The 288,358-nt window shown below is 37.9% G+C and overlaps 3 protein-coding genes across 6 annotated transcripts; 1 reads left to right on the forward strand and 2 right to left on the reverse strand.

Annotated features, from left to right (window-relative positions):
* Positions 1 to 1,437: 1,437 nt before the first annotated feature.
* Positions 1,438 to 16,064, reverse strand: SNRPD1 (small nuclear ribonucleoprotein D1 polypeptide). The gene is made up of 4 exons (XM_020970694.2): positions 15,935 to 16,064; positions 5,953 to 6,029; positions 3,798 to 3,989; positions 1,438 to 1,619 (listed from the first exon to the last, which is right to left on the reverse strand). Exons 1-4 carry the CDS (start codon positions 15,946 to 15,948, stop codon positions 1,543 to 1,545), a joined length of 360 nt encoding a protein of 119 aa, XP_020826353.1. The 5' UTR covers positions 15,949 to 16,064; the 3' UTR covers positions 1,438 to 1,542.
* A 7,079-nt stretch (positions 16,065 to 23,143) lies between these two features.
* On the forward strand, positions 23,144 to 78,277 carry ESCO1 (establishment of sister chromatid cohesion N-acetyltransferase 1). 4 transcript variants are annotated; one of them, XM_078153471.1, is made up of 13 exons: positions 23,144 to 23,232; positions 37,224 to 37,270; positions 39,234 to 39,294; positions 41,693 to 41,790; positions 42,013 to 44,207; positions 46,204 to 46,318; positions 48,696 to 48,759; positions 50,094 to 50,211; positions 53,570 to 53,701; positions 66,186 to 66,275; positions 71,378 to 71,521; positions 73,460 to 73,647; positions 77,080 to 78,277. In XM_078153471.1, the coding sequence occupies exons 5-13, from the start codon at positions 42,015 to 42,017 to the stop codon at positions 77,225 to 77,227; spliced, it is 3,192 nt and encodes a 1,063-aa protein (XP_078009597.1). In that variant the 5' UTR covers positions 23,144 to 23,232; positions 37,224 to 37,270; positions 39,234 to 39,294; positions 41,693 to 41,790; positions 42,013 to 42,014; the 3' UTR covers positions 77,228 to 78,277. The 4 variants fall into 4 exon arrangements, with proteins under 4 accessions (XP_078009597.1, XP_020826337.1, XP_078009598.1 ...); XM_020970678.2 differs by lacking the exon at positions 23,144 to 23,232 and adding an exon at positions 23,356 to 23,447; XM_078153472.1 differs by lacking the exon at positions 23,144 to 23,232 and adding an exon at positions 23,356 to 23,447 and having other exon boundaries at positions 41,751 to 41,790.
* A 2,280-nt stretch (positions 78,278 to 80,557) lies between these two features.
* On the reverse strand, positions 80,558 to 211,064 carry GREB1L (GREB1 like retinoic acid receptor coactivator). Its single transcript, XM_078153473.1, is given in 33 exon segments — positions 80,558 to 84,077; positions 87,396 to 87,534; positions 88,965 to 89,165; positions 91,265 to 91,406; positions 92,597 to 92,824; positions 95,777 to 95,942; positions 99,769 to 99,973; positions 100,065 to 100,226; positions 102,611 to 102,750; positions 103,174 to 103,329; positions 107,154 to 107,259; positions 108,937 to 109,418; positions 109,421 to 109,480; positions 110,768 to 111,012; positions 112,133 to 112,248; positions 119,403 to 119,742; positions 125,105 to 125,238; positions 128,905 to 129,097; positions 131,246 to 131,426; positions 143,457 to 143,654; positions 146,474 to 146,608; positions 147,318 to 147,446; positions 148,869 to 149,195; positions 154,798 to 154,983; positions 157,983 to 158,120; positions 159,558 to 159,677; positions 159,967 to 160,083; positions 168,321 to 168,449; positions 187,273 to 187,428; positions 191,428 to 191,604; positions 198,331 to 198,507; positions 210,488 to 210,685; positions 210,908 to 211,064. Coding segments are annotated over 33 exon segments (5,904 nt in total). The 3' UTR covers positions 80,558 to 83,913.
* Positions 211,065 to 288,358: the final 77,294 nt, after the last annotated feature.

A 288,358-nucleotide genomic window follows, 5' to 3' on the forward strand; every position in this document is an offset into this window, starting at 1 on the left:
TTTAAAAAGTTAAAAACCAAAAAACCCCACCAATGCTCTTGGCTAACTGAATTCATTCTTTAAAAGTGCTACAGATGACTTCCTTCTCATTTACAAGGAAATCATAATTTAATACAGACACAATAAAAGCTGCATATTTAGTTTAGCTTCCTATTTTTATTTCTTCCTATCACACAAATAAAATGGCACCAGTATTTGCAAGGAACTATGAATAATGAAAATGAGCAATTTTTCTCCAAGCCTAACCAACCTTTTCTTTTAGAGACTAGGTCTCCCTATCTTGCCTAGTCTGGAAGCGCAGTGGACACTCACAGGCCCAATCCTAATAGTGATCAGTATGGAAACTTTAACTTGCTCCATTTTTCCTACGTGGACTAGGCAGATCTCCTTTGCCCAACTGCACTCCAATCCCTGGGCTCACCATATTGGTCAAGACTCCAAATTCTGCTTTAGCCCTACTGTAGCTCAGCAATCCTGAACTCAATGGATCCACTACCTTCAGCCTTCCCTCTATAGCAGGGATCAGGCATGTACTATCACACCAAGCCCAAACTTTTAAAAACAAGACAATAAGGATTTTATCTGTGATAATCAGATTACCCTGTAGGGGGAAAAACATCTCTCCTCTGAGTCTTCTTTTTGTGTGTGTGTGTGTGGGTGCTAGGCAATGGGGTTAAGTGACTTGCCCAGGGTTATACAGCTAAGTAAGTGCCAAGTGTCTGAGGCCAGATTTGAAATCAGGTCTTCCTGACTCCAGGGCCAATGCTCTATCCACTGGGCCACCTAGCTGCCCCTGAATCTTCTTTAAAGGGTCATTCTGAATTTATCTGATAAAGCAGTTACTGATGACCACACTTTCAAATAAATCAACAGAAAACTAATTTAAACAAAACTCACAACTGACGATATATAGATGTATTTATAACTTCAATTTGAGAGTAGAATGTAAAATTATATATTCTGTTGAGAATTCTTATTAAAAAATCAGAGGAAAAACATGTAACAAATGTTGATTATAACAAAAGCAATTCTTAATTTAAAAGATGACTTTCACTTATAAAATACTAGTAGCTTGGAACTTCCCTTATATTACTAGTCACCATAGAGTGAAATTCAAGAAAAAGAGAATTCATTTTGGACAATCCAAAGGGTTTGTTTTGAATATATCAAACATAACTCATTATTTCACCTCTAGGTGGTCCCAAAGAAGAGGAAAGGATTATAGTGGGGATTCAAAATCTTCCACATACATACATGAAATCATGTTTATAAGTTAGAAAAAAAGTGTGATTAGAACATGATTAGTTAAGTCAGAATTTAAACTACATTTATGAACAGCCTTGTAGCTCAACTGTTACATTTGGAACTGCTATACTAATACTAAGGAGTAGATCTAACAATACTGAAATCTTAACTGATGACATATTCAATAGACAATTTTTCCCACATTTGTGTTTATTAAAAACCGACATCATAAACAAAACCTGTACAAAAAAATATTCTGACTTTTGTGGAATTGCATAACAGTATTCATGGAAGAAGTTATCGTCTGGGACCCCCTCTTCCTCTGCCACGACCACGTCCTCGTCCTCTACCCCGACCTCGGCCTCTTCCTGCGACTGAGCAGATAAAAGAACAACAGTTAAATTTTCTCATGCTCTAAAAGTTACTTGAACTAAATGAATCTAATCAGTTAAGCTAGGGGAAAAAACTTTTATAATCCATTTCCACTTCAACAGAAGGGAGTTGTAGAAGCAGCATTTCCCTATACATTTTTCCTTCCTAGTCCTTACATTTGTGGATCAAGGCTGCAGAAAATAAAGAATATACTGAATTTTGTTCTTCCCTCCTTAAACTGCTAATAGCATGTACTTATTCTATGTAGGTTCCCAAAAAAGGACCAGGAAATATAGCAAAATATCATTAAAATATGTTGTTTAGGACTACAGTGTTTGCATACTTCAATCATATGCACCACACATAAGGAGACAAGATAAGACCAGAATATACCTTCAGAAAATTATTTCCTGTTCATGTCCTTCATATACATGATGGATTTTTTTTTTATTCAACAGGTATTGTTTTTCAGGCACACAGCAACATGGACATTTGCAGGCTATTAATATATGGACTTACATTAAACAGGATGGCTACACTATTGTTCTGAGTTGAAGTTAATGGTTATGGTAAAATAGTAGGTCTAAAATCCCAAATCAAAACAGTTTTTTTTTGAGGCAGTCAAGGTTAAGTGACTTGCCCAGGGTAACACCGCTAGTGTCAGAGGCTGGATTTGAACTCAGGTCCTCCTGACTTCAGGGCCAGTACTCTACCCCCCTGTGCCATCTAGCTGCCCCTCAAGAAAGTTATTCTTAAAGGTCTCTTTCTTTGTTTTAGTCATTTAACTTCAAAGACTTCCCCAACTGTGCCATAACAGAGACATAATTTAATTTGGCTATTAAAAAAAACCCTATCTCTGAGAAAACAAATTAACTTTCACAACTGTCCAAAGGAAACGTAGGGTATTACTGCAATATTTTTTTTACGTGAGGCAACTGAAGTTAAGTGACAGCTAGTAAGTATTATGTGTCTAAAGCTGTTTCTGAACTCAAGTCCTCCTGACTCCAGGGCCAGTGCTCTCTCCACTGCCCAATTCACCACCTAGCTGCCTCAGCATTACTGCATTTTAAAGACAAAAACTAAAGGTGAAAGTTTATTTGCCTGAAGTCACAAAAACAGCAATCAAAAAAGAAATCTGATTCCTAAATAAGTAGAGCTAATATATCCCCTCTTAAAATTCACAGCCCAACTTCAATTTTTCCCTATACAATATTCTACGATTCCTTGCTTTTCTCCAAATGCAAAATTTATTCATTTTGTCCCTAGTGTCTTCAAATTTCTATGGAACTTTTAAATAAGTCTTTTTTTTTTGAATTCAGGTCCTCCTGACACCCAGGCTGGTGCTCTATCCACTGCGCCACCTTGATGCCCTGTGAGTAAATCTTTTTAAACATTTAACAAGTTTACTGTGTCACATTTTCACGGCTTAGCAAGGAAATCCAATTAAGTGGTAGGAGCATTTGAATATAGTTTTAGAGTAGTGCATCTTTGTAGTGTCATAATAAACATAAAAAAAGTAATTAGAAGTTTACTAATATGCAAAGTTTGTATATTACAGCTTTGGCACAGCAGTTTTAGATACACAACTCTAACTATAATTTTCTTATTAAAACATTAAGGGGAAAATTCATTGAGAAAATTTTAAAAAATATATACACTACGTCCAATCACAGGTAACAAGCATGTATCTGTAAAAGAGTTTTAAATGTCTATCATAACACATGTACAATTAATAGAGGGGAGTCATACGAAATGAGGATAGAAAAATAGGGCAGATCATTATTCTGGAGAGCCTGCAATGCAATAGGATTTCATCAATAACATTGTTTGAAGGTCTACTAAAGTTTAAAAATAAAAATTAAGGCATAGCACAAAAGTATAAGCTGAAATCTAGACAAGAGATTACTTTAAGAAATATTCTCCATGCCACATATTTCCTCAGGCAGGCAAATGACAACAATGATTTATAAAATTATATTTTGATATATATGCTATAGTTGTTGTACAGTAAGTGGCAATTTGGACACTTATATATACCAAAGAAAGGAATTTTAAGTGGATAATATCTTTTGGTTTTCAGAAATTTGTAGAGGTTTAAGTGTGTTAAAACCATAACTTTAAAAACATTAATAAGTTTTGCAATTCTAAAACAAGGCTCTCTCAGCTTTTCACCAACTTACCAGCTTCCCTTTTCTTAGATTTCACCTTTGGTTCAACATCCACAAGCAAAGTATCCAGAGGCAAGCTGTCTGGGAGGATGAAATAGCGAATGTTATTTCCTCGTATACTCAGTGTTTCCAATTGTACAGGTTCTCTGTTCTTCAGGGTCATTTTCACAGCTTTAAGATGTGTATTCATACTAACATCCACACCTGAGGGAAAAAAATTTAAAATTATCTAGTATGGCAAAAACAGAGAAACAAGGAAAAGTAAGATAAATTGTAACCTATATTATGCCACTTTTAAAGAACTTTACTACAAAAAGCATAGGGATTGGAAACCTTGATTTCAGTACTGGTCCTGACATTACCTGACCCCGAGCATGTCATTTAAGCTCTTATTCTTACATGAGCTAAAAAATGGGGGCAATAATACTTGCATAATACATAGTTGATGCAAGGAAAATGTTTTATAAACAACAAAGTGCTATGTAAGTGTAAACCATTATTATTATACATACAGACACACTACAAGCTACTCTAAAAACTACACCACTACATAGGGGATGGGATGGAGTCAAGATGGCAGAGTAGAGAAGTACTCAGCTGAGCTCTCCCAACATTCTCCACCAAACAACTTTAAATAACACCTCAAACTGAATTCTGCAATGGCAGAGCCAAAAAAAGGTCAGTGAGACATTCTTACAGCACAAGACAAGGGAGGCTGAAAAGAGAAATGACCTAGAGTGGATAAAACATCAGGGGTGGAGACAGATGCAGCAACAACAGCTTCAGGAGGTGCCAAGTAAGAGGTGGTATGGGGACCTGGCAACTGTCCAGAAAAAGAATATGGAGTACCCCAGTGCCAGCACCGGACAGAGGATTAGATGCGGGCAAATCCACTGCCTAGACCCACTTCTGGGACACGTTTCAAGGGCAGAGGAACACTTTTTGTCAAGAGGCAGTGGAAGCTCTGAGGGGCAATACCACTTCTAGCCCCAAGGGATCAAAGACCCCAAGGAACAGTACTGTTTCAGGTCCTAGAGGAGGAGAGGGGACCTAAGGAGCAGTATGGATTTTAATCCCAATCATGGGTCCTTCCTGAGTAAAAATCAAGAATTCAGACCAAGAGAGCAGTGACCACACCTCTCTCCACATCATACCACTTTGGAAAACACCTAAAACTTTCAAACCCTTAGAACTAGTTCTGAAAACAGGAGTACTAAAAAGCCTTAAGCTTGAGACAGATATCCCCTGCCCCCCAACAGAGCCCAACAATAACATAAAATTCCAAACCAATGAGCAAACAATAACAAAAAAAGAGCCTGATCACAAAAAGTTACTATCGTGATAGGGAAGAAAAAGTCACAGCTCAGAAGAAGAAAATGCAGTCAAAACAGCTACAAAGCAAAGCCTCAAAGGGGGAAAAATGTGAATTGGACACAAACCCAACTAGAATTCCTGGAAGGGCTTAAAAAAATATATTTTCAACATCAGAGTAGTAGAGGAAAAATTAGGTAAAGAAATGAAAGCAAAGGAATCAAGTTATGAAAAGACAATTAACAGTTTGGTAAAAGAAGCACAAAAATACCGAAGAAAAGAAATACCTTAAAAAACATAATTGGCCAGACAGAAAAAGAAACACAAAAATTCACTTATGAAAATAACTCCTTAAAAATTAGAATTGGGCTACAGCAGCTCTTTCTGTGGAGGCAAAGAATTGGAAATTGAGGACCTGAGTTCAAATCTTCAGTGGAATCCATCTATGGTGTTATCTCTTCCCATTAGAATGTGAGCTCCTTGAAAGCTGACTTTTTTCACTGTTCTATCTGTATTCCCTGCACTAAGCAATGAACTTGGCATCTGGTGAGCATTTAATAAATGCTTTTAATTTTTTTTAAGCCTGTCTCTGACACTTACTTGTGTAACCTTAATGAAGTCATTTATTTTCCATGAGACTATTTTTCATCTATAAAATGAGTGAGTTGGACTAAATGGTCCCTTCCACCTATAGATCTTTGATCCTATCATTCACTTAACTGAAATGACTATTACTATTAAGTAACAAAAAGAATGTCCCCTTTAGCAAGTGGAATGGGTAACATTTAAAAACATTTACAAAGTGCATCTAGACTAGTACTTGAGAAAAGTTCTTCACCTGCTCAAATCTCCATACCTGTGATTGTTCCATGTACTTGTGTTCCATTCTTCAATTCAATGGTTACAGTTTCATGACTCAACTTCATCAAAAACCTGCAATTAAAACATGTAGAACCACTATTAATTTTCATTTTCATCAATTACATGAATCTATGGATCAATAATAGAGAACAGCTCATTATCTTTAACAAAAACTTAGGAAGCTTGCATTGTTCAAGGGCTTGATGAATGAGTAAAAAAAATATTTACTACTAATCACTTACTAACTGCCAAGCACTGTACTAAGTGCTGGGGATACCACAGAAAGCTAAGGCCATCCCTGCTCTCAAGGAGCTCGCATTTTAATAGAGGTAGCCAACACAGACAGGAAGTCTCAAATGCAAATAAAATGAAAAGGCTAGTGGTCCTTAGGGGGCAATGAAGAGTAGATGGTAATGTGCCTTCCTTAACGTGATCTCCATGGGTTAAACCATACCTATTTCTGATGTTAAATTCTTTGGAAGTAATAAAGACTGGTGGTTAAAAACGTTCTGTTTGCACAATGTTACCCACAAAAATGCAGCACTTGGGGTTCCTTGTAACAGGAAATCCCGTGCTGATAAAACATTGGATTGTCTTCACGATCATAACACATTTTGGTGAGCACACATCTCTCTTTGTTATACCTCACTTAATATTTAAGCATCCAACATTTACTTCTGTTTTATCTCTCAATGAATCTTGTGTAATTTTGAAACACTAGGAGAACAGTTGTAAATCTGAAACTAGGAGAAGAGCTGTTAAGGAAACGTCAGGCTTTATTGACTCACATGCTTTTCTACAGTCATTAAACAATAAGTACAATGAGATCTTGTAATTTTTTGCGCCTTTTAATCAATTATGTGATGGTAAAGATGCGCTCTACTGTGGAACAATGCTTATGAAATCTTACTGGTTTCTTTCAAATTCCTCCTACAAAGGATGCCTTTAACACATGTGCATTATTATCACAAATGTTTATATAGAAATGTATTTTTTATAAAAGTTTGGCCTAACCATCCACAAAAGCAAAAAAGTAGACAGAGAATGCCTATTGTCCAGAACATGATATGCAATTGGTTAAAAAAACTACAGTGCTTGTTTATGTATATTTTGGATACATACTACAAATGGATAATGAATTAGCCCCAGAAACAGGAAGTAGAGAGGATGGATTTCTTTTGAGAAACTGCAAAATTCTTTTAATAATGGCATACTTCTCACTGAAACAAAAGCTCACCTTTTTAAAATTTATATTCTTCAATTAACAAAAATCTATTTGTTCTCCTGCCCACCTCCATCCCAACTGAAAGAGAAACAGACCCTTTTAACAAATATGCAGAATGAAGTAAAACAAATTCCAACACTGGTCATGTCCAAAAATATGTCTCATGCCCCACCTCTCTTCAGGAGGAGGACATGTTGCTCTCTGACAAGTTCTTAAGTCCTCTGGAATAGTGGTTGGTTATTACAGAATCAATTCAATCCAATTCAATAAACATTTATTAAGCCTATCCTATGTACCAGGCACTGCGCTAAGTGCTGCTGATAGAAAAGAGCTTACAACCTAAGGGGGGAGACAACATGCAAATAAATATATACAAACAATAAATGGAATAAATAGAAAATCATTAAAAAAGAGAAAACAGTGGAAGAGGAGTTAAGAAAGGCTTCCTATAGAAGACAGGATTTTAGCTGGAACTTAAAGGAAGCCAGGGAGGTCAGCAGTGAACAGCAGAGGAGGGAAGGATTCCATGCACGGGGGACAGCCAGAAAAAATGCCTGGGGCCTGGGATGGAATATCTTGTTCATGGAACAACCAGGAGGGCCAGTAACACTTGATTGAAGCGTATGTGTTGGGGAATAAGGTTTAAGACTGAAAAGGTAGAAAGGCTAGGTTTTTGAAGGACTAAATTGAAGGAAATCGAATGCCAAACACAGCATTTCGTATTTGCTTGCTCCTGGAGGCAACAGTAAGTCATTGGAGTTTACTGGGGGTGGGATTGTAATTATGTTTAGAGAAATCACTTTAATGGCTGAATGGAGAGTGGATTGGAGTGGGGAGACACTAGAGGTGGGCAGACCCACCAGCAGGGGCAGTGTCAGAGGACAGAAGGGGACATATTAGAGAGATGTGCAAAGGTGAAATTGGCAGGCCTTGGCAACAGCTTGTATGGGGGGAGGGAAAGAGAGTTAAGTGGCTGAAGTTGTTTATCTTTACTATGCTATAAACTACACTGTATGTATGTTGATACTTTATAAATTGTTCTCCTTGTTTTGTTCACTTTACTCTGTTATCAATCTTACAAGTCTTCTCATGTTTCTCTGAATTGGCCCTTTGTTATATTCCATTATATTCAAATACTATAATTTGTGGGACACTAGTGCACTGTTGGTAGAGTTGTGAACTGATCCAACCATTCTGGAAAACAATTAGGAACTATGCCCAAAAGGCTATCAGACTGTGCATATCCTGAGCAATACCACTACTGGGTCTATATCCCAAAGAAATTAAAAAAAAAAAAGGAAAAGGAAAAGGACCTATATGTACAAAAATATTTAAGCAGCTTTTTGTTGTGGCAAAAGAATTGGAAATTGAGGGAATACCCATAAATTGGGGAATAGCAGAACAAGTTATGGTATATAATTGTGATGGAATACTATTGTGCCATAAGAAATGACAAATGAGATGATTTCAGAAAAACCTGGGAAGACTTATATGAACTAATGCAAAATAAAGTAAGAACCCAGGAGAACACTGTACACAGTAACAGCAATAATGTACAATGAAAAATTGTAAATGACTTAGTTATTCTCAGCAACACAATGGTCCAAAACAATTCTGAAGGATTTATAATGAAAAATGCTCTCTACCTCCAGAGAAAAAACTGATGAAGTCTGAATGTACATCAAAGCATACTTTTAAGAAAAAATGGTTTATTTTTCTTGTTTTTTTTGGTCTGTATTTTCTTTTGCAACATAGCTAACATGGAATACGTTTTGCATGACTGCAAATGTACAAATTATATCAAATTGTCTTCTAAAGGAGAGGGGAAAGGAAGAAAGGAGAGAATTTGGAACTCAAAATTTTAAAAAATAGAATGCTAAAAATTGTCTTTACATGTAATTGAAAAAAATATAAAAAACATACTTTTGATGGGCACACTTTTATTCTCTAGTTCTTTGTCAGCACAAAAAGCTGCTATAGATAATTTTGTACATATGAATCCTTTTCCTCTTCCTCTGATCTCTCTTTGGGGTAAAGACCTAGGCTTAATCAACGAATGGGCATTGCTTCAGTCAAACTGAGACCTGTTAAAAACCTTAGCTTAAAAAGGTTAAGGTCTCTACTGCATCCAGGGCCATCTCCATTCTTCTTGATCTGTATTTTGCCACCGGACCCAGATAGCTCTGGAGGAGAAAGTGAGGCTGCAGACTTTGCACAGTCCTCTCTCACTTAAATCCAATTCACTTGCAAATCATGACATCACCTCTCTGATGTCATGGTCCTCCTGGAAAACAAAGGACAAGAGGCAGCTAGGTGGCATAGGGTATAGAGCACCAGCCCTGGAATCAGGAGTACCTGAATTCAAGTAGGCCCTCAGACACTTAATGCTTACCTAGCTGTGTGATTCTGGGCAAGTCACTTAAGCCCAACTGCTTTGTTAAAAAAAAAAAAGGGAAAGAAAGGACAAATAAGAAAAAAATGACTTTTTGTGAGAAGTGTTTTCTGATTCCCATTAATACTAGTTAGTGCCTTCACTCTATTGATAAGTTCCAATTTAATCCTGTCTATATCTTCTTTATACATAGCTGTTTTCATGTTGTTTCTCTAATTGAATTTTTGAACTCCTTGAGAACGGGGATTGTTTTTTTTCCTTTCTTTGAATCTCTAGTACTCAGCACATTGCCTGGAACACTGCAGGTATTTAATAAATTTTTTGTTGACTTACTGAGTCACTTCTTTATTACAAGAGACCTCTATATAGTAGGAGTAATCTGTAAATATTTATAAATATTTAAATTATAAATAATATTTATAATGTGAAAGCATGACACATAATAAAACTTAAAAGTTTAAAACAACAGCAATAAGAAAAAACTATGTAACCAAAATAAGATGGCCTAATCAGGTAGGATGAACAGCTGAGTGTTAATTCCACTGGTATTCTTGTAATGGCAAAAGTCAAGTTAACAAGCATTTATCATGTGACAGATACTATGTTAGACACTGGAGCTAAAAAGAGAGGCAAAAAAACCAAACAAACCCCAGTCCCTGTTTTTAAGGATCTCACAGTTTTGTGGGGGAATAAAAATTAAAACAAACAAATAAATTAGAGATGATCTTAGAAGGAAGACACTAGCATTAAGGTGAACCAAGAAAAACTTTTTGCAAAAGGTAGAATTTTAGGTGGGACCTGAAGGAAGCCAAGAAAGCCAGGAGTCAGAGATGAGGAGAAGAGAATTCCAGGCATGGAATCTGTGAAAATGTATAGTCAAGAGATAGAGATAGTAGGAGGAATGGCAGTTATGCCAGTGTCACTGTACTGCAGAAATCATTGGTTAAGACTGGAAAGGCATGAAGGGGCCAGATTATGAAAGGTTTTAAAAACCAAACAGGATTTTATATTTGATCCTGGAGGAAATAATCTAAAGAACATAAAGTCTGTGTTGAATGGACCACTTGCTTGAGTTTATATAAAGACAGGAGAGACAGGCATAGATGGTTTATAGTCTACATTATTGCAGGAACATGGATCACTGATCCATTAGAACGCTGCAAAAACAAGACATATCTCACTTCAGCCTCACAAAACCCTGTGAGATTGGTGGTACAGGGATCATTATTATCTTCATTTTACAGAAGAGGAAACTGAGGCTAAGACAGATCAAATGACTTGCAGAGGCAGGATTCTAACCCAGGTCTTCTTGATTCCAAGTATCTTCTACCACAATGCCTCTTGTGGAGTTAGTTATTCTAGCAGTAGATATATGTGCATTACAGACAAACGATGAACAGTTATAGTAGGATCAGGATTAAAGAATAAGAAGAGACTGAATCACATTTGGAAAATTATAATCTAAAGCTGCTCCCTACCACCAAAGCAAATCTTAGCACCAATATTCTTCAGTAATGTTATTCATAAAACATGACATTCCCAGGAGAATCAAAATGGTGACTCATAAGGAAATGAAAATGAAATATTACATTTAAATAGGCTTTAGTTTGAAATAACCAAAATGCTAGAAGCATAAAAGACATAATCCCAAATATGATGAGAGGAAGAATGATGTAGTAGATAAGACACTGAAATTAGGTAAGGAAGACCTGAATTCAAACCTCATACTTACTACCTATGAACCTGACCAAGTCAGTTAACTTCTCAGTGCCTTGGTCTTCCTCTTAAAAATAAGGGAGCTGAGGCAGGTAGGTGGCCCAGTGGATAGAGCACCAGCCCTGGAGTCAAGAGGACCTGAGGTCAAATCAGGCCTCAGACACTTGACACTAGCTGTGTGACCCTAGGCAAGTCACTTAAATTCAACTGCCTCATCAAAAATAAACAAATAAAGTGGCTAGAAGTTGGGATTCAATGACCTCTTAAGATCCCTTGAATTTCTAAATTTATGATCCATATATAAACAAAAAGGAAGTAGGCTGGTCATGCGGTAAGAGCAAGAGATAATCAATATTGAAGAAAACATCAAGAGACACAGAAGAAAGCTTCCAATGCATAGCATGGCTTTTCTATGAAGGATTTATGGAAGAAGAGGAGCAATAATCACATAGAAAGTGAGAAGGTAATGTACAGGTCACATCTACTGCAGTACAGGGAATTTTATTGTTGTTGTTGTTGTTCAGTCATTTCAGTCGTGTCCAACTCTTCATGACCCCATTTGAGGTCTTCTCGGCAGAGATACTGGAGTGCTTTGCCATTTCCTTTTCCAGGGAAAACAGTTAAACAGGATTAAGTGACTTGCCCAGGGTCACACAGCTAATGAGTGTCTGGGGCCACATTTGAACTCAGGAAGATGAGTCTTTCTGAGCTAGCTGCCCAGTACAGGGCACAATCCACACCAATGAAACCAGATATCCATCAAAATACACATATTATATAACTACAAAATCTGTTTGGATACGTCTAGATATCAAAACAATGTGAAATTACTGACAACTAATAGTGGGATTATCTTTGTTAATGAAGGAGATTGGCAGTAAACATATGGGAAAAAACACACCACTTCATTTATCCAAGGGTCATTTATCCAGCAACCTCAACTCTAAAACAAAAGCAAAGATCAAGAAATGAATGAAATCTCTCTAAACTAATACTGATCTTACAAAGTCTATGTTCTTTACTCTTAAGCCTATTTATTCGTATTTCAAACTGGCCATGAAGGAACCTGGGTTCAAAAACCATTTTTCCAGTTATGTGACTTTGGGCTAATCATTTTAAACTCAAAATGTCTAATTCTTCTGTAGTAAAAGAATAAAATGTCCTTTCTGGTTCTAAATCTATGACCCTATGAATTACAAGCTTAGTTATCTGGTTTCTAAGATGAGAGTAGATCAGAAGCAATATGTGTTAAGGGGAAAGAAAAAAGGCTATAGGCAGACTCACTGAAAATAGCAAGATATTACAAGGCAGGGGACAGTCATAAAAAGACATAAGAACCTAAAAAATAATAGCTTTGAACTTTTTAGTCTGCAAGGCAAATACACACTAATACATCTCACTGTTTCTTGGTTTCCTACCATGATAAAATCAAATACATTAATGTCACATTTACTTGCATATTTAGGGAGTGACTGATCAAGTTAAATTATATACAGAAAACTAAGAACGTAGAAAAGTACATAATATATTTTAGAAAGATTTCAAATGTTAGAAAAACACGTTTAATATTATTACTTTAAAATTTCATTTACAGCCAAGTCCTGATTACTGCATTTTATCTAAAAGATTCACCTTTATAAGGAGGATGGCTTAGTCTGTTTTTCCCCCTACTTACTCATGTAGATCATAACAGTATAAATGGAAAATTAATTTAGTCCCAAGGAGAGAAGGCTGGATTGTCTTTGCAAAGTTGCAAAGCTCCTTTAATAACCCCAAGCTTCTAAGGAAAGCAAAGGCCCATTTTTCTTAATACCAGAATTATACTGGTGTTGTCATGTACTCAGTACTTCTGCACAGGTTTCTCTGTTGATCAGTGTCATTTTCACAGCCTTAGAAGTCATATGGGATAGAAGTTTATGAAGAATTTAAATGGGTGTCACAGAGGCATATTGTGAGTTACAACATAAAACCAATGAGGGACTCCTAAGAACAGGAGTAAAAGATGTCTTCAAAGAATTATGATGGGGGGCACCTAGGTGATGCAGTGGATAGAACTCCAGCCTTGGAGTTAGGAGGACTCAAGTTCAAATACTGCCTCAGACACTTGACACTAGCTGTGTGACCTTGGGCAAGTCACTTAACCTCACTGCCCAAGCAAAAACAAAACAAACAAACAAAAAAACAAACAAACAAGAATTACGATAGCAAGAGAAGATGGGCACATCAGAAAAGTGAGTCAGCCGCATGACAGACAGACAGCCCAGAACAGACGTGGAGAACCTGCAGCCTAGAGGCCACATGTGGCCTAGGTCTAGGTCCTTTTGACTGAGTCTAAGTTTTACAGAACAAATCCTTTTATTAATGGGATTTGTTCTGCGAAGTTTGGATTCAGTCAAAGACCACATGTGGCCTCAAGGGGGCGGGTTCTCCACCCCTGGACCAGAGTGTTCCACCGACACATTAAGTCAGGAGAAACTTAGTAATATCTCCAGGACAATGGTCAGATACTGTGTCAAATTTATGAAAGGACACTGACAAAAAGTACACAGTATAAACAGGAATGGATGGTTGTAATCTGCAGAGAAGGAACATCTAACTCAATGAAATTAGAGATCTATTTGAATATTCTACATAACACTAAATTCCACACATCTTTTTCTACTTTATTTGCTGTCTGATTAAAAAAACTTGATTTAATTTAAAACTGGAAAGAATGTTGGTGGAAATCCGGTCTAACTTCTGTTTTGCAGATGAGTGAATGGATCCTCAGAGAGCTTAACTGACTGGGCCAAAAGCATGCAGGCAGTAGCCAGGATGGTACCTAAATCATTTAAATCCAAATAGAGTGCCATTGCCTCTCAGTGAAGGAACTTTGACACAAACTGGTTTCCCCCAGCATAATATAAGCTCAGTGAGGGCAGAGCCTGGTTTTGTTTCTTTTGCCTTGCATCCCCAGTGTCTAGCATATAACAGCCACTTAATAGTTGTTTATTGACCAATGTAAAATTTGGGGGTAAGCAGAAAGAGTAATGTTAAGTATACTCATCTTGCAGAAGAGGTCAACTGAATTTACATTTGGTTATTTAATTGAGTCTGGGTAGTTATTAAACAAAAGTTATATTCCAAACTTCTTCAAATTCTGATTCATAATCTCCATTACTTTAGACACAGAGAACTTATAAACACCACTTCCAGGGCTGGCAAATATAGAAATTTTTGGACTTGGGATTTTTTGAGATAGATTTTGTTCAGTTACTCTCTTGAATGAATGACAATTCCCTGAATTGAACCTTGTCTTCTTCCTTTTAAAAGATATTTTAAGACAAAAGTATCCTCTATATTTCCCAGAAGCAAGTAAGGTTGGAGTACTAAAGTTGAAAGAAAATTCCTTTAGATTACCTTCAACCCAAATACTCTAAATTTGAGGGATTCAGAGTTAACTGCTTTAGATCTAAATCAAACCTTTATTTTAAGGAAATGCAGCAATTATTTTAAATACTACTGGGACATAATTACTGTGCTCTAATGCAAGAAGACAAGAAGAAACTGGCTAAATAATAAAACCTACCATATCACTTCATAGTTCTCAACAGTATAGAGCTGGGATTTGGAAACCTGGACCATGTAGACTAAGACTCTGGTCTGTGTAAAACACCATAACTCTCCATTTATGCTTGGAATAGTATAGCTGGCTCACACGAATAAGCTGGTTTCAATGACTCCTCCCAACTTTAACTAGAATTACTTCAGGTAAAATTTAATTCTTTAATTTAAGGAGTAGTTGACTATAACAAATGTTGAATTGGGTTGAAGAAAACGAAAAAGCTGGAGGGACAGGAAGTCTAATTGTATAATCGGTTTCCAAATAATAAAGAGTTGACCTCACAGAATTTTGTAAAGTGGGTCCATAATGTAAAGGCCCACGTTTAGGGAATCGAAAATTTTAGTAGTCAGAACCCCACTGAGCTTTCAGGTAGTCTTACAATCCGGCTTTAGCCGAGCGAAGCAACCCAGCGCCCATCCCCGTCGCTAGCACCCACGGATTCCCGGGGCTCTGCTGCTGGGGTCCGAGTGGAAGGCGCAACGAGGGGTCTGGCATCAGAGGAGCTGGAAGCAAGTCCCTGATTGAAGCCCGTCACTCATAGGCCTCAATTGTCTCAAACGTAAAATGGCAAAGGGATGGGGTACCCTAGCTTTGACGTTCTTTCGAGCTCCCCTCCTACGATTCCACCACGTGAAACCGGTCAAAAGGTTTGGGAACAGAGTCAAGAAGGGTGCCCAGACCTCAGGGCCTTGGGGATGAAGAAAGGGGGACCTGGTCCCAGGAAGCGGGATGGACACGCACCGCGGCGTCTCGCGAGAGCCTAGAAGAAAACGGCCAGGCCGCGAGCCCCAGTCGGATAACGGCCGCACCCCGCAGGGAGCGGGAAGGCAAACTCCACCGCGCTGAGGGTGCTCGTTTTCGGGGGCACGAGCCGCAGCGCGAGGCACCGGGCGGGCGGGAGAGCAGGCCGCCGTTGTCCGGCCTATCTCGCGCGCGCACGCGACTTTGGCGCCTCTTCTGACCGTGGCCACACGGCGCCTGGCGACAAACCTTCATATCAAACCCTGCCGCGGCGGCCGGCGCTCTCGCCGTCTCCTCACCTCACAAGCTTCATCCTTCACGGCGCCGTCAACCTTTCGGTCAGATAGGCCGCGAAACAACGACCACTACGGCGTTAACACGGGCTGAGGGAATGAATGGCCGGAAGCACTTCCACCAAGGGAACCGGAAGTAGAAAATCCGACTGGAGGAAAACTCGAGACTGCTCGGAGGAGGGTGGAGTGGGTACTTTCCAGGCACACGGTGTTGCTACGGCTCCCCCTGGAGGGCGGCGGTGCGAATGTTGCCCACAGGATGGAGGACCTTACAAGAGCTCCTCCTGCGGGGTGTTAATTTTACAACTTGAGGAAGAGAATGGCTGCTCTTTAGTAAAAACATCAGGTTACTGGCCATAGCACCATCTTGCACAGGATGCTCAAAGGTAAAGTTTGGATAAGTTGAGCAAAAATAAATGCTTTCTGTAATTAATTTTACTTTTTTTTTTTTTAGGCAATTGGGATTAAGTGACTTGCCCAGGGCCACACAGCTAGTGTCAAGTGTTTGGTCTGAGGCTGGATTTGAACTCAGGTCCTCCTGACTTCAGGGCCAGTGCTCTATCCACTGTGCCACCTAGCTGCCCCATGTAATTAATTTTATGCAAGTTTTTTTTCCTTTGGAGGCAATGTGGGTTAAGTGACTTGCCCAGGGTCACACAGCTAGCTAGTAACTATCTGAGGCCAAATTTGAACTCAGGTCTTCCTGACTCTAGGGCCAGTGCTTTATCTACTTCCCCGAAGCAAACGTGGAGTTTTGGGGGCAGCTGAGTTCAAATGCGGTCTCTGACACTTGACACTTACTAGGTGAGTGACCCTGGGCAAGTCACTTGACCCCCATTGCCTCACCAAAAGGCAAAAGAAAAGAAAAAAAAAGTTAAGCAAGCCTTTCTTTGGGGCAGCTAGGTGGCGCAGGGGATAGAGTACTGGTCCTGGAGTTAGGAGGACCTGAGTTCAAATTTGGCCTCACGGGTGTAATAATTGCCTCACCAAAAAAAAAAAGTGTAGGGTTTTGTTTTAGGGATTGAAGCTATTTCTCTCCCTTTACAACTGTGATATCTTGGGGGTGGGGTGGGGAAGATAAACCACTTAATTCAGAATTTTTACCCAGAAAGCTATGTATTTTGTCTGAACTACACAAATCCCACATCAGTGGGGCCTGAATTAATGAAGCTTCACCTGTTACCTGGGAAGATGTAGGCAAAAGTATAGAATGGGGAAGTAGGTAATGCAGAGAGTAACATAACAGTGCCCCTAGGTATAAAAAGGGGGCAGGTTGTTAAAGTAGGTGGATAAAGGCTATAATGGGGATGAGAAGGGAAGAGTATCGGGTAAGACTTTGTGGAGAGAGTGGCATTTGAGCAAGGCATTAAAGGATAGGCATTCAAGCAAGTGAAAAAAGGGATTATTCTAGATATACGCAACTGAGCAAAAGCTAAAAGGAAGAAAAATTCAGTATATTAGTGAGTCAAGCATATAGTAAGCTCTTACTATGTGCCAGGCACTGTGCTAAGCACTAGGGATGCAAAGAAAGACCATTCCCTCAAGGAACTCACAGTCTAATATGGGAAAATAATAAGCAAGCAACTATATACAAACAAGCTACATACAGGATAAATAGAAAATAATTAAAGGAAGGTATTAGAATTGAGAGGAGTTGGGAAAGGCTTCTTATAGAAGAAGTTTTAGTTGCGACTTAAATGAAGCTCTTTTAGTGAACTGGCACTCATGGCAGGGTGATGAATGAGTATTATACTCTTTTAGCAAAATATGTTACACTCTTTCCTGAAACACAGTTCCCTTAATTATGTAAGTAGCTGCACTAATGAGGTCTGTTCTCCACATATTATTCAGGGTTTCTCCTTTTAAAGCTATAGAGAATGGTAAAGGATAATACAAGCAACCACTGAGATGTTTCCCTTCTCTCAGAGTATGAATGTGGGTAAAAGGCAATAAACCCAGTCAGTTCTTTAAATAACGAAAGATGCTGTCTTTCTCCAGTCAGTTTGCAATAGCCACAGCACACTTTTCCAATCAGCTAGTTCCTTGTGTCAACTGCAAAGCCTTTCTTTTAGCTGGAATCAAAACTTGTTTCCTTAGATCTTCTGCAAGCTGCTTCCCTTCTCATTTTTTGTGTCTTCTGTCCCCTTCTTCTGCTTTTTCTCTGGTTACTTCTGCCTTTTCATCAGGCCTTCCTCCTGAGTAGCAACCCATCTCTAATTCAGGTTGGGAAAAAAACAAAATCCACAGTTCTATCAGATGTGGCACAAACTGAAGATTTTCCCACAGTTTGAAAACGGCTCTGCAATTTGTAATTTCTCAACCGTTTCCTTCAAAAACCTGAAAACAGTCACATGTAAATAAGCCGATGGATAGCAATGAGTTTCAGCCATACCCAGCTTCATCATGAGAAAGATGGTTCTATCTGATCCTATTAGAAGTCTCTGTTTCTCCCCCAAGTACTTTTATCTGATGGGCTGCATTTCCTCTCAAGCTGATTTTTATCAGTGTTCTATACACAAATGTCTCTTTTCTACTCCTTTCAGCAACCAAAATGTCCACATCATAAAGGGACAGAGCCTTACCTGTAAGATAATGGGTTTGGAGTAGATGATCTCTAAGGTGTCTTTCAACTCCACCTAGGACCTAAGAGGCATATAAAACCTTGATTATGAACAGCATACGTTTGGTGATCAGCAGTAGGAAATGTAAAAATAACAGGACTAAATATAGTCCCATTGCATAGTAAAGTGAATAAATTAATAAGGGTGAAATAGAATTCAATGTACAAAAAGAATGCTAGGACCCAAAATCAGCAGATTTAGAAAGAGTCTAGTGTTGCTTAATCAACACAAAACAAAAACTAATCAAAGAGAATATGCAGCTTACTAAGATAAGGATTTTGCATTAAATCACTAGAAAGAAAAATGTATTGAATTCAAATGGATCAAAACGATGGAAACTCATTCACGTTGGCTTATCTTGTGTTGCTCTTGTCCATGTGTTCCAAACAATTTGGAACACGTGGTTGGTTGTCCAATCAACATAACTCAAGAAACAAGGAAATTCATACATTTAAGGAAAAATTAATGGAATATTCTGAATAATTATAGATCTGTATTTTTTTAAAGTCAGGACAGGAAAAGCAAATTTTAATTTTTCTACTTTAGTAAAAATAAATTCTAGTTCCCCGAAGACAAATATTAACTATAAGAATGGACTATCCTATCCTATATTCCTCTATTATCGTGCCACAACCATTTCATAAAATCCAAAATGTAATATGGTGAGAAGATAAAACAAGTATAGATAGAATCCTGGATATGCCATTATGTTATATATGTAAACAGAGATATTAGAGCAGCCAAAGTATTTGGCATTTGAAAAGCGGTAGATACTGTATCTGATATTTTGACCAAAGAAATTTTTAAAAATGTCCCTAGGACTACAATATATAAGTAATATATTTTAATTCAGAATTATTTATTTTATAACATCTGGAAGCAACCTCCATTCACTAAAAGTTAGCAACATTTTCTTTTTAAAACTTTTATTTATATTTTCTAGTTTTGCATAATAATAATAGCTAGTCTTGATATAGTGCTTTAAGTTTTGCAAAATGCTTGAATCTTACAACAGCTTCTTGAAGTAGCTGCTATTATTTTCATTTTACAGATGAGGAAACTGAGACTAAGAGATTAAGTAACTTGCTGAGTCAAAGAACCTGTTGAGTGCCTGAAGCACAAATAGAACTCTGATCTCCCTGAGTCACCCAGGATGAGCTTAGGGGAGAGCTAATGGATCAGTGCCATGGGAGGGAATGACAGAATTTGAGACATGGAAGGAACCTCAACAGCTATCCAGTTCAATCCATACCTAAGCAAAATCCAGACTGCAACGTACCTGACAGGTCACACCAGCTAGTCTCTGCCTGACAGCCTCCAATAAGGGGGAGCTCACTGCCACTCAACCAGCCCCTTCTACTTGGACGTACCTAGTTGGTAGGCTATTTTCCCCAATGCCAAACCTTAATTTGCTTCACCCGCTACTCCTTGTTCTGCCCACTGGGGCCGAACACAACAAGCCTAATCCCTTCTTCCACATGACAGCCCTTCAAATACTTGAAAACATCTATGTCTTCTCTTGTCTATGCTAAATATCACTGTTTTCTTCAACTGATCTTCAGATGATTTGGACTCACAATCCTGACTGCTCTTCCTGGAGGCTCCCTAGATTATCAACATCCTTCTGAAACAACGGTTCATGGAACTGCACCCAGTTCTCCAGATATAGCCCAACCAGGGCAGTAGTTTCCTCAAAGCTACGATTCTCTTAATGCAGGCCTAAGCTGCATTAAGCTGCTTTCTTTTTTTGACCACCCCATCTCATTCAACTGACTTAGATTGAACTTTCAGCTTACTAACTCCCTACCAGATCTTCTTCAGACTGCTAACTGTGCATCCCCAGTGCTGTGCTTGTGAAGTTGACTTTTGAAACCCAGTGTAAGATTTTCTATTTAGACCTGCTGGGGTTCATCTCGCTAGGTGCCTCAGTGCCCTAGTCTCTTAAGACTTTGCATCCTAACTCTATTGTCCAGTGTCATTTTGTATCATTTACAAGTTTGATAAGCATGCCATCTATGACTTTAACTGTGTCATTGATAAAAATGCACAGTGCAAGATTATGAATCCACTGAAATATTTAAGTATATAGAGCTTTATGGTCACATGATACTTTACATACATTATCTCATTTAGCTGATCTTTATGAATAGAGCTTCAAAATAGTACAATAGGTAGGCATTATAAGTACAATTTGTATTTTATAGATGAGAAAACTAAGAATCAGAGTATTATGTTTAAGTTCATATAACATGTAGGGAAAGCAGGCCTCACACCCAAGGATTTCAGAAAATTTGACAATGATTATTTTATCATCATCATCTAGCTACAATGATAATTTGAAGTTCTCATGTATATAATCCAAAACAATGTTGGGGTAAGTTATTGAAAATTGCCAAGAACTTCGGTGACAGTAATATGGAGATTTTTCACATAATTAGGAGATTTAAATTTCAACTTTAAATGAATATTGTATTTGTGGCTAATGCCTGTATTTTTGTAAATTGTAAAAATCAGAGTTAACTTTGAATTAATAATATAGCCACACTAATAATGTGCTATAATCATTAATATTTGTATAGTTTTCATGTAATATTCAAGACTGAGCTAAAATCACATCCTCTGCAGGCCTTTTCTGGTCTCTCCCCCAGACTCCCTTCTAAGATTAGCTCTCATTTATACCATATAAACACATATATATTTGTAGTTATTTGCATATTGTCTCCTTATTGTAATGTGAGATCATTGAGAGCAGGAACTCAGTTTTTGTCCTATTAAGCTCTTTGCTTAATAAATGTTTGTTGACTGACTAGTGATCCAGTGTTGATAAAAATTAAGAACAGCCTGACAGTTAAATGAGTTTGTGAATATTTTTTAATTATAAAAGAGATTAGAGAGTCCTGTAGGGAAAATAATAATGCAGAATTAATACTGAATACTGAGTACAGAATCAAAATTTATTACAAAGAAAGAAAAATTACTAATTCATCAACTATGTTTTAATGCTTATAACTTATTCCTGAGATTTAATATAAAATGTAATTTTGAAAGACTATAGGTAAAAATAAGTGCTACAGCAATTTTTTTCCTTCATTAAAGGTAATTTGAGAAAAATGAGACATTTGAAAGTAATTTGAGGTAGCTTTTTTTTAAGGAAAAATATTCAAGCCATTAAACTTAGAGAAGTAAAAACTCAAGACATCTTTAATCTTTGGGATTTCATACCTTATTTGTATTTTTATATAATATGTATAATATTACTATATTAGCAAAACAATGTTAATAGAATATGAATTATATCAATATTATATTAATATATGTTGGCATTTAAGCACTTTAATTTTTGCAAAGCCCTTTCCATGTATTATCTCTATCTCATTATCGCATCACAATGGTATTCTCTCCATTTTATATGTGAAGAAATTGAGGCTCAGAGAAATTAAATGATTTGGCCAGAGAAAAATCATGTTCCTTCTTCCTCCAAATCTAGAAGTCTTTCCATTATACCAGTATGTTTCATTTAAACTAACATCATAAGTACTTAGGGCAGGTCCATGCCTTATGCTAGGTCATGTATGCCTCAAAAATGGGGATAGCAGAGCTGGTCATTAATGGCACACAAAGACACTGAATGAAAATTCTATCCTGGATTCTAATTTCAACTGAAGGGACCCAGACCCAGTCTGGTCACATCCACTGACTGAGGAGGTTACAAACACATTTACTTTTGTCAGGAAGGGAACTAAGTGGGAATTCTGGGTTAAAGACTGTTAAAGTTAAAAACTGGGATTGTGTAGAAGTAAGCATAAATATGTATACATGTACATCTGTATGTATGCATGTACATATACGTATGCATGTCTTTTCTCCACTATCTCCAGTCCAACGAGCCAGCTAGGTGGTGCAGTGGACAGAACAGGGCTTTAACTCAGGAACACTGAATTCAAATGCAGTTCCAGACACTCACTAGCTTTGCGACCTTGGGCAAATCACTAAACTCCTCTCCGCATGCCTCTCTATGTGTAAAATGGGAGTAATAATAGAAAGTATTTGACAGTGTTGTTGCAAGGACCAAATGAAATAGCACGTGGAAAGTGCTATGCAAATCTTAAAAAGCGGTATATAAATGCTGTTATTATTAATAATGTAGTGACAGTGGACCATGGAAGCCTAAAAGTCGTGATAAGGGTAAAAGGCATCAGATTGGGGCAGATAAAATATGCAGGGAAACAGAAAATGGAAATGGGATGAAACGGAAGGTCCCGGACAATCTTTCTCAGCTGAAAATTTATGCAGTGGCCCAAGAGCTTCAGTCCGGCTCAAAAAACCCAGCAGCTACCTAGTTCTACCGACAGGGGACGCTGTCCCTCAGCTGTGGGGTGTCCCGCCTCGTCCCGCCCCTTTACTTTTACTTCCTTCCCAGATGCCTCCAATTGGGGGCGCTCTCAGAGAGTCTCCCCGGTACGCCTGCGCGGAGAGAAGTCTCCCGTTGCCAGGACTTTCGAAGCCAAGGGCGGGGGTGGCGGGGGAGTGGGGAGTGTCGAAAGGTCCCGGCACTGGGCGAAAATCGTTTTGACGCGCATCCCGCGTGGCGGCCATCTTTAGCCCCTGGTCAAGGCAGTCAGCTGAGTAAGGTCTAGGAGGCGAAGACGAGTCGCTGCGCAAGCGCACCCGGGAAACTTGCAGGTAGCTTTCCATCTGACTAGCGAACGAGGCGGTGCCCCCGCCGTCGCCTTCGCCGCCGTCGTCGCAGTCGCCGGAAGTTTGGGGTTTCCGCGCCTTGGACGAGCCGCAGCGGGAGCAGCAGCAGTAGCCGCCGCCGCCCGCAGGGCTAGCTCGCGGTACCCGGATGTGAGGTGACCCGCCGGCTCCCGTTGGCAGCTCGGCCGAGGATGAAGAAGGTGCGCGTCCTTTCCTCCCGAGCTCCCTCCCCCGGGCCCCGCGAGAGCACCCGGCGCTAGCCCTTCGCGTGTCCCCGCGGTCGCTCCTCTCGGGCCCGGGCGGGCGCCGGCTCCTGGCGCCTGCCTCCGGGGGTGGCGGCTGAACGGGGCCGCCGGTGCCGTCGAGGTAGGCAGCCTCCCGGCCGCTTCACCTGCCGCTGCCGCCGTGGGCAGGAAGGGGCCCGGGACCAGGGGCTGCGCCGCGGGCCGGATGGGGGCGACCCCTGCCCGTCTCCGGGCCCCCGGCTGTCTCTCTGCCTCCGTCCCGCGGCGTTGGCCCCCAGCCCAGCCAAACGCCCGAGGTGTCGGGGCCGTGTCCCGAGCCCCGAAGAGGCCTTTGCTTCTCTGCGGGTCAGGACGCTTCCCGGCTTAGTTGGAATGGGGGCGGGGGATTAAGGAGCCCGGGAGAGCCGGACCAAGGTCACGGCGGGGGGGCGGTAGGGAAGGGAGGGTGTGGGAGAGCCCTCCTACCTGGGAACGCCGGGTAGTCCTGATGAATGGAGGGGCGGCTACACTTCAGACGGGCTTGAATAGTTTTTCGCCTCACCCGTATCACCCCTAAGGAATGGCAGTTAGAACCATGCCGCTGACCAATGCACATAAATTCTCCTTTGGAACTTAAAAGTTAAAAAGCTTGGATGGGGCACTAGTTTTCTGGCATTCTGATTAGATTATTTTGTGGCTGAATTGGGTATCTTCAGTAACATTTTTCAGCAATATTTGATTGCAGCACTTGGCATCTAAATGGTATTTGTGTGGCTGATTGGCAACGATTTTCCTGAATAACTGCTAGTCGTGCAGAAAGTATGTAAAGTACATTTTTTTTCAGAAGACGAAATAGGAAGGAATGTACTTGGCTGGCAGTTGTTGTTACAGGTATTTTTTGCTCCTGTATTTAAAAACTGGGGGGAGGAGAGTAGAGAAGTTAGAACTATGGTTATCTCCTTGCCTTACACTTGAAGACTCAACCTTTCAATTAAATATGCTTGACTGGGCTTCTACTTGGGTGCCTAACATAATGCCTGTGCCATTGAAATTAAGAATGGGAATAGTATTGGAAATGTTTGCAGGTGCCAGATTAAGAATTGAGAATTAGGAACTGAATCATGATATGTTTCAACAGTATAAAACAAGGCTATGTTTGGTGTTGAAAATAAGCCATATCTCTTTTTTTGAGAATTGGAATAAGGAGAATATATCTTTCAACATTCTCACAACCAGGGGCTCCTTTTCTCTTCCTTCCCCCCCCCCCCCGGTTGTAGTCTTCCCTTTATCATCACTTTCCAGTGTTCTGAGGTATGTTGGAAGAAGGTAATATTGTGCTGGGCAGACAGAATGTATGATGTGAATTCAGTTCACACCTGCAGTTTTGGGAAAGCCATTCTGCTGGTCAAAGTTTACTTCCACTTATGAATATACTGATCAACCAGTCATTCAGTCAGTCAGCAAGTGTTTATTAAGTGCCTACTATGTACCAAGCACTTGGCTAAAATATAAATCTAAATAAATTTAATTATAAAGAAATTTGTGTAGTTCTGTTTCTCTTTGTTTTAGATTAGATTTGTAGGGTAAATAATGTATTAAAATTAGTTTTGAATATGCAGAAACATTTTTATTCAAGTAGTCTAAGTGAACCAGGAATAGTTACCATGGCTATGCCTTCTTTGGAGGTTAGGACAACTTCTAAGAAGAATTATTGTGTGCTTTCGTGGACATACATTATATCGTACATATATTGAATGCCTCTTTAGATTGGGAATGGTCCTTAGTAATCCTAGTCATTTACCTCATTTTACAAAGGATAACAGGCCAAGAGAAGAAATGTTCTTTGCTCAAGGTTTCAATGCCTAGGTCTTCTGACTAGCATTCTTTAACATCGTGCTGTCTCTTAGTTTGCATATTCCAAATGGTCATATTCTTTGTAATGTTCTGAATGACTTTTTTGTAGAATACCAAATCCAAATAAGGAGCCAGGCAGAAATCCTCAAAGTTAAAATTTAAAGAGAAACCTCTAAAATCATTGAGTAGGTAGCAGTAGGGCCATTGATAAATACTGGAAACATTCTGTTGAGAATTGTTCATGGCATTTTTCAGTAAGTTCTGTGGTCTAGGTTTCCTAGACCTGTTTGTTATTTCTGGCTTCTCTGTGATACTATGGACTTAAATTGATATGGGTAAGAAAAGAATGAAAATGTCATGGTTGTAACAACTGTAAAAGGGAAGGATAATTAGCAGATTTATGAATCATGGTCATAAATATGACTTGAGACCTTTTCCACAAGAAAGCTTATCTTTGTTAGCTTACATGATACTTCATTCTTTCATTCTGTCGTTATGTGGAAATGATGAGATTAAGTCCCTTGTAAGAAATTTATACTTCATAATTCACTAACAGCCACTAATGACTAGAGAGTATGCTAGATCAAGGTAAAAATGCTTAGAGTTGTCAAGATATTAACCTGTCTTCCCTTATACTACCAAAGACATTGGTAGTATAGACCTTGAAATGTATGCATACTCCAAACATGTGACAGTCTAATTGATATCTGGATCTTGGAAACATCAGGAGATTCAGTATTTGGATCCCTTTTATATTCTACACTTATCACTGACTTGTTTGATCTAAAGTCTGATGACTTCATTAGACTTCTTAATGGAGGACTAAGTTGGGAGATTGAGTTATGTTCATTTTCTGAGGCTAGTTTTGTCTTTGTTTTCTGTAAAATGGCAGTATGGAGCTGATCCACTAGTATGTTTGTCTTGGACAGATAACTACAAATGGACAGTGTGACCTGGACCCAGAATGGAGTGGGGCAATTGATTTGATTGCCTTTGGGAAATTGACCAGTCCTTTTAATAACCACAAGCATCTCATTGATATAAAGGCTTATCTGTTATAGTCAATATTTTTTTTTCCATTTCAGTGCAAGTCAGGGAATGCCATAATCTCTGAAAAATTAATGTTGTAGGCCACCAAAGGGCACAGGAGAGGTACATGGTGGGAATGAGTAGGCTTCAGCATACCACCGGAGAAGGCATTATTATAAAGATGTGTGAAGAGTTGAGTGCTCATTTTCTATTGGTATCCAGGAAAAGTAGAGTGATCTAGAGGACCTCCAAAGTGTCCCTTTCCTCCCCCCGTCTCCTGTTGGTTGACCCCCAAGTGAGAGATTTATTGAGGGACATGGACAAAAGTAACATACAAGATGAGAAGGTTGATTGGAATATGTTATGAACTGAATCATTAGAAACTACCAAATGAAACCATATCAAAGTGTGATGTAAAATGGGTTTAACTTGCAGCATCTACCTCACAAAGTTACTGTAACAGATCAATCAAATCAGCTCAAGTAATATACTTTATAAATGTTACCTTTTCTTACCATCGGTGTAGTGTGCTTGAATTTCACAAGTATGTGTAATGTATTGAAATGTGCATTTCTCTGATGCATTTATTGCTTGTTGATTGACTGCTTGTATAAAAGGCCATACTAACTGGTGGTGAAATCAAGGTATGAGGAGTGTTAGTTAAGCTAACATGGTTATCCTTTGCCTTAGAACCTATTTAATGAATATGCTCTTGTTCTCTGTTGACTTTAAGCTTGTCATATAAACATAGCCTCCATTCTTGGGGTCTTGGAGGAATTATGTGACTTTCACTAGGTCACATAACACTCCTTGTTTGCTTACATTTTGAAATTTAGCTGGCTAGTAATATAATTCATGTTTCTGTAATGTGTGGATTTACAAAGAATTTGCCTGGCAACTCTTGAGGTAGCTGAGTAAGTAGTAATAATATCTACCTTACTCTTCCTTTCTGAGGGGAAAAATTCTCAGATGTCAGGTGATTTGCTTACGGTTATAAATGATGACAAATAGAATTATTTTTAATGAAGCAAGTATTTAAATTTTGAGCTTTTTAGTTGTACATATAAAATGTGAGGGTGGGTCTTTAAACAAAAATTACATTATTTGAGCCAGAGTGAGAAACTTAAGGTATTTTTATGCAGGTAATTCAGTCTTAAATTTCCTCTTGGCTGGAATTGAAAAAAAAATAGACAACATTCCTGCTGTTTCAATTTCCAAATGATTTCCCAATTTTAAATGACTTTATTCATGTACCAACAGCTTATTTATTATTCACCATTCATTCAAGTGGAGAACTGGTGTAACTGTTTAAAATTTTATGAGCAAATGTACCCTCTTTGTCTGACTATAGGCTGCACTTTTTTCTCCAGATCTGTCTTGGATGCATTCAGATTTCACGCTAAAGAATCAGTGTTATTTTTCAAGTTTATACCTACTAAATGAAGAAAAATAATTTCAAAATAATGTAGAGCAATTTCAAGAAAATGAGAGCACTGACAACTGGGGTGATCAGGAAAGGCCTCATGTAAGAGTTAGCACCTGAGAGTTGATAGGCAGATGAGAACTGTCAAGCTACTTTGAGAGAAGATGGATTCAATTGACTTGCTTCTCTTTATGTCCTCAGAATCTGATTTTGTGTGCTTTTCAACATCTTATGTTGACTTCCCTTATAGAAGTTTAGGCCATGAGATCTTATTTATCCTTTTTCTGAACCCTTTGAAATCTGCTTTACCAAAGATTGAACTTGACTTTCTTATCATCCCCTTTTACATATTTTAAGATGGAATGGTCACTTCCCCCAAAGTTTCCACTTGAGTAAAAAGTGCCCAGGGAAAAGCCAAACAGAGTCTGTGAATTCAAGTGGGAGTGTGTGGGGGTGTATGTGGCAACTCTGACAGTGCCACAAGTGGTGTGTGACTACTGAAATTATTAAAATTATGTTGGTATTTAGAACAAGGGAAACTCCTAATAGCACTATTAATCTGATTGTCTCCATGGATTAGACCACGTTTGGAGTGTTCTGTATGTTTTTGTTTACACTGTGCCATTCTGACAATGAGTGCCATTGTGGACAATTGGAACACACCTAGAAGTGGTAATATGAACGTTCAAGAAATTGTGTCAGTTAAGGAGTGTTTTGGAAGAAATGATGTTTGGCTTAGAGAAAAGGTCTGAGGACTTGATAGACCTCTTTCACTATTGTGGAAGAGAATTTTCAATCTATTAAATAGCTATAACTTACTTCTCCACTTCACATCAGCTACACACTGAGATGGTCATGCCCTTAATCTTGTCATCACCCACAAGTGTTTCACTTCTGTATTTGTGCACTCTGTATTTCCTTTGTCTGATAGTAATTTCTTATTGTTCCACATTTCCCATTGCCTTACTTACCATTGTTCTTTGTATTCACTGTGACAGCCAATCCTTGTGCTCTTCAATTTCCTTTTCAAGACTTTTAATTTAATTTAGATTTTTAAATTTAAATTTATTTTAATTAAAATTTTAATTTAATTTTAAAAATGAACAAAAATCCATTTTTTCTCTTGCCTTTTCCTTCCTTTGGGAAAAAAGGAAAAACAAAATCCTCTAAAAATTTAGAATTGTCAAACAAAATAAATTTCTTCTTTGGCCATGACTAAAAAATATGTATCATTCTGTACCCTGAGTGCATTTATCATCTCTCAGGAGTTAAGTAAATGCTTCATCATTGCACCTCATTAAGTTCATCAGAGTTCTTAAGTCTTTCATGATAAATTTTTTTTTTTAGAGTTGTTACTGTATGAATTGTTCTTGGTTCTGCTCGCTTCACTCTGCCTTAGTTCTATAAGTCTTCCCAGGTTATGATCTCTTTCATAATTTCTTTTGGTATCATCATTGTACCATATCTGTTTTGTTCTTCCCTTGAGTTGTCATTTCTTTGCTTCTACTAAAAGAGGTGGTATAAATAGTTTTGTACATATATCCATCCCTTAGTCCTTGTCCATGCCATCACCCTGCACTGGCAACACTCTCTTTTCCCTGTGTCAACTCCTTGGTGAATCAGTTCAACTCTAGCTTGTCCTCTGCTTTGAATCCCTTGCCTCCTTGTTCTGTTGTCAGTCATGCCTTTCTAAACCCCAGGCTTGAACTACTTCTACTGTCTGACTCATGTTGCTGCATGGAGCTGGAGAACATCACAGAACTATATAGACTTATGTAATCTCATTTGAGCCTCACTGTAAATCCTTTCATATTCTGTAAGTGATTCAAAATCCTTATCACTAGAGCAGCCATTCCAAAACTTTTCATTCTTCCTCAAGTCTGTTATAGCACCCATCTCAGCTGAGGACCTCACTTCAAAAAGCTGACAACAGAACTCTCTTTTCCCCCCTTCCTTTCTCACAACACTCAGATATATTCCCTCACTATCTTTTCCTTTACTCCTATTTGCACAAAAAGGTGGTCATTCTCCTTGCCAAGGCAAGCAAGCCCTTTTGCTTGTTGTATTCTTGCTCTTTTCACTTTCAGATTGCACTCACTGCCATCCCTACTGTCTCTCAAATCTTTCTGTGCCTACATGCTGATTCTTCTTATTCCTATGAACATGACCGTGTCTCCCTCATCATTAAAAAAACCTTCATTTGATTCAGTCACCTGTTTTATTTTCCTCATGGATATTCTCATTGTTTTCTTTTTGTGGCATTATTCTCTCCTGGTTCTCCTACTTATCTCAACACTTCTTCCCAGTCTCCTTTGGTATATCTTCAACCAGGTCACAACTTCTAAAGCTCTTATCTTGGACCCTGTTCTCTTATCTTTCTATACCAAAGCTTCTTAACCTGGGGTCTGTGACCTTTTTTTAAAAAATCTATTTTGATAACTGTGTTTTAAAATTAGTTTCTTTTGTAATCCTTTGTATTTTATCTTATACTTTTTGTTTTATTTTATTTTTAAATTTTTTTTTTAACGGGACAACCTGTTTTATTACACACAGTGAGTGGATAGTAAGGCAGGGTATCTATTTAGAGGAGTCTCATACAATCGCTTCTGAGGTACTGTCCCTTGTTCTTCCCTGAATTCCTCCCCCACCCAAAAAAGAAACACCTCCCCATTACTAAAAAAAAAAATTTTAGGGGGTTACATTTGAATTCAAAGCTGTTTCTCTCTGTCTCAACCCTGCACTAGAAAAGGCTAACATCTCTCTCTCTCTTTCTCACTCACTCTCTCACTCACTCTCTCACACACACACACACACACACACACACACACACACACACACACTCTAAACTATATAATACATCCTTCCATATATCAGTTTTTCTGTGGAAGTGGATAGCCTCTCCCTTCATAGGTCCTATGTATTGATTTGAATATTCATATAACTCAACAATAGCTAAGTCATTCACATTTGCTCTTGGAACACTATTGCTGTTATGATATACAACATTCTCTTCGTTTTACTCATTTCGTTCTTCATTATTTCATGCATTATTTGTTTCCGTATTTTCCTAAAATCAACCTGCTCATCATTTCTTTACGATACAGTAGTATTCCATCATAATAATATACTACAACTTGTTTAGCCATTCCCCAATTAATGCACATCTCCTCAATTTCCATATAGCAGCAAAGAGAGCTGCTAGAAATATTTTAGAATATATATGTTATTTTCCTTTTTTACTGATTGCCTTGTGAAATAGACCTAATAGTAGTATTGAAAAGCCAAAAGGTGTATATATAGAGTTTTATAACTCTTTGGACGTGATTCCAGAATTGCTCTCCAAAGTGGTTGAATTGGTTCACAGGTTCACCAGTAGTGTGTTAGTGGCCCTGTTTTCCCCCATCTCTTCCAACATTTGTCATTTTCCCCCTCTATAACTTTAGCCAATCTGATAGGTATGAGATAGTATTTCAAATTTGTTTTGATTTGCATTTCTCTAATCAGTAGTGATTCAGAGCATTTTTTCTTATGATTATATACATAGCTTTGATTGCTTCCTCCAAAAACTGCTTTTTTATAGCCCTTGACCATTTATCAATTGGGGAATAGCTCCTAGTTTTTAAAAATATATATATTTTTTCCCAATTATTTATAAAAACAGTTTTTAATATTTTTTAAAAATTTTGAGTTCCAAATTCTCACTCCATTTCCTCCCCCTTCTCTGAAATGGCAGCGAATTTGATATAGATTATGTATGTGCAGTCATGCAAAACATATTTCCATGTTAGTCATGTTGTGAAAGAAAACAGACCAGAAAAACCCAACAACACACACACACACACACACACACACACACATATAACGAAAGTGAAAAATAGTATGCTTCAGTCTGCATTCATATTCCATCCATTCTTTCTCTGGAGGTGGATAGCATTTTTCATCATGAGTCCTTTGGAATAGATATTCCATCTATTTGAAATTATCTTGGATCATTATATTGCTGAGGCTAGCTAATTCATTCATCGTTAATCATTGTACAATATTGCTGTTACTGTGTATGATGTTCTGGTTCTGCTCAATTCACTTGGCATCAGTTTATGTAATTATGTCTTTCTAGCTTTTTCTGAAAGCTTCATTTCTTTTTTCTTTTCTTTTTCTTAAATTTTGGAGGCAGTGCGGGGTTAAGTGACTTGCCCACGTTCGCACAGCTAGGTAGTAAGTGTCTGAGGTCGGAATCAAACTGAGGTCCTCCTGACTCCAGGGTCAGTGCTCTATCCACTGTGCCACCTAGCTGCCCTGGAAAGCTTCATTTCTTTATAGCACAGTAGTACTTCAATACAGTTATAGACCACAGCTTGTTCAGCCATTACCCATTTGATGGGCATTCTATCAATTTCCAAGTCTTTGCTACTACAAAAAGAGCTGTTATAAATATCTTTGTATAAATAGGTACTTTTCCTTTCCTTTTTTTGGGGGGGTAGTGGTAGGATGTCTTTGGGATATAGATCTAGTAGTGGTTTTGCTGGGTCGAGGGGTGTGCATAGATTTATAGCTCTTTAGGCATAGTTCCAAATTGATCTCCAGAATGTCTGGATCAGTTCACAACTCCAGCAACAGTGGAATGACATATACACTTATAAATTTGACAAAGTTCTGTATATATTTGAGATATCCAAGAAACTGTCTATACTTTTTTCACCCAATTTTTTGCTTTCCTTCTAATCTTGGCTACATTGGTTTTATTTGTACAAAAACTTGTAAATTTCATGTGATCAAAATTATCCATTTTATACCTTTTTTTGTTTTTGTTTTTTTTTTTGGTGAGGTAGGGTTAAAAGTAACTTGCCCAGGATCTCACAGCTAGCGAGTGTAAAGTGTCTGAGGTCAGATTTGAACTCAGGTCCTTTAACTCCAAGGCCGGAGCTTTATCTACTGTGCCATCTATCTGCCCCTATTTTATACCTTTTAAAACATTATTTTTTTTTAAATTTTATTAATTTATTTTGATTTATCAACAATCACTTCCATATGCTTTTGAGTTGAAAATTTTTCTACCCCTTCCTCCCCCACCCTCCCCAAGATGGCGCACAATCTGATATAGGCTTTACATTTACATTCCTATTAAACATATTTTCACATTAGTGAAGTTGTAAGTAAAAATTAAAACCAATAGGAGGAACCATCAGAAAGATGAAACAAAACTCAACAGAAGGTAAAAATAAGTGATAGCAATTCGACTTCCATAGTTCTTTCTTTGCATGTGGACAGCATTTTCCATCCCGAGGCTTCTGGAGATGTCTTAGATCCTTGTAATGCTGAGAAGGGTTCAGTTTAACAATATTAGTCATCGCGTACCGTGGCTGTTATTGTGTACAAAGTCCTCTTGGTTCTGCTCACTTCACTCAGCATCAACCATATAAGTCTTTCCAGGTCTTACTGAAGTCAGCCTGTTCATCATTTCTTATAGCACAATAGTATTCCATTACATTCATATACCACAACTTTAAAACATTATTCTGTGGAAGGAGTACATAGGTTTCAACAGACTGCAATTGGGGTTCATGACTCAAAAATGGTGAAGAAGTCCTACTCTGTACTATCTTGTTTGGTTGGTTGCCTTAGCTCCCATGGGTACAACTCTCATCTTTATGGAGATGATTCGTATGGGTAGTTATAATCTCTCTTGAGTTCATATCTTGTATCACCAACTACCTCTTGGACATCTTAGATTTGATGTTGTATGGGCATCTCAAACGCAGCATGGTCGAAACAGCTCATTATCTTTCCCCTAAACCATACTTTTCCCAACTTTTCTGTTACTATCTAGTATACCAACATCTTCCCAGTCACCCAGCCTCACAGTCTGTGTCATCCTCTACTTTTCATTATCATCCTACATACATTATACTTCCTACATCTATTGTCATATCATGTCATTTCTACCTTCACAGCATCTCTCCTATTTGTCCCCTTCTTTTCATTCACAAAGCCACCACCCTTGTAGAAACCCTCAGCATCTCATGCATTGGCCTTCTAATTGTTTTCTCTATCTCCAGTCTGTCCTCAACTATCCTGCCGAAGTGATTTTACTGAAGTGCAGTTCTGACCGTCTCACTTCAATACTCTACTGAGTGGCTCCCAGTAACTTTTAGAATAAAATATAAAATTCTGTGTTTGGCATTTAAAGCCCTTCTCAGATCTGAGCCCTTTCCAATCCTATCAAACTTGAACTCCCTCTATATACTCTACGATCCAGGTACACCGCTTATAGTGCTACCCCCAATCTGTAAATGTTCAGTAAGTACCTACTATGTGCCAGAGACTGCTAAGAGCTTGGGATGCAAAAAGAGGCAAAAGACAGTCCTTGCCCTCAAGGGGCTTACAATCTAATGGGAGAGACTATGAGCAAACAAGTATATACAAAACAAGCTATATATAGGAGAAATAGGAAATAATTAACAGAGGAAAGTTATTAGAATTAAAAGGGGCTAGGGAAGGCTTTTTGCAGAGGATGGGATTTTTGTTTGGATTTAAAGTAATGCCAGGGAGATCAGTAGTCAGAGCAAGGAGAGAGAACATTGTAGTCCTGGGGTACAGCCAGAGAAAATGCTGGGAACTAAGACTTGCCTTGGCTTCTTCCTCATCACCTTCAGACTTACAGCTTTCCTGTCTTCCTTCAAAGACTCAGCTCAAATCCCACCTTCTGTAGGAGGCCTTTCTTCTCTCCCCCCTCTCTTTACTCACTGCCTTCCTTTTGAGATTGCCTTCCATTTACACTGGATTAATCTTGTGTATATATTTAGTTGTCTCCTTTGTAGATAGACAGTGAGCTCCTTGAGAGTAGGGACTGTGTTTTTGACTTTATTTGTGTCCCCAGTTGCAGAGCACAGTGCTTGGCCTGTAATAAGCACTTAATAAATTCTTGTTGATACACCATACTTATTCTGTTGTAACCTCAAGAGATCAAAATTCAGACTAATGGATAGGAGTTACAGGATGTAGATTTTCTACAATTTAAGAAAAAGCTGCAAAATAAGCACAGCTATTCAAAAAAACTCCAGAATAGTTTACCTTGTTTTAGGAAACAAGCTCCTATCTCTGGAGATTTTGAAGTGTAAAGGGGATGTTGTAAAGAAGATGCTTTCACGGTTGACCTAGATGGTCTTTGAGGTCTTTTCTGATTCTGAGATTCTTTGAATCATGAATTTTATGTTTTGATAGAATTTGCAAATTTTATTTTTTCTGTATAAATAACTTCAACAGAGGAAATGTTTCCATGTGGTAGAAGTTAGTCTCTCCATTTTATTTGCATGAAAAAGAAAAAGATATATACTTGAGTGACATGCTTGTATTTAAAAATATTTAACTATAACATACATATTTAGCAATTGCATCCCCTGAGTTTTAATTATAAACAGCTCTGTTGTCACATACTTGACCTTCATTTGAGCTGATTGTTACTTTCAAAATGCAAATAATTTAAAATTCAGTTAGGGTTTCAGAAAATATTCTAATGTAGCTAAAATGGTTTTAATATTTTGTTAGGTATATCACATTTTTTGATCCATACTGAGCTTGCAGTCAAACCTGAGCTAACTTTTTCCAACACAAGCTGTTACAAAACCATGTCTCCATCATCCTGTACTTAAATAAAATATCTGGATTGAAGTAAAGTGCTTTTTGTTTTTTGCCTATTACTTTTTCTCTTAGTTTTCTCCACCATTTTAGCTTACTAAGATAATTTAGATCTTGATTTTGCCATCCAACATGAATCACTGTCAAGAGCATATAGATATCCAACTATTCCTCTTAGCTTTGTCTCCTTTCCTGTTTTGATTGGGGTATCTTCTGTCTTCATGCAAGTGATTGATAAAATATTGAACAGGTCAAAGACGATGAGAGTCGTGTGGCATATCACTAGAGACTCCTACAGGGTGACGTGGAAACATTAATCAACACTTTCAATACAGTTTTCAACCAGCTGTGAATTCATTTCCCCTCACTGTACTTTGATTCAGCCTACATTCTTCCATATTGTTCACAAGGATTTCATGATAAGTATTTGAAATGTTGTCACATAAATAAAGTTGTCACATGTTTTGCTTCATCCTAGAGGGCAGAAATAGGAAAAAAGGATGGAAATCGAATCAACATTTATTAGGTGCTTACAATGTGTCAGGTACTGTGGTAATGTTGGATGTTACTGAGAAGTAGCTTTGATTTTAATGTAAAGAACCACTTCTTAACCATTAACCTTTTTTCAAAGAATGGAATGAACTTTTTCCAGAGTAGGCTAGAGGTTACTCTGGAGGTCCTTTCCAAAGTAGCAGAGGTATGCCGCTTTCCTCAGGTCTTAAGGAGATGATGAATTATCACTTTTGACTGACAAAAGTTATTGTAAAAGGAGATTCATGGATTTTCAGATATGAGTTGGAGATCTATAGATAGCCTTTTGAGAATATTTCCAGCTTGTAGAGTTTGTGATTCTGAGTTCAGATACATTTACTTTATTACCTTTTAGAAAAGAAATCTATTTTCCTTTAAAAACCCTTATGTGGATTTCAAAGTCATATAACTTGAAACAACACAATTTCAGCCTCTATTAGGTTATAGACCTCGAGATCTGTTGTTTTCTGCTGTGAACCAGAATTTGAATTTGCCAGTACGATAAGCTCCTCATAATTACTACTGGATGCGAATGATGGTGTCAACTCCATTCTTCCTACAGCTATCTTTTGGATCAGAAGTTTAAAGTAAAGAAATAATGAATGAATAAAAAAAGACATTTCTTGTGAGAAGCGCTCCTATAATGAGGCATCTAAAAGTTGCTTATTCTTAATGCAAATCTATTACTCCAGGTAAATGGTGTTATGTGAATCTGTTACATAGTTTTAGGAGTCTTTTTTGCATAAAAACTGGATAGTATATATTACCTATTTATTTTCCTAAAATCATAATACAACAATTAGTTCAGACTATAATGTAATTGTCCATGGAATCATCTTAGCAATCTGGGAGTCTTATGGGGGTGATTGGAGGGTAGGATTTAAGACATTTTTGTCCAGATCCAGATTGGGTTGGATGCTACTTTCTGTCAGATGTTTGTAGTTGAAGTGGCGTTTTCTTGGTGAGTTTTTCCTTGCTGATATCCTTCCTTTAGCAATTGCTTCTATTTTCTATTTTCTTTCATTAACTTGGAGCCACGTACTAGTTGTTGAAAATGGATTAACCAAAAACATTACTTTTTTTCTGAGGCTCAAAATATAAATAAATGTTTTCAAAAGTTTAATATGAATTGTTTTTAACAATTTCACTTTCTTTTGTGCAAAGCCACAAAGTAACAAATACTATATTCATACTGACTATATACTATAAAATAGAATTTAGTTTGTGCATTTTAGACTGGGTCTGAATATTTTTGACTTTTTTTTATGCTTTTAAACTAGATACTTCATATTTTGCTGAGCTTTCTTCGTGGAGCTTCTTTTCAGATGTGAGTATTATATGTAAGTGTTTAGGAGTAAATTTTGGGCTACTTGTTTGTAATCTACGTATTGGCTGTTCTGTAGCAATACCAAATTAATGTTGATAAAGTAGAGAATATTATGCATCTGATAAACTAAAAGATTTAATTATGGTATTTCTTATTAACTTTATATTTAATTATTTTCTTTCTAGGATAAGTCATCATTGAGCTATATCAATTAGATGTTGGGTGCAGTCAACCTATAGCTTAATTTTTAAAAAATTATTGTACACAATTCACATTACTTTGCTTTTGTGTTCTAGTAAGTCAATTAAGGTTTAGTGTTAGAGCACTTATTACCAATCAGATGCTTGGCTAGAAATGTATTTTCATAAACGGACAGTTTTGAGGCTAGTCTACAGTGCAGCTGCTGTTAACTTTGATGTATGTATAAATGAACTGAAAGGTGATCATTTAGGAAGTTAATTTAAATAGTTACATAATAGTCTTGGATCTGTAGATCCTTAAATTAGATGAAAAATCAAGTTTCTAGGCATTTATGAGTTCCCATCTTAATAATTTTTAGAAGAGGGTAGAGAAATAGAAAAGCAGACTCTTCTGTTCTCTATGGGTAAAGAGTTCATTAGGGAAAATGAAAGAAGGTTATATTTGAACAGATTAGCTAGTATATAGCATTAATACAAATTCCATCCTGTAGAGAAGAGAGGAGGCTTGTGGATAATCTGTTACTCAGTAGATGAGGGGTGAGGACAGGAAGCATAAAAGCATCTGGTTCCAGAGAAGTACTATTACCACTGAAGAATTTAGAGCAATAGTAGAAACTTTGCAGCAAGATAATTTAAAAATCTTTGGTAAACAGTTGGCCCTCGAGGTGGGTAGTTGCAGCTCATTTAAATTATTGCCATAATGATTATAGTTTATAATCAACACTGTTTATTATAAAACCTACAGAGCATCAAATTAATGAGCATAGAATTTTAGAGACAGTGATAATCTCAGCACTGCTTCCTGAACTGTTTGTTATCCTACGAGAAAATACTTTTTCTGTCAGCTTTTTAAAATGACACTCTGGTATTGACTTTACTGTAGTATTCACTTTCTGTGTAATTTTTGATTGGAGAAATGGTCATGGTTAAGTTTTGGTAGGTCTGAAATGTGTTCGACAGCTATCGATTCATAATCTAGTTACCAAACAATTTGACTTTCTTGAATGTTAACATACTATATAGAAGAAATGAATGCTGTTGGGGCAGGTAGGTGGTGCAGTGGATAGAGCACTGGCCTTGGAGTCAAGAGGACCTGAGTTCAAATGTGACCTGAGACGCATAATACTCAAGCTGTGTGACTCTGGGCAAGTCACTTAACCCCAATTGCCTCACTGGAAAAAAAGAAAAAAGAAAAAAAAATTAATGCTATTAAATATTAAATATATTAGAGAAGATAACGTACCAAAATACAGGGTGAAATTTATGTAACTAATAATTTTGATGGATAATTAGGGAATTATCCATTTTTCTTTAGTCTAGAAATATTTGGATTTCTAAGCCATTAGATGAGTTAATTTAACTAGAAATATTACACGTAGAACAATGTGCAAATTAATGCACTTTGTATTAAATTTTTAGTAGTAATGTAATTATTGAAGCCACATTTAAATGAACTTTTTCTGCATTTTCCAAAGTTATTCTACCCTTGAAGTCTAGTCTATGCTAAGTTGGGAACCCCTCCAGGGGAAAAACGCAATGCTGTGTAAAAATGGGACATTGGGTCTGATTGAAATATGCTTGTATTTTCTGAGCACGATTATTAGCAGACAATGTCAAGCCAATGGGCAATTCAGCTTGGTTTTTAAGGGGCTTAGTGAATCGTTAAAGTGAAAATTATTATCACATATTTATACGATGGCTTTCTTTTTCAGAGTTCATTGATGTGCGTTAATAATGTATCCTTTCCTCTTTTTTTTTAATAGAATTGTTAAAAAAAAACTGGCTATCCAGTTTTTAAAAAGTGATCTCCAGACCTTTTGTGAGGTAAGTAGCAGGATGAGTTATTTGGTGGTCAGATATATTATTATATCTTATTATTATATTATAAATAATATGTTATATATTGTTTATACTACTTTTTTGATATTTTCAAAGAAGAAAATTCACTTCTTAACCAGTTTACCACTGAAATAGAATAAACTGTTAACACAATTGTATTAATATTATTCAAATAATTTTTTAATTGTACTTCTGTAGATAGTTAACAGATATAATTTAGAACTACTAAAACAAATATGAAAAGTAATATTAACTCTAAGGTACCATATTATTTGGGATTTTAGTCTTGATTAGTTTAGCTATTAAAATATTAGCATAAAGGCACAAAATCTGTCATGGACATTTTTTAAATAGAGACTGGATGACCACTTATTAGGGATATTGATTAGACTATTTTTGCTTCAGGGATGAATTCGATTATGTGACCTTAGACGTCCCTCCCAATAATGAAATTCTGTGGTTCTAGCAAAATTTGAAAATTTTAGTATAAGCTGTTAAATGAGGATTTTACTGTCAAATGGGCATACAAACACTTAGAGTATTTCCTGAGAGCTTTTAACTCTTAAGAAAGATTTAAAAGCACTTATTATTTCTCTGTAATGAGTTGCTTTGGTTACATCTTAAAATTAACTTGTATTTCTTTTACCTTTAATCATTATCATGAAATTTTCTGAATATACTTGTTGTGTTAACTATATTTGTTTTGGGTGATTTCCTAAGTTGCTAAATCATGGAAGCGATTCCCATTTTCATCAGATGTTTTGACATTTTTTTCACTACTGTCCTTTCTGGTCACAAGTAAAAATCATGTCAGATTGATGCTTTTGAGAGACCAGGAAATGTTAATGTAATTACTAAATATTTGTAGGTCCTACATCTACTCAAATGAAAACTTCTTGATTCTTTATTTAAAGGGTTGTGGGGTAGATAAGTTTGTTATTCTTGTACCCTCTTCCCAAGGCTTGACATAATACTACATCATCCAAACCAGATCCTTTCAATAGGATCTCTCCCTTCCTGTGAACCCAGTCTGAACATTTGACTGACAGTGAATAGGATGTACTGCTTAGCATACCATAAGCAAAGAACAAAATTTGTTGATATATCATTGGATTATATCCTGCTGAGTAGAGGGTTTTATGTTTGATTCTGAAGATGATAGGGAGCCACTGGAGTTTATTGAGCAGGAAGTTTATATGATGGCACTTGTACTTTAGGAAGATCAGGTTGATAGCTAAGTGGAGGATAGACTGGAATGGGGAGAAGCTTGTGGCAGGAAAATCAACAAGCAGGCTAGTGCAGTAGTCTAGGTGTGAGGAGATGAGGGCCTGTATCAGGATGGCATTATTAGAAGAGAAAAGAGTACGTTTGTAAGAGATGATACAAAGGTAGAATTGACAGGCCTTGACAACAGATTACATATGGAAGGGTGAGAGAGCATTGAGTCAAAGATATCTAGGTTGTTGGCTTGGGGATGGAGAGAGGATGGTGGCGCCTTTGTAGTAGGGAAGTTTGGAAGGAATGAGGAAAGATTATAATGAGTTCTGTTTTAAGGTGTCTGTGGGACATCCACTTTGAGATACCTAATAGGCAGTTAGAGATGTGAAACTGGAAGTCAGCAGAGAGGTTTGGGTTGGATTAATAGATTTGAGAATCATTAGCTTACAGATGTTAATTGAATCTGTGGGGGAGGAATCCTGTGGTGTGCTCATGGCTAGCAGATATGACTTGGATTAATTATTTGGCAAAGAATACTGAGAAAGACCAGTCAGATAGGAGGAAGACCAGGAGAGACATGATAGGGACATTAGAAGTTATCTAGTTTAGCCTTATAGTTTTAAAGATGAGGCTGAGTGACTTGTCCAAGGTCCCATAGGTAGTAAGTTATAGATCTAGGATTTGAACCCAGTTTCTTCTGATTTTTCAAACTCGGTGTTCTTTCCATTCTACCAGGCTGCCTCCCAATGACTGAATTTCTATAGCAGAAAAATTATTATTCTAAGTGAGGATAAAAAAATCCAATACTAACTAATTAGATGTGTAGAAGTCAGTAACAGTATTGGTGGAACCACGTAGTGCTACTATTAATACTGTGATACAGGTTACAGAGCATACTTTTCACATATTTGATCATTTTTGATTCTCACAATCTGTGAGTTGGATCATGGAGGTATTAGCTTCATTTTCTAGATAACTGGAGCTCAGATAAATAGAGGATTTGCCCCCAAATCTTCCAGCTATGAAGTAGCAGACCTGGGTCTAGAAGTCAGGTGGTAATTCATAGACCAGTGCTTCTCCCCAGCTCCCCACTATCTTAGGAGAAATATTGCTATTGTCTTCTTTCATTAAATTTAAATGTTTTCATACCTGATCTTTCCTTTAGGTAAAATGTAATGTGTCAAGAGCAAGTTTATAAGGAATGCTTTTTGTCATATTTTCAGAAGTTAAGGTGGCTGAAGTTACATTCTTTAGGGAGAAACTGTAAGTAAAACACATTTGATATATTGAACTTAAACCAAATTGTATTCAAATAAGAAAAGTTATAGCTTAAATATGAGGGTCATCAGTTATATACTATTTATATAACCCTGTATGGATAGAGTTTAAAATTAAACTGAAAGTTTCAAATGGTGGTAAATTGAGGCTATTTATGTACATTGCCTTGGTCAGAATGAGCTATAAACTTTTTTTTTTAACTTGCAGAAATGGCAGCACAGAAAAGGAAATCTACACTGGTAGAACATTCTGCTAAACGGAGGAAACTAGATAACAACAGCAAACTGACAAACTCAGCAAACAGAGAGAGAAACTTCGAAACACAACATGTGTCAAATAAATCAAAGTCAAATAACTGTAAAGTACAGAAGAAAAAATCTCCCAAAACTTTTGTTAAAGCCGACAGGTCAGTGACCAATAAAACCACCAATAATTTTGCTAGATCTTATCAAACTAAATTAGTTGAAAAGTCACAGTCTGAACCTGAACTAAATAGAACCACCCATAAAACTTTGCCATTAACAAAATCAGCACTAAAATCTCCAAATAGGATAAATTCTCCTCAGGCTTCCCCCAAATCCTCCAAAGTAAAACATAAGAATCCTTCAGGGTCCAATCATACTATTTCTAGTAATGCCCCAGGAAAGACAGAGAAAACTAATTTGAGTGAAACTAAAATTTATTTTGAAAATGAATGTCAACATCAGTTAAAAACAGATTTTAAGAACAGTTCTGGAATCCAGAGCATCAAAAATAGTAGGCATTCAGTATTAGATTCTACAAGGACATTTAAAACTACTCAAAGGACTGCTGAGTCAGAAATGAAATCTACAAGGGGAAAATCAAAAGAAAACAATTCTGCTACATCAACTAAAATAGTAAAAAATAACAATAAAAAAGGACAAGGAGTTAAAAATTCTCAGAGGACTCTAACAAAATCAGCTTGCAAGGAATTAGAAAAACCATTAAATAAATCTTCCAGTGACTGTAACACAAATGAATCTGAACTAGGAACACATGTGGTCACCAGGTCAACAAAGGCTTTCTTTGATGAGAAAAAATCTACTAACTGCATTCACAAAACACAGGTGACTGTGAAGAAACATTCACAAGAACCAAGACAAAATAGGAAACCTCAGAAAAAATCAGCTCATGCAACTGCTAAATCAAAATGTGGCACTCAGTTGAATGAGTTTAATAGGAGATCACAAAGACTACAACAGTTAGCAGATATTTCAACAAAGTCCTTGCGTAACAGAGAAATTAAAAATCAAGTTCTAGAATTAAAGCAAAGCATATCAGCTGATAGAGCGGAGTCCTGTAGCAAAGCTAAAACTAAACCTAGTCAAATTAAAGTTGTGCAGAAAAATTTGAAACGAAAACTCATAAGCTCTGACTCTAAAGAAGAGAGAAGCACAGCAAGTGAAGTATCAAATTCACCAAAAAGAAAGAAATGCAGGGTAAATAATATATTAGATGGTGCCTGTGGTCCTCAGCACAAACAAGGATCTGAAAAATGTCATCAGCACAAAATTAAAAAAGAAGGAAAAAACTCAGTGCCTGTCATCTCTTCCCAAGACAAAAAAGCAAAAACGGCCACTTCTCTGATTTCAAAAAGGAATGAGAAAATTAACAAGAAGGAGTTAGTTCATCCAAAAATGAAAAGCAAAACAAAATCAAAAAATTCACAACCAGCAGTGACTGAAGGAAACACGGATAAACATTCAGAGGAAGTTGTAAAGACAAAACGTGTTAGCATCCTTGAACTATGTGAAGAAATTGCAGGTGAAATTGAGTCAGATACAGTTGAGGTGAAGAGAGAATCTTCGTTTACTGAAGGAGGAAAAGAGGATCAGAAGCCAACAAAGTTGGAGCTGACTGAAATTGAAACACAGGTGATTACTCAGAAGGAAGCAGATGAAAATGTTCAGTGCAAACGTTTCTTCCCCAGTAGAAAAGCCAATCCTGTAAAATGTGTATTAAATGGTTTGAACAGACTAGCTAGTAAGAAATCCAAATGGACCAAAATTAAACTAGGAAAAGCCAATCACTTACGTCAGAATAGTTTAGGTTCTCCAAATGCTCCTAAACTGGACCCATTAAAAACTAAACCTAAACTTCCACAAGGTTCAATTCATCTGACAGCTTCAGAAATGGATCATCCAAAAAGTCAAAGCCAGTGGCTAATGCCGAGACCATGTGATGATAAAGATTTAGCATGCCATGAGGAAAAACAGAAAGAGATTTATTTTCAAGAAGTCAAAAGTGGTAAAACAACTGAAAAGAACAGAACTACAGAAAGGACTACTGAGAATGGTCAGCTGGATAATCGAATTAAACCGCCTCCCAAACCATCACTGGATAATCAGATGAAACATTCTCTTGAACCAACACTTGATGAGGTAATCAATTTCATTGTGTATAATATCAAAGGGACACGGGTACTTTGTAAAAAAAAAAAAAAAGGTAGTTTGGTCCAAATAATCATGTCATGATTTTGTTTAGCTAAAATGCTTTAGTTTAAAAAGTCATTTGTTAAGATCAGATTTTGTACATAAGAGAAGTATAAACCAACTGCTAATTAAGATATGGACAGGTAAAGGTCTTTTCTAATTTGGGGAAATAATCATAAAACCAGTGGAAGGCAATATAAGGCACTTCCTTTATAGTCTTTAAATTTCTATGGAAATTCAGTCTTTTTTGGGGGGGGTTCCTTATTAATTTTCAGCAGAAAACCTGATTGTTTCCTGCTTCATTTACCATATTCCCACATACAATCTTAATTCCTGTTGTTTTTAACCCTGTTTGTCTAAACCTAATATAAATTGGAACAAGCCTATTTTTCTCAAAATTTTAATGTAGTTATATTTTAGAAAGTAGTTTAAAAAACCTCATTGATACAGATATCACTGGTCGTGTGACAGGAAAAAAGGTCCTCCTTCAGCCCTCTGGTGCCAAACAAAATAAGTGGAATCATCTAGTCCAGATGTTGTTTGTGAATGGTGAACTTATTTCTTCCTAACTCATTTCTTCTTCAGGTGAAATAACTTTCCATTTCCTTCATCTGATTTTCAGTTCATGTCATTTCAAATCCTGTGTGCATTCATCTGGCTTTGTAATTTAGAGCTTGAGTCTTATTGCTGGAAACCTGAAATATAAATCGGTGTGCCATGAGACACTTCACAAAGGGACAAAAAGGAACATAATATATTCTTATTTTCTGTTCCTTTTTTAGTTTCTATCATAATTAGTAAAGAATAGCAGAGTACAACCTTTAAAAAATGGATGCTAGCTGGAGATATGCAAGTCGTGACCATTCTACTTTGCTAGTGGGATCGTCTTTCATTGACGACTTCATCATAAAAGTTACTATGCTAGATTACATTGTAGTAGTCTTTTTCTTTTGGCTAGACAGTGGGGTTAAATGACTTGCCCAGGATCACACAGCTAGTAAGTGTAATGTGTCTGAGGCTGGTTTTGAACTCAGGTCTTCCTGAATCCACCAGGGTTGGTGCTTTATCTGCTGCGCCACCTAGCTGCCCCCACTGTAGTATGTAAATTGTCACACTACCTCATAAGCCAACAGGTTATATCAGCTAACATTCACAAGAGTTTTTTGTAGTTAACATACTCATACATTTTTATTCTCAATTTTTGAATTATTTTGTGTAAGTATTATTTGCCATTTTACAGAAAAGGAAACTGTTTCAAAGAGCCTTGTCAATTTCCCAAAGTCACATAGCTATGAAGTGTCAGAAATGAGACTTTAATTTGAATCATCTGACTCCATAGTAGTCCTCAGCTAGATAGAAGCAAGACTGGCACATAGTATATAAGTAGAAAGAGGATAGGAATGGGGTGTGCTGGCATCAGGAAGGATGGGAAAGTAAAAAATGACAGAGAAAAACTTCTTTCTTAATAATAATAAAGGCTGGTTAAGTCAGCCCTTAACTTCTAAGGCCAGCTCGTTCAGTCTTGTCCAACCTATACAGAATCACTTGGTTATTTCAAATGCTGTCCTTTGTGACTTATGCAATAGACCACTAACCCTTGAAGAAAGAGTAGGTGATAGTTGGGAAAAGGTAACATGGGCCAAAGTTGAAGTAAATATTGTAGGCTGTGTCGAATTTTTGTAGGGCTGGTAATTTTTGAACAAATCAGTTGTCTGAACTTGTAGTTTATTAAGGTAAGAGTAACTCATGAACCATGTATTTTTGAGGGAGTTCCTTAATATTAGTAAATAAAGTTCTTTGTGAATATAAAATGTAATTTTCTCTTTATATGCTGTCTTTTAATCAGTTTTAGCATGTAGTGCTTTGGGTTTGGGGACAGAAATTAATATAAGGGAGAAATGGTTTGATTCAGAATGTATTAAAATTTTGAATTGTGTATGTTCAGAGTTTCAGCTTATATTTGGAATCTAGTCCAGAAAACACTCCAATGAAAAATGTTGCAGCAGTGCCACCTCTTCTTAATCAAGCCAAAAATGACACAGGAGAAAATAAATCTCCAGGTAATACTTGGAAATTAAGTTACTTGAATTTGTAAGGTTCAGAGATACTTTCCAGAATAAAAAAAAAAGTTTTCATCCATAATAACTGTTCATTTCACTAAGCATTGTTCAAATCTTTTAGACTTACAGATTCTTTCTAGACAAAGTGTAGTCTTTTATAGTGAGATTTTATTTTCCAGGAGATGAAGCATTTTATCTGTTCCTTTGCATTCCTAGAACGTGTGTGATTTGGTTTTATCTAAAGAGTTCTAATGTAACTCATTTATCCTTGATTCTTTTCCTGGACCTTCTTAGTCTCTATTGTAGTGGCTTTTTAATTTTGTTTTTATTTCAGGATACCCATAACTCACATCTTCAAGAATTGATTAATACTCTTAAAGCTAGTCAGTAACGGCTACAGGGTATTTAAGAATACAAGGACTTTCTTATTTTTCTTTTATTTCATCTCCTCAATCATAACCTTTAGTTACTGAAATTCTGTTTGATTAATGCTGCTAACTCAATATTAGGTTCCTGATCAATTTAAGAAATGTTACCATCTATTCCACTTTTATCATACAAATGTGCATGACATCTTACAAAAGACTTGTAGTGAAATCTGTTTCCCTTGATAAAATAATCTTATTGGAACCCTTTGGTCATTGTTTTCTTGACTGTATCAGCATATAAAGAGAAAGAAATTTATGATTATCATTCTGCTAAAGGAAAGTGCTAAAGATAAGACCTAGGCAGTTGCAGTTATGTTTCTTCTCTCTCATCTTTTTTGATGTGTTCTCATAAAAGAATAGAGTAAATCCAAAAATTGGTACATTAGTTCAGTAGACAGGTTTTTATTTTTGTTATAAACTTAAATATAATGAACCTGGATACATTTCATTATAAAGAATAGAAGAAGAAGATTATATATAAAACTGAACTTGTAGCTTTTTTGTTTAGTTGTTTGGTATTTTTGATGGCTTAAATATCCTTGTTTCTCTTCTGCCTCCCATTGCCATTTGCTTTTTTTTAAATACATTTTTTTTCAATTTTCAAGCATTTATTTTCTCTCTGTACCTCCCCACCCCTACCCCAGGGTGAGGTGGGGAAAGAAATGCAAAATCTCTTATATAGGCATAGTGAAGTAAAACAAATTCCTGCATTGACCATGTCCAAAAATGTGTTTATTTCACAAGTCTGACATGAGTTTGCAACATTTTTTGTTATCAGTCTTCTGGAGTAATGGTTGGTCATTGCATTGACCATAGTTCTTATCTTTCAGAATAGTTCATTTTTACAGTATTGATGCTAGGGTATAAATTGTTCTCCTGGTTCTGCTTACTTACTTTAAATCAGTGAGCGGAACCAGGAGAAGATTATGCATAGTACAGCAACATTGTGTGATGATCAACTATGATAGACTTCGCTCTTCTCAGCAACACAGTGAGCCAAGACAATTCCAAAGGACTTCATGATGGAAAATGCTGTCCTTATCCAGAGAAAGAACTATGGAGTCTGAATGCAGATAGAAGCATACTATTTTTACTTTTTTTTGTTTTTTTCTTCCTCATTTTTCCCTTTTGTTCTGATTCTTTTTTCACAAGATGACAAATGTAGAAATAGGATTTTAATATGATTGTACGTGTATAACCTACATCAGATTGCTTGCTACTTGAGGAGAAGGGAGGAAGAAAAATTTGGAGCTCAAAATCTTAGAAAAGTGAATTTTGAAAGCTATCTTTACATGTAATTGGAAAAAAATAAAATGGTATTGATTGGAAAAAAACTTCATTCTTCATCTAATCATCAGTCTTCCCAGATTTCTCTGAAAGTCTTCATTTCTTACTGCACAATAGTGTTCCATTGCATTCTTATACCTTAGTTTATTTAACCATTACCTGGGTAATGGGTTAGCTTTCAGTTCTTTACCTCAACAAAAGGAGCTGCTATAAGTCCTTTTTTGATAAATATATAATCTTTTCCTCTTTATTTGGGGATATAGACCTAGTCGTGGTATCAGTAGGTCAGAGGGCTTGCCTCAAGCATAATTATAAATTGATTTCCAGAATGGCTGGTACAGGTTACAATTCCATTTATAGTGCATCAACTTGTAAAAGTGCGTATTAAACTTCTCAATAAGTAAATAACTCAATAATAAAAGTATTTTATTTTGGGATAAAATCTTATATTTATTACCCTTTATTCCTTTCTTAAAATTCACAGTGTATAAAGCAAGGATAATTTTATTGGCTATAAGTAGGGAGGAAAATAATCTAATTGGTTTTTGTTAAATGAATTTATTAAACAGTAATAAATTTATCATATATTTTGACTTTGTGTGGTCAGGTTTGGCCAGTTATATAGCTAAGCATGTGATCTTTTTTTTATTATTAAATTACAGATATAACTCCTAAACAGCTGATAAGCACTTTTAATAACCAAATATCTAAGACCAGTGATAACAGGTATGGTATGACCTTTATCTAGATGAAATGATGAATTCTTAAGATATTTGTGACAAATTAAAGTTTTGGGGTGGTGGAGGAATGTGTCCTATACACAACTAGGTTTTTTATTTTACTTGTATAGGGAGCTCCTAGTAAGTAATTTCCTGTCACCAGTGGAGATCTATAGTTGGCTTGTATCTTATGGTCTGGTTCACAAAGTTAACCCAGGATTAACCTGGGTTCATAGAGCCAGTATTTGTTAAAGGTGGGATGTAAATCAACTTTTCCTGACCAGAACTAGTTCTTTATCTACTATGCCATGTTGTCTCTTGTATGGTCTAAAATTTGATAAATCATTGTGTTATATATTGTAGAATGCATTACAGAATCAAATAAAGTGGAAAAATTGAATAACTCTCCAATTCTAACCCTGTATTTTGGTAATTCTCTAATCCAAACCTATTTTCCAGTTGACCCCATTCTGTCTATCCTAGAGTTTAAACTACCATTTAGCTTATTCAACAGGGCTATTTTTCTTTTTTCTTCCCCCAAGATCAGTGTTAATTCCTGCAGAAAAAGAAATTATAATAATAGTGTTTGACAAGAAAATACTCATAGCAAATTGATAGATTAGGTAAATGAAAAAATCAAGTTAAAAAAAAGAAGTTGAAACTAAAAGATGATGAGAGACATTGTAGTATAATAGGCAGAACACTGTTTTTGGAGCAAGGAAGACTTATGTTCCAGACCCCTTTCAGACTGGCCAGGTGATACTGAGCAGGTCACTTAATTTTGCAGTGTTACAAGTAACTCTTTTAAAATTATAAGTTTAAGAAGACTTGTTGATCTGCATTGATAGAGGTAGTTTCTTAACCATCATCTTGCTGCACCATTTAAACCATAGGTTCAATTAAAAAAAAAGTCATGATTGAGCTCATGATTGGTTAATATATTTGATCACATTAGTGCAAATGGAAAGAAAATTTTCATTAAAAACTCAAAACATAAAAAGTGTTGCAGTTTTTGTAAATTTTTTTTTGTTTTTATAGCAGATTTATTTTTGTAATCATATATAAATGTATGTATACTTTGAAAGACTATCTCAAATATTTGAAGGAATAAATAAGTATAAAGCAAACAATTTACAGGATTAAAACATCCACAGTATCATTTTCAGATTCTTAATTAGCATGCTCATTCAGGCTTACTAATTTGTCTAGAAAATCTTTTTTTTTCTTGGAATTCATTATTTAATAATGAACACCATAGTAAATGCTACATTGTTTAAAAAAAGTTTGAAATTACCTGGAGTTATTATATAATTCAATGTAATTTATTTTTTAAATTTGAAGGGTGAGTTTGCTGAACCATTCATCATCAATAAAGTACAATTCCCCTTTGGAAATAAAGATTTCAAAAGATTTAAAATTAAAAGAAGCAGAGAAGGATGGTGATAAGCAGTTGATCATAGTAAGTTATTTTAAAATTTTATTACCTTTTTATATCTTAGTCATTTCCAGATATGCCTCTATACTTTCCCAGCTAACCCTTGTAACAATAAATACATTTTTAGATATGGTTGAATTTTTAAAAGTTTATTTTATTGATTCTTTTAAAAAATTTTCAGTTTTTCAAGTAAGAAATCTGTTTTCTCTCTGACTTACCTCTCCTAACCTTCTCTCATTGGGGAAAAAAAAAGGTGAAAACTTTGTAACAAATATGCATAATCAAGCTACATAAATTCATGCATTGGTCATGTCCAAAAAATAGATGTCTCAGTCTACACCTTGAGTCTTATTACCTTTCTCACAGGAAGTAGATAGCATGTTTAATCATTAGTCCTTTGGAAATGTTGTTGGTCATTGGATAGATTGACCTTCTTAAGTCTTTTAACATTGTTTGCTGTATAATAGTATTCTATAAATTTTTTATTCTGCTTCTGCCTATTTAACTATCAGTTCAAATAAGGCTTCTGAATTTTATCAGCCTTCACTTTCATTGTTTTTTACAGCATAGTAATATTTCATTTGTGTATCATAATTTGTTCAACACTTTCCCATTTGATGGGCACCCCTTTGTTGTCCAATTTTTTGCCATCACCAAAAGCACTGCTGTAAATATTTTTGTGTGTATGTGTCCTTTTTCTTTATTTGATCTTTTTTTGTGATATAGGCCCAGTAATGCTATTGTAAAAGATGTACAGTTTAGTGAATTTTTAGACATTGTTCGAAATTGCTTTCCTGAACAGCTTGGCCATTTCACAGCTTCATTAACTATGCATTAATGTATTTGTTTTCTCATATTCCCTCCAGCATGTATTACTTTACTTTTTTGCTGACCTGATTTTGTCATTGAAAGTTACCTGATAGGATTAAAGAGGGCAGTGAAAAATTTAGTATGTAGTGATTTGTATTCCGCAATAGACCAGGTGAGCAGACTGAGTATTTATGGGTTTTTCTGCCCCATCTTTTCATTGGTTAAAAATTAAAATAATGACAAGTGAGCTTTCACCTTATTTTGCCCAGAACTAGATTTTCATACCACTTCCCAGCTGTCTCTAGAGTGTGCTGTATACCAGGCTGTAACTATTTTCTAGCTCCTTCAGCTCACCACCAGCTCTTTCTATATATGTTTTATTCCCCAAGTAGAATGTAAGCTCTTTGAGGGCAGAGGCTATATTTGCTTGTATTTGTATTCCCAGTACTTCACACAATGTGTAGTAAGCACTATCTTACAAATATCTTAAACTTAATGTGTCTAAATCTGAACTCATTATCTTTCCCTCTGAATTCCCTCTTCCAGACCCTCCCTATTTTTGTCAAAGGTCTTTCCATTGTGTAAGGTTTGTAATTTAATCGATACTCAAATCTCATCCAACTCCAGTGTTCCCTATTGCCTCTAGGATAAAATACAAACTCCTCTGCTTAACTTTTGAAGTCCTGTATAACCTTGTCTTTACAGCCTTTCTTTGATCCAGCCAAACTGGCTTTCCCTCTTTTCCTTCCACAGGGTACTACTCCATTTCATATCTCCATGTCTTTTCATTGACCTTTCCCTATGCCCAGAATTCACTTCCTCCTTACCTCCATCACTTTTCCTTTAAGATGAGAGTCAGTCATTGTCATCAGTGTGGAGCCTTTTCTCATCTCTCCGGCTGCTGTTGTCCTCTGTCTCAAATTAACTTGTATTTTAACTACTTTGCATATATTTGTATTTATTCACTTTATCTTATGGTATATATAGATGTATGTGTGTATGAATATATATTTGAGATATATATGTATGTATGTATGTATGTATGTATGTATGTATGTATGTATGTATGTATATATATTTGATATATACTCCACTTGAAACCTACCCCTTAGAGTGGAAGTTCCTTTGTGAGTAGGGATTGTTTCAGTCAGCCAAACAGCAAATATTGTGTACCTACTTCAGGCACTGTTCTGGGTCCAGGTGATACAAATAAAAGAATAAATACTCATTGATTAATTGAGTTATATATTTAATGAAAGTTTTTCTGGTGATATCAGAACAGTACAGTTTCCATGGGAAAACTATTGAATATATGCAGTTTTTAAAAATTTTTTTTTTCTTCATCACTGTTTTAAAAAATTATTTCTTTATTTTTAGCATTCTTTTTAAAAAAAAATTTGAGTTCCACATTCTCTCCTGTCCTTCCCCTACCTATTGAGAAGGCAAGTAGCATATCAGTTATTCATGTGAAATCATGCAAAACATATTTCCTTATTAACCATGTTGGAAAGAAAAAGGCAAGAAAAATAAAATGAGAAAATTATACTTCAGTTTGCACTCAGAGTTCATCAGATCTCTCTCTGGAGGTGGTGGATAACATTTTTCATAATGCATTCTTTGGAAATATCTTGGATCATTGTAATGATCAGAGTAGCTAAGTCTTTCACAGTTAATCATCACTACAATTGTGGTGTACATTGATCTGCTGGTTCTGCTTATTTTGCTCTGCATCAGTTCATACAGGTCTTCCCAGCTTTTTCTGAAACCATCCTGCTCATGATTTCTTATAGCAAGTGCAGTAGTAGTCCTTCACAATCATATATCACAACTTGTTCAGCCATTCCCCAGCTGATGGGCATCCCCTCAATTTCCAGTTCTTTTCCAGCACAGAAAGAGCTGCTATTAATATTTTTATGCATATAGGTTCTTTTCCTTTTTGTTTGCTCTCTTTGGGATGCAGACCTAGTAGTGGTAATTGCTGGGTCAAAGGATATGTATGGTTTTATAACCCTTTGGGCATAGTTCCATATTGATCTCCAGAATGGTTGGAGCTGTTCAAAACTCTATCACATCCCCTCCAGAATTTATCATTTTTCATTCCATACAGGTTCCTTTAAATAAAAAATATTAAAAAGAGGAATAAGTTTTAAGTGTTTTGTATGGAGAATCCATAATGTAGTAGTAAAATTATTCTTTTGATTGTATTTCTTTGCATTGTAGATATGCATAAAACTGTTTCAGGAAGCATTAATTCTCATCATTACAAAATATTTGGACTGCTACAATTTTTATTTGTATTTCTTCATTTAAGCTGTTACAGAATTCTGTGTAATGAGAGATCAATCATACTTTTAAAACTAGTTTTCTTTGTGTACAAAATTCCACACATATTATATGTAACAACTGTTAGTTCAGTTATTAGATAGTTTTCAGATTACTTTTTAATTTTAGAGTTCAGTCTTGACATTACAGATTTTTCTCCACATTTCATCTTACATATAGTTTGTATTTAGATTTATGAATTATGTTCAGTTTTCAGAAATATTTGAGTAATATATCGTGTTTTTCTTAGGATGCAGGACAAAAAAGATTTGGAGCAGTTTCCTGTAATATTTGTGGAATGCTTTACACAGCTTCAAATCCAGAAGATGAGACTCAACATTTGCTATTCCACAACCAATTTATTAGTGCTGTAAAATATGTGGTAAGAGAATTTCATGGTTCTTTAAGGGTAAATGGCCAGATTTTTTAGTGAGATGGGTCTCTAATTTATTTTTAGTTTTCAACATTCTCACTTGAATGGTTTATAAAATAATATTTTACACATTTTCCAATTATAGTTTTATAAAATAAAACATGACATTTCTGAAATAAACTGGCTTTTTTTAAAAGAAATTTATTTAATGTCGATCAGTTAGTATTGGTGGAGTTTTTGTTTTAAGTAAGCATTTTTATTGCCTTTGTTTTGGACTTCTCCTAAGAAATTGTGTTGTTCCACCTGGGCAGTTCTTGCTTTCTTTATGAGCTTAGAAAGATACAAAAATCCTGAGTTACTTAATAGTCCAATGGCTTGGAACAACTTTGTATCTTATAATTACATAATAGTATTCTGAAAAATGACATCTAGATGATTTTTGAATTTTTATTTCTCTTTGGCCTTTATAAAACTGTAGAAAAATAATTTTCTAATAGTTTAAATCTCTGAAACCTTGCTTTTAAAAAAAGTATGTTTAAAGTTCCTATTTTTTTCCTCTTTATTAGTATAAGAATAAGGAAATTGTGTATTTTTTCTTTATTTGTATGCATGTTAGGTCTGTTGGGTAATTTTTAACATTTGAGTTTAACGTAGTAAAGTTTTCAGCAATTTTGAACTATTTTAGATATCTTGTGAAAATAGCGATTTTATACCAAAGGTGTTCCCGCATAATCTGAAATACAAACTGGAATTCATATTTACATACATGTTACCTTCAGTACTGTACACTCACATAGACAAGACCTCCAGGATATCTGAACTGAGATCACCAACTCATTTCATATAGACGTTCAGATGAGCACTAGGTAATTATTCAGATGTTCTTACTCTGGCCCAAGTTAGAGCCATTTTACCTTAAGTTGAAAAGACCTATTAGTATTTCAGTCAACCAGTTTTCTCCCTTAGATAAAATTTTCACTTTTTTATCTAAGATACTAAAGTTACTTAATACTGTCTCTGTTTCTAACGGTTTTCTCCTGAAATATGCTAAGCAAATTTTAAGATTCTTATATGCAGAAAATCTGTTATAAGATACAGATTTATTACTTGAAACCTGCCGTTTGCCAATTTACTTGTTATCAATACTCTTCAGCAAAATGATATTTTAGTATGGGACTTCTCAGTTCTAGAATCCTTTTTGTAACCTGCTAAGAAAGCAAAACATATATATAACATACGTACATGTATATATGCATGTATAAATATGTATACACACATATATACATATATATGCGATGTAGTTAATTATAGCTTACTTTCAGTGAAAATATTTCACTTGATTTTGCTTTGAAAAGTAGTTTAAAGTTTGGATACAACTTGATTTAAATTGCTACTGAAGCCATTACAATCATATGCAAATACTAATGCAATGTGTTAAATTCTCCTTGAGGTAAAAACTAAGAGTACATTTCCAAGCACAAAATCTGAAGATTTTGTTTTAAAACATTTTATTGAGTGGACCAAGAATTGGACTTAGTAATAGTTATTTCATATCTCCTATAATTTATTAATAACTAAGTTGATTGTCTTATGTAAAAAGGAATGAAGTTGACCTTTTTAATAAGTTATTTTTTTTTTTTTGAAGGGGAGGGATAAGACTCCAAAAAGAATCCGAGGATATTTTTTTCTTTTTCTTTTTTTAATTGATGGGACAGAGCTAAGGGTTGTTGTTGTTGTTGTTTGTTAATACAATTTTTGTTTGGTTTTGTTTTTAACTTTGAGAGAAGGAATTGAGTTTAACAGATGGTCTTCCTTTGCACTGAGGTCCAAATTCTTATTTACTTTTTTATGTTATAAGAATGTTTTCCATTTCATATATATGTGTAGTCTGAAAAAATCTAATAAAAATTAATTTTTTAGCTTTTAGGAAGAAGGTGAAAATATTGATGCCCAAAATGTACTGAGGGGAGCACATAGCTTTGATTTCTTAGTTATAACACCAAAATGAATTTAGATAATTTTGTCCTTATTTTATCTTCTGTGTTGCCTATTTTGTGTGTTTATTCAAGTGTGGAGTGTGCTTTAAAAAAAAGTTTAGTGCTCTGGCCTTATTAGTCATGTTAAAAGTAAAATACTTTTCAAACTGTTCAGTATTTTTGTTACACTAAGAATATTAAAATACAAAGTAAATTAAAAGGGATAATTCAATTATTTTTATTTAATTAGCAGTCTTTAAAAATTATTGATGCCTCTGTTTTATATTGTCACTTTCCAGTGACTCTTCTCATTCCTTAATCCATAGAATATGCCCTTATTTGTAACAGGTAAAATAAGAGAAGCAAATTAATACATTGGCCATGTCTGCAAGACTTCCTTTTCCACCTGTTGTCTGTCTGCTGAGATGTGGGAAGCCGTTGTTCCCATCAGTCCTCCAAAGTAATGATTATGGACATTATACTGATGAGAGTGCCGTAATAAAACAGTCTTCAAAGTGGAATGAAGTTCAGTCTTCTTATGATAAGAATTTCTCCCCTAAACTTATACTGTATCTCATAGTGTTATAGATCTAGGTGGCTTTGGGTTTTTTAAGGTTATGTTAGTATAGTGAATACTCTTTCTAGATCCTTTGCAAAGCCTAAATCTTCCTATGTAAATGTGAGTTGTACATAGTAACCAGGATGAATAGAAAGGCTTTTAGGTATGTTTCTGTCCACAGATTGTGTTTGTGGTCTGAGGACCAGCTCAGCTTAATCCAGAGTGACTTTTTAGCAGGTGTTGGACCACCAGGTGTTGAATTCTTTTTCTTTAATAGCAGTTAGCAAAACTGTTTCCTAAAGTTCAGGTGGGTGTGTTTTTCGTTGGTGAAATCTTGGATTGTTGAAATATAAAAGATTTCCTCTAGAAACTGGATTAGTACTCTTAAAATAGGCTTTTTTTCCCTGTGAGATAAATAATATTTAAATCATATGCATATAATAAAGACCTGTAAACATTCTTAGTTTTTCTGATGATTTTTGGCCTACTGAAACATTAAGCTTCTAGTGTCTTCCTTTCTTATCCCTTTCTGTGAAAACAATAGATCATACTTTAGAGCTAGAAAGGTTCTTTGAAAATCATTCTGTTGCAGTCTTCTCATTGTTCCTTTCTTCACTTCTTTATCCTCTCATCCTGATTTTGGATACCATTTAGAGAGAAACATTTGGACCAAACTGTTGGAGATTTCTTTAGGAGGTAGCTTTTCCCTCATCAAGGAGACTTTGCTTTTTGACAGAGACCTAGGAGCTTCCTTAGTATATGGAGTTATTGATTCCTGTAGGAAAAGGAGCTCAGGGTGACTTGTGGACAGATTTAGCTTTGCACCACATGGCCAAGTCAGGTATTTGTCCCAGCTCCCCAATCTCAGCTGTAACCTTAAACTCCCACTAGATGTCCTGAATCACCTTTAGTTGTTCTAGTGATTAATCAGAGTAGCATTTGGATTCATTGTGAAGGCTTCTGGTTTATACTTTTTTCTTCCATAAGTCTTTCCTATTAACAAGTACTTGTATACTTGTGAAGAAACCATAGACATAGTCTCTGTTTTCAAAAAACTTAGACACCCAAAGGTGCCCCCTGCGCACGCACAAACCCACATATACTCTCTCTACCTCCCCCTTCCCCTGCTAGTCTTTTCCAGTTAATTATTCCCAATTCCTTCAGTAAGTCCTTTCTAGTTCCTTAAACTGTCAAGACCTTTTCACTATCTTTGTTGCACTCTCTTGGACCCTTTCTTCTCCAGCAGATTGAATCCTTATTCATCCCCTCCTCGAATCTTCAGCCTGTCTTATCCATTGGTTCTTTCTCTACTGCCTATACAGCTAAGTCGTCTTTTTTGGGGGGAGGTGAGCAGTTGGGGTTAAGTGACTTGCCCAGGGTCACACAGCTACTAAGTGTCTTGTGTCTGAGATGGATTTGAACTCGAGTACTCCTGACTCGAAGGCCTGAGCTCTATCCACTGTACCACCTAGCTCCCTCTAAGCCTATCATCGCTTATCTCTTCTCCTTTTCTCAGCCAGATCCCTTTAAAAAGTTGGCTCTACTTATTGTCTCTAGTTGCATACCTTTCAGTCCTTTCAACCCTTTGCAATGTACCTTTTAACTTCACTACTCACTTGAAACAGCGAGATCTTAGAGTGGTCTCTAAATTGTGAAGTTGGTTTGCCTTTTCCCTGTCCTAATCCTTATTACCTCTATGTTTTATTTGACAGTGTTGACCACCCTCTCCTCTTGGATGGTCTCTCCTCTCTAGGTTTTTATGACACTAGTTTATTTTGGTTCACCTCCTACTTGTCTGATTCACATCTCAGTTTCCTTTGTTGGCTCATCATCTACATCATACCCCTTCACTATGGATGATTCTGTCCTGAGCTCTCTTCTCACTCTCATGGTAACCTTGTTAGCTCCCATGAGTTTAACTGTCATCTTTATACCGATCACTCCTGTATTTCTATATCCAGCTCCAGTTTTTCCCCCTAGCTTCAGTCCTACATTACCACTTGTCATTTTGACATTTCAAACTGGATATCCCAGCAATATCTTAAACTCATTATGTCTGAAACGGAACTCGTTACCTTCCTCTCTAAATCTTCTACTCTTTCAAACATTCCTACTTTACTTGAAGGTACCACCAACCTTTCAATGTCTCAGGTTCATAATCTTGGTATCGTCCTTGATTCCTCCGTCTACTTGCCCTACATATCCAATCAGCTGCCAAATCTTGCCATTTCTACCTTCATAATATCTCTTGAATCTAACCCCTTTTCTTTACACACTGCTACCTTAGTTCACACTCTCATCATCCCTTGCCTAGATTATTTCAACTGTCTCCTAATTGGTCTCCCTGCCTCAACTGTCTTTCTACTTAAGTCCACCTTATACATTGCTGCCAAAGTAATTTTCTTTAAGCACAGATGTTACCATGTGAGTCTCTTAATGAACTTCAGTTGCTTCTAAGGTAAAATTTAAATTCTTTTTCTTAGCTTTCAGTGCGTTACTGTACCAGAGGTTCCCAAACTTATTTGGCCCTTTTAAAAAAAATTTACTCAATGCTGTCCCCTCCCCCAAACCTACTTTCTTTAACCCTTTAGTGGGTTGGGTTTTTTTTGGAGGGGAGAAATTTATGTCATTTAAATAAAATATAAAATACCTTTTTAAAAAATGACATCTTAAATTAAATGAATTATTGTAAATTTGTGGGTTTTTCCTGCATTGAAATTTTGATGACACAATATTCCGTCATGTAACCATATTGTATCATGTTGTAAACAAGTCATTACATACACATATTCCTGCCAATGCATGCTGGACTTCCCAACAATAGCATGACATATTCACCTGCCAACATTTGCTTGTTAAGACCTGTCAGTGGACTTGAGCATCGATCATTTGTAACTTCCATTTTATGTATTTGGAAAATAATGTACTTAATACAACTTTAATGCTGTTACACAACAGATGAAACGTGTGAATGAATGGGTTTTCAAAATTTTCTTCTCTTCTTTCCTTATGCTTCCACTGCCCTCTTACTTTTATTCAATGCCCCCATTTGCCCCTGAGGCTACTACTGCTCTACCCCTCCTCCCCGTTGTTCCAGCACCCCTCAGGGGGTGATATCGCCCATTGGCCCACTGGGGCCTGTGTAGTCTCTTTCCAGTCTCATTGGACATTACTGCCCCTCTTGGTCCAAAATGGCCCTCCCTTTGTTCCTTACTTCAGATACTCTCACTCTTCTTTCTAGATTTGTACTGATTGCCCTCAGACTCTTACTCCTTTTCTTCTTTTTCCAGTGTTTCTCTCTTTAAGATGCAGGTCAGGGGCTGTTTTATGTGTGAACCTTTTCTTTCTCCCCTCAACTGTTAGTGCCTTTTCTCCCAAACTACTTTGTATTTAACTACTTTGTATGTACTTATTTGACTAACCTTATGTTTATGGTGCATATGTACTTGTTCTGTCTCCCTCATTAGAATGTAAGGCTACTTGGGAGTAAAGATTTTTTCATCCTTTGTACTTGTATCACCAATACCTAGTGCAGTGTCTGGCATGTATATAGTCCTTGTTGATTGATTGATTTATGAATATCCATCTTAAACTCTGGTACCCTGACCTGCCTGAATACTGTGGACTGACCAGAGAAGAGGGGCTAATACCTCCTTATTTCTTGAAACTGTACTTAGTGCAGTCTAAGATGGAGTAACCTTTTTGGGCTACTATAGTATTGAGCCCACTAAAACCCCTAGGTTTTTATCATTCAAACTGCTGTGGGACGATGCCTCCCCATCTTATACTTGTGAAACTGTTTTTTTTGGAATCCAAGTATAAGATTTCACATTTATCCTATTAGATTGTGTTTTATTATATTCAGTCCATTGCTTTAGCTTGGTTACTGTCTTCCTTTAAAGTGCTAAGAGCAGGGGCAGCTAAATGGCTCAGTGGATAGAGCACAGGCCCTGAAGTCAGGAGGACCTGCGCTTAAATCTGTCCTTGACCAAACTCTTGACACTTATTAGCAGTGTGACCCTGGGCAAGTCACTTGCCTAAAAAAAAAAGTGCTAAGAGCATACAAATAGTAATTAATTGTAGATCATAAAGCTGTGAAAGAATCGTTAAGGTAAGCACTTGGTGAACTTTAAAGTGATATAGAAATGTGAGTTCTTTTTATTATAGTTTCCTTACCTTTCATTGTGACTTTGCAAATATCCTAATGTTATTCTTTCCCAATAGATGTTTAATACTACTTCAGATAGAAAATGAGCTTGGTGGATCCTTCATTTGATCTAACATGTTATTTCTTAAATTCTGGTCATTTGAAGTCTGATCACTTGTGATCAGAGACACAAAAGGTCAGTGCCATAGAGAAGTGTTTTTGCTAGCATCGTATACCTGATATTTGAAGATTACTCAATATCTTTAATATTGAGAGAATCAGAGTTACTTAAAATATACCAGTGACATAAAATAGAGGCACTCGTAATTGGATGATGTAAGTTAACAAGACATTCTGGTATGTTTATTTAAGAGAAAGTAACATGGGATAGTTGAAAGAACACTTGGTTTCTTAGTTGAGTTCTGACTTTGTCACTTAACCAACTATATCTCTTTCTCTTTTTTTTTTAATTAAATAATTTTATTTTTGGCTAGGCAAAGGGATTAAGTGATTTATTCGGGGTCACAGAGCTAGTGAGTGTTATGTGTCCCAAGCTGGGTTTGAACTCAGGGCCTCCTGACTTCAGGGCTGGTGCTTTATCTGCTGTGCCACCTAGCTGCCCCCAACTGTACACTCTTTGAGCAGGGTATTTAGTGTGCCTCAATTTCCTTGTTTGCAAAATGAGGTTAGAATAGATTATGTCCATGTTTTGACACATGATTTTAAAAGGATTTATTCTGTCGGTGAAAAGAACCATGTCTTACATAGGGGTGTATTGTGTCATGTATTTACTGAGGAACTTGTATTATGTCTTAATTTTTTTTTAAAGAGCAAAATGTCAGAATTTTTACCTTCCAAAGCACAAGATAGATTTTCTTCTTGGTGTTTTCTCGGCAGAGGGAGAGAAAGAGCTGTGATCTGGTTCTGTAGTTAAGAGCCCTAGTCTTAGCTATTGTGGTTTTTGTTTGTTTGTTTGGTTTTGTTTTTGTGAGGCAGTTGAGGTTAAGTGACTTGCCCAGGATCACACAGCTAGTGTCAAGTGTCTGGTCTGAGACCAGATTTGAACTCAGGTCCTCCTTACTACAGGGCCAGTGCTCTATCCACTGGGCCACCTAGCTGCCCCTTACATATTGTATTAGCCAAAGGGGACACTAAATTATTTTAGACATCACTTTTCATGAAAGTTAGGCTACCTGCCAGATGATATTTAAGATCTACCCCAGCTTTGATTGTATTCTCTTCTCTTGTTGTATTGTATTTGATCGTATTCCTTCTCTTAGAGGAAAAACTTGGATATATAAAAGTGAACAAGTGAGAGTGGTAAATTAAGACCTGAAGCTCTCTTACATTTTTCTGATGCTACAGTGAATAAGTATCATAGCAGTATAAAAAGTGAAAGATAATTTTTAAGCACATGCAAGTCTTGAGCGACTATTTAAAACCTTTTAGGCCATTGTCGAAATCTAGATTAGAAGTTAAGATCCATTGTATTTCATCAGTTTTTTCTAATAGTTGTACTTACAGATTTTAAGTGACATTATTTAATGTTTGGATAGTTTAGTTTACAATTTAAAATGGTCTGGTTGGATTGCTGTCACAAACTGTAGTATTGAAGTGCAAAATAAAATTTGTCATGATGAATTATACATGGACTGCTTTCTAAGACAGTTGCTCCAAAGAAGTGTCTGACGTAGTCCTTTTAAAAATTAATTGCTTGAGATGTTTAGGTATTTACATTTTTTAAAAGTTAGTTTGACCCTAACATATACATATAACTCACATATTTAAGAACCTAAGTATGCTGCATTTGACATTTTAACAGGCAGTTTTAGTGTAATTCTTTCATATATTAGCTTTTGCCTTATCTTCAAAATAGATAGTTGGATGGATCTGTATTTCTTCCAGTTATGTAGCTCTCAGTCTGTCCGTGCTTTAACTTCTTGTGAGATGCTTGTTTATATCCTGTAAATGTTCCATAGGAGTCATATAGTATGAAAGTTCTTTGAGATTATAGCTATATCATTCTTTATCTTTGTACCCCCCTCCCCCACTCCCGCCCTCCTGGGCTTGGCAGGTACTAATCACTTAATAAATGTTTGTTGATTGATTGATAGATCTAGAGCTTGAAGGTCTTAGAGGCCATTTACTCCAACTCCCTAATTTAGTGAGGAAATGAGACCCTAGGAGAGTGGATGATGTAGTTGCCCAGGTCAACAGAAGTAGAAACTTGCAGAGCTGAAATTCAAACCCAGTTTTTCTTTGTTCTCTTTGCTATGTGGAGGCCTTTGGTTAGATTTTTCTGACTTTATGTGGCTTTCAAAGCAACAATGTAGGCTATTAGTTAGTTCTTCTCTCTTTCTACATGTCTGGCCCACCTCCTTTTCTGACCGTTTGGCTCTTTGATAATATTTATAGTGCTATTTCTGGTTCAGTGCTCTACAACAAAAAATTAAATATTACCATCAGTCCTTCATGACCTCTTTGTGCTTTTGTAGTGGTTATGTAGGAATAGTTCAGAAAGGTGCTCAGCGTGTTAAGGATTGCATATTTTTAGACTATAAATGTGACCAAGGAGTTGACATATGCTGGCAAATAAGACATGACAGAATTTAAGATGTTTTAATGCTTAAAGTGTCTGACATCTGAAGCCCTAAACATTCTAAGGAGAGATGATAATATAGTTATTCTGAACTGTGTGAATATAAACATCAGTTTTAACCCAGAATGTGCTAATTATTAGCTACATTGATTTTATTTTCAAATTTATTTTATTAGCATTTGTTATTTCTCCCTTCCACAGACACTTCTTCCCTCATCAAACAATAAAAAGGAAAAGAAAACCCATAAGACATTTATATCTATCAAAACAAATTTCTGTGTTGGCCATGTCCAAAAATGTATGTCTCATTCTGCATTTTAAGTATATCACCTCTCTGGTGAGGAGGTGTATAGCATATTTTCTCTTCAGCCCTCCAGACTTGTGGCTTATTGCATTGATCAGAGTTCCAGAATCTTCCAAAGTTGTTTTTATGTTGTTGCCTTTGTATATGTGGTTCAAATTCAGGCTATTTGACATGAGCTCTCTCTTCTAAAACACGTTGACGTCATTTCTCACTCCTTTCCCTTAGCAGAGACAATGATTTTTAAATCCCTAAATAAATTTATTTCAGATTAGGTATTAAAATTGTTAAAGTCCTTATAAACATCCTTTTTTGTGTGTGTGTGTGTGTGTGTGTGTGTGTGTGTGTGTGTGTGTGTGTCCCCTTTAGAGCTGTCCTTCCTTCACATCTATTACGGTCCCCAAATAATCTTGGACAGCAGAGTTCAGTTCACAGTTTTACTTGGAGACTGTTAATAACTTTCAGTCTTCATTGTCTGTGTAGTTGTATGCATGTATGTATGTATGTATATGTGTGTGTGTGTATGTATGTATGAATATATGACTAATGAGTTGAAAAGATAGCAAATAGAGGATGATCTTAGAGCACAGAGGCAGGCAGTTTCATAGCTTTGAGATTAGGCTTATCCATTCTCTTGTTTTTTACTCCTATTTTGATATATTTGATGATGTTCTATTTTTTCTAATTTCAAAATATTAATTAGTAATACAAATAATATAATATTCTTTAACCCAAATAAAACCATTGGTCATATAGGTGGTAGTGTATATTTATTGTTTTCTGTTGCTTCCCTTTTTCATTTGTGAAAGGCTTTTTTGTCAAGATAGCTGGAAAGGGAAAAATTATACTATTAAAATATAAATAAATACAGGTCTTATCTCAGTATGATAAAATTTCTATCAATACAGGTCTTATCTCAATATGATAAAATTTCTATCTACTTATTCCATTAAATCTGTATAAGATTCTAATGAGAGAATAATTTGGATAGTCCCTTCAAATTCATTGTGAAAGAACTAGACCTAATTTTCCACATATATTATAAAAGAAGAAGCTTGAACTAAATGATCTCTAAGGTCTACTCCAGCTCTGATTCTTTTCATCTTTATACTAATCTTGGTCTGCATTTTAACTACGAAATTATTTTAAGAAGCTCTCAATAAATGTGGAAAAATAACACAATAAAATGTGTTATTTTTTAATGTTATTTTTTAAAAGGGCTTATCAAATCATATAATAGCAGTTGAGTGACATTGAAGTAACAAACCAAATGAAAAAAATGCAGGTTAGATTGTCTTCAAATAGCTTAGAAAGTATGGCATTTTTAAAAAGTTATTTAAATTATTTGTTCTTTAGTAAAAAATTTATTGTTTAATCAAGTGAAAAACCTCTAGCTTTTCTTTGGTGGAAATGAGCTTTATTTTCAAAATTCATAAAACTTATCAAGCTATTTGTGAAAATGCTGTGTTTATAAAGAGTGATGTCTATATGCCTCTGATTTGCTGATTCTTTGTATTGGGATATACATATATATATATATATATATATATATATATATATATGTGTATGTATGTATGTGTATATATATATCTTAGATAGATAGATGAGAGAGACACAGAGAGAAAGTAGTATAATGGTGATGTAACTTTTCTTAGTTTCTTCTTTAAGAAAGTCTTCTAAGACTGTTTCTGCTTTTTCTTTTTTCCTTAAATTAAAATTTGAGGACAGCATACCAGGCAGAGTTACAGGATCTTAACTTGTATGGCCCTTACAGATGCTGTTAGAGTTAGCAAAGAAATCTTAGGGTTTACCCAGAAATTTTATGTATGATCATATGGTCATATCATCAAGCCTTGTTAACAGAATCTTTCTAACCAACATAACAAAACATCCCAAGTCATTAAATAACAAAACTACTCTAAGCTTTGTCAACAGTATTAAATGAAATTAAGTGAAGAAGTCCATTTGCCTTTATCTTGGTTTCATTCAGCTTTAACATTTTTAGAAAGCACAGATCTCAAAAAGAAGATGATGGTCTGTTCTTATAGGAAGTACTAATATTGCTTCTCCAAAGGCCTTTTTGCTTGGGTAAGACAAGTGGAACAACCCATTCAGCTCATTCCTTCTGTATTTATTTTGAACTTCAAAGCTCCTAGTTTAACCTCTGGTTCAGTCCCATCTTACTAGATTTAAGTGGCTTTTTGTTTTTTTTTTTTCATGCAGGTTCTGCTCATTAATCACCACGAGTGTGGATCTGAAGAAGAATTAATTACCTCTATTTTTTTGAGTATGTTTAACTTCAGATACACACAACGTAGCCTCCTTCCCCATTAGATTCTTAGAAGGTAGTTATATTTTTTATAGTCTCCTTCTTGTGACTCTTGATAGTTGTGATCAATAAGAATAAAAACTATACCTTACATACTGGGCTACTGCATGCAAATCAGTTCATTTAAAACCTCCTGGAGGTCTTTCGCATGCCAGACATAAAACCATGAGTGTGTGTTTGTGGAGGTAACCATGTTCAAAATAAATTTAAGAGTTAAGTTCTTTTCACAAGAATCTGGGGAAGGGTAACTTACATTGGGGGACAAGTAACTGTTAAGGGGCTTCATGCAATGTGAGTTAAGACCTTTCAGAATTATTTTGAAGTGGGAAATGGTATATTGATATTTTAGCTATATCAGGAAGTGGGAGGGTATGTTTGTATAAGTAGAGTTTAACTGAAACTTACATTGTGCTTAACTATGTGTGTTTAAATGGGCAAACTAATTATGCCATGCCCTTGCAGACAAATGTTAATGTATAAGATAATTGATATTGGTGAAAATTTCCAGATAAATTGATGCTGCTTTTTTCCTTTTAAATGGCTGTGTGGAATAAAGTATATGAATGTATTCATTTTGTTTAGGGGTGGAAAAAGGAAAGAATTTTAGCTGAATACCCTGATGGAAAGATAATAATGGTTCTTCCTGAAGACCCAAAGTATGCACTTAAAAAGGTAAATTTTCATTATAATTTATTGTTGAATAGGCAATATATTTTTCTTTGTGGTTTTATAATAATAGCTAGGCTTTTATGTATCAGCTTACTGACTTTTTTTCTATTTGATTTCCAATTTCTTCAAGCAGCTAAATGATGTATCAAAAGCAAAAGAGCTGTGAACTCACTGTGTTCTCCTGCCTCTCTCTTTTTGTTTTTGTTTGTTTCTTTTTTTAGGCAATTGGAGTTAAGTGACTTGCCCAGGGTTACACAGCTAGTAAGTGTTAAGTGTTTGCTCTGAGGTCGAATTTGAACTCAGGGCCTCCTGACTTCAGGGCTCGTGCTCTATCCACTGCGCCACCTAACTGCCCCTCTGCCTCTCTTTTTGAAGAAATCATTGATTGTGTTTATTGGTTTTTGAAGTGCAAATTACTTTGTCCCTGTCAACTCTCTGTTTCTTTCCCCCTAGCAGCTCTTCTTCTAGTCCTAGCCTTGTGCTTGCCCCACTTACTCATGCAGAAGTTAGAAGGTATATGACATTAGCTCCTCCCCTCTTTTCTTTACAACTTTGCAGGATCATTATATACTTTCCCTTCTTTTATGGTCATAGATGATAAGTATCTTGGTATGCTTTCTCTAAACTAAACCCCCTATCTGCACTCTTGATCCCATTCCTTCTTATCTTTTCTTGGGCCTTGTTCTAGGAGTCATCTTTTCTTGAATGCAGCAATTTCTTCTACTCATATTGGCCAATGCTGTCTCTCTCCTCCCATATCCCTACAGTTTGGTTTCTGGTCCTTAATATTCTACTGAAAATATTCTCTCAAATTTCACCAATGGCCTCCCAGTAGCCAAATCCAATGGCCTTTTCTTTCCCCCTTGTTCTTATTTTCTTTGACTTCTGTAGCTTTAGACACTGTTGACTACCTTCTTTTAGAAAAAAAGTTTTTATTGATATCTTTTGTAATTTTTTTTATATATGATCTTTAATCATACATGACATATGGTCATGTATCCATTTAGAATATATTGTGGAATATGGGGTAAGGTGTTGGCCTAAGCCTACTTTCTGCCAGATTGTTTTTCAGTTTTCTCAGTAGTTTTTATCAACTAGAGAGTGCTTTCTTGAGTAGTTTATATTTTCCGATGTACCAAACATGGATTGAGTTCCATAATTTCTAATTCTTCAAAGTCTAGTCTATTCTGTTGACTTGCCTTTCTTTTTTAATCAACACCAGATGGTTTTGTTGATAACTTTATAATACAATTTGAGATCTTGAAGTGCTTTCCCCCATTTATCCTTATCTCCTTTCCTTTGATCATCATTTCCTTGATTTTCTCCATCTTTTGCTTTTCCAAATGAATTTTGTTGTCTTATAAAGTTCCCTGAAGCATTTGTGTGATAATTTGATTGGTATTGGATTAAAAATGTAAATTAACTTTGATAGTATTGTCATTTTTATTATATTGGCACAGCCTAAACATGAGCACTGAATATTCCTTCAGCTTTTAAGTTCTTTATGTTTGTAAGGAGCACTTTGTAATTGAATTTGAACAAATTTTTGTGTGCTTTTGTAGATTGTTTGCAAGATACTTTATGCATTTTATGGTTATCTAGAATGAAATTCACATTTCTGTTATTGCCTGGACTTTGTTGTTATATACTAATGCAATTGATTTTTAAAGATTTATTTTGTAGCCTGCAACTTTGCTGAAACTGTTAATTGTCTCGATTAGTGTCTTTGCTGATTGCTGAAATTTCTGAATATACCATTGTATTGTAAGCAGATAGGGATAGTTCTATCTCCTCTTCACCTGTCTTCCTTTAATTTCTTTCTCTTCTCTTATTTCTTTTGCTAGTATTTTCAGAACTATGTCAAATAATAGTGAAGAAGCTGATTATTTTCTTATTTCTGGATACATTTTTTTTGTGGCTTCATGAACATAACACTTTACTGCCACCTCTCACAGATTCATAGCCTACCATGTACAAGGTGCTGGGGATACACAGATAAAAGGATTTGTAATAGTCAGCAGGCATTTATAAAGCACTTAGTAATGTGTCAAGTCCTATGTGAAGTTCTGAGGATACCAAAAAAAAAAATGCTGTCTTGCCTCTAAAGAAGCTTGTATTTTAAAGAGGGAGACAGCCTATAAATAACTGCACATACAAGATATAAACAGAATAGATGTAAGGTAATCTTAAAGGAAAGGCACTAGCAGCTATGGGGACCAAGGAAGTCCTCTTGAAGAAGGTGGGATTTAAGCTAAATCATGAAGGGGGCCAGAGGAGCTGAGAGGCAGAGGTGAGGAGGGAGAGTATTCCAGCCATGGAAACACAGCCTGTAAAAAGTGGAGGATCGGGAGATAGATCATCATATGTAAGGAGGCATGGAAACACAGCCTGTAAAAAGTGGAGGATTGGGAGATAGATCATCATATGTAAGGAGGGCAGTGCACCTGTATTCTAGAGTTTTTGGAAAGGAGCTCAGTTTAAGAAGATTGGAAAGTAAAGAGTCTTTGTTCATATGGGACCTTTGGCTTTATGTGCCAAATAAAAAAAAATTCTTTTTTTGATCATAAAGATCATAAGGAGCCATTGGAGTTTGGCCCCAGGGGAGTGGGGTGGGGGATGAAGTGAGGAGGGAAGGGGGTGGAGTTTGATATGTACTTTAGGAAAATCACTTTGGAAGCAAAGTGGAAGGGCTTGAGGCAGGGAGACCAATTAGAAGGCTATAGGGACCTTTGAAGGTTATATAGTGTAACCTCCTTCCTTTTTTATTGATGCTTTTTGTTCTTGCATCACCTTTCTTCCTGAATATAATCTTCCACCTCCTCTCCCTGCCTAACCCAGGGAGCCATCCTTTGTAGCAAAAATTTTAGAAGAAAAAGAAAAAAGGAAGTTCATTAAAGCCAATGAACACATTGGAATTTTGTATATACATATTTGATCAGATGTGATCATCTGAAAGCATATCCTCTATTCCACATAGCCCTGCACTGTAAGGAGGGAGATGCATTTTCTCCACATTTTTCCTGGGCCAATCTTGGTCATTATAATTACATAGCATTGAATTTTCTTTTTTTCTTTTTCTTTACATTGTTATAGTCCTTATTTACATTGTTTTCCTGGTTCTGCTTATTTTATTTTTAATAAGTTTGTATGTCTTCCTGTGCTTCTCTGAATTCATATTGCTTCTGTATATTAGTATTTATATTCTGTTACATTCATTTGCCACCAGTTGTTGAGCACTTTGCTACTTGCTGGGCACCTGTATTGTTTTTATTCTGTGCTACTATAAAAGGGCTGCTTGGAATATTTTTGTTCATGTGAGACCTCTCTTTCTATATTTGACTCCCTTGGGATATATGGCTAGAAGTGGGATCTCCTCATTAAAGGTATAGATATTTTAGTCACTTTTTTTAGCATAATTCCAAATACTTTCCAGAATGATTGGACTAATTCACAGTTCTCCCTGCGTATTAATGTAACTTTCAAGGCTGTGCTAAGTTTGATATTTCGTGTGTGTGTGTGTGTGTGTGTGTGTGTGTGTGTATGTGTGTTCGTTGTCCCAAGAAAAAAAGGGCATTTAAAAAATTTCATTATATGCTAAACCCTTTAATTCTTTAAGTATGACTATTGCATTAAGCAGTAAACACCAAATTACATGTTATACATGATACCGAAATAGAAAAACCTCCATTTGTTTATATAGCCCTGGGACCCTAGGCAGGTCAGTTACACTTTCAGTGCTCTAGGTAACTCTAATGGGCAAGAGGTTTTTGCTTTTTAAATATTTTGATAATTAAACATTATGTTTCCTTCTTAGTCCTATGTATTTTATTTTACGCATTTTAAAACATTATTCTGGGCAGCTAGGTGGTGCAGTGGATAGAGCAATGACCCTGGAGTCAGGAGGACCTGAGTTCAAATCCGGCCTCAGACACAGTACTTCCTAGCTGTGTGACTGTGGGCAAGTCACTTAACCCGAATTGCCTCACTAAAAACACAACAAAACAAAACATTATTCTGAGAAGGGGTCTGTAGGCTTCACTACATTGCAAAATTGTGACACAGAAAGGTCAAGAACTCCAGCTTTAAGGCTGTAAGTTGCAGAGAAGTACTGACTAATAATAATACTGATAATAAAAGTGATAGCTCTTATATAGCACCTACTGTGTGCCATGTAGTGTGCTAAGTGCTTTACAAATAATTATCTCATTTGATCCTCACAGCAGTCTTGTAGGTGATATTATGAGGCAGATAGAGGTTAAGTGATTTGCCCAATGATAAGTATCTGAGCTGGATTTGAACTTAGAACTTGCTGACCTCAGGCCTGGTCTTCCATCCACTGTGGCATTTATCTGCCTAGGTACTTTAGTAGAGGGCCTTCCCCAATACCAGTGAAATCGAAGTTATCCCAATTATGCATGACTTACTGAATTCAATGTAGTACTCCTTTGTACACATGTGATATCTTCATATAGGTTTCTAAGTTCATTGATACAGAGTTGGAAGGAGCCTTAGAGATCATCTAGTCTATTGGTGTCAAACCCAAATAGAAACCAATCCCTGCACGTGTGTATTGACTTACAAATCACAAATTAGCATTATCTGTATTGTATTGTATTTTTATTTATTTTGTTAAACTTCTCCTGATTGCATTTTAATCTGGTTGTGGACCCACTGGAGAGCCCTTGAGTTTGACACCTCTGATCTAATCTCATCCTTTCATTTTATAGATTAGAAGATTTAGACTCAGAAAAATTAAGTGGGTTTGACTGACTGACTGAATAAAGCATTTATTAAGCACTTATTATGTGTAAAAAACAGTGCAAAGCACTGAGGATACAAATAGAAAAAAAAAGATGAGCTCAGTTCTCAAGGAACTCAAATTCTAATGGGAGGGACAACACAGGGAAGGTTTCAGCTACAAGTAAGATGGCAAAGTTCTGTGATCCTTAAGGTATAGGGAATGTTAATTCTACTGCTTTAAGAGATTTATGAAGATCGCATGGGTAGTGAGAGGTAGAGCCAAGATTTGAACCCAGATGATCTGACTCCAAACCCTATCATGCTGGTTTTCTCAATTTAAAAATTTTTTTCTCTCTGTTCGGCAGGTTGAGGAAATTAGAGAGATGGTAGACAATGACTTGGGATTCCAACAAGCTCCACTCATGTGCTCTTCTAGAATTAAGACTCTTCTCTTTATTTCTAATGACAAAAAAGTTGTTGGCTGCTTAATTGCAGAACATATCCAGTGGGTGAGTAATTTGCTAAAAATTGATTATGTGTAATTTAGAGTATAATGAACTAATTTATAGATTATTTTGAACAGTATAGTTTATAAACCTGCTATATTTCAAGAAAGTGTCTGCTTAGACATTCTGGTTTAACTAAATATTCTACACAATATGTCATTGCTCTTTTAATATTTTAATAATACATCACATCAAGTTGGTGAAAATACTCATTTGGTAAAATATTACAGCATGAGGAAACAATTCCATCTTGGTTTGATTAGATGTTAGAATATTTTACAAAATATTTATTTAACCTAAAATTCCAAGATTTTCTAGATATTATTTAAATTATAAAACTTGTTTAAACTATTAGCTTTATTAAATATTGAGTAGAATGTTTGTCTTCAATCAAAAAGCATTTATTAAGCACTCACTTTATCACATTTTCACCTCATGTGCCACCTCATCTGTGAAGCCTTACCTGATCTTCCCGGTGTTAGCGCTGTACTCCCACTGCTCATAATACCCTGTGTTTAATCATCTATGAACGTGTTCACTGTACAATATAATCTCCTTGAGGGCAGTCAGTGTTTCATATTTTTTTCCTTTACAAATCTGGAGTACAGCCTATGTCTTGAACATAAAGATATAAGGTTGGAGTAGGAAAAAGCAGTTGCCCTGTGGTCTGTTGGTCTTGGAACCCTCGGGTGTATGTACTTTCTCTGCATCTTAAAGGGTTGCCTAAAGCACCAAGACACACAGCTATTATGTGACAGAGGCAGGACTTGAACCCAGGTCTTCCTGGTTTCCAGGCTTATTTTCTGGTTATTTAATGCTTTTTGAGGCAGACCAGTTAAACATATTGCTCTAGCTATCAGTTTGCTGACCTACCAGAAGTAACTCACATTTATATATAGTCTTTATGGTTAAATTATCTCATACCTCATAATACTATGAGACTAATAATTCAAGTAGTAATCAATCAGCAAGTATTAATTAATCCCTTACTCTGCTTCAGTCACTGCTAAGCACTATGAATACAAAAAAAGGTGAAAACAGCTCTTATTTTTAAGGGGCTTACATTCTAGTGGGAGAAACATGTGAAATAACTAGGAACGTACAAGAAGTGTACAGGATTTGTAGGTGAGACTCAAGTTAAATGATTTAAAAATCCAAGTGACTCAGTGAAATGGCAAAGGCCAAGTCTGACTTCATATACAATTTTTTTCCCCCTCATGCACCATGAGGATTCTTTGTAAAGGGAACTCATACTTCTCTCTTTATTGAGGCTTAGGGCTCTGTTAACTTAGTAATAGTCTTAGGGCAAAAAGAGTTGTAATGTGATGGATTATGTATAAATATTCTGAGGACCACTTCTCTTTGAAAAGCTATGTTTTAATTTCATTGACCAATACTTACTCTTCCTTTCAACACTATTTTTAGTGAAATTATCTCTGCCTCTGTGTGTGTGTGTGTGTATGTGTGTATTTGCTTAAACAGTACTTTGAAAAAAGTTTAATAAAAAAATAATTTTTTCTATGCTCTATGACTTTAATTACTCTTTAATGTACTCTGCCTTATCCCATCATTATAGTTGCCACATCTTCAGCTGGGCTGGTATGGTCTCATAAGATTGTGAAGGAAGATTTTTTTTTAAAAAAAGGAATAATTTCTAGATTCTTAAGAACTTAGTGCCCATTATTCTAAATTCATCGGTTTGGGAGATGGGATGGGGAATGTTCCTTTGAGCTGGAACAGAGAGATAATTATTTATGAAGTAGTTATATCCAATAGCCCACTTATGTTAGGAAACTGGAGTTGTAGAGATGAAAACATAGTCTTAAATTTAGTGGAATTTGGCAAGATACCAGACACACTACTTTGTAAACCTAGCTAGGTCAGAATGAGACATTTACTGACAAAATATTTTGTCATAATGTATTTTAAATTTAATTATAGGGCTATAGAGTTATAGAAGATAAAGTCCCAGATGTCAATTCAGAAAATGAGAAAGTTATATTTGAACGGCAAAAAGCCTGGTGCTGCTCAACCTCTCCTGAACCTGCTGTCTGTGGGATTAGTCGCATTTGGGTATTCAGCATGATGCGTCGAAGAAAAATAGCTTCTCGAATGATTGAATGTCTAAGGTAAATAATTTAGAAATGTGAATCTTAAAAGCATTTATTTTTATTATTATTTACAGTTTGTTTTCAATGCAAATCAGTTTGATAACATGAAAGTAGTTACTATGAATCAAATCATTCAGGACACAAGCACAATATAGAAGAATCTCAAAGAACATAACATCATTCAAAGTAGAGCATAAAAGTGTCCTTTTACTTATGTGCAGGAACTTGAGACTTTTTTTTTAAGAGACATTTTTTTCTATCAGGAAATTCTGAATTGTCTTCTAAGGCCAACAGACTTTCTTTGCTTTGTTATAAAGTTATGATACGAAGGTCATTTCTCAGATAGTCCTGCAAAGCTAAGCAACTTTGTATCTGAACCCAAAAAAAAGTGAATATTTCTTTAAAAGGTTTCAGCACTGAGGCAGATATAACATATTGGCTGTCCTGAATAAAGCCAGCTTTAGGCTTCATACCAGGCTCTGTTCAAAATATTGAATGAAATAATTGTCTCATTTTAAAGCTATTCTGCTTTACAGTTTTTTAAAAAAGTATTTACCAAAATCCTATAAAATGTCTATGAACTTAAAATAGTACAATTTTAAACTCAGTTCTTTTGTTTCAAATACTGTGCTTTGTTTAGTTTTTGTGTTTTTTTTTTTTTTGCATTTGCCTCTTAATTTTAGTATTTTGAAATAATAAACCTTCATAGTAGATAATCTTCAGAATGTAAGATATTTGGTATGTACAAAAATAAAACAACATTTGAAAGTTATTTAAAACGTTATACTTTAAAAGTCTTTGGACTTAAGGAAAGCAAACTGGCTAATTTAAAATTTTGTTGACTTGGGAAGTAATGGGAACATTTAGATTTCAATTTATGTAAGCCAGGTTTACTAATTAAATTCTAGGCATCCAGGTGACATAGTGGATAGAGGGTGCCAGACTTGGAGTCAGTTAGACCTGAGTTCAGATCTATCCTTAGATACTTCCTAGTTGTGGGACCCTGAACAAGTCATTTAACTTCACTTTCCTCATCTTTAAAGTGGGGATAATAATAGCACTCTGCATAGGGGTAATAATAGCACCTACCAACAATATGTAAAGTGCTTTTACAAACCTTAAGGCAGTACATAAACACTAGCTTGTATTATTATCCTGGGAAGATTTCAGTCCATCATTACTGTGGCTCGTGGCACTTACAACACAGCAATTTAATTTCCACAGTAAGTGATTTAGCCCTTATGAGAACAGTAATACCTTGTTTTAAAACTCATCTAGATTATATAGACATTAAATTAATATTTCTGAAATACATGGAGGAAAAAAAAGCTCAATGATGCTCTTTTTAGAGTCCATATAGAAACATGTAAGCTGGATCAGTTTATAAACTTTATGCCATCTAATCATTTTATGGTCGTGGCAGTTCAGTGGGCCAAAATGAAAAAGACTATTACCCTTTTCCCTTTTACTGACTGAAATCTAACCCTTTTGTTGCCGAGGTAGAGTTCTAACAGTCCATATTTTCTATGCCATATTTAGTAAATTTTTATTTTGAACCAAGTGGTTTTAGATACCATTATTCATTTATTTATTTATTTTGGTCTTGTACTTGGAAAGTCCAAGTGGTTTAATTCTTTTTTTTTTTAAGTGAGGCAATCGGGGTTAAGTGACTTGTCCAAGATCACACAGCTAGTGTGGGTCAATTGGTCTGAGGCCGGATATGAACTAAGGTCCTCCCGACTTCAGGGACGGTGCTCTATCCACTGTGCTACCTAGCTGCCCCCCAACTGGTTTAATCCTTAAAGTCCAGCATCATTTCCTCCAAATTTAGGAAATCAGCTTATGACCTCCTTGTTATAGATGTCAGTAAATTTAAGGGGGTAGAATTGAGTGGATTTGGTCAAGAATGGTGACTTTTGTTTTGTTCTGTCCCATGCTGACTTGTAGATGCAGCTCATTCAGAAGGCTCAGGAAGATGAGTTAGGAAGCAACATAGGTTATGTTAGCTTGATTGAGTCTTTTATTGGTAGTAGATGTAGAAGGAAAAGTGTAAGGAAGAAGAGGCTGGCAGTTAGTCACCTGCACAGAATTTGTGCCTCCCTGATTGTAATAGACCTGTAAATGTGTAGATACTGCAAGAGTCGTGATAGTTACAGAATTGTTGCTTGTACTTTTGCCTTTTGAGAATGAATCCACTCAGTGGAAATGAATTCAGACTTAGTCTTAGATTGTGCAGATCAAATCTCTTTGTGATTTATCTTAGCTGCTTGCTTGTTCTGTTTCTCTTTGCTCTACTTACTTACCTTGCATAGCTTTATTCGTTAAAATCTCTTTCTGAGGACGGCAGTGATAGAGGAGGGAGAACTCCTAGGCAAGTCTGCTTTCTTCGCAGTTTTAGTGGATTAAGAAGATGAAATTGTTAACTAAAATGATCATAGATTTAGAGTTGGAAGGGATCATGGAAACTGTGGCCCATCTTCCTTATTTTACATATGAGACAGCAGGCCTAGAGAGAGAAAATGACTTTTCCAAGGTTACCCCTGGAGCAGTGATTTTGGTGGGATTTGAACCCAGCTCCTCTCACTCCAAATCTGTTCACTCTATTTTTCTTTAGAATTATTATGGATTTCATTTATACTATCCTTGATGTTAATTTCCATAGATATTTTTGGGTGTCATTTGTCTTATTTATATTCATTCTAGTTTCTCAAGATGGAGGTCCCTTCCAGTTCTTTATGATGTCATGATGGGTATTAGACTGGCATGATGCCTGTTCTGAGGGAGTTAACTTATCCTGCCTTTCCTTCATACTAGTGAATTCAGGACTGGTGATAACCAAGAGGTTGTTGCATTTTTCTAAAATTGGAAATCATGCAGGTGTAGCCAGAAGAGCTCCAAACAGTTCTGAGCTAACAAGCTCTTTTCCCTTCTCCCTCTTCTCACTGTCACTTTTCTCAGCTAAACCAGGGCTTCTTAAATTTTTTCCACTTGTGACCTCTTCAGCACTTCTTAAGTTGTAGTTTAAGTTTAAGAAGCACTGAGCTAAACCATTCCTTGTTCTTCTTGTGCTAGTTCTGTTATCATGGAGTGCTCCAATTACACATGCACACTTAACAATTCTGTGGGGCTGGGCACACAACAAAAAATTGTTGCTAATTGGAAAGTGATACATTTAGGCAAACTTGTTAAGTGTTTAAGAGGTGAATAATATGTGTGATGAATAAGCATTTGTAGCAGTTACTTTGGAATTGGAATTGTATTCTATTACCTACAGAGTCTCCCAGTTAAGAAGAGTGCCTACTCTCCTAGTTTACAGTACGACAGGAATATAATAGTTGTTATTTATATGTTCTTTTAAAAAAGTTTTTATGATAGTTTTATAATATAGTACTTTTTATACTGTACCATGTTTCCTCACCCCTTTTTTTTCTTTCTTTCTTTTGAAATTAGGAGCAACTTTATATATGGCTCATATTTGAGCAAAGAAGAAATTGCTTTTTCAGATCCTACACCTGATGGGAAACTCTTTGCAACACAGTACTGTGGCACTGGCCAGTTTCTGGTATATAATTTTATTAATGGACAAAAGAACTCTTAATAGAATCTTGTCTATGTTGATTTAACTACATCTGCTGGATATTATGGATTGTTTGCTGACTTTAACCAGGAACTAGGGCCATTTTTATTACAATGAACTCAGGACTGGTAACAACCAAAAGGTTGTTCCATTTTAATAAAATTGGAAACAATGCAGTAATAGCTTAATTTTTTGTTTTTTTAAAAGAAGATATTTTGTTATCTTTTACAGAAGTTTATGATTGTATTTTATCTATAGTTATTTAGTCATGTTTACATGCAGCAGATAATTAATTGTTCATAGTGGACTGTAAACTAATGCAAGGACTATGGTCTCAGTGATGAGTATAATATATTGAAGTTCCTAATATGGTAATATATCAGTGCTGCTTGGTACTGTATCTTTTTTTATACTGAACTGCTGATCCTAGTTTTGCTTTTGAAGCATAAGAGTTTAAAGATTGTATTTTAATGAAACTTAAGTGCTTCTGGGATATTATTAAAGGGGGGACAACATTGTTTTTTAGAAAACAGTGGCAGTTAAAAGCTCCAGGATGTTTGTATGTACTTGCCCTCATTTGCACATGCACCGAGGAAATAGAAAGTATGTGAGATGCTAGGTTTTTTTTCCTTGATGAGAAAGAAAAGTGAAGTAGGAGTTGGTCAAAAGGGTTGGGCCTCTGGAAAGTTTCTTATGGGTAGAATTTAATGGGGAAAAAAACAAACTGTAGGAGCAGAGATTGTACACCTTGTTCCAACTTGTGCATTTCTGTATATCCTACAGGAAAATGAAGCCCAATTATGTCAAGTTTACCAAATTCTCGAAAAAGATTTTTTGTGATTTATTAATAAGGTCGAAGCTAAATAAGAATGGCCCTGGTATCTGCTTTTTTTTTTTCCTCAGAAATACTGCACTGGATATATGCCTTTATTACTGGACTTCAGTTGTATACTTGTCTGTATAATGCCCTCCACTTTTAAAGGGTTTATATGTTGAAAAACTGCTGTGGCCTTTCTTGATCTGTATATAATGTAGAATAAAAGAATAAATAACTTGGTAGACTTTTCTAAATGGTACCGGTGCTGGCATGATGTGAAACATGTTGTCATTGTTTTGAATTGAATGGTTGAGTTCAACCCCTTGACGTTCGATGATTCAAAAGTCTTTGCCACCATTTGTTCAAGTGCAGATGCTGCAGCATGAAGTAATCCACAGCTCACATCTTAGTTTACTGAGTCTTGTCAGCTTTCTCTGCCTTTCAAATGTGGGATCAAACTGGAATCCACTTGCCCATCTCCCACCATGCCTCACTTGCTTTCCCTACCTTTTCTTTGCTCACTGTCCCTCCATCTAAAATGTATTCTAATCACCCTTCAAGTCATGGCTCAAATGCCTGTCAGTGAAACTTCTGATCTCACTTAACTGGAAGGGTTCTCTGCCTCTGCCTCTTTTGAACTCCCTAAGATATTTGTGTCTTAATGTATTTTCACTCCTGCTTTTTTAGTTGTCTCTGTGGCTCTGATACCTTACCTTTCTAAGCCACCCTTTCCTCTTCTGTAAAATTGCAATGATGCTTGTACCACACCTCACAAGGTAGTTGAGTCACATGAGAGAAAAGTATGTGAAAAACTTTGTAAACCTCAAAGAACATATAAATACCAACTATTGTTATGTTCTGTTGAAGTAAACTAAGAGAGTAGGCACTTTTCTTAATTCCTTAAATGTAGTAGGTGATCAAATACTTGTTCAACGAATGAAGAAAAAGGGCAGGAATGGTAATAATAGCATTTATATAGCACTTTAAGGTCTTCAAAAGGCTTCACAAATATTGTCTCATTTTATCTTCACTGCAACCCTGGGAGATAAGTGGGTGCTCTTTTTATATCTTCATTTTACAGAGGAAGAATTTAGGGCATGGAGATGTTATGACTTGCCCAGAGTTACACAGCCAGTCAGTATCCAAGGCTGGATTTGAACTCAGGACTTCCTAACTCCAAGCCCAACACTATCCACTGTGCGACATAGCTGCCTCACAGAATGGTGAAACACATTCATCTTCTAAGGATCTTAGGATGTAGGGATGAAGTAAAGATATTTTTTCATAAGATGCTTTATTAGGAGACAAGGCTCTTTCAAGTGGTTCCTTGAGGATTTTATATATATCAGTGAGTTTTAGGGAAAAAATTCCTCCTTTTTTGGCTTAATGACCTCACTAACTGGGAATCATGTCCATTTAAATACAGGCTGAAATTTGTTTTATATAAAATATGCATTTGTGCTTAGAACATTGTGTCAAGCCAAAGTCATATATGCTTCAATCCCACATGGGCCAGAAGACTAGGCAGTACCTACATAAGTCAAGTTAATCACCTTCAAGGATCCCTGAGTGGAGTAAGTTTGCGTGGTTTCCACTTTCATGAAAATGACTTAAAGTATCATCTTGATGCAAATGAGTACATACAGCCAATGTTACAACATAATCAGGCAGAAGGAGTCAGAAGACTGGAGTGTGTATTGCAACTGCACCACTTAGCTAATTAAGGTGACTTGGATAAAACACTTCAGTTACCTCCAAGTGGAGAATCACAGGCTCATTTGGAAGAAACACTTTACTGTATAAATGTGTGCTCTCTGACTTGCCTCACTGCTTATCATCCTAGGCCTTTTCCAGTGACTTGGGTACAACTACTACCCCACCCAGTGACTCTAGTTTAGGAGGTAGGGCCGGGGAAGCTAGGCATTCGTTAGGCTGAGGAATTAGAATATTGTGGCCTTTCTCTTGTGCCTGTAATTCAGTCTCTTGGCTGTTTTTCCACTCACCCTAGAGGTCTAAATGGGCTCTTTTTCTATAACTCCAAACTTTTACTATGTATACCTAAACAGAAAAAATTCCTTTGTCCTCAGAACAATACCTCTGGTAAAAAAGCAGGTGCCCATGCTGCCCACTGTTATAAAGTTAAGTGGGTAGGAAAGGACCAAAGGTACCCTAGGCAACATCTGGACAGACCTGTAGCTAATCTAGAGTGGATTACTAGTTCTAGTCAAACACAAAAGTTTGCCATCCTTCTGTAGAATCAAAACTCCAAAAGGACTGACTTTATTTGACTCTTTAGAGCTAAAGCAAAGGTGAAGACCAGAAATGATAAATGACTAAGACTTTTAGAGAAGAACACAATGCAACCTATGAAAAAAACCAAAATTTTATACTGCCATTGTCTTATCACAGTCAGAAAACTGATGCCCTGAAAGTTTTTTTTCTCCCATGCCAGAGTTGAGAATGTATGCCTTCATACTTGAAAGGTACAGAAATCATTTATAAATCCACCAATGTTTGATTCAGCCTCAACAGGGCCATGACAGACACTAATTTTTCCTTATGACAGGGGCCTCAGAAGGCAGACTTGGAATTTCCAAAATCTATGTAGTAAGTTTTAGATTTGTCTTCTACATATGTGGAGTTATTCAAATATGCAAATGGACATGGGTATATAATAAACCTTGGCAGAGACCTACTGGGCTATTAAATTAGAATCATCACTTCTCAGAATTGACAGTATTTAAATTCATTGTGTTGAGCCAGAATTACACACATACCAGTGCTTTTATATATATAAAAAAACCCTTTGTTCTAAAAATTTAGCTGAAGTATATAAAGGGTGGTTCTCTTCCCTTTAGACAATGTATTCAATCTTTGTGGTTAAAGGAAAAATAGACTTTTTTTTGATTAACTTATTCTGGGGGCCTTTAAAGAAAATGCAACATCTTATTAAAGGGAAATTTAATACATTCACCAAATTAAACGAAAGTACATTATAAACATACTGTAGGCACAACGTCAGACAATTTAAAATCATAAACAATAAAATGTGAGGTAGACTGACTAGTGAAATTCACCAAGTTTTGGTTAAGAAAATTTTACAGTAATAAAGTAACACAGGTGCCCCCCTTTCCAAAAAAAAAATCAGAAAGCAATTACATAAATTACAGAAAAAAACTGAATATAATGATTCTCATTCTGATTTTTTAGTTTACATTCAGTATTAACCTGTGAACTGTCAAACATGCCGAGATTTAACATGTCTACAGGTAAAGTATTTTTTGCTGGCCTATTTAATACATTCATACCACATCGATGTTCTCAGTGATGGCAAGGCTTACCGCTAAACACACCAAGCAACCCAAACCTAGCTAATATGATCATGGAGTCCTGTGCTTGCAATTTTCTCTTAATGTACTAAGATCCAACACTAAATCCTAATGATAATAAGACATTTAAAAAACATTTTTAAAGGCTCAAAAGCTTAACACTTTTGGAAAGGGAAGGCAGGCCAAGCTGGACGTCTAGTGGCGTTCTCCTCTTGGGATGGTTTGATTTTTGGTTTTATTCTATTTGCTTGGACTTTTCAGCCCATATTAGAAACATTAAGGAGTCCTACATGGACAGTAATAACTTTGGAAAATGTCCTAAGATCTTGGAGCCAGAAGAAACCATAAGAGGTCCTTCTCCAGGTAAGACTATTTCTAATTGTTTCTTACTTTACCCTAAAGTAAAAATAAGGTAATATTCGAAATGCAGTATTGCACAACAACAGCTTAACTTGATTTGGTCAGCACTGAGCCCTGCCAGCAAAACTGGAACTTCTGAAATACATTCATATCGAAACTGAAAACTTCAGAACGTACCCTTATATCAAAAATTCTGCTGCGCACAAATTGAGGTGTATCTTTAAAGCATATAGAAGGCAGGTCCTCTTTCAAGGACAGTTAAAAACAAAATGTTTAAAAAGAATTGTTCATTTGAAATGTGCTACATTTGCAGCATTGTAGTTAGCTCCATTAAACCCCAAAGATCTGCAAACTATTTTTCCTCAAGCTTTTGTTTTGTGATGTAAACATCTCTTTCTCACAAGTAACAAAGCTGCTTGATTAACACTATTTGTTCTAAGTAAATGCAGTTATAGCAGGCCCTTCTCAGTAGTTTCAGGTCAGGGATCAAGGGTTCCTTCAAGGGCAGATAGCCATTTTCCCACTTCTATTATATTACAAACGCTGTGTTCAAAGGAAGATTGCCACTTTCACTTTTATAACTTTACAAACAGCATAGAAACGTGTGCGGGACAAAGTAGCAACTGGGTTTTCTGAGAGACTGAATCCAAAGTGATTCTGTAAAATGAGAAGTCTTTATTTTCAACAGCACCTTGGCTTACAAACTATTACTGACTAACCCCTAAGCCTTTGTTCTAGAACCCAGAAATGGATAATTGGATGACTCTCAGGAATCTGGAGAATTGTGGAAATCTTTATGTAGATAAAGACATACCTCACCACTAACTGAGCAAAATGGCTTTTGTTTTTTTAAATAAAGCATTCATTTCCACATCAAGAACAAAGCTATTTGGGGTTACTGCTTCCATGGAAGTGAGGTTTTCTGTGACCTGGAGAAAAGGGGTAGCAGACTTGGCCATTCTGCTGCCCTCTCCTCCTGCCTAAATCCTGGTTCCCCAGCCGCCATTCTGCTTTGGTATTTGTAGTTGGGGGTGCAGGGGGGAGTAAGGGAGTAGTTTCCATTTAGTGTAAAGTTGATTTTACATTCAATCAAACCTGTCTTTAAGTCTTGCTATGTATGAGGATGTGAGAAGAAACAAAATTGCACTGGCTCCGCTATGTACAAAACTAAAACATGACATTTCATAAGAAATCAAAGTCAAGTAAAATTGGTTTAGCTAGTGCCCAACTATACAGAAACTCAAACCATAATGGACAACCGTTTGGGATGGGGGCGGAGAGAGGAAGAAGAGGATGAATGGGGAAGCTGAAGTCTAAATGATGCCAAAAAATTCTCAGGTTACTCTTTGCACAGGAACTAGTATCACTGTGAAACCAAACAGCTTGTTATAGATTCATGTCAATGCAACGTGCAAAGGATTCTAAAAATTTAAAGCTAATGGGACGAGCAAAGGAACAAGACTAGTAGAAGTTGCACAAATGTACGTGCACAGGACGCCTGCTCTGCATTTACTGCCTTATTTGTTCAGGTTTAAGTAGTAAACTTTTAACTCCTGTGGAAATTTTGCCAAAAGTTTCAATACATATAAAATTACAAATCTTAAAACTAACACTGCACAGAGAGAGAACAAATGCTACTTTTTTTTTTAATACAAGTGTCTTCTACATTCTGTCATTTCAAACCCCTGAGTAATGCTGTACTAAAGTACAGATTTGAAGAGAAACTGAGGATTCAGGCCTCGGACGTTAATCTTCACTGCGTCACACCCCTGGTGTGAGTCTCATGTAACACATTCAGGCTAGCTGATGCTGAAAATCAGTTTTTTTTCTCCTAGCACAGACAGGTAAAAACAAAACACAACACCCCCCCAAAACCAACAAAACAAAATGACATTGAGAGCCTCAAGCTCTTCATTGTCCAAAGTGTGTCACTTCAGTCACAGCTGGCAGGCCATTTTCTAAGTAGTTTGCATAACCGTCTAGGGTGGAGTCACCCTTAAATCCCAGGTCCTGGTATTGAAGCTGAATTGGCATTGATGCCCTTGGGGTATCCAGGTCAGCTGTGTGTGGGTCTTTGGAGGGCATCCTAAAGTCACAACAGTTGCACTTTGCTCCACAGTGATTGTACTTAAGAAAGAAAAAAATCCCACTTGATCATCTGCCTCCTCCCTCCCACACCTTAATTCCGGTCCTTTTCTTGCTCAGACATGGCGTCCAGTAAGAAAGTAGAGAGGCTTGTCCTCACTGCTGTTGGCTGTTTGAAATTCGTCCCTCAGTCGGAACTGCCATTCATCTTCTAGTTCTAAGCGGACAATTGTTTGCCGTAAAGAACTTCTGTCTTGGCAGATGACACACAAGGTAGCACCTTCAAGGAAAGGTAAAACCTACATGTTAGACCGTAGGTATTTAAATCAACAGGCCTCTTTTAAAGCACCTCACCACACCTCCTCCCTGGAACTGCAGAACCATATGCTCATGGCTTCAAGTGTTTCTCTCCACTGATAAAATTACTTAGGCCGCTAACCATCAGGTGTCATTACGGAAATTCTCCAACATTTGACACAGTCATACTATGCATATCTACATTCTTATTTTCTGCTTCCTTGAAGCCATTTTGGGGTTATACATGATACTGAAGCAAAAGCATAACTGAACAGTATAAAGGCAGTGAAATGTGGCATGCAACAAATGTTTTGTTGTTTAGTCATTTCAGTCCTGTCTGATTCTTCATGCCCCCATTTGAGGTTTTCTTGGCAAAGATACTCAAATGGTCTCCTCCAGCTCATTTTACAGATGAGGAACTGAGGCAAACTGGGTTAAGTGACTTGCCCAGGGTCACACTGCTAATAAATATGAGACTACATTTGAACTCGGGTCTTTCTGACTCCAGGTCCAGCATTCTATCCACTGCATCATGTAGTTGCCCTGGCAAGCAATAAATACTTATGGAACACTTACTGTATGCACTGAACACCTGGCACCTGTGCTTCACTATATTACAATAATAGTATTAAAAAAAGAATTACAGGTAGATTTCTGTATGGCAGTGTGCCAGTCTCATTTCTCTTAAATTTACTTAGCAGGTTTAAGAATCTTAGGGAGTCAATATGACTTTTGTTTTCTAAAATCAGTAGCATTCACCTAAGTTATGGCCATAACTGGCAACTTAAATTAATTATTGCACTCATACTGTATGTAAAGACACTGTGCTAAGTACTGGGATCTAAAGAGAAATAAGCTTATCATATAGCAGGAAGATAAGACAAGTACGAAAATTACTATGATACAATGTAAAATATGGTAAGTGCCATATAAGGGGTGTACAAAGTCCAGGGAGGGTACAGAGAAAAGAGCAAATCCTACCCATTGCTCCTTGTTCTGTCCTGTTTACTTCCTGTGCCATCTGACATACCTGCTAAGTCACCAAAAGTTTTCTGAATAGGGAATGTAAAATATGCCCCAAGTTTCTCTCAGCTAAATATCCCCATGGTTCTTTCAAGTTATTTGCACGTGGCATGAACTTGAGCCATCCTGACTGCCTACCTCTGGCCAATTTCTAGCTTTTCCATGTGTTCCTCAAATGTGGTGCCCAGAACAGAATACAACACTCACATGGGCAGAGCACAGCAGGACCAGCATCTCCTTAGAAGCGCCTAGTCAGCATCCCTTTCTTTATGCCTCTAAGATTACATTAATTCTCCTGGGTGCCCTATCATCCTGATGACTCATATGGAATTTGTAATCCACAAAGACCATCAGGCCTTTTTCAGATAAACTCTGGTATAGATGTATCTTCCTCTATCTTCAAGTTGCAAAGATGATTTTTTTTTAACCTAAGATGATTTCTACTAAATTTGATCTTATTAGATTCATTCAAGCTTGTCAAAATCTTTTTTGAATCTTCCCTCTTACGTCCCAGGTGTTGCTATTCCTCAGCTTTGTGTGACCTATGAATCTGGTAACTGTGCCATCTATGTTTCTATCCAAGTCACTAATAAATGTCAGCTTGGAAGCCTGTCTCCAGAATCTCTATTTGGTCTTGGGCTGGTTATCCTTTATCTATTAATGACTTCTTTAGATCCAGCATTGAAACAATCCCAAATCTACTTAAGTGTACTTTCTCTCATTCTTCGTGTTTTCCAGAAGAATTGTAAATGACTTTACCAATACTTGCTAAAACAACATCTACACTACTGCCTTTATCTAAATAACTTCATCAGAAGTTAGTCTGACACAACCTATTCTTGATGAAGCCATATTGACTCTTTGTGATTATGCTTTCCTTTTTTAAATGTTCACTAACCATCCCTCTAATAATAACTCTAGAACTTTTCTAGGAATCAAAGTCAAGCTCACTGGCTTACTATTTGCAGACTCTATTCCCTTCCTCCTTTTGGAAGGTTAGGACATTTGCTCTTGTCTAAACTCATAGTACCTCTCCAGTTCGCCATGATCTTTCAAGGGTCAACAATAGTGGTTCCTCAGTCACACCTGCCAGTCTTTTAGTGCCCTAAGTTGTGCTTCATCTGTGTCAAGTCACTAGAACTCATTCAGGGCTACCAGATGCTCTCAAATATTATTTATCTCCTTGCTATTTTAGGTAATATCTTCTCATTACTTATCTTCTTATATCTTTCCAATTCCAAAGATAGTTTTTCTTGGCAGAGGAAACAAAGCACACCAAAGATCTGACCCTTTTTTCTGTCATCCACCATTATTATTCTGTCTAGTTGAAGTGGCCTTTCTCTTTCTTCTTTACTCTTGCCTCTCTTCCCCACTATAGTTAAACCTCACCTCATCAGTCTAAGCTCATTCTGGTCCTTATTATCCCCAGCACTAGTCTTACAGGGTCATGCTATGCTTGGTAGTCATCCTCCATCACTTGCCATTACTTTCAACAGGACTCACCAAAGGTTTTTGAATGGAGAGTGGTGGCTAGGATGGACTGGAAGTCAGATCAGTCAGGTTATTTCAGTACCAAAACTAACGTAGGGCCCATACAGTGGAGAGAAAATTACATTATCTTTTGTCACAGTCCTTCTCCAGTTCAATAATAAACACATTACTATTTACATCCTGGGGCAGCTAGGATAGAATAGTGGAGTCAGGAAGACATAAGTTCAAATCCAGCTTCCAACACTTACTAGTTGTGGTTACCCTGGGCAAGTCACTTCACCCTGTTTGCCTCAGTTTCCTCATCTGTAAAATGTGCTGCAGAAGGAAATGGCAAACCACTCCAGTATCTTTGCCAAGAAAACCCAAATGGGGGCATGCAGAGTCTAACACAACTGAACAACAAACAACTGACGTTCTGGGTTTGGACAAAATGTTACTGACCAAGTTCAATATTTCTTAACAAGGAAGCCCTCGTCTTAAGAGGAAATACAGAGAAATGGAAAGAATGCTAAACTTCAAGTCAGAACAAACTTGGATTTGAATCCTGCCTCTGGCATATTTTAGTTTTGTGGCCATGGTCAAGTTGCTTACCCTCTCTGAGCCTTAGTTTTCTCTTCTGTAAAATGGGAGTAATGTCACTTGTAGCTGGTGACTCACAGAGTTGGTATGCTCAGATGAGATAAAGTATGTAAAACACTTTAGAAACTGTAAAGAAGGGATTAGTCTTTTTAATTGGTCTGTGGGGAGAGAGGGAGAAGGCCAGCGAGGAGATCTAAAGCAGACCTACCTTTGAGGAACTTAAATTTCTTAAGAAGGTCAGCACCTACAAAAGAGTCACAGAGGTACAAAAGAAGTCCGCTGAAAAATACCCCTTCACAGTTGACATTGATGGAGTGTGGTCTCGAGCTCACATAGCATATAGCCACCTGAAACACCAAACAGAAAGAGGAATATTTTACGTTCAATAACTAGGTAAGGTGTGTGTGTATATGTGTACATACACACATGTATGTATATATGTATCCACATGCCATTTGGGCTCAGATGGCATGGGGCAGTATTGCCTGCACTAAATCTCCAGAGCAGAGAAAATCAGGATTGGTTCTTCCCAGGAAAGACTTGAATAGAGGAATTCACAAGGACACACAACATTTTCAGCTTCATGTAATAAAAGGTGACCCAAACTTCTAGTATGGTTTTAAGCTATTAAATAAATAGATTAAAACCACACTAAGACTTTTGGGATACCCTGTATAACCAGTGTGAGGGAAATAGAGGACTGAGGAGGGAAAAAAACCTAAATCACTGTAAGCAAAGGTTTAAGTTAAAACATTGTTTTCCTCTGTAACTTCTTTCCTCTTTCCTCCTCCTCAAAAAAGGCAATTTCTGAGAAACTGTAAAATGAAATGCCTTGTTACAATCTGAAAGCTATCAAATAAAATTTAAACATCACTCTGAGTAAAGGAAGGATGCTTCCTATAGACAGAAAGAAGTGTGAACTAAAATGTTATGACTGCTCTACTCTCATGAGAATGGAATGTCAAACTCATACAAACTCTAGAAAAGGATTTTAGAGAATGTTGATGAACTCTGCAGAAGCATCAGAGGCAATGAGGCACAGTGCAGGGCTCCTGGTGGATGCTTCCCCAGCTTGCAGACTGGCCTGCCTCTCTCTAGCAGCTAGGAATGAAACACTTAATGAACTGAAATCCAGTGTCCCAGGTCTGGTCCTGGCCCTGCCACCAATTAGCTTTAAGTGTAAGTTTGACCAAGTTCTCCAACCTCTCTGGCTTCACCTTTTCAATAACAACAGTAAGATGAAAGGTCTGGATTAGACAGATGATCTCTAAGCCTCCACCCAGCTCTACCATTCTATGATTTATACTCATAATGTAGATTGTTTCCCAAACCTCAAAACTACCAAATGCTGGATGAGAAAGCCATGGAGGAGTGTCCACACAAGGCTCAGTCACCTCTTTAATACCTGAGGGATGCTGCTGAGAATAAGCAAAGCCTGAAGCTCCCCCCTGAAAGGCCCGAGAGAGGCTGGAGAGTGGGACACAGGAAGAGAGAAGGCAGAAAGAAAACCAAAGAGGGAGAAAAGCAGAAAAAAGAAAAGGAAATAACGTAGGGGGTGGGTTAGCACCACAACAGCAGTCTCAGGTGCTTCTTGGTAGCCTCCCGGAACCTCTGGCACAGGAGGAACATCCTAGAGAATTCTAAGATTCTGGGGACCTTTATGTCCACTTCATTCCAGATAATAAGAACTTTGGGGAAGGATGCCTGGCTACCTCACACTCATGAGGAAGGAAGAAAGGAAGGAAGGGAGGGAGGAAAGGAGGGAAGTGTTGTTTACCTCTGGTCCACCATTCAGGTAGCAATCGATGGCCAAGATGGGGCTCCTGTAATTATGGATGGCTTTTGGGAAGAGTTTGTATGTGGCATGCTGAAGGAACTTCTCGAGGAGAAACTGGGCTGGAGCTGCTAGGAGAGTGTGTTCGCTGTCTGGAGCGCAGACATACTGAAGAGGCAAGATGGGTGCTACGCTTTCAGATAGCTGTAATCAGATGCAACAGGAATTTTTAAACTACATTAGATGTCCCTTCAATGAGATGGATGAAATAGGTGAAGAAATACTTCTCTTGTGACCACCTACCCAAATACAAACTGTAGCATCGTCTTACTGTCCAGGGCAACTCTGTGTTCTTGGGTTTAGGGAGGAATGGGACTTAATGTGGGCTGAATGGTGAGGGCAGAAAGGTAAAGAAAATGCAGTTCTTTCGAAAAGTACTGCATTTGGCGGTAATCTACAAAGAGTGTATCCAACAAGAATGTCCACCAAGTCTGTGAAGTAGACACCAAGTACAGAGGGAGGTGTGCCCTTCTACCATGTCTGTTCATGTCTGATCCCACCACAGCAATGCTAACAGTAATAACTCACAGTGACAGAGGACTATGATGTCTACAAACCGTCCTCCTTATGACTGCACCATAAGATAGGTAGTGCAAATATCAGTGCCCCCATTTTACAGGTGAGACAATTAAGGCTCCGGGAGGTGCTATCTCCATAATGTCACAAGTGTAACAGCAAAGACTTGATTGCAGATCTTGTGATTTGAAGAACAGTGATCTTTTCATAACCCAGACTGCCTTGTTTCTCAGTTGTGGGACCTCAGCGGTCACCTAGTCCTACCTGTGTTCGAGCTGGAATTCCTTGCAAAACATCCGCCAACGAATGGTCATGCAGCCTCAATTTAAAGACCCCCAAAGATGGAGTGTTCACCACCTTCTGACTCTTGAGCAGCTCTGTTTGGAAGTTTTTCCTTAGATTAAATCTGACTCTACAACTTCCACCCACCGTTTTCAGTTGTTACCTCTGGGGCTACTCAAAACAAATTTAATCCCTCTTCCACACACTTAAAGACAACTATCATTTCTGCTAAGTCAACGTACACAGTGCACATAGCAGTTACTTAATAAATGTTTACTAAGTGATTGACTGGTGAACACTTCATCTACATAGCCAATAAGAATGTTGAACAGAAGAAAGGGGCCCAAAGACAGAGAGCCCTAGGTAGGTACTCACTCCATAGACATTTCTAAGTGGTCACTAACTGATTAATTACCACACTGCTCCTCAAACCAATTCTAAATCCACCTAACAATATTATGATCCTCCAACCCACACCTCTCCATCTTGTCCATCAGGATATCATGTGACATCGCCAAGGGCCTTGCTGAAATTCAGACTGCCATGTCTATGGAATTTTCTTAATTTAGCAGGGTCCTCTCTTTGCAAAAGGACATGAATGAAATCAGTCTGGCATGCTTCTGTTGAACACACACTGCTTCACAGCAGTCATCATTTTCTATTTTAAGTGTTCATAAATCATCCCTTTAGTAATTCATTCTAGAATTTTGCCACAAATCAGGCAATTCCCTTTTTTCGGCTTTTTTGAAAATGGAAACATTTGCTGATCCACAGTTGTGTGGGACCTCTAACTCTGATTCTCCATGATTTTTCAAAGATCACTAACAATGGTCCCTTAGTCACATCCCCGTGTTCCTTCAATACCCAAGGATGTAATGCATAGAGATCCAGTGATTTAAGATTACTCTGCTACTGAAGGCAGAGAGATGCACCCTAACCATCTCCGCGTTTACCTTTGTTTTCAATTACCTGTTAAACTATTTCTGTTCTATACCTTACTCAGTCTGACGACTGCTCTCCTTTTCAGTAAAGAACACAGAAATAAAATGGTAGTTGGATATCTCTGCCTTCTCTCTCCTTCATATTTTATCATATTCCTATCCAGGAAGAAAAGAATAGAATGTCACATTTAAATCTACCACAGTCAGTCCAGCCTGACTGGCAGTTTTCTGAAGCTCAAGGCGCCTGGATTAGGCACTGAGAAGAAGGAAGGACCTTTTGGTAGCAAATATTTTGTATCTCAGTAAAAATCTGCCACAAAATAATATTAATCTGTACTGGAAACTGGAAATACCTCTCAATGTCTCCTTCATAATAGTAATGAAATGTTCCCTTTTGTTGTTTCACTTGTTAAAAAACACATTTAATCTAAAAGATATTAACAGGCACACTGTTGTCTTTACTCCCAAGAAAAGAATTTGCTCTTCCCAACTTGAAAAACTTACACTGATTTTTGGTTTGACGTTGAAGTCCTTTTGTCCTCCAACCTGGATGTGTTTTTTCATGAGACTGAAGTTGTTAAATCGGCAAATAAGCAGGCCACTGCTGTTGGTTCTCAAGTTAAAGTCAACATCTTCGCAGAAGTACCTAAAAGTTAATTATAGCAATACAGATAGATCTGGGCTTCAGTAACTTATTCTGCCTCCATAACCTCATTCAAGATTACTACAGAAAGAGAAAGGGACAAAAAAAGTATTAGAGGACAGCCTAGAATGAGATGACCTCCCTGTGACCCAGATAAATCCAAACATGACCTGTAATGATGTCTATGGATTGTTAACTGCACTGGGTCTGCTGGGTCTAAAGGAAATTTCTGCAGTCAGTGGAATGAAGAGATCTGTCTGGCATACTGTCGTTGTTCAGTCATTTCAGTTATATCTGACTCTTTGTGACCCCATCTGGGGTTTTCTTGGCAGAGATTGTGGAATGGTTTGCCATTTCCTTCTCCAACTCATTTTATAGATGAGGAAACTGAGGCAAACAAGGTGAAGTGACTTGCCCGGGGTCACACAGCTAGTAAGTGTCTACGGCTGGATTTGAACTTGGGAAAATAAGTCCTCCTGACTCCAGGCCTGGCACTCTATCCACTGTGCCACCTAGCTGCCCTATTGGACATGCTAATGGAAACTAATCAGGTAGCTCTTGATTTCTCTCCCTACTATACTTCAATTCCTACCTGTATCTGATTTTATAAATCATGATACCCACAATCTGGCAACCCCTTCCCCACAACTAATTTTATGTTAGGACCTTATTTATGTGTATGTAGGTCACATACTTAGTTTCAGCTTAGCTTTGTATAAGCTCTTCTAATTCCCCCATACAGGGAGAGAGAGAGTGATAGAGAGGATGAGGAGAAAGAGAAAAGAGAAGGGGGGGGGAGAGAGAGAGAGAGAGAGAGAGAGAGAGAGAAGAGAGAGAGAGAGAGAGAGAGAGAGAGAAGAAAGAGGAGGAGGAGGAGGAGGAGAGGAGCAGGAGAGGAGGAGGAAAGAGGAAAAGAGGAGAGGAGAGAGGGAGGGAGAGAGAGACAGAGAGAGCACACACCAGAGTGAGAGACAAGGCTTACATGAAGTAAGAGTAAACACACTTATTTGATTATCACTGGTACTCAACAGCCTTGTTTAGAGAGATGTTACTTATTTAACAGAGTAGACAAATTTAAATCGTGCCTTTTATCTGTGATGCACAAAGATATACTTACAGGTTAACAAGTCAGTTAACAGTACAGTGAAGATCACAGACCAGGTGAGGCATCGAATCTGTCTGGTGCTCCTTACCTGTTGAGATCATATTGCACATTCTGCGTCAAGTCTATATTGAGCAGGACGAAGTCATGTACGTGGCACCGAGAGAAGGGGGACTTGAGGCTTCTCGAACTCAGCTTGCTGTTCCACTTCTGTATCCCCAGGATGGCATACTGCACAATCTTTGGGGTGGCTTCAAGATGCTGCAGGACAGTCTTTAAGGACACATTCTTACTGGTAATTCCTGAATCCATGGGCTGGCTATTAGATTTAAAATGAGGCAAGTGTAAGAAGCAGCTGTTGAGGTCATCCAACAATGAGTGAATTGACTGTTTCCAAAAGCAGTACAGGCAGATGTCGCCAACAATGTAAACTGCTTTTCTCCCCAAAAACACAACTTGAGGTGAAAAGAACATTCCATGGAACTGTTATTTACACAGCAAAAATATTATTAAAGGAAGTAGAGTCAAAATTTAAACTAGGATGCTTTCCTTCCTAATCTGCCCCTTTGGGAATCCCTGGTTGCCTTTGAAACTCAACTCAAGTACAACCTTCTATATGTATGTAGCCTTCCCCAACCCCTCTAGCTCCTAGTGGCCTCCCTCCCTCCCAAAACTTTTATATTCACTTTCTATACAGTCTACAGATATTTATGCTCTCTAAATGCATGCCCAGAATGAAATAGGCTGTCCACATTTATGCCAAGGAGAAAAAGCTGGCTTCTAAGTTAGAGAGAGGTGAGTTCAAGCCTTGCCTCTGACCTATAATGGCTTCTAATGAGTGTCCTGAGTAATTCACTAAGATTCCATGTTGCAAAGGAGGGGCAAGTCTGGTAGAGAGAGTTTCCTCACCCTTTACCAACGAAACCACATGCCCATTCCTTATTCCTTTCTCTCTCTCTCTCTAGATATGGATATGTATGTATATATGTTGGCTGGTTGTTGTGCTTTGTTCTTGTATTATTATTATTATTTTTTGCTGGGCAATGGGGTTAAGTGACTTGCCCAGGGTCACACAGCTAGTAAGTGTCAAGTGTCTGAGGCCAGATTTGAACTCAGGTCCTCCTGACTCCAGGGCTAGTGCTATCCACTGCACCACCTAGCTGCCCCTGTTGTCCTTTGTTCTTGAAGAGCATCAAAATGACATCACTCTGCCAGAGGCAAAGTACAGCGTGTCTGACTGTGGCTGATCAGATGAGCTCGGAAGGCTCTACCGCAGGTCAGGCACTCTATGTATATGTATGCATATATATGTGTGTGTATGTATGTGTGTGTATGCATACATATCCATCTATATATACATACATAGATATGTTTTCCTTCCCTTGTCGCAATGTAAACTTCTTGAGGGCAGAGACTATTTCACCTCTTTGTATCTCCCAGGCTTACCACAGTGCCTGGCACATTGTAGTCAATCAACCAATAATCAATAAGCATTTATTAAGTACCTACTATATGCCAGGCATCGTGCTAAGCACTGGTGATACAAAAAAGAGGCAAAAGACAGTGCCTCCTCACAAGGAGCTTAGTAGGTATTTAATAAATTCTTGTCGGTTGATTGATAAAATCGTTTTTTACTGAGACCTGAGACTGTAAGAGGTCTGGTTTGAGTTGTACTGAACGGATCTGCTGGAAGGAAGGAAGAGGCAGGGGAAGGCTAACAGGAAGCAAAGAACCTCCAGGGACAGCCTGTAGGGGAAATGGCAAGAGGTGTTGACAATCTACACCCCTCCCCTCAACATCCTAATTTAATATCTAGCTAGAGATGACAACTGGAAGATGAAAAAGATGAAAAGAAGGGGAAGGAGGGGAAAAAGGACAGATTTATCCCTTCAGAAGAGCAGGGGAATGGGAAAACACCTTGAGTTTCACAGCCTCTTCATCTGTAAAATGGAGGGGTTGGACTATATACAGCAGGGATTCTTAATCTGTATTCTGTCATTTCCCCTCCCCCCCACTTTGGCAGGCTGGTGAAACCTATGGATGGATCCCTTCTCAGAATAATGTTTTTAAATGCATAATATAATATTAATACATATGATTAAAAAGGAAACCAATTTTGTTAAAATACAATTGTTAAAATATTTTAAAAGCCCAAACAAGTTCATTGATCCTGGAATCAGAGCCTCACTAGATGAGCTCAAAGGTGCCTTCCAACTCTATGACTACAGCAAAGAACTGCCCAAAGATAAAATGGTGAATGGGGAAGGTAACTGATTGGACACATTCCCTCCCTGCCCTGCTCACCCTGAGGGGGCAACTATTATAACCTTGACTTTGAATTTATGGAAGTTGTCACAAGCATACAAAATAAACACCCTCAAGATTTTTTTCCCTGTTCTCTTTTCCTTCATGTTCCAGAAGTAGTTAGGTGGATCAATCAGCCTTAATAAGAAGCCTATGCTGGCAGCGTGGCAGAGCCGGTTCCCAAAAGTCTTAGTGAAGTTTTAAGCTTTAATAGTTGACTTGTATTAAATCTTTTTGCCTTCATTCTTTATATACTTATGTATATATAACCCCTGTCCCAAAGCCCATTGGTGTGGGACTTTCTTCTTACTGGTGCAGAAAAAGGCCCAGTCCTACATGAGGGATGCATCGGAATTGGGGTGACATGAGAGCTTTATTTCTCAGCCAGTGCCCTTTTGGGGACTCTCCAAGTGGGAGCTCCCCTTTGGGACTCTCCAAGTGAGAGTCTTCTTTAAGCAATCCAGCTTTGAGAGAGAAGATGGAAGAGGCCAACCCCACTTCAGGTTGTTGAATGAAAAGACTCTGGGAAGAAATCAGATGAATGTGTAGTCTCCATCATGTCCCTATTCCCAGTCTGCTACACTAAACATCTGGGAGAATTTTCCTCTTCAGGGAGATCCAGGATACTCTCTTAGTTGAGCTGAGTTATCTACTCCTTCATTCTGTATTGTCTGGTGTATATTCTCCTATGTAGACATTTCTCTGATTTTTATTTTGTTAGACTTTGGATAAATGGGTTTCTTTGCTATTTTCTATATGTGTTCATTGTGAAATTGGTATTAAGTTGGTACAAGGGTTACATATGGTCTTCTCTCCCTTAGAATGTGCACTTCTCTCCTCATTCTCTGTTTTCTAGGGATTACTCCACTCTTGCTGCATCTAATTCTAACACCTAACACAGTGCTCACTATCCAGCAGGTGCTTAATAAATGCTTGTTGGTTGCTTGATTTCCCAGTCTCACTGTACCTGGACGGTTCCTGAGCACTGTGAATGTTCCACAGGACGCAGGAGTCATCCATGATCACTATGAAAGGCCAGACACATTGGCGTTTGACTCCCAGTTCCTCCAGGCGGTTTCTCTCCAGTTCAAGGTTGTGGTAGGACAGCTCCTTAATGAGGAACCTTGCAGCACCTGAAAAGCGACACAAATACTGTTGCATAGAGCAGTTCTGGTCTGAATCTCCTCCATAGGACAAAACCGTCAAGCCCCAAACCTACCCCACTGATCTTGATTTGGAAACTTAGGAGTCAAGCAAGGCTTTTGGGGGACTCCATGTCCCCTAACACAAGACATCCTGAATAGAAGGACTATTTTCAACACATGTCATTAGCTCAAAATAGCTGTAAACAAAGCTTTCAATAATCCCAGGAGCAACTCCAAGTGTTGACAAGCTGATTGGATTCAATACTTTGATTAATATTTCCCCAACTTAGGTTTCATTCATTCATGCATTCATTCATTGTGTTTTCATGCATTCATTCATTTATTAAAAACTGTTAAGCATCTACAACATGCAATGAGACTTGAGGAAACAGGGTCTTCTCTGAAAAGGGTCCAGGGTCCTGGAACCCTGGTAATGTCAAGAGAGACTTGGGTTCAAATGCCACCTTAGATACTTATTAGCTGTGTGACCAAGGTCAAACTCACTTAGTCTCTTGAGCCTCAGTTTCCTCATCTGTAAAATGGGGAATAATAATGCCTGCAGTACCTAATTCAGTGGGTTTTGGGGAGGATTAAATGAGATAATAAATGTGCTTTATTAAACCTTAAAGTGCCATATAATTACCAGCTGTTGTTAGTATTCTTCTAGAAAACTCTTGCTTATCTTGAAGGCCAGAAGGCAAGGCTACCCTTCGAAGTGGGCCTCCCTACTCTGTATTTTGTATTCCTTTTAGCCTTAGGAGTTTTCAGGTTTATCCTCTTTACTCTCATTTAACTAACTAGATGCAATATATTATCTTTTATTTGCACCTTGTGATGTAAAAGAGATGGCCTTGAATAAGAAGCCAAATTTACTGCTAGCAGGGACCACCTAATCGATCCCACTCATTTTTCAGAGAGAAGGAATACATGAGAAATAAATGAAAGGGGAAAAAAAGACAGAGAGAGAATAGGAAGGATTCAAGAAGAAAATAATCTGAAGAGGTCAGAGAAGCTGTTCAGACTTTTAAAAGAGAACCCATCATCCCAGGTCAAGGAGAAAATCTTACAAGCTGCCAGAAGGAAACAGTTCAAGTACTGTGGAAACACAATCAGAATAACACAAGATTTAGCAGCTTCTACATTAAAGGACCGCAGGGCATGGAATATAATATTCTGGAGGGCAAAGGAGATAGGATTACAACCAAGAATCACCTACCCAGCAAAACTGAGTATAATCCTTCAGGGGAAAAAAATGGTCATTCAGTGAAATAGAGGACTTTCAAGCATTCTTGATAAAAAGACCAGAGCTGAATAGAAAATTTGACTTTCAAATACAGGACTCAAGTGGAACATGAAGAGGTAAACAGGAAAGAGAAATCATAAGAGAGTTATTAAGATTGAACTGTTTACATTCCTGCATGGAAAGATGATATTTATAACTCATGAGACCTTTGTCAGTATTAGGGTAGTTGGAGGAAAAAAATTATATGTATGTATATGTAGACAGACAGATAGAGGGCACAGGGTGAGTTGAAGATTAAGGGGTCATAAATTAAGGGATGAGAGAAGATTAATCTAGGAGAAGAAAGGGAGAGAGAACTGGGTAAATTATCTCACAAAAAAAAAACAGAAAAGAAAAGTCTCTTACAGTGGAGGGGAAACAGGGGAAGGTGAGAGGGAATGAGTGAATCTTATTCTCATAGGATTTGGCTTAAGGAGGGAATAACATACACATTCAATTGGGTGGAAATCTGTCTTACCCTACAGGAAAATAGGGGGAAAGGGACAAGAGAGCAGGGGGATGATAGAGAGGAGGGCAGATTGGGAAAGGGGTAATCAGAAGTAAATACTTCTGAGGAGGGACAGGGTCAAAAGAAAGAATAGAATAAATGGGGGGGCAGGATAGGATTAAGGGAAATAGAGTTAGTTTTTCACAACATGTCTACTATGGAAGTGTTTTGCATAACTGCACATGTACAACCTATATTGAGTTGCTTGCCTTTTCAATGAGGGTGGGTGGGGAGGGAGGAAGAGAGAAAATTTGAAACCTGAAGTTTTAAAAACATATGTCTAAAAAAAATGTTTTCACATGCTACTGGGAAATAAGAAATACAGGAAATGGGGTACAGAAGTCTATCCTGCCCTACAGGAAAATAGAAGGGGAAGGGGATAAGAGAAGGGGAGAGAGAGAGATAGAAGAGAGGACAGACTAGGGGAAGGGGTATTCAGAATGCATGCCATCGTGGGGTGGGGGAGGGGGAGATGGGGTGAAAATTTGGAATTCAAAAACTTGTGGGAGTAAATGTTGAAAACTAAAAATAAATAAATTTATATAAAAAAAAACCAGAACCCATCACTAAAAGATATTCCACAGACACCAAAGAAGCTAGGACTAGTATGTTCTCCAAACAAAAACAGCAGAAAGACTAGAGCCAAAAAAACGGGTGTGTGTGTGTAAAATTTGCTATTTATTTCTAGCAAAAGGATAGAGAAACCAGTGGCTGACAAAAACTCAAAGGAGAGCAGGATGCAAGTAAAAAGTAATTTAATTTTGTTAGTTTTATAATGAGCTAATTATTTTTTGAGAGAGAAAAATGCAAGAGGTTCAAGTCATGAAATTTAGAATTCAGAACAGGGAATATAAAATAGTCTTTAAGACATATGACTAATCTTTGAAAATGTGTGAGATTAAGGGAGGTTAAAGGAGAAAGGGGAAAGGAAAAGAGAAGCAGGGAGAAAAAAGGATAAGATCAGATGGCAGAGGGAGGAAAAAAATGATTATCAGAGCAGAGAAAGCTATAGAGAGAAAATATGTAGATGGTGAGAGCTCTGCTTCTGAACTACTGTTTCAGGTATGCTACTCTGCTGGCACTGTGATAGTTTAATTTGGGCAAAGAGTCAAGTGAATTACCAGCTGTCATCACTTCCCCTTGAAAGGTCAATCTGCTGATTAACCACTATCGAGCAGCTTATCTTAAACCTTGGAAAGCTTCATTGTGAACTGGACAGCCATGGCCCAGTAAGCAGAGCAACAACTGCTCTGGACGGCAGATTTGGTTAGAGGTTTCCAGACATTGCCACATTCCCTTAACAGCTGTATTGCCCAAGCTCTCTGCAGCGGGAAGTTCTGACATCTCTGTTTGATCTCTGCTTTAGGTTACAGTGAGAAAACATTCAGTCCTTTGCTCCTAATTTACTCAGGATGAGCACTAAAGATTGTTCCCAACACCTTTATTGGTCAATCAGATGGACATTATCAGCATCAATAATATTATGTGTTCTGAAGCTGGTCCTAAGAGCTGGCTTGGCCTCTTGTGTCCATGAAACTATAGGTGATGCAGGCAGGACTGGGCCTCCTGGAGCCTCTTTAGATGGGAATGGGCTCCATTGATGTTTCGCAGCTCGAAACTGTACCCTTAGGGCCTAAACTGGAATGACAGTGATCCCTGGAACATGGGGGCAAGCTATCTCTAACTGTTAAACTACTGCACTACAGGATCACTCCATGACATTTCATAAGCATATATAAGGGAGTATCCTAAAATACTTTTCAGTCTGATGACTTCTTCCTCAGAGACTAGTCCTTTTAAGGGAACATGGTACTAAATAGAGAGGGGCAGGGGAAAAGTTCAACTAAAAAACTCCCCATTTCCTACTTCAAAGATGTGACAAAGACCAGTGGAACGTGCTCTTAGGAGGAACCCAGTATTCCTTAATCCTAAATTGCTGCTAGTTCCTGGGTTTCAGGCCATAAGGATGAAACAAAGAAGTTAGGTTTCTCACTTAAGGTTCCATAAGATGTGTAACTGCTTACCCACACCAGCATTGTTGAATGTGCCGGGAAGCACCAGCATGATGTGGTTGGGCCAGTATTTGCGATATAGTGGCATCTCATACTCTTTGATCACTAGGAGGTGAAGGTGGCTGATGCCTTCCATTGCATGGTAAAGGTTTAGCAGGCCTTGTTCATGTCGTCCACTTGAGGGAGTGAAGATCGGGCTCTTGACTACATTCAAATTCTGCTGAAAGGGAAAACATACTAGGCTTAAGCAGTTCTAGAAGCCTCCCCCCATCTCCCACTTCCTGTGGCTGAACACGATGCTCACCCACCTTGTCAGACACCAGAGGCAGCCGCATACTCTCCAGGTGTTTGCCTTGCTTGCTGAAGACAAAATGGTTTTCTTTGGATTTGGGGATGATGAAGTGGAGCTGAACCTCCTCTCCCAACATGGAGGAAGAGAATGTGAATGCATGAAGGGTGGAGTCAGACATCTGCATTGGCAAAGCAAAGGGGAAAGGAATGTAAACTTAAGGTTTGCAGGAAGGTTGGTCACACCTCTCACTTTGTTTTCTAAGAAAGTAACTGGGTCCGGATTAATAGTAACTAAGAATGTGAAATCCTCTAAAGCCCAAGTCTGTATGCTCAACACAGAAAGAACCACAGTGGACAAGCATTGTTCATTTTGACACATCTCCACAGCATTAACAGAAAAGCTGCTGCTTAATATGAATTTTGTATGTTTCCTTTGAACTTTGTTTACTTTTGTAAAATTTAAAATCTTGTTCTATTCTAAATGTTCAACAAACTGTAGGGAGAAAAATGCTTTTGTTTTCTATAGGTCATAAGATTACAGAGTTGGAAGAGGCCTTAGAGATCATTTAGTCCAACCTCCTACATGAAAAATGAAGGAACTGAGATGCAGAGAGGTTGCTGCTTGCCCAGGTAACAAAAGTAGCAGCTGTTGGTGTTTGAACCAGGGGCTTCTGATTCTTCTTTTCCACCGGACTATGATGCCCAGCAGGGCAGCCAGGCAGTGAAGTGCATAGAGCACTGAGCCTAGAGTCAGGAAGAACTGAGTTCAAATCTAGCTTCAGATACTTACTAGCTGTGTGACCCTAGGCAAATCACTTAATCCTGTTTGCCTCAGTTTCCTCATCTGTAAAATGACCTGGAGGAAGAAATGGCACCCCAGTGTCTTTGCCAAGAAAACCCCAAATGGACTCATGAAGAATTGGCCCCAACTGAACAACAAAAAGCTGCAGATTCAATCAGGGGCAAATGACCCATCCCAAGACAAACAGAAGTCTAATAACTTCTAGAGAAGGGTATATTCCATGCTCTTTCAGTAACTGATTCCAGTGACTGATTCTAGCTGATATCTTCACATGCCTTACAAAAACTTAAATGAAGCTGCCAAGACTTGACTCGATTCAAGGATAATTTGTCAGTTTTATCTGCATGATACCAGGAGGGAGTTAGGTCTGTTGATTTAGGAATAACTATTATATTCCGTAAAAGAAAATAATCACATGTATAACTGTCTAAATACTATATGTGTGACAATTCAACTATTACCCATATCACACAGAAAAACACATCAATATTTTAAACTTTTTTTTTTGAAAGCACATTTTACTACAAATGGACATTTTGTGCACATGTGCACATTTTGTGTAGCCCCATGATATTTTTGGTAGCTAGGAGTCACCGTGTATAGAGTTATGGACTTGGAGTCAGGAAGGTATGAGTTTGGACACTTACTAGCCATGTGACCCTGGACAAGTCACATAATTTCCATCTGCCTCAGTTTCCTCATTTGTAAAATGGGAATAATAATAACATCTACCTCCAAGAGTTGTGTGAGGAGCAAATACATAAAGCCTTTTGTAGATCTTAAAGTGATAGCACATACACACAAACACATACATAGCAACTATTATTATTACTAACAAGTAAAACTAAACAAAGATTCTACAGATGCATCACAGTTTTACTACCAATCCATTTATAGCTTTAGCTAAGACTGAATGAAGAACTATGGGGAAACAATGGTCAACCTGAACCAGGAGATCTACCTTCTGTTTATTTTTTCTTGGGCTGGTAGACCTATTCTTCATAGCTAGAGGTATTTAAGGGAGGAAAGTTATTCTGATCCATTAACAGCAGAATAATTTTTCCCCAGGTACAGTGGAGAGAGAAGTGCTTTACTCCCCAAGATGTGGGTAGCTTCCTCTGGACTTCATCTTTGCTTCTCAAATATGCCATAAGAAGGTGCTATGATAATGGTAAGTGAGCTCATGTTTCTCTATTTGATTGTTGCTGCAAACAGCAACAAATAATTCTATTTTCCAAGCTCCTTCATCAATTGCATTCCATGCTGGGATAAGAACATTGCTGGCTCAGGGCAATGTAGTGGCCAGTTCAGGAGCCAAACAGAAATATAACTCAGAGTCAGTGGCATTATTTTGATCAATGAAGGGTAAATTAAAAAAAAATACAACTTTCCTAGTTATCTATACTCCTACACTCCAATTATTTAAGCATAGTCTTTCTAGTCTAAAATCAAGGTGTATCACACATGAAATGCTTTTAGATACAATGTAGAACAATATTCTCTGCCCCTAACTAATGAAAAACAAGCAAACCCAAACTTTTCCAGATTGTTGCATCACACATTCTGGGCACTGGTCAACAGAGCTTTTACATTATCATGTCTAAGTCTCTACCAAGACTATGCTGGGAAAACCCTATGGAAAGTCTCTGTCATAAACAGGAATACAATTTTCCCTCTCTCCATTCCTCAATTTATATCCTATTTGAGAATCCCTCTCCCAGCCCTGCTTAAATACCAGTAGCAGGGACGAGTAAGCCTCACCTGGGATGCAGGGCTAATGTCCATGTATTGGTGGCATTGTTCGCAGTGATGGAATGTGTTGTAAGCAGCATATTTGGTCAGCATCATGGAGACGGTTTCTCGTTTCCTGGACTCCTCAAATTTGGCATCCTTTTTTGCTTCTGTGCACAAGGAGGGAAAAACCCACCCTATGATTCATTCACAAGGCCTGACTACACGTGAGGAGAAGAACCCATTCCTGAGTCCTAACTAGCTGAAGTAGAAGGGGTTTTCTCCTACAATTAGAGGCTTCAGCTATGGTTTTGAAAATCAAAGCTTGTGATTTATGCATGAGTGAGAAAGAGAGGGAAGGAAGGAAGAAAGGAAGGAGGGAGAGAAAAAGAGCTAATAAAGGGAGTGAGAGCTCATGTAATAGAGTGCACACATGGATGTAGACACACACACACGCGTGCTTACACACACCCATACCCACACAATCTCCATAGGCCGCTCTTAGAGATCAGCCTGTTCCAGGAGACCAACTCCCCAGACTCTCTGGAACCTTGACATTTAGCACTGGAAAGTATGACTCAATTTGCACTAACCTTGCTTGATTCCAGCCAACTTTTCAGTGAACACTGGACTTATCAGATGGTACTTGGGATCATGTACACTGACATCAAAAGGCATTTTGCCAAAGTTCTCAATGTCGGGCCATGGATCCCTTTCTGACAGAGTGATCTCACTGCTCTCACTGTGACCTAAAGCAGAGATCAGACAGAGGTGTCAGACTTTGTGCAAACCAGGAAGGAATGAAAATCATAAAAAGCAAAGACTGAAGAGGTCAGAAAGATACATTTCAGAAAAATGGGGGAATCTTCTGTTACAGAGTAGACAAAAAATCAGAATAAGGTTGTCAGATTTGTGCACTGGAAAATGCAGCCCCATTATGCAGCTTTTGTTACTCACCCCCTCGATTTAGAGATCCAGAAATCCATGGAGCCAATTTCTAAGTCTAGAATTACCCAGACCAATCAGCATACAGTTGCTGTAGGAATAATGCTGCTTGCCTGAACTTTCCCAATATTCTGGCCTTCTAACACCAAACGGTATCTCACCATCAAGTCATTCTGAGCCTTTAGTTTAACCAAGTTAGAACTGCACATGTGTAGAATCTTTCAAATTTAATGTATTTTCAATCTTAAAATTCACATGGGTCCCCAAATGTACATGTGCTAGTTTCCCCAAAATTTTCTTTAGTTCATAACAGAATGCTATAATCAAATAAAATTTGCAGGCAAGGAAAAATAATTTATATTGACTTTCAATGACAAAGGAAAAGAGGAAAAATCTTCCAAAAAAGCATGATTGCAGGAATTACTCTTTTGTCCCATATAACAACATTACTTATTCATCTGTGAACACTGCTGTAGGAATATTTCAGTGTGTCTTTTCAAAAGTATATTTATGTCTGTCCTAATAATGGGAGGCAGGAGGAGTATTAAAGTGAACTAGCCAAAAAGAACCATTTACTAAAAAGATCTAGATTTTCTCATCTGCCTTGGTTCATAGCTCAATTGTCTTAAACTTATCATTGCAGATTAAAGTCCCAAATGGTTATGACATATTACAGAAATCGTCACTAAAATCCTATTCAGTCTGGTGTCACACTGTGCTAAGAAGGTGGTCTTAGGTTATCAAAGGTTTCTCCTGGGGGACAAAAGTTTAGCTAGGTCCAGCCATCAAGTGATATAGGCCAGTGGTGGACTGTATAATTTGTTTAAGGACTAGCCTAGCTAGGTGGTGCAGTGGATAGAGTGCTGGGCCTGGAGCCAGAAAGACTCATCTTCATGAGTTCAAATCTGGCCTCAGATACTAGCTGTGTGACCGTGGGCAAGTCACTTAACCTTGTTTGCCTCGATTTCCTCATCTGTAAAATGAGCTGGAGAAGAAAATGGCAAACCACTCCAGAATGTTTGATAAGAAAACCCCAAATGGGGTCACAAAGAGTTGGACACAACTGAAAAACAACTAAAAACACACACAAAAAATACACTAGCTAAGCACATAGAAGCCAATCACTGGAAGGCTGTTCATGAGGTCATCTTTTTTTTTTTCTAGAGCAACTCACAATAATATAGCATGAAGTAGAAAAGACTATGCATTTTTTATGTAGTATTTACGATGTGCCGGGCAATACAAATGCTTTACAAATATTATCTCAACTGATTCTCACAACAACCCTGGGAGGTAGGTAATGTTATTATCCCCATTTTATAGCTGAAGAAACTGAGGCAGGCAGCAGGTAAGTGACTTGCTCAGGGTCACACAGCTAATAAATATCTGAGGCTGGATTCAAACTCTGGTCTTTCTGACCCAGTGCTCTCTCTATCCATCTAGCTGCCCTTGTGATCTACACAAGTAGAGGGAATACTCAGTGGTAAAGATTCCACAGTGCCTTGCACCTAGTAGGCACTTAACAAATGTTGAATGGAATGGCATGGAATTTCTGAAGTAAGGAAATAAGACAGCTGAAGTTTCTTCAGGGGCACTAGGGATGTTATAGGAGAAGTAAAACGACTGGGATTAAAAGCATCTTGCTCCTTTCCTCTGGAAACAAATTTAATTCTAGTTTGGCTCCAGAGCAGAAGACTGAAGGATTAGCCTGTGTCTGGAGTAGTCCTTAGAGGTCTGGTCCAGCCCCATTTAGGAGCATGCCAAGGACCTCACATAGTCTTCAGAGTCCAGCTAGAGGTTTCAGCCCACTTTATGGGATAATGGGCATCTGTCTCATCTTGGAACTAAGGGGAGAGAGGGTAGAGTGGGATGATCTACAAGCATGAATATAAACTGGGGAAGGGGAAAAGTATCCTGCTTGTGAATGTATATATGTCTTTTTTTCTCTCCCTTCATTGCCCCCTTCAATGAAAAATAAGAATAAAACATTTCTTGAGAGTATACTATCTTTTACACATATGAAAAAAGGAAAGTACTGCAAGGGTAATGTTTCATTAATGTTACAGGACAATCAGAAAGTAACCTACCTAATCTAAGGTGGCTAGTCTAATTCAGTACTGCCTTGGAGTGAATATTCTAGATTAATTTTAAGGAACCAGTCTAGACCCTAAAGGTCTAATCTATATTGGAGCAGAACTCACAGGCCTTCCCTGTTGTGGCTGTATCCCACTAGGGATGGATTCAGGGGATGTTGGTAAAGGTTTAACGAATGGTTTTCTGTAGAATTTTTAAAAAGTTTTTTAAAAAGTATGCATGACACTCTAAAGTTTAATCTCTATTATAAAAAATTTCTCCATCATTTTCTCAAGTCTAGACAACTTAACAAGGTAATATATCAAACCCCAACTTGAAGCATTCGCCAATTTCTGAAGCACAAATGCTTGCACAGAAATTTTTTTTTTTGCTTTTTTAGTGAGGCAACTGGGGTTAAGTGAATTGCCCAGGGTTACACAGCTGGTAAGTGTCTTGTGTCTGAGACTGGACTTGAACTCATATCCTCCAAGGCCAGAACTCTATCCACTATGCCACCTAGCTGCCCCTTTGCATGGAAGATTTTTAACAATCAGCTCTCCTAAGCCAATATAAGTCGGCTCCAGCATGCTCCTGACTAGACCAGCACCTGATCCATTTCTAGATGTTGATGGGACAGAATATCATTCTTCCCTAGCATCCATCTCATTGTTAGACTCAGGACTAGAGGAGCAAGATGCTCAAACTTTGGAGAGTGAAAAGACAGAGACCAAACTGGAAAACAGATATGGAGAGTTAAAGTTAAAGTTACTGAACTTCCTTCTCCTTCTCACCCAAAGGAGGAAGTCTCTACTTACTTGCTTTACAATGCTGAAAGCAAAACACTTTATAAACCTTAAAACTCTATATAAACTTGGATTATTATTATTCTTCTTAGCAATAATATTCTTCTGTTTGACTACTACCCTCATCGAGCACTGTTCCCTATATCTTATTGGAAATAAGGAAATGATTTTAAATTCCAATTTCCTTTGCCATTTAATTGCCTTGTTAATAGAAATAGGGAGAAAGCCCATGAGAGACAGGCTGACTGAAGATAAGAATACATTCTGGCTGCTTAGGCAACACAGTATAAGAACGTGACAGCATTAAATTTTATGATCTCCCACCAGCCTCTGTTCTTTCATCCACTCATTACCATCTGCCTTGATGGTATAGCCCAAAGGGCCTTTCCATTTTCCTTTCAGGCAGACCCTTCTATGTGGATCTTCTCCCCCACTTTTAGAATATGAACTTCTTTTGGAAGCAGGGCCCAGCTCACTTTTCTCTCTCTCTCTCTGGGCACATAGCTGAGTGCTGAACAAATGCTTTTCCGTTCATTCACTCAACAAATAGTTACTAGGCACCTATTAATTCGCCCAGCACGATGCCTGCTGGGGATACAAAAGAAGCCATCAAAAGGCTTTTACAAATGAAACACCAGAAAATGTCAGAAACATGGGACAATTTAATTTTCTTTATAATCTATACTCTCCCTTCACCTTTCCCTCCTACACTTTACCTCATGAAAAGGCCTCTGAGAATTCTTGTACCATACTTACTGATATTAATCTCTTCCTCGTATACACATCAACCTCCAGTAACCTGATGAGCATGCGGAAGAGAATCCTGAGGAACTGCAGATAGGAGCCAGTCTTTCCCACCTGATGGAAACATTTTGAGGCAGGAGGAGAACAGAGTGGGAAGAGGGAAAAAAATTAAACATTTCGTTAATAATACACAAACATTACATTAGTAAAAAAAATGCATCAGTTACTTCTAACTCAGAAGGGATGCTATTTCTTTTCTTTCTTTTTTTCTAAACACATAAAAAACTAAGAAGAATAAAATATAAAATAAATACAAAATTCAGTAAAAATATTTTCATAATAATTTCCATCATTTCCTATTGGTAAAGCTGATGGTTTTTAGAATTATAGGATTTAGAATTGGAAGACACATAAGAGGTCATCTACTACATTAAGCACTGAGGTATTTCTGTGGAAGATCCGAGTTCAAATCTGACCTTAACTACTTAGCAGCTGTGTGACACTGGGCAAGTCATTTAACCCCTGATTGTCTCAGTTTTTTCATTTTACAGATGAAGATAATAATAACATCTATTCCCCATGTCATTATGAGGATAAAATGAAATAATATTCATAAAGCACTATGCAAACCTTAAATTTCTTTATAAATGCCAGCTATTATTATCATTATTGCTATTAATAATAATAAGCTAAAACATGAATTGTTTTTATAGTATTCCCAACTACAAGTTTTTAAGCTTTTGCTTAGATACCTAGAGTGACAAGGAATTCATTACCTACCAAAGCATCCTGTTCCTTTTACGAACATCTCTAAATATCAGGAAATCTGTCCATTCACTGAGCTGAAATCTGCCTCCACATAACTTTTACCCATAGTTCTGTCCTCAAGGGCCACGAACAACGAGTTTGGTCCCTACTTTTTTTTTTTAATTAATGACTTATTCTAAGTTTTATATTAAACATGAATATATCCAATTAGAGTTGATTTACAACTATTTACATTTACATAAATGATTTCAGTACCTAACACATCACAACTTTACAGTTATTCTATGTCTCCATCAAGATTCTTGGTCTATTCATTCATTCTTATTCATTTTTTCTCTCTTTTTAAAATGTGCTGTATTTATTTGTTAAAGAGGTACAAGGTAGCTCTGTGGATAGAGCACTGGGCCTGGAGTCAGGAATACCTGAGCTCAAATCTAGCTTCAGACATTCATTAGCTGTGTGACCCTGAGCAAGTCACTTAACTGCTGTTTGCCTCAGTTTCCTTACCTGTAAAATGAGGATAATATGAGATAACATATGTAAAGGGCTTTGCAAACATTAAAATGTTTATTATTAGCTTTTCTGTCATATGTGTTCTGTTCTGATGCTTTGGATTATTTCTTAAAGGACTTTTCACATTTTTTATATTCCTCATATGGTCAATTTTAATTGCATTATAATTTTCCATAATATTAATGTATCACAATTTATTTAATATCCCTATCGGAAATTCCCTATTGGGCATACATAGGTTGCTTCTAGTTTTGGGGGCGGGGTTTGCAATAAGAAATAATGTGCTATAAAAATCTTTGAACAGACAACTCTGTTTTGTTTCTTTTATAATGCTCTTGGCTTATTTCCAACACTAGAATTACTGTGTGATTCTTATTCTTTGGGTCATCCCTTATGCCACTGCTAGATGTTCCTATCCCACAATTTCCAGCTCTGAGAAATCTGTTCCCCCTTCTCCCAGCTCACTCCCGCCAGGATCCATACAGTAGGCTCTGGACAGGGGGTGCTTACCTGTGGGGGCCCTGTGAGCAGCAGCCTGCGGGGATGGAAGCTCCGGGAACCAGTGGCATCCCCCTGGTTGCTGTAGTCAGCATGATGCTGCCGGGCAGCTGTCCACTGGCGGTAGTAGAGAGACTGCTCCTCACTGGTCATATCCTTGTGCAGAAAGGGTCTCAAAGAGCTCACCCATGACACGTCCGCGTGGGGAAGGAGGGAAGAAGAGGAAGGCAACTGCCCACTCTTCTGAGAGCCCAGGAGGCAGTAGGCAGCTTTGGATAGTATCACAATGCGCGGAAGGGACACATGCAAACCCCTGCAGCCTTTGGCGGGCTGCCCTGGCCACTGGAAAGTCTGGGATGCGGAGGAGGAAGATGAAGGCTTGGAGGTGGTGCTGCTTGCCATCTGATGGCCCAGGGAATCACACTCTTGCTTCAAGGGTTCTCCTGGGGGGGATTCTGGAGTAACCCCTTCATCAAGCCTTGAGCTGTTGGCGCATTTTGGAAGCTTTGCTTCTGGGCTGCACAAGAGGAGCTCACTCCATTCTCTGCTATGGAACCTAAAAGAGGAGAATACCCACCCATCCACCAAGGATGCTCAGTAAAGAAGGGACACCAAACATTCTAGAGCTTGGGGAAGATATACTCCAGAAGTCAATGTCAGCTGACAGCTATACCAACGGGAAGGATTCTGTTTCAAGTCCATCTTCAAAGCTACTCACTCAAAATCCCTGTGTCTCTGATGGCCTACATGGAGCCTGCATGTGTAATACCAACAAGCTAGAGCATTTTTCTGGTAAAGGGAAGCTGGGCAGAGAATACTGTTGGCTTTTCAATTCCTGGCTGAGTGTGAGCAAGGCGCTACCAAACAGAATAGTGGTTTCCATACTTTTTGAGTCTCTAAACCACCTCTCGAGGGGCAAAAGATCTCAGGGATCACTAACTTACTCATTCCCACCAGCTACTACCAAAAAATACCAACTGCTATAAAAGAGCCATATTGCTTTTGAGGAGGCATCAATCAGGAATGTTATTTTAAGTAGAACATTAATCTAGATCAGATTCTGTTAACATTACATCACAAACATTTGTATTAGAGACCAGCCTGCAGATCACCTGGGGGATTCTTACAAACTACCAGCAATGGACTTCACTACCTCAAAAAGAATCCTGGGACTCAGATGTTCTCCCCAATATATTTGGTCAGCCAGTCCTTGTGCAGAGAAGTCTAAGGGGGCAGCTGGGAGAGGGAAATCCATTAGCAGCTACATCAACTGTACTAGAGAACAGAATTAAGGCAAGGACTAAGAGAGCCAAGAAAAGGGCTAACCGCACAAATAACCCAGGCCTAGCTGTCCTACTTAGAATCACCATCTTGGTGAAGGAAGGAAAAAATAATATTAACACCACAGGTGGGTTAATATTTGTCACTGAAGTAGCCAGCCAAGTCATTCCAGCAAATAAACACAGGCTCAAAGCCTCTGGGACTGGAAGGAATTTGGCTAAGGGCCAATAATACTGTACCCTACCATAACATCCAACATAATTTTTTCAATATTTCTTGATACTCTTAAGGCTTAGGGGGAAATTGTGGAAATAGATAAAAATCCCTTTGGGTGGTTGACAGCTTTTTTATGAAATGCTTTGCTGTCATATTACAAATTACCCTTTTCCAGTAACCCTGTAACACAGGTCACTGAAGGCTACTGTAAAAGCAAGCTCTATCCCTACCTACTCTGTGGTCCCAGCTAATTAATGGCCCTCCTTAAGCCTTCATACCCTTTGCTTCTCTTCTGGGAGAATCCCTCCTAAGGAAAGAGATAAGAAAGATGGACCAAACCGCTAACCTGAAGTTCCAGTGACCACACTGCTATTGCTCTGGGGCCTCTCCAAATCAATCAGCAGCTCATCAGAGTCGTTTTCGCTGATGCTGGTTCTCTCATGCTCCTTCTCACTAAGATCCAGGGCAACGATGGGCCCTCGGATGACTTCCTTAGAGACATAGCAACATGCCAGGCCCACCTCCTGTTCTAAGGCGGTTCGAGTTAAATAGCTTGAGTCAATTAACCGGAGGTCACAGTACTTCAAGGACCTGTTTAAAAAAAAAAAAGATTTATGTTCTTCTTCTTCTGAACTTTGCATTTTGAATGCGAATAGCTGTGTGCATACATTTGTTTATGTGCAAGAGGTATTCCTAATGTGCACTGGATCTGACATAGAGCATGCACTATTTCTGCCTCCATCCCCTCTTTATCACCAACAATGACACTTTCCACCTCCACAAAACAGCGCATGGGGAGAAGGGTTGCTTATGGAGACTACTGGAGGTGCACATGGCTACTGCTCCAGCAGTATGGTTCTCCAGGACCTATTCTTACCCCTGGAAGCAGGGATCCTTCCTGCTGCTGTCTTTGCTTACAGGATCCTTCCCCTGAAGCTGAGAAGTGAGAGGGAGATGTGGTGGGGATGTTCTCTCTCCATGATGCTTAAACAGTTTACCAAATAATCCATGGATAGCTGACTAATTTTCTAAACACTTTCTGTAATCCTCTCACTGTGAGGCTTTGCTCACAAAGATAACAGGGTCTCTATCCAAAATCAGATGCTTCCAAAGCAAAATGTTTTTTGTGTTACATATTTGGGTCAATAGGAATAGAGTTAACAGGAGCAGCTAGGTGGCGCAGTGGATAAAGCACCGGCCCTGAAGTCAGGAGGACCTGAGTTCAAATCTAGCCTCAGATCAAACACTTGACACTTACTAGCTGTGTGACCCTGGGCAAGTCACTTAACCCCAATTGCCTAAAACACAAACAAACAACAACAAAAACAAAAAAACACACACAACAAAAAAGGAACAGAGTTAACAGGTCAACAGGATATGTTATTTCAGCCATCCAGAGAAAGAGGTGCTTTTTTTTGCCAGTAATAGGCAGTATTCAGTTGTGGCAGCTGCCCTCCCCATCTGCTTGCCTCCTCTAACCCTGTGATTTCTCTAAAACTAGTGTATCTTCTTTTTTTAAGGTAGTGGCCTCTGGACCAGCCAGATGACTGAAAACCAGACAATATTTCCTATAACCCTACAGAACTGTGCTCTAAGCACTGACACAGAATGGAATGGTAGCCCTAACTATGGTTATTAACCTTTCTTGGCCTTAACCTTTCACTCTAAACAGTGACTGGTGGAGGGTGAGAAGTGGTTGTTTAAACAGTACCTGGGAAAAGTTTCTCCAAGAGGGTCTTTTCCAGTTAATATTACGATACAAGGTAGACCTTCTAAATCCTGATAGGTCCGAGGGACCCACTCTTCTTGTTCATTTCTTCTCCAGCTCTGCAGAAAGAAATCCATTTAGTAAAATTAAATTTCTCCTATTTCAGGGTCCATCTTCACTTAGCTGTGTGTAATCTGTAAATTCTAGACAAGGCTACAACCCCAAAGGAACCCTAATTTAGTAGATGAATAGGAGAGATTAAGGGTTCTTTAACCTAGAGTCTATGAACTTTTTTTAATGAAATATTTTGATAACTGTATTCTTATATAGCTGGTTTTCTTTATAATCTTATATATTTTATTCTGTACATTTGAAAACATTACTCTGAAGAGTTAATCCATAGATATAAGAACCCTTGGAATATAGGAATACATTATCCCCCAACAAAGTGCAGATGGAGTCAGTCCAAGGCAGAATGTGACTTGTAGTTTTCATTCCAATTTCTAACTGGATTACTATTAACAAGAAAGAGAATGGGTGGTGTGAGTATCAGATGAGATCATGTTTTGAAGCACTTTGCAAATTTTGAAGAATAAAACAAATGTCATCTGTTATTATTTGATAATGATATAAAACACAATGAAATATGTAATAGTCTACATTTTTTGATTATCTGATCTGACTTAATGAAAATGACCCAAAGACACTCTCTTCACAGATAGACACCCTGAAGTTTTTCTCTCAGTACATTTTCCTTGCTTTCTAGGCTGCACTCTGGACTTTCCTGGTCTTCCTCTACCATGCCATAGAAACTTCTTCACCACGGAAGCTCACTCTGTCCCTGGACTTCACACACTGGAAGTGCCCTGAAGCCACTCTCTCTTATTGGCTAATTTCTCTCAGAACCTCCATTTGAAGGAAGATGCCTGGGCCAGCCATGTCTTCATTCTTCTTCAGGCTATGACTCTCCCAGACTCTCTCTACGATGCCTCTGCAGTGGGTACCTTCGTCTCTTCCTTCCCACTCCCAATTTTAAAATTCCCTTTTATGTCATGTCTTTCCCGTCAGAATGTGAGCTCCTTGAAGACAGACAGGGACTGTCTTTCTCTTTTCCTGTGTTTGGTATCCCCAGTGCTTACCACAGTGCCTAACACTCAGTAATCCCAATAAATAAATGCCTTCCAACTTGACCAAAAAAAAGACAGCTTTTTATATAAATGATGAATTTGTAAATTTCATTCAAATAGATACTCCTTTCACTGGGAAAACTAATCACCAAATAATATTACTTAGGAGCTCTTTTCCATGTCTGTTTTATTTTATTTTTAGCAGCTTAAAAATTATAAATTGTTATGTTTACTTTAAAGCAACCAACATAAATAATTACTGACGGGGGGGGGGGTGTCTTCAAACTTACTAGCCTTTCCAAAAGGTTATTCTCTAAAACACTGAAAATCTAAACTTCCTTAAAGATGTCCAAATGTGATAATCATGTTACCTCTATCTTAGTTGTTACTTTGCTGCAAAAAGTTCACTCTCTAGAATAACTACAATTACTATTATTTTAAAATAAAATTCATAAGACTTGTGTTTATGCTACCATTAAGGGTTTATACAACAAGAGTTAGGCTTGGCTTAGAGATTGTTGTTCAATTGTGTCTGACTCATGACCCTATGGACCATAGCCAATACTGTCCATGGGTTTTCTTGGCAAAGATACTGGAGTGGTTTGCCATTTCCTTCTCCAGTGGATTTAGGTAAATAGAGGTTAACGGACTTGCCCAGGGTCACACAGCTAGTAAATGTGTGAGGCCAAACTTAAACTCAAATCTTCCTAACTCCAGGCCCAGCACTCTATCCACTGAGCCCTCCAGCTGATTCTAAGATTTAGTGATACTGGTGGTCAAAAGTGAAGACCAAGGAGCAGGGCATAAAGATACAGGGGTTAATGAAAATACAGTCGTGCATTCAGAATACTGACACACTTAAAAATAATCAGAGGGTGCCAAGTAAAAACCAGAATTTTAAAAAGTCACTGGATAATTATGATTGAGAATGGGAATAGTGATCTGCTTATGTCCTGATGAAGAGTGGAGGCCTACAGAAAAGAAACTAATCTTCAGAAATATACCCACAATTCCTTCAATTTGAAATTGTCATCAGAGAAACCTCAACAGGCATATTTTAAGACAGAAGAAGAGCATGGCACAATTTGCTCGCCTACCATTTGGAGTTGTCCATTTTGAGTAATTAGATCCAAGTTTAAAGGGTTTCTGGTATCTTACAATTCATTTCATCAGAAAGAAAAAAATAAAACAGCGTTACAAAAAAAGATGCTTCAGGAAAACATCCTTCCTTACAGATCTGCCATATGAGTATTATGCCATACTCAATCTTCCTTCATTTGACATGCCTGTTAGCTGAATCACCCTCATGAAAAGATTCTTTGAAAGAGGAATGACACTGTTCGTTACTTCCCTTTTTCCCTTTCAAGCACTTCAGGGTTTATTTTAGTGCTGATTGCTCATTACTTTCCTATTATCTATAGGATTTGAACAGCTTCTCCTGGGAACCTCATTAGTCTACTATACTGCCAAGTACGCTGAAATCAGGTCATAATAGTGGGATAACAGTAGCACTGCTGAATAGCTACAAGAAGTTTTGTCTTCAAGTTATTTATTGATAAAAATAACAAACGTCATTCACAACCTTGGCTAGTGGCACTGCAATCACAGAAAGATATTTTCTCTTTGACAAAGTTACTTGCCCAGATACCTCTACCAACTGACTATGGGTTTAGAATGAAATTATACTCCAAAGGAGTTTCAGACACTAAAACACTGTCAGTTTTATAAATGTCAGAGCAGTGTGGCTAAATGTTTAGTCCAGCACTGGCCTTGAAGCTCAATGTCAAGGAAGCCTTTTTTTTTTTTAATGGCTTCATTTGTCCTTATAGAGAAATTTCTTTCCCTCCCTCTCTCTGCCTATTTGTCCACTTGCCCCTCCCTCTATTTCTTTTGAATTTGAGGCAAATTACAAATTGAATAAAATGTAAAATAGGGCAGTCAGAAACAGAACTGAGATGGTGTAATGGAAATAAAGATAGTAGACAATTAGATGAGCCTACTTCTACCCCAAAGAATGGGGAACAGTAAAGAAATAAACTGGTGAACTGGGAACTACTTGGCAGGGCTGCTACAGTCTTGCTTATGGTATAAGCATCTTATAAATAATTTCACATAGCTACTTTCCCAACTGCTAAAAGATCAGGTTACCAAAAGGGTCTTGATCTGTCCGGTAATTTTGAGATTTTAAGACATTTGGACATTGGGGGTTGGGTTGGGGCCTGGAAAGAGTAGGCGATCATACAAACCACACAAGACTACCACACAGACACCTTCTTTCAAAGGTTCCCTATGGCTGTCCTGGAGAACCCTGGGATGCTATATGGAATGCAAGGCAAGAACCAAACATCAAGACCAAGTCTGAAAGCAATTATCCCAGGATATTCCAGCAGTTTTGGACTATGGCAGGAAGCTGATTGGGCGAGTCTGAATGGTCTACTGAATCCACGTGGGGTGGTCTGGTTCTGGTTTAGGCTGGTCTGAACTGCTTGGGGGGTTCACTGAGGTTCACAATCTGAGTCGTTTGGATCCTCAGAAGTCATTTGGTCCCAACCCCTCAATAACATTTCTAACAAGTTATTGTGCAAATTCTACTTCAATATCTCTGATGAGAAGAGAAACAGACTGGGTCTGGGCCCGGATACTATTTCTACTTTTGGAGATGTAAAAAAAAAGAACCTTGTTTGAGGCTGAAACAAACTACGTGTCTGTCCACTGGGAAGTTCTGGATTGGGATGTGTTATTAAACTCATGTCCCTGGGGCTTTGCAATTAAACAGAATGTTGGTTAGAGGGTCCCACAGTCGATGTACGCCTTAAAGGATACATGCTGGTCTACCAAGGCCTTTAAAGGCCCTTCATTCTTATTTTATTTTTGTTAGGGCAAAAAATAGCTTAATATGGTGATTTTAGTTTTCTCCTAAGGGACTCTGAACCAGTGACTGAGAGTATAAATATGCTACCCAAGTTAGCACAGATGACTACAGGATAACTAAAACAGGATAAGTACTTATTAGAAACCCCAGAAAAATATCTTTAGGCCCAGTTCTCACCGCTCTGCAGCAACAGGGCATAGAACATAAGAAGTTAGTTACCTGACTGAACTTCTTCACCTTCCTTATTTTGTTAGCATTGTTCAAACAGTATATACATTATGTCTCATTCAACAAACATTTATCGAATGTTACCCTATGCAATATACTTACCACATAGCTAGGCATTAAGCATCTTAAAGGCCTGGTACCTTCAAGTGCAGCTAGGTGGCCAAGTGGATAAAGCACTGGGTCTACAATCAGAAAGATTCATCTTCCTGAGTTAAAATCTGGCTTCAGACACCTAACTAGCTGCGTGACCCTGGGTGAGTCATTTAACCCCATTTGCCTTAGTTTCCTCATCTTTAAAAATGAACTGGAAAAGGAAATGGCAAACCACTGCCAAGAAAACCTGAATAGGGTCACAAAGAGTCAGAAATGACAGAAGAACAACAATCTTCAAGGGCAGATACTCCAAACTGCCACTGGGACAAATTATAAGTGCCAGAATATACCATGCCTTTAAAGCAGCAACGGGGACGTACGACAGGGATCTACATATCCTGCCACTCGTGGGATCTGAGGTGTTGTGAGTAACTACAATTGTCTTAGAACTTAGTAGAAACATAAGAAAAATGACATGTAGAGTGAAAAGGGCGTCTTAAATTTCACTGTTATTCATTCCATGAATTAAACGTCACTTTGCTAAAATCTCATCAATTACTATTATTCATAATTGTGAATGTGTTACATTACTACAGAAAACTTAGAGGGAGATTCGATGTTTAACCATGAAATGTCACACCTCATGGCTGACTAAGACTACGTAAAAGACAAGAGTTTCTACCTCCTGGCATAATTTGTTATGTTCTCAGTTGCCGTTCAGCCTGACACCAGGAACTCCACAGAAGAAAATTAGTGAATGGGTCCTATTTTAGATGGGCCCCTTTGATGCTGAAGAGAAGCAAACTTAGCTTATCCATGACAAAACAGAAGGCTGTGTGTTATACTCATATTGCACAAAGTCAGTAAATGCTAGGCCCAATACGACCGTTTCCTTTTTGTACCTAGAGCTAGAGACCATGAACATCAACTAGAGATGCTAAAAAGGGACCTTAGCTTTAGAGCCAGAAAGGCCCTTGGAAGTTATTTAGACCAATCCCTTTATTTCACAGATGAGAAAACTGAAGCCAAGAACAGAAATGACTTGTTCAAGGTCATACAAATAGTAAGCAGCAGAATCAGGATGTGAATCCTCATCCTGACTCTAAATCTAATGCTTTTAGCAGTACCACATCATTTCCTTTTGATTATTGGACACAGCAAAACAGCTGGTTGAAGACAGGGAGCCCTGAACCAGAGGCTAGAGTTGAAAATTAGGCAAACTTAAACTAACTAAGGGAAGGGTTCTTTAAGCCTCTGAGACAGAAAGGGAAGCTGAAAGGACAGGTGAGGACAGAAAGACTCTGCGTCATCTAAGTTCAGTATGGTTGGCTCTCTCCTTAGAGGCAGCTAGGTGGTGCTGGGGGGATGGACTTGAGGTCAGAAAGGCAGGAGTTTAGATGCTGCCTTGGTGACTTACTATGTGGCCTGGGGAAAATCACTCAGCATGCACCTCAAGTGAATATTCTGTGGGTCAGAGGAAATAACACATTCAGTGCTTTGCAAATGTTAAAACATATAAATTCTAGTTAGCTGTAGCAGTAGTAGTAGTAGTAGTAGTAGTAGTAGTAGTAGTAGTTAGTGGTGGTAGTAGTAGTGGTAGTGGTGGTGGTGGTGGTGGTGGTGGTGGTGGTAGTGGTAGTAGTAGTATAGTAGTAGTAGTAGTAGTAGTAGTAGGAACAGGAAGAGGAGTAAAAATGGAAAGTAAGGTCATCCACACAAGGTGAGGAGCCAAGGAGTAAGATGAGGACATGAGGAGAACAGAAGTGCCTTGGAACAACTGATATGTGGATTGTAATTGGGCCTCATTAACAGACTACAGATTGAAGCATACTTCTTTCATTTACTTTACTTTTTTCATGTTTTTTTTTCCCTTTTCGGTCTGTTTCTCCTTTCACAAATGTGATTAACATGGAAATATATTTTATATGATTTCATATATATGACCTGTATCAAACTGCTTACCATTTTGGGAAGAGGGGAAAGGAGGGAGACAGGGAGAAAAATCTGGAACTAAAAATCTTCTAAAAATGAATGTTAAAAATTGTCTTTACATATAATTGGGGTAAATACTATAAAAACAAGTTTTAAAAATAATTGAACTAATAAGAATACTAGGCTGAAGATACTGAGTGGTGGTAGCCGGGAGGAGACCTTGTCTTGAAGACGTCCTAGAAATCACAAAACCTAGTGAGTCTTGGTAGAATCCTTGGTTGGACTGGGTCAGCCAAGATAGGTTAGAGACTAAAGTTAATTGGAATGAGACTAGGCTAGGCTGGGATAATTCTTGCTCTCAGAATCTTCTAAAACTGTATCTATAATTATGAAGATAATTATGTCCCTCAGAAAGGAATCACAGATCTAGAACTGCAAGGGACCTTAGAGGCCATCTAATGCAATTCTCTCATTTTATAAATAAAGCAACTTGGGCCCAGAGAGACTGACTGACTTCGGGTTACGCAGGCAGTGTCAGACACAGAATTTGAATCTATGTCCTCTAATTATAGAACTAGAGGCTAAGTGGCATACCGGATAGAGCACTGGACTTGGGAGTCAGGACAATCAGAGTTCAAATCCCACCTCAGATACTTATTTGCTATGTGACCCTGGGCAAGTGATTTAACCTAAGTCTGAGTCTCCTCATCTGCAAAATAAGGATAATTATAGAACCTACTTTAAAGGGTTGTTATGAAGATCAAATGAGATAACATATATAAAGTACTATATAAATGCTGGTTATTATTATTATTTTTATTTCCCCACTATATCACACGCACTGCCTCCTTTCTTAAAATTGTCATGAAGATCAAATGCTAAATATCAAATAAAATAACAAATAATGAATTTGTTCATAATTGTCACAAAGATCAAGTCTCAGGCATCCATGCTAGATTGGGAAAAAAAAACAATGAATAACTGGTAAGATGGAAGGTAGAAACATTTATCTGTTGCTAACCTTTAATCGTGCCACAAAGTGACTGGCAACATTCAGTTCTGAAGCTGGGTTCCCAAGGAGGATTTCAAAACGGTACTGGAGGCCCAGCTTATCCCGCACCTCCTGCAACCTCTCCTTTGCCAGCATAGCCAGCTGCACCGAAGGCACCCTAATGATCAGCATGTGCCCCCGCCCACTCTTGTCCTTCCCTGGCGAGCTGATGAGGTCATCCATGATGCTGAGCGTTTCTGGAGTACTGTGGTCTCGGAGAGATGCCATGGTGGTGAGGGCCATCAATGCTTCTGAGTACTGCTGAATGAGAAGGTAGCAGCGAATGACCATGCTGTGAAGCCTGGGGTACCTTAAAGAAAACATGCACAACAACATTAATTAGTAAAGCACGCTGAATTCAGGGATCTCCATCATGGGCTCTACAGCCAGGACTGAAGGCCATCTGGTCACTGGGAGCCTTTGCAGGATGGGGCCCCACCATACTGAGATAGTGTTCTGATATGTGGTGCTACCTTGGCATACAAAGTTAAATCAGATTTTAGTGGAACCACAGAGTTAGAACAGGAAGGAAACTTAGAGATCCAGTACTTGATTTCCTCCTCCCATCTCCCAACTGCCATGTTACCGATGAAGAAACCCAGAGTGATTAAATGCCTTAAATTACAAAGTTAATAAATGTCAGAGCTGGGATTTAAATAATGGTCTTGTGACTCAAAACTGCTCTTCTCACTATACCAAGCTGTTTCCCTAAGTTCAACAATCACAGCATGCTATCGATGAAGAGTAAAGGTTAAGAAGATGTGAGACCAGGGATTCTTAACCTGGGCTCCATGAACTTGCTGTTTTTAATATTTTGTTAATGGTATTTCATTATAATTGGTTTCTTCTACAATCCTTACTGTTTTATGCCTTTAAAAAACATTACTCTGAGAAGGGGTCCAAAGGCTTCACCAGAATGCCAAAAGGCTCCATGACACAAATCAGGTTCAGAACCCTGGCTTTAGACAATCAAACAATCAACAAGCATTTTAGTGCCTACTACCTGCCAGGTGATGGAGACATAGATAAAAATAGAAATAATCCTTGTTCTCGAAGAGTTTACATTCTATTGGGTGAAATAACACATAAATATATAAATGTAATTATGCACACACGCACACATATATAATACAAAGTAAATATAAGATAGAGAAAGGGCACTAGTAGTAGGTAGTGAGGGAGAACTGGTCAAGGCTTTATGGAGTCTGAGCTGTCTTAAAGAGATTCAACGAGATCCTGGTGAAAAGGGAATACATTCTAGGGATAGAAAGCGGTCACTGCAAAGACTTGAAGATGGAAGATGGAATATTATGGGAGGCCAGAATAATATAGAATGCAATAATGTACAATGCAACTGGAAAACAAGTGTGGCCAGGCTGTGAAGCCCTTAAAAAGGCAAATGAATTTATATTTTGTCCTAGAGGCAATAGGGAGCTACTGGAGTCAATGAATAGGAGAATGACATGATTAGATCTCCGTTTAATGAAAACAATAGCTAGCATTTATATAGCACTTTAAGGTCTGCTTTAAAGCACTTTATGAATATTATCTCATTTTATCCTCACAACAACATGAGGAAGTAGATGCTATTCTTATCTTTGTTGTAGTTTAGTCCTTTTCAGCCATGTCTGACTTTTTGTGACCCAATTTGGGGATTTTTTGGCAAAGATAATGGAGTAGTTTGCCATCTCCTGCACTAGCTCATTTGACAGATGAGCAAACTGAGGCAAACAGGGTTAAGTGAATTGCCCACGGTCACACAGCTAGTAAGTGTCTGAAGCCATATTTGAACTCAGGAAGATGAGTCTTTCTGTCTCTAGGCCTGGCATTCTATCCACTACAACACCTAGCTGCCCATTACTATCCTTTTTTTTTCCCTTTTTGGTGAGGCAATTGGGGTTCAGTGACTTGCCCAGGGTCACACAGCTAGTAAGCGTCTGAGGCCAGATTTTATCCTGACTCCAGGTCCAGTGTTCTATCCACTGTACCATGCAGTTGTCTCTTAAGTTTAAACAATACTGCTTTGGCAGAAAGATGGAAATAGCAAGGAGGCCAGGGTTACTGCATTGCAGAGACTGGAAAGGTAGGAAGAGTTCAGGTTATGAAGGGCTTAAAAAACCAAACAGGTGAATAGCAGAGAGTGCAATGAACATATCTTCTATAAAATGCCCTTTCATTCTATTATAAGAAATAGAACACTCGCTCCATGGATCTGGCCCAGTTTTTAAGATTCTGAAAGTTATATATACATATATATATATATATATATATATATATATATACTTCCAGAATATGAGAACATGAAATAATATAAACATACGCCTATATACTGGCTGATGACTACTTCAATACCAACACGATGAAAATGACTTTCCGTGAGAAAAATTCAACATAATACAATTACAATGTAACAAAAGATTTTACCCCAATAGGCTTAATCTCAAGAACTGTAGGAAGCCATATATTGTTTTTGTGTATAAACTTGTTCCAAACTTGTTCCTTCCAAGGCCAACTCAGGGGAGAGTGGACAATAAACTGTTCTAGAGGATCTAGGTTTGAAGTATAGCTCTCACACCCTTGTTTAAAAAAATAATATTTTATTTTTTCCCCAATTAACATGTTAAAACAATTTAAAAACCTTTTTCCCCCCCAAGTTTTGAATTCCAAATTCTACCTCTCCCTCCCTCTCTCTTTTTTCTCTCCCCACCCTGAAACAGTAAGCAATCTAATGTAAGTTAGACATGTCACATCCATTTCCTATATGTTCCTGAGTAAGCCTTTCTGGGCCTAGGTTTTCTCTTTAGTTAAAAGAAGAGGCTGGAGGAAATGATCTATTAAATTCCCTTCTATGATCATATACTTATTTCCAACAAGCATTTACTGGGAATCATTATTATTATTATTTTTTTTGTGGCTAGGCAATGGGGTTACGTGACTTGCCCAGGGTCACATAGCTAGTAAGTGTTATGTGTCTGAGGCTAGATTTGAACTCAGGTCCTTCTGAATCCAGGGCTGGTGCCCTATCCACTGCGTACTAGGAATTATTATTAAGTATTGAATTAATATTAAGTACATGATAGGCATTAGGGATACAGAGACAAAATGAAAAATAATTTCTGCCCTCAAGAAGTTTACATTCCACTGGGGGCAAACAATAGGTAAACCAGTATATCACAAAAATCTGAGGAACAAGTGAGCCCCAACAAGCTAGGAGGATCAGGAAAAGGCTTCTGGCAGGGGATGGCACAGGAGATGGGCACTGAATAAAGTCAGGGATCCAAAGAAGTGAAGATGAGAATGGACAGCATTCTGGGACAGTCAGCCTGTAGAAAGGCAGAGAGATAAGCAACAGAATTATTTCTGCTGATTCACTTTCTAAGCAGCAATCTCATTGGGAAAATGTGTGATCCTGTCTGCACTTATTCATGCAATACAAATATCGTTAACTTCAGGTGATCTGACTTTCTGGTTTGTTCAGGATAGCCCTGATTTTTAATTACTTTGACTGCTTGGGCAGGTCATGGCATCATGAGATTGCAGATCTATAGCTGGAAGGGGCCTCAGAAGTTATCTATTCATTTTATAGATGAAGAAACTAAGGCCTAGGGAGGTTAACTAGCTTGCCCAAGGTCACACAAGTCTTAAGCTTACGAGGTGGGATGTGAACCCAAGTTCTCTGCCTCCAGAACTGGCACTGCATTTTGTTTACAGCTTGAAGCTAGGGACACATAGCTAGCTTACTGGGAAAATAACGTCCCCTGAATCTAGGCAATGTTAGGCTAAGATAAGTTTCTAGTGCCTAAATAATGATAATGTTAAAGATAATGTATATGTATGTCTCGTGTTTTGGTGAGGTGAAGGGGTATTTGTTCATTTTCTACTCCCTCCACCCTCCCCTTGATATCACCCCCATTCCTGTACAGACAGCCAGTCAATAAACATTTATTAAGCACCTACTATGTGACAGACATTGTGCTAAGCACTGGAAAAAACACTTACTATGTACCAGGCACCATGCTAAGCATTTTACAACTATTAATAACATTTGACTGAGTAGAAATGTGGTCTTTTTTTCCCCCCTAATTAGGTCTTTCTTCAACGAGGGAAAATGTTGTAAAATAAACTTGTGTTATTCTTCATGGAACCTTTCTTTGAGACTTTGAGTTACTGTTGTAATAGGTGGCCTGAGGCAAAATTTAAATGAGTATAAATGAGAACAGATCAAGTCAGAGGGATTGGGTTGGGAGAAGCAAGAGTAAAAACAAGCAAACCTGGTGATGCACCAGGCTCCCCACTGACCCACAATAACGCCTCTTATCTTCTCAGCTTTCTCTTCTGGTTGCTAACTGGCAAGATATATTTACTAATTGGATGGAATGTGTGCTATCCTGCTAGATTAAGGTACCCTGATATTCTGGTTGGGTGAGGACAGTCTTGGCCTTTGAAAACCTGGCCTGGTGAGGAGGTGCTCCCGGATATATTCCTGGACAACTTGGGCCCCAGGGTGAACTTTCATAGAGTTATAAACAAACAGTGAAGGGCATCATGTTGGTTTGTGAATTACCACACATCATCTGGTAACTTCAGAGAGAAGCATTTCAGTTGAGTAAAGTTAGAGGCTACAATGCAAGAGCTTAAGAAATGAATGGGAGGCAAGAAAGTGAATGCAATGAGTTTAGACAGGTTTTTTTCCCCCAAGGTGTTTGGTAGTGAAAGGAAAGAGAGATACTGGACAATAGTTTGAGGGGATGGTAAGTGTGGGGTGGGGTGGGGCTTGAGCATGGCTGCCAATTAGGAGTCATTTGACTAGGAAAGAGGTAAAGAAGATCTGAACTAGAATAGTTGTTGTGTGAGTAGAAAGAAGGGGATGGGTGGGGGAGATGTTTCAGAGGTAGAAACAATAACATTTAGCAACTGGTTAGATATGTATGGTGAAGGAAAGTAGGAATTGAGGATTACACGAAGGTTATAAACCTGGGTGACTAGAAGGATGGTTGCACCCTTGATAGAAACAGAAAAGTTCAAAAGAGGGGTGGAAGGTAGAAAGACTTCAACTATGGGCTGTCATCTGAAGTGGGGCCTAGAAATGTCCCTCACCAGAGACTGGCTACTAGGTGATAAATATTTTTAGCCATAGTAGTTCATGAAACTATCTGCTAAGGTGTGGAAGGGCCTTGGACTGCACAGCTATGAAATCCCAGCTCTTTTGTAGTATGTATTTTATACACCAGATTTCCTCACACCACAATGAAGTTTGGTCTTGTACCTAATCCACTGGTGCATATTAGATTGAAGCAAACTGGTAGGAGCAAGACTACTTAGTACTAGAGAAGCCAGAAAGAGTATGTGAAAGGTCACAACCTTCGCTCACAATCTTTGATGAGAGAAATTTTCTTTATTTTTACCTCTAGGTGGTAGCATTTGAGTATGAAGCCAAGATTATCCAGTAGAAGGAAGGAAGGGCCTCAGCCCTGTTTTGGCCATGCCCACTGCTATTCTACCAGCATGAATGAATGGTCATCACAAAAAAAACTAATTTTATTCTAGTCCTTCAAAATATCATTTTCACAACTTATACCCCATCCAGCACAACACTGGGATTCACCATGTTCTTGCCTATTTCAGACACGAGTCTATAGCTGGATCAAAGGTTACGCTTTCTCATTATTTACCTTTCTAAGAGCGTGTTGACCATTTTCTCAAACGTTTCATCACATCTTAGAAGTGGACTAGTGATTCCCCACTGCAGGGACTTGCTGTATTCATTCAAGCCAAAATACAGCTTCTCATCACTGCCCATGTCGTCCTAGTTAAATTGGAAAAGAAAAAAGAGAGAGAGAGAGAGAGAAAACAGAGATCCAGTGAGGATGTCATTCCTTGGAAGGTGAAAAGCTTTTGTTTCGTCTTATGATTTATTAGCAGCTCAGCAGCTGTGAGGTTGTGATTTCAGAGGTACTGACAGAAATCTTGTTCTGCCTCAAATGGACTTGATGGATGAATAAAGTTCTAAAGTGATTCTCTTAGATATTTAAATAGTAAAGAACTGTATTCTTTTTTTCTCCCTTCTTCAAATTGTTCCCTGAAAAAAACACGTTCTTAAAAATTTTTTTTCTGGAATTGTTTTTTTCCTCACATGGACTGGATTTTCTGGTCAGAAAATCTTGTTCTGAGTCCTGGCTCTGCCATTTACTAGCTGTGCGACTTGGACGAATCATTTAACCTGCCTGCGTCTTGGTTTTCTCCCACTGTACAAAATGGGTTCAATAATATTAGTGATATTTCTCTTACCTCAGTGTGTTGTGAGAGGATCAAATAAGATAACGTGTTAAACTGGTAAACGATATAGCATTATATAAATTTTAGCTACTATTAAAAATTATTTTCTGTCATAAAAACTTCAAAATTTAATTACTGCAGTTTCTACGTATTGCATATATATTCAAATAACTCTTTAGAAATAGATAAAATTCAGGGGTTAGAGTTATAGTACTGCCTTGATTATGTGGCTTTGTTGGATGACGCAATGTTCCACGTGAGTTAATTTTCTGGATAATTAAAGCTTACTCCCTATAAATGACCAAACTTTGAACCATTTTAGTGGAAAAAAATTCTAAAATGTGTGTGTGTGTGTGTGTTGTGTGTGTGTGTGTGTGTGTGTGTGTGTGTGGCAGTTCCTTAGTGGCTATATGTTACAGCCTGTTCCCTCCCACCATATACCTCTCCACTGCTTTCTGGGTGACACTCATTTTTATGGTGGTAGGATGTAATTCTGCAGCTTGCTTCCATAGAGCAACACCAGTAGAATGTTGGTATTAAAAAGAAAGGTCTTTGTTTTGCATGTAATAATCTAGGTGATGGACATTCATCATCCACTATTATTTTCTGAGTGGATGGACAGGCCAGACTCCTTTGAGTGACTGCAGACTTCTTCCAGGAGAATCTTTAATTGGGGGGCTTAATTGGAACAGTGCCATCTTCAAACAAGTGTATCTGGAGAACTTCACTCTCAACAGATCCTTCTTCAACTTGGACTCTATACTGGGTCTCCCCCCATCACACTGATGAGCCTCTCTGTTTTATGCCTGGCTTCAATGTTTATCCTCAGAGAGTGCTGAATAGGGTTATTATTACTTTTAAACTTTTCAATGAGTTTGATTTATAGATGGAAAACACCTTGTTGTAAAACATCCTGTAAGAAAGTATTTTGTTCTACCAAATCAAATACTTTTTTGTAATTGATAAACAATTAGCACAATGGGGTCTTGCAGTCTCCCCATCTGTCAGTTAGGAAATGGTAAAAATGTAGTCTATTGTAGAATACTGCTTTAGGTAGTTGTCTTGTTCTCTATTAATATTAATATTAAGACTTAATAATAATACTAACAATAAAATATTACAGTAATATTAATAATTGATCATTAGTATTTAGTAATATTAATATTAAAGATGCCTCAGACAAGGACCTCACATTTACAGTGCCAACAGTAAAGTTTAAGTTTACTGGTGGTCTAAACACTGCGATTCTTATCTCCCTTTATCCCTTTTTACACCAATGCAGAAGAATAAAGGGCCTGACCAGGCTTCTGTTTGTGCTTTCAGCATTGACTATTAGGGTGGTAGGTGCATAACATTCTCAATTTTTACTTTGTTACATGTTTAAAATGTCTTGAATCCTACTTTCACTTTGACAATTCTATATACCGTGTTTCTATTTTCCATTACATATCTTTCATGATGGTAGCTCTGAAGTTAAGTAGAAGCATTTCCTTGTTGGTGGTTTCTCTGCTATGCACCCTACAAATTTATTCTAGTATAAAATTTCTTCTTGTCCTACTCTCACTGGAACAACTTTAGGAATGGTAATTTTAGTTTTCTCCTTCTATTAGCTCCTGTCAAAGACATGAGCAGCTAGTTATACATCCTCTAGCCTTCCCTTCTAGGAAAAGACCAAGTAAGGTGAATAAAGATAGGTTTATCCTCCTCTAACATTCCTTGGAACCATATATTCAATGTGTTGTCAAGACCTCACTTTTAGTGCAAAATAAACACCTTTTTTTTAATACCAGTTCTATAATCAGTTGCATGCTTTGAGAGATTGATTCAGTAGGAACCTAGGCAAATTCTGGGTTTCTGACTTTGGGGGTAGAATGATTACCTGTTACCTCATATCTAGTTAATGACTTATATATAGAGGGAAAATGTCGATTTTTAGGATAACAAATAATAAAGTATTTATACCTGAAAATTATACAACCTAAAGAAATTATTTAAGTAATGTATTTCTGATAACATAGCTATTCATGCTTGTTTACCTAACTATAAAGATCAAAATACTGACAGGGGAGGGCAAAGTGAATAGAAATTTATCTAACTCATAAGAAACTTATCTAACTCTAATGCTAGGTCCAAAGTCAGATAATATTCCTGGACTAGAATTTTTTAGTGCACTAGATTTATTGAGTTAGATCTTTTTAAAATAAGAAAGATTTTTTAAAAATAGGTAATACAGTTTTCATTATAAAGAGAGAATGAGAAATGTTTAGCTTTCCTATTTTATATTTTATATAGCATGCTAAGATATTACAGCATTTATTTCTAGCATGAGAGACCAGAAGACTTAGGTACTTAAGGATTAAGGAGTATAAGAAAATGTTATCTTTACTTCCCATTGTTCAATGTTACTACTAAGTTCTTGAATGTAACATCTCTAGGTTCTTATTTCAACCAAATTCTAAAATAAAAGTAATTAAGAGGAAAAAATGGAGGGTTCAATCATCAAAGGGCAATAGTAACACAGTTTCAAAATATTAAAATGTGTTAGAAAATAGCAGAAAGAACATAGGTCCCAGGTTTCTCACTGGGGTCATATCTTTAAAATAAAAAAGACATTATGGAATATTCTGGTGTAGTAACACAAGAACTCATGTTTATATAGTACCTTTGCAACATTCAAAGTGCTTTCCTCTACTCTGAGGTAGGTAATATTAGAAGGGCAGACCCCTGAATACATTGTAATTATAGCCACTACTTTCAAAAGACTGCCAAAGAATTTAAAAATCTAACTAGTTACTGCTGAGAGCCTTTTACATCTGGCAGCTATCCAGTGTGGTGGAAAAAAGCATTGGACCTGGAGTCTGGAAGACTTGTGTTCAAATCCAGTCTGAGACACTTACTAGCTATGTGACCCCAGGCAGTCACAACCTCTTTGTGTCCTGGTTTCCTCCTCTATAAAATGGTGACAATATCTTTCAGGGATAAAATAGGAAAACTGTAGTGGTAAGCACTTTGTAAACTTTAAAGTACTACATAAATGCTTGCTATTATTATTAAGAACAAGGAGACCCTTGGCCAAGGCCACATTCATACTCCGATTTTCAGTACTTTAATAACAATGACCATTATTACATCTTCCAAACTTCTAGGGGAAGGCCATGCCTAGCAAGGTTTCTTGGGCAGACAAAAGCAAACTTACCACACTATCCAGTGGTATCCAGTGCACCTCATTGGCAGAGCTTATTCTGGACTGTTGCGTTTGCATGGCATATGGGAAGGAGCTAACCTGGAGCACCAGAAGGTTGAAGGCTTCGAGGACTTCTCGGCAATTAATAACTCTATCAGCCAACCCATGACTCGGCTCTCCATGGGACAGGGAGCCCGAGATGACACTGTGAAAATCAGCAAGGGTTAAAAATTAACATCTTATGTATTAGGTTAAAAGTTGATGCTCAAAGAGGACCAAAATGACATTGCTATGTTGGAGTTAAGGCACAGCATGTCCAACTGTGGCTGATCAGACCAACACAAGCTTGGAATGCTCTACAGGTTGGGCATAAATAGTCTAAACAAACATTTGGAGTGCAGATGTCTAAATTTGAGCATCTCACATTTCTTTTGAGCTACTGAAATTAATTACTAGAACAAAGCAGGCACTTAATAAATGCTAGTTGATTAGAAGAAAGTTTGGGGGGCAGCTAGGTGGTGCAGTGGATAGAGCACCGGCCCTGGATTCAGGAGGACCTGAGTTCAAATCTGACCTCAGACATATAACACTTACTAGCTGTGTGACCCTGGGCAAGTCACTTAATCCGACTGCCTAGCCAAAAAAAAAATCAGTTTGGTATTCTCTGAACTCATAGCCCCGTTATTAATGAAACCTACAGGAGATATATGCTAGTTCCTGGTGAAACTGACACTGGAGAAGCTGATAGGTCTGTTTTATGTCTAGGTCTGACAACAAGAGGAAAGAAGATCAAATATTTGGGTTTCTTAAATACTCAGTAATCTTTTGATCAAAATGGAAAAAGAAAAAAAGATTTTTTAAAAATAGAGAAAAGGAGTATTCAAGGGAGAAGGAAAGAGAGGAAGAAGAAAAAAAAGAAGACAGGAAGAAAGGAAAGAAAATGAGAGGAAAGACTTATCTCATCTACTCAACATATTAACAAACCACAGCTCCAGAGAGCTTATGATGAAAGATGCTGTCCATCTCCACAGAGAGGTCTGATAGACTCTGAGTGCAGACTGAAGAACTGCACATATACACATATGTATGGATATGTATATGCCTACAAATAAATGTCTTTTTTTTAAAAGTAATTTCAGTTGTATCTGATTCTTCATGGCCCCATCTGGGGTTTTCTCAGCAAAGATACTAGAGTGGGTTTGCCATTTCCTTCTCCAGATCATCTGGCAGATGAAGAAATGGAGGCAAATAGGGTTAAGTGAGCTGCCCAGGGCCACACAGCTAGTAAATATCTGAGGCCAGATAAAACTGAATTTAAAGAAAGCAAAGGAGAGGGAAAGCTTATGAAAAGAAAAGTTTTGTCAATTTCCCTTTCCAATACTTACTTCTCCTAAAAACCCCTTATTTTCTACCCCTGAGAAAGAACTTTTGAGTTCCATGATGCTTCTTAACCTGGGTATGTATGTGAATTCATTTTTAAAAATATTTTTATAACTAATTTTCAATATAATTGGTTTTCTTTGCAATCTTGTATATTTTATTTTATGCATCTAAAAACATTCTTTTGAGAAGGGATCCATAAACTTTATTAGACTGCCAAAAAGGGTCCATGACACATAAAAGGCTAAGAATCCCTACTTTAAAGCAATATTACTGTGAATAAGAATTTCTGACCCATTCCAACTAACCCTACTCTCTGTCTGTCTGCTGTTATCTATCTATCTATCTATCTATCTATCTATCTATCTATCTATCTATCTAGATGGCTGTCTTCCATGCCTGTATGCTCTCCTCCACCTCCTTAAATATTTGTTAAGCACATACCACCATGCCTGGCATAACTGGATGCTTAATAAATGCTTGTTCACTCCCTTTCCTTCGCCCCCTCCCATCTCTTAGTTTTCCTAGCTTCCTACAAAATTCATTTCAAATCCTACATTCTACAGGAAGCCTTTCCCAAGTCCCCTGAGTAGCTAATGTTTTCCCCTGAGATCAGCTTCTATATTCTCTGTACCTACCTTGCACATACCTGGTGATGTGCATGTTGTCTCCCCCATTAGAAGGAGGCTGCGGCTCTCAAAGGCAGGGACTATTTGCCCCTTTTTTGTAGCCCTGGCATTTAGTACAATGTATGGCACATAGCAGGCACTTAATAAATACTTGCTGAATCACTGCCTTGATAATTAAAGGAATTTAAAAAGTTGTCATTAGGGTCAAGAACAAAGGTATATGAGGAGATACCAGAGGTTAGGGGCCCTGGGTTCTCTTAACCACCATCTTTTGAAAACTGCTTAAGGTCCCATGACCCTGGCCACAGAAGTAGCTTTTTACTTGCTCACTCTGAAGCAATCACCTTGTCAGCTCCACATGAGAGTTGTCATGAACCAAGACAAATAGTGTGTATGGATTTTGTTTGACCCTTCTCATAAAAACTTCAAACTTGCTTTGAATCTCATTGTCTAGCCGAACAACATATTTCTCCGCTCTCTGATAAGCTGCTCCATTTTCTTCCAGACCCAAGTCTACAAGAACACCTGCCCAAAGGAAAAAAAAATACATGTATTTTGTATTTGCATGTATAAATACAAAGAAAGAACATTAGGTGAAGAAACAAACTACTTTAAATGCCGATTCCTGATCTGTGGAGTACCGTTAAAATGAGCCTTATTGTTAACAAGATCCTGGATTTAGTAAAAACATTTTTCCTTCTTGCATGTTCCCCATCTCAAGTTTGAAGAGCAAACATAAGTGTTTCATTTCTCTGTTTAACTTCCAACCCTTCCTGTGCCCCTATTCCCCCCTACAGTTGGAATCAGAAGTAGTTCTGAAGCTTTGAAGGGTCTGTAAAAGCAGTTGAAGACATGTGAACAGAAAATGTATCTAACCAAATGCTCTGTCCCATGAAGGTGAATGCTGCTGTTAACAGCCATGGAAGTCTGCGGGGAAAACCCTGCTATTACCTGTAGCCCCTCCAGAACAAATCCCCTTCCCTGAATCTAGCAGGGAAATTACACGATTAAACAGAATAACTTACAAAGAAGACAATCATATGAGGATAGCTGCAGGAAGGCAGAGCAAGGGTGGCCCTTCTCTGCCCCTTAAAGCTTCCACTTGCTGCTTCTCCACAGAAGGAAGGGGGAGGGAAGGGAATAAGCATGTATTAAATGCCTACTGTGTGTCAGGCACTGTGCTAAGTGCTTTACAAATATCTCATTTGATTCTCACAACAACCCTGCAAGGCAGCCACTATCATTACCCTCATTTTACAGATGAGGAAACTGAGGTAGATAGAGGAGTGACTTGCCTAGGGTTACACAGCTACTAAGTGTCTGAGGCTGAATATGAATTTAAGTCAAGGTCCAGTATTCCATCCACTGTACAACCTAACTACCTCAAACAGAACTGCTGCTGTCACGTGTTGCCAAGTTTTCTCTTGGCCAAACTGTGAGCATTATCAGGCATCAGGGTGGCACAGTCAGGAAGACTTGGTTTCAGATCTTCACTCAGATACTTATTAACCCTATGTAAACCACTTAAACTTTTCTGAATTTTAACTTTCTCATCTGGAAAATAGGGACAATAGCATTAGTTAACAGGGTACGTTTACCTTTATTCACATTATATTTATGCTCTGTGTATTTATATATGTAATTGTTATTTCTCCCAATAGAATATAAAGTCCTTGCAAGCAGGGACTGCTTCATTCTCAGTACTTGAAACCTCAATGCCTGGCATATTACTGGCATTTAAGAAATCATTGTTGACTGAGAGATTGACAGATTTGTGAAAAGCATCTTACGGCTGCTAGGTGGCACAGTGGATGGCGTGCCAGGCCTGGAGACAGGAAATTTCATCTTCCTGAGTTCAAATCTGGCCTCCAACACTTATTAGCTGCGTGACGCCAGGCAAGTCACCTAACTCTGCCTCAGTTTCCCTATCTGTAAAATGAACTGGAGAAGAATACTCAAGCATCTTTGCCAAGAAAACCTCAAATGGGTTCACAGAGGGTCTGACAGGACTGAACAACTAAAGCCCTAAGTAAACATGAGCCCTTACCAGGACCTGCGGCTAGTCTCTGGCCTAAGCTTCCACTATCTATTGAAGCTGCCTTCAGCTGTTAAGGGTTCTTCTTACTTAGAAGGAATGTTATCTCTTTTCGGATTCTTTCCCCTCCAAAAAATGTCTAGGGCTAATCCTCACATCTTTCAGCTCCTTTGTTACTGAGGATAACAGCTACACTGGCCCAGCAGAGAAAATGGCTCCTCTGATCAAAGTCTTTCCTTCGCCCAATTTATTACCCTTCAGCAAGAAATTCCTCAAGCCTGTTTGATATGTAGCCTGGAGTAAGTGAATTCTTTTCAACTCCCATCGTGCCTCTGGCACATAGGGCTAAGCCAATGAAAATTAACCTGGAACTTAAGTAAGTCTGAAGGAGGAAGGTGGAGCCAGTGACCCTTCCTTTCAGTTCCTGCAGCTATAACCAGGTCTTTGGAATTACAAACTAAAGCTACCCTTCTGAAAAATTTAAAACGAAATTTTTGATTCTCCTCTCTTCAATCTTCACGAAGTCCATGATATTATTGTGTATTTTCACCCCCAACACATTAGCAGCTGGACTACTAGGAAAAAATTAGCTCACTGCCTCCCCAATAATCTTTTTTTTTTTAAATTTCTGATATCTACGTAACACTTATGGTTTTTCAAAACATCTTATGAAGTGTATCACTTGATCCTCGCTAGAGCTATAGCTAGGAATCCTCTTGCCTGGGGCAAGTTTATTCTGTCGTAGTTGGGTGAAGGTTGCAGAAGACAGTTCATTCTGGTCAAGTACAGCATCACCAGAAGAAGAGGCCTTAGGCCTTGCAATGCCAAGCAGGAAGTGGGGCAGATATGACAGGTGAGGAGCATCGCAATGGAGCAAAGGGTTACCAATGGAGAACCACGGGGCATAAGAATGGCAAGCCAGACAACTAACACGACAATGAGGAAGTCTACGTCCTAAATGTTAGCACTCTGGACAAGGTCTTGGTCACCCTGCCCAAGCTATAGCTCTGCTCACAACAACCTTGTTAAGGGCTACTGGCATTATTATCACCCTTCCACAGACGCAGAAACTAGGGCACAGAGACTTTAAGTGAGCTGCCCATGTTTCTTTTGAATCTTAAATCCAACATTCTGTCTACTATCCCACAGTGCATCTGCATATAAACATCTCAAAAGTTCTTAGTTTCACCCTTTGACATGAAGCTGTGGAATATAATTGTTAGAAGCACTGACTCCTTACTGCATTCTAAAAGATCTGAGTAGCTCAGGGGTTTTTTCTAGTTTCTTTCTTTCTTTCTTTCTTTCTTTCTTTCTTTCTTTCTTTCTTTCTTTCTTTCTTTCTTTCTTTCTTTCTTTCTTTCTTTCTTTCTTTCTTTCTTTCTCTCTTTCTTTCTTTCTTTCTCTCTCTCTCTCTTTCTTTCTTTCTTTCTTTCTTTCTTTCTTTCTTTCTTTCTTTCTTTCTTTCTCTCTCTCTCTCTCTGTCTCTCTCTCTCTCTCTCTCTCTCTCTCTCTCTCTCTCTCTCTCTCTCTCTCTCTCTCTTCCTTTCTTTTAAAGGCAACTGGGGTTAAGTGACTTGCCCAGGGTCATACAGCTAGTAAGTGTCAAGTGTCTGGTCTGAGGCCGGATTTGAACTCAGGTCCTCCTGACCTCAGGGCCGATGCTCTAACCACTGTGCAACCTAGCTGCCCTAGTATCTTTTTCTGATCCATTCTCTACTGCTTGTCTCTCCATTAATCTCCGTCCAGATTATTATTAATATTTTTTATGAATTCAAATTTTTATAATTTAAGATGGCACAAAGAGGAAGTGGATATGTTTATTTTACAAAAGCATTAATAGGGACAGAGAAAACCAAGAATAAATTACAATATAAGGTGAGTAGAAAAGCCATCTTTCCAAGCTAATTTTATATAATTTCTGCCCCGATAGCTTAGACTGGCACATGACTTGCCCAGAGTCACACAACTAATAATTATCTGAGGCTGAACTGAGGTCTTCCTGACTCCTTGTGCAGCTAGCTGGTGCAGTGGATAGAGTGGCGGCCTGGAATTAGGAAGACCTTTCCAGAGTTCAAATATGGCCCCAGACACCTCCTAGCTGTGTGAACCTAGCCAAGTCACTTAACCCTGTTTGCCTCAGTTTCTTCATCTGTAAAACGAGCTGGGGAAGGAAATGGTAAACTAATCCAGCATCTTTGTCAAGAAAACCCCAAAAAGGGTCAGAAAGAGTCAAATACAACTGAAAAAAAAGTCACAGATGTGAGTATATGTATATGTCTATAGATGTACATATATATGATTTTTAAAAAGATACTGAAATATATGTATTAATATAATAAAGAAAAAAGTTCCCAGACCCCAGGCTAGGAACCTCTAGTATATAGCAAAATGTCTTAGAAGACCAATTGACAGTGTTCTAAGTTACTTCTAATATCAAAATGCGAGATTTGATACAGAACATTTGGGTAGGAATAGCCTTGAAATTATCCTTTCTGTAGTCAGAGCTCCTAGGTTGGTCCTCTGATAAACATCTTTGTGGTATTGAAAGGCCATCAGAATAGCTTGAGTTTTACATGAAAATCCATATTTCAGTAAGTCTATAAAACAGTGGTTCTCAGCTCCTCTCATGGTCACTCATTATACTCCTCGGAAAAAAATGTTTCTTTATCTGTCTGTCCTTTCCTCTCCTCTCCAGAACTACACCCCAGGCCTGGTTGCTGACCAGTCATTCACCTGTGCCTTGAAGAATTTCAAACTCTGCTCCTTGACACTGGAACGTGATCCACAACCTTTGACCCTCGCTGATGAGCCAAAGCTCCTTTAAATGCTTATTTCTAGGAATTCCTTGTCTTCTATACACTTAATGGCTGCTGTCCTGTATGAAACTGGTGACAAATTTATATGCTTTCCTTCTTGACTTCTGGACACATAATTCCTTCCCTCTACTCCTGGTTTGCTATTTTATATATCTTGCCTTTTATCTCCCTGCATCCTGGAAATTCATGGGATGAATTGTAAGTCTTGTAAACTAATAATAATCAATAAGCATTTAAGAACCTGCAGTTTACCTACTATGTGCTCCCAAGGAGCTTGCAGTCTGTGGTGGAAACAACATGGATAATGGGATCATAGGCTTAGAGCTGGGAGTATCAGAAGACATCAAGTCCAAACCTCATTTTATAGAAGAGGCCTGGAGAGATTAAGTGACATGCCCACATAAGTGCCTTTTAAACCCTGCCCTGTTTGACTTTAAGGCTAGGACTCGTACCCATAATGCCTTTCTAATGGACATTAGAATGTCCTTCTATATATGCAGAATAAATACAAAATAAAACACAAGGCTGTTTAAAGATAGAGAGCAACCAGTATTTGGGAGAAGGGATCAGGAAAGGCTTCAGGTGAAAGGTAAATTTTGAAATGAGTACTGAAGGAAGTAAGAAATTCTTTGAGACAGAGATGAGAAGGGGGACAGCCAGGGTGAAGACATGGTGACTGAGGTGGAATTCTGTGTATGTGTGTATGTATAAAACAAGAAACCCAGTTTGACTAGACTGCAGAGTGACAGAAGGAAGTAATAAATAATGAGAATGGAAACCTTTTTTGGGATCAAGTTGTAAAAGGTTTTAAAAGCCAAACACAGAAGTTTGGTTTATATTTTATCATAGAGGCTATGTTCAATCACTTTTGACTCTTTGTGTCCCCATTTGAGGTTTTTTTGGCAAAGATAATGGAGCTGTTTGCCATTTCCTTCTGCTCCTTTTACAGATGAGGAACTGAGGCAAACAGGGTTAAGTGTCTTGCCCCGGGTCATTCATTTTTTCGAGGTCCAGTTTCCTCATCTGTAAAACAGAAGTAATATACACTCACAATGTCTATTTCACAGGGTGGTTGTGAGAATAAAGAAGAAAATGACTGTAAAGAGTAATAGGAATGTCCGCTATTATCTTCACTAGAACGTGAATTCTGTGAGGGTAAAGCCTGTATCTGCCACCCCTCCCCCATTCCCCACCCCCTACCTCCTAACACAACAGTCTGCACACAGCAGGCACTTAGTAAACGTCTGTTTATTGAAATTGATTTAACTGAATTTTGATCACCTTCTTCCCTTCCTCTTTCATGTCTCTACTGGTTCCTTTCCTGTTACAACCTACCAACATGTCCAGCTCTCCCTTATCTCCACAAAACTTTCACTTGATCTTTCCATTCCCACAAGCTATCATTTATACATAATAGCTCTTCTCCTTTTCAAACCCAATCAACTGTCAAAAATAATTTTCCTAAACCACAGGTCAGATCACCTCACCCCTTTGCTCAGGAATCTTCTGTGGTTCCCTACTGCTTCTAGGACAAATTCAAACTTCTCACTTAGGCATCAAAAGCCCTCCATAATCTAACTCCCATATGCCTTTCCAGACTTATTTCATATTACTTCCTTCAGACACATCTCTGCTCCAGATACCTGCGGTAGGGCCTTTTGAGCTAGTATTTATTGGTCTGATCCGCCAAAATCTAACACACCGTACCTTTACCTCAACATAGTGACATCATTTTGGTCAACCAACCAACGTTATATTTTATCCAGATTGGCCTACCAAAGTGTCCTCCTAATTCAGCTTTCATTTCCCCACTTCAGTACTTTTGCCCAGGTTGTCTTTGATGCCTGGAAGGCATCAAACCTACCTCCTATAAGAAGTTTTTCCTTATCCATCCACAACTTGGTGCCACTCTCCTGTTGGTTATACGTTCTCCTGAAATGACCTTATATTGACTTATTTGTATGTGTGTTGCATCTCCCATCTCCATCAGTAAAATGCTATTCCCTTAAGGGATAGGGCTCTCATTTTTGTGTTTATTTCCTCAGTGTCAGTAGACATGATAGATGTTTGCTGAATTATATCAATTCAAGCTACAATGGAAGGACCTTATGCTGAAGGAACCAAAGCCACCCATCTGGCCCTAGACTCTAAGTCAAGTTCTAAAAGAAAATTGTTCAGATACCATGTTCATTACAATCAGGAAGGATCTAGCCATAAGTGCCAATTTTTTACTTTCACTTAAGACGTGGCTTCTGGATAAAGTAATGTGAAAAAGGCTTACAATTTTACTGCAAAGGCAAAAAAAACCAAAACAACTCTCTGTCCTTAGACTCTGTCCTTATATGACACAAAATAGCAACTTCAATTCTTCCCTGCCTCTGAGACCTAAGAGGGGAATGAATCCAAGGAGTCACATATGAGTAGTCAGAGCAAGAGCAGATTAGCAGAACCAAAGGGGAAAAAAACCTCCCAGTGTCTATCACTAGAAGGAGCTAATCAGCTGTAAAAACGGAAAGAGTTTCAAATCTTTCCCTCGTCTTCTACAACTCAAGGAAGATTGATATGGCTCAGGGAGTTCTGTGATGTCCATATGTCAAGAAGACCAATCCAGTCTTTCTCAATCTCCAATGATATTGCATGTTTATCTGTATAGAACATGTTCTGACTTGTAGGGTGTGATTTTTTTAAAGGTACATATACCCAAGAGTTTTAAAATCTTCTCCTCTCTGCCCCAATACAACCTCTTACATGTAATATGTCATGGAAAATAAAAAAGCAATCTAGATTTTAGCTGTCTTCCCTGTGAATCCAAGTATTTGTTTAATTTCATGAAATTTTACACGTATCAACAATTTTCTGACCTTTCAAGGGCTCACAGGTAAAGGAAATAATCAGAGCACACTGATTTTAGGTATTTGTCAGGAATGTTTGTAGAGACATGCAGAGAGTAGGAAACTTTTAAAAGCAGATCTCTGCTCTGCACAATTTTAGATCCAATGAAGGAATCTGCTGATATATTTGAAGGCCTGGGGCACTTATAGTTCTGTAGCCATCCTTCTACCTCCCCCACATGCTATCTCCACCCTAGAGATGAGATTATTCTTTTCTGGGCCCCAACCAGGGGAGGCCACTGCCTATACTTTGCTGGAGACATTTGGATGTGTTCATGCAAAATGCTCTTTCTTCGGGGTTTAGTCTTATACCTTTCATTCCCTATCTTTATGGATAGGGGTAGGGCCAGCCCCACTTGCAACCTTCCTGAATCTCATTCTCCTAATCTTTTAAGGGGATACAAAAGCTTGTGCTACCTTCTCATAGGATTTTGTTGTTTTTCAGACATGTCCAACTCTTCATGACCCCCTTTGGGGTTTTCTTGGCAAAGATACTAGAGTGGTTTGCCATTTCCTTCTCTGGCTCATTTGACAGATGAAGAAACTGAGGCAAACAGGGCTAAATGACTTGCCCAGGGTCACACAGCTAGGAAGTGTCTGAGGCCAGATTTGAAATATGGAAAAGAAGTCTTCCTAACTCCAGGCCTGGTACTTTAGCTGCCCCACCCATAGGATTACTGAAGAAACAAACACTGTAAATTTCATCATACTACCTAAATGAGTTATCTACTCCCAGCTGGTAGAGAAAGATATGTGATACATGCAAAAGGGACAAAGAGTACTTTGTTTCTCTCTTTTCTATGTATCTACCATAGCGCCTGGCCCACAAAGGATTTAATAAATGTCACTGAATGAATGAATTCTTCTGGACTCTATGCACAAAATTTGATTATTACATTCATTTTGTTCATATTCTATATATATTTATAAGTATACATGTTGTATCTTCTATTAAATATTGTTTTACTTTTGTCTTTTTTTTTTAATTACCAGGGGCTAAGATAAATGCTTACTGATTAAGTGATTGACTTAATGCACAAGTTCTGCTAATGTATATGTGTGTGCGTGTGTACATACACACACACATATATGTATTTATATAGGTTTGTTGTCTGAAAACTGTAACAATAATTTAATAACAACTGATCTTCATAAAGAGTTTTAGGATTTGTAAAGTAATTTCTTCACAACTCTGTGAGGGCAGGCAGTATGTTTTTCCCCTTTGGGGAGGCAGGATCGGGGTGGGGGGAACTAAGGCTCAGAGAGTTTCAGTGAATTGCCTACACAGCTAGGAAGCCCCAGTGCTGGCATCTAAATGCCGATCTTCTGACTCTCCTTCTGGTCATCTATCCATTACATCCTGCTGAGAACGCCTTGGTTCTCAAAACCACAAATTCATTTTTCCAGATGTATTTATGCAAAGCAATTCTCGGTTGTTGTTGGTTTTTCCCACAAGCTCAAAGACAGGGGCAGAGTGGCCCAGGTCACAGAAAACTGGCCTTGAAACCAGGAAGAGGGGGTGTGTGTGTGTGTGTGTGTGCGTGTGTGTTTCAAGTTCTACTTTTGACACATACTGGGCAAGTCACTTAATGTCTCAGTGTTCCAAGAAAGTCCTAGGAGTATAAATTATAGTGAAGGTGTCAACTTGCATTGGAAGGAGTTTCCTCATTCAGTAACACGTTCTTGTCTTATTCTCTGTCTGTCTTTCTCTCCCTTCCTCTCTCTCTCTCTCCTTACAAGGATAGGGTGGTCTACAACTTACATAAGGCAGAAAGTAATAGCTCTAAGAGCACCAGTAAACAAGACCCAGGGACTAATCCTAACTTTGTCACTTCTGGGCAAGACATTTCAATTCTATGAACCTCAGTTTTCCCATCTGCATAATGGGGGTGAGGGTGGGCAGTGAGCTGGTGCAGTAGAGTGATGGGCCTTCTTCCTGAGTTCAAATCTGGCCTCAGACACTTACTAGTTGTGTGCCCCTGGACAAGTCAATTAAACCTGTTTGCCTCAGTTTCCTCATTTGTAAAATGAGCTGGAGAAGGAAATGGCAAACCATTCCATTATCTCTGTAAAGAAAACCCAAATAGGGTCACAAAGAATCAAAATGACTGAACAACAACAATAATGGGAGGCAGGGATCAAAGACATCTAGGATTCCTTCCAGCTCCAAAATTCTATAACTTTCCCTTTCCCCTCTGGTCCTAGAAAATGTTCTTCATTGTTTAAATTAGGTGACTGGCAGAGGGCTACAAAGTTGATAGCAATAATATCTCAGAAGACCATTTTTCTGGAAGACCATTTTTTAAAGTGCCCATTTCTTTCCTTAGCTCTGATTTTTGCTCCCTGCCCTACCACCACCACCACCATCATCACCAAAGTCTCTACCACCTTCTTAAAATTAATCTTAAGAACCACTTGGTAAAATAAGTTTAAATATACATTTGTAATCCAAGAGCATTCCATTCATGTTTGACTTACATGGTTTGATGCTTTAATAGCTTCAATGAGTTTAGGTATCAGCTTATGACATTCTCCTGATAAGGTAAAAGGAAGATCCCTTTTCCACTTCAACCTCACTCACAACTATGAGTGTGTCAATGAGTAAATAAAGCTAAAAAACTATGTGACCTCTGTTCTCAAAGACCTTATAAATCCAACGGGAATGAGATATGTTCATGAACATTATGAAAAAAAAAAAGGTGATTGGGGCAAAGGAGAAATCCAGGCAAGACACTATCTACCCTATCCTAATCTCCTGATGCCCTTGACCCCAGTGATTCCTCCCTCCTCAGACTGCTTCTCACCAATGGTTCTCTTAAGAGTAGAAAAGGAGTAGCAGAACAGTAGTTACAAAAACTACAATGACCCTTATCCACCATGAATTAAGATTTGATTGTATTTTGTCAGCCTGATACTAATTTACGTTAATAAACTGATGCCAGAAATAGGTTCTACATGACTTAGCATGTATAGTCAATAGATTGCTTGCCTTCTCAATGTTGGGGGAGGGATGGGAAGGAGGGAGAGAATTTAGGACTCAAAGTTTTAAAAAATGAATGTTAAAGTTTTACATGTAATTTGGAAATATTTAATGAAATAAATAAAAATATATTTAAAAAATAAACTAATTCCATAAAATAACAGGTTGAAGAAACTGGGGATGTTTATTTTGGAGAAGGGAAGGGTATCGGTATCTATTTTGACAACTTAGTTCCAGCTTATCTTTCCAGGCTTGTTATACATTACTCCCCTTCACTTACTTGATGGTCTAACCAAACCAGCTCTAACACATGACATTCCACCTGCTTTATCTGTCTTTGTCCAGGTTGTTGCTCATGCCTAGATTATCCTACTTCAGAATCCATAGCCCCCTTCAAAGCTCTACTCAAGGCCCAACTCCTAAATGGGGTCTTTCCTGATCCTCCCAGCTACCAAACAGTGCCTCCCCCACCTCTCAATTATTTTGTATTTATTTGGTATAACTTTTGCATATATTTAATAGATATAGCAGTGGTCTCCTCTGTCAGCAGAAACTCCTTGAGGAAAGGGGCTGTTTCGTTATTGTCTTTTTGTCCCCACCACACAACAGGTGCATAATAAATGCTTGTTGACCCATTAACTGATTAACCTTCCTTCAAACTCTTCAGTGTCACAGAAAGCACGCTAGCCTGGGTGATGGAAGTCTAAGGTTTGGGTTCCTGCTCTGTCACTAACTAACTTTCATTTTCATATTTGTCCAATAAGGGGGCTAGACAAAATGATTATTAAGGTTCCTTCCAGCTCCAAAATTCTATCATTCAACACAAACTTTCATTTTTATTTGCTTGCAATTTCCTAAGAACTTCTTAAGTCTTCTACTTTGTGTTTTTCAAACTATAAGAACTACATTTTTGATACAGGCCAATTCTGCCTGTAGCTAAATTTATTTCGCAGCTAAGAAAACCAGAGGCAACTTCACATTCACACTTTTTTTCATGGTGTCTTAAAATTTGATTACTTTCACAAGTACTTTTCCAATGTTCGCTTTTTCTCAGAACCACTTCCATCTTCTAACATTTTTTGAAACAATCTTTATTTTTTAAATATGTCTTTATTTCTCTTAGTCTTCTGAAGCTTTCTGCTTCTACCTAGATGGAATATCGTGAAAAACAGTATTTCCCCCCCACCCCCTTTAGATTTATTTTGTTTGGCTAAAGGCATGAGAGTCAACTTTATGTATTTATGTATGTATTTATTTATTTATTTGATGAAGACTCTTTCAAAGTGAGTCAATCTGGGCAGGTTTTTTGGGGGGCTGGTACAGCATTGTATTTCTAAGACTATTTAACTGATCTAAAACTATTTAATTGACCTATAAATTTTTTTTTTTTAGAAATCCAGGTGGCAGAGAACCCTCTATTCTCTGCAGGAGCATCCTTTGCCCTAAGAAGTTTCACTGCATAACTAAGCTATCTCTCAGTTAGCTGGTGGGGGGGAAAGGGGTGCAGTTATCTCTCAATTAGCTGGTGGTGATAGGAGGGTTCAGTTAACTAAAATACCCAAATATCCCATTCATGCTAGTTAACTCAGATTAATTACCATGTTTACTTCCCAAATAAATAGGCTGAGCTGTAACTGACAAACACACATAAGTCCCTAGAAGAAAAATAATGACAGACCTTTAATAGAAAAAGACATGAAAATTCCAAATACTGTCACTATCAGTACTATAATGCAATTGTCCTATGAGCATCTGGATAAAAAAAAGAAAAAAAAAGAGGGCTTCTATCTAAGTCTGTATGTTGGGGGTCCTCTTTACACGCTTCCAACTTACCTGATTGTCGAATTCGCTGAAGAGTTTGTTGTACTAGAACTTCTGAACGTGGGACTATAATGATAAAATCCACCTTGCTAAAGTGGCCCAGGTCCAGGCTTTGGTTGCCGCTGTCCGCTATGGCACATACCTGAGATAAGAGTTTTCTGGCAACTGTGAGCTGTGGCTGATAAATCTGGAAGGTGTCATTATCTACATCTAAAATGAAACAAAAAAGCCACAGGGACAGGATTAATTTGCCTTGATAGTGGCAGTTAGCAAAGCATTCTGAATGTTGTGGGGCCTATCGCACTTACAAGGTAGCAGGAAAAGTGCCCCATTTTGCTAGAATTATCACTTTCTGATGCAGCTGACCCCCTTTCCCTGAAGCTTGGTCGTCCTGATACCTTTGGAAAACTGGGGCAGTTCCCCTCTCAGATTACCTTTGAGTTCCCTGAGAGTAGAGACTGTCTTTTATCTTTCTTTGTATCCTCACCACTTAACACGGTGCCTGGAACATAGTAGGTGTTGAATAAATGTTCACTATGTATTTAATTGTTTACATGCTCTCTCCCTCATTAGAAGATATGCAGCTAGAGGACAGGGACTTTTTTGAGGGGGAGGGGGACATTTTTGTATCTTTACTACTTAGCACAGTGTCTGACACATAGTGGCACTTAATAAACACTTGCTGACTGACCAACTGGCCATATCAATTATTGCCAAGGAGTAGCCACACATCAACCTAAAATTATGACTCTCCTTAATTATTCATCCAGCAATCTCTACATTGGAAATAGGAAGGATGCTAATAAGGCATTTCAGTCACCAGTTACCTGGGAAAGAACAGAATTTTTTTTTTTTAGAAACAGCAGTAATATCCATGGCATATCTGTGACTACATATCCCAGAGTTCAGGAGTCTTAGGATATGGGGTAAAATAGTATATTGCCCACGTATATAGCTTTTGCTCAAGAAAAAGGTGATTTGAGCTATTAAAAAATGGAATTGGTAGTATGCCTGAGAAGAAATTTGAGGAATCAGTGTATTACAGTATATTACACTGAATGTTCCTGAACCATATAGCCCAGTAAACACCCAGTAAACACCCTCCTTCATGCCTGACTAGTCTGTGGTAATATTCTTAAAAGTCCCTTCCTCTGTGGTCTGATAGAAGCCTTTTCTTTCAGTGGTGTCAGGGTGTCACAATTTTACAAATGGACGGTGACCTGAAATCTCGAGATTGTTCTACTAAAATTCTAATGCTAATGCCTGCACTTACTGAACTGATATGACCCCTACCATAGCTGACCAGTTCCTGAATAGGTAACTTATTCGAAAAACAACACCACCTAATGCTTTTCAGGGTGGTCAAGCATATCAGTGACAGAAGCAGGACTCATAGTAATTGGTTAGGATCACCAGGAATAGAGGGACAAAAAAATAAAAACAAATACAACAAAAACAAAAAAACACCACCAGAGAGATAGACCTATTCTGCCAAAGTCCAGGGCTCATGCCATGAAACTGCTTTTTCAAAGGGCTGACTTTTATATGGGAATCTGTAGGAGAGCTTTATGGAGAAAATACTGTAATCATCCAAATAATCTATGCTTAATGTTTTATGAAATCAAACTCAAAGGCAAGTCAATTTAAAAAACAACCATCCCTGGATATCATGGGACTTCTTCCAGGAAGCTTGTTCCCCATATACTGGCTACTAGCAAAGCCCAGGGCCAACACTCAGTTACTTGCAGCACAGTGCAGCTGATATTTAATGTGGATAACCAAGCATAAAATTATTATTTGTCTTCTGACTTTTACAGGGTGATTTCTTTTGTGGGTTGGCTTTTTTTCCCCTTGGAGGAAGGAAGGGAAAAGCATAAAAACATTAACATGGGTTAAGAAAACTTGAGATAGGCAGGATTTAGTGGAGTTCTGCACTTTCAGCAAATACAAAAATCTCTTAAAGGACTGATACCTATGCCTCCCCTCTGATCAAACCGATGCTCTGTATTCTACTCACAGCTGACAAATGGTATAGCATTAACGGGTCCAAGACCACTTGTCTTTGCAATGATCACCTAGGCCCTCTCAAACAGCTTTTCTGCATTGGCTTTTTGTCTGTTCCTTCTTTTGTTCTTTCCTTTCAAAAAGCAGCTTGGGCATAGTTAGGAATTTATACCCTAAACCTTATCATCCACCCAGAAGCCACTTTCTCCCTGGATATTCCCTCTTCCATTTCCTCCATGCTCCTGAAGTTTCAACTCAGAGACCTTCTACTCACTGTATTTTAGAACTATTTGCTCAGTGAGTCTCTCACGGCTTGCTTGAGACAGAAGGTATGCAGATTTTGCAAAAGAGGTCTCTCCCAGTTTAAGTATTACCCTAAAAGACCATGGAAGAAAGCCACCAAAACACAAGGCAGAGTTCACCAACTCTAGGATCATGGACCTTATCCAGGCAGCCTCTTGTGAAGTACTAAACCAAACACAAAGAGACATAATCAACAACTAAGGAAAGAGCACTGAGTTCAGCTGAAGCTTTTTGAGAAAAAAAAAAAGATAAGATGAAAATCTTATTTTTTTTTTTTTACAAATTCTAGGAACGCATCCACCTAGAATCTAGATTGATTCTGCTACTAAAAAGAAATACTTTATTATGATAAAAACAAAATTACCTGAAAAAAATCACATCATTATATGCCCCCCCCAAAAAAAAACCAAATCAACTCATGGTTACTTAGTACTTTGTTTACAAAACATTTTCCTCACAAATACCCTGTGAGAAAGGTATTACAATTATTATCTCCATTTTATAGCTGAGGCTCAGAACACTTTTAAGTGACTTGTTCATGGTCACCAGATAGTAAATATCAAGAGCTGGGACTTTAACCCAAGTCTCTTGACTCTCAGTCCAAAGGTCTTTCTACTAAACCATGATGAGAGAAGAGTCTTTGGAGCTCTCAACAGGATTCAGATTTTGTCACATCTTTATTAAGAACTTATTTTCATGTGTCTAGTTTGAAGAAACATTACCCAAGTTCTGTGTGGGAATCATGGCGGCTGCCTCCTGAGATGATACACATTCATTAACATCGCCATTGAAAGGGGTAACCACATTGTCCCCTCTTCTCTGCTTCATTTTCTCTAGTAATTTATCTAGATCATCACCTGTGAAGGAAAAGACGACAGAGAGAAGAGGATTATAAGGAATGAGGCTTTTATAAACCAGAAGGTCCCAGGGTGACCAGGGTCATGCCAGTTAGACTTGGCACTTAAAAGTGATTGCCAGGCATTCAGCCTTTGTTTGACAGAATTCACAGCTGGCTGCCTCCATGGTTGTTTCCCTATGAGACCATTAACAAAACAGTAAGAAACCCTGAGGTCTTCCCCTCCCAGACTGATTTTTAAAATATTTTTCATATTATTATTTTTTGATTAGGTAAAGATGCCATTCTCTGCCTCATTTCTTATTAAGCCGTAATCACTGAATGGGCATTGCCTCAGTCAAACTCAGACCTGTTAAAGACCTTAGCTTGAAAAGGCCAAGGTCTCCCACTGCATCCAGGGCCATCTCCAGTCATCCTAATCTACATCCGGCCACTAGACCCAGATGGCTCGGGAGGAGAGAGTGAGGCTGGTGCCTTTGCACAGCCCTCCCTCCTTGAAATCCAGTTCACCTCCATGTCATGGCATCACCTCCCTGAGGCCATGGTCCCTTTTGGGAACGAAGGACTAACAGCAAGAGCATCAACATTATTAACTCTGAACCCCTAGGATCAGTGGAGAAAACCCAAGTCTCATGGACAGGCTAAGAGAGAACCCTGAAAAGCAATACAGCAGTTTACTGGGAGAGCTGCTGGCTTTGGTATCCACTTACCTAAAGATGTGTTTTTGAAATGGGATGCCAGGAAACTGACCTTTCCTGTGATGAGCTCATAACTAATCTCTTTCAAAAACTCACTGGTGGTAAGCATGCTCTCTGCCAAGGCTCTGGACTGATACTGACCTGACGGAGAGAGGGACAGGAGAAATGAATGACTACAGTGGGCTGTCTGATGAAGCTTCCAGGCACCTACTTTTACCAACCTATTACACAGTGCTTGGTATAGAGTAAGTGCTTAATAAATGCCTGTTCATTCATTCATTCATTCAACTCGTATGGTTCCCAGTTGCTTTGGCAGGGTTACAGTCATGGGGGAGGTAGAAGACAACAGTGAAGAAAAGGAACAGAGTTCTTAAAACTCCATGGATGGCTTCATAAAGGTTCCCCCCGCCTCGCTTTTTTTTTGACATTTGTAGAGAGATATTTAATAAGATCACTTGATTTGATTTTTTAAAGTCCTTTTAACACTTGTAGAAAAATAGCGTCCATGGAATCACATTCTGCAACACGCTTTTTATCGAGTCTACCAGTCAGTGTTATGATATTAAAAACACTTCCCAGTGAATAAATAAACATTGAAGAAGTGTCACAAGCACCTTAGACTCATTGGGCCTAGTCTGTGCTATGGTATCCCAAATTTCTCAAGGACAAAAGTTACGTATGGAAGAACAAGTGACTGCTATAACTTTCCCACAACCAGCTGCCAGCCAGTCAGATAAACATTTATTAAAAGCCTGCTATGCGCCAAGGACCATGCTAAGTATTAAAGGATACAAAGAAAAGCAAAAAAAATAGTCCTTGTCTCATGGAGCTCACAGCATAATGGGGAGATAACATGCAAACCACCATGTACAAACAAGATACAGCCAGGATAAACTGAAGATAATCAGCAGAGGAAAGGCTCTGGCACTAAGGGGGAATTAGGAAAGGCTTTTTGTAAAAAGTAGGATTTTATTTGGGACTTGAAGGAAGCCAGGAAGGCCAGGAGACTGAGCTGAGGAGAGAATTCCAGACATGGGGGACAGCCAGTGAAAATGCTTGGAGTCAGGAAATGGAGTGTCTTGTGTGACAGACGGCAAGGTGGCCAACGTCACTGAGTCACAGAGTATATGGTAGGGTATAAAGTGTAAGAAGACTGGAAAGGGGGCAGCTTGGTGGTAAGTTGGGTAGAGCACCAGCCTTGCAGTCAGGAGAATGTGAGTCAAATCTGGCCTTAGACACTTATAAGCTGTGTGACCCTGGGTAAGTCACTTAACCCTGCTTGCCTCCTGAAAGGTGGGGGTTGGGGAGAAGGAATACCAGAAAGGTAGGAAGGGCGAGCTTATGAGGGGCTTTGAATACCAACTGGAGGGCTTTCTATTTTATCCCAGAGGTGATATCTCTCTAGATTTTGCCAGAAAACACCCAACTGGAAGCCAATGGAAATATGAAATTATACCCAAGAGGGAAAGAAATAGACAGAATAAGGAGGGAAAGTCTGAGTTAGGTCACTGAGCAAGAAATGTTACTACTTTATGTTGGTGTCATATTCATAAAATTACTCACCTAGGACCACCACACAAAATTCATTTCCTCTGATCTTTGATGAGCAGATGGCCACCACGTAGTCTGGTAGTCTTTGCTGATGTCTCATTTCGCTGAGAGTTCTCAGTGTCTCTGAAATGCCCTCAGCCAAAGAATTCTGGGTGACAACCACATGAACCAAGTCTTGAGATACACTGGCAATCAGTCTAGCAAGCCAGGGGAGCTGACCTGGTGACACAGAGATGCACTGAGCACTCATCTGCAAGGATCGCTCTCTCAGAGTGAATTCCTGCATAGCTTTCAGCATGATCTGCTCAAATTCTTCCCTGAGAGGTATCTGATCAGGACCTAAATTAAAGAGAATCACACTTGTAATAAAAAATATGCCCATCAAATAGAGACAGACATTGAGACAAAGATAGACAGACAGAGACAGAGAAAGAGAGACAGACAGAGAGACAAAGGCAAAGAGGAGACAGAGAAAGAGACAGAGAGACAGAGAAAGAGAGAGACAGAAAGAGAGATGGAGACAGAGAGACAGAGAGAGGGAGATATGGAGAGAGGGAGAGAGAGAGAAATTACAGGCTCATAAATGAGAGTTGGAATGGACTTTATTGGTCATCTTGCCCAATCCTCTTATTAATGGGTTCAGTTTGTTTCAGGCCAGTCTCCTAGTAGTTCAGGTTCAATAATGGAACAATGAGTGTCTCACACATTCAACAGTTAACAAAAGGAGATTTAAGTGAGAGAGGGATATTCAACAAGGAAAGGTACTGAGGACACCAGAAATTGATGCTCAAGTAAAGCTCTCTTGCCTGCAAGGGTTGACCACTGTGGTTCACCACCCAAGCACCAGAGAGCAGGCCTGGAACTCTTCATAACTTTTGTACTCAGGTGACCACAGGAAATGATGTCAGGAGCCTGAGACTTTAGTCCCTGTGAGCCAACTTAATCATGAGGCTGCTTCTAATATCTTTTAAGGAAAATGTAGGGCCTAGGCCAACTTGCATGGAGAAACAAGAGTTAGGATACTGTTCCTCCTAACACACTTACTAATTTCACAGCTCTGAGTACAACAGCCATTCACAGATGGAATCCCACTGCTGACTGGCATACAAGTTTGACCTACTCTGTTTCTAAGCTAGGCCCATTTGCCCTTCCTTAGGAAGTCTAGTGATCCATGCCTGGGGGACTCATCATACTAGTGCTGGACTTAGTGTGGATACCCACTGGACATTAGCCCTACTGCAACCTTCAATGCTGGACTCTGGAGTTCAAACAATCCACCTACTACAGCCTCCATGGTAATAGGGATTATAACCAGATTTTTTTTGGGGGGAGAGGATCTCAGCTTTTTAGGGAGCTTCATGCCTTTCCCAGAGAAAGAACGTGTTTTCCTTTTAGCAGCTGGCTTTCCTTCAATGCTTCCCTACTCTAGTCACCACCATGGTGACTGTATATTATGACCCATGGCCATAATAATTTCTTGAACTTTGTTTTTCTTGTTCTGTTTTCAAACTCAAACAGGCTTTGGAATATAAGAAACAAGACGGGATTGTAGTATTCTGGGAATATAAGTAAATGATATTCCGACTTTTAGTTTATATTTACATACAAGAGTGTAAAAACAAGTACTTTCCACTCCCTGCGTTAGAATCTGCTCAGTTTTATTACTCTCTCATGAACAGTGAACTCAGTGAGATATAAACATGTTTCCAAGGGGATGAAACTATAGACAGAGCACACCTTTATTAATCCAAATTAAGGAAGACTTCTATTGTACAAGTCTTGCAGAAACAGGCAGGCCCTTTGGTCAGATTAAAGTTCAGATAAGGAGGTGAGCTGTTACCCTGAAGGAAGCCATCCCTGGTAACTCTAAAAATTATTTTTTATCTTAATAGGATTATTTAAGTAAGCAAAAAACTGGGAGAGGAAGGAGACCAAAATTTTTTTTAAAAAACCAACATGGAAGTTTATCCATTTTTAAAAAGAAGTCTTAATTTTTTTTTAGAAAAACAACTTTTTCTGTAAGTAAAGGTAGGCATCCTAGGTACTTTTCCTCTCTTCACAAATAGAGGTACAAAGTATTCACTCTTCTGATTTTAGATTTCTACTTTCTAAATCACCTACTATCATTAATTAACTACTTTTACAATACTCATGGAGGTCAGAGCTAGATTAAAATCAATCCATCTTTGTCCCTTCCCCTTCTGCTATCACTTCTAATACTTGTATTTAAACCCATTTAGAAGAAACCAAAGGTCTAGTGTTCCATTAGGGTATCCTGTTCAAATTGCAGATATGAGGAAATTCCTTATCTCTACTCTGTGGAAGCACCAGTATTCCTGGGTTAGTTTAGCTTAAACACATTAATATTGTGGCCAGTGGCAAATAAGGCATGGTTCTTAAATTTTATTTACTCATGTGATGGTATTTGTTGCCTGAGGAAATGGGATCCACACTGAGAAAGGAGGGAGACAGACAGACAGACAACACACACACACACACACACACACACACACACACACACACACTTATTGTGAATGTAATTTCCTTACAATTCACAGCTAGGTGGTGCAATAGAAAGAGTACCAGGCCTGGTGTCAGAAGGACCTGAGTCAGACACTTAGTAGTTGTGTGACTTTGGGCAAGTCACTTGACCTTTATTTCCTTATTTGTAATACAAGGTAAAAACAGCACCTACCTCCCACAGTAGTTGTGAGAACCAAATAAGAAAATAATCATAAAGCACTCAGCACAGTGCCTGGCCCATAGTAAATACTAGATAAGTGTTAGCTTTTATTATTACTTAGCTCAGAAACTCAAAGGACACAAGTGGGCAGTACCTTAACACCCTCTTTGAGAACCTTTGAGTTAATCTATCAGTTGGCATATTTAGTGCTGAATCTAAAAATGCAATAAAATTGTCTAAAGTGTCCATAATATTCACAATTCTCTTGAAGTAATTTATACTGAAGTATTAGTGGGCAGGCACTGACCTAAGGGAGCCAGGGCAGGCTAGGGAAGAAGGACATATAACAAAGTTAAATCAGGTTAACAAGCTTCTTCAAGGGGAGAATGACTGGCTTCCGGTCACTTCCAATCATCTCTTTAGGCTCACCTAATGGATAAATGACAATAATATGATTTTTCTCCCCTCATCAAGTACTAATCTTTACTGACTCCCCTTTAGCCCAGATATCAATTCTGATGAGATTTTCCACTATAGCTAGCTACTTCAAGAGCAGAAGGCTCAGTCCCAATAGATTCTGAACACTCTTAACAACTTAATCAGACCCAGGATTGTGGGCATTAGCCCTTGTCACAATGTGGTTCAAAAGATTTTCTGACAGAGAAATCACAGAGCAATTGTAGAGACAGAGAAGAAATTATTGTGGAGTGTACAGCAGTACTATTCTCTAAAGAATACTACCCTAGCTTCTTATAAAATTACCCAGCAGTGATGCAACTACTTGAAGACCAAATATCAATTCTGGTTATTTAAAAACCCTCTAGGTTCAGATTTACTTTTTTAAAAAATCCATAATGTGGAAGCAGTTTCTCTGCAAACACTCTCTCAATGCCTGTTCAAAAAATTTTCATCTAGAATGGCATTACTTCCAAGGGTTAGCTGAATATTATGTCTTTGGGGGGAGCAGCAAACAAAGAAGGTGGTTAAGATTTAAAAATAATTATTTAACATTGCACATGGGGAAACCTAATCAATAGAAGATAAAACTCTGGAACAAAAAGCTAAGAATGGTGTCCCCAAAGTATATGCATCATGGAATCCAGCTTTTCTCCTTTTTTTAAAGAATAAAGGATCTCAACATGAAAGTAATTTTAAGCATAATCTGACTTGACATTAAAACAAACAAATCAGCAGTCACTTTGACTGTACATTCCATTTCATTTACTAAAACTGATTTTCAAACTTTTCACCAATTTGGCAAAAAACAAGCCTGATTCTTCTCAAATATCCAGAATACATAGTTTTGTCCCTTTAATTCCTGAACCTAAATTGTTTGGTCCTGAATAAATGGCAGTCAAATTAATGGTATCAACTGCCTTGAAGAATTGGGGGTTTCACAGTAATTATTTTTGAAACAATAGTGATAGGAAATGTTTATAAAGCACTTTAAGGCTTTTGCAAAGAGCTTTACATGTATTATCTAATTCGGTCCTTACAACAATATCCCTGTGCAAGACATATGCTATTATTATGCCTAATTTACAGATTAGGAAACTGAAGCTAAAAGAGGTTAGTTAATTACTTTGTCAGCATCACACCACAGGGATTTTCTCTGGGCTCTCGCATGCCTCCAATGCTCTCTCTCTTTGTCTCTGCCTCCTGGCTTCCCTGGCTTCCTTCAAGTCCCAGTGAAAATCCCACCTTTAACCAAAAATAAACAAAAAACCCCCAAACCCCCAAAACCTTTCCTGGTCTTCCTTTAATGTGCTGCCTTAGTTCTGTTGATTAGCTCCAATTCATCCTATGCATATTCTGTTTGTACGCAGTTTTTCCACGTTCTCTCTCCCGTTTAAGAGTTCCTTGAGAGCAGGGGCTGTATCTTTCTTTGTATCCTTAACTCTTATCACTGTGCCCGGCACACAGCAGGCACTTAATTAACGTTTATTGGCTGACTGTGTGCTGGTGGCAGGATTCTAACTTCTATTTCCTTTACTCTTAAATCCAGCATTAAAATCTACTACACCACATTCGTCCCAGCGTGCCTTCTTTCTTATAATGTAAACGAGAATAACTGCAGGTCGTAGGCTTATAATAAAAGATTGAGAAGAGCGTAGGAGGAGACCTGAAGGTTCAAAGACCCTAAAGGTCCTTCCTAAAATATCTTTAATCCTGTGCTTCTTGGATCTCTCTTAGAGCACTCAAATATACAGTATTTTTACAAATCTCCCTAAGCTGCCCAGTGCCTGGAAGGCTTGAAGGCCTGTGGGGAACCTATAATTAGCTTGCATTTGGGATGGGTCACTTTCAGTTTGCACAACAAGGTTCATTTCCATGTAAATGTTGCATAGCCTAGCTGGTGGTGATTGCACACCTGCAAACACCTGCTGTGTGTGGCCTGGGGTTGTAGCTAGAGAGCAGGTAACAATAAATACGGAGAATGAGGGTTCTTGTCCTTTTTACACCACCCCAAAGGTCCCCGAGGGCCTCCTTTGTAATCCGAAGTGCCAACTGTGCCCAAACTGGCCATTATTCTAGAGGGGGTTGGGGTAAGGTTGTAGCTAAGGAGAAAAATAAAACAGGAGTGGGCTGCGGGGGCAGTGTGCATCAAACAAGAGATACCATGCAAGTGGGCCCATTTGCATTTAAGAATGACTGCATTGTCAGGGAAGTGGCAAAGCTAGTCTTCCCAGGGAAAGCCTGGGAAGCTAATGGACCATCCTTCTTTCAGCTAGACTGGCCAAAACACTAGATGGAGCAATTCTCTTCCAAGCCCCTAAAGTGTAGAAGGCTGGAGAAGGTGAAAAGAGGTAGGGGGAAGGGCCTGAGAAGAAAAAGAAGCAGAGGAGGGAGAGAGAATGGACAGAAATGGAAAAACAAAAACTAAGGGGACCAGAAAGGGGGAACAGCATAAGAAAAAATACTGTTGGATGGGAGGATATGGATGAGGAGGTGGGGAGGGAGAAGGAGAAGGAAAGGGAGATTGAAGGGAACGAGAGGGAGAAGAAGGAAAGGGAGAGAGAACAGAGTAAGGAGAAGGAAAGAGAGAAGTGAATGAGAGGGAGAAGGTAGTGAATGGAAGAGGAAGGAGAGAGAGAGAGAGAGAGAGAGAGAGAGAGAGAGAGAGAGAGAGAAAGAGAGAGAGAGAGAGAGAGAGAGAGAGAGGAAGACAAGAGGAGAGGAGAAAGAGAACAAGAAGGAAAGGGAGAGAGAGAAGGAATAAAAACAGAAATTACCAAACACACAAAAGAAGTAGCTTACCTAGCCGCACAAGATACTGTATAGTTAGAAGAATCATGTTTTCCACGCTTAATAACTGGCTTCCATTCAACCCCAACTGCTCCAAATCTCTATTTTCCAGATGTGGAATCTTGTAGCAATTCACAAGCAAGGGACTGACTACAATATCACCAACATTTCCATAGAAATAGGGTAAAGTGCCATAACCTGTAATAAAAAAGGAAATCCCCAGAGTACATTAACATTAGAGAATTCATCTAGATTGCGCAGGTTCTGTCACTGCACTGTGAGACCCCAACAGGGAAAAAAGGACTCAAACCCCATCATCTCAGTCCCTCTCAGAAATAATGACACTAAGTTACAATCTGTTTTCACACTCTGCCTTTACAGATGCTAGGTTTAGGTGACTGCCTTACCCACATGGGAGATGAGTCTTAAATGAACCAGACGGCCAGCTGCCCTGGAATACATGCTAGACTGAGTGGCAAGAGAGGGTCTGAATCCGGTCTCTTAACAGTCCTGGTCAGAGTCACCTTGACCAAGTCACTTTCTGATCCTCAGTTCGTACATCTGTAACATGGGAATGATGACAAACTATCGATCGTAGTGCTATGGTAAGGAAAACCATGAAGTGCTATAGAAATGCAAATTTTTCATTTCAACCAAAGTTTCTGAATCTTTTTATAAAATTCTAATTGAAGATGCTGTCCATTGTGTTACTCCATAAATTTCATAAACACCTAAGGAATAAAAAATCCCTGCTTGAGTTCAGTTCCAGAGGGAATAAATGTCCCTGCAAAAGGATTTCTGTATTTCCTCTTGAAAGATGACAAAGCAAAATCCCATTTTCCTTTTTTTTTCTTTCTCCTTAGATGCCAGAAAGCCCAGAGCTAAATCCATTGCCCAATTCAAGTGATCTATTCATTAAGTACATGGCAGACCTCATTTTCTATTTTGTCTTACGTCTTAATTGTCTTATTTTACAGTGTTTTAAAATGTAAGCTACCTCAAGTCCTCTTGGAAGTAGGGAAGGTATAAATCTTCAAAATATCAAAATGAAGGAGTAGGATTAGTGAAGCTTTAACATCTCACTCTACCTAACATTCTGAGGTTCTACAATTCAGTACTAGAACTTCAGTATAAGTGAACTGCTTCTTCTTTCTTACCAACAAAAGAAACTACAGGGGCCAACAACAACAAAACCCCTGAGGCCTCAGTGACATTTCAGAGTGGAAGAGTTTCCTGCAGAAACTAAAGGCATTATTAGAAGCCCATGGGTCTGCTAAGTGGTGCAGCGGATGGAGTGCTGGGCCTGGAGTCAGGAAGACCCATCTTCCTGAATTCAAATCTGGCCTCACACACTTACTAGCTGTGTGACCCTGGGCAAGTCACTTAACCCTATTTGTCTCAGTTTTGTCATCTGTAAAATTAGCTGGAGAAGGAAATGCAAATCATTCCAGTATCTTTGCCAAGAATATCACAAGTGCGGTCACAAAAGTGGAATACAACTGGACAACAGAAGCCCTGTTTATCCCTTTAGATTCTAAACCTCTTCAAACGCAAAAACTATACTTTTCCAATAGTCCAGAAAACTCTATGGTGTTTTAGCAATACTTTAATTCTACAGTGTTAGGAGTCGGTTTTTTTTTTAAACATAACACCTTTCTTTAAAATTAAAAAAAATTTTTTTTTAACATAACACTTTTAACAGACCCACTGCACAGTAAGTATACACTAAACATGATGACACTGTAATGACTGGACAACCCCCTGCATACAATGTAACCTCTCTCTATATAAGAATAAGTTTGCAAAAGCATGGGGCCCAAGTTAAATCATTCATGTCAACTAGTAGAGATCAGATAAAGCTCCACCCAACATTTCTCTAGATATTTTCCAAATACTTAGAGATGCTCTAAGACTAGAGCAAGGCTAGAATTCTTGCTTTGGACAAAAGGTATGGTAGAGAGTTAATTTATGCTCTAGAGCAGCACCAGAGGTTGGGGTTAAATGTGATGGGAAAGGGAAGCAATATGTTTAGTTTTAGCAGGGTCCTTAGGGATCTAGATAAAATTAGGCTCCCCCAGAAGACACCAGAATTTCCTGGAAGACTCTTGAATGGAATATCTAGTCTGGTTATCTCCTCAGACCAAGAAGGAAAGAGACTCCTAATGCCTCCCTAGAATAGCTTCCTAAAAGGGTACACTAAATTCTCCAGAGATTCAGATCTTCAGCCTTGGGATACAGTCATGGAATTCTAAGCTGAAAGAGAACCCAGAGGTGACTTAGTCCAATATTCTTCAGTTAAGAGGATTTCTGTTACCTCATAGCACAACCAATTCTATTCTAGGATAGCTCTGATTCCTGGGAACGTCATCAATACTGAACTGCAATCAGCCTTTAACTCAGGTACCCTAGTCTGCCCTCTGGGACCACCTATTACAGATATAATCTTTCTTCCACATGATAGCCCTTTAAATATTTGAAGATAGCAATCACAATTTCTCTAAGGCTCTTCTTTTCCAGGGTAAACATCTCCAGGTCATTTAAATGACCCTCATAAAACATGGTTCTAAACTTCCTGACCAGGTTCCCTGTCCTCTTCTCAATGAATTTCAGTTTGTCAATTGTCTTTCTTAAAATGTGAAGTGCAAAACTGAATGGTACTTTAGATGTGTTCTGATAGGCAGAGAATACAAATGGAACTATTCCTCCCTTGTTCTAAATATTAAAGTTCTACTTAATTCAGTCTAAGATCTTCTTTATTAAGCTGTATGGCATGTGTGGAGATAAAATAATAAAATGTTGGCGCTAACATGATACTCTTAGGCTACCTGGCTAGCAATATTCTCTGCAATAATTAGATACTGCTGGTCTTCCCTCTCTACTCAAGAAGAACTTAGTCTAAAAAAAAAGCTATTTTCTGACTCTATAGATAGGGACTGGACCTCTAATTTCACTGATACAGGGAATTCCCTGATGAGGAAATTTCCTCCACCAATAAAACTGATGCCTTCTTTACAACTTATAGAGCTACCTGGAGAACCTAGATGTTACATGACTTGTCCCAAGTCACAAAGACAGTTAAGGGTCAGAGGTAGCACTTAAACCCAGGTTTTCGTGGCCTCAAAGCTGGCTCTCTCTCTCTTAATCAGAAGACTGATTAATTAAGCAGGCCTGAGTAGTCTAGAGTTCTTTGGTCTTACCTATCAGAATCACTGGTCTGACTCCTGAGTTACTCAGCAAGTTTTCAGGAACAATTACAGTTTCCCCTGCAGGAATGGGCCGAGGTTGTAAAATTCCAGTTAACATGGACTGAGGAACAGGAACAGACAAAAGGGGCTCTGCAAAAAAAAAAAAAAAGAAAGAAAGAAAAATTTGTTTGTTAGACTAAGAGAAGGGAAAAAATAAATCTATCTTTTCCAACAACCAAAAATATTAAATTGAAAGCATATTTTCTGTAGCATTTTAAAAAACTGTTAATGTTTTGCATGACTTCACATGTATGATCAACATCATACTGCTTGCCTTCTCAATGGCGAGGGGCAAGAGGGAAAGAATTTGGAACTCAAAATTTAAAAAATGAATGTTAAATTTTTTACATATAACTGAAATATATTTAAGAAAACAAAAATATATTTTTTAAAAAATCTTTTAAAAAACTGCTAAATTCAAAGTCAGTAACGTCTTCTATACTACCATGGAGAGAGAAACAGATGGAGACAGAGAGAGACACAGAGACAGAAACAGAGACACAGAGAGGCAGAGAGAAAGACAGGGACAGACAGAGAGAAAGGCAGTGAGAAACAGAGACAGAAACAGAGAGAGACATATACAGAAAGAGAGACAGAGAAAGAAAGACAGAGAGAACATGTGAAATTTACGTGTGTCTGTGTATGTCTGTGTGTGTATGTGAGAGACTTGCCCAGGCGATAGGGGGTGCTAAAGACATAACTGGGCATTATCTTAACCCAAACCCATTATTTTCAACAACCAAACATAACAAAATGAATAGCATCACATTTATATGGGTTCTGAATCTTATCAGAGAACAAACCCTGAATCTACTGATACAGAGAAGACAGAAGAAAAAGTTACATCACCTGGCAAGATCTTTAAAATCAGTTTCCTATTAAATCTGTCTTACCCTACAGGAAAATAGAGGGAGAAGGGGACAAGAGAGCAGGGGGATGACAGAGAGGAGGGCAGACTGGGAAAGAGGGTAATCAGAAGCAAATACTTCTGAGGAGGGACAGGGTCAAAAGAAAGAATAGAATAAATGGGAGGGCAGGATAGGATTAAGGGAAATAGAGTTGGTTTTTCACATGTCTACTTTGGAAGTGCTTTGCATAACTGCACATGTACAACCTATATTGAGTTGCTTGCCTTTTCAATGAGGATGGGTGGGGAGGGAGGAAGGAAGAAAATTTGGAACTCAAAGTTTTAAAAACACATGTTTTAAAAAAAATGTTTTCACATGCAACTGGGAAATAAGAAATACAGGAAATGGGGTACAGAAGTCTATCCTGCTCTACAGGAAAATAGAAGGGGAAGGGGAGAAGAGAAGGGAGGGGGGAGAGATAGAAGAGAAGGCAGACTAGGGGAAGGGGTATTCAGAATGCATGCCATCTTGGGGTGGGGGAAGGGGTGAGAAATTTGGAACTCAAAAACTTGTGGAAGTGAATGTTGAAAACTAAAAATAAATTAATTTGTATTTTAAAAAAAGGAAAAAAAGAAAAGAAAAAAAGAAAAAAAATCATTTTCCTATTAAAAAGTCTTACCAGTTCTTGCAAGAGGTCGGACTGTAGGAACGGGAACAACTAAAGCAGGTGGAGGGATGGGTGATCCGGGATACCATCCCCGATGTCGTTTCTTTGGTGGCCCTGAACTGGACATGGATGCTGTGGGTTTAAGAAAAGAAAGTCAATATTCTACAACAGAAATCTCAATGGTTTTAGAAATCAACATTGGTCACCCATCATTCAAAAAATGTACAAAGTGCCAAAAGATGAGTGAACTAAGCCGTGGATTAACTTGCAACTTGGAATGTGGCTTTGATTTAAATGTTATAATAGGTAAGAAGTGCTATATAGATGTGATGTATTGTTATTACTGGCATCCTAGGATGGCCAGAAAACTCTACCAGAACTAAGACCATCATCTCCAGCCTCCAGTTTGGGTTTCACGTACCTTGGTCTCCTGCAGCATAGACAGGTCTGGGTGACACAGAATGAGGCACCGGACGAGCAGGGGTGGAACTGGACGTATTTGTTCTCCCTCCATTACTACTGTTCCCATTAGCAGCATCTACAGCACACCAGGAAGGAGGAGAGAAGCCGGTCAGCACAGCAATTAATGATCCAGAGAGACTAGAATCACATGGCAAACATCAAGGCTGACATGACATGAGCCTAGATAATTTAAATCAACTGCCAGTGTATCAATTTAAGTTAAAAACTGTACCATTAGTTGTCTACTTCTATTCTACAGACTTAGACAAGTCATATAGCAAGAGCTCTGAGAGTGATTAGGATGGGTTGGAGGGCCCTTGGGGGATGCTATAAAATAAAATCTTTCTGGCAAAAAAAAAAAAGCTGTTCTGGACAGGTAACTGGGGCAATGGATAAAATGTTGGACTTGGAGTCAGGAAGACTTGAGCTTAAATCCTGATTCACATACTTGCTAGTTTTGTGACCCTGGGCAAATCACCTGACTTCTGTTTGTCTCAGTCTCCTCATCTGTAAAAATGGGCATAATAATAGCACCTTCTTCTCAAGGTTTGTTGTGAGGATCAAATGAGATAACACTTTGCAAACCTTAAAGTGCTATATACATTTTCACTGTTACTAATATTACTGCTACCACCACCACCACCAATATTATCACCACCACCACCACTACTATTGTTATTATTTAAAATTTCAGTGCCTTATTGCTTATAATCTAACCATGAGGTATCCTCCAGAAGGTGCTAAACCAGGATATAAAAGTACAAACAGGCTTGCATCAATTACCACAAAGTTCCACCCATACGCTGGCCGGAACTGATAGCGCTGATGGGCCACTGCTGCTCTTCACCTCCCACCCCTTGAATTTCTCCAGGAAAAGTGCTAAATTTCAGATAACAAGTGTCCAATTGCCTTAAGGCATGGTCCAACCTGGGCATTAGGTGACCCCTTACAGTAGAAGAGGGTGTCTAATGATAGAATTTGACTCCACATATAGGAATGATGGGCTCTTAACAAAAGACAGAATATACCCAAAAGGTCTGGCAAGAATATATTTCCCTCGAGTTTTGAACCTCTAATTTTTTTTAAAGTCTTAAGATCGAAAGGAAAAAAGAAGAAAAAAATTGCCTAGGTATATCCACGGAGAACCTTTTCTTCTCTCCTCAAGCCTGCCATGACACTCCTTCCTCGCACAGTCTCAAATGAGGATCTTGCTCTGTGAGGAGCTCCTTTGACTTTTTACATCACCTCCTATTTTCTCCTCCTTTGCTCCCATCTCTGATGAAGAGGTATGGACTTTTGTCTTGTCAGGACTAACCCTTCTATGTGTGCCTGTGATGCCATCCCCTTCCCATCTTATCCAGCAAATTCCTCTCACAAGCATTCCCTCCCCACCCTTATCTCTTCTTATCTACTGGTTCATTCCCTGCTGCCTACAAACATGCCCTATCCATGAAAAAAGCAAAAAAACAAAAAACAAAAACAAAAAAACCCTCTCTAGATATTACCAAACTTTAAAAGGTATCATCATATATCTCTCCTCTCTTCTAATTCAAAAATTTTTTAAAAAACTGTCCACATTCATTCCTCCACTACTTTTGCAATCACTCCCTTCTCAACTCTTTACCAATCTAGCTTCTGACTTATTCAATTTCAAGTTCTCTTTTTAAAGTTACTAGCCATCTTTTCATTGCCACATCCAATGGCCTTTTCTTACTCCTCATCCTCTTGAGTCTTCTGTAGCATCTGACACTGTTCACCACACTTTCTTATTGTATGTTTTTTTCCCTCTAGGTTTTTCTAATACTGTTCTCCTTAAATCTTCATATCCACATCCTACCCCTTAACTGTGGGTGGAACCTCCCCCCTTCCAGGGGCTCTTTTTGGTGTCTTGTTTCTTTCTCTCTCTCTCTCTCTCTCTCTCTCTCTCTCTCTCTCTCTCTCTCTCTCTCTCTCTCTCTCTCTCTCTTTCTCTCTATCATTCTTTCTCCGTTTCTCTCTCTGCATATATGTGTGCGTGTATGTATGTACATATATGTATGTACATATATATGTATATGTATATCTGCTGATGACTGTTAGATATATGTATATAGCCCCAGTCTCTCTTCAATGCTCCAGGTCTCAACAATTTCCTATTATACATTTCAAACTCTCTATTTTCTAGGCATCTCAAAATCAAGGTGTCCAAAACAGGACTCATTATCTTTTCCCCAAACCAACCCCTCTTCCAAACCTTCCTAATCCTGTCAAAGGTACTACCATTCTTCTACCCATCCAGGTTAGCAACCTTAGTATCATCCCTGACTTCTCACTCTCCCTCACCCCAGATAACCATAAATCCAAGCAGGGACCAGATCTTATCATACCTCCACAACATGTCCCTCCATCCATCCCCTTCTCTTCAGGGACATAGCAACATCCCTAGTTTATGCCTTCATTACCTCTTGGATTACTGTAATAGCCACTCAATTGTTCTCTCTGCCTCAGGTATCTTACTACTCCAATCCTTCTTCCATACAACTGACAAAACAGGTTTCTGAAAGCACCAGTCTGACTATAGGAAGGAAGTGTGGAGCAGCAGAAAGGGCACTGGCTGCAGAGTCAATTGACCTAGGATCCTCTCTCTAACATTGCACTGCCTTGGACGAATCATTTAAACTCACTAGGCCTCAATTTCTTCAACTGTAAAATGGGAAGAGTAGAACAGATGGCTTCTACTCTCCCTTCCAGCAATGAATCCATGAGTCTATGAATGATGTCAATCCCCTAGTCAATAAGCTCCAGTGTCTTCCTACTACTTCTAGGATCAAATATAAATTCCTCTGTTATATTTAGAGCACTTCACAAACTGACTCTCCCTATCTGACCTTTCTGGCCTTATTACACATTACTTACCTTAGCATATACTATAGTCCAGCCAAACTGGCATTCTCACTATGCCATATCTCTGGTACCCACAGGGCAGCTAAGTGGAGCATCAGATAGAGCACCAAGCCTGTAGTCAGGAAGACCTGAGTTCAAATCCAGCCTCAGACATTTACTTAGCTGTGTGACCCTAGGCAAGTCACTTAACCCTGTTTATCTCAATTTCCTCATCTGTTTAGTGAGCTGGAGAAGGAAATGGCAAATCACTCCATTATCTTTGCCAAGAAAACCCCAAGTGGGTACACAAAGAGTTGGACACAATTGCAAAATGACTGAACAAATGGCACTCCATCTCCCATCTCCATCTTCATGTCTAAAATAAACTTCTGCGTCAGTTGTGCCTCTTATAATTCCTAGTTTCTTTCAAGGTTCAGCTGAGATACCACCTTCTACATGAAACTTTTCCTGAGCCCTTCAGGAGTTATTGCTGTTTCCTCCCCCACCAATTTTCCTTTACAAATTTAGCATATAAAGGTGGCCTAGCAATTCCAGATCTTACATTGTATTATAAAGCAGCAATCATCAAAACTGCTTGGTACTGGCTAAGAAATAGGGAGGTGGATCAGTGGAATAGGTTAAATATGCAAGACACAGTAGTCAATGACTATAGTAATTTATTATTTGATAAACCCAAAGACCCCAGCTTCTGGGATAAGAACCCACTCTTTGAGAAAAACTGCTGGGAAAACTGGAAAAGAGTATGGCAGAAGCTAGGCATAGACCCAAATCTCACACCATATACCAAAACAAAGTCAAAATGGGTTCAGGACTTAGATATAAAGGCTGATACCATAAGTAAACTGGGAGAACAAGGAATAGTTTACCTATCAGATCTATGGAGAACAGGAGAATTCATGACCAAACAGGAGACAGAGAACATTATGAAAAGCAAAATGGATCATTTTGATTACATTAAATTGAAAAGTTTTTGCACAAACAAAGCCAATGCAACTAAGATTAGAAGGAAGGTAGAAAATTGGGAAAGAATTTTTACAACCAGTCTCTCTGATAAAGGCCTCATTTCTAAAATATATAGAGAATTAAGACAAATTTATGTGAACACAAGCCATTCCCCAACTGATAAATGGTCAAAGGATATGAACAGACAGTTTTCAGATGAAGAAATTAAAGCCATCTATAGTCATATGAAAAAATGCTCTAAATCGTTATTGATTAGAGAAATGCAAATCAAAACAACTCTGAGGTACCACATCACACCTATCAGATTGGCCAACATGACAAAACAGGAAAATGATAAATGTTGGAGAAGATGTGGGAAAATTGGAACACTAATACATTGTTGGTGGAGTTGTGAAATGATCCAACCATTTTGGAGAACAATTTGGAACTATGCCCAAAGGGCTACAAAAATGTGCATACCCTTTGATCCAGCAATAGCACTTCTAGGGCTATATCCCAAAGAGATCAAACAAATGGGAAAAGGACCCACATGTACAAAAATATTCATAGCAGCTCTTTTTGTGGTGGCAAAGAATTGGAAATTGAGAGGATGCCCATCAATTGGGGAATGGCTGAGCAAGTTGTGGTATATGAATGTAATGGAATACTATTGTGCTATAAGAAATGATGAACAGGCTGACTTCAGAAAAACCTGGAAAGACTTATATGGTCTGATGCTGAGTGAAGTGAGCAGAACCAACGAGACTTTGTACACAATAACAGCCACGTTATGCAATGACTAAGATTGTTAAACTGAACCCTTCTCTCAGCATTACGAGGATCTAAGACATCTCCAGAGGCCTCGGGATGGAAAATGCTGTCCACATCCAAAGAAAGAACTATGGAAGTCGAATCGCTATCACTTATTTTTACCTTCTGCTGAGTTTTGTTTCATCTTTCTGATAGTTCCTCCTATTGGTTTTAATTTTTACTTACAACTTCACTAATGTGAAAATATGTTTAATGGGTATGTAAATGTAAAGCCTATATCAGGATTGTGCGCTGTCTTGGGGGGGAGGAAGGGGGAGAAAAATTTTCAACTCAAAAGCATATGGAAGTGATTGTTGATAAATCAAAATAAATTAATAAAATTTTAAAAAATTTAGCATACACCTGTATATGCACCTATCGTCCTCCTTTAAATTATAAGCTCCTCAAGGACAGAGGATGTCTCATTTTTGTCTTTCAATCCCAGCACTTAGCACAGTGTCTGGTGCATAGTATGGGCCTAATATAAATGCTTGTTGATTGAATGAAGTTCAGTGTCATGGAAATAAGAATTGGAAGAATAACAGTAGAGATAACCTGGAAGTCTACAGGACCCCAAAGCAAAAATGAAAACTGCAGTAAAATCTATGTCTTAAAATGTTTACAGAAAAATGCACAAAGTATGAGTTTTTTAAAATGGTGAACTAGAAAATCTTAACACAAGAAGGCAAAATTGACTATCATCTAGATTTGTTAAAATGGAACTCATGACTTTAGAATATGGATCTGAAAGGATATACTTTATTCAAAAAGAAGATGACAGGTAAAAGGTGAAGGGAAGTGGAAAATAGCTACATTTTTTTGTTGCCCAGTCATTTCAGCCATGTCCACGTCTTCAAAAGCATGGCACAATTTTCTAAGAATCTGGTCAGGAGCATTAAACCTCAAAAGGAACTAAACCTGGCATGGAAAGCTAAGGGCCACAAAAGGATAAGTTTCTGTTTTTCCAACAAAGGAAAAAGGGCCATTATGTATGTGGGGATGCGATGATGAAAAGGCAGTGATGCTCAATGATTACTGATACCTAAGATAACTAAGAGTATAGCAAGAGAACATGTATCTGTTTTTGATGAGCAAGTGCCATTAAACTCAGATGAGCTGAATCTCAGAGTAATGACAAAAAATACGGACATGACTGTTCAACCACTATTTTTAAAGATAAACAGGAGATGAAGATGAAAAGAATATGTGCTGCAGAGCTGGGGAAGAACAAACTTTGTCCTTGTTTTTAAAAATGGAGGTGGCAAAATATAGGTCAGTGAGTTTGCATTTGGTACCTGTCCAAATTCTAGATTTATGGTTATTACAAAGATGGTTAACAAACATTAGACAGGGAATTAGTGGTGACAATGAGCCATTATGGTTTTATCAAGAATAGCTTATGCCAAACTAACCTCATTTCCTTTTTTGACAGAATTACCAAACTGGTGAATCAAGGGAATATTGTGGATATGGCTCATCAGGATTTTAAAAAAGCATCTGGCAAAGTCATTCATATTGTTAGTCAGGAAAATAAAGATGTGGACTACACAAGCATATAATTATCTGAATTAGAGATTATCTGAAAGGCCTGTTGCAAAGAGTAGTCACTAATGATTCAATGTCAACTTGGAATTAGATTTCTAGTGGAGATCACCAGGCATCTCTACTTGGTTTTTACAACATTTAACATTTTTAACCATAATTTGATAAAGGTATAGATGGGATGCTTACCAAATATGCAAATGACACAAAGCCTGGAGCAATAGCCAACAATCTGAATGGAAAAGTCAGGATCCAAAAAGATCTTGGCAGATTAGAACACTGAGCTACCTTATAAGATAAAATCTGCCAATGATAAATACAGAGTCTTACAAGGCTTCAAAGCACAAACTTGGGGAGGTGTTTCTAGATGACAATTCTTGTAAAAAAAAAGATCTGGGGGTTTTATTGGACTCCAAACTCAATAAGAACCAAGAGTATAATATGATAGCCAAGAAAGTTAACATTACATGAAGACAAGCATAGTGTCCAAGACAAGGAGATGACCATCTCTGTATTCTGCCATGATCAGACCATATCTGGAATACCCTGTTGAATTCTCGATGCCACTTTTTAGGAAGGACATTGATTAGTTGAGTAGAATCCAGAGTAAGGCAAACAGGATGGTGAAGGGCCTTGAGATCATGCCTCATGAAAATGGCTGAAAGAGCTGGTGATGTTTAGCCTGAAGAGATTACTTTGGAAAGTCATGATAATTATCTTCAAGTGTTTGAAATGTGGTCATGAGGAAGAGGGATCAGACTTATTTTGGTTGGGCCCAGAGGGCAGAAGTAGGAGCAATGGGTAGACCTAGCAAAGATGAAGATTTGGGCTTGATGTAAGACAAAAAATTCCTAACAATTTAAGCTGTGCTAAACTGGATTAGGTTGTCTTGGGAGGCACTGGTTTCTCTGGCACTCTAGCTCTTGGAGTTAAAGAGGAATATCCATCATTTCGTGTGCTGCATATGGTATTCTTTTTTTCAGAGATAAATTGATCCTGATGGATTCTGAGATCCCTTTCACATCCAAGATTTTGCATGATTAAGTCCTGATACTTGTCTCCTCTTTAGTCCTAAAGATAAACATTGTTCTAGATCATAAGAAGGTAGCTTCCCTAATACAGGCATATTCTTTTTTATATCCAGTCAAGGAAACAGAATACATGGGAGAGTCAAAGGAAATCTTTCCTTTCATAGAAATTAGAAATGGAAGAAACATAATTTCAACATAAGAATAACGGCTAGCATTTATCTATAGTGCTTTTTAAGGTTTGCAAAGAGCTTAACATACATTATCCCATTTAATCCTCACAGCAACCCTGGGGACACAGATCTATTATTGTTTCCATTTTACAGAGGAGGAAACTGAGGCTGAGAGAGGGTAAATGACTTCCCTAGAGTTATATAGATACTAAGTATCTAAGTCAAACAGTGTGTTCACTGTACCACCTAGCTGCAAAACTGTAACCCAAGTTCCTTCATTTTACAAAGAAACTTTGAATGAAACTTTGTAAAAACAGGTTAAGTGATTTGCCCCCAAATTGCCCCCAAATTAATATAAATTAAAACTTGTCAGTCTGATTATACATTCTTCAGAACAAAGATACAAAGGACTACATAATATGACTTAAGGGACTGTTAAGTAGTCCTGCTGAATGCTGGGAATTTGAGAGCTTTCTGTTCCCAAATTTCATCCAGATGGCGTTCTTATCCTAGCTGACCAGTCTTTTCTAAAGCCTTGTGGGGCCTTAGGCCTGGAATCACAAAGCTAAGAGGCTCACAGAGAGGATCCTAGCTTTACACCCATCCTTTAGCAAGCTCTAAAAATCACTGAGAGCAGCGGAAAAGGTGGAGGGTCTTTGAGGTTCTTCTCATGGACTACCAGAAGGCTCCCTGAGAACCCACTGACAAGTGAAAAAATATCTCTTTGGCTGGTTAGAAGCTACAGGGGACAATTCTCTGGGCATGATGGAGAGAACACAAGGCTTCAGGCCACTAAGCCTCACTTTTTCTCTTTTTCATTTGGCAAACAGGCATATAGCTTTTTACTCTTTTCAATTAATCACAAAAAGTTTCACAACAAGTTCTTTCTGGACTATGGTTTTACAGGAGACTTGAAATAGCAAGGGAAACATTACCTGAAGTGAACGTCTTCCCTACAATCTGCAAAGATAAAGCCAGTGGTTTCACAAGGTTCTTGTTCCTGGGCAGGTCCTGAGTTCCACTTAAATTAACAGCCAAATTAGCTGGACTGAGGACTGGTGAGTCTTTAAAAAGAAAGAAGTTTTTTCATTAATAATATTCCAAATATAATTTAAAACAATAGTTGCCTAGCCAAAATAAATCAAACTAATAAAGCCTAATGATGGGTAGCCTGGGGGAAGGGAGAGAAATACATGCATGCATTTGCTGGTGGCAATGATAATAAGCATAGTCTTTTTGGAAAGTAACCTGGCATGTACAAAATGAGTAGCAAAACTAGTCCTAACTTTTGAGCCCACTATTGGGAGCACAGACTAAGGAAATAACTTAAAAGAAAAAAAAGACCTGCAGATTGCTTAAAGTTTTGTATTACACACACACACACACACACACACACACAAACTTATATATACACACACACATATATGTAAGTATCTTAATATAAATTTATATATAGCAAAGCAATTGGAAACAATCTAAAGTTCCAAGGGTTGAGGAACAGAAAATACATCAACATAGTTATTGCCATAAAAATAATAACTATGAAAAATCTTATACAATAGATGGGAAAGGAAGGAGAAGGGAATCAATATTTGCATAGCACCTACTATATGTCAGGCACTGTTCTAAGTGGTTTTACAAATAATATCTCAACTGATCCTCAAAACAATCCTGTAAGATAGGTGCTAATTTTTTTTTACAATTGAGGAAACTGAGGCAAACAAAGCTTAAGTGAACTGCCCAGGGTCACACAGCTAATAAGTGTTTGAGGCCAAATTTGAACTCAGGTCTTCCTGACTGCTGGCCCAGTGCTCTATCCACTGGGCTACCAGCTGCACTAGCAAAATACCCACATGAAATAATGCAAAGTGAACAAAAGAATTAGGGATACAGTATACATACTAAAGGTAGTTATGTAAAAATACGTGTATCATGGAAGTAAACAGATACAGTTTTAGATAATATATGTAACATCCCTTTCAGAGCTACTCCTACGATTAGCATACTCATAGATTGAGTCTTCAGAGACAACTACTACTCCCAGGTTCCTGGGTCAGTCCGTGGGCCAAGGCTCCTAGTCCTACAGTTCACAAGCCTCCGTTAGTTGGTTACATTTCTCATTAACAGTCAGTCAGCAGACACAATCAGAACAAAGGTATCTGCTAAACTGACAAAGCATTGAACAACAACTACAAAACTCCCTGCCATTAAACTGAGGTGCACTCTCCCATAAATATACACAGCATATATGGAATAGAGATTTTGTTTATCTATGTTATTAAAAAAGTTTCTAGTTTAATTTCATTTTCAATCATATTTTTGCTTTCTATTTTATTAATCTCTTCCTTGACTGTCAGGATTTTTATTCTGGTGCTTAATTGAGGCTTTTTAATTTGTTGGGTTTCTAAGTTTTTTTAGTTGCCTGCCCAATTCAAGACAGTTCACTTTTGAGATAGCACTAACCTCTTGCCTCAGATAAGCCAAGAGGTGATAAAGACTGTTGTGCCAGATGGAGTTTTCAAGGCTAAGCACAGACCCAGTCTCTGACTTTGATGCAGATGGACAACTTCTTCAGCTAGCACAGGAAACAAGCCAAAGGGGGTTGAAGGTCAGACTCCTAAGAGAACTACTAATCCATAGTTAAATATATTAAAGTTCTTTGAGGTTTACTGAGAAAAGCTCACTAAAGAGCAGTTTTATTGTTGGTACTATATTAGAAATATTTTTTAAAATTATTTTATGCCTAAACTAGTTGGCTACTTCTTCCCAGGACAGAGATGGTCATATTTTTCCCAGAAAATCTGAGGGACTTTTGCATTGCCATACTTGTTGCACTGTGGACAGTAAGGCATTAAATGATCCTCTGATGGCTTGTGTAACACTCTTCACTCTACAGTTGCTTCCCTTCCACTCCATCCTTAACCGTAGGAACTTTGGATGGCAAAACAAATGAGGAGGTGGTCACAGGAAGTGACAAGATGCTGTTGTGGCAGAGGGTTGCTAGGATCAAGCTCAAGCTCAGAGGAGAGGAATGATATTGATGCCAACGTGACTCCTTCCTGGGACTGACTGCTAAGCCCACTCATTCTGTACCATACTGGGCAGGGTGAGGCTGAAATTAAAGAGCTGAGACTGGAGAGAGCACCAATCCTCATGAGATCCAGTTCTCATAGATCCTAAAATTCCACACTATAGGCTGAACTGAGATAATTAGTCTGGAGTTTCTGTTTCTTCATCCAATGACTGGCCCTGCTGGATGAATGAACAGAATTTCCTGAAGCCTGTGCTGTTGACTCCCCTTTGCTCACTCAAAGAAAGTATATTCATGGAGAATGAAACACTCACACTGTATTTCCTAGAACTCCTGGGTTGCATTAATCCTCTGGGAAGTAACTTTCAGAGTATAGGTGAATGGCAGGCTTACAGCTGCTTGGTAGATGTTTATCATTTTCATCATTGTTATTATTATCATTATGCAATGTGTTCTAATTATTATGTACTCTTTGTTTATCAATTCGATGCTAAGAGTAAAAACAACTCTAAGTAGTAGTTAAGTATGCTTGTCTGTTTTTATGGTGGACAGTTACATTATGCCAAGGTCACATGACCAGAACTCATTTTAATATACTTTGTTTAGAAAGAAGGTGAGGTTTTATAGGTAAGTGGGGCCGATAGTGAACACAGCACTAACTCTCATCACTTCTGCACAGTGAGACATGGGCAAACGACTAAGATGAGGGTGGGGACTCCCTAGGAACCAGGTCTTCAGAGTTAAACCAGAATCAGGTGACTGGCTGTCAATGGCACCTGGTGGTTACATTTGAGAGAGTTCATGTATCTACCTACACAAGCATTTAATACCACCAGGGACTAATTTTAAGTTCTTCAGAATTTAATAATTATAAATACAAAGAGATTTTCAAAACTTCAAAACAGCAGGATAGTCTCTTTTTTTTTCTAGAACTTACATCGAATACATGAAGGATTTGTGACTTTACTGATGGAACACCAACATGAAGACGACAACCCTTCTATACCTTTTAGTCATAGAGATTTGCCAGAAATTCAGGCAAAACTTAAGTCACTTGCCTTTAGTCACTAGTAAAGAAGAGAGGGTTTGAACCTAGGTTTTCCTTTCTACAAATCTAGCAGCCCCTATATAACATTCCTGAGTATAGCCAGAACTAGACTAAAATGTAACTGGGAAATATTTAACAAAAATATTTTTTAAATAATAGAACATAGATAATGTTAAAATGTTGTTCACTAAGTCAGTGTGACCCACAGGGATCATTATGTATGGTTTAGTGGCCCCTTTTCTATTTGAGTTTGATGCCACTGTACTACATCATTCTCTCTTTCCAAAGCTTGCCAATGAGTTTGGTACAATAGTTTATCAGAGAAAGTTGGTTCTGGGAAGTCAGTTGGTTTTTTCAGGCTAAAAAAAAGAAGAAATAAAAAACTATATTAACTCTTTTTTTTTTTGTGAGGCAATTGTGACTTGCCCAGGGTCGCACAGCTAGTAAGTGTCAAAGGTCTAGTCTGAGACCAGATTTGAACTCAGGTCTTCCTGACTCCAGGGCCAGTGCTCTATCCACTGTGCCACCTAGCTGCCCTAACCTTTTTTATTTCTAATTAAAAACTGGTAAAAATCCAAATTGTAGGAGTCATGGAATGGGCTCATATTTAATGTAAAACTCATCAATTTAAACAAACACAGCATTTCCCAATTAATAAATGGTCAAAGGATATGAACAGGTAGTTCTCAGATGAAGAAATTAAAACCATATACAGTCATATGAAAAAATGCTCTAAATCACTACTGATTACAGAAATGCAAATCAAAACAACTCTGAGGTACCACATCACACCTATCAGATTGGCCCACATGACAAAACAGGACAATGATAAATGTTGGAAAAGATGTGGGAAAATTGGAACACTAATGCATTGTTGGTGGAGTTGTGAACTGATCCAACCATTTTGGAGAGCAATTTGGAACTGTGCTATAAAAATGTGCATGCCCTTTAACCCACAATAGCACTTCTAGGGCTATATCCCAAAGAGATCATAAAAATAGGAAAAGGACCCACATGTACAAAAATATTTATAGCAGCTCTTTTTGCGGTGGCAAAGAATTGGAAATTGAAGGGATGCCCATCAATTGGGGAATGGCTGAACATGTTGTGGCATATGAATGTAATGGAAAATCACTGTGCTATAAGAAATGATAAGCAAGCAGACTTCAGAAAAACATGTATGGTCTGGTGCTAAGTGAAGTGAACAGAACCCGAAGAACGTTGTACACAGTAACAGCCACGCTGTGTGATGACTAATGTTGATAGACCTAGTCTCATGATGGAAAATGCTATCCACATTCAAAGAAAGAATTATGGAGTTTGAATGCAGATCAAAGCATACTATTTGCTATTTTTTTTCTTCTGTTGAGTTTTGTTTCCTCTTTTCTGGTGGTTCCTCCTATTGGTTCTAATTCTTCGTTACAACATCAATAATGTGAAAATATGTTTAACAGAAATGTATATTTATAGCCTATATCAGACTGTGTGCTATCTTGGGGAGGGAGGGAGGAAGGGAGGAGGAGAAAAATGTGAAACTCAAAAGTTTATGGAAGTGATTGTTGATTAAATCAAAATAAATTCATACATTATAAAAACAAAATTTCTTATCCTTTCAGCCCTACTTTCTGCATCACTCAGATACTGTTAGTCATATGGTCAATCGTCCTGGCCCCCAAGCAAAAAACACTGAAGTCTTTTTCAGTTTCTCTGAACATACCTTTTTCCCTTCTGTTCTCAATTCTGAATCTACTGTCAAACTTACTTTTATCTCTCATTTGAACATTACAGCATATCTCACTCTTTTCTAGATTCTCTTTCCTGCAATTATATATAAATGAAACAGTCAAAATAATGCTCTATGATCAGAGAATTTTGAGATCTCAGAGTTGAAAGGGATCTCAAAGGTCATCCAAAATTAAATAATGCTTAAATTAGAATTTTTTTTGTCTAGAATTTGATTTAATTGTTGTAGAGTGAACACCTGTAGAGGAAACCCTCTAACAATGAAAACTGGAAACTACTCTGCAATTTATAGTCTTAGAAAGTTTCCTGGGGCATTGAGAATTTAAATAACTTGCCCAGGTAAGGTTACAAAGTCAGCTTGTAGAAGATGTGGGACTTGAACCCAGTTCTTTCTTATTGTCAGCTCTCCATTCATTATGCAACAGTGCTTCAAAAATAGGAATACTCTCAACAATATTCTCATCAAATGGTCATACGGCCCACAGCAGAAGATTTATTTTGCATCATGTCATACTACAGTAAAGTCTCTGCTAGCCAGGATCATCACGGAATGAGTCATTCTGCATAGATTTTTTCAGGTAACTAAGGACCTAACCCTGTATGCCAATTACTATATGTATGTATGTATGTATGTGTGTGTGTGTGTGTGTGTGTGTGTGTATATGTATATATATATATATATATATATATATATATATACATATATACACACACACACACGTGTATATATATGCCTATATACACATATATACATATATCTACACATTCAGGCCACTTATGCCTCTCACTAGGTAAGTGCTTGTGTACATGGGCATGAATGTATACACACACACACACACACACTCCTAAGGTTCCCTCTGTCTGGGATGATAATAAATCACATTTCTCCAGCACTTTAAGCATTACAAAACACTGTAATTTAGGAATTATTATCCCCATTTTACACATGAAGAAACTAGTTAAGAGACTTGTCTATCCTAAAGTCAGGAAGCAGTGGAAATTCCTACTCCATCCCCACTGGCACATACTGAATGCTAATCTTTTGGTTAGCTAAAACTCCTATGCCCTTTCCCAAGTTGTCGGGTCATAGAACACTCTGGGGTTTGAAATACATTGTAGGATCTTATATAGGTCGTCTCAGAGTGTAGAATACCCATGAGACAAATGGAGTCAGGGTATTCTGGAGCAAAATTGAACAAATTAAATTTTTTTTTGCACTAAATTTTTTTTTTCATTGAGTATTTTGATGCATAATTTCTTGCTGAATATTTTGGAAGAGATTATATTACTAACATGGAAAATTTCTCATAGAATATGGCATACAGTGGGTACATAGAACACAGTATGGGAAACATTTCCCTGTGAGTTTTTTTTTTTAAACACAAACTACTTTAAAATCATCTTCCCAAATTGTACTTGTACAGCTGATTTTTTTTTAAATATTGGTATAGATTTAACCTCCTCATTGTCTTGCAACTGTGGTCCTGGGGTCTCTGCCAGCAGAGAACAAGCCCGAGCATAACTAAGAGTACAGGAAGGTTTCAAGGATAGTCTCAGCAACGCAACTGATGTTTGCCACTGAAGGACAAATTTAAATTCAGAATATCACTAGGTTGTCTACATAGTGATTAAAAATTTTTGCCTACAGCATCTCCTAAACAAATAAGGAATAGAGGGTTTACAATCTGTATCAGCGGAGGGAGTATCCCCAGCAAGAAAAGAATAGATTCTTGAAGTATCATAAAATATTAAAGAAAAGGGGCTTAATATTTATTCCTGCTACCTTGATTTTTCAAAGAATGCTAACAGCAGTTGTACAATACCATCTGTATGTTCCTTCAGTAATTAGTCTGGGCTTCGAGGCACCAGTATACTTGAAGTAGCACAATCCTCTCTTACTAGCTTCTGATGTATCTCAGCCTCCAAGTCTTCCTTCACTATGTTTACAGTATACTTGCAGTTTGAAGACTATTCCTCTTCAAAATGGAAGGGGCATAAAAAAAGACTTAAAAGATAGCTGTTAGATTGTTATCTTTACCTCCCATCTGGATAACGGCTATAATATGGCACATATTTGACTGGTTGGTCTTCCTGCCTCATGTCTTTCCCCACTTTGGTTCGCCCTTCACACAGCTGTCAAATTAATCTGTCTAAAGTACAAATCTGACCACGTCATCCATGTCACTGATCAAATGACCATGTCATTGCATAAACTCCAGTGGCTCTCTGTCACTTCTAAGATCAAATATAAAATCCTCTGACTGGCATTCACAGACTTTCACAGCCTGGTCCCTTCCTACCTTTTTAGGCTTCTTGTACTTTATACACTTTATGATATCGTGACAACTGGTCTCCTTGCTGTTTCTAATACAAAACACTTCATCTCCCAACTCCCATTAGACTGTGAGCTCCTCAACAGCAAGGGCTGTCTTTTGCCTTTCTTTGTACCCCTAACACTTGGCAGGCACTTATTAAATGCCTGCTGACTGATTTACTGACTTATATGAGTAAAGGTACCTTCATTTTACATGTTATAACCAATCTGAAACTAAAAACTACATTCTTGTCTGGTTCCTTATCTCCTTATAGAAGCAATTCCAAATCTTTTCTTCCCTCCTCAAGCTCCCTAACCCCCATTTTCTCTGCCTTTACTCTGTATCAACTAATGACCTTGTCTCTTTACTGAAAAAAAAAATAAGGCCATCTGATGTGTCCTCTCCCATTATCTTCTCCTCAAAACCCACTGATACCATCATCCAATTTCTCTTCCTCTCCCCTAGTCTCTCACAACAAGGTAGCCTTTTTCCTTGCCAAGGTCAAACCATCTGACCATGATCTTATCACCTCTTGTATTCTCTGGCAGACTGCACCCTCAATTATCCCTCCTCTCTCTTGAACCTTCGACCTCTTCCTATCAACTGGCTCCTTTCCTACTGCTTTCAAACATTCCCAACTTCCCTCCATCCTTAAAAAAAATTAACTATCCTATCACCCCCTCAAGCTATCATGTTGTATCTCTCCTTCCTCTCTAAGCAATGTCCTTGAAAAGGTTGTTTACACTCAGATGCTTCCACTTCATTTTTTTTCCACTCACTCCTCAACCCTTTCTAATCTGACTTTCAATTTCATTACTCAGTTTTACTCTCTAAAGTAATCAATGATCTTTTAATTGCCAAATATGATAATCTTTTCTTAACCTAGTCCTTCAAGATTTATCTGTTTTTTCTTTTATTTTTAATTTATACAATAAAACAAGCATTTTCATAACACAGAATTTAAAAAAGATGATTGCACGTGAAACTACAAATCTATTACTCACAACTTGCTATTCCTTTTAAATATATAATAAAGTTATCCTATAACTTTTTTTCTTCCCCCCCACCCTAAAGATGGCTACCATTAGACACAACTATGTACAGGTGTATATCTATATGTATATCTATATATTCTATACATATTTCTATCTACCAGTTCTTTCTCTGGATGCAAATAGTTGTCTTCCTTCATAGGTCCTTTGTAGTTAATCTGGGCATATATAATAGTCAAAATGGCAGTCACTCAAAGTTGTTTTTAAAACAGTATTGCTGGTACTGTATACAATATTCTCTTGGTTCTGCTCGTTTTGCTCTTCATTATTTGTGCAAGTCTATCCATGTTTTTCTAAGATCACTGAGCTCATCATTTTTTATAGCATGGTAGTATTCCATCACAATTCCCCAACGAAAGACATCTCCACAATTTCTAGTTCTTTGCCACCACAAAGAAAGCTATTATAAATATTTTAGAACATATAGGCTCTTTTCCTTTTTCCCTAATCATCTTGGGAAACAGACCTAGTAGTGGTATTGCTGGGTCAAAGGGTATAGGGCATAGGCAGTTTAATAACTCTTTGGGAATAATTCCAGATTAAGACTTATCTGTTGTATTTGATGCTGCTGACCACCCTCACTGCCAGGACACTCTCTCCTCTCTGCGTTTTCATGACACTACTCTCTCTTGGTTTATTGCCTACCTGTATGACCATTCCTCAGTCTCCCTTACTGGTTCATCATCCCATGTCTCATCCCTGTCAGTGTTCTACAAGGTTCTCTACTAATACATCTTTTATCCTTCAATACTCTTTCTTAGTAACCTTATGAGTTCCCAAGGGCTTAACTATCCTTTCTATGTAGATGACTCTTCAATCTATATATCAAGCTTCAGTCTCTTCCCTGAGCTTCAGTTCCATATCACCAATGTCCTACTGGACATTTCAAACTGAATGTTTCAGAGAAATCTTAAACTCAACATAAATGAACTCCTCATCTTAGCCTTATGTCTTCCTCTTCCTGACTTTCCTAGACCTTCAGTCTACCAGGTTGGTAATCTCAGCATTATTCTGGATTCCTCACTTCTTCACCCCAAGTATCTAATCAGTTGCCAAATATTGACAATTCTCCCTTCACAACCTCTCTTGCATCTGATCCCTTCTCTCTACTCACACAGTTACTATCTTAGTTCAGGTACTCATCACCTGTCACTAGACTACTGGAATAGCTTCCTAATTAATCTCCCTGCCTCAAGTCTTTCCCTACTCCAGTCCATCCTACATACTGCTGCCATAGTAATTTTCCTTGAGTGTAGGTCTGACCATGTGATTCCCCTACTTAAAAAACTTCACTGGTTGCCTAATGACTCTAGAATAAAATAAAATAAAAAGCCCTGCGCAGCCTGACCCCACCCCATCTTCCCAGCCTTACTGGACATTAATCTCCTTTTAGCACTCTGTGGCCCAGATAAAATGGCCTTTTCTCCATTGCTCACATAAGGAATACCACTTCTACATCTTTGCACTGGCTACCCTCCATTCCTTGAATGCACTTCCTCCTTACCTTCTCTTCACACAATCCCTCTCTTTGTGCTTTATAGCACAGGCATCATCTTCTGCATGCAGTCTTTCCTGGTCCTCCCAATTACTAGTATCCTCTTTCCTAAACTACCTTATACTTTATGTGTGTGTGTGTGTGTGTACACACACACACACACACATATATTTGTATTTATTCACTTTCTGTTTTATTCCGTATGTATTTTTATATGTACTTGTTTACCCTACTGGAACAGTAAGCTTAATACAAGCAGGAATTCTATCATCCTTTGTACCTGTAAACAACAGATAAAGCACTGGGCCTGGAGTAAGGAAAATGTGAGTTCAACACTAGCCACAGACACTAGCTGTATAACCTGGGCAAGTCACTTAACCTGTGCGCCTCAATTTCCTCAAGTGCAAAATGGGAATAACAATAACACTGACCTCCCAGGGTTGTTGTAAAGATCAAATGAGATATTTGTAAGTATTAGTTCAGCACAGTGCCTGGCACATAGTAGATGCCATGTAAATACTTTTCTTCTCTCCTTTGCATCCCCAGCACTTAAGCACAGGGCCAAGCACACAGTATCTTAATAAATACCTGCTGATTGATAAGATTATTGTCCAGTTTAGACATACTACTGTGTGAATTATGCTTTTTCTAATTTGGGAAATTTGTAAAAATCACAGATCTTGTACTGGAAAGTATCTAAGAGGTCATCTAGTTCAGTGTTCCACCCCACTGCACCCCCTCACTTTAAAGATAAAGAAACTGGTCCACAGTGGTTAAGATATTGGGCCAAGGTCAGATTCATGGTAACTGACAGAGACAAGTCTTCTGACTCCAAAAAGAAAACTCTCTCCACAGTATGACACCTTTGCTCAATTATGAGGCAAAAACCATGCTCTGTGATCCACTAACCATGAAGACCAAGCATATATGAAGAGAGTTTTAGTGTGGAAATTAAATAAAGCTCAGTTAGTATGACATTTAATGCTCTGTATGACCATCCTGCTTATGTGATAAGCTATTCTTGTAAATTAATGTAAATAAAATATATATTTTTAGAATCAAATGAAGCATTAATAGTGGTAAGCTGTGAAAATAGGTGGTCTTGGAGGTAGGGGGGAAGCAGATGGAAGAGTTTTTCCTTCTCTCAGATTCTTGGAAATGCAGCGTAACATAGCAGAAACAGTAGTAGATGTGATTTTTTTTTCTTCTGTTGAAAGCACCACCATCTTTTCAAAGTTCATGACTTTAAAGTGACTTTAGAGTCTTTCCTTTTCCTCAAGTTTTATCTTCAGAGAGTTTCTATATATTTTGTGTTTACTTAAATGTGTACATGTTCTGCCCCATCCCTACCCTCCTCCCATAGAATGTAAGCTCCTTGAGGACAGGGACTACTTCATCTAGGTTGTGTTGCTAGTACCTGACACTTTTCCCCCCACATCTGTGATTTCATCAGGATATAGAAACCTCTCTAAACTTCAGTTTCTTTATCTGTAAAATGTCTTCTAGGAGGGGCAGCTAGGTAGCGCAGTGGATAGAGCACCGGAGAACTTGAGTTCAAATCCTGCCTCAGACACTTGACACTTACTAGCTGTGTGACTCTGGGCAAGTCACTTAACCCAGACTGCCCTGCAGCCCCCCCCCCCCAAGATCCTCTAAGGTCTGTTCTAGCTCTAAATCTTAGGATCCCACAAGGAGGATCTACTCTTCTTTCTCCTTCCCAACTGTGATCTTAGTAGAGGGTGCTTACCCAATCTCAAACCAAGCCAGACCCAGGATCCCAGGAATCTTCTAAGGAAGCATGTACAGAGGCTCGAGCCTTGTAGGAAACAGCCAATTTCATGTACAGATTATATTTCAAGCTCAGGGTCTGCACTCTACACCTCTGATCCCTGACAGTCATTTAAAAAATTCATACTATTTTGATGTATGCATGTGTGTGTTGATGGTAATCGACATCAGAAGTTTCTTTTAAGTCCATATGCAGTTTCTAGGTTCAACAATGGTGTAACCCTCTAGATTTTATAGACATACAGATGACTGATGTCTAAGCATTTAGACTAGCTGTGGAGTGTCCAGATTCAGTTATTATGTCACTAAAAGGATCTCTCCATTATCTTGTCTCATCACATTTAATTTCCTTCTTCTCTCCCTCTTCTTTTCCCTTTCCTGCTCCTCCTGTTTGCTTTATGTTACATTAACTGTACAGCTGACTCTTCACTCTCTGGAGAAGATGACTCTGAGGACATTGACTGTGTCTTATTTATCTTTTTTATCTTCTAAGTGACTACCACAATGCAATGAACCACCAATACATATTTGTTGAATGAACTAATTAATAAAAACTGTTAACCTAAAAAAATTCACACTACTGGTCACAAAGGGAATCGGTGAGAGTGAAAGTATGGCTCAATGCCATCTCTATCACTAGCTAGAAAGAAAAATAATGCAGAATCTTTACTTCTCTCCTGTCTCAGAGGGACTAGTACTTTTCCTCCTTGCCTAGGCTAACTCTTCCACTATGCCTTTGTTTCCATCATGTTCTGCCTTCTCCAGGATTTTGACTCCATCAATCATCACCTCCCCCCCCAACATTTAAAAATATCCTTATTGATATTTCTCATTTTTATATCACTGACATTTCCCCCAATTCCCTCCTCTTCCCCCCTTCCACAGAGCCATCCTTTATAACAGCTACTTTAAAAGAGGAAGAAAAAAAATTTCAGCAAAACCAATCAACCCATCAAAAAAATCTGATGTGATATTCAATATTCATCATCTGTGGACCCCTAGCTCTGCAGAGGAACTAGAGAAGTGTCTTCTCATATCTCTTCATGAGGGGTAAGCTTGACCTCAATAATTCTCAACATACACTAACAATGGTTCTTCTGTTCCTTCTAACTGTTGCAGTCATGGTATATATTTCTCATCACCATTTTTAAAACAGGTGACAGGTGACAGTTTTTTTCTTTTTTTAACATCACAGTCATCTCCCAATATATTTTTCCACTACCATCCTACTTCCCCCCTCACTAGCTTTTTAACCCTAACTAGTAACAAGCAAAAACAATTAAGCAACTAACAAAGCAAGGAAGTGTACAAGTAGATATAACATTTTCAACCCATAGACTCTCATATCTAAAGTGAGTGAGAGATGTATGTTTTATCTTGTTTTGCAGATCCAAAATTGTTCTTAATACAGTTGCTTTTTAGTATTGTTTTCATTAACGTTATTCTACTTTTTATATGTATATGTGTAATCAATAAATATATGTGTGTTTATATAGAGAGAGGGAGAGGAAAAAGAGAGAGAGAGAGAGAGAGAGAAAGAGAGAGAGAGAGAGAGAGAGAGAGAGAGAGAGAGAGAGAGAGAGAAGAGAGAGAGAGAGAGAGAGAGAGAGAGAGAGAGAGAGATCTGGTTCTTAACTTTGTATTACTTCACACATCTTTCCATATTTCTCTGAATTCTTCATATCTTTCATTTCTTATAACAAAATGATATTTCATATATAATAGTTTGTCAGCAATCTCTTCATTTCTGTAGTTTCAACTATTACCTCTATCACCTCTATTCAATGACTATCAAATCTGTATTTCCAACCCTGCATTCTCTCCTGAGTTCCATCCCCACATTTTCAAATATTGGACATAGATGTTCTACTGTCACCTCACACTTATCATGTCCATGACATACTTATACTTCTCCTTAAATATCCTCTTCTACACTTGCTAATTTTTGCCATCGGCATCACCATTTCCCCAAACACCCATATTTGAAAACTTACTATTTTCTTTATTTCAACTTTATAGAGGCCTTTTACATACAATGCACTAATTCCTTCCTTTCTTTTATCTCCCAAATACAATCAATTGTCAAATATTATAAATTCCACATTCAGAATATATTTCCTATAGTTGCCCCCTGTTTTCTATTACCACTGCCACCATACTCATGACATTTTTCATTACCTGTCATGAATTACTGAAATAGTCCTTTAAATGATCCCACTACTCTCTCTTCCCTCTTCCAATCCACTCCACAATCCATTATCAAATCTTAAATGTACTATATAAAATCTGAGCTATTATTATTACTATCTCATGCTAACATCACATCCCAATCTTATCTTATGTCCTTTTCCTGTTCTATTCACCAGCTAAGCCAGCCTATACACTCACTGGTTTACAAATATATCCCCTGCTTTCCCGTGTCCCCAGCTTTGTTTATAGCATTCCCTATATCTAAAATCCTATCCTCATGTACTCCCCTGTAGAAATCTTATCCTTCCTTCCAGACCCATCCCAATTGTCACACCTCCCCCTTCCCCTGAACATGATGTGTTCTCTGAACTCTCCAAATGGAAATAAACTTCTCTTTCTCAGAATTTTCCTGCTTTTAGTCATTTTGTAGTCATTTGTATGCATCTTGTTATCTACTACAGGACTACAAGCTTCATCAAGGCTAGAACCTTGCCTTATTGTGCTTGTATTCCCTAGTACTTAGTTCAGAGCCTTGTATATAGTAGCTCACAGTAAATGATTCTTGAACTGAATGCCCTACTGATGATGTTGAATGACTGGTATCATCTTTATATTCAAAAGATAGCACTTATCAATAAGTTAATAATCACCCAAAACACAAGGTAATAGCTTAGTTGTCTGAAAAAGAACTAGATACATACTTGGCACTCATCACACATTGCTGAATCAGATGGACCCTCAAACAAGCACATTATGCTATGCTTAGGGAAGTTTACCCACCTGGCAGCATCTGTCCTAATAATTTATAAATTCTACAGGAAATTTCTAATCATGTATAGAATTGAATGTCATAACTGTAAGTTATGCAAAATATGTTAATTCTATTAATTTTTTATTATACTTTTATTTGAAAAATAAAATACGTTGGCTATTTACTAAGTCCATACTTCAATCCTCAACAACAATGGAAAATTTTTCTTGCAAATTATAGTATGGTTTCCCTAATCAAGTTGAATTTTTATATAGACATATGCTATTTCTGAAAGTGGGATGGTAAGAATATTTTTTTAAAGTCTTGTTACAATATGAATTATCAAGCTGATTGATTAAAAGTCAGTGAAAAGAAAGCCATATGCAAAGGATAAAAGGAAAGCAGTACTCAAAACATAAAATATATATATACAATTATTATAAACCCCTGGGAAGTGGGGTCAAGAAAAAACTATAAATAAGAGTTCCTTCCCTCTCCCAAATAGAATACAATGTTTGAACCGAACCACTCCCTCTAAGAAACCTTGACCACAAGCCATGGCTAAATGTAAATTTGTTTAAACATTGTGTTCCCCTAGCTGATTAGAAATATAATCCCCTAAGAAAGGATGGAGCTTGTTATCTCAGGCAAGGTGCCTTTTGTAAACACTGACCAATGTTTGCAGGGGAATTGGAATGCTAATGTTCAATTCCCACAATCTCCTCCTTCCTAGAATCTGTAGGAACCAAAACTATTTAAGCTTCAAACATCCTGTATAAAAATTTATGGAACTGAAATTTCTAGCTTTACAGAGCTCATTTTCAAGAAGTCTTCCTTCTGAGCAAATTTTCTGGGCTGATCCTGCAATTACTTTTAATACCTAATGAACTGACCACATCTTTACACTGTTAGGATGCTAGATGGCAACTGGGGCAAGCAACGAACAACACTGACTTAGTCAGGGAGACCTCAGTTCAAAGTCAGCCTCAGATACCTACTAACTGGATCACAACCTCTCTCTGCCTTGTTTTCCTTATCTGTAAAAGGGGGATAATAATAACACCTACCTCACAGTATTATCATGATGATCAATGACAGAATATATGTAGAATGCTTTGCAAATCTTAAAGTGTTATATAGATCCTGCTATTATTGAAAAGCATATGAATAGTTGTACTGGGAATAACTCGTTGTACCGGGAATAACTCTATTGATCCTTGTTACCTTTCAGGTCACTTTATTCCCTTGGCCCTTCATGGCCTTTGGGATAGGTGGGACTTTCTGCTAATTCCCCAAAAGCCCTAATCTTGACTCTCTTTACTTAGAGCAAAACATTTACCTTTCCAAGACAATTTTGCTAATAAGCATAATCAAAATTATGTTCTTGTGCCATTTTATTTTTAGTATGATCATTTTTCATAGATCTAGAGTTAAAAGGGAATTCAAAGGCCATCTAGTCAACCTCTTCATTTTAGAGATGAGAAGGAAATTAAGTGACTTGCCCAAGGTCAAGCAGGTAGTAAGCAGCAGAAGTAAAATTCTAACCCAAACCCTCTAATACTAGAGTAGGTACCCTCTCCATTACACCTTTTTTCTGTTTGACTGGTCCTGTGATTTATTTGGTGTAGGGAATTCATAGTTTAAAAAAATTCCCTCTTCTAATATAGATTGACACTTAATCTTCAATTTACAGTTTTAAGAGAGCTGCTGACTTGGATCCAGGTCTTCCCAATTCTGCAGGCCAGCTCTCCATCTCATGGACAACAATGATGCTTTTTGCTTATCTCTTAGTTATCAGCACTGTAATTTATAAATACCATTTCTTGGGCTCCACGTTAATAGCACAGCGTAGAAAGCTAAAGTTCTAGTAGAGGCATCTATGTCAACAACTATTGTATGTGCAAGAATGAAGTATTTTTTAATGCCAATATCCAAATTTCACTTTTCGTCCCTCTAGTTACTGAGTCAACCAATGTTCTCTCCTTCTCAGTCCAAAGACCTGCTACTCCCTACCCTGGCTGGACTTACTAATTAGAGTCACCTCTTTTGAATTTCAAAATCAGTCTTTCTCAACCAAAATGGCATTAAAAGTTAAAACAAAAATCCACTTCACGAATCCTAAAGAGAAGACCACAGAGATGGAATCACTGAGAAAAAAGTAGCATAGGCCAAATCCTGTTCCAATCATCTCACTATAGCTGCTTCAAATACAGCTGTGTTTGCCAGCAATATATTTAATTAAGTGATCTTATATCTGTGAAGAGCTCTGACTCTGAAAAGTCCCATCCCCTGCTCTCTGAGCAGGATCATGCTGATAAAACATAATCTATTCTTTTCAGGAAAAGATCCCACAAGTAGGTTTAAAAAAAAAACTTCTCCATAAGAAAATTCTTTCCTATATAAAACTTAAGTTCTTTAGGTAGACTTTCTCTTTTTTCTACTCTCAATAGAAAGAATGACCACTTTTTTTTCTATAAGTGGTTATGTATCAGGGCCTTTTACCTTTCTCTTCTCCAACCTAAAGGATCTCAGATCATTTTGTTTCTCTCCACCTTATTTTGGGGCTATCTTCTGAGCCCTCTCTTCTATTATTCTTAGGAAGGCCAGAATTTTATACAGTTTTTAGGTTGGTCAATCAACAATATTTACTGAGTGGCCACCAGGACCAGACTGACCATCTGATAGTTCTGAAAAAAATCAAATGGGATGGCACACTGAAGGACTGCTTGAATTGATCTCTTTATCCTTTCCTTGTTTCTTGTCAATTTTTTCCCCTTTGTTGGCAGCAGGTGGGCTTCAAGGGCCAGGGCCAGGGTCAGTTTTTACCCTTTCTATATATTAATATGAGAATGGTCAAAATTTATTATAGGAAACTTGACTCTATCACTATTAAATCATTTACACGCTGCCAGAAAGGGTTGTGAGCTACTAAAACCAAATTCTTTATACTTTCTTCTCACATTCTCTAAATGTTAGGCAAAGAAGAACTCAGGATTCTGTGATTCGAAGGGTCTATATAGCAATTTAAATAACTAGCTTTACCAACCATACCTAAATTAAATAACTGATTCTCATTACCCCTGAAGACAATGGTAGAAAATTGATAGATCCCATCAATATTTAAAAATTGGTTTACAAGAAGTATATAGAGTTAAAAAAAACTATGTATTTTGTTTTGATTTGGGCATATGTAGCCATACGCACATATGTACATACATATATACATATACACACACATAAATTTTTACGGAATTTCTTGTCAGTGGCTATGTGTGTATATATGTATATATAAGGTTTACACAGTTCCTTGATAGTAACCACCCACTTAAAATTACATGTACACACATATAACAATGCATATGCATGAATGTAAGAAGGTATATCTATCTGTATGTATGGTATGGTACATGTATACACGCATATATCTTATCCACACATATATCTTATCTCTTTTGGTGTAGGGAATTCTAGTTTTAAAAAAATTCCCTCTACTAATATAGATTAACACAGTCTGCAATTTAAAAGTTTTAGAGAGCTGCTAAGAGCCTGCGTTCCTACAGCCCATATGTCAGAGACAGGACGCTGATCCAGGTCTTCTTGATTCTGAAGGCCAGCTGTCCAACTAATGGATCAATGCCACTTTCAGTTTATTTCTTAATCATCAGCACTGTTTCGGTGGATGGCCATTAACAAGAATCTATGAAGTTTTGGGTATACATGTGTGTCTACATATGCATACATATGTATATATGTGTATGTATGCATACGCATACATAACTCTGAAGTTAAGTGACTTGCTTGGGATTATATGCACATAAACTTTGCAGAACCTGTCAATGGATATCCACTCAAATCATATACATGTATAATGTACATATAAGCATATATTTCTATATAAATATACATGTATGTGAGCACATATGTGTATATACATATATGAGAAAAAAGGAAATAAGTATTTAATAAGAGCCTACTATGTGTAAGACATGGGTGCTAATAATTTTATGAATATTATTTCATTTGCCCATACACTGAGAGATCATATACGTGATATACACCCGTGTGTATGTGTATGTATATATAAATGTGATATTATTGGCACAGAGTAATCCCAGCGAGGAAATTCCCTCTACTAATGCAAGTAGACAACTATTCTACAACTTGGCCAGGGTCACACAATATTTGTCACAGGGAGGTACCTGATCCTATAATTTACTGACTCTTAGGCCGCTCCCTAGGCAGAGGAATGTATGCATAACACACTTTTATGCTGTACTACTAACATTTTCTTAAATCTAGATAATCAAAAGAATAATAAATCAAGCCCTGATTTGTAATGCTTGCCAACTCCTGAGGTATAAATGCTCATGCTCATGATATAATCATCAGCTCTACTGCAGCTCAAGCTAGCTCCAGCACTTCTAAGTCCATCTATAGGGTGCTGATACCTCTGACAGAATGCACATCGGTGCACCTGAAGATGTAAAAGAAAACAGTAGGCCGTACCTGTTTGTGTGAATCCCTGATTTGTATCCATTTGTCGCTCCATTTTCTGGGGTTACCGTTGATGACACTGAAGAATTTGGTTTAGCAGAGTGGCAAGCAGCAGAGGATTGTCGGCTTCTACATTCTAGAAACGAGTAAGAGCCACAATGCATGAGGAGGCACAGGCCCAGCTTGTGGTGATGTAAGTGACAGGGATCTGGTGGTTATAGCTGTGAAGGTTAAAACCTAACTGATAAAACAAAGAACTGGCCTTCAAGGGGTAAGTCATTTCATCTTCATAAATCCTCCACCCCCTGAGCCTGACTCCCATAGGATGAGGATAAGGAAAAAATGTAAATTACAAATTCCTGTAGTCCACTTTCATGGTTAACAGGTATGTAAGTAGCAGAGGCTTAGGGTAAGTGTTGTAGGTGGGGCAATAAATGTAATTTAGATAATCTGAGCCATATTTCTACAAACATTGTCATGTTCATTTTTATGAATCAATTTGAGCCACCTCTGTGGGAAAAGGTTAACAGATCAACAATTCAGAAAATTCTCGGTAAGCTTTCAAACCCTAATTAACCTTATGTTCGGGGGTGATTCAAACACAGTCCAATAAACTCAGTCAGATGGTCTATGAGGGGTTTAGTCCTCCCCACTCAATGTCAGTTGACCTCCAGTAGATGCAAGGTTTCACGAGAGGAAAACAGAAATTGCAAAGCCCTAGAATTCTAGGCATGCTGAAAGAACATCAAATTGGCAGACAGATATTCAATCTGATTAATCTTATCTCATCAAGCTTCATATTAAGTGAGTTGAGATTAATGAAGTTTTAGTGAAACCCTTCTAGAAACTCTGTGTAATGAAACAAGGTCAAATATACAGTGGTAGGTTAGTTCCAAGGGTTGGAATTACCACGTTAAGTGTTTCTGGTCACAGGTCATGTTACATACCACATAAATGGCTGCACATAACAAAGGAAAAGTATAGTGGGTTAGCTGGATGAACATTTATTCCCCAGAGAGTTCTTAAGTAAACCAGATGCAGGAATATATTTGAACACATCCCTAAGGTCTCTTTCTACTATGATGTGCTACAGTACCTCTCTCTGGAAACAAAACAAAACAACCTTAAGATTCTGATGAAGGAAAAAAATGTCAATATAGCACAACAAATTTTGATTTCAAATTCAAAATGGTACCCAGTGCACGTGTGTGTGTCTGTGTGTGTGTGTGTGTGTGTGTGTGTGTGCGCGCGCAACCTGTGACTTCATTGGTATAGCCCAGACCAGAACCCAGATCTTTTCGACTCCAAGACCAGAACAAGAGAGAGAACTGGCTTTGGAGCTAGGAAAACCTGAGTTAAGTCTTGCCTCTGACAAAGATTGGCTTTGTGACCCTGGACAAGTCACTTAACTTATAATTAGACAACTATACAACTATATAACAACTACTATACAACTTATAATTACTTTAGCCAAACTCCAACTCTGGATTATTTCCAGTACCTACCTCCTTTACTTTTATTCACCTGCTGTTGAAGAGATACGGAAAAATCAGAAAACCACATTGACTCTGTACACTACAAATCTGTTCCATATCTCAGCTGAGTCCTTATTATAGCAAACTAATTGTTTCATACCTGTCATCAATTTACTATCCCATGTACATATTTGTATCTAATAGCTGCCATCTCCAGGGCAGGATGGGGAGGAAGGAAAAAAAATAGAAAGTACACAGCAAAGAATAAAAGAACATTTAGAAGGAAGCATAGAAAACAGAGTAGCTTTGAAAACAATGCATATTATGTAGTTTTTTTAAAGTAAAAAGTATGAAACATAAATTCGTGATTTTATAGTGAATCCTCTTTTATATTGTGCAGTGCAGACAGAAATGGTTTTTTTTTCTTTATGCATTTAGGTTCAAAATGACTAAAAAAACAAATTTAAAATACATGTTGAATTCAATTAAACATTTTTTATTATCCCACTCACCCCAGCATCTATTCCATACCTTCCTCTCCTTCCTCAAATTTCCGCTGGTCTCACCACTCCCCACCATCTCAGATGAGGAGTTCACTTCATATTTCAGTGAAAAAATTGAAGCCATTCACCGAGAACTCCTTCACATCACTCAGACATATTGTCCAACTATCTTTTCTTCAATCCTGTCTCAGATGAAGATTGTCCTTTTCCTTGCTAAAGCCAACCCCCTTACTTGCACCTAGTCTTCCTAAATTTCCTGTTACTATCAAGAGAATCACTGTCCTCCCAGTTTTCCAGGCTCATAACTTTAATGTCATCCTTGACTCCTCTCTTGCACTGACCCTATATATCTAATCTACTGCCAAAACTGTTTCCACCATCAGAACATTTCTCACATATACCCCTTTCTCTCTACTCACATAGCTAAAACACTGTAGTTCAGGCCTTCATCACCTATTGCTTGGACAATTACAATATGCTTCTAAGCTGTTCTTCCTGCTTCAAATCTTTTGCCTACTTCAATCTGTCCTCTACTCAGCTACCAAAATCATTTTACTAAAGAGTAGGTCTGACCATAGGGCAGCTAGGTGGTACAGTAGATAGAGCACTGGGCCCAGAGTCAGAAAGACCCGAGTTCAAATTCAGCCTCAGACACTTATTAGCTGTATGACCCTGGGCAAGTCCCTTCACCTCTGTTTCAGTTTCCTCATCTGTAAAATGGGGATAATAACAGCACCTACCTTTCAGGGTTGTTATGAGAATCAAATGAGATAATAATAGGAAAATGCTTCGCAATGGGGCTGGCACATAAAAGGTACTGTATAAATGTTATTTATTATTAATTTGTTATCTTCCCCATTATGCAATAATTGTCAGTGGCTCCCTACTCATCTCTCTCTGTATATATACAGTATATATATATAGTCCATATATTCTATTCAGATTTGAGAAATCACCTAGGGGAAAAAAAAGTCCTATTGGTCAGAAAAGTTAAAAAAAAATAAAAAACTTAAGTTATATCTTAAGATGGATACATCAGAAAAAACAAAGAGGTGAAATTATCTTAAGTTACAGAACAAGACAGCTTCAGATGAAAGTTTAGAGGAATAGAAAGAGAGTGCTAATTTTATTTGTACTTGGATTTCAGGATTCATTCAAGCTTACTTTTCTAAAGCAAAATTCCTTGGCTTGATTTTATCCAAGCCTGGTCTCAAATACAGCATTCTTCATCATCATTTCATTAAGGTGTTCCCATAGCCAAAAAAGAAGTTCTCAGATCTGAAAATCCTGGAAGTAAGAGCTACAGCTATTTCTGGAAGAGGCAAATAACATGACTTCCAGTGAAGCTCTGTGACTACTGGAAAGGAGCCATTTATAAATTTATGAAGCCACGGTATTTGTTGCTTGCTTAACAAATAACAACTACACACACAGTAAGCCACAACAAACAAAAGCATTCCAGAGAGGTATTTTTAGAAGAAAAAGAAGTCTTTCTTTTGAAATATGCAGTAAAATAAGACTGTTATACCTTCACTGCAATTAGAGCTACTGGCTGAAACGGTGGCAGTTCTTTTGAATCAAGCTTCACTTCTGATAAAAGGAGACAGCTGTGAAAGTGCTTAGCACAGTGCCTGGCACATAGTAGGTGTTACAGAAATGCTTATTCCATTCTACCTCCCACCCCCACCTCACAAATCGTTGGTCCCTGGTATGAGTTTCTAAAATTAAAAGCAAGGCAAATTATTCATATTTAGTAACTACAAATGATTGCTGAATGTAATTTTTCTTCAGAAAAAATAAAGTGTATAAAGTTTACTGGAAATAGGCTGAGATTGGCTGAAATAGAAAAAAACGCAGATGTTTCTGAGATATCAAAAGATTACTGCACAGATAACAGTTATTTCAATAACTTCCAATTTATAGAAACTAGACAAATTTTGTGGAGGGTTTTCTGGTGGGCTGGGAGGACTGAAAGTGACCCTTAAACACACAGCTATAGATATACTTCACTCCTAAACTAATAACCACACCTTAAATGTGTACCATGGGAGGTCCACCTGTCATGGTCTTCCAGTCCCCGCTCCTCTCTCCTCCTCCCTCCACTTTGCCCTGCTAGCCAGAGGAGCTGCACATGGAGCTGAACACAGGCCACCTCACCTTTCCAACAGATCAGAGGCCCCTTTGACAGGACACCCTGGGAACTTCTGACCAGGTAGTACTTTAAGTGCTTCTGCTTTTTCGGCTGTGTGGTGAGCTTTAAGTTGATATGGTTGGAAAACTCTGTGAAATACCGAAATCCTCTTTCTCCACAGCCTATACAATTTCCAGAAAACCCTAAAAGTGAAAAAAAAAGGATGGAAAAAAAAGTGGTCAAACAAAAAACAATTATTCTACTGAGAGACAACAGGGGTGCTGGGAAGGAAGAAGCAGACTGGATATGCCTTGTAAACCAAGTGGATAAATGAAGAGATGAAGTCAGCAAAGTCAAATGGGCATTTCCAAGGTTTTATGGCTGATGGAAACGGTGGTGGCCCTAGCACATAGGTGGTATAGTGGGTTTAGAATGCTGACCTAGGAATTAAGAAAACCTGAGTTCAAATCTCATCTCAGATCCTTAATACCTCTCTCAGCCTCAGTTTCCCCATCTATAAAATGAGGATAAGAATAGCACCTACCTCACAGGTTTGTTGTGAGGATCAAATGAGACAATACAACACTTTGCAAAGCTTCTAGTGCTGTATAAATGCTAAGATGATGATGATGATGATGATGATGATGATGACGATGATGTTTAAAGAATAGGGTTTGGACAAAAAGATAATAGGATTAGTTTCGGACTTATTGACTTTGAAGGACAGCAAAATATCTGCGTGGAAAATGAAGGTGGAAATGTCTTCTAGAGTGTTGAATATGCAGCTATAGAGTTTGGGAAGGAGGTCAGGGCTGGAGATAGACCTGAGGGTTACATGAGGAGGGGTGGCAGCCAAAGCTATGGGAGTGAGTGAGATAATTTAACATTAGCCTGATTTAAGGAACAGAACTCTGATCTTCATTGTAAAAGCTTTAAGTCTTCAGTATGCTGGAAATTTTGTTCAAAAACAACATATGCCTGTAAAATTTTACCTATTTGTCATGGCCATTTTATCTTTCTGATTTTTCTACTAATTAGGAGGAAGCCATATTCTTCATTTGCATGGTAGATTTATTTTTTGGTTACCACATACTTGAAGTACAATCTCTAGTTTATCAGGAAACTGGCCATAACTCCAGATCATCTGAAAACTTTTAAAATACTGTTTTGAGGTGCTCTGTTTGTCAAAATCATCCATCAGAATGATATACTTCCTGAACAGAACCAAGAGGACTTTGTACACAATAACAGCCACATTATGCGATGACTAATACTGTTAAACTGAACCCTTCTAAGCACTGCAAGGATCTAAGACATCTCCAAAGGCCTCGGGATGGAAAATGCTGTCCACATCCAAAGAAAGAACTATGGAAGTCGAATCGCTATTTTTACCTTTTGTTGAGTTTTGTTTCGTCTTTCTGATGGTTCCTCCTATTGGTTTTAATTTTTACTTACAACTTCACTAATGTGAAAATATGTTTAACAGGAATGTAAATGTAAAGCCTATATCAGATTGTGTGCTGTCTTGGGGAAGATTGGGGGGGGAAAGGGGAGAAAAATTTTCAACTCAAAAGCATATGGAAGTGATTGTTGATAAATCAAAATAAATTAATAAAATTTTAAAAAAAAAGAATGATATGCTTCCATGGTTTAAAGGCTCATTGGCATAGGTATACCCAACCCCTGGCTGGTATAGAGCACATACAATCCATGCCTTGCTAGGCTGTGCATTCCTTGTCCTTCCATCAATCCCAATGGAAGATCTTATCCAGTGTGGAAGAGTTCTTACTCTAGGTCAGGGGCTTTTAACCTCTATGTTATGCCTCTCTTTGGTGGCCTGGTGAAGCCTATGGAGGCCTTCTCAGAATAATGTTTTTCAATGCATAAAATAAAATACACAGGATTACAAAAGAATCCAATTATATTGGAATAGTTATCAAATTTAAAAAAGCTCACAGGTAAATTAAAACCCTCTGCTCTAGGTCAATTATCATTTCAGAGATATTAGTGCCATATGTGTTATCTTATGTTCTTGCTACACAACCAGTCCACTTCCTTCTTTCCAAGCATACACATCCCTGAGAATGTCTTTTGTACTCTTTTTCATGCACAATCATGACCATTAACATGTAGCAGCTTATTTACACCCACCATGCATTTTCCATTGCCCTTTGGATGACCACAATCTTGATCCCTCTGAGATCATGGTGTTCCATGATTTGTAGCCATGTAGCATCACTAGCAAAATACTGGTGCTAAAAATACTGGTGCTGTAGCAAGGAATGGCTTGGGATCATTAAAGGAATTATGAAACTTCCTAAATGAGATTCAACATCATCTCCTCAATTCTAGGCTCAGTTCATTATCCATCTGAAGCGACTAGACAATAATCGACAGTTAATAAGCTTTTATTAAGCTTCTACTAAGGGCCAGGCACTGTGCTAAGCACTAGGGATTCAAATAGGAGTAAGAGATATAGTCCCTGCCCTCAAGGAGCTTACAGTCTAATGATGGAAGACAATACACAAAAGGAAACTGAAAAGGTACTTGGCCTGGGGGAGGGGAGAATATGATGCTGTAGAGTTGAAACCAAGTAGGGAAGCTAATGGATAATGAAGAATTAAACTAGAAAGTTCTAGGCCCTCTCTAAAAGATGACTTTGGCATGAATTTATGGCTACTCCCTCCAACCCTCCAGTCAGAGGGTGCTGAGAAAATCTTCAGTATCAATGATTAATCAATTTTCATGGTAATGACATTTCAGGCGATGAGGTAATTATCCAAGATACATAATCTAGGAAATATGCATTCTCCATTCACTGTGTTTTTTCTTATGTGGATTGTTAAACCAAAGTTTTATGAATGGCTGTGAATACCACTGAGAATGGAGCAAATCAGCAATCAGCAAAATGGCAGACACAAATAGGATCATCTGGAGAAATTTACTATCTCTGTAATCTTTTTTCCCACTAGACTTCGTTCAAGACATTTTGCACAACATGGGACAATACCTTTAGTGAGCATGTCTTCCTGTTTTATACAGTGTATGATACTTAAACTTGGAGAATTGTTGAATAAATCTAAATCTGTTGTTTTATCTCTTAAGAAATATTTTATTATCTTAAAATATACATGGGATGGGGCAGCTAGGTGGCGCAGTGGATAGAGCACTGGCCCTGAAGTCAGAAGGACCTGAGTTCAAATCCGGCCTCAGACTAAACACCTGACACTTACTAGTTGTGTGACCCTGGGCAAGTCACTTAACCCCAATTGCCTAAAAGCAAAAAAACCAACAACAAACAAACAAAAATATACATGGGAGACACCCTGTTGGAATAGATCCTTTCAAGTTGCAGTTTGTCTTATAGAACAAAACTTTTTTATAATGATTTCTAATAAAAAATCTTTTTTTTTAAAAGTAATTAACAAATAAACATAATGGAATCTGGATTTCTCTACATGTTCCCCTCAACTGTGTGGATCAATGTGCTGCTGAAAATTGTCTAGGAAAACCAATTTATTCCTTTTTCTCATATTTTCACTATGTCTATCTTCCATTGATATAGAGGTCATTCTCATAAGGATTTTATTTAGATGAGGTAAATGGATTGGTTGTATTCTATACCTGCTTGGTCACCTTTCACAAGGTGATCTATAATCTTTTCCATTTTTAAAAAAATCCTTCCCTCTTTGAAATACACTGAAAACTGTTTCCTGAAAGTCTTTAAAATTTAAATTTAAAAATTAATTTAATTAATTTGTTAAATTTTAAAAATTATAAATTATAATTAATTTATTATTAAATTTTAAAAATGTAAACTTAAAATTAAAAAAAATTAAAAAGCCTCCAGCATGGGTTTCTTCTGTATTGTCTAGTTCAGTCCATCTTCCCAATTCCATCTTATTTCTATAACCTTGTTTAGGACATTAGGTATTGAAGTGTTAGAGTACAAATATATTTCCAATGTCATGGGTGACAAGAAGAGATCACTATAAAGACACTGGCTAATACGTTCCATTTCACGACCGCTTGCTATTCTCCCAGCAGATTCATCTATAAATATGCTCAGAATGATATGGCTTAGTTGGATCTTGCACAATTTCATTCAGGGGTGTTTCCTCCCTCCATTGTTTTTCACTGTTTTGTGAAATGACATATTGATCATGATCTGTCATCTTTCTCCATAATATAACTTATTATATGAGCTTGTTTTCTAAAACCAGTGTTTGGCTTGGTAGTCAGGTATTTCTGTTTAAGAGAGAAATAAAAAATTAGAAAGACAGCTTTTAGTCTATTTAGATTACTTTTTTTTTTGGCCAACAGTTTTACAACAGTTAAATCTCTTGAAGAAATCAAATAATAGAAAATTTAATTTTATCCACTTCACATTTTGCAGAGTAAATGGATCATTTAAATAGGTTAAGCTGGAGCTATATTTGCATACAGCCTGGTGTAGTGGATAGAGAGGGAGCTGGACTTTGACCCTTGACTTAGATATTTATTATCTGTGTAACCTTGGGCAATTCACTTAACCTCTCTCTGACTCAGTTTTGTTGTCTGTAAATGAGCAGTCGACTGAGTGCTGGGCCTGGAGTTAGGAATACCCGAGTTAAAATTTGGCCTCAGACATTAACTAGCTGTGTGATGCTGGGCAAGTTACTTAACCCTGTTTGCCTCAGTTTCCTCATCTGTAAAATGAATTGAAGAAGGAAACAGAATCTCAACCACTCTAGTATCTTTGCCAAGAAAATCCCAAATAGAGTCAGGAAGAGTTGGATACGACTGCAACAACTAAACGATAACCAACATCTAGGCAGTGGGGCACAGGAGCCCAGCTCAGAGCCAGCTGTTAAATTTGCAGTGTATGCAGCGATATCACTGAGTCAGCAATGCTACAAATTAGGACTTGATTTACTGTACTGCTGATTGCACAGACCTAAGAAAATGAGGGAGAAAATGTGAGTAATGCAGATACAATTTTAAAGAGTGTCTTGCTATACCCCGACCCAAAGCTGGCTGAAAGTATTTACCAGCACACTCCCATATGCAGTCTTCTGCATGAGTCCTCTCCTGATCCTCCCAATTGCTAACAATGCCCTTCCGTATCACTCTGTATTTACTTCATGTATATTTTATTTATGTGTGTATGTATTATTTTTTCCCAATGGAATGTAAACTTCTTGAAGGAAAGGGACTTTTTAGTTTCTCTCTGTTTTGGGTCTCTGGTACCTAGTACGTAGTACACAGTAGGTGATTAATAAATGAAAAAAATTTAAGTGAGATCATGAATATAAAGCTCTTTGAAAACCTTAATGTGCTGGATACATATTTGTGTGTACAAAAAAGGCAGCTATTATTATCTCTCTTCTTCTCATTATCATCAACTGATGATGACTACACACAAATATGCATGCCAGATAGTATAGATACAAAGCCAAAGATAGAACAGTCTCTGCCTTCTAGGAGCTTACATTTGGTGTGGGGAGAACTCTCATAATTAGGAAGGAATCATTAGGAAGACTATTTTGGCATCTACATAGAGCATGGGCTACAGAAGGGAGAGAGAACAGAGGCAGTGAGAAGGTTATTACGAAAGTCCAGGTAAGACTGAGGAAGACATAAGCTAGGGTCTTGATTTTGTGAATGGCGAGAAGACTATCTATAATTGTCAACACAGATGACAATTATAACAATGATCAATTCTGGTGACACCTTCTTTGACCCTTCTATGATAGATTCCAAGTCGAACACTTTCAGATATACAGAATCAATATGGTGGAAGAAACCTTAAAGAGTCTTCCAGTCCATTCCTCAGCCTTTGAGGAAGACTAGTCTATTAATCATTCCAATTATATGGGACTATGTTATTTTTAAAGTCCTCCAGAGAAGTTCTACCATACTGAGAAACTATAAAAGTATGTTTTTGAAGTTACTTTTGTAAGTAAGTTTAAAACTTAGAAAAATCTGATTAAACAAATCTCTTAGTTCAGATATATATTTTTTGAGAACAGAGGAAAGCTAAAAATATTAAATGCTTCACCATTCTTGTTTAACTTCCCCCCCCCCAAGTGAACTCCTTTTGAAACGGAGGGACTACCATATGCATGTACATATGAGAGACAAGAGTGTGGGATACAGCCTAGCCAACTGGTTTGGGAGGCTCCAAGCCATATACATATAACAGGACTCTGGTTATATGCAATCATCTCACCCAGGCAAATATACATTTCTAGGAATATTTACAACCTGTTATGAAGGGTAGAGAGTGAAAGTTTCCAAGAACTGGGTGTAGCAGAGAATATCTTGTATCTAATGACCTATATATGCTGAGGGGAGGGATAAATTGTGCTCTAGAACCAGTTTACTTCTGTGGTTCATTTCCAGTGCCTTCCCTCTTAATTATTTCCTATTTGTCCTGTATATAGCTTGCTTTGTATATGTTTGTTTGCATGTTATTTCCCTCATTAGACTGTAAACTCCCCGAGGGCAAGGGTTGTCTTTTGCCTCTTTTTGTATCCCCAGCCAGTTCCTGGCACATAGCAGGTGTTTCATAAATGTTTACTGATTGACTGATGTGTTTGCATTGTTGACTGTACTTCCTAGAAGATTGTTACGCATCAGTTAAGGTTAGGTCACTCAGCTCTGACTTTTATTCTGCCCACCTCTTGTTTGCTAGGTTATCCTGCTGCATATCCCAAGACCGGGAATTCAGGGTGACCATTTGGCTGATCCTGAACGCTTACCTACTTTGTTTCTTCTTCACTTATTTAATTATACTCCGTTCACCTTCCTGCAATAACTTCGCTGGCTTCTTCTCGACCGATACAATGAGTAAACTTACTCTTCTTTCTGTCACCACAATTTTAAATAAACATGGATTTGAAAAATTTATTACTAGCAAGAAGCTCACAAGGGTTCTAGATACTCACCTAAAAGTGCATTTTTTCCATGATCATCTGGCAGGAATCTCTTGTCTACAGCACAAACTAAAATATGTTCAGGAAGATTTGGAGACTTGGCACCCACTAGCAGGAAACCTGCTGGGATCTCAATTTGTTCCATACACAGGGACACTAAACGTAAATCTTTTCCTGCTTGACAAAAACCTAAAAACAGCCCAAGAAAGGAAAAAAGAAAAACAGGATTAAAATTTCAGGAAGAATAGGGTTGGGTTTTTTTTTTTTAATAACCCTTCTGCTTATATTAAATGTCAAGAATCAATGGAAAGAGAATAGGGTACACCACTATTGAACACTAAAACACAGGCCTCCATAATATAGGAAAACACAAGTCTAACATATCTCCATGGAAACCCATCTGGTCAGCTTCAAGGCAGAGTTTATGACTTACATGACCTTTTTTGGCCTACAGATGGAGTTCTACCTATCATCCTTCCTGTGTTAACTCTGTGGTGTCTGACCCACCAGTAGCGCCTAATCACCCTTTGGCAGTCTGAGAATCATGTTTCTAAATGCATAAAATAAATGACAATATCATAAAAGGAAACATTTACATCAAATACAATTATATATGTGTGTGTATATGTGTGTGCGTATATGTGTGTATGTATATGTATGTATGTATGTATGTATGTATGTATGTAGGTATGAAACAGTCCACAGATCCCAAATTAAAAGCCCTGCACTAAATGACAATGCTGTCAGGTAGGTACTTACTTAGTGCCTATAATATGCCAGGCACTATCACTGTGGATACAAAGAAAGGAGAAAGGTAGGCCCTGCCCTCAAAGAGCCTATAGTCTAATGGAGGAGATTAACATGCAAACAACTATGTTCATTCAAACTATGATAAACTGGAGACGATCAACAGAACACAGGTACTAGTGCTAAGAGGGATCAGAAAGGGCTTCTCAGGGAAGATGGGATTTTAGCTGGCGCTTGAAGGAAGCCAGGAAGGTCAGGAGGCGGAAATGAGGAGGGACAGCCTTCCAAGCATGGAGAATTGGAGTGTCTTATGTAAGGGACAGCAAGGAGGCCAGCATCATTGGATGACAAGAGGACATGGATTTAGGGGGAAGTTGGCAGAAAGGTAGAAGAGGGCCAGGTTATAAAGAGCTTTAAAGGCCAAACAGATGAACCAAACCTCATGCACTTTAATGAAATCCTCAAAACCAATGGCCTACTCATCCCTGCTCCCTTCCAAAAAAGGAGGTATGTGACAGCCAGATGATGAAATTTCTGAGGATTTTTCAAGGGTTAATAAATTGGATAATTTTCAGAGCGGATCTGAGTCTGATAAAGATAACAGAGAAATCACAGACATCACATGGGAATCCAAGATTATCAGTGGATGAAGATCACTTGGAAGTGTAGGGAAAGGACTTTCTCTTCAAGTCCTAACTCTTTCATAACCTTTAGATCAGTGTTTGTCCCTGTGTGTTAGAGAGACTCTTAACCCTGTTTGCCTCAGTTTCCTCATCCGTAAAATGAGTTGGAGAAGGAAATGGCAAACCATTCTAGTATCTTTGCCAAGAAAACCCCAAATGGGGTCAAGAAGTGCCAAACATGACTGAAAATGAATCAACAACAACGTGCTTAATGAAACATCCAGCTTGTTGTTCAATCTACATTTCAAGCACACTCCTGAAATGTGACTGCCCATAGCTTCTATTCAACAGACCAAAAACCTACAGTAACAAAGTCAAAAGGGAATAAAAAACACAATAATCACTCCTGTGGTTGCTTTCCCAGAAAGCCAGTCCACCAGCAGTATCCTGTCACCAAGACAACCACAGCCACACTTCCACTATATTCTGGAGTTCACTCACTCCTAGTACAAAAGTATTCAAAAACAGATTCTATGGCTTGTCTCAAAACACACCAGCAAGGGTAAACTCACCTCATTATCCTTAAGTAATTTTGTTTATAATGCCTCCGTACACTGAAAATTCTGATATCACCACCTCTAGCCATTTCAGCTGCCTCCTTCTGCCTGTGTGATTCTCCAGTTTCCATGCTAACAGTTATCACCCCAGTAACACACTTCTACCTCTCCTTCCCCTAGGGAAAGACATCAGGGCTTCTCTGGCTATCTCTGCAGAAGTCTCCTAACAAATATGTGGGGTGTAGACATGCTTTCAATTCATCATGGTTCAGTTCTCTCCACTGCACCCCCTCCTGTCAATCAAATCTAAGATATTCTGTTCCACCTATTTCCTCTCAGGAACTGACCCGAATAGGTATTAAATGCTTCTGTACTTGCTACAGGAAATTCAGTAACCATTGGTTAGAGGTCCATATGTATGTATACTCAATTAAGTCAGTACTTGTGAATAATAGGTTTTACAGGATTGCATTATAAAGAGGAGTGAGGGTGGTGTGACCACTGGATAATGGTGAGGACTACAAGGAGTAGCATCCAAAGGTCTGACCAAGAATGTCTACACTTCATATATTTGTTGGGAGATTCCTCCAGACAGAGCCAGTGTGGCTCTGATCATTTTCCCCAGGAGGCAGAGAAATGGAAGAACATCAGGAATATGTACACACACACACACACACACACACACACACACACACACAGATATACATAGATATGTACATATATCTATGGATATATACACACATGCACATACACACATAGCTATATAAATAGCTTTTCCCCTCCTAATATTCCTTTACCTTCTTATATAGCTATATATAATAAACATACATAGTTACTGACGTACTTATATACATTTACATACATAATCACTAACGTTTATATAGCACTTTAAGCTTATAAAGCACTTTACAAATGTCATCTCATGTGATCTTTACAACAACCCTGTAAAATGGGGGCCATTATTATTCCTATTTTACAGATGAGGAAATAGGTTGAGAAAGGTTAGCTAGTTAATGTCTGAAGAAGGATGTAAATTCAGGCTTCCTGATTCCAAGCCCAGTACTCTATCAACTATGCCACTTAGTTGCCACACATATGTATATGTGTATATATGAACAAGTATATAACCACCAGAGACTTGTTTACGAGCATAAACATACATATATGCATGTACATATATATTCTACATATAATATACACACAGCTACATCACAAATACAGAAACATACACATACATACACATAAAAAACTGGACAAATTATCCTAATCTGTGGCATTCCCAGCTGAAAATCAATGCTGTGAAATCAATTAATCTATAAACATTAAGAACCTACTATGTGCCAGGTACTGTGCTAAGCTCTGAAATAATAAAGAGAATGAAATATCTATTAACCAAAGTCAGAAAGGGCCCACATACTGATACACTGTGCTACAGACCTAGTCCTCTGGCTCTAATAATTGGGCTTCCTGCTCTTTGCTCAATTCTCTGTTGTCTTCCTAGTTCCTGTACTTGCATCAACACTCGCTGAATGGCTTGCCTTTCCATTTGTAGGTCTTGTTCCTAATTTCTCAAGGTGGACATCTGCCACTTTTCCAGTCCATCCACCAGGCAGACATGGAGAGAAGTAACAGACTACCTGAAAGAGTAAGTCTCCGAGGACAGAATACATCAATATTTTCAAGCAAATTTTGTCACAAGGAGAGACTGGACCTAGCCTTGCTATAAATATGCCATAGAGCACTGCAGGAATGGCTTCATCTTTTGGTTAGCGCATTCCAAGTATCTGTTGATCTGAAGATCACAGGAGTTAGAGCCAGACGGACCTTAAAGGTCATTCTGTTCAACCTCCCATCCCTCATTTTACAGATGAGGAAACTGAGGCCAGGAGGGGCCAAATAATTTCTCCAAAGTCACACAAGCAGAGGTAGGACATCACAAATAAAGGTGCATACCTAATTGTTCTTGGAGATGATACTAGACTTTGGTTATAATATACAATTGGGTGGTGGAGTGGAAAAGGAAATGGAGGTTACTAGGAAAATTAAGTGATATGTACTAGAAAAAGTCTTGAAACTATAAGTGAGTGCAGTAAGCCACTGGAGACCCCTTGCACTGAGTGTCTACAGCACTGGCTCAGTGGATGCATGTGTTTCTACACACACACACACACACACACACACACACACAACACACACACACAAGTAACTGCGGTTTGGGTATTGAACAAAGGCACTTCAAATGCTTACTTTTCGATCAGAAAAGCTTTGTTCATCCCTCCTCCAATACCAAATTCTCGTCTTTAGGAGTTGGGTAGATACTCTTGATAGAAATCTACTATCCCTAGAAAGCATGGTTCTCCTTTCTCATGTCTAGGTCACCAAGGCAACCAAGTCATGCTTCTCCACTAAACAGAGTTGTCTCCATCTCTCCCTCACTCCTAGCACCACTGCAAAACAAAGAGTTGTGTGGCTAGTCTCAAAACACATCAACAAAATGGAAGGCTATCTGGGTAGGCAGTTGGTGCAGTAGATAAAGAGTCCTGGACCTGGAGTCAGGAAGACCTTAGTTCAAATCTGGCCTCAGACACTTACTAGCTGTGTGACCCTGTACAGGCAAGTCACTTAACCCTGTTTGCCTCAGTTTCTTCATCTATAAAATGGGGATAATAATAGCAACCTGCCTCCCAGGGTTACTGAAGATCAAATGAAGTAATAATTGTAAAGTGCTTAGCATAGTGCCTGGCACATAGTAGGCACTATTTAAATATTGGCTATTACTACTATTAAGTAACTTTACAATGCAGCAGAAATGTTAGTGTAATAATCTATTATATATAGTCATCCAGGTTCCCCATGGTAACTCAGGATGAAAAGGCCTCTAGTCTATGCTTCAGGAAGATTAGGGGACGGAAAGAGGCAAAATTAATCAGAGACCTGTAATCAGACACTGGAAAGTCTATCGCCATGTAAGAAAGAAGATTTCATGGAATGTGACCACCAAGGCTAATCTCCTTATTTTACAAATGAAGAAACTAAGACCTAGGAAGGGTGAGTGACTTGCATCCTAGGTGGGACTTGTGAACTCGGGTCCTCTTACTCCAGAACTTCCAACTCTTTTCATTGTGACACATTTGTTTTGCTTTGTTGTTGAGGGCAGACCAGGAGTGATGGGTAGAGACATTTCAAAAAGACAAAATTAGGTCTGACACAAGTCAGTTTCCTAAAACTTAAGAATTACAGTTGGGGGGAGGAGTGTCGGAGGGTCGGGAGAGGGGCCTGAGTTAAACTAAAGTGGAATGGTTTGCCCCGGCTGGTGGTTAGTTCCCCTCAAAAGAGGTATTCAAGCATCACTAGATGGCCTCTAAGAACCCTGACAACTCTGAAATTCTATGGTTCTTAGAATGTTAGAACTAAAACATCCTCTTGGAAATCATTTAGCTAACCTCGTTTTAGAGATAACAAGTGAAGTGGCACAGTGGATAAAGCTCCAACCCTGGAGTCAGAAAGACCTGAGCTCAAATCTGACACTTGCTAGCTAGTGTCACCTGGGGTAAGTCACTTAACCCTGTTGGCCTCTGTCTTCTCATCTGTAAAATGAGCTGGAGAAGGAAATGACAAACCATTCTAGTATCTTTGCCAAGAAAACTCCAAACAGGGCCATGGAGATTTGGATACGACTGAAATGACTCAACAAGAAGAAGCTAAAATCTAGAAATCTGTCAAAGGTCTCTTAGGACTCTTAGTTCTCACTTCCCATTTTCTGACTATTGCATCCATGTGGCCTTGATTTTTCAGAGTTCCATTTTGAAGAGGGGAAGAGAAGGAAGAATATACTCATAGTGAGACTTTGCAAAAGGAATATTTTTCGTTATACCATGTGTTCCAATTTTTGGTTAGTAAAATGTGGTCACCATACCTATAAATTAAGCTCACAAAAGACAACTTGGCTCAAGAAAAAAGCAGGAGGAAAGGGTCCAAGTAAGCCTTACGTCAGAGAAAATGTGGAATGAGCTTCAGGGTCAAGGATAGCTGTGGAGTCAATAGAAGTGCCCAGACCAGGCTTGTAGTTGTGGCAGAAAAAAAGGTTCCAGGAGGTCGATGATATTTAGACAATTTTATGATATGATTTTGCTTTATTAAAATTTGAATTCAACTTCTCACTTCAGGAATTTGCTTCCACTTATGTGTATGTAGGATGTGACAAAACTCACTTGAGAGGAAAATCATGATATAAACACTTCATTAATAGTATGCTATAGTCATTGTTTTAAATGAAAGGGGTATGTATGGTAGTGGGAAGGGAAACTAAAACTATCAGTCATCAGTCAAAATCTCAATGGCAGACATATGAGGGCTTCCCTGTGTGTTTTTTCTGTGCTAAGCATAGAAAGAGCAAACATCAAATGCTCAATTAAAAACCCAAATCTCAATATTTAAAAACCTGACTTACTGGCTTACGCTACAAAAGCAGCAGTGACTCAGATATACATCTGAAACGGTCCGAATGTGACCCTGTGTAAGGAGACTCACAAAAGATTCACTCTCCTGGTGAGAAGGCCCTAAGGAAACAGTCTCAGCTTAGAATATTTGCTGTATACACATGATGTAAGAAGACCACCACCTGCACACACAGATAACAGTTTCTTTGCTGTCAAAGCCTTGCTAACAAAATACTTTTGTGGGAACAACACCGAAAATCAGAAAGCAGCAGAAAACAAAACAGACCAGGAGAAATCTAAATTTCTCACCAAAAAAAAAAATTCTCTAAGTCAAAAGTAAAAGGGAGAGGGGATAATAAATAGCTGTTAAGACTTTCATCTGCATTTCTTTGGGAAAACAATCAAGGATTTCACTTCACAGGGATGGATTTGTATCCTCCAATTATCTCCAACTGGAAGCTTACCTAGTGAGGTAAAAGCAGGGAGGGGAAAGTTTACTAAAACAGCTCTAAACACAAACAAAAATAATCAAAGCCAGTATTCCAAAGTCAAAGATTTTCCTTCCCTCCTCACAGAAGGTTTATAATCAATGGCTTCACAGTGGGGTGCAAACTGCGGTGGATCTGGAAATTTACATAAGATATTAGCGGCATAAATTTACATCTGAATGGTAGTTTCTCAGCAACTCATCAGGTGTTAAGTACCTGTTTATCTAATTGCCTCCAAAAATGGTCTTTATGCCCTAGGTAAATAGAAGGTTTCTTGGTAGAGCTGAGGCTCTTCTTAATCACCACTAGACTATGATAACCTTTCATTCATTGCTACTTTTAATGATCAAAATGACAGTACTGCTCTATGGGTAGCATTTCTCTTCTGAAATAATTCTGAAGTAATTATAGGAAATTAGCAATCTTGCAATGAGGACAGTCTAGTTTGGGCAAGCCTCAAACAAATGCCTCATTTAAAAGGTACAAAATTTACTTGTGAAAAATTTTAAACCAGGAAACCTAGGGAAAAAGAATTTTAAACAAAGGGGTTTGATGGTTCCCAGTGTGTGCCTGCAGGAATCTAAGTTGAAGACCAGGGTTTAAGGTAGCTCTCAATTTGGATTCTGTGCTTGACTTTATTCTCAGGAAAACATTTTGCCTCCCACTTTCTCACTTTCGTTATCAGTTAAGTAACTGTTGTTACCCTTACCTCTAGTTTCCCTGGGTAACTTCAAGGTAAGGCTATGTATCAAGATTTGTAGCCCGTTCTACACAGATAATAATTAATTAACTACTGACCACACTGACTAGTGTGGAACACACCTCCCTCCTAATGTCTATATTAAAGAAATTCTGACTAATCAATAATAATCCTAAGCCTAATCATTAATACTTAGAAGTAGGACCAAAAGAAAAGTCCTTTCTAAAGGAGGACTATTTAAGAGTACAGTAGCTCCCTATACTGTGGGTTACTGATATACATTTAATAGTGCCAGATTTTAATTATACATAAAATGTAATGATTTAATTATTCACTTTGAGGATTACCTAGGCCTCATCTTCCACTTGTCTTTTGGCCATTTTATTTCTTCATGACAAAATGCAAAAGGAGGGCCAGGATAAGCAGATAAAATTCTAATTATAATACAGGTCTAATTTTTCTGGCCTTACTAAAGTTCATCCCAACTGTTTTTGCAACACAAGCGCTGCAAGGAAGGGTCCAAAGATATTTTTCCAGATGTTCATATATTCCTATTTTCATTTTGATCCATGCTTTGTTTCCTTATCAAAGTGTGACTCCAGAGGACAGAACAAGGAGCAATGGGGAAAGCCACAGGAATCCGATTTTCTGCTTAGTATAAGGAAGGACTTAGCTACCATCTGAGCTTTCTGAAAAGGGAACTAGCTGGTCCATGAGGTAGTGACTACTCTATTTTTGCATGCATTCATATAGAGACCGATGATTACTTGCCTAGCACGTTGCTGGGATTCATGCTTTGGTATAAGAGGGTGTAGAAAACCAATGAGGTTCTTTCTAACTCTAGGATTCTAAGACTCCTTGAATAACTATGGCTAATTCCAATTAATTTGATACATGAGGTTGTACTGTAGTTACTTTGTCCAAGGCCATGTTATAATAGGTAGCTGAAATATATAACACTAAATGATGGGGGGGGGAGTGGGACAGAGAAATAATCTGACCTGCAGTATAAACAAATACATGATCTATATAAGCACTTTATAGCAGACTTTTTCACTCCTACTAGAATTAAGGCAAAACGTTTGGCAGAAGAATAGATGGACAGCAATAAATTTTTAAAATTCGGGAAGTAGTTGTGATACAATGGAAAAAAAGCCCTAGACTTAGAGTCAGAAGTCCTAAGTTCAAGTCTTAATCCTACCATTATTTAGCATGTGATCTTGGGCAAATAATTTTACAATATTTAGCCTCAATTTCTCCACGTGTAGAATAATGACTAGAATTTGTACATCACTTTAAAGTTTGCAAAGATCCCTAAAAACATCATCTCATTTTATCCTCACAACAATCCTGGAAAGTTGGGACTATTATTATCTCCATTTTACAGATGAGGAAACTGAGGCAGACAGAGATTAAGTGACTTCAGGGTCACAGTTAATAAATGTCTTGAGAGCTGGATTTGAACTCTTCCCGTCTCCAGAACTGTATCACTGCACCACCTAGCTATTTCCACATTATGATAACAATACTTAACCTACTTCACAAAGTTAATTATTTCCATTCCCACTGTTATAAGAGATCACCCAGTTAACTTAAAAGGAAACATAATATGCAAAAAGTAAAAGCAAAATATCTGATATTACTATTATTTTAGTGGGGGAGGGGAGGTTTGTTCCTCCCACAACAGAAAATTGATGTAATAATGGAAAATATGGGGCAGATAAGAAGTTACCAGGTTATTAATATGATAGTGAAACGTGAAGGAATTTTCTGCTTAAATTTTAAGGGCAGTTGGCCATTGGTTAAGAGAAATTTGGCCACAGCCCTTAAGGTCTTTAAAAAGCTAAGCCTTCCAAGCCCTGGAGAAGATCAGGAAGGTCCAGAATTTAAGTCACTGGAAGCAAGGAGCAGCTTTGTACATTGTGATCCCAGCATCTCCTAGGGTAGGAATAGGAGGGAATTTAATCTCCTCCACCCCAATCCCTGACATTGCGGTAAGGTATCTTGTAGCAGAATCACTTTCCTAGTAGGAGATATTACATCTAACAGAGACTATATCTAGAGAGAGCAACCTGAGGCAGAGAGCAAAGACATACTCTCCCATCTGCCAGCTGCCACAGACAAAGAGAAGTGGCATTTGAGCTAGGAAGCGTCTTCATAGATCAGAAGAAGCCTGACTATAGATTCAAGAAAAAACTAGCCCCAGCAGTCAAGAGCTGAACTGTGGATGAACAGATAAGGGAGGTAGCTAAGTGATCTGCTCAGTAAGATGCTATGCCAGGGAAGAGCAGGGTCAGAAAATCATGATTTTAGAGGCCCTAATTTTTACTTGAGTTTGATGCCACAGCTGTAGAGGACCTCTGTGCTACAGAAGCAGTAGCAAGAGTTAAAGAAAGGCAGCACAGGAGTAACAGAGACTTATTTGGGGATCCCACAACTCTGAGAAACTCTTTAGAGTGGAAGTAGAGCTGAAATTGACCCCATACCTTCCCTGGACACCAGGCTCTTGCAGTACTGGAGAGTTGAGGTGCTTTGGTTACTACGATTCCTCACTAACAATGTACTTTAAACTGGTTTCTACTCTTCCTACTAATGTTGTATATTTTTATGTGATAGAGCAACCAAAATTTATGAGGGTAAAGTTTTATAGCTGTCTTTACTATGCCATCTTGTTAAATGCCTTGCTTTGAGTTAACTATGTTGATTAGCTATTAAAGATAAATTCACTGGTGGGGGCTCACAAGCTATAGTTTTAGGAATACAGACTAACAAAATGGAGGTACCATCAATCCTCAACATTCTTGAGCTTAACTTTCATGACTTCAAGTGTTCCTATGATTTTATTAGTAACCTCATTTTCACTTTTGCATTGGCAACCACTCATATTCATGGCTTTGTGTAATAGAGAAAAGAATGAAAGACTCAATGTACACAAGTCTGTGGAGCAGCTTGTAGCTACTAGGTGCTTCACTGGTCTTGTTCACTCAACCATTGTAAAGAGCTCCCTGTGCATTCCTTGAATATTTTCATGGTTTGCCTTTAAAACTCAAGTTTGGTGTGGTAATTATGCCCTCATAGCGAGGGGCAAGTCCTTGGGACTCTAAGCCCAACTGAGTAAAGTCAATCAAGCAGCTTAGTGAGAAAATAAAGGTGTTAAATAAACTTCATGCCAGAATATCAGTAGCTGCTGCAGCCATGAGTTTAGTGTTAATGAATGGACAATTTGTTTTATCTGCAAAAAGGAGGAAAATATTTGCAGCATTATAGATTTCATGTGCTATAAAAAGCAAATATTGTCTGAAATCAATATTTTTCATTGAGATACTAGCACAAGAGGTCACACAATCCTAGGGAATTACTATCAAGAAAAAATGTTTTACATGTTACCAATTGTATTTTGTGTACTGTATTTTATGGGTTATTTTGTGGTTACTAAGTTAGGAAACATACATATTACCAAAATTAATATTTTGTGATAAGGAACTGTATATTTTCAGCAATCTCTAGTGAAAGATTACAGTTTTTGGAGGTGCTGGGAACCTAACCCTCCATTTCCCACAGGTTCAATGTATCAAAATTCACTTTTTTGACTTTTGCACTGTTTTCTAGGAATATTACCCCAGCAAAAGGACTGATTGTAGTAGTTAGTCACTTCTCTGGAGAGCCTCAGTAATCCTGGAAGGGTGCTACATTAGTATACTTTTTGGGGGAAGGCAATCTACCAAAGACAATCTTGTTCCTAATAAACAGAATTCCTATGTATAGTGTAAAGCTGTGGTAGCAAACTCAAATAGAAACACAAGCCACTAATCTATACATGGGGATCCCTACGGGCTGCATGTTGACTTAGTTTTAAAATATAATGTTATCTCTTATTGTATTTTTACTTATTTTGTTAAAATATCTTCCAATTACATTTTAATCTGGATCCAGCAGCACTCAGATATATTGTGGCCTCATCTGGCTAGGGCGGGAGAGTAGGGGTTGAAACTCTGGTATAAAAGTTCTGGGCATAGACTCATAAGACCTGAGTTAATGGTTCTACTACTATCTATCCATAATCTCCTTGAGTCTCAGTTTTCCTAACTGTAAAATGGAAGATAATATCATCTGCCTTACCAACCTTCCCAAGGTTATTCTGAAACAGATGTTTTATAAACTTTAAAATGATATATGTTGTTCTTCAGTCACGTATGACTCTTCGTCACCTCATTTGGGTTTTCTTAGCAGAGATACTGGACTGATTTGCCATTTCCTTCTCCAGCTCATTTTACATATTGAGGAACTGAGACAAACAGGGTTAAGTGACTTGCCCAGGGTCACACAGCTAGTAAATGTCTGAGGCTAGATTTGAACTCACAAAAAAGGAGTCTTTCTGACTCTAGGCCCAGCACTCTATCCACTGTGCCACCAAGCTGCCCAATAAAATGCTATATAAACATGATCTATTATCATTGTTACTGTTGCTACAATTTCTTTGCACAGCATATTTTTTAAAAAATCTATATGCAAGCCAATCACTTATTTCCCATAAATTCCCAACACATATCCATTATGATCAGAAACTAACAGTCAATAGAAGAATCAAATAAAAAAGAAAGAAAATAAAACTCACCATCTGTAGTGCAAGACCCTTCTGGGGCAGGCTTTTGTGAATAGGGAATTGGTGGGCTATTTGAATCTGACATTTCTTCATCTTCATCTTCATCTTCCATTTCATTAACAGTTGGGTTGTTAGAAAAGTCCAGACTCCCATTTTGAGTGTAGCGGTGTACCAGTTCTTTATCCAGATCTTCCACTTTGGGTTTGACATCTGAGTAGGCAAACAAACTACAGATAACATCATACTGGGACTCAGTGAAAAAAATGCCTTGAAGAAAAAAAATCCCAGTAAAAAAATAAAATCCTCTAGAAAAAATGCCTCAAGAAAGTGAGACAATTTCAAGTGACTGATTCAGAAAACTCCAATGCTGGAACTCCTAAGTCTTAAGAGCAAGGAAGATCACCATGCTGGTATTGAGTTTGAGGAGCTTACCTGCAGGAGAGAAGGGGTGCTGGTCAGGGTCCAAATAGAGCTGAGAAAAAATTGGCCTTGGTACAACACTACTACATCTCAGGGATGCTTCTATTGAATTGTGAAGCGCTTCTTCAAATCGGGCAGATTTCAGTTGCCCTGCATATGAATTCCCCATGATCTAAAATAAATAAAAAATAAACAGATAATAGATAAATAGATAAAGGGAAGGTATATAAAAACGAATGCAATAGGGAGTGACTATATATGTAAATTCTATTGATACACATTTCAAATTCTCTCCTACAATTCCTTACTGACAGAACACATATGGTTATATAATTAATTCTTGTATTTAGGGTTACTGTTTTTTAATAGTTTGTGACAAATCTTTCAGGTTGTTGGCCCTTGGCAAACTTTATGCTGCTAGAAGAAGGCCCTCTCCATATGCAACCTTCAGAAGTTCTCACTTAATGGACAAACTACAACAACCTGATTATTCCACTCCCCTACCCAGCTTCATGGAAATATTATATAACAAGGGAAGTCGCTGGTATTTTGGCAGTTTCCACAAGCGCTGGCTGGTCCCCATATCACTGACACAGCCTCAGTAGAAGGAGAGCACAATAAACAATTATAAACTTTTCAGGCACACAACACTAATGATTTTTTTATTTGTTGGCTTTTTTTATTTGTTGGTTTTTATTTGTTGTTTATTTGTTGGCTCTGTGAATGGATTATCTTTATGGTTCATGAAGACTATATCAAATGAACTAAATCTCTGCAAGTACCAAATGCTACAAAAACCTATATTTGTCACTTGTTGGAAAGCAGGTTCCAGACACAAAGATGCATTTTCCAACTAGTACTGTGTTCTGAGTTGTGTTAGCTCATAATATACACTTGCATACTTAAACGGAACCACAATCTCATCAATGCAGATGATCTCTCCAATAGTGAAAAACCGAATATGACGTCCTGCCATACCTTCTCAAGCTGCACAACTTTTGCTGGTATTCCCCTGTAAGTCTCTGCGGGAAGCTGACCCAACATGGTGGTGGTGGTGGGGTCTTCCCCAAGATTCCTTGATACTAGTTCAAGAACCCTAGATAGGTCCTCAGTCTCATTACATGGCCAGGTCCTTCAATTTCTGGTCATAAATCTTTCTTCTCCTATGTGATTCTTCATTAGCAAATACACCATAACATACTCATGCCTGCCATACAGAGCCATAATTAAGAATTTCTGCACCCAAAGCTAATTGCATTGAGGAAGATGGTGACATGAAAGACAGACATCCCTGCAGTTATACTAGGAGATGGGCATTGCAATATGAGATGCCCATTGACAGACAATTTACAATTACTGAATTACAGTAAATACAGTTGTAATCACTTCACAATTATTGAATATTATACAAACATCCCTGTCTCTTTCTGGGAACCAGTCTTTGTCTAGGTCCCTGGCCCATAGATGCCTTTTGACAGCTATTTGTATCTATAGCCACTTAATACAGGTCCTGGCACCCTGAAAGCCACAGAAAGAGACAGAAAAGGTGCCAAGACATATAGACAAGAAATGAACCAACAGACAGCAGTGTCAATAAAATCCAGAAAAGAAAGAACATATCCAAGTAAAGTGGGTGGTACACTCTGTCAGATGCTGCAGAAAGGTAAAAAGCTTGAGGGATTGGTAAGGTTTAACGAGTGGGTTTTTGGATTTTTAATTTTATTTTAAAGGATAGAGTATGTTGATAGGCAGCAGTACTGAATGAAGATTAGCCAGAGAAAAGGGATGCATATGGCAGCAGTCTGCTAGAGAAGACTGGGAGAAAATGGGAACAGAGATTCATGTAAGCTAAGTGGACCTTAGTAAAGAGTAGGAATGTCTACATCATAGAATGGAGTAAAGGGGTTTTAACAGAAGAGAAGTTTTGAAACGTGGAGAAGGGGAAAAGGGAACACACAGCAAATGAAACCATATTTTCTCAGCAAAGTACAGAATGAGGTTTTCAGCTGAGAGAGTGAGAAGCATGGGTGTGGTGTGAGAGGCTTGAGGAAAGAAAAGAAGGTTATGGAATAGAGTAGACTCTGGGGTGAATGAGATAGACAGTCAATTTGAAAGAATAAAAGGACTGCCTTACTGAAGGGAGGGCACCATTGATATTAGACAAACATAAATTTGTAGTTGGCCCAGTAGGTTTTTTAGCACCACTCAGAAACACATGATTAGGAGCACAGGAAGTATAAATGGTGGAAATAATACTTAATTTACAGCTAGCACTGTTCTATCTCACTGGTCCATCCAGAATCTTACTTCACATTACTGAATTTATGTATGACAAGGTTTCAGAGTATTAAATAACCTTTGTACCTTTGTGGTCAAATACTAATTCAAAGTGACCTTTTAAAGTTTTTTGTGTCTGAGAATCAAGTTAGCATAAATGCCTTACATTAGGATTCCCCAACCAATCAATCTGAAGTTCTCAGGTTCATCCTGGGACCACATCCTTATTCCCTAAAGATTGTGGATAGCTGATTAGGCGTGGAAACTATATCCAGGGAAGGTATGGGGTCAATTTCAGCTCTACTTCCACTCTAAAGAGTTTCTCAGAGTTGCGGGATCCCCAAATAAGTCTCTATTACTCCTGTGCTGCCTTTCTTAACTCTCGCTACTGCTTCTGTAGCACAGAGGTCCTCTACAGCTGTGGCATCAAACTCAAGTAAAAATTAGGGCCTCTAAACCATAACAAGGATCCCTGACAGTTTCCTACTGACTTAGAAAACTACATGTTAACATTATCGATATTCAATTGTATTTTTATTTATTTTTTTAAAAATTTCCCAATTATATTTTAATCTGGTGCTGCTAGCGTTCTGCTACCTCTGCTCTAACTAATTTCCTAAATGGAAGGGAAATAAAGTGATTTCCATAACTTCTTAGGATCTAAAAACTTGATGGAAAAAACACAAACCCTGAAGTCTTAGCTTGACAGAAGTTAGCATATTCCTCCATCAATCAAAGTTTATTTCTCTATTTAGGGCACAACCACAGAAGTTTATTTTGTATGTGAACATGTTATATGGTGCCCTAATTTCTTATCCCTTTCCAATTTGGGATTTGCAGCATGGTATAGTAAAAAGGGTAGATTATACTGGTCTTGCTTCCAGATGAGAGAGAGCTCTTTCTGGATATAACTCATCAATCAACAATATTTCATCTTTCCAAACCTCAAAGGGAAACACTGAAATATGGATTTTTTGCACTAAAACTGCATATGACAAAGATAGTAAGAGCTTAGAGGATAAATTGACACAAATTATGTAGTACACATATAATTATGATTTTTTCTGACACTTGGGTTTCAAGTGTCAGAATATTTTTTCCTCACCACCACCAGGAAATCTTTTCATACGTTCCTAATTGATTCTTTATGTCACTCCTCACAAGTTCCACATCTCTTTCCTTCCTCAAGGCTCCCCCTCTTCCTTTTACCCTGAAGCAGCTGGAGTCAGGAAGACCTAAGTTCAAATTTAACCTCAGACACTTATTAGCTATGTGACTTTGGGCAAGTCACTTAACTTCAGGTTGCCTCAGTTTCCTCAATTATAAAAGGGAGATAATAACAGCACCTACCTTGTAGGTTTGTATTTAGCATGGTACCTGGCACAGAGTAGGCACTATGATACTATATGTATGCTTATTCCCTACTTCCTGCTCTCCTAGTCTCCTCCCTTGGATATTTCCTTATCATCACAGAATTCTTCACTTGAAAGCCAGGATTCCATTAAATAGCTTGGTTGATATCATGACTCAGCTCATGGTCAATTTTTGGGGGGCGGGTTGATTAGTTGTGTCTGACTTTATGACCTCCCTTCGGGCAAAGATGCTTGAGTAGTTTCGCTATTTCCCTTTCCGGCTCACTTTACAGATGAGGAAACTGAGGCAAACAGGATTATGTGACTGGCCCAGGGTCACACATTAGGTGCTAAATGTCTGAGGCTGCATTTGAACTCAGGTTCTCCTCTCCTCTTTGCCTCCTAGCAGCCTGTAAGTCTTTCTTGATCCCCACAGTTGCAGGGACCCTCTCCACCCTCCCCCATCATTTTGTATTTATTTTGCATGTAATCTAAAAGTAATTTGTGAACATGTTACATATCCCCAATGGAATGTAAGCAACTTGGACAGGGACTGCCTTACTTTTGTATATATATTCTCAACAGCTTGCACAGAGGACCTTAGGAAATGTTTGTTGATTGATGACCTACACTCAGTTGAGGTTGAGATGTCCACAAGGCATTGATTCAACAGGCATTTGGTGTGGTGCTCAGGGGACAGATAAGATCTGGATATAAAGATCTGGGAGGAATTTGCAAAACTATGATTTTAAACTATTGGAAGTTCGTGACATCACCAACAGAAAGAAAAGAGCCCAGCCAGAGCTTTGGGAGACATAGGTGGTTAACAGGGCACTGACGATGACTCATTAATGGAGACTGAGAAGGGAGGAAGAAGGAAAAGCAGGAAAGGGTTAAGTTTTAGGGGAACTATGAGGGCAGAGAGTGTTGGAGGTTGTCAGTAGTGTCAAAAGCTGCACATAAGTTAAGAATGAGGACTGAGAAAAGGCCAACAAATTTAGCAATGAAGAGATTTATACTGCCCCCTTTAATTTTTTTTTTTGGTGAGGCAATTGGGGATAAGTGACTTGCCCAGGGTCACACAGCTAGTAAGTGTCATGTGACTGAGACTGGATTTGAACTCACATCCTCCTGACTCCAAGGCCAGAGCTCTATCCACTGTGCCACCTAGCTGCCCATTGCCCTCTTTAATTTCTATAGCCCATACATACAATTCAATTCGACAAACATTAAGCACTGACCTAGGCACTGAACATACAAAGAGACAAATTAAATAGTTTGTGCTCTCAAGGAATTTTGAGGGGAGTATGGGGAAGAGAAGAGGGATACATAACACGCACACAGATAAGTAAATAATTCACCTCCTTCCAACCAGGGTCTGTTATTGTTACTATTAAGCCAGATTCTGTCATCAATTACCTGTCCTGAAACACCTTTGCTTCTAAAGACAATTTTATGAGTCTCTCAGGATGTAGGATTATGAGTCTTCAAAATACAAAAGACAAGAAAAATAAACTGAAACACCTTGGTTTTATTAAGGAAGCCACCATGAGACTTTTAATATTCACAATACAGACAAGAGTCAATCATTGGGTCCTATGTATATCTATATAGTCTACAGTATTCTGACAGCTAAGCATTAGGAAGAGTTTTCACCCTTTCTGTGATATAGAAGGTAGACAGCAAGAAAATCTATTCCTGAGAGTACCTGGAGGTTTGACAGTCCCCTGGAGTTAACTGTACTTATTTCTGTATGGCTGCAAAGTAATGAATACACATACAAATGCATATACATACATACATACATACATACATATACACATGTGTATGTATACATAGAGAGAGGGAGGGAGGGAGGAGAGAGAAGAGGATGTGGAAGAGGAGGAGAGAGACAGAAAGAGAGAGGAAATGAATGTTCATCTGGAATTGCCGTCAAATTTACAAATCACATCCAACCACAAACACATACTAAAAAATCAGTCTCACCTTATAATCTCATCTCTTTTTTCCTCCCTTATAACAATAACAATAATAGCAACAGCAGCAGTAACATTATTTACCACATTTGTTTCCAAGTAATTTTGGCTGGATCTTAAGAAAAACTTGTTAACAATTAGAACTGTCCAAAATGGATTTAATTTCTTCAGGAGACAGCAAATTCCTTCTCCTTATCAGGAATTTTGTAGAAGTCCCGCTTAGGTAGACTACAAGCTTCTTAAGGGCAGGAACTTTTATTTCTGTCTTACTAGCCCTAGCCCCTTTGCACAGTGGCTGGCATGTGGCTCAGTTCAGTCATAGTTTAGCCATGTCCACCTCTTCATGATCCCATTCAGGATTTTCTTGGCAAAGATGCTAGGTAGTTTGCTATTTCCTTTTCCATGGCATATAGTAATGTCCTAATAAATGCTTGTTGATTGATTGACTGATATACTGATTGACTTGTATAATCTTTAAGGTCCCTTCTCACTCTAGATCTATATGATGTAAGTATTAGTTCGGGTTTTTTTGATCTGGACCTGGGAGTGCATCAGGAAAAGTGATTCCAGTGTGGAAAATCCTTCCCACACATGTAAGTGAACAACTTCTCTGGAACTTACAGCCCTACAGAGTTGCCTAGGGGGAAAGGTTAAGTGACTCACCCATGGTCTCTGAGTTATGTATCAAAGGCAGAACTTGAACTCAGGTATTTCTGACTCTAAAGCCAGCCACATTACCTCTCTACACAGATAGCACTTATAACTCATATAATATAACTGCATATAATATTTGACTCAGAAAACAATTATTTTTATCACTTTTCAAATATGTTACAGGTTGGTGTTACATCCTACAGATACTGATGGTAAAGTATTGCTTCCTCCCCCTCCCCCCCTAGATAAATTAAGTCATGAATTATAATACTTTGAAACAGAAAACTGAGCAGTAACACTAACACTGACACCTGGGGCAGAACAGAAGCAGGAGAGCATGGGAAATAGGCATTAGGAAACACAGAGTGGAAAAGGAACTAGGTAAATTGAAAAGACAAAGGATCCACCTATAACTTTCAAAGAGAAGGGACTAATTTCTTCTCCAATTCTTGGCCCAATCTATCAAATGTCTTGCTAGCAAAAAGTGCAGCAGGCATTTATGTAACACTTGGACGGACAATGTTGCAGGCATCCACGTGGTGCTTGTCAGATTGTATATGAATCCTGGAAAAAACCTCCAGTTGTAACAACAGTAATAACAATCAAGCGAGAACAGGTTTGGCATTAGGGATAGAAAGCCCTAGCTTCAAGCGCTGACACATAATAGCTGTGTGACCCCAAGAAAGTCACTTCACCCCAGGCAACTCTCTTGTCAAAAACTGCTGAGCACATACGTGGCTGACCAACATTAACGGAAGAAATATCCTCAGTGGGTATTGCCTATCACTATCAAATCACAGGCCTGGCAATAATCATTACCATAATAAGAACAATGGTCAATCATTCAGTCAATAAACTTTCTCTTTTTTTAGAGAATTCTTCCCACAGAAATGCTGAAGAGTCTGGGAGGTAGCTGACAGTATTCTTTGAATTATCCTGCTCCCCCTACTTTTATGAGTCCATTAGTTCTCAAGTAAAGAGACAGCTCACTAATCAGGAAGACTGAGGATCAATAAAGATATTCAAGAAAATCTGATTTCAAATCCTGCCTCAGTTACCAGCTGTGGGAAAGATCCTGGGTAAATCACTTATTCTCCCTGTTCTTCAGTCTTCTCATCTGTAAAATGGGGATAATACGAGCACCTACTTTCCCAGGGTATTGTGAGGCTCAAATGAAATAACATACAAAGTGCCTTGGAAACTTTAAAGCATTATATAAATGCTAGCTCTTAATATGAAGACATGAAATGTTGTAAAGACATATTTGTCACCTACCTTCTCAGACAAAGTAAAGAATTGTAAAACTGGCCTCGAGCACAGAACCGATCACCAAACTGGCTATTAGCAGAGGCCTGACTTAGCTAGTTCATGCTAGTTCACATAGATGAACCTCATTAAATAGATGTTCATTTCATGCAGTATGCTTTCATGAGGGAGTTCTTAAAATCCCACCCAATATGAGCCTGGTAATGTAGGCAAGCCTACAACAATTGACCTCTTTTGCCTTCATTCTCAAAACAAGTCAAGCACTAAGTGCCTCTCAGCATTATATTTGTATGAGCTGGAATCAGTATCTGGCTGAAAGTCAACTCCAACAAAACTAAAGGGATGCTAACAGATGAGAAAAATATTTTAGGCAGCAAAACCAAAATATAATAAGGCAAAAATATCTGCAAAGTCCATTGCATAAACAGGCCTGTCCAATGTTGGGAACAGTTTATTAGTCTCTATTACTGAGTTTCCTTTGCTGTCTGTTTTATATAGGGAACTATGAAGGGCAGGGGGCATGTCTGTTTTTATTTCCTTTGTACAGCATCAGATACTTACAGGTTTCCAATAAATGTTTTCAGCTAATAAAGACGCTACTAAAACAGAGGGGGTATCTCACCACATGAAATGTTATGTGCATCCAGATAATTAGTGGATCCAAACACAGTACTTATAAGACGTGCCTGTCACCTCAGTAAGTCAAATGAAGTCCAAATAACCATTACATGCTCTGTGCATCCTTTATCCTTTTTGGAGAGAAAGGACATTAGAGAAAACTAAAGCAGACCTCTACCGCTTGCCAAAGCTTCTATCAACTTTTCTCAATATCAGTCTTTCTTTTGGGGTGGTATGGGGAAAAAGCATAGGAACAGGTCATATTTTAGCCTGTAGCGTTTGTACTGTTGTGCAGTCATCTCATTTGTGTCCAACTCTACCTGATCCCATTCCAGGTTATCTTGGCAAAGATGCTGGAGTGGTTTGCCATTTCCTTCTCCAGCTCATTTTACTGATGCGGAACTGAGTCAAACAGGATTTACTAACTTGCCCAGGGTCACACAGCTAGTAAGTGTCTGAGGCTGTATTTGAGCTCAGGACTTTGACTCCAGGCCTGGAACTCTATCCACAGCACCACCGAGTTGCCCTATAGTATTCATACCTGTACCTAAGGTTGTAAATGTGTAGAACTGTAATGTTTTCATCTACACAGCAGATAGAAATAAGAATAATATTCTGAATGGTAATATTTATATCCATACATGAAGCTGTCTATGCTGTGCATCATTATTTCTCTAAGTATACACAGGTAGACATGAAGACTTAATTCATTCACAACATATTTATTATGTATCTCCTATGTGCAAGGCAAACTTAAACAACCTCAATGATTTTTTCCTAGTCTAAAAACCAAGAGCTTTCCCACCAAAACCATCAGATGAGGAAGCCTATCCATATTTTTATTTTAAGTATTTTGGACTCACACCAAGTTATACTCTGCTATAATGCTTGTCCTTTCCATCTCAGCAGCTACAACCACTTAATTAAGGAAGAGGACAAAGGGAGAGGGAAAGAGGAGACAGGAGACCTCTTTCTTTACACACTCACTATATAAGCCTCCCTAGCTAACCAGGTACTTGAAATTGTTCTTTCCAACAGAAAGTACAAATAGTGTCTACAAAAAACAAAACACAATAGGCCCATCAGGTAAACACAAGTACATTTAAGAATAATACTGAATTATTTCAACAAAGATGCTTGGTGGCAGAGAGTTTCTGTAATTGCTTTGTCCTTGTCAATATACTGCAGCTGCAGGATAAGGAGGAAAACAGAAAGCTCTAGCTCAGGACAGGTGGCTAGTAGGCATGAAGCTAGATAGGCATGAAACTAGACTACAAAAAAAAATTGCACTCTAAATACTGAAATAAATGGAAACAATGAACCAAGGATGACTTGCTTAAAAGAAAAAAAACTTGAATGCACATTAGGGTACCAGAGGGAATGACAGTGGCAGGAGCAGCATGAGCCAAGGCTCTAAGGGCGTTAGGCCCATTTGTATCACAGCTGGCTAAGAATGTGATTCCCTTTTCCATTTCATGTGGACTTAATCCATTAGGTGTCAAATCTTAAAAAGATCCTTTAAAATCATCTTCACTACCTATTAGTGATACTTGTATAATTCTCTTTAAATATATAGTTACTTTGACTATAGTTTCCTTTTCCCATTTTAAAATAAAGTTTTTTCTTTTCTGATAAGAACTTTTTTTCTTTTTAATCGAAAGCTTTAATGATAGAATAACAAATGGATCTCTCTTCCTCATGTAAACTGAAATTGCCTTTTCCTTCTCTTTCTCCTCTACCCTCTTTTTCAGGTTCTCTAACCATCATACCAGAGCTGCCTATTCAAGAATTACTCTTTTCAAAAGCTTGGTGAGGGGTGGAGGATTTTTAAAAACAAATTTAATGTAAATGACACTATATAGATGGTGGTTGGGAAGTAATTAGAACTTAATGACACTTGATGGCTCACTGGCTGGCTTATTATGCAAAGGCAAAGATAAATGGATTTTGTGTCCTTGATCCCAAGACTGGGATTCTGGGAACTGGAAGGACCTTAGCAAACCTGCCTAGGAGCAAGTCAAGGAAAGCCTTAGTAAAAAGACAGGACTGGACTCAGAGTCATGAGGCTAGATTTAAGACCTGGCCCTGCCACTGATTAGCCAGATGACATTGGACAATTAGCCTTCCTGAGACTCAGTTTCCTCCCTGTTAAAAAGGGGTAATAATATGTATACTGCTTGATTCATGAGGTTAGTATGAAGCTCAAGTTAGATAACGTAAGAAAAATGCTTTTGGAACTATAAAATGCCATATAAATGCGAACTATAGATTTCTAAGAAGACAATAGAGAGATCACAGGCCTGGCTTCTGATGATTCCCCTAAAAATAATAAAAGGAAAAAATGCCAAAAATTCCCACAAGAAAAGAACTCATCAAGAAAACAATAAGAAGCTAAAGAGCATCAATACAACAGAAACAAAAAAGATTATGAAAAAACACAACAAACACATTATGGAAAAACAGAAATGATCTCATCTCTAAAATTAGGAGGCTGGACTACATTGCCTTTCCAAGTCCAAACGGATGATCCTACTGAAACAATTATTAGACATAGCTTCAAAAACAATCCAAAAAAAATCACATGAAAGTTGCTGAAAGTTACAGACATACTACATAAGGGAAGAACTAAAATCAGAGAGGAAAAAAATAATAAGACGGTTTAAGAGAAGAAGCAAACAGCTAAAAAAAAAATCCCAGGAAGAACTGGAGAAGAAACTAAACGTAGATTTTTTAAAATTGAGGGCTGAAACTTAATAGAATCATAAAGAATACAAAGAACTGAAAATGTCAACTACCAATGAAAATGTCAATGATGTAAGCTCTCTGCAGAAAGGGACTATTTCATTTTTATCTTTGTATTCCCAGAAGCTAGCATAGTGCCTTGGACATTGTAGATGTTTCAATAAATGTTTATTGAATTGGATCACTGGATAATTATTCATTCATCCAACCAGAATTTATTAAATGCCTAGTATGTGTCAGGCAAGGTATCACGCACAGACACTATTTTTAAAAAAATTATAATACTATACTAGTTAAATTACTGAATGACATAATTGCAATAGAAAATACGAAGAAAGACAGTATACTGATAAATCTATTTTTAATCAGGTCTTTTCTGCATCTAGTACTATATCCACAAGATTTTAATATAATTTTTCTTATTGATGAATTGCTGTAGCCAAAATTTCTTCTCCCTAACTGCCAACTTCCTGTTGCTAAGCACCTTGGTACTAAAGCCTTCAAAGACCAGACAAAATCTATTTCTAAGACCTTCTTTTGAAGCCTGTTCAACTGGATAAAACTCTTCCAGAGATTGTGTTTTGCTAGTATAGCCTTCTAGAATTCAAGGTCACTTCCTTAATAGAGTGAAACATTAGAGTAACATTTTTATGAATACAATTTATATAAATTTTTTCCTAATATGGAATTATCCTTATATTCCTGTTAAGAATCCTCCTTGATCATAATGAATAATTAAGATAGAGGGCTGTCCTAGTTACTGTATAATATGCTATATCAATATTCATTAATTATATTGGCTTAAATTTTCTTTTTCAGATTTATCCCTACCAGTTTAAGTATCAAACTTATATTTGCCTTATTGAAAAAAAAACAAAAACCTAGTCCATTCAGATGTACAGAAACTGAAGGCTTTTTCTTCAATGTGACAAAAAGTATCTACTAGACACTTAGGGAAAATATTAAATCAACGGAAAAAATGAGCATTCCTACTTTTTTTTTTAAAAAAGAGGTTGTAATGAAGGATTTTCTACTGTCATCACTTTTAATTATACTCATAATAAATATTTATTAAGTCTGCACAGCAAGTATAAGTAAGCCTACTATATGTGAGGCACTGTGCTAAGCCTTGAAGATAACAAAGAAAAGAAAAAGACATTTCTGGTCTGTATCTTTAGCACCTAACATAAAGCAGGTATTAATAAATGCTCATTGATTGATAATCTGACATAATTTTAAGGTTCTACCCAGCTCAATATAGAACAAATAATAAATGACAATTAAAAGGTTAAAATTTGTAGATGACAGGATTTAGTTAAAAAAAAAACCTGACAGACTGAACAAAAACTTTTAATTGAGCTAATAAAAGGATTAAATAAAATAGAGAGAGATAGGATAGACTCACAAAGAGCAACTGTCTTTTTATACACCCCTCATAAAAACCAGGAAAATTGACAGAAAGGAAAACACCACTTATAACAACAACACAATGTATCAAATAATTAAGAATTAACCTATAAAGACACACACACACACACATACACAACTTGTGAAAGAAACAAATGTTATGCTTCATTATGTTGATACTCTATAGACTGTACAACACCATATTTCTAATTTATCTACAATGGAATTTTATGTGATTAACGCACGCCTGGAAGTTGCATTGTTTGAAAATAGCCTTTAAAGTTATATTTTCAGAGACTAGGCAAGGACTATGGTGGAGTGGATAGAAAGATGGTGAAAGAGGCTCTCACATGAAGAATTCTGCTGTTTCAACTCAGAAAATAAGGAAAATCTCAAGGACAGTGGTCTGGCATTTCCCTTTGAATGTTGTCTTCCTGTCTAGGGCATTTCTTCCAACCCCTCCTTGTTGCCAAAGCTAACCTCTCCACTTGTGCGCCCCCTCCACCACCCCCTGCCCCTAGGACCTGACTCCATAAATTGTCCCCTTGCTCTCATGTATCTTTGATTTCTCAATCTCCATTGCTTCCTTCCCATTGTCTACAGATATGCTCAGATCTCCCCTACATAAAAAAACAAAGCAATTCCCTAGATCCCTGCCATATGCCTTGTGGCTGCCTTTCTATCTCCGTCCTGCATTTTATTGCCAAACTTCTTGAGAATACCTTTACTGTTTGGCCCCAGAGGGCTGAACCAGGAGCAGAAGGCAGAAAACACAGAAATGAATGTACCCTGGATATAGGAAAAACTTCATAAAAACTAGAGTCACCCCAAAATGGAATGGGCTGCCTCTGGAGGTAATGGGTTCTACTTCACTGGAAGTCTTCCAGTGATCACTTGCTGAGTATGTTATAATGAAAATTATTTTTCAGGTATGGATTAGATGAGATGGATCCTGCTTAGGTCCTTTTGACACCCAAATCCTGTGTTTCATTTTTAACTATCACCTCTACATAGATGACTTGGAAATCTCTATCTACCCTAACCTCTCTCTGAAGCTCCAAACTGGTCTTTGTATTTGACAACTAAGAGCAACAAGTGATAGTATAAGGAGTACTAGACTTGGGGTCAGAGGATCTGCGATAAATGCCTAGCTCTGCTACTTAGCTACCTATGACATAGGGCAAATCACTTAACCTTTCCAGGCTTCAAACTAATGCACAGAGGATAGAATTGTAAACTGTTCCAGCTATTCTGGAAAGCAATTTGGAACTATGCAAAGAAAGTGACTAAAAATGTCCATATCATGGACCTAAAGATTCCACAGCTAGGCATATACCCCAAGAAGGTCAATTGTCAAAAACAAAGGTCCCATTACAGCAAAGTATTTATAGTAGCACCTTTAGTAGTAGCAAAGAATTGGAAACAAAGGTCCCATTACAGCAAAGTATTTATAGTAGCACCTTTAGTAGTAGCAAAGAATTGGAAACAAAGTAACAGCCATCAACAGGAGAATGGCTAAACAGTTGTGGTATACCAATGCAATGTAATGCTACTGTTCTATAGGAAACAATACAATCAATACAGAGAAGCATGAGAAAACAAATGAAAAAAAAATCAAAGTAAGCAGCAGCAGGAAAACAATACACACAATCAGCACAACAATGTAAATGGATAGAATAATAACAGCCAAGAAACTGAAACGAAATTCTTTTAAATTATAAATGACCAAGCTTGGCTGGAAAGAAAAAAATGAGAAAGAACCTCTTCCTGCTTCTTTACAGAAGGGAAAGGAGGGGACTATAGGTATAGAATACAGATACTTTTTCAATATGTGGCTTAGTTTTGCCAGTTTCTTCTCCCTCTTTTTCTTTTTTTTAAAGAATGGGTGCTCTCTGGAAGGATGATATATTGAGAAATGTAGATGATATAAAAATTTTAAAATATCAATACAAATTAATTCTTAAAAGACTATAATATTTCCCCAGTGATGCTGTATGGATATCAATCATGAAACACCAAAATCTAAGAAGAAAAACTGCAAGTGACTTAAAGAACTGAAAGACATAACGTGTATAACTAGGCTGCAACATACTGCATCAGAGAAGCAAAATAAAGGCATTATCTATCAAATGTATGAAAAAGAAAGTAGTTGGGTTTGTCTTGTATCAAGAGCAAGGGATAACAGACAGACTGAGGTTTGACCTGATAACCCATAAAATATCAAAATATCCAGAGGAAGACCTCCAGCTATCTACCTTAGGTAGATTTCTACGAAGGATTTATAACAAGTCATAGATAAGTTATCAAACTGGTTATGCAAGGACAGGGAGGTTGTGATCTTCACTCTTTGAGGTTCAGTGCCGTTGGAGGAAGTACCTTCACCATAAGGCAGAAGTACTGAAGAATTAGTCTTTCACCTAAACTAAAATGATGATGACAGTTTATTGAGATAGCACTTTACAATTTATAAAGTCCTTTCCTTACAACAAACCTCTAAAGGGGATAATGTAAATATATCGGTAACACTATTAAAATAATTTACACACATATATGCATGTTGGCTTCTCTGCCTAACTTTATATGCACCCATATATATAGCCACACATATGCACTGTGTATAAACATATACATAGATATTATATAAAAACATATACACATAAACATATAAAAACACATACATAAACATACTGTGAATAAACATATGTATAAACATAAATATATTGTGTATAAACATATACAATATAAACATATATTGCGTATGTATGTATCCTCTTAGTGGCTGAGGAAAAATTCAGTTTTGTTTAGGCAATAAAACAACAGATTAAGTGTAATGGCCTTTTTGCAATCCTTATCCTTCTTGACCTCTCTTACAGCCTGTGACACCAGTGTTCACCTTCTCTCTCTTCGCCTTGACACCCTCTTCTCTCTAGATTTCTAAGACACTGCTATCTCTTGGCTGTCTTCCTGTTGACTGACCACTCCTCTTGAATTTATTTTGCTGGGTCTTCATCCAGTTTATGCCTATGAACTGTGGGTGTCTCTCCCTCCTCAAGACTCTGTCCTTGGTTCTCATTTCTTCTCCCTCTATACTATTTTTCTGGGTGATCTCATTAGCTCCCATGGATTCAATTATCACGTCTATGGGATGATTCTCAGATTTACTTACCCAGCCTTAAGCTCTTTCCTGACCTCTAGACTCTCATCTCATCCCTTCCCTCCTAGACTACCTCTATAGCCTTGTGGTGGGTCTCCTTGTCTCAAGTCTTCCCCCCACTCCAATCCATCTTCCACTCAGCTGCTGAATTTATCTTCCTAAAGTGCAGGTCCGACAATGTCATCCCTACCCTCATCCCATTAAAAAAAACTCCTATGTCTCCCTAGTATTTCCAGGATCAAACATATTTGTTTGTCTTTTAAAGTCCTTCATAACTTTTCCTTACCTTTCCAGCCTTGTTATATTCCCTCCCACATACTCTTCAAGCCAGTGTTACTGACCTCCTTGCTGTTCCTCACACAAGATGCTCCATATCTCCGGACCGGGAATTTGTACTAGCTGTTCCCCATCTCTGGAATTCTCTTTCTCTCTCTCCTCATCTCCATCTCCTGGTTTTCCTGTCTCCTTTCAAGTGCTAGCTAAAACCCAATCTTCTACAAGAAGCCCTTCCCAGTTCTCCCTATTAAAGGCACTAATTCGCACGCATTCTCTATCTAATGTATTACATAGATATTTTTTTCACATAGTTGTTTGCATATCATAGCCCCTATGAGAGTATGAGTTATTTGAAAGCAAAGGCTATTTTTTGCCTTTATTTGCACTTAGCACAGTGCCTGGCACATAGTAGGTGCTTAATAAATACTTGTTGACTTGACCCGACTGTGGATAGACAAGTACTGCACTGGCAGAGGAGCTTGGCATACGAGCCAACCTTTCCTTGGGATTTCCATCTTCTATTCTGAGATTCCTGTAGAGCTGATGAGATTTCCCTGAATCTCCTCTCTATGCAACAGTTCAGTCCTACCTCACACACGTGCTCCAATCTCTCAGCTTCCTAACCCTTAGCAGCTATCTCCAGTTCTGAGATTGCTCCTTTCTTTTAGACAAATTCCTTAGGGTATAACCAAGTCTCTCACACAATGGCTTTGACTGATTCAAGTATGCAGGCCTTGTTTGTACTTGGTTTTGATTCACTGATTTAATCAGAAAATGTCCTTACCTAACAAAGGCAATTATTTTTCACTGGTCTCCTTCTTGATAACTCATACTACTGTACTCCTACCAAATTTTTCTAAAGCATAGCTCTGATTGGTGCCACTCCCTGTTCATAACCATTCATGGCTTCTTATAGGCTATGAAGTCAATACTTCTAGTTCTTCACAATATGTCTCTGGCCCACTTTCTCATTCTGTTCTTTATGAGCTTCATATTAAAACTAAACTCATCTTGTAATATCCTACTTCATTGTCTTTGCTCATGCAAAGGACATGAACCTACCCTCGGAGTTTATTTCCTTTTCTACTCTGCCTACTGAAATCTCACCCATTCTTTCAGGTCCAACTTAAGTATCATCTCTTAAACACAGCTTTCACTGTATGCCCCTCCATCTCAAGTCTGAAATAATCTCCCCCTCTCTTTAATACTCATAAAACTCTCTGTATTTTTCCCATGCATGTAGTATTTTCTAATTTCTACTGCATTTATTTTTATACATCTTATCTTCCTTATTAGATTATAAACTCCTTGAAGGCACATGCCCATGTCTATTTATCTTTGTCTCTGCTTTGGAATCAATCACACCATCACCTCACACACAGAGATAACTGTTAGAGATTCTTGAATTGATCAGGACATGTAAGATTCAGTCTTTTAATTGCTTATTAATCGACACATCCTTTTCAGCAGTAACATCCCATGAGTCTATGATTTTGTGTCCCAGGAACTATGTAAAAAGCTAAAATACAGTCCCCTGCCTCAAAGGAGCCTATTCCAAAATAGAAAACTACTGCAGATTACATGTAAAAGTACATGTATAAAATCACTGATTCCAATTCATAAGCTTATAGATCTGGACCTAGAAGGGACCTTGGACCTTAGAGGCAAAGTAATCCAAGCCCTCCACTTAAAAAAAAATGAGGAAATTGAGGCATATAATGGTTAAGTGACTTGTCCAAAGTTACACAGATATTAAGAACCAGAGACTAAACTTGAATCTAGGTCCTCTGACTCCAACCCAAATCAGCTCCCCTTCTATTGTGCCATTCTATTCCCAGTTTTAACACTCCATGGGGCAGCCAGGAGGTGAGGTGGATAGAGTGCTGGGCCTGAAGTCAGGAAGATTAATCTTCCTAAGTTCAAATCAGGCTTTAGAAACTTACTAGCTGTGTGATCCTGGGCAAGTCACTTAACCCTGTTTGCTTCAGTTTCCTCATCTGTAAAATGAAATATAGAAGGAAATGGCAAACCACTCTATGATCTTTGCCAAGAAGACCCAAATGGACTCATGAAGAATTGGACACAACTAAAACATCTGAACAACAACAAAACGATTCTCATAAAAGACAGGTGTAACAGTGAAAGTAGCAATGAATTTTAACTTGGAAGATCTAGGTTTTAGTTCAACCTCAGTCACTTACATACTGGCTGTGTGACTTTGAACAAGTCAGTTTTATCTTTGAGTCTTCATTTTTTCATTTGTAAAGTAGCAGCATGTTGTGAAGATAAAACAAGATTAGGTATGCAAAGTGCTGTGTAAACCTTTAAGGACTAAATAAATATTAGCTATTAAGAGGATCTGGGCTTCATCCCTGCTCTGACACTTATGTAAGACATTTATTCACTCATTCATATTATTCATTCATATTATTCATTCATTCAGCCTTACTGCTATGTGACATGCCCAGAGCTAGGCACTAGGGACACGAGAGAGAGAGAGAGAGAGAGAGAGAGAGAGAGAGAGAGAGAGAGAGAGAGAGAGAGAGAGATCTAGAAAGAGAGAGAGAGAGCAAAAGAGAACTTCCTGCTCCCAGAGAGTTTACATTCTACTGGGGGATGGAGATACAACCACCTAATCTCTCTGAGTCTCAGTTTCTTCATCTGTATTAATAATATAATATCCATCTCATAGAATTGTTATATAAGTAAAGTGCTTTGCAAATTTTAAAGTGCTAAATAAATGTATTATTTTTATTGCTACTACAGAGCAATGTTTCCCCATTTTATTCTCTACAATAAATTTTATTAAAATTATAATTTCAAATGGTTTATATTAGAAAATATTCATAGACAGTAATGTCTATTCAAGAATATTTCCAAAAAGTACATTGCTATTCATTTCACCAAATTCATTAAAAATAAGTGATTTATTCTGTTTTTATGCTCTATTCTTCCTCAAAATGTTCTAAATATGTTGTTATTGAGTTGTTTCAGTCATGTCTGACTCTTTGTGACCCCATTTGGGTTCTTCTTGGCAGAGATACTAGGATGATTTGCCATTTCCTCCTCCAGCTCATTTTACAGATAAGGAAACCGAGGCAAACAGGTTTAAAAGACTTGCCCAGGGTCACACAGCTAGTAAGTGTTTGAGATTGGTCTTGAACTCTGGGTCAGGAGCTCTATTCACTGTGACACCTACAAAAACATAAATTATACTAACAGGCTCTTCAACCATTTTCAATAGTCTGGAGAATGCAAAAGTTGTCCTATCTCTGACAACTTCTTAGCCAAAACTGTAAGTTTAAATTGTGTAAATACATGTAGCAACTTAACTCTAAAATACACCCACACCTAAACATGTATGTGTGTGTATGTGTGTGTGTGTGTGTGTGTGTGTGTATATATATATATATATATATATATATATGAATATATGAACTCTACAGGTACTTTCTCCTTTCTTAACTGACTAGAAATAACTGCTAAGAAGCAACTGCCATTCTCATGATGTTTCAATGAAAACTGTCATAATAAAAAGATAAAAATTATTTACATGTTTTCTTTATTTCTATTCTCACCCCCCCCCATTCCACCATTCTTCCATGTAATGAAGAGTTATTGTTACTTCTGGAAGTCTTAACTTTCTTCCTTGAATACCATGAATTCTTGAGTAAAATAAACAAGTCTCTGTCAAGAATCTCTGGAGCTAGTGTAATGACCAGAGGCTATCCCTGGGCAACATCAAAGATACAAAACAGTAATAGGCAATGTGTGACCACTACCATGCCACCAGAGACCAATTTTTCAACATAGGGCAAAGCTAATCAGCCAGAACAGAAAACATTAAATACAAGGAAATGCTTCCAAAGTGTGGCTTACAACATTCATCATGCTTGCCACACATAGAGCGGTCCATACAACTTCAACAAAGAACCAGAACTTAAGGTGTTTATCATAACAATCATTAAAAATTTGCATGAGACACCTGAGGCTAAAAACAATTCCCTTCAAACTAAAAATGAATTTCAAAAGCTACTTTTCTCCAATTTTTCAAATCTGCAACTTTTGAGTTGTTCTGAGAGCAGCACAAGGAGCTATTTGAAATATTCATCTGCATCTCTTTTCTTTTTTTCCTTTTCTATATTATTTCCTAAGTCTTCAAAGTGGATTGAGCATAGTATCCAGAGTAACACAATTAATGACTATAATTAAATGAGGAGATAAAATTTTTTGTTTCACTGGCCCCTAAATCTAGAACTGGATTCCATTTTTCCTTATACATTTGATGATTCATTAATAAAACTTGTAATTCTGAAGTTTAAGGAAAAACAGATCCCTATTGTAGTGTATCATCTTTAAAAGAGAAGTTAATTTTTTATAATTACTTTTTAAAAGTGTAGCAAATCAGAATTATTTTTTTTCAAAAAAGCAACATAATTTTCTATTTTCCTATTAGAGTAAAATACCTTCTGTCTTCCACAGAGGAACACACTTAAATATATCTAAATATTTATTTTGTTTTTTAAAAATGACATCCTGAAGGAAATCTAGTTACAAAAAAGAGGATATATCCTAAATCAACCTGAAATTTTAAGTGTCATCTGACACTCCTGTTCCCATCTAGATCTGTCATTTCTGCCAACTTTATCTTTCCCTTCCATCTTCTCACACAGTATTTCCATCTTCTAGTACTTAAAGATTTATTTAAGGTTGCTATTTGTCAATTTTGCCCCAACTTTAATTTTATTTAAAAATCTTTGTGTTTGACAAGCAATTGTTAGCCAAGAGACTTATGATTCCAAATTATTTTTTGAAAGGTGCATTTATTTACCTTGAGAAAATTGAAATAGAGCACATTATCATTTCCATACATGTATCTGTTGCTTTTAGAAACTATGCTTACTATTTCACAATGTAGAAAATCATCTCCACAATTAATTTATCCACCAAGAAATTGCTTCCTACTATTCATGTAATCAGTATTCTTCCTACTGTATGTTATAAAGCTTATAACAAAACTTCCACCATTCTTACAACAATTCCACTTTCATGTAAATCTACTTAGCACCCTTTTCTTTCCTAAAGTATCCCGAATCTTTGAAATAAAGTCTTGGAGCCATGGAAGGTCTGGGTTATTATACAAGCACTAGAGGGTTTCCCCCTCTTCTATAAAGAATGAATTTTTTTTGTTTCTTTTCTTTTTTTTTTTTAATCATCTCTAAGGTCTTGACTCTGACATTGGTTCCCTACTTACTAATTCAAAAATGTGGAGACATTCATATCATCTCCTATAGCTGCTCTTTCCCTCTGCTTTTCTATCTCTGTCAATCTCTCTCTCTCTCTCTCTCTCTCCCCCCAATCTCCTCTATGCATTTCATCATTTTTAAAACTTTTATTAATTATTTGTACATACATCCTCCTTTGAGACTGTAAGTTACTAATAGTCAGAGACTGTGTCCTTTTTCATCTCTGTATCCCTAAAACCCTAAGCATACTATATCTTGTACTTAATTCAGTTTTGTGGAATGATAACCAAACAACCCTTAGCCATCAACTTACTCCTTTTTCTTTAAAATTAAACACAACTAGTCACATTAAACACAAAAATCAAGTGCCTATTCCAGAAGGCCCAGAGTCATATATTATATTAATTTGTTCAGTTGAGAAAATTTTAAATAAATTAAAAGATACCTTTTACATTGTACTAAGTTCTTCTTTAACAATAAAATAAAATGTTCTGGAGAAACAGAGCTTAAAAATTAGTTTTTAAATAAATTTTACCTTAAGAAAATTTAGAAGTATGTATATTTTGCTTTTAGAAAGTATACTTAATTACTGTGAAGGGAAACATTTGCCAAAAACCTATTATATCATTCATTCATTTTATCTTTCCTCTTCTTGAAAATTTATTTGGGTTTGAGTCTGGAGAACAAATGGCATTTCACTAGCAGAGAATTCTCTGCTACAGAAACATTAAAATGATAAACATTTTGGAAACTAAAGTACACTCCAACCTTAACTGTCCTTTCAGATCTATATTGATTGCTTATGTAAGTTGCCAACATTTGGTAAGGATTATCCTTTCATTCAGACAAAAAGCAAGCATTCCTTAGATAAATCAGGACTTTTTGCCATGAGACTCATAAAACCTTTTCACAACACAGATTTTTCAAGAGAATCCTTTAAGGTTTTAGGAGGCTGCTCCTTTTACTAAGTAACAAAATACACCCCATGGTGTCTCACTGACCCTACTCAGCTGTCCTTTGACCTCTTCCATTGTTGTGGCCTAACTTCAGGGGCCACAGAATTTGCCTCCCATATCAAAAAGGCTACTGTTGCTTCCTCCTAGCACCTGGTGAAACAAAATTCAACAGTTCATGTGTTTCTCTCTCTCTCTCTCTCTCTCTCTCTCTCTCTCTCTCTCTCTCTCTCTCTCTCTCTCTCTCTCTCTCTCTCCCCCTCCCCCCTCTCTCTCTCTCCCTCCCTCTTTCTTTCTCCCTCTTTCCTCTCCTCTCTCTCTCTCTCTCTCTCTCTCTCTCTCTCTCTCTCCCTCCCTCTCTCTCCCCTCCTCCCTCCCTCCCTCTCTCTCTCTCTCTCTCTCTCTCTCTCTCTCTCTCTCTCTCTCTCTCTCTCTCTCTTCTCTCTCTCTCTCTCTCTCTCTCTCTCTCTCTCCCCCCCCCCCCCGTGTCATCCCTCCAAGTTCCCTCCTCCAACTATTCTCCAGATGTTCCAGGCTCAAATGTTAAGCCAAGTACTGGGTTTCTGTAATCTTCCTGCTAACTCTAAGTAACAAACAGAACCCGGACCCTAGTGGTAATGACCCTCTTGTTCTTTTTGGCCTCAAAAGGATACGACCGGTCATAAAAGAGAAAAAGATCTTTGGCCTCCCTTGGAAATGCTGGGTCATTTAAAGCACGTTGTAACCTCCCAAAAGGAGAGAAAGACAGTGTCTTATGGTCTTAATGCATTATGCTGCTGCTGATAGGCAAGGTTACTCCTTACATTCTTAACTCCCAAGAAAGCTCTGAGTCTTCTTTGTCAAAGAGTGTGAGTGCTCCCTTCCCTAATTCTGAGTTCAAAGTGGCCTACCCTTGTGGAAAGCATTTTAGAAGGGGGGGGGGAAGGAGTAACCTCTTTAAGAAGCACCGTCCACAGACTGGTGTTTTGCATAGAGTATTCAAAAGACAGTCTATAATGGGTTATTTGTTTGAACCAGCAGTAGCCTGGGAAAATTTCTAGCTATAAACCAACAGTCATGTGAAATTAAAAACCTGGATTTTTATATAACATTAGCCAAAATTTATGCAGGGCTCACTACAGGCTAGGCGCTGTAGTAAGTGCTTTACATTATTATTTCATCTGACCCTCACAACAGCCCTGGGAGGTAGATGCTGCTACCCATTTTATCTCCATTTTACAGATGAGGAACCCGAAGCAAACTCAGATACTGAGGAAAAAACTTGCCAAAAAATATTTCATCTTCCCTATTTACAGATGACAATTCATTAAGAACTTCTGAGGTAGAAATGGATCCTTCTAAAATGTGTTTTTCCTCCTCCCCAGATGTGTTATGGGGGTAGGGAAGGAATAGGATGTTAAAATGGGTCAAATCAGTTCAAGAATCAACATACTAGCTTCATTCAGTTCCAAAATGAAACAAACAAAAAAACCCACTTAAGATAAATTTAATTTAGAGGAAAAATCATCGGCTAGAAAAAAACCGTGTTGTGATAGTACCTTGGCTTCTCTGTGTTAACCTTTCTGAGACACGTTCATGGTTGAGGCAGGAGCAAAGACTTCAAGGAGCCTGCTGCTGCCGCCGCCGCTCCTGCTATCGAAGCTGCAGCCTGCTTGCTCTTGCTGCCGCCCGATGCTTTTCCTGCTGCTTGCCGGGGCTCCGGCTGCAGCTGCCGCTAGCCGTCCCGAGCCGCCTCAGAGTGCCTGAGCTCACCCAAGGCTCTTTCACACCTGCAAAAGAAGCAAAACCAGAGGCATAAGTGCAATTCCAAAAATTTGATATTCTGTATTTATAACTGAATTAATAAAAGCCTCATCTAAATCGACACCCATTACAACCGGTTAAACATAGAGACAGCCTCCTTCCCTAATCTCTAAAGGTGACCAGATTTCTAAAGGTTTATACTCAAAAGTAATTACTGCCCTTGGGTTAGTTCTTGTTGAATATAAAACAAAAGGAAAAAATTTAAATTGTAAGCCTGCATTTTTGACGCGTGCCCTTATGATGCTAAGAAGCGTTCTTTCTCTCAGAAGTTCGGTCTTGACAGAAGCACAAGTGAAAGTTAATGTCACTTTGTTAGTATTTTTAGTTTACACTGTTTGAAAAATTCATAGTCCCTTGTATCATTCGAAAAATTATTTAATGAAACATCAATATTCTATGACGGAAAACAGCTTTAAAAAGGTTATTTTCCTAGCTCTGCTATTAGTTCCTTAATAACTTCTAAAGAAAAAAAAATCTTGTTAGCTGTAAAGGGAAAATAATTACTTTCATCATAGTATTAAGCTGTAAACCCTAGGGCTACTTGTTTTATAATTAAATACAGAATTACATTAGTACAATCAGTTAACTATACTCTTAAGAAAAACTAGGACAAACAGTAAAGGATTATGTAAAATGAAAAACTATTTGTAAAACTACTTATATGTACATAACATACAATTTGATTATCCTTTTTCTCAAGTACATGTTCTTAGAGTATAGTGACTAACAAAGTAAACAACAATACTAAGCAAACAACTTAAAAACTAAATATTACGCATTTTTCAGTAAAGTGACTTTCAGTTTTATAATCCTTTCACCTCAAATTTGGAGGGATGAAGTAAGGAAGAGAAAACAGAAAGAAAAAACAAGGCAATTTCAGGTTTTGAAATCAAAAGTTTACTTTTACCTCTCTTACTGATGAAGAGGAAAGTCATCAGGAAAAACACACACACATCCCCACACACCCACCCATCAACCAAACTAAATGAGCAAGATCAAGGCTTCCTTGCTCTTGTATTTTCAACGCCAAACAGGCATCTTATTCTGAGTTATGCGTCCTTGCTATACCAAAACACCAGTATTAAGACTGTCACAGATGGTCAACAAGGTCAAACTCCATTACTTCCCCTGAAAACTCCAAGGCTCTATGAGGCTTCCAGTGATTAAAAAAAGTCTGTAATCCAATTCCAACAGCTCCTGGGTCTAAAATTATTGCTATTTTTCGGCCACGTGCTGCACACTTCACCTGCTAGTAATGACATTTTTGTATTTTCTTCTAATTACACTCAAAGCTAAGACCTTTGGCCCAGGGCCACAGACCTCCATTCAGGCTGCACACATTCTGTTAAACGCCCTGATCCTTTGTTGTCACTCTTCCCCTTTCATCTATTATTTACACCCAATGAGAAGGGAGATCCTCTACCATTTGTGTGGTTTAAACCTTCTAATCATCTTAATTTCTGCCTTTCAACCTGTGCTCTTATTCATAGAACGATGCCAAATCGTTTGACAAAATCATTTTTCAATTACATTTCTCTTTCTACTTTTATTCCATTCTGGCCAATCTTCTTGTTTTAGAAAGCCTCCTTTAGGTGGGGCTTTGGTTTCATCCTCCTGAATGTACGAATTTTGACTTTCCACAGACATCATAATGGCTTAAAATCTCCAAGTTCACTCATTTTGCAAAACCAATAATCAATAATATATTTCCCTGTTGTCACTGAAGAACCTATTAAAAGTAAGTTACTTGTTTAAAATATTCTAAAAGAGCCAACTCAACTGTCCCCAAGGGCTGAGCCTTGCATATTTTCCAGTTAAGAGTCATCATTCCCATGCAAAACTGTAATCAGCATTCAGAAAGGGGTAGGGAGTGAAAAAGGGAGGGTGGATAGATGGCGGGAAATCTTATTACAAATTTAATACATTTTAAATAACATATGTTTACTTTTAAATAATATCTGAAAATGTTCTTATATATTCTCAATTAAAAGCACCAAGCACCAAAAAAAAACCCCTAATAAACTGCTATAATTTTCCCCACATCTTTCCTATTTTTCCCATTGCCAATCACAAAAAAATAACAACAATAAAAACAAAGAGTTGTTTACCATGATGCAGATGACCACTTAGATCATTGCAGTTACCAAACGATGCAGATTTCTAGGTGGTTTAGAAAATGACATACGATCCATCTTTGTTCTTTCTTCTTCTATTGCCCAGCTTACTCTTGATTTCTAACAGTGTTTCCTTGTCGTCTGTTCACTCTGCAGACCCTCAACCCCCTTGTCTTTTCTTATTTTCACCATTTGCTTCAACCAGCAGCAGTTCACTGGAGACTCATCCATCTTGTAATGCCTACAGTGACAGATGCTCTCAGGAACAACCATACTGCTGAGTGAACAAAAGATAACATCACCTCTAGGAACTCAAGAGAGAAATACAACTACAACCCAAGACTGGGGCTGTCTTGATAGACATTGGACCATAAACCTCTTCTAAGTGAAAAAGAAAACAATTGCCAAAAAAAAAAATCTGAAACAATCAAAGGCAGAAAAGAGTGATTATTTGTAGATTGCCTTTCTAGTCTGTGTTTCACTATTCCTCCACCCCCCAGCTTCTATGTTGGGGCAATTCACTGGGCAAGGAACTGTGTATGTGAAAAAAGAGAGATTTTTCAAGTATTTTTAAGTATCCTTTTTATTTGGCAAATTCAGAATAAAACTCATTCATGTGTTTCAATGACTCTCAAGATATATTTCAACATCCACTTTCTGACTTTTCTAGTCCGCAAAAAGCAGTATTATGGTTGAATAATATTTAATACCTGAATTTTGTTATTGTAGAATTTACATACATTTATCAAAATCAAACATTAAGAAAGTAAAAAATAAGAGTGTGCTGTGATGTGATAGTATATACTGTTCCCAATATACATAATCAGCTCAAAATATAAGAACCACATTCATTACACAATCTACAACTTGGGTTATAAAAGACAGCTAAGAGAGGCTTCTGGGAAGCGCTATAGATCTCTCCTCTAACAAAGGAAAGGTCATATTAACATCTCCCAGCAACAAACTAAGGAAAAGGGAGAAGATGCAGGGAATTCTCTCCTTGCTGTAATCAAGATGGTTTTGTTTGTTTTTTAAACATTTATTTGGCTTTTAATACAGCAATGGCAAATAAACTTAGCTAGAAAATGTAAGTTGCTAATTTCACATAATTGGAAGGAAAACTATTGAGGAGCACAGATGAGCCCAGAGTTCAATTAAGAACATCTTGTAATCCATGACAATTAGGGAAATACTCATTTCAGCAATAGTTGTTTAAAAGAGCTATTTCCTCAGCAAAGAGCAAAAGTACTGCTTCATATAAATAATTTATTTTCAAAGAGAGTAGCAGGTTATAATCTAGATATTTTTTATGATAAATCTAAAGTGTTTCTTCAATTAAAATTTAAAGAATGTTCTATACAATTATTGTTTTCTTCCAACAGAAAAGTATTTTAGATTTAAAAAAAAAGTGTTAGGGTCCAATGCCCTTCTGAACCCAAGTTTAAAGTGGTGTTGGTGGTAATGTTTTGGTAAATGTGACCAGTGCATCTCCAGCTCCTCCTGCTTTTACTGAAAAGATATGATTTTCCTGATTACCAGTTTTATGTCATGTGTCTATATTAATTTGACAGAAAAGAATTTGTACCAGCTTGAGAAATGAATATCCATATTCTTATAAAATCCTTTATAACTTCACCATGACTTGTCTTTAAATCTCTTGAGTACATTTGTATGATTGATGAAAGGCAGCTATTTCACACCTTAAAAATCTATTTTAAGTCACCATAAATACAAAGAAAAAAAATGAATGGATACAAGAAAATCAATTGGAGGAGGGGAGAAGGAGAAGGGGAATCGGGAAGGGGAAGGGTTCCTAATTGTATACAACACCTGAACTGTAACGTGAGCTGGAAAAAAGGTTGAAAGCTTAGCAGCTCTCAGCAAGCAACAACTCAGAAAAAGTTGTCTTCATTGTTTCCAAATACAGACTTGATCCTTTAACTACACAAACTACAGTTTTTAATCTAAAGATTTTTTTTTGCTAGCTTCATTTGGCATTTGCTAAACTCAAGGACCCTAGTACAATTAATAAGTGTAATATCCCAACCATATAGTTCAACAATCTGTAACTTTTGACATTAACACTAATTAACAACAGAGAGGCATGACCTTGAAATGACAGCTTCATTAATGCAAGTCTTATTGGTGAAGGCTTTAAAAAGACCTAATTAAATGAACTACTTTTAAACACAATAGGATCAATATGCATGGAGAAAATGTACACCCCCGTGGAAAGTTCTTATTGCCTGATTGATCAAAAACAAAACAAACTTTTTTTAAAGTCCCATTCCAGATCACAGTCAGTGCCAGAAATCCACACAGGAAAAAAAAATCCATCAAAATGAAACTCTAAAAAGGTTTACCCTTCACCATCCTATTTGCACTTCAAAACCTTCTAAGTCCTACAGCTAAACCCCAGGGCTGAACCATTTCAATAATAACAGAGGGGACCAGCAGTGATTTATCTGCCTTTTGGCCTCTGGACAGAGTTGTAATGTCTGCCAAGCTTTCCTGCCAATGACCCTCCCTCCCTTTCACCCCCAGCCCACTTTTCTTCAGCCTTGTATCTGTACTGCTTTACAAACAACTTTCTGACCGTTTTTAAATTCAGAGTGTGTCTCTCAAAGTCAGATGTAAGAACAGTTTGTAACTAAAGATTTGGGTTTAGTATTTTTGGCACGGATTTTAAAAAATGGAATTACTCCGGGCAATTGGGACACTGAAACTGCCAGGTTAAATTTTACATCCTTTTGTTTTGTTTTGTTTTCAGCTTTGGGGAGGGGAGAGGACCCTTAATTCCAACTGCTTTGTTTCCACTAGCTTTAACTGCTATGAGTAACTGCTGAAAGACACCAATTTATATCATACTTTTTTCACTATGTGAGATCATAACAAACCAAACCTTTTGGGATTTGTGCAAATTTGAATACCATGAATTTTAAGTTGCCTTAGCAAATCCAAGTCACAAGTCACAAAATCTTGGGTCACAAAGACCTTATAAGCAGCTAACTGACTTATGACTCAACTGATTTACCCTTGTTATCAAGTATACACTGTAGCTGCCATCCTTGAACAATAACATTTCCCTCTGCTAAAAACAAATACAAACAGTATCAGTGCTATTATTTAATCTAAAGTTATTTACTTCAATGCAAAACAAAGCAGCCACTTTGAAAACTTAATTTCTTCACATCACTAAACCCACCAATATTTTCTTTTCTGAATGAACAAAGCCTATTTCAACTTTAACTTTCTTAACTTTAACTTTAACTTACCATCTCAGAGAGAAAGCATAAAAATTGTTTACCTTTTTCCTATCCCATATTCTTTTTCACTTTAATGAAGCAATTTTATCTTTTTCAAAGTGTACTGATTTTGGAAAAAAATCCAGCTGAATGTCAAATTAACATAATATGCAAAAGATCCTCCAAGGTGCTTCAGGTTTTACTCATATTAACTGAAAATTTTCTTGTCACTTCTCTATTTTCCTTCAAATATTACAAACTGCTAACTTTCTGGTCATAAGATCATGGGACCATACATCTGCAGCTGGAAGGGACCTCAAAGGCTGAGTCCAATTCCCTCACTTAACAGCTGTAGAAACTAAGGTCTCCTATGGAGATTAACCAATTTGCCCAAGATCGTAAAGGTAGTAAGTATCAGAGCTGAGCTAAGAACCCAGGTCCTGTAGACAGATGACAGAGCCAGTTTTCATTCTGCCACGCTAGATATTCCCACTGAATGAGCAGATACATTTTACTTAAATAAAACTTCAATTGTAAATGGTTATATATTAGAAAACTAAATACAATGAAGCTGGTGGGCAAAATTATAATTAATTTCAGTTTTCTACTTGCGAACACTCTATCACTCCCTTTTAACTTTTTCCTTTGCTACTACTGTAGTTCAGGTTCTCATTATTTCTACTCTATCCTACCATAATAGCCTCCTTAGGGACAGCTACATAGAGTACCAGGCCTGGAGTGAGGAGGACCCGAGTTCAAATTTGGCCTCAGATACTAGCTGTGTGACCCTGGGCAAGTCACTTAACCTCATTTGCCTCAGTTTCCTCATCTGTAAAATAGGCTAGAGAAGGAAATAGCAAAGCACTCTACAAGAAAACCCCAAATGGGCTCATGACTGAAACAACAGCAACAAATAGCCTCCTTGCCTTAAGTCTCCTTCCATTCTGATCAGAATGGTTAGAATGATCAGTCTGATAGTCCTACAGACTGATATCCCAATGTGCTGCTCTGACCAAGTCATTTTTTGGTTCAAAAACTTTCAATGGTTCTCAAATGTCTTACTTTTTTTTAGGCAATTTGGGGTTAAGTGACTTGCCCAGGGTCTCACAGCTAATAAGTGTTAAGCGTTTGCTCTGAGGTCACATTTGAACTCAGGTCCAGTTTGACTTCAGGGTCAGTGCTCTATCCACTGTGCCACCTAGCTGCAACCCCCCAATGTCTTTCAAATAAAGTCCAAACCCTTTAACTTGTTATTGTTACATAAGTCATCTTCAATTTAGCTCCTACCTTTATAAACTTTTTCATATTAATCCTCTTCATATCCTATATACTACAGCTGAACGGTAGACTGTTCTATTTAACTCCTTTGCTCATGGCATGTCCTATGGATAGTTAGGTCATGCAATGAACAGAGGTCTGAACTTGGAGTCAGGGAGACCTGAGTTTAAATCCTACCTCAGACACTAGCTGTGTGAGCCTGGTTAAGTCATTCAACTTCTGTCTGCCTGTTTCCTCATGTGTAAAATGGGAATAATAATAGTCCTACTTCCCAGGATTGCTGTGAGGATAAAATAAGGTAACATCTATAAATGCCTTTGCAAACCTTAAAGCACTATATAAATGCTGGTTGTTGCTGTTATCCTAGAAAGCTTTTACTGTATCTGCCTCATTTCATACTATTGGTTGGGAATATACCAACCCAATGTGACCTCACAGCACTCCTTTGTGCTCTTACATATGTAAGAGTCTAGAGTATGGTCTTCCAAGCTTTGAAAGGTCCAGAGGAATTTGGACATCTCATCTTCCCATCAGCATCCTGGCATCATTTCCCTAGGATGGCAGTAGCTGATATGAGAAGCTGAGAACAGACAGGATGTGATATGGAAATGCAGATCCACAGATTTACCACAAGCCCAACAAAAAAGCTACACCTTTCCTAAAGGGAACTTCTTGAACACCAAAGAACTTCTAACAACCAGTTACCTGCTTGCCACAGGTGCTTTCTACACTTGAGCCCACTTTACCCTAGCCTGTATATACAGGTAGGATAATGTCACAACCTTTCGGAGAGGCTTTATTAACTACTGTTATAAGGATGCCATGTTAGTAAATATTGCTTTCTAAAAGTAACTGACTAAATGATAATCAGCTGGTGAGAAGCACACGTTTAGGGGCTCAATCTAATAGCACCAAAAAAGACAATCTGCAACCGCACAGGGCTACAGAGATGTAGCCTGCCTTTACGTGGGACCCAGCTTATCAGTGAGTTGGAATTGGGAGGGTCGAATCTTAGCATGGGCTACATGTTTATCACATCCCTACAATTACCCTTTCCACATCGAGACTTTCCCCATTGTGGTTCTGATATATCGAGAAATCAGCATAAGAAATTAAATGGGAATTTCTGGGGAGTTTTGTGGAAGCCACAGATAACACATGAAAGCCAGAAAATGGCACAGAGACTATGATCAAATACTTAACCCAAATTTTACAATAAAGTACTGTAAACACCCCATAAAAGAAAAAGAAAAAATCAGATTTCTTCTCTGGTATGAAAGAATGGCCAAAAAATTTTATGTGGATTTTCCAGATTAGGGGGTGGGGGGGGGTGGACACACATGTGCCCCTAACCCCAAATATGTTGAAGCAATCTACAATCCTATGTCTACCATGGATGTTACTGAAAGCAGAAGAAATATCTTTGATCTTCCAGAAATGTCCAGTTTGAGCAAGTCTGAAATTAGGCTTAAAATGCAAATGCATCCATGAAGCATTGAGTGAACTCACTCTTCTTTAGTTCAACCCCAGCCCTAAATCTTTATAGTTTGAAACTTAGACCTTGTCTCCCATTAGACTCAATTCAGAATCTTGGGGTTTGACCTTATTAATGCTTATGAAACCCCTTTTTGTCTCTGTCAAATCAAGTCAACAAGTATTTATTAAGGGCCTATTATTTTTCAGGCACTGTGCTAGGTGCTGAGGATACAAGAAAAGGCAAAAGACAGTCCCCTGCTCTCAAGGGGCTCACGATCTAATGAGGTGACACCATTTTACACTGACCCTTTTATACTGGTTAGTTTGTCAGGTTTCTGACAGTGGCCTGTTATACCATGTTCCTCACCTTGACTTGTGAAGGGACTCTTTCACTACTCTTTCCCTGATTTCCCTTAACCTCTCCACCACCTCCCTAACTCCACAAGCAGAGGAGATTTCATTCAGCTTCAGTAAAGCCACAACTATCATGTCAGCTAGGTGGTGCAGTGGATAGAGCACCTACCTGTAGTCAGGAAGCCTTAACTTCCTGAGTTCAAATCTGGCCCCAGACACTAACTAGTGTGTGACCCTCGGCAAGTTATTTAGCCCTCTTTGCCTCAGTTTTGTTATCTGTAAAATGAGAGGGAAATGGCAAACCACTACACTATCTTTGCTAACATGACTAGAACAACAAAAACAACAACATAGTTATGTCCTTGAGGGTAGAAATTGTCAAATGTATCTTTTTATTTCCACTAGTAGACCAATATAGTACACTGCTCTCCATCCTCACCTCCACTTCTTTGGAATTCCTAGCTCCCTTCAATGCTTGGCTTAAGCACCCCTTCTTACAGAGGCCTTTATAGTAAGAAGCCTTTTTTCACTTTCTCCAATTGTTGGCTTCCACCCCACCAAAATTACATGTATGTATTTTGCATATATCTATCCATGTACATGTTGTTTTCCCTCCAGAAGAATACAAGCCCCTCGAGGGCAGGTTCTATTTTGTCTTTTTCTTTGTATCTCCACCACTGGGCACAATATCTGGTCCACTGTAATTTAATAAATGCTTACTGAATTGACTTGTATATCAAAACCTCCAATAATTCAATGAATGAGTTAATTAGTGAAACTGTTATTTTTTGTACTATAAATACGGAATCAAATGCAGTGCCAACATTGCAAAGCACTAAGATATCATGTTCAGGCATACATCAATCAATAGTTATTAAGCACCTACTGTGTGCCAGGCATTTCTACATATGACATCCATAAGATTCTCTAGTGCTAAAAACTGATGAAAAACAAATGCCAAATGGTCTTACTGAATAATTGCAAGAACAGATCATAGGTGAATTAATGCTTACACTAACAATTTACATGAGAAATATAAACTAGGATATATAGAAACTAAAAATGAAGGGAAAGTGCTCATTGACAATACCAGAACAGAGGTGACTAATACTCAAGGCAAAGATTTTCTTCATTTGTTGGATGGAAGGGGAAAATCTTCCTCAAAGTATCAATGAGAATCACCGATCTTTCATTGAGGAGGAAATATTGAATCTTCATTAAATATTTATTAAATGTACTAGTATTCTGGGTGTTCCTTAGACAACAAAGAAACGTTGGTTCCTATCTAGAAGGAGTGTTATCCTAGGCAAACCGAAAGAACAGAGGTATCTCCCTAAGTCACGACGCTGTTTTTCTACATTTTCCAAATGCCAAAAATCTGGGAGGCTATTTTAATTATATTAAGACCTAAAATACTACAAAGCCTCCTAACTGAAATCCTTAGTTTTTCCAAAGTCATTGCTAACACTCTGCAATGGGAAAATCACCTAGTGGAAAATATATTTTGCCCAGTTTATGACATGAAGTTAACAGGCAATCCACTGCTTGAGTTTTTGTGTGTGTGTGTGTGTGTGTATGTATGTATGTGTATAGATAGATATAGATATATACACACATACATATATGTATGTATGCAAGTGTATATGTATATATCACACAAAAGTACACACACATATCTTGGAGATAAACAATGAACTGGGCCCAGAACTGAACGAGAAAGGGATCATACTATTGCATTTGGGAAATGGCACATTGTCTGCTACTTTTTGCAAAAGCTGACATTTTTAACACCAAAATTCTTCAGAGATGCTCCATAACCACGAATTATGATCAGTCATGATCTCAGAAGAGTCAAAATCACAGGTGACCCAAAGAAGCATGGAAAGAACATGATGAATATAACCATGCTGTAGCATGTACCACTTATGACTGATATAGAACCCTGCAACTTTACTCACCCATGGTACTTATGAATTGGGTCCCCAGAGAACAGCTGTTACTCCTGGGTTTTACAGAGTCTGGGAGTTTGAACTCCTAAAACCATAGCTCATAAGTCCCCATTAGTTATGTTCCACTTTAAGGCATCTATCTAGTAGACACAATTAGCAATGGGTTTTATTAAAATGAAATAGTAAGAACAGTAGCCACAACACTTCTCTCATAGCTTTGCAGCTTATTCTCTGGACTTCGCCATGATGCCTTTCCATGTTAGAAGATCCCTCTACTCCTATGCCTCTCCCTCCCTACCCGTTTGGAGCCTTCATTCTAAGAAAGCACCCAGGCCATCCATATTTCATTCCTCCCCTGCCTTTACCCCGGTTCACCACCAGGATCCCTCCACCTCCTACTTTTCATCTTCCTTCTATGTGCTATCTTCCCCCATTAAAATATAACCTCCTGGAAAGGAGGAACTGTCTTTCTTTTTGTTTATATTTGTATTCCCAGCACTTCACATGGTTCTCAGAACAAAGAAAGTATTTAATCAATGCTTTTTGAGTTAATGTGACAAAACATCCCTCTTGTCACTCCACCCTGAAATCTGGGGCATATTCTTCCACAAATAAACAGAGGTCAATAGAATGAAAAACTCATGGTATAATGGTAGTGAGGCATACACACAGGGAACATATGGCTAAGCAGCTCATAACTCAGGACCTCAGTAGCCATCTTATCCAACTGATTTATGAAAAGAATCCATCCCCACTATAACATCCCCAGTGAATGGTTTTCCAGCCTCTGCTTAAAGACCACAGAACAGCACAGCAGGAAAGTCCAATCCATTTTGGCACAGCTGTAGTTTTGAAGAAATTGAATTTCCTGACATCAAGCCTAAATCTGACTCTGCAATTTCCACCTATTTCTCCTAGTTCTATCCTCTGGAGCCAAACTGAACAAGGCTAATGCTTAGACAGTTATCATGCATTCCTCAAATTTTTTTCTTCTTCAGGCTAAACACACTCTATTCTTTCAACCAGTGGACTTAAGGTCTTTCACCATCCTAGTTTCCTGGCTCTGGGAACTCTCAATATTTTTGTATAACATAATAAAATATATTAATTATATTTTATATATTTATGAAGTGTATATTATAATTGTAATATTATATTATGTTACATCATATCATATTATATCTTAGTATTAGTATCTTTCCTAAACTGTGGTACCCAGAACTGAACACAGTATCCCAGACAAGGTCTGAGGAAGGTAGAGAATAATGGGACTATCATGACTATTCCTAGAAGCTAGATCTCTCTTAACGTAGCCTAATATTGGATTAGCTTTATTATCTGCCACATTTCACCTTTAGCCTGCACTTAATGGAAATGTTTCCATCTGCTTCAGAATAACTTGTCTATCCATGCCTCCCTGTTTTATACTTGTGAAGCTGTATTTTTAATACCCAAGTATTATACTTTACCTTTGTCCCTACTGAAGGTCATCTTATTAGATTCAACTGACAACGTCCTTTATCTCCTCACTGAATATTTACAAAGCTCCCTTTTGGGTCAAGTTAGAGAGGGGATGGGTCAGGCATTCTGACTTTGTAAAGGCATAACGAGTATAGTGCCTTATTAACACATTAACACCACATCATTCTGTGAATACATCCAGGGTTGGGGGAAGGGCAACTTCTCAATCCCTTAACCTTGTATGTGAGAAGTGATGAAAAAGGCAACTTCGGGAACATGTGAAACTGGAAAAAGACATATGGCAAGAGTCTGCAGTGATATGCACACAAGCCAGACTTCGTAAAGGAAGTAGACATACTGATGAGATCATTAATCTATCAAAGTATTGAAAGAGTATTTTTTAAAAACCTAAATCACTACTCTGAACCTTATGCCTGAGGTCACAATGGATTGATTTTAGTATAATTTGATTACTCTAAATTTATAGTCTCTCAGCATGGCATATATACCACATCAAAAGCTGCAAGTTCAGCCTACAATTTCCTACATGAGAAAACATCATATACTGCCCTTACTTTTCTACCAATTCTATTTTTTCATGGACACTTCATGAAATTAGCTTCATAGCAGGCAGGGTATCCCTACTATCCTCATGAAATCCAGTAAATCTAGATTTTCTGAAAGAAAACATTCCTCTCTAACTGCATATAATGTGCCTTCCAAACATACTTTTAAGTGATAGTAGTTTGATGGTTGCTTGCCTCATTATCTTTCTGAATTGCTTTCCTCTAGCTGGGGGATTAGATTGAAAGAGAGTAGAAGTATAATTTCTGATGATTCTGGCACAAAAAAAGTCATTTACTCTCCTCTTTCTTCTGGGGTTGAGACCAGAGGGAATCTTCATTTTGGGTCACATTTTTCTATCTTCCTTGCTCTGACCTTTTGTGTCAGAAGAACGGCAACCAGTAACTGCCTACAAAGTGGAAATTCTCTTGCTCCAAGTTCACTGTAGGGTAGGAAGATGAATAACAGCTCAGTGAAAAAATGCAAAGTAGTCTGTCAGAAACTATCACTTTTTGCAGATGATACGATGGCTTACTTAGAGAATTCAGAGAGAGTCAACTAAAAAAACTAACTGGAACAATTAACAATTTAAGTCAAGTTGCAGGATATAAAACAAATCCATACAATTCATCAGCATTTCTGTATATGACCAACAAAACCCAGCAGGAAGAAATAGAAAGAGGAATTCCATTTAAACAACCAGAGACAATATAAAATACTTGAGAGTCTACCTGCCAAGACCCACATAGGAGCTATATGAACATAATTACAAAACATTCTTCACACAAAGACAAATCTAAAATTAGAGAAATATTAATTGCTTTTGGATAGGCCAAGTCAATATGTTAAAATAACAGTATTACCTAAATTAATTTACTAATACTATAATTCAGTGCCATACTGAACAAATTACCAAAGAAAAAATTATAACAAAACTCATTTGGAGGAACAGAAGGTCAAGAATATCTAGGGAATCAATGAAAAAAGCAAACAAACCAAGAAGGAAGGGGGACTAGCAGTAGCAGACCTGAAACTACAGTACAAAGCTATAATCATCAAAACAATTTGGTACTGGGTAAGGAATAGAGAGGCGAATAAGTAGAACAGATTAGGTACACAACATACGGAGGCAAATGAACGCAATAACCTAGTATTCGTTAAAACTCAAGATCCCAGCTATAGTAACAAAAATTCACTATTTGATAAAAACTCTTGAGAAAACTGGAAAGTAGTTTGTCAGAAACTATAGGCACAGACCAACATCTCACAACATATACCAAGATAAACTTAAAATGGGTACATGATTTAGACATAAAAGATCATATCTTAAGCAAATTAGTAAAGCATGCAAGAAATCACCCCTCAGATCTAGGGATAGGCTCATGATAAAAGAGTTCATGGTCAAACAAGAAAAAGAGAGGTTCATAAGAAGTAAAAATGTATAGTTTTGATTACATAAAATTAAAAAGTGTTTGCACAAGTAAAACCAACATAATTTAAATTAGAAGAAAAGCAGGAAACTAGGGAAAAATCTTTACATTTGGTTTCTCAGTCTCATTGACAAAATATATAAGGAACTGAGACAAGTGTAAAAGAATAAAAGCTACTCCCCAATTGATAGTCAAAATATATGAATGGGCAGTTTTAAGAGGGAAAAAATCAAAGCTATCCATAGCTACATTAAAAATGCTCTAAATAATAATTTGAGAAATGCAAATTAAAACAACTCTGAGGTACCACCTCACACTCATCAGATTAGCTAAAATGACAAAAAGGAAGAAAGAAAATTACAGATGCTCGAGGGGATGTGGGAAAATACACTCATGTACAGTTATAAAGTAACAGCAATATTGTAAAGATAATCAACTGTGACTTAATAGCTCAGATCAACACAGCAACCCATCAAAGGACTCCTGATGTAAAATCCTATCCACCTGGAAAAAGAGAACTGATGGACTAAGAGGAAAGATAGAAGTATATTTTCTTTTCTTTCTTATTCTTCTCAGTTAAGGGGAAAAAAACATGGCTAATGTGGAAATTTGTTTTGTAACTATATATTTATAATGGTTTTTTCCCCACCCTTCTCAATGGGTAGGGAAGGAGAAAGATAATTTGGAACTGAAAATAAAATTGAATTCAAAATTTAAAAAAAGGAAATAACCCATAATAAACCACAACTGTAAGAAGAAATAAGGACAATTTAAAAAGTCTCTTTAGATATGTTTGGAAAAAGAACAGAAAATTCCTAAGTTCACTACATGGGACAGATAAAGTAATGTTAAGAGATGACAGAAATTTGAGCACACTACTATTTTGCTTGTCTGTCTCATCAAAAAGAATCATCTTCCATCAATCAATAAACACTTATTAAGTACCTACAAATATGCCAGGCATTGTGCTAAGTGCTGGGAATACAAAAGGAGACAAAAGACCGTTTCTGCTCTCAAGAACTCCACAATTTAATGGAGGAGACAATAAGCAAACAAATACACATATGTATAAAATAAACTATAAGACAAGATAAATAGTAAATAATAACAGGGTAGGAACTAGACTGAAGTGGGGTTGGGAAAGGATTCCTAGAAAGAAAGAATTTTAATTGGGACTTAAAAGAAACCAGGGCAGAGCTGAAGAGGAAGTGTTTGCCAGGCACAGGGGACTGCTGAAAAAAATGCCTGGAACCAAAAGTGTCTTGTTCATGGGAAGCCAATGTCACTGGATTGATATGTGAGGGGGAGCAAGGTATAAGAAGGGTAGAAAACTAGAAGGAAGCTAGATTGTGAATGCCAAACAGAGCATTTTGTATTTGATCCTAGAGGCAATAGGGAGCTACTAGAGTATACCAAGTAGGAGAGTGACATGGTTGAGCATGTGCTTTAGGAAAATACCTTTAGTGGCTGAATGGAGGATGGGTTGGAGAAGGGAGAGACTTGAAATGGACAGATCCACCAGCAGGCTATTGCAATAGTCCATATGTGAGGTGATGAGGACCGGTACGAGGGTGGGGGCAGTGTCAGAGGAGAGAACGGGCATATTCAAGAAGGGCTGAAGAAATGAAATTGATAGGCCTTGGCCACAGCTTGGATATGAGGGGTGGGGGTGGTGGGGGAAAAGGATAGTAAGGAATTGAGGATGACTCCCAGGCTGTAAGCCTGAGGTCCTGGGAGAATGGTGCTGCCCTTGACAATAATAGGAAAGATGGGAGGCTGGGGGGAGAAGGGTGGTATTTAGGGAGAAAGAAAATTAGTTCAGTTTTGGACACACTGAATTCAAGATGTCTTCTGGATTTCCAGTTCAAGATGTCTGAAAGGCAGCTGGAGGTGCAAGACTGGAGGTCAGCAGAGTTTGGGATAGGAAAGATAGATCTGAGAATGATTAACATAGAGACAGTAATTAAATCCATGGAAGCTGATGAGATCACCAAGAAGTAGTATAGAGAGAGAGAAGAGAAAAAGGCCCAGGACAGAACCCTAAGGGACACCCACAGTGATGGAGGTCATCTCTTCCTTGCCATGATCTGGAAGAGGATCCATCAAAGGAGACAGAGAAGGAATGGTCAGGCAGGAAGAGAACCAGGAGAGAAAGGTATCCCAAAAAAGAGAGAAGAGAGTATCGAGGAGGAGAGAAAGATCAACAATGTCAAAGGTGGAAGAGAGTTCAAGGAGAATGAGAACTGAGAAAAAATCATTGGATTTGGCAACTAAGAGATCATTAGTAATTCTGAAGAGAGCAATTTTGGTGGAATGATAAGATCAGAAGACAGACTATAAGGGGTTATGAAAAAAGTGAGAGGAGAGAAAGTGGAGGCACCTGTTGTAGATGACCTTTTCGAGTTTAGCTACAAAGGCTCAATGAAATATAGGTTGAAAGTAGGAACAAATGGGTCAAGTGAGGGTTTTTTCAAAATGGAAGAGACATGGACAGGCTTAGACAGTGAGTAATGAGCCAGCAGAGAGGAGAGGTTGAAAATAAGTGAAATAGTGGAGATGCCAGAGGGGACAATCTTTTGGAGGAGATGGGATGGAATGGGATCTACTTGAACAGGTATAGAGGTTAGCCTTGGTAAGGAGTAAGGGCACTTCATCATATGAAACAGTGGTGAAGGAGGTGATTGTGGTAGGAGGCATCTGAATGACAGAAAATGAGGAAGAGAGAAGTGGGAGTTCACAGTAAATAGCCTGTTGTTTCTTCTTCTGTAAAATATGAGGCAAGGTTCTCTGCTGAGAGAGTGAGAGGATTGAGAGTTATGGGAAGTCTGAGGAGGGATGAAAAGGTTTGGAAGAGCCACTGTGGAGAAGGGGATTACGAATTAAGGGAAATGTAGTAGGATTGCCCAGCAGCAGTGAAGAGCCAGTTGAAGTTGTGTAATGTAAATATCTAATCTTAAAACTGGAAAGGGACAAACAAAGATGATTTAGAGATAATTAAAGTTACACCCAGGTAAAAACAGGAAATGCTTCAAAATAAGTTAAAATCTTTGGCCAAGATGGGGTTTCTTAATTTTTTTGTGTCTCATGGATGCTTTTTGCAGACTGATAAAGCCTATGGACCTCTTCCCAGAATAATGCTCTTAAATACATAAAATAAAATACATTGGATTACAAAGAAAAATAATAAGATCATAATGGAAAAAATATTGGAATGGTAGTTAGGGGACAGGTCTTAAAGGCCTTTATCAGCCAAACAAAGAATTTTATTTTTGATCATGGAGATACGAGGGAGCCACTGGAATTTTACTGAATGGGATAGGAGGTGATACCATCATAATTGTGCTTTAGGAAGATTAATTTGATAGCTGAGTGAAGGATAGATGGGAGTGGGGAGAGCACTAGAAATGCTAGTTACAGCAATAAGGTACAAAAGAGGAACTGAAAAAACAGGCACAGGCAAAGAGTAAACAAAATTATCACTTTTGCAAGGTAATATGATCATTTACTTAGAATATCCTAAAGAGTCAACTAAAAAGCAATTGAAACAATAAGCTCAACAAAGTTTCAGGACATAGAATAAATCCACACAAATCATCAGCATTCCTGTATGTTATATTAACAAAACCTAGTAGGAAGAGATAGAAAAAGAAACTTCATTCAAAACAAGTACAGAACATACAAAATACTTAGAAGGCTATCTACTCAGAAGTCATGCCCAGGAACTATAGGACTCCAAGATCAAAACATTCTTTATGGAAATAAAGAACTAAATATTTGGGAAAATATTAATTTTCTCAGAGGTAGGCCGGGCCTTGTAATAAAGTGCCAATACTACCTAAATTAACTTACTTATTCAATGATGGACCTATCCAACTACTGAAGGATCATTTATATGAAGAAACAAAAAATAAACAATCTCAACAAAAATGAAAAAAGTAAGTAAAAGGAGTTACTGTGGCAGACCTTAAACTATACTTTTCATCATAATCATTAAAACAATTTGGTACTGGTTAAAAAATAAAGATGGCAATCAATGGAACAGATTAGGTACACAATATACAGTAGCATAATGTTCAACAAATGCAAAGATCCTAGTTACTAGAGCAAGGATTTGTTATTTGGCAAAAAACTTTTGGGAAAATAAAAGTAGTATGGCAGAAATTAGGTATACACTAATGTCTCATATTGTATACCAGGATAAACTTCAAATGGACACATAATACAAACCAAAAAAAAGGTCACAAGCAAATTAGAAGAGCAAAGAAGAAATTAACTTTCTGATCTATGGTTGAGGAAGAGTTTGTAACTAAATCATTGTATATTAATATAATAAAATATTACTGTGCTAAAATGCTTAAACGACCTCTATTAATTGATAGAAAGTAAAATGAGAAGAACTAGGAGAAAAGTTTATACAAAGACAATCACATTATAAAGAGAAACAACTTTGAAAGAATATAGAACACTGACCAATGACAAGCCATGATTCTAAAGGACTCAAAATGAAGCACAGTACCCACCTTCCTGACAGAGAAGGGATGGATTTTAAATGCAGAATAAGGCACTGCTAATTTGTTTTTCGTGAACATGCATATTTCTTATGAATTTTTTGTTTGTTTGTTTCAGTTGGGGGGGGTTGGAGGAACAGAAAATAGACGCTTGTTAATCAGAAGGAAAAACATAAAGGCAGAAGGAAATTAATTTTTTAAATGCATCGAGAGTCTCTGAATCTACACAGGCATTGGGAAGTGACCTGAGAGGCTAGAATCCATGATAGATAGGGGGCTCTGAGCTACAGGCAGATAGAAGATTTAATATTTTAAACAATATACCATCTCATCACCTAGAATAATTTTGGACCCAACCAGGTAGGGGGTTAATCAAAGCTACTTTAGCACTTCTGCTGCTAGGCTTGTTGGGAGAAGGATAAAAGAAACAGCCTAGGCATTTGCAGGCTGAGGGCTCTGGTGCCCAGCAGGAAAAACTGAAAATTAGTCTGGCAGAAATTTTGTTGTTGCTATTACTGAGTTGTTTCAGTTGTGTCTAACTCTTCATGACCTCTTTTTGGAGTTTATTTGCCAAAGATACTGGCAGAAATTAGGTATACATTAATATCTTATATTGTATGCCAGGAAAAACTCCAAATGGATACATGACATAGACAAAAAAAAAAGTCATAAGCAAATTAGAGAAGCCAGGAAGAAATTAACTTTCTGATCTACGGGACAGCCCTTAGGAAAGGGCTGTCCCTCAAGCATGCACCAGAGACAAGGCCTGAGATAGCGATGTAAGAATACCTTCTGTTGGGCCATTCAGATACTGCACTGAGCTAATTAAACTCCTTTACTAAAATATTACCACAGTGATACACTGACTTTTTTGGGGCTTAATAAAGGCAGCACTTAAGCCACACATCTAAAGGTCTCCATATTGGGGTTGATGTTACTATGAAGCTCATGAAGGGCACCTGTGCTCCCCATCTTTGTACCTTTGTAACTAAGTCTCATGTCTTGGAATTCACTTTCTTCTCTCCCATGTCCTGAACCACCTGACCTTTCATCAAAGTCAAATTCAGGAGCCAACTTTTCCATGATGCCTTCTTGAAATATGACCCAATTATCTAACCCTGCCAAGGAGAAAATAACCTTTCCCCACTCTCAAAATTCTTAGTTCTTTGCCTAGCCTTCTCCTTTGCAACTATCTCACGATCCCTTGGATCAAAAGTATTCATACACATACCTTCCTCTACTCTCCCACCCACCTGTGTCACATAATTATATCTCTCATTTCTAGCACCACACCCTACACGTTTTGGTGTGCAGGGAAAGCCCTATGATTTTATCAGTATATGGAATTCCTGGTTTGGAAACTCCCCATTATTGATGCAGATTGATAACTTAAAAGTCTTACAGAGTTGCCTGGGGAACAGAGAGGTTACATGACATGTCCAGAGTTGTGCTGTCAGTAGTCAGAGGCAGGTTGTGAACCCATATCTTTCTGCTTCCAAGGTTACCCTACCCCAATCCTTTATGCCATGTAGCCTTTCCAGGCCATGGAAAGAGTCTAGTAAACAATTCCTTAATTGCTGAATTCCCCAATTTATCCAATTCAATGAAGAGACATTTATGTGTTGCTGCTTTTTTTTGTTTTTGTTTTTATTAAGGGGGAAATTGACAAAATATGCCATGACAGTAATTTTTCCCTAAAGTTCTTATTTAAGTAGAAGTTATGGTATGTAGTAGAGGTATGATTTCCTAAAGTTTTTAAATTTTCATCTTGGGGGTTGCGGAAGAGGTGTCTACCTAGCCTAGGCTGGAAATGCAGGAGTCCCTCACAGCCTGACTTCTACTACTGATGGGCCCTGGAGACTTGACCTGCTTGGTGTCCAACCTGGGCTAATTCACCCCTCTTTAGGAGGTCTGCTGGCACCCCCCACTCTCAGAGGCTCACCACATTGGTGTTGGGCTGAGTGCCAACAGCCAATCTGATTAGCCCACTGCATCTGGTAGCTGCAGCTTTACTTTCCCCAAATCAAGAATTAAAGGTGTGTGGCCAGCACACTCTGCAGAATGTATTTTTGCAAATTATATGAATCAGGAATTATACTTTCATGGATTACAGTTTCTCAAAATTATCTTTTAAAATTACTGTAATTAGGAGGGGTGAACTATGTGAGCAGGAAAGCAACAACAGCATCTGTCCTATTCTGTGGCTTCCATAAAAATCAGGGAGAGCCAATGTCCCAGGCCAGTACTCCTGAACAGGCCCTCAGTCAGTGTCTATGAAGGTGACTTGGGGAAGAGGAGATGGGAGTAATAAAGAGAGAATCAGGGAGACTTCCTCATAGCAGAGAAGTGTGACCGAGCATTCTGTTTGCCTGGGTGTCTCTTCCTATGCGTTTGGGTTTAGTGTACTGTGTGTGTCCCTTGGGATAGGCTTGTAAAAAAGGATGCAAGCTGTTTGAGATTTTGGTCACACAGTACATCAAATGGTTCGGTGGTAATTATCGTCCTAAGTTCAGGGACAGCTATTTTCCTTGACAATACTTTCTGGGCCTTTCCTATTCTCTTTGCCAAAGGTATGAGACCCCTGCAAGTGAGGTCATGGGACCCTGATGCCTTGGATTCTGTTCTTCCCTCTCCACTCTCACTGCTACCAGTCTCAGTCCTTGGTATGCTGTGGAAAGAGGGCTGGCATCACAATTAGAAGAGATGAGCTTCAGTTAAGTCCACTAATAATTGCTATCAGCCCACTCATCAACCAATCAGTTACTCCATAAGCATTATTTAGTGCCTACTTCAGAGCCTGGAGTAAGAAGACCTGGGTTTAAATTCCACCTCAGACACATACTAGTTGTGTGACCCTGGACAAGTCGCTTAACTCATCTGTAAAATGAGCTGGAGAGGGAAACGGCAAACACTCCAGTATCTTTGCCAAGAAAACCCAAATAGGGTGATGAAGATTTGGACACAACTTAAAATGACTGAACAACAACTCTAGGGTCTGGAGATACAAAGAAAAATAATAATAAATAGTGTGTGCCATCAAGTCATCAACCAACTTAAATATTCTTAGAGGAGACAATACGCACATATAAAATTTGTATTCACATATCCTAATTATAGTTACATGTGGTTACATAGTTATTTACATGTACATCTGTAGGACCATGGTCAATGCTCTATGAGACTCGGTTTCCTCATCTGTAAAATGGGGATAATAATAGCACCTACTAAGTAAAACACTTAGCACAATGCCTGGCACATAGTAAGCATCTTATAAATGCTAGCTATTATTATGATTAAGTGTTGCACATCAGTTTCCTCATATATAAAATGAGTACAATAACATTTGTACAACCACCTCACTAAACTTGTAAAGAAAGTGCTTCAAAAACTGTAAAAACTATGTCAAAGTGAACAATTATTACATTTATACATTTCAAAGCACCAGAGAACAACTGTGATTTCACATAAATCCCACTTCCTACAATTCAGTGCTAAGACTCTTGAGCATAGGAATAGTCACCTACCATTAGTATTCATCTTGGATTTGGAGTCAGGGGGATCTGAGTTTGAATCCCACCTCAGATAGCTTACCAGCTTTTTGGGCAAGTCACTTAACTTCCATCTGCCTCAGTTTCCTCATCTATAAAATGGGAATAATAATAGCGCCAACTTCATAGAGTTGTTGTGAGGTTCACATGAGATAATGGATGCAAAGTTTGCAAACCTTGAAGTACTATATAATTGCTAGCTATTATCAACGACTTGAATTAAATATTTTTATCATGTAGGAACAAAATGAAGCCAATGTGGAAATCTTTCCTATTCACACCAAAAACAGATCATTATCTTTTTCTTAAAATGAAACAAATTTTTAAAAACCCAACTCAATTCCTAAGCAATAATACTGGCTTTATCCCAGAAGCTTATAAAATGCTGGGCTTTTTAAAAAAATAAACTTTTCAACTCTCTTCCCGTTATTTTCTGATAGCTGATTATACCTTTCTTTTATCTCTCATTATCTACTATTCCTTGATCTGTGCAATATTTTGATGCCCTTATCTTTCACTGTCTAACGGCCATCAAATTAATTTTTTCCCCTCATGAGATAATCTTTTTCTTAGTGTTTTTATTACATCCAAATCTCTGGTCCCTTTCCTTGACAATACATGACCTCCAACCAACCAATTGATGAGCATTTGCTAACTGCCTACTATGTGTCAGACACTATGCTAAGCTTGGTGGATTAAAAAGAAAAAAATATATAATTTTCTTTGCCCTCAAGAAACTTACATTCTGGAGCAGAACCAGGAGAACGCTATACATAGTAACAGCAATAATGAATGATCAACCATGAATGACTTAGCTATTCTTCGCAACACGATGATCCAAGACAATTCGGAAGGATTCAAGATAAAAGATGCTATCCACCTTCAGAGAAAGAGCTGGTGGAGTCTGAACATAGATTGAAGCATAGTATTTTTCACTTTTTTTTTCATTTTTTTCTTTGGATTTGTGTCCTTTTACAACATGACTAATATGGAAATGTTTTGCATGATTGCACATGTATAACCTGTATCAAACTGGTTACCATATCAGGGAGAACTGAGGTGAGAGAGGGAGGGAGAAAATTTGGAACTCAAAATTTTTAAAAAATTATTGTTTAAAATTGTCTTTACATGTGATTAGGAGAAATTTTTTTTAAAAAGAAATACATTCTGAGAGGGTATGGAAAGGAACAATAGGATGTATGATGAATTAGTCAATCAACACTTGTGCTAAGTACCGGGGGAATTTAAAAAAAAAAAGGGCAAGAAGTTCCTGCCCTCAAGGAGCTTACATTCTAATGGGTTGAGGAACAATATAAATCAGTACATACAAGATCAGCAAAATATAAATCAGGATATACAAGATATACAATGACTTACAACCCATCATGCACACTACAAACTGGAATTCTTGCTGGTCTTTACACATGCTGTTCCAACTCTTTGTATTTCTACCTGGGATCAAATACAGGCTCCTCTCTTTTGTGCTTAAAGCCTTTTACAATATGGCTCCATCATTTATCATCCATTATACCCCATCACTCATGTTATGGTCTGTCTGGAACAGCTTACTTGCTTGTCCTCATGCACAACATTCCACGTCTCGTTTTGGGTCTCATTACTTCTCACCTAGGTTGTTTTCTTCTGTAACATTTTTTTTAAATGCACTTTTTCAAAATAATCTTCCTAAATAAAGGTATCAAATGAGATATCTGTAAAGCATTTAGCACACTGCCTGGCACATATTAGATGCTATTCAAATGCTTATTCCCTTTCTTTCCTCTTTCCGAAAGCAGAAATCTGAGCCAGTCACTTACCTATTCAAGAATTCTCAGTGAATGTATCATCTCAATGCACATTGCTGACCTTGGCTTTGAAAGCCCTTCGCAGGCTGGCTCCAGCCTACTGGGTAGCCAACCTTCTAGTGATGAGGATGTCACATAATCCTCATGTTAAAACTAGGAATGAGACCTATATTACAGCAAGAAAGATGAAACTGGAGAACTATATGAAAAATAGACAGCAACTTCCCTACATTAATAATAGCTAAACAAACAAGAACCTTCTATATTTCTTTAGGTCATGGATACGGAATTATTTCTATCAAGATCGACTGACTCGGGAAAAAAAACTGAATAAAAAACCACACAGAATTTTAAAATTTTTGTTTGAGAGAGAAATAAAAGATTATTTTTATGACACAGTGGAATTAAGAACAGGGAATAAAAGTAAAGCTTTTGTTTCTTCCAAAAATACAACATACATTGAAAAATTTCTTCAACTTCATATTATGGTCATGTTAGAGGTTAAAGAAGAGAGAAAAGGAAAGGAAAAAATGAGATGAAAATACAGAAGAGAAATCCACAGGAAAAAAAGAGAAATATAGAGGGAAAATGTGTCAGAACTGAAGTGTAATTAGGTAGGCTATTCCTATGAAATTAGTTATGAATTAATTTCTATTACATGAAATGTACTATTAAGTTAGGTTTCAGAGTATCATTGTTTTTTAAAATGCTAGGTTAATGACCACTATTCACAGCTCCCTGCTACAATCAATAACTTTCAGTGACTCCATTCTAAAAAATGATAGCTCCAGTAACCTACAATGGAAGAAATCATTCCAGCTCTGCAAATGGCACTTACCAGATCAATGTTAATTCCTCCAATACCCAAAAGAAAAAATCATACCTGCAGGGCAGCTAGGTGGCGGAGTAGATAGAGCCCTGGTCCTGGAGTCAGAAGGACCTGAGTTCAAATCTGGCCTCAGACACTTAGCTGTGTGACCCTGGGCAAGTCACTTAACCCCAACTGCCTCATGGGAAAAAAAAGTCATACCTGCTTTATAAACATATTTTTAAATATTCCACTTAAAATAGCTTGAGTTCAACTCTGCTACTGATGTACTAAATGTCGACAGTGCTGAAATTGACACTTGCTGATACAGAATGCAAAATAAGGGCTAGAAGGACCCAAAAGAGAACCTCTCATCCATCTCCCTTCCTATATGCATATGGATATTCACTGACTCCAGAAGCAGTTTAATTAATGAATTATCACAGAATTTCAGAGCCTAGTTCAGACCCTGCTATCTGATTTAAAAAAATCATTCTATTAAGCCTCCCAAGGGGTCATCCTGACCTAGCTTAAAATCTTCTAGCTAGAGTGAAAATTCTCTCATCTAAGAGACAGTCTATATGACTTGTGGACAGTTTTAATTATTAGGAAGTTTAGGTTTTTTTCCTGATGCTCAGTTTAATTCTTCCTGGGACCACAAAAGTAAGTCTACTGCCTCTTCCACATTACAGATGTCAAATTTTTGAAGAAAGCTCTCATGCTGCCCACCTACTACTCACTAAGTCTTCTTTTCTACTGGCTGATAATACCTGTTTCCTCTAAATGAAAGGACTGCCAAAGTGGGCCACAACACATAAAAGATGAATGCTTGCTCTAGTGTTGATAGTTTTTTTTTTTAAGATATGATCTTTTGTATGTTAGTCATATATCCATTTGAAGTTTATTATGGTATATAGTGTAGAACACTTGTCTAAACCAAATTGCTGCCAAACTTTTAAACCAGTAGTAGTTCTTCTCAGAGTACTTCTCTTAGTAGTTTTGTGTATTTCAGTTCATCAAGCACTGGACTACTGCATTCGTTTGCTTCTGGTTCTTATAAATGTAACAACCTGTGGTTGGAATTGATGTTGATAATTTCATGAGGCAAATATTGTGAATGATAACTAAACATCTTGAGAAATACGAGAAGGTTATAAAAGGTTGGAGGGGCTGGGCTGGGGGAGTCCAACTCTGAAGGCAGGTTGCTAACATTTATCTAATCTGTTCCAATGAATAGAAACTCCTTGGAATTTAGGATTAATTTTTTGTATTTGTATCTCCTAGTGCCTAGCATAGTGTCTGGCACATAGTGGTGCTTAATAAACGCTTGCTGATTTATTAATTGATCAAATTTTCTATTTTTTTAACAAGTGTGAAAAAAGTTTTTGAGGATTAGTATTTTATAACACAGTTTGAGAGTTGCATGTTATGATTCCTTCATTTCTGTCTTGTCTTCCTTTATTTTCCTTGAGATTCTAGACCTTTTATTTTTCCAAACGAATTTTATTATATAAAGTAACCCCTTGGTAGTTTGACTAGTACACATCACTCTCTTTAGACAGGTGTCCTTTTCTCCTGACTACAATAATTTCTATTTGTTCTGGGAGCTTCCTCCTCTCCATGGGCTGACTTCCGAAGAATTTTTAGCTACCTAATGTTTTTTTTTCTGAAATTCACTCCCAAATTCTAAGGTTCCCACCAGACTATTTCCTGGCTTTCCTCTCTTTCTTTATCATGAATTCTAAGGTGGAGCGATCAATTATCCAAAAGTCCTCTTCCCGGTTTACTTCAGCAAGCAGTTTCTCATTACTGGTATTTAAATACAAAAAAAAGTCAGCTTTAGCTAACGCTATTATAAAAATAATAATGACCACATTCTGTATACTTAATGATGCGTATTTGGATTTTTAAAAAATTGTCATGAAAAATCAGAATGATAATGACATCCAAAAAAGAAATCATTCTTATTCCATATTCAGTAAACTATATTCCTAAAACATGTATTTACATCTATTTGAAACAGGAAAAATTTTCATTTTAAAATTAGTAGTTCTGTGATCCAAAGACCTCATTTAGTGCCATCATATACCAAATTTCACTGAAGTGTTAAAAATTACAAAAGATGCACCTAATTGAAAACTTTTATTGAATGCTATCTTGTACCTAACAAAGACTAATCACCAACTAAAGTTGAATCCTGACATTGAAATTTAAACTAATCGAATAGTGAATGGAAGACTAACCTCTAAGTCGAGAAAACCCAAATTCAAGAACTGCTTCTGATACGTACTGATTTTATCACCTTGTGTAAATCACTTTGCTTTTCTATGTCTCAAGCAATACTTTTATATTATAAATTGCAAAAGTCATTGAAGTTTGCATTGGTAGAAGGTTTTTTATTTTCTTGTTTTTAAACCTGGCAATATCTAAACTAACGAAATCACAAAGAATCAAAAATCACAAAAACAAAAACCCATTCCTTCAAAAGTTATCTATTATGGAATACACAGAAAAAACCAAAATATGGAGCTGTCAAATTGAAACACGATTTAACTTTGTTGTGTATTTATGTACTCTGAAATTATCTCTCACAGTGATAGAGCAGAATCAGATTGAAAGGGGAAAAAACACTGACTGAATAATTGTAATCTTAAAAAGCTGTCCCGTTTCTTTGTGAACCCAAATGAAAATTAAATAGTCTCCAGAAAAGTAGTTCTCAAAGCTTTTTCAGTTCATGAACTGATCATTTTGGTAGATCAAAAGATTCCACTAGTCTATAATGGGGGAAAAAATGAGGAAGAGAGATTGAAAAAACAACTGTGTCTGAGAGGAAGAAGATGGGACTGAGGTTTAATCTTAGCATCCCCCAAACTCAGAAGCAACATCCCTTAACTCACTCTACTTTGGGTTGCCTGACCTTTGTAACCTGTGGTTATTGTATAAAGGTAAAGAAATCTGTTGAGGATCAGTAATCAGAACACCTAGGTTCAAACTCTAGGTCTGTTACTGTATGACCTTGGGCAAGCCACCTACTCTCTGGACCTCAGTTTTCAATATGTGTAAAATGAGGGGATGGGGTAGATAATCTTTAAGATCTCTCTACCTCTAAACTAAATCCTATCATCCTATGACTAAGGGTAAATGAAGATCCCAGTAGGGCTGAAGACCTTTGAGTAAGATGGCATGAAGAATTTGGGAAAAGATGCCAGCTTACCTATCGAGGACCATCAGAAGAAAAAGAGAGACAGAAATCAGTGAAGTTGAAATAAAGACCTCAATTTGTTCTTTCAGTTATCAATAATTACAATGATAAAGCCATGTTTTCATGTTTATTATTCAGGTCAAATAAAAACATATTAGAATCCTAAATTTATTTTTATGGTAGACTTTAACTTTTCTATATCTTAGTTGACACTGAAAATTAAATCAAAAGCAAATAAGGAAGATTAACAAATAATCAGAATAATCTGGCTTCCCTATTCTGAAAGAGGAACGAGAAACAAAACAAAATCCCTGTGGATTCATTAGCAACCAGGGTGGCAGGCCCCAGTTTAAATTCCCCTTATAAAAGCTCATGACTACCTGCAGAGCATGGGAGTACAAATCACATTAGTGAAGACACCAGATGACCAAAGGAAGCATTGGAGGGACCGGTGAAGCAAGTAAACAAAAGGCAACATTCCACATGAATGCCGTTGCTGGAATCTGCATTGTGAAATGCTTAGATTTGATAATCCCAAAGCAGATTAGCATCAGGCAACAAAGATTCAAATGAGAAACAAAGAACTCATTGGGACACATAGTGAAACTATCTTCATTAATCACTGTATTTACTATGTAATTATTAAAGCTAGTTCTACTTGCACAATGACTTAAAAAGAAGCTGCTAAACACACAGGACAATATTCTCTTCAAAGGCAAGATGGCCTTTTTATTATCTTTCTCATTTTGAGGGGTGAATTTTAAATGCCTACAATGATTCTGAGGTTCTACATACATTTTTCATTTTGCCATTCCACTCAGATGTCTGTGGGAAGAAACATAAAACCAAACCAAAACAAAACAAAACAAAAATAAAACCACCCAAATCTCTTCAACTTTAAATATGGTTGGGGTTTTTTCCTATTTTTTTTCCCCAGGGGGTCCCCATTCCAAGAAAGATAACACTACTAGGAGCAATATCATTGCAAACTGCCTATTTTAAATAATGATCCTATGATGTCAACTTCCTTGAAAATTCTGCTGATAGTAGATTTTCCCTGTTTATCATTCAGTTTGAATAACTGAATCATAATCCCTTGTTTTTTATTGCACACTTTGATTTTTTAAAATAGATGTTCGAGTTAATGAAAACATGTAAGGATAGTCATCTTTATCACACTGAGGGAAAAGTTAAGATCTTAAATTTGGGTATAAATTGTCTTTACTAAGAAATCTGTAAACTTCTGATTCAAGCTTGAAGGAACTAGTCATTTGAGAACTGTACAGACACTGTGATGTCTACAAAAGCTTTGCCATCATTAGACCAGATCTATACATTGGCACTGGACACTATGAGGAGATGGGGACTGAACCAACTATTCCGTGTGTGTTGTTCATATGACTGACAGATTAAAGGGATGCATTAACACTCATATGCTATGGAATAGTACTTGAAATCTAAAGCTCAAACTGAGATATGTCATTAACCCTCTGCCTTGTAACTCCTCCAACTTCTTCCAAACTAATAGGTTTGGCCCTATTACACTAACAGCTCCGTTCCCCATGAATGAATAGAGTTCAACTCTTTTTAACCCAACTAGGTTTAGAAGCAGGGCTGGCCTGGGCTTGAAGGTAGTGATAGAGGCCCAGTAGGCAGGTGTCTCTGAGAGCTCCCTAACACAATGAAAATTCTAAATTTGTACTAAAATGCTGATGTTCTAGTCTAAAACTGTTATGAACTTGCATGTAATTTGGCTGTTTTACAGATCTAGCCTCAAAGATGGCAGAATTACTATCCCTATCTTACATGTAAAAAAATTTTAGGTAAAAAGTTCAGGTTGTGGTCCATTACTCACTCTCACTCCTCTACTCCTAGCCCCTGCCTAAGATGCTTTGCAAGCTTATAATTATAGAGCTTAATGGATTGCAAAATATTTTCCTCACTGCACCCTTAGAAGGTAGGTAGTACAAATATCATTAGCCCATCTTACAGTTAAGAAGGTTGAAGCTCAGACAGATGAGATGACTTGATAAAAAAAAATTAGTTCAAGTTGTGATCAAGTTATATACCAACTCACAGACCTTAAATTTTCAAACTGATGCAAACTGAGTCAGGGCTGTTGCTTCCTGGATTCTTCGACTATCACAATAGTTCACATGTGTAGAACACTTAAAAATCAACAAAGCACTTTACATGTTGTATCATTTGATCCTCACAACAATCTGGTGAAATGGGTGCTATTATGATTCCCATTCTATAGATGAAGGAACTGAGGCTGAAAGAGATTATGGGATTTGCCTAGGGTTGAACAGCTAGGTGGCACCACAGTGCATAGAGTGCTGGGCCTGATGTCAGGAACAATTCAAATTCAAGCTGAGACACTTACTAGCTGTGTGACCCTGGGCAAGTCACTTAACCCTGTCCTGTTTGCCTCAGTTTGCTCATGTGTAAAATGAGCTGGAGAAGAAAATGACGAACTACTCCAGTGTCTTTGCCAAGAAAACATCAAATGGTGTCACAAAGAGTTGGACATGACTGACATGACTTAACAACTACGCACAACTGCTAAATGTCTGCGGCAGGATTTGAAATCAGATCTTCTTCACTCTTAGTCCAGCTAGATTCTAGCCACTGCACCATATAGCTGTCTTGATCTGATGCGTCTCTTTTTCATTTTCAGCATTCAGACAACTAGGTAGAATGTACTGTATCAAACTAGTATTTACTGTTTAATCTTTATCTGTAAAATGGGAATAAAAATAGCATCTACCTCACAGGGTTATTACAAGGCTCAAATAGAGAAGGCATGCAGAGCACTTTGTAAACCGTTTAAAGCATATAAATGTGAGCTGTTTTTATTAGTGTCCCTTGTCAGCTATCCTGTGTGTCACTGACAAAACAAGAGAATCTGGAAACCTTTTCCCTCCATGTCCTCTTTCCTCTATGTCCACAGTGATGGTCCCCATGGCTTCTAATCCCTCAAATCACAGAAAAGTTATGGAGTGAGAGTACACTGTAACTGGGAATGGGGGAACAAAAGAGGAAAAAAGGCAGCAGAAAATCCTATAACCATTCCCTCTGAACACTGTCCACCCTTGTGGTATAGTGGTAAGAACAGCAAACTCGGGGGAGGGGGGGTACATTCTGGGATATATGTGTCCTGCGTAAAATGAAAAATTTTCTTCTAAAGTTTTTGGTAAAATCTTGGGTCTCAAAATTCAAGAAGAAGGTCATTGTTTCGAAGAGGCTGCAGAAAGAAGCTCTGTCATTTATTAACTAGCTATATGACCTTAGGCAAGTTACCCCCCCCCCCCTTTGGGATTCAGTTTCTTCCCAAGGCTTGCCAACATACCTTTAAACTCGGTAAGTCCTATAATGCTATGAATGATGGGGGACCTATAAGGCATTATATTTATTAGTTTGGTCTCAGAGACATGCCACCATGGCTACTGAGGAAATTACATTCAGTAATATATTCGAACAATAGTAAGGAAATGAAAAGAAAAATTAACATCCAGATCAATCTAGTAGGAGAAGCTGGTGATATGGCTTTTGACATGAAGTCAGCACCCTCAAAAAACTGGTTTAGATTTTGAAAATAATCATTGATTCCTGAATTAGGAACAAGGTCTCAGAAGAGCATGACATCTTTTTGATAGCTTAAAAAATCTATTTCTGTATATTAAAATTCAAACTTTTTATTTGTATTTCTTAATGCCCCACCTCTGACAGACAGTGGTGGTGTTAGGGCAAATCACTTAACCTTTCATTATTCTAGGCAACTTTCTAAGACTGTAAGTTACAAAAAATGTAGCTGATCTTCCTTGGATAGAGGAAGTTTTTCAATTGGGAGTTCCCTTTACAAGTGAAATAACAGAGCCAGTCCCTATCGGTATTCTTAAGCTTATAAAACTCTTAAGAAGAGTATGTTGAAACTTTCTTAGTAAGGACAGCTTGTCTTTGGAAAATCTGATTCTCCCCCCCCCCCCTTCTTTTTCTTTTTTAAACCCTTGATAAGCTCTTATTCTATCACTTACCCTCACACCTTGGATATCTTTATGGAAAACCTGAAGTTAAGGAACAGGGAAGGGCCACCTAGGAAAAAATTAAAATAAGAATGATCCTCACTTTGGAGAAAAAGAGAAAACTTAGAAATATTCCTAAGGAAAGGCAGAGGTGATTAAATGCCTATAGTTTAGGATTTAAGCAGAAAAATGATAGAGTCAGCATAATAGAATGGAAAGAGCACTGTTGACTGATATTTAGAGTTAGAAGACCCAGACCTAAATGCTGGCTCTGTCACCTTCTACCTTGGTGACCTGAGGAAGTCACTTTAATCTCACCGAGACTCAGTTTCTTCATCTGTAAAATGAGGAGTTTGGATTAGATCAGGAGTGTGGAACCTGTGGCCTTCTAAGTGCTCTGTAAAGTTTGGATTCAGTCAAAGGGCTACCCTTGAGAATCACATGTGGCCTCGAGGCCGACAGTTCCCCACCCCTGGGTTAGATGATATCAAAAGTTCTTTCTGGTTCCAAACTTTATGATACTATACATGAAGGCACAAAAGAAGTACTATTGCAGAGGGCTAATGAGATGAAAATCCTGGTGTGGTCAAAGCGACTGGAATGTTTTGGGTGAGGGAGGGGGGACTGAGGGGAAACAGAGGTGGTACTGGAAGCCAAAAGGAAAGGGGAAGAAGACGAAAAGGGAAATTGGCATCTGTCTCAGCATCTGCTATGGAGCTGGACCTATGGAGAAGTGGATGAAACCACCAAATGCTTCCTCTGATCTGAGGGACGGATTTGTGACAGCCCTAAAGGCCTGAAGCGCTCAAATACAAAAGAAAAGATCCAAAGGTCCAATTTTTTCATGTCTGACAAATTCAACAAATTAAGAACAATCAAATACTGAGAAGAGAAGAGAGAAGATGACAGGAGAGGAAAAACCCTAAACATATTCATTTTCTGACCTTCAGATGAGTTACTTGACTAATCTCCTCATAACACAATACTTTGGGCACCTCAAAAAGAGATGTTTCCATGTTATAAAAACTGTAAAGTAGTGGCATCAATAGACTTTACCCAAGATTCTGTTCCAATTGTCAAAACTCCATTCTGACTCAAGCCTCTAAATACTTATAATCCAACTCCTAATTACACAGAGGACGTATTCCTAAAAAGAACAGTGTATCTTGAAACTCTGTAACTTGTAAACATTAAGCCCTTGGAAACATAGCGGGATAGGAGACAGCAGTTAAAATCTGATGAACTTATTCATTTTAAATGTAGTTTAAATATCTTAATGGAATGAATGACCTTATGAAAATAATCATCCACTAATTCAAGAAGGAGTCCTTCGTTGGAGAAAGCAGATCAGGTTTAATGTAAAAAGTAATATTAATATGGGAATACCTTATTTTATTGTGCTTTATTGTACTTCATAAATATTATTATTATTTTAAGAAATTGAAAGTTTGTGGCAGTCTTGCACTGAACAAGTCTGCTGGGGCTATTTTCCTAACAGTATGTGCTCACATTGTGTCTTTGTGTCACATTCTAGTAATTTTCACAATATTTCAAGTTTTTCATTATCAGACTGCCATTTATGCCTGGCATAAATGAAGCAAGATACCATGTATTGAACCATTAGCCACAATGTATAAGTTCTGCTTTTTTTCTTTTTATAAATATAAAGTTTACACTAGTATTTGTGAATCAATGAAAGGTTCAGTGGAAAAGAGCCAAGGGCCTAGTTCAATGTCTGGCTCTACCACTTAGAGGATGGGCAGGTCATTTTACCTCTCATCTAGATGACCTCTAAGTGCCCTCTCAGGCTCAAAACCCATGATCCCACTAGGATGCTCACTATAAAAATCATCAGTTAGAGCAGTTGTTCTACTATTATTCTGTAGAGAAATGTGAATTGTAGGGTGATAATAGTATAGAGGCCAGTATGTGACATGTAGTTGACCTTCAATAATTGTTTGTTGAATGAATGAATTGATGTTAAAAAAAATCAAGATCTCTATCTCTCACAGCCATTCTGAGCACTTTATAGCAGGAGGACAGACACCTGATTCACAGAGCAAACTAGAGTACAGAATATGTGAACTTCTGACAAACTAGGAAGCTTTGCACCAGATGTGAAGGAGAAAAGTTTATTTCTTCCATTTAGTTTGTTTATTTAAGTAAGGGGAAGGGGGCAGCTGCTGCTTCCCATTCCAAACCGTTCAGGGAATGACCTCTCTTTCTTTCCCCATAAACTAACAAAGTTGGCTATTGCAGTTGTCCGGAGAGATCTGGAAAGGAACCAAATCACTACTGATTACATTTCATCCACAGTTAGTTTAACCTTTGAAACATGCCAATCAAGAGAAAAAGACCACTAGGTAAGGTCAATGCAACCTTACCAAGTCTAGCATTCTCTCACTGTTTGGAGAGAAAACCACTGTGTACTCAGGGAATCATCTCCCAGTAATGCAAAATATACTACAGAGATACAAGATAAAATTCTACAAGATAAAAGTGAATGCATTTGTTATTATACTTAATTATGAGAAAAAAATCACCTCATATTTGTGTATAAGAAGGATAATTATAGGTTGTTTTTCTTATTTTTTTTTTACATTTAAAATAAAATAGGCCCATAGGAATTGGGTCTATGACTTCACTGATATAGAAAACTCCAAGGTGAGGAAACTCTCAGCACCTTCTCTGCATTTTAATTTCAGTATATTATTTCTATAAAAGGTTTAAATAGTCTTCATTTTGAAGGTATGATGACATTTATTCAAACTGCTCCAAAGTAACAACTGTGCAGCATTTTCATTATCAGAAGACTTTGGGAGCACTAAATAACTGTTCCTTATTTAAATGTTTTAAGAGGGGATTTTTGTTCAAGTATGGGTTGGCTTTTAAGGTCCCTTCCAATTCTAAGATTCTGTGACTCGCATATCCATTTTCAAAAAGTGCTTCCCTCCCTCCAGCCCTGGCATTTTCCCCTTCCCCATAAGTCTCCTTATTCTGCTTCTTATTAGGAAGAGAGGAAAACACCATCACTAAGACTAATTGAGCATGGGTAAAGTATTTTAGGTACAAATGACCCACTTTTATGTACTGCCAGAACTACTCAGCAAGGGTTTAGTGAGGAGAAAACCTGTGGTCATTTTCTATTGAATTCATGCAGCTGGTGGGTGATAAATTGACTGCTCTTCTTTTATGGCAGGGTCAGAAAGACAAAGAAAGAAACATTTTATTATAACTGGCTATATTTTCTATTAATTAGTAAACTGTTTCTTCTTCAAATGTTCCCTGTCACCTAGATGAATTACTTCCAGTTTCAATCGTCACTTATTTTCAAAGGTTAATTCTTTTGTTCAAGGAGCCGATGGTGGTAAAGTGGGACGCTTATTCTTCTAACAAGACAACTTGGGACAGAATTGTTGGCTCTCTCTTTTTAAAAGGGAGGAAAAGAATGGATTACATTTACTTCCTAGAATGCTGTCTTAAAGAACTGGAGATTCTCTGAGCACTTTTAAAATACTACACAACGACTTCAAAGAATTGTCCTGCTAGCTTTTCAAAACCTGGCGTTAATTGGGGCTGTGAAGTAACATTGTTGAGATTTAGAATGAAAATAATGCAACCATTAAGCAGAGTGAGTTTTCTAAAAATAAAAAATAAAAATAAAAAATAATTGGTCTTCTCAAGTTCCTTTCATCCCCAACTGATTTGTTCCTTCAATAAAATAAGATAAAAACTGTCATCAGATGACCTAGAATGATCAGAGGTTTTAGCATTTCATTGATCTCAGAAAAAGTACATTTTATAAATACACATTCATAAATTATGCATCTATTTCCCTGTGTGATTAGACATAAAATATGTGAGAAACATTTAATGAACCTCTCTCTGATCCTCAACCTGAGTTAATTTTTGAAAGAGAAGATGGCAGAATTAAAGGGCAACAAAATAATGGAATTTATAAAGGACAAGATAGTGAAACTGATTACAAAGTAACCTCACCCTAGAGACTCACTAAAGTGGACTGCCATGACAAGTTATCAGTTCGTATTGTAACCCAATCTGAATTTTCTTTTCCTCATTTTTTTCCTAAGTAATTTCTTTACTTTTAGATGGTAGAAAAACTCATTCTTATTCATAAGAGGAGCTCTACCCTTTAGCAAGGTGAAAACACAATGTGCTTAATTATTCAGGTGTAGAACTTGTTTAAAAAAATAAAGAATGCTAAATTTTGAACTTGAATGTAATCAAATTATGACTTCCTACTGTAAATTTTTGGGGCACTAGGTGGCAAAGTGGATAGAGTGCCAGGCTTGGAATCAGGAAGACTCATCTAAAGTTCAAATCTGGCCTCAGAAACTTAACTAGCCTGGGCAAGCCACTTAACCCTTCTGGCCTCAATTTCCTTATCTGTAAAATTATTTGGAGAAGGAAATGGCAAACCACTCCAGTATCTTTGCCAAGAAAACCCCAAATGGGGTCACAAAGAATTGGACACAACTGAAATAACTTAACTCTAAATTTAAAATGGTTCAGGCTTTCTTGTATTTGAAGTATCTTTGTGTTACGAATATCTACAATTACTGAAAACAGCTTATTACGTCAGTGAAGTGGGGAAGGGATTCATTATTTGGATTCAGGTTGGATCAGATGGCTTTTGACACTCCTCTTGACTTTGAGATTCTATGATTTTTAAACTGTCAATCATTATTAATTCTCTAGATATGAACTATTCAGAATTATTCACTTATTCTCATCTTACTTTAGTAGATATTGCTTGACTATATGCATCAGTGTTGCTACCATTGAAGCCAGTTCTTGGAGCCATCAGAAATTGCTGATAGAGTAGAAAAAACACTGTGAAAAGGGACCTGTTCATAAAATTTTCAGAATTTAAAAGACACCATTTTATCTATTACATATTCACTAAAATAGTATACTATAAAACATTCACATTTTATATAAGATATAACTAAATAAATCTACATGTATATACATATATACACATATATCCAAATACCAGACTTACAGAAGATAAAAAAAATCCATTCCAAAACTTTAAGCCCCAAAACACATGAAAAGTCTAGTTAACAATATGGAAAATACATTAGCCATAACAAAGCCCATGAATTTTATCCCATGACTAGCTCCATCCTACCTTTCCAGCCTTATGTCAAGTGTTAAAACAATATAACCCCTTCATACCTTCTGTTTAAACCAAAATAACTACTACCCATTAGTGGATTTCATCATGCCTTTTCTCACATGTATGCTTGAACATACTGTCCTCCATATCTAGAACTGGCTCATTCCATGTTACTCTCTATCATAATTATTCTCTCCTTTCAAAGACCAATTTCGCTTTCGTGAAGCCTTCCTCGAATGCTCCAAATAGAAATCCTTTTCTCCCAGGATCTTTCAATCATATGAGACTTGTCTTACACATTTATCATATTCAAACACAAATTATAATTATGTGAATGCATATTTTATCACTACAGCATAAGCTTCTTAACAACAAAGACTGCTGCTCACAGTAGCTACTGAAGTGTGGATTTTTCTGTTGTTGAGGAAATGGAGCCATTCCTCAGGCTCAAGGATTACAATTATACGCAAAAATAAGCTAACCAATAAGAAAGAAATATTAATGACAACAACTAAAAAAGTCATCCTTAAGAAAGAAAACTATAAAAATTTTGAGAAATGTAATCAGAAAACAAAAATTTATTAGGGGCTTACTATTGCTAGGTAATGGGAAACAAGTACCTGTAAAATATAGATACAACATAAATATCAATTTAATAACTACAAATATATACAAAGTTGTTAAATAAAAGCATAGTGTTATTCAGTTATGTCTGACTCTTCATGGCCCCATTTGGGGTTGTCTTGGCAAAGATGCTGGAGTGAGTGGTTTGGCATTTCCTTCTCCAGCTCATTTTATAGATGAAGAAACTAAGGCAAACAAGGTGAAATGACTTGCCCAAGGTCACACAGCCAGTGAGTGTCTGAGGTCAGATTTGAACTCTGGAAGATAAGTCTTCCTGACTGCAGGCTTAGCACTCTATCCACTGCAACATCTACCTGCCCCCAAAGCAAATGACTCTACATATCTTAACGGGTCTTGGTAACCGGGAGAAAACAGATTTAGGGCTGGAATGGACCCTGGGAGATGATCAAGTTCAATATTCTTACTTTAAAGATAAGGAAGCAGGTACAGAAAAGTAAAATAACATACATGATCACATAAGTAATAAGTAACAGAGCTAGGATTTGAATCCAGGTCCTCTGATTAAAAATTCATTGTTATTTCCATTATTACACACTATACTATAATGAAGACCTCAAGTCACCAAAAAACAAAAAATAAAAAACAAAAAAACAACTAAAGTGTGGACAGTATATCTTGTGTTAAAAGTCAAGGAGCTGTTTAACACGTTGCAGGCAGTGTGGTTTAGTAGAAAGAAAATTGCTTTTGAAGCTTCTTAGTTTAAATTTTATTTGGCCCTACAAATTACTATTTGACCTTGGACGAGTCACTTATCTTTCTCAGCTTCAGTTTCGTCACTGGTAAAATGAGGTGGGATTAGATGATTTCTAAGTTTTTAAATTTTAGAAATGAAAATGTTCTTAATTTTGGAAATATAAAAAGTAAGATTCCTATCTAGAAAAATTACTTCAATGGAATAATACTGCTTTTGATACCAAAGTCTTTCAATTATGGACTTCAGAGATATTTACCAAAATTGAGATGTTTAATACTTAGAATCTTTTTAAGTAAAGGAAGTAACAAATATAATTTTAATTTTTAAAATGAACTAAATAAATTCTCAAGTAGAAGTTTTCCAGAATAGCCTTTCTGAAACTGAAATTAATATTTTATAATATATGTATCTGACCCAACAGTTTCTTCATATATTTACTTAGTATAATTTGGTGGCATTTTTTTCATGTATCCATAATGTCTTCATTCTTGACACAAGATACCATTTTTCTAAACTTTTGTTTAATTATAACGTACTGTACAGTAACATTATTTTTAACTAACTTGTATAATCTCAGGGGAAAATGCTTGGAAAATAATAGCTAATGGGAGAGAGGATGAAGGACTGACAACATTCATTTTTTTTTCCTTCAGAGAGCCTTCAAATAAAAATGCCTGATTTATTAATTACTGGTTGAACCTCACAATGTCATGGGTGTAATCCGAGGGTCTTGAAGGATGCTTAAAAGACAACAGAATAATGTTCCTGAAATCTTTCAACCTTCTTTCTTTGGAAACCCTCTGTCACAAGTCAGAGGGATAATGTCCTTTTTTTTAAAAATCAAATGAAAAAAGTTGTTCTCACACGAGCATAATTAATCTTGTGACACCATGACAAAGAAATTCTTTAAAAGGATTTCTCTGATTTCCTCTCCAGACAGAAGACTGTCTTTATCCATCATCTGTCCTTCCTGATCCCTTCTTGCTGAATATCCACATCAGCAGAATTGTCCATCAGACTGGACAGCAGGAGGTAAATCTCTGAATGATTGATAGGGCACCAATGCTCTGCAGGCCCATTTAAGTATAAGCATCTATTGTTGCAACCTTACTTTACAGCAGTTAAACAAATATAATAGTCACCAATTCAACCATTGTTCAGCTAGAGTTGACTAAAAACTAGTAAGTGAAGTTAGCAAATGACAATGCACTGATTTTAAAGCCAGATAACAACTTTACTGATAAATTTAAACCTGAATTTCCATCAATAAAAAAACTCAGTAAAACAACAACAACATTGCAAGGATGCCTCAATGTAGGAAGAAAGCTATCTCCTAAACCATATGTATTCAGACACTCACAATAATGAGCAGCTAATACTGTCTGGTCGGTTTATAGTGTGACTTTCTTCACATCCTTCCTGTGATGATTTTTTTTTCTCCGCAAAGCAATTATCTCAAAGAAAATACTGACCAGGCCACCAGTTAGAAAGTTATTAGGGTAAAAATTCAAAGTGTGTGAGATGGGGTGGAGGGCAATCACGGCTTTGAAGAATGTGGCATACCTGTTACATTACCAACAGAAGACTTCTCCACCTCTGACAAAGGATACCAGTGACAAAGATTTAGGCTTACTTGTGCAATTTTACTCCTATCTGGGAAGGAAAACCCAGGGCTACAGAAAGCTCCTTGTGAGTATCAGTTCCTTCCTCGGGTGGAACTAATTAAGTACAGCAACATGGGTCAGTTTTAAGCAGAGCAGGGAAGCACCCTGGGCATGGCTCTCAATCCACAGAAAATGTCAGCTTGGCTCAGGGCTCAAAGCACTCTCCTCTGAATGGAAATCAGTCTAGAAGCTTCACTAAGCTATGGTAAAAGCACATCCAATAACAACAGTAAAGGTTATGACAGTCTTTTTGTTCTTTGTGAACGCTGCCAAGAAGAGCTACTTGATCTGAGACACTAGAACTCACTGACTCGTGTGTTCTTTTTGCACCAGAGTGACTTTGACTATTCAGTTCTGGACACACCCTGTGAAAATATTTGCTCATCCTCTCTATCGAATGGATACTGCTTGAGGCTGGACTTCATAGGCCACTGACTAAGCTAAGTGGGGCTTCCTCTGGTGCGCTCAGGAATGCCAGCTACAGTGTGCTACCTGTGGTGTTGATAGCTCTCCTGTCCTTAAGTGCAGAAATTGGCTGCTGGGCAGCTGGGCAACTGGCCAGGGTGTCGATACTCTGGTGGTTTCCTTTTGTTTTTGTTTTTCTTTTAAAAAGAGAGGCTGTATCCACGATTGGATTAGTTCCATGGGGGTGGGGAGGGGAGGGACTTGAAAATATCCCAAAAGCAGCAGTGGCCTACCATTCCCTAGTCCCTGTGGCTGGAGGAGGAGGAGGGGGACAGTGTAACAAGACCCTGAACATGGGTAGGGGGTGAGCACGAATGGTAGAAAGCAGTACTAACTGGAGGAGGGGGAAAGTGAAGGCAGAAGTAAGCAGATGTGAGCAAAAACTGGGAGTTTTGAGCCTTCTTAGCCACCCCAGCCCACAGTGGCCTATCCCTCTTCTGAATTCCCATAACATTAATAGTCTATGCTGCAGGAGTTCATTCAGGGGACCTATTTGTCATATATTGTCACATACTGTTAACACTTCATGTGTATGTATCATAGGGAAAAGTACTAAGAAGGTATGAAGTTATGGAAAGAGATAGGAGACCAACAGTAATATTTACTAGTCATTTGACATGGGGCAAGTTAATTAGCCACTGTGTGACAGTTGTCTCCTCTGTAAAATAGAAATAATAACATCTACCCTATCTGCCTCATCAAGACTAGCTAGGTGGTACAGTGGATAGAATAGACTTGGAAGTGAGGAAGACCTGAGTTCAAATCCCACCTCAGACACACACCCTCAGTTCCCTCATTTGTTTAAAAAAAAATGGGTATGATAATAGCAGCTACCTCACAGGGTTGTTGTGAGGATCCAATGAGATAACATTTGTGAGGTGCTTTGCAAACCTTAAAGCCCTCTATAAATAAATGCTGGCTATCATCAAGATGTTGTATGAACTGAATGAGATAACATATGTCAAAGTGACCCTGCTGAGGTAGTAAGCAGTACGTGCTTAATAAACGCTAGCGGATTTAGTGCAAAGGAATCTGTGTAGCAAGCTGTTCTTGTAGCCCACGCCCAGCTGCGCCTAGAGAGTGCGAAGGCCTGGGGAGAAGAGCTGATGACTGCCATGAAGTCAAACAGAAGATGCTTTCTTACTTGCAAAGAAGGCAGGCATTTGCCTACACAGAGTTCCCAGTTTTTCCTTTTCAATGAATTAAAATATCCTAAGCATGCTCTTGAACTTTTTTTTCCCTTTTCAAGAACACTTTAGAGTCAGTGGGGCTTACAAAGGAGCCAAAAGAACAAATAATACACAAAAATGTCAAGTGTTATAGGCAAATATTAATATTTCTGGCATGATCATTTTGTATTAAAGAGGATGAGGCCTATTTGACTCAAAATATGTCTGAAATTAATCATCTGAATAAGGAAGAAATATTATTGAAACTGACATGGTTATTTAAATTTTTTCATGACAAAATGATGAGGCAATTAATGAAGAATTAAGAATTAAGGAAGAAATTAATAATAATAAACGGGCAGCTAGCTGGTACAATGGATAGAGCACTGGGCCTGACGTCAGGAAGACGCATCTTCCTAAATTCAAGTCTGGCCTCAGACACCACTTGTATAATCCTGAGTAAGTCACTTAACCCTGTTTGCCTCAGTTTCCTCATCTGTGAAATAAGCTGGAGGAAGAAATGGCAAACCACTTCAGTATCTTTGCCAAGAAAACCCCAAACAGGATCATGAAGTCAGACACACCTGAAAAATGACTGAACAACAACAACAAATAATAATAAATGTTACTGTTATTACTAATATTAATAAGTCATTTTAATAATAATTTAAAGTTTTTGAAATATTTTCTATTTCTGTGGAAAATAGCTGTACAGGAATGTATTTAGAAATATCATGAACTCAACATCTGAAATTATTTAAAGCTCATTCAAGCTTAGCCTTTCGAAATGAGGATTGGCAATTAGGAAACTTGCCGAGAAATAGAACACAGCGTCCTTGGTTTAATACCGAAGCCATCAGGTGAATCTTCGCATTGTGTACTTACCAGTGGGGTAAAAATATAGGTGTGAAGAAGTGTGGGCATGCTAGGTGCCCCAGTGTTGTTGGGGTAGCTCTGGATCAGTTCCATCTCTTCAATTCTGCCATTCATGAGCTGTCTCACCGACTCATGAAATAAAAAGGCTAAATTATATGATCTCTAAGTTTGTCTCCAGCTCTTGCTATTTTGTGATTCAATCACTCCATTATGTGTCATCCTCAGTGTCATGGTGGTCTTCTCTAGAATCCCAACTTTCCTTCCAGGATCAGTTCAAATCCACTTTCTACATAAAGCCTTTCCTGATGCCCTCAGCTATTAATATGTTCTTCCCTAATCACCTTATACCTATTTTGCATCTATTTTGAATATATCTGCATGCCCAGATAGAATGTGAGTTGCTTGGGGACCAACTCTGTTTCCATTTTTGTCTTTGTATATCCCCAGCACCTAGCACAATGCAGAGTGCATAGTAGACTCTCAATAATTTGTGTTGATTGATTGATTCTTTAAGCTCCTCAAAGACCTAAACCAGGTATAATAATAACAACAACAACAACAACAACAAGAATAATTTGCATTTCTACAGTGCTTAAATGTTTGTAAAACACTTTCCTTACAGCACTCCTGCAGGGCTGGCAGTATACACATTTTTATCCTCTTTTTACAAATGAGGAAATTGACGCTCTGAGAAGCTGTTTCTTTCCCCTAGTCAGCCAGTAAGTATCTGAGGTGGGACTACTACCTACTACATCAGGATGCTTTTGTACTGTCTTATAGCATAAAGGCTACTGTTGTAGCCACAACAGACCTCACAGGTTGACACCAGGAAACAAGATGGGGAGCCACGTCCTTCAACTTTTGTATCCTGCAGAATGCCCAAGTTACGCCTCTTCTAAAATCTCTACCATGATGCCTCTTTGTGATATGGTGGTAATCCTTGGCTTGCAAAGGCTGTGCCAACAAAACAAAAGCCCTGGCATGCTCACCCAAGCTGGATTTCATTTGAGAAATTATTCAACGTTTTCAATTATCTCAAACTGCCTGACACTACAACAGCTCATGTCTTTAACACCTCTGTTCTCTCAGTAATGCCATACAGCCAAGAGAACTCTGTGGAACACAGCAACATAGAATCACAAATCAAGAGCTAGCAGGGGCCTTAGAGGTCAAAGAGACCAACTCTCTCATTTTACAGATGAGGAAAATGAGGTTCATGGAGTTTACACAGCCAGCGTCCAAGATGGGATAACAGAGGGACTAAAATTATTGACAACTCCAAGGGCAATGGAAAGACGAATGGTGGGTGTGAGTAGCCTGCAGGATATTCTCGGCAATAACCTTTGTGTGAGCAATGGAATAAAAAACTTATAATTGAGGACAAAAATGGCTTTAATCAGTAGTGATGAAGATCTACAGCTCGGGCACAATGGTATATGTGAAATATAATAACACGAGGAAGTTTCGCCTTCAAATGCATTTTGTGGATTACATGTGAAGAATTCATTGTAAAATCTGGACAAGAATGGCATAGAATTAGGAAGGCATGAGAGTATTCAGATGGGCACCAGAAGAATAAACCCACACTAAGGAAATCATGGGTCATTCTAAGTAAGCCTTCCATATTGAGCTGTAGGGCATCCAGGTGGATATGTCCAGCATATAATAAGAAGTCAGCAGCAAGTCTGAATCTTTATTATAACCCACTTCGTGCCACCACTGTTGTCTCTGCCCCATGATTCTTTGAGAGCAGAGATACCTTGGTTTCCCATTTGAATCTTCAGTGCATAGCATGGTGCTTGGCACTTGGTAGATTTTTTTTCATTCATTCATGCATTCATTCATTCATGATTTCAGTATGTTATGGAACATTTATCAAATGATTGCTCACTCTGAGAAAAAATAATGCCTAACTAAAAGAACATTTTGCATCTCTGACAGCTGGGGAACATTCCATAAAACAAGTAGTAGTAGAAGAAGGACTAATATAATTAACTTCTAAAACAACAGACATCATAATAGTGCTGACAGTTAATTAAGAGGTCATAGTGTTAAGAAGGCTGGTACATTTTCAATTCCATTTCTATTACTTTAAACTGAAGACGCAATATTTCTGAAAATTTTGAAGTTACAAGGCAAAAAAAAAACCTTTCCTTTCCTTCAGAAAATTTTGGGGAAAACTGATATAATTCAAAACTTTTTTTCAGTACCTTTTACAGATCCGAAAAATATTTTCGTTTGGGAATGTAAAATATGCTTACTCATGAGACTATTTTACCTAGTATTCATTTATTTATTTATTTGGTCCAGGCCTGTGATCTACAGTGCTTTAGGAAAATCACATTGAAGAAACTTCTTTTACCAATACAGATTACTAACTCTTCTGCTATATTGCAATATATAGTTTTAGAGAATCTCTGGGAACTCTGAAGATCTTTACTCGACCAGTGCCATACAGCCAAATGCATGGAAGATGTGGGACTTGGCCCTAGGTCTTTTTTTTGTTTGCTTTTGGGAGAAAATCCAGGTTAGTGACTTGCCCAGGGATACAGAGATATTAAGTATCTGAGACTGGATTGGAACTCAGGACCCCCAGACTCCAGGGTGGGTGCTCTATCCACTGTGTCACCTAGCTGCCTTGAACCTAGGTTTTCTTGATGCTTATCAGCTCTCTATCCACTATCCACACTGTCTCTCCTAGCTAGTACATGAAATTTAAAAGTATAATTGATTCAAATGATAATGACAAAATTACTAATTGGATTTACTTTTAAATGTCTTAAATGGTTACAAATGGAGCTGCGGGCTGCTGAACCTGAAAGGATCCAGTATTTTTTAGTGTTAATAATCTCCAAATTAGGAGAAATAGGTCAACTCCCCCCAAATAAAACAATGACCCAAAACGTGAGACAGAAGAAACCACTAAGTATATACTAAAAACAATTTCAGAACTCTACTCTTACTCCTCTAGGACTAGTCAGGAGGAGCCTTCATCCTTCTCTTGTGAAAAGAGCAGTACTTCCAGGAAGTCCAAAATGCTCTCATTTCTGCATTTGAAAACAGAGCTGTACTTGTCTCATTGTACAGAAAGTGTGATGATCTGATGCTATAAATAAGTTGATAAAATTTTCTGATCACATCATTTAAGAAATAATTTTGGAGGAGTAAAGCCTGAGTAGCAACATATGATCTTACCTTAAACACTTTATTTTAAAACTATATTTCTAAAAAAATTGCATCCACCCAAGTTCTTTTACCTTTCCTCTTGCTTGCCTGTTTTTTGCACTCCCAATCCCTCCAACATCACATCTCCATTATAAACACTGTGTTAGATAAATAATATACAAGACATGTCACCATCTTGGTTATCTCTAGTAATCTCGAAAACAAATGCTGTGAAGCAGCTAGACTCTGCGGTGCAAGATGTAGGAGGAGAGGATTGTACTAGAACTAGAAAAAGAGTACTGACCGAGAAGAGTCAAGTTTAGGACAGAATACTCTGAAGGTTGGGCTGAAAAGGCTCATGAGAAGCACTGCGGCAACCTCAATCCTTTGTTTTTAAAACATGGTTTATTGAACCTTAACAAAAAAATTCAGTGTCACTGCCCAATAGTCCATTTCCCCACATACAAAAAAACTTTATTTTCTTTAAGGAAGTACAACCAGAATCCCTTTCTTTTTCTCTTATCTCATCAAACTGTTTACAAAAAAATTAACCCAAACTAAACCACTTTCAAAGTATCTACAGACAAGTGACATGAACATAATAATGGCTCAAAAATGACTTCAAAATTCATATAAACATTATATATATAGTTAAGAAATCATTCAGATATTTTTGAATTAGCCCAAGCTTTAATTTCAAGAGCAGGTAGGTGAATCTGGGAGCAAAGAAGGTAAAATACAAGGCAGTAGTAAAATACCTTTCCCCTTCTCAGGAACATACCTAGGTCCTTCAGAGTTAAGAGAATGGAGGGGAAGAAGTCAACAACACAAAACAAAGACCTGGAGAGGAAATCTGTCTGATTTTCTCACTCTTCATGTCACAATGTAAGGAGACTTATTTAGAGGTAACACAATACTGACAGTTTATGACAATTTTGCTCTCTACCCCAACCTCTCCTACCTCATCTTGCCTCTCCTTTTGAGAACAATTCTCTGCAAATGGACATACCTTAGTCTGTCCTCCGTCCTTCAATTTGTCTTTGTATCCTGGTGCACACATGTGTGAAATATATCAACCCTGAGAATCTCGATGGTCACATGGGAAGCTAAGCTGGAGAATCGGGTGGTTGGTTAGTTCTGTTGAGGTGAGTGAGCCAAGAGCCGGGAGGTGGAAAGAATGAAGCTAGCTGAGTTGGGCAGGGCAGGGTGACACCCAAGCTGGGGTCAGACAGCTCTCCCAGGATTGTGTTTTAGCCTGCTGCTTCTAACCCCAGGCCTGCCCTACCCAGTTTTCAGCCGCCTCCTCCTCCTCCACTTCCCAGTCCACCTCAGCCTAATCTTCACCTTTGGGTCCTTCCAGTAATGAACACTTTGTAACAAAGAACATTCTGTCCTTTTTTTTTCCCCTCCCATTTTTGGCCCCAGTTTAGTGCATGTGTGTATCTGTGAGAGTTTGCATGATATCCCTTAGAACCCTGAATTCCACTCAATCCTGACCTCCCTAGAAAGCTACTCAAGGCCAGGTAGCCCTTAAGGAAACAAGTTAAGCATTTGTTTGTTATTTTGTAAAGGAACACTGGATTACTTCTAGTTCCTCCAGCTCCATCCAAAAAAATGTAGATCCTGGGGCACCAATTATTAAATGCCTTTATAATTCTAATTCTGCCCAGCAATTGAGACTTGACCTGCTTCATCATGAACTGAGAATTTCTGCAGTCTGAGTAGCCAGACCAGCTTTATTAAGCAGGAAACTTGTAAGAAAACAAAACAAATGCCTGCCAAAAGGCAAAAAATGCCAAATGGGTAAGGGTTTTTAAAAGGGGGGGAGGGGAAAGAACAACAGTCTGGTTATATACCACCCAGTTTTACAACCGGGGAAAACAACAAAAAAGAAAGTGGGAAGGGAAATACAATTTTAAAACCTAGTTTATTTATATGTACATATACATATATATTATATATATATATATGTATGTCCAGCTATCTGAGAATAATAATTACTGTTTTTAGAATTTTTGCTGCCATGTTCATCTTACTGTTCGCCCTTGATTAGAATGAAAGCTATTATTATTAACAAATTTGAGTTTTCTAATTGTTAGAGAAATCATGACATTTTTATAAAAAATATTCAAACTATCTATATTCCTTGAATACATGTTACATGGAAATAATCTTCCAAATTATAGCTTCCAATGTAATTTGTAAAATATTACGAACAATCATCATATATCACTTGTATGAATGGCAACCTTGGGAATATGCTATTTCACAGGTGAGTAAAATAAGGGAATGTCATTACTTGATGTGATATCTCACCCCTCATTAAAAAGTAGGCACACAAAACAAAACAAACTAGCCAGTCCCTAAAAGACACATTGTTGCAATAAACAAATAGGTGGAAAATTCAAAACAGGGACACTGACATTAAACAGATCATCAGAGGACCCTGATGTTCAGGGCCAGACAGAGACCAAGCTGTGAAGTATATAGTTTGCATTTGGTGATCTTTCCCCTCTGCTTCAACACTCTTCTCTCTTCTCCTGGGATACTTTCAGCGCCATTCTCTTACTTTGGGGTGCTTAGTACCCTCCAGTTGCCCTTTGGATATGCTGAACTCATTGTTCATGGCTGCCTTTCCCAAGCAGTATCCTTTCAGTTTTGCCTCTCTACCATTTCCCATCTAATTCTGCCCTCAGTTGACAGTGACCTTCAGAAGGATATGATAAACTCATTTTTCACGATAATGAAGTTGCCTCTTCACACTGAGGGTTATGTGATTGGGACTGGGACAGGTGGGAAATGTTTCCTAAGACCAAAACCAGCCACTCTGGTAGTACCAAATCCACTGCCAAATGTTGTTTTCCTGAAACATTTCTCCCATATGCTGGAGCCAACTAGTTTGAGAGCCTGTTGTTAAATTCTTCAGTGTGAGCACTTACATCTTGCAAATTGACAAATGCTATAAATCAAGGCATAATTTATTGTTTTGTTGATTATCTAGACTTAAGAAAGTGATAGAGAAAGTGTTAATAATGAAAATTGAACTTAAAAGTGTGTCATGGCTTTCTGGAGAGTGTTATTAAATACGTATCAGCACACCCAGATAGACAGAGTCAGAGGCTATCTATGTCTATATGGGTAATATAGATTGTGATATATATTAGTGATTGATATATGTGTATATGTGTGTGTGTGTGTTTGTATATACACATACATATTATGTCTTCATGAGTTCAAATCAGATCTCAAATACTTACTATCTGTGTGACCCTGGACAAATGTCTTAACCCTGTTTGTGTCAGCATTTCATCTGTAAAATGAGCTAGAGAAAACAATGGCAATCCACTCCAGCATCTTTGCCAAGAAAACCCCAAAATGGGGTCACGAAGAGTCAGACATGACTGAAACAACTCAACAACAACACATATCCTTTTCTCAATTCACATAGCCATCATCCTAGTTCATGCCCTCATCACCTCTAACCTGAAATGTCAGCAATATCTTCCTAATTCATCTCCCCATCTCAAGTCTCTCCCCATTCCTTTTTTTTTTTGGCTAGGCAATGGAGTTAAGTGACTTGCCCAGGGTCATACAGCTGGTAAGTGTCAAGCATCTGGGGCCGCATTTGAACTCAGATCCTCCTAACTCCAGGGCCAGTGCACTATCCACTGCAACACCTAGGTGCCCGGTCTCTCCCCACTCCAATCCATTTTTCACTCAGATGCCAAAGTGAGTTTCCTGTAGTATAGGTCTATGCCACTCTTACTCCCTATTCAATAAACGACTGTAGTTCCCTATTACCTCTAGGAACAAATATAAAGAGCCTTGAAATTTATAGCTCTTCCTGACCTGGTCACTTCCTACCTTTGCAGTCTTTACCCCTTATTCCCCTCCCACACATTCTCTACAATCCAGCCACATTGGCCTAGTTACTGTTCCTCACATACAAACACTCCATTTCCTGCCTTCCACGACTTTGTACTGTCTGTCTCTCCTGCCTGCGATGCTCTCCTGATTCACCACCACCTCTTAGTTTCCCTGGCTTTCTACAAGACAGTACAAATTCTAACTCCTGAGGGTGGCTCTTCCCAGTTCCTCCAGGTGCATGCCTTATCCTCTGAAATTACTTCCTACCTCCTCTGTATATATCTTGTATAACCCAGCTATTTACATATTAGAATGTAAGCTCCTTAAGGGCAGGGCCTGTTTTTACCTTTCTTTGCATCCCCAGATCTTAGTATAGTACCTGACACATAGTAAGCACTCCATAAATGCTTTTAGATCAATCGATTAATATGGAATAGGCTCATTAAACAAATCTATATTTTATGATGGTGTGAAGTTTGGTCATTGCATCATCTACCTAAGTTCTGTGAAAGAAAGATGAAGGGGAAGGTGGTGTGAGAAAGACAGAAGGTCAAACTGAGAAGACACTGGAACATTTGTATGTTAGTCATTGATTAGCCTGTACTTGTGGTGAGGGGAAAGAAGGATGAGAAGAACAGACCTTTGTCTGCCTATCTCCACATCTGTTCCACTCCTAACTTTCTTGCATAGGATACTATTAATGAAGTCTCACTGCACAAAAATTCTATCTTCCAGAAGTTCTCTGCTCAATGATCTTGGGTCTTGGGATAATTTCCTCACCCTAAATGATCAGATAATTAAACCTCGGGAGGACCGGTAATGTTGGTGGCATTTCATATTTATTTAATTCATTAACTCTACAAACCTTTATTAGGCACCTGCTTGCTATTTTGGGTTAGTCAGTGACCAAGAAGAAATATTTCTTGTACCTCTAGAAATTAAGAGTCCAGGCATCTAAGTAGGAAATTCAAAACTTTTCAACTATTTCCAAGCTTGGTATGTGAAAGACAAATGACAAGAAAACAAGATCCTAAGCAAGATTTTGTCCCAAATAAATCTCAGCAATTTCTAGGGGATACAGAAGGGTCAAGCATATATTCATACCAATCTCTGATACCACCTGCATCTACAGTCACACAAATACAATAAGAACTCATAAAGGGCAGCTAGATGGTGCAGTGGATAAAGCACCAGCCCTGAAGTCACGAGGCCTGGAGTTCAAATGTGACCTCAAGATGCTTACTAGCTGTGTGGCCCTGGGCAAGTCATTTAACCCTGACTGCCTTTAAAAAAAAAACCCAAAACCAGAACTCATATCCAAAAAGATGATCTGAAATCCATACAAGATCCTTAGCAATTAAAGATTAACTCAGAGTATGTTCTACTTAAAAAAACAGAAGGGAAGAGTAAGGCACTGTAGAAATTTTTCCAAAATGAAGTGATACAATAGGGATTCTTTCTTTTTCTTTCTTTTTTTTTTTTAAGGCAATTGGGGTTAAGTGACTTGCCCAGGATCACACAGCTAGTAAGTGTGTCAAGTGTTTGGTCTGAGGCCACATTTGAACTCAGGTCCTCCTGACTTCAGGGCCGGTGCTCTATCCACTGCGCCACCTAGCTCCCCTACAATAGGGCTTGTCAAAATAATTCTGAGTGGATAGCTATCCTTTAGGCATCTCAAACTCAACACACCCAAAATAGAACTCATGATTAACCCCTCTTCTGAACAAGGCCACTACCATCCTTGGAAAACTCAAAGTCATCTTGTGCTCCTCATTCCCCTCCATCACCCCACAATCCAGTATGTTCACTCTGCCACATCTTGCCAATCCATCCTCTAGAATACCTGCCTCTTTTCCATTTACATGGCTATGCTCTTTGTTCAGACACTTACCAGTGCTCACTCAGATTACTTCAATAGCTTCAAGACTGATCTCCTCTCTTCCTTTTCCCATCCTTCTTGCAAAAGTTTGCCAAAGTGACATCCTTAAAGCGCAGATCCATGTTACTCTCCTGATCAAGAAACTGCAGTTGCTCCCTATTCCCTCTGAGACCAAACACAAACCCAACTGTTTGGCACTTAAGACGTTTCACAACCTGGCTCCAACTTAACTTTCCAGGTACAGAACACATTATTCCCCTTCACACATTCTAGAGTCCAGCCAAAGTATTTAATTTCTTTTTTTTCCTCACATACAACATTCTATTTCCCATCTCTACATGTCTTTGCTATAGGCACCTCCATGCCTGGAATTCACTCCTTCCCTTCCTGGGATTAGGCCAACGCAGACTCCATATGGTTATACCTTTTATTCACATATTAAGCAGCTGAAAAACAAGCAAAAAGAAAACATTCATTGAGGTAGGCAGTATTTATTTTGCAACAAGATTATTCTGTAATTGCTAAGAATCAAAATTTTTTACTGTGTTGCAAAGCTCTGTATTAAATGCCATAATTGGGGGAAAGAGGGAGAAAACAGTTTTAAGAAAGAATTTCTGCCCTTGAATGACTTATAATCTAGTTACGAAATGCAAAATACACATATGAAATGGCTTGAGCATAACACAGCAATTTACCAACAAGAAGAAAATGATAGAACACAGGCTAAAGAAATGGGTGTTAGTGAAGGATAGAGTGTAGCTAGGAAGCGAGGTTAATCTATTTCTGAACTCACATTGTTCTTGTAGTCTGTACCACACCACTTAACATTATTGGGTTTTAGTGTTCCTAGACCTTCAATAAAGTCCTACTTGGATGCCTTATAATGATGTTAGATGACCCTGGGTTCTCAAAAACTATGCCAAAAGAAAACAAGTTTTAGCTGTGCCTACCAAGCTGGGAAAACTTTGAGTCAACGTCCATTGATAGTTCATTTTCTGAGAATCAGTCTAGCTTAAGTATGGCAAGATTTATCAGCAGAAGATTGGCAACTAGATGATTTACTTTTTTTTTTGCCATCATTACTCATAAAGTTCTATTTACAAAGGGCTTGTGACCTACATTAGTAGATAGAATACATGGATAGAACCTTTTTAAGAATTTGAAGAATTAATTTCATCAAACCAGAAAGGACCTAAGTGAGAGATCACCTAATCTACTTGGCAAACTTTTATTTTACACATGAGGAAACTGGGGCTTCAAGTTGTTAAATGATTTACCCAAGGTTACACACATGGTGTGTTAGTGTCAGAGAAAGAATCAGAATCCTAGTCTCCTGACTCCCAATTCCGTGCTGGTTCCATTTTACCAATGTGCCTCATGAGCTAGTCTTCTTATTTTCCCAACAAGACACTAAGTTCTTTGAAGGGATGCTATCCTTTGTAGTATATTCTTGGCAATGTATATAGTCTTAGAGTTGCCCAAGGTCACAGAGCCAATATGGTCAAAGGCACACTTGAAGGCAGGTCTATGCACTAAGCCATGCTGTGTGGCTGCTTATGTTTGGTGTTTTTCTCTTTTTTAATTTACCACCATACTTGGAATAATGCTTTGACATAGCAGCTTCTAAAGAAATAAATGCCAACTGAAGAGGTAGGGAAACTAGGTGGTACAGTGGATAGAGTGCCAGGCCTGGAGAAAGGAAGACTCCTTTTCCTGAGTTCAAATCTGGCCTCAGACATTTACTAGCTATGTGATCCTGGGCAAATCACTGAACCCTGTTTGTCTCAGTTTCCTAATCTGTAAAATAAGCTAGAGAAGGAAATGGCAAACCACCCCAGGATCTCTGCCAAGAAAACCCCAAATGGGGCCATGAAGAGTCAGACACAACTAAAAATAACTAAACAAATTGAAAAGGTGAGTGTTGAACCATGCAAACAATGCTAATGATGTTCCTTTATATTTGTTTAAATATTTCCTATCTCAAACTCTCATACATATATTGCAAAAGAATATTATGGAGGCAAAGTTGAGGCTGAATCATCCTACTGGAAAACCAACACACTCGTGTGCCTTTTAGTTCTTCCACTATTCTATCAAGGCCACTTTCAGATATTGCATTTAATGACTAGGCTAGCCCCCATTTTGCTGATTTAACCTGAAACTTCTATGCCTTCCTATATTGTACATGACTCCCAAATCTACCTGTCTAGTCTTTGTCTCTCCCCTGAGCTCTCATTGTGCAGTTTCAGGATATTTCAAGCTGGATTTCCTGGAGTTCTTTCAAATTCAACATATCCAGAGCTAGATTCATTATCTTTCCCCCAAACTTACCTCTATGCTTCTGGGGCAAGTCCCAAAGCACTCCCAGTCACCAGGATTGGAAATCTCAGAATTATCCTTGATTCTTC

The sequence above is a fragment of the Phascolarctos cinereus genome, unplaced genomic scaffold, assembly GCF_003287225.1.
Source record: "Phascolarctos cinereus isolate Bilbo 61053 unplaced genomic scaffold, phaCin_HiC Scaffold_4;HRSCAF=312, whole genome shotgun sequence".
Classification (NCBI taxonomy): Eukaryota; Metazoa; Chordata; class Mammalia; order Diprotodontia; family Phascolarctidae; genus Phascolarctos; species Phascolarctos cinereus.

What these genes read in the sequence shown, in the direction of transcription:
- SNRPD1 (XM_020970694.2), bottom strand. An exon ending in AGTACATGGAACAATCACAG is followed by an intron (nt 3,990 to 5,952) that starts GTATGGAGATTT and finishes TTTTTCCCTCAG; the next exon opens with GTGTGGATGTTAGTATGAAT. An exon ending in ATCTAAGAAAAGGGAAGCTG is followed by an intron (nt 1,620 to 3,797) that starts GTAAGTTGGTGA and finishes TTATCTGCTCAG; the next exon opens with TCGCAGGAAGAGGCCGAGGT.
- ESCO1 (XM_078153471.1), top strand. Translation starts at nt 42,015, where the DNA reads ATGGCAGCACAGAAAAGGAAATCTACACTGGTAGAACATTCTGCTAAA. An exon ending in TTAGTGCTGTAAAATATGTG is followed by an intron (nt 53,702 to 66,185) that starts GTAAGAGAATTT and finishes CATTTTGTTTAG; the next exon opens with GGGTGGAAAAAGGAAAGAAT. An exon ending in CAAAGTATGCACTTAAAAAG is followed by an intron (nt 66,276 to 71,377) that starts GTAAATTTTCAT and finishes TCTGTTCGGCAG; the next exon opens with GTTGAGGAAATTAGAGAGAT.